Raw genomic sequence first — 288,358 nt, 5'->3', positions numbered from 1 at the left:
CCAGTTAATATGGAAAGGGTTTACTCAAATACCTCATCCATATACACCACCTCTACCTTCACCTCCATAGCATACACCTTCGCCCACACCACCAACACCTCCACCACCATTCAATATGTCGAATACGAAGAATTTTCCTGTTTTCAAGGGCTTGGGAAATGAGGACCTAGACCAGTTTTGGTTTGCTGCGAAGGCCATGTGGACAACCTAAAATATTATAGATGATCAAATGAAGAAAGAAACATTGGTTACTTCTCTACAGGATTGCGCACTAACATGGTACATTAAGTACTATACCAATAACCCGATGGTTTCATTAGCAGACATTTAGATTGTGCTGAATAAGGAATTTAGTAAGCCCAAGTCTAAATCACAATCAATCGTTGGATTCAAGGAAATCATGATGAGGCCTGGTGAAACACCCTTGGAGCTAGATCAGAGATTGAAATTCCAGATCCGCGAAACTAACATGAATATTATAGATGGGCATCACCACGAATTGTTTGTGGCTTTGCTCTTGCCTCACTTAAGGGTTGTTTTATCACAGAAAAAGATTGGGACCCAGGCGGAAGCCCTGGAAATTGCGATGAGACTGCATGAAACGCCGATTCAAGACGTTGCTTTGGGAGTACAACAGATCCACGCGGAGTTGCAGAATCTTTGCCTAGAGTTTCAAAGTCTGAAGAAGGATAGAGCGACTCGGTTAGAGGTGCGCGAAGAAGTTTGGTGCCTGAAGTGTAAGAGCCAGGGGCATGATAAAGATCACTTCCATGTCTTTGCGAATTATGTTGCAGGAGGAAGGATGATGCCTCTAAGGCCGTAAGCTCAAGCAGGGCCAAGTACAGGGCCCTCGCTGTGGTGCGCTGTCTGTTAGGCAGCTGGAAAACATGTAACAAACAATTTCCATTTGCTGCAGAAATTTGTGCAGACACCACAACAACTCTTCTGCAACTTCTGTAAATCGGTGGGTCATGATGAGCGTAATTGTCGTAGCTATGAGTTAATGATGGAGAGAACGACCACGTATTGAATGCAAAAAGAAACTCGGCCTCCAGATCAAGGTGCTAGGGGAGCGCGAGGAGGATATCAGGGGCACAGACAAGGCTGAGGTGGAGGAGGACCTGTGAGAGGTTGGGGGCAAGTTATTTGCTACAACTGTGGAGTGTCAGGACACTACGCACAGGAGTGTACGAGCCCGCCATGCCTGTCATGCCGAAACTGTACTTAGTTTGATCACGCGATAAAAGACTGCCTTGTATTAATAGCTAAGATGTAGGAGAAGAGGGCGCAGCCTCAACAGTCTACCCAGAACCTGTAGATGATGAGCGCTGAACCCCGTAAAGAGGATCCTAATGTAAATATCATGCTGCAAAGTGGAATGACGACTAGCGAGGCTAAGGGAAAGCAACCTAAAGAGAGTGAATGGGTCCATAAGGCTCTAGAAAAAAAGGTTGGGTTGATTTGGAGCACGCGAAAGAAAAATTCATGGAAGCAAAGAAAAGCTTCACTGAGGCCTCTACTTCAGGAAGTCAAGATAAGCTGTCTGAAGAAATGGACCCCTCCATGCTGACTACCTTTTTGGAAACTTGCATGAAGCTGTTGCGCGATAGCAAGGCCATGAAAGGGTTACAGGAGTTGATAAATAAATGTGTCGGTAAAGAAAATGCTCCTGAGGGACCTCACGTAGTTAGAAAAAATGGTAAGCATAAGGCAAGAATAGGGCAGGAGATGAGGCTTACTGTGCAAATAGGGGAGTATGAAATGGATCAAGTTATTTTGGATTTGGGGTTAGATGAAAACGTATTGCCTAAATAGACATGGGAAAGAATGGGGAAACCTACATTGCAGTGGTCTCCGATTCAATTGAGGATGGAAAATCAACAGAAGGTTATCCCTGTGGGAAGATTGTAGGGAGTGACAATAGATATTGAAGGCAGAGTGCGTTGGCTGATTTTGAAGTGATATAGATTGTCGATGACAAAAAGCCCTACCCCGCGCTCCTTGGGATCGATTGGGCTATTGACATGAATGGGGTGATCAATTTGAAGAAGTGAACAATGTCATTTGAGAGGAAATCACTCAGCGTAGTAGTACCTTTGGACCTTTTGATGCCTCGAAAATTGCTGCATCAACATCGGGGAAAACCACCCGGTCCGGACCTTAAAGGCAGCTCCTTTTCGTTTGGTGTGGTGGCTCCGACTGGATATAATGGGACCAGTTTCCTAATAGTTTGTAAATAGGATGGATAAGTGTTTGATTTTGTATTATCTAATGATAATGATGGATGATTTATTCTAAAATGCAAAAATATAAACAACTAGTCTATCCCGGGAAATCTCTGTTCTATTGCAACTTTTGATAATTCTTATTAACAAGTAGGCATATAGATGACTCCACTTATAAATAAGAACATTCATTCATATTATAATTACTTTTTTCAAGTAGTTGAACAAAGTAATAATTAAAACATTATTACACTATTCCTTATATATCATTGACATAAATATGATTGAAAAGTAACATCCCTTAAACATTCAATAGTGATAAGTAAAAGGACTGTTGTTAAAACACATACATATATCAAATGATAGCAAAAATGAATAAACGCTGATTCATATAAAAGAATGAAGCAAGACATAGATAATAGTACCATATGTAATTTGAATCTCCTCTAATATCAATCGCATTCAGATCCCGTCTTTCAACTTAGAAATACTCTCACAAAAAGAAATAGTGCATATCTCATCAAAGTATTCTTCATTAAAATTCAGAATATAGGTCCAGTCTTCATAAAAAATATATATCGGAAGCACAATAGTGCAACTCCCGATCCAAGTTTTAATGCAAAAATTGAGGAACCCTTCCAAAACAATGAAAGGGTCTATAAATACTTTCTAAACTAACTAACTATGAAATAAAAATGCTATGAGCTGGTATAACCAAATCATGAAAATCTCCTTGAAATAGACATGCTTGTAGTCAGTAAGAATGATTCATTGTTTCGGCTGGCTATCCTTTGGCTTGAGCTGGCATATGGCGAGCATTGGTTGCAGTTATGAAGGGTGACTCATACGTCAGTGTAGTTGGGCAGAATAAATGGCATCATTAATTTCAGGAATCATGTAACCGATTGCATCGGTTACATTTCATCTCTGCCTTTTGACTATGTGGTTTAACCAAGAAGAACCAAAAGGCGTCCCAAGTTAAACTTTGAATGCCCGCGATCATTCTCTCCCTCTTTTCTAGTTCCTGTTTGCATGTCTTCTCCAATGCTTTCGCTGATGGCAGTTTCCCTGGAGTGCATTCTAAAATTAAATTAGAAAAATAAAGAGTATCATTGATTAATTCAATCAAATTACCAGTCGCCGATCTGCATCTTGAAGTTTCCCTCTCTGCTTTCATCAGTTGAGATTTCCATTCTAGGAACAAAATTTCCTTATGTGATTCCAGAATTTGAGGCAGATTTGCAGCTTGTCCTTCCTTGGTTTCTTGCCAAGAAAGAAACTATGTTAATGTTTCATTGGCCTATTCAAATTTCTGCCTTGCATCGACTGACTTATCAATCATTGATGAAGAAATTTCATAGAGGGGCTGAGCAAGAGAGATATTATGACATAGCAAGTTCAATTGATTAATTAATGCCTTATTAATCTGGAGAGCTTCTGATTTGAACTCTGCTACTTGAGGAAATCCTTTGAACCTTTCTATTTGTTGTGACAGTTGAGCGATTTGTTCATCTTTTGTTTTGCTCAACTGTTCATTCATTGTCTTCAGCTTGGCCAATGCTAGGGATAGTTCCTTTTGTTTCTGAACTGCATTTTGATCTATTCTCTGCTTCTCCTTGAGCAATTGCTCATTTAACTGGTTGTTTGATTGCTGCTGTGCTGCCAACTGCTGTTCTAACTGCTCTATCCTCTGCTGCCTTTCAGATACCTGTGCCTCCAGTGAAACAATTGTCTGATCTTTTTCTTTAAGTAAATTGCTGACTTCCGATGCCTTATCCATAGTAGCTACCGAGTATGCCCCGACATATTGAGAGAGTTTTGTAAGGTCTTCGGAAGGATTGACTTCCTCTCTCCATACCACATTAGTTATTTCCATCTGTGCAGGTAAAAGAGAAGATTGATCAAGCTTTCTCTTTTTCCTTTGTCTCTTTACTACAACCCTATGCTTAGGGCTGTAGAAGACATCCAAAGGTGGTATTTCTTCTACATGTAGAATGATTTCATCGGATGGGTTTTCTGGAATTATCTCTATATCCTTTTGAGTCATGGGTGGGCCGCTGGTTCCTTTAGCCGGAATCGTATTAGTTGCTATCTTGTGACCAGTTGTCACTTCAGGCATGCTAAATCCCTGTAAGCTCTCAGTATTGCTTATGATTGAATCGAACTGTTGCCATTCTTTGAGTAGTTTGGGATCAATGTGAGTATCTGTATCCATGAGTTGACTATCTTTTTCCTGTTCCTATTCCTGTTCTGGCACTTTTTCTTTCTCGGAGACCTTTTCCACATCAGGGGTCTTACCAGTAACTATTTGTTCAGCTTGACTGGATGGCTGAACTGTAGGGACTGTGGCTAATAGGTCTAAAGGCAGAGTTTGCAACCTCTGTTCTCTAAGCCTATTAAATGTTTCTAGCCCTTCATCTTGATATCTGATTCTAGCCAATCATTTTACTTGGAATAATGATTCAGTTGAAGCAAATAGATCATCGAATTCATCTGCTTCATGATCAAATTTATCAAGTTTGGCTTGCTCAAGAACATTATAGGCAACCTTTCTTGGATCATATTGCCTGTTAGGAATTGTGGGAAGTTTCAGCATTTGTATTTTTTCTGTCTCCTTCTCTGCGTGCTTGTAATCATGAAGAGTGAAAATGTCGCACTGTAAAGGGAATATAGGACATACCTGTTTCTTAGAATTTCTAATGGTTTTAGATGTCCCATCTACTATTATTTGATAAGCCAATTCCCGAGCTAACATTTTATCGGGCACATATAGGGGAAGGAGATGGGGTTAAGTAAGGCTACCAAAAAGCCTTATATAAGTAATTTTTTCCTCCCCGAACCGACTACCTATTGCTATCAAGTCTATCTCTGATTCCGAGGATATCTTGGGAGAAGGCTTATTAAAAATAGAGTAATAAATAGGCAAAATAAAACCGTTGCAGATTTTATACAGATGATTTTTGTAATGAGCCTTCCATAACTGCTCATGATAAATATGGATTGGTTTAGGGTTTTGGAGAGTCCATCTCCATCCGAGTAATGGAAACTCAGAATTGAAACAAACAGTATCCATAATGTATGCACTATAATAGAATGGGGGAATGGTCCTAGTAGTTTGATGTGCCTTTGTTCTGTACTCTAGAATTGCTGTGGCTAGTTTATCTGACAAAATATTCGCCCAATCCATCACATAACCGTTGATTGCAGCCTCCATTAAAGGGACCATTTCTATAGTAAATTTAACAGAATCATGTATCCCCCACATTCTACACATCATAGCTCCAGCATAATAGTAAAGGGAAGCCAATGAGTCAACAGAGTACTTACCCGATGACTTGTGCTTGTGCTTTTCAGGGAAATGTCTCCACTGCTTTATTGGGGCTAATTCTGAGTTGTTTTCCTTTGCAAATGCTTCTAGGAACGCTTTTTTGTATTGCTTCTCAGGTTCAGGTAAGTGATACATTTTCCTAAGATCTTCAGGCTGAAACGAGCCGAATATCCTCCCATCAGTAGTGCAAAAGGTTCTGTCTGAAACTGGAATTTTTTTCTACCACCCATCTCACAACGTCAGTATATGGTAGGATTTTAGCTCGCGCTGCTATCTCGTGAAGAAAGGAACAAGCCAATTCTTTAAGAGTTCCTTCAGGCTTATTAGTTGAATCAGCTGTGGCCTCTTCTGATAACTCTTCAGGCTCTTTTGCTTCAATCAGATTATAGATACTCTCCCAACTAGTGTTTCCCAGACCAAGACACGTCGTATCTAAGATTAATCCTTTTTTGCTTGGTCCTGGATCTTTGATTGGAGGAGTTGTTGCAGTCTTCTTTAATTCTTCCCCATTTTCTTCAGATTACTGGTTTCGTAGGAATTCTACACAAGCAATTGCAAACCATGATACAGAGAAATGCTGCTGCAAGCCAATATGATAATGAAAAGAGTTACGTCGATTGGCAAGTGATAATGAGATATAGTTAAAGATTACCACGGATAAAATCTTAATAAAAGATCTACCCTTAACTACTTTATTGAATAGCCGTTTAACCTGTCAATCATGGTAAATAACATCTTAAATGCCCATCACGTCGCTCATATGCCTAATGATTATTTCAAGCATGCCTTAGATTTCTTTGATCGGCAATCGGCGATAAATCACAAATCGGCGATCGGGAATGTCAAAGGGAAAGGTTCTAACACTTGCTTTAAATATCTTCGATTACCGAAAGGTGATATAATGCATGCAAACCTTTAAAATGTATTTTCGAGATGCGCGCCTAATCAATACATCACAGTCGGGAGTTTTGCTTGGGCTTTATTGCTTTATCATGTGATTTCGCTGATTGCCGATTGCGATATGCTTTATCGCGTCGGGGTTTTTGAGCATGCCTTTATTCATGTGTTTGTTTATTATTGACATCGCCGATTTTCTGATTGTGATATGCTTTATCGCATCGGAGAAATTGAGGGGTTCTGTTTTATTACACTTGGCATTTGCTTTCTCCGATTTCTCGATTGCGATTACCTTTTCGGATCGGAGGTATTGAAAGAGGTTATCTCTTTTGCGTGTGTTTCCTTTGTTATTGCGATATGCGATCTCCAATCGCTTTATCGCAATAAAGAAAAGTTTTATAATATTTGCTTAAAGGAACACTTTATTTTTATTTAAAAGGCTTTATAAAATGATTCATTTACATTAGGCCTCTTAATAAGGATTTTTTCTTATGATGGGTTAATACCAATTTTTATTTGTGAACACACAAATCTTAAATAAGTTGATTCTTAAAGGGACCCATTTCATATCAGAATTTTATGTAAAGATTTTTAGAAATAGGGGGGTTGTTGTACAACACAACAGGACCCTGTAGAAGGACCACACTATACTAAACCAGTCTGCGATTATGAAAGTGACGATGATTTGGACCAGATCTACAAAATAACAACGTGATATCAATATTAGGTGAATCTAACAACAGATGGATGCATTGCATGGGATTGCGAAAGTTCCTGTACATCAAATTCAAATGAGGAGTTGGAACATTGGCATAATAGTTTGCACAAAGTATCTATGCCACGTTGTAACATGATGACTAAATTGTTGCGCTGTGTATCATATCAGGTAAGAAGTTTTCCCTATTTATGATGGTCTAACTGATGTAGCTAAATTTTTGGATGCATTTGAAAGGGAAGTACCAGAGAAGCATCGCTTCCAAGCACTGCTTTTGGCACTGCACGCTACACCCGCAAGGTGGTGGGGTACACATAAAGACACTTTTGATGGATGGTGCAAGTATAGAAAAATGATGCAATTGTGGTTTTGTCACCCAAAAGTTCGGTTAACAGAGAAATATGATGGAAGGAATGATCCGCGTGATCATTTAGCAAAATGGATTGAAATTTATGGAGTGGAGCCAAAACCTGAGTGGGTACATTTATTTTGTCATACTTTGGATGTAATACCAATGAATTGGTACTTGGAAATAGAGCTCCGCCAAAACACTGAAGAGTGGAACATTTTGAGATAGGGATTTTTGAGGATGGATTTGAATGCTTTCATGAAGCATTGCAGGAGGTCAAGGTAGATCCCTTGGATTTGATTCAACCAAATTGGACCACCCAGCTGCGCTATGTGCTGGAGTGCTACAACGTGATTACTGAGGAAGAAGATGAGGATCCAAGGAACATTAATATCCTAGAGACAGAAGGCCACTGCGAAGTTTAGGGACCACAGATAGAGAATCCAGATATCACCGCGCCACTGAAAACCAGACAAGTGAACATTAGCATAGAGGTGGAGCTAAAGTTTGTGAAGATAGGGGACTACTGGGATGATGCTACGGTGGATAAGGTCGCTGAGTTGCTCCACGAATATCAAGATTTGTTTCCCACAAAGTTTTTAGACTTAAAAGGCATCATAGGTGATTTGGGAGTGATGAAAATAACTTTGAAACCAGATGCGAAGCCTGTTAAGCAGAGGCCATATCGCCTTAATCCCAAGTACAAGGAAAAGGTCTGCTTAGAGTTGGACAAGATGCTTGCAGCAGGTATTATTGAACCAGTGGAGGAATCTAATTGGGTGAGTCCAATGGTAGTTCAGGAAAAGAAGCAGAAGGATGAAATAAGGATTTGCGTAGATCTTAGGAAGCTAAATGATTCTTGCGTTCATGATCCTTTTCCAACTCCGTTCATAGATGAAGTATTGGATAATGTTGGCAGGCAGGAGGCCTACTCATTCACTGTTGGGTTCTATGGATACCATTAGATAAAGATCGCACCATAAGACAGGAGTAATACTACCTTCATGACTGAATGGGGATGCTTTTAGTATACAATAATGCCTTTTGGACTTAAGAATGCACTAGAAATCTTCTCACGTGTAGTCATTGCGACGTTCAAAGAGTTTATTAACAAGTTTTTGGAGGTCTATTTTGATGATTGGACAATGTTTGGACTGGTAAAGCACCGTGTAGCTAGTTTGTGCTTGATGTTGGATACATGCCGAAGGTATCAGATCACGCTGAACTTGAAGAAATGTTTGTTTTGCATCCCTTTCAGAATCTTGTTGGGTCATGTGGTCTGCAGACAAGGATTAATGGTGGACCCTGTTAAGATCGCAATTATAGTTAATTTGGAGGCACCAAGGAGTGTTAAACAACTGCGTGCAATCTGGGTCATACTAGATACTATCAAAAGTTCATCAAGAGTTATGCTCAGGTTAATGCGCCGATGAATTTTTTTTTTGAAGAAGGACACTACGTTCTGTTGGGATGAAGAATGTCAGTAGAGTTTGAATGTATTAAGGAGAAGATGGTCACCATGCCGATCCCAGTCTTCCCGGATTGGAAGAATGAGTTTCAAGTGCAGGTGGGTGCTTCATGCATTGCACTGGGAGCAGTGATGATGTAGGCCGATGAAGGAGAATTGGATCTCTATAGAATTTGCAAGCAGGAAGGTGTTTATGAATGAAAAAAATTTTCGACGATAGAGCGCGAAGCGTTGGCTATGGTGTACGTGCTCCAGAAGTTCAGACATGACTTGCTAGGTGGACACTTTAATATGTATATAGACCATTCTGCATTAAAGTACCTAGTCAATGAGCCTGTGTTGGGGGGGAAATATGTAGATGGTTACTGTTGTTTTAGGAGTATGATTTTGAAGTAATTATGAAGCCAAGGCGATTGAATGTAGGGCCAGACCATCTTTCATGCATTGAAATAGGAGAGGATCCTACCAATTTGGAGGAAGGACTGCCTGACGCGTAGCTCTTTGTGGTATGCGTATTAGACAATCACTTTGCAAACATTGTCCACTTCCTTACTACAGGAACAACTCTAGAGGGATACACTAGTCAACAGAAGAAGGAATTAGTGGTGCGCGCGACAGACTTTTTTGTGATTTTTGACCACTTGTATAAGATGGGATCAGATGAAATACTATGTTGTTATGTGCCTGATTTTGAACGTAACAATATCCTTGCTAAAGCTCAGGGAGGAGCTGCGGGAGGCCATTATGCAGGAAAAGAAACAACGCGGAAGATTTTACATGGTGGGTTGTGGTGGCCAACATTTCATAAGGATTCCAAAGTGTATTGTAGGGCATGCAATGCATGTCAGAGAACGGGCAAGCCATCGCGAAGGGACGAGCTGCCTTTGAATCCACAGGTATCATTATAGGCATTTGAGAAATGGGCAATTGATTTTGTAGGACTGATTCAGCCTCCAGGCAAGAAAACGGGTGTGTGATATATCATCACTGCGACCGAGTATTTGACCAAATTAGTGGAGGCACAACCTATAAAGGACTGTATAGGAGTAACAACGATTTTTTTTTATGTTTGAGTATGTGTTGACCAGGTTTGGTTGACTGAATATTTCAATGAGCGATCCGATACACATTTCCTTAATGAAACGATCAATGCACTGACTGAGGAATTCCAAGTTTATCACCAGAAGAGTACGCCATATCATCCTCAGGCTAATGGGATGGTTAATAAGATACCAGAGAACGCTCTGACAAAGGTTTGCAATACATAGAGGAATGATTGGGATGTGCACGTACCAACAGCGTTGTGGGCTTACAAAACTACTTGTAAGAAGCTTACTGGTCAAACACCTTTTAGGCTGGTCTATGGCGTAGAGGCTGTGATGCCTATGGAATACATTGTGCCTAGTCTACGCATAGTGACATTCACAAGATGGCAGACCGCGAAGCTTTAGAAGAAAGGTTCATGCAGCTGACAGAGCTCGAGGAAGATAGATTTTTGGCTAGATTCCATTAGCAGGTTAAGAAGGAATGTAAAAAAGCTTGGAATGACAAGCACATTAAACTGTGCACCTTCAAGGTAAACAATTTAGTTTTATTATATGACAGTAAGTTTGATAAGTTTCCAGGAAAATTTAGATGCACTAGCTGGGGCCATACGTTATCAAAGAGATTACCGATGGTGGAGCAGTTTAGCTCATGAAATTGAATGGAGATCCATTTCCGGGAAAGATAAATGGAAGCCAATTGAAGCCATACACCGGGGATCCAACCCAATGACTACATGATGGTAGCATAGTCTTAGCACTCTAGGCAGCTGCAAGGAGGCGCGGGACTATAAACTACACTGCCCGGGTTGTAGAGTTGCACGATAAGAGGTCTGTGTGAAACAAGAGGGTGTCACAGTACCAGAAGAAGCGTGAAGGGAGCTACGCTATATGGGTGGAGACTATGTAGCGCAGCCAAAAAGTGACCGTTACCGTCACTGTTCATGATCTGATTACTAGGAGACAGTTAAAAGGAGTGGGGGGGGGGCGTCATTTAAGGCATTTAAGGCTGAACTTAAGAGTGAAATATTTGAAAATCTGCCGTCAATCTTGCATTTATGGACAAATTTTGGGGAGAATGATTGAATTTGAATTCGAATTTGCCTATAAATCACGTGTTTCCATCCAACGAAAAACACTTTGCATTCTGAGAATTTTTGTGTTGTGCTGTTTGTTGTGCATGAACTGTGAGTTCTTTGAGGATTTTCTTGCAAGCCTTGTGTTTGATTAGTATCCCGAGTCAGGCAGGAAGCTTATTTGCGATATCATGTTAGGACCAGGTCCCGCAGAAACTACAAGCACGAGAGGGACTATTGCCTCAGAGGGAGCTACTCTTGAGGTTGTGAGTATGGAGGTTCCAGTAGCAGTGCCTACGACGTCGAGAGAGGTCCCCAAGCCAATGAAGGATAAGCAAAAGAAGCTGCTACCAGTGCGTGAGTCATCGTGGAAGCATGCAACTACACAGGCTCAGAGAAAAGAAAAGTCAAGCGCAAAGGAGAAGGGGAAAGTGGTAGATTTGGAGGCAGAGGAAGGCACGAAAGATATCGACATTGAGGGGGTTGACCCTATTTCTAGGTCGCAAGAGTATATCCCTCTGTGCAACGACAAAGTGAAGGTCCCAAAGGACCCAGATGAGGGACATTTCCTCCTTCACACACCCCTGCTACTAGAGAATATAAATTTTGAAGGTCTGCGCTTGGTGCGTATCTTGCACTTGAAACTCGAATATCGGGATTTGGTGGACCACGAGTGGTTCCCCCACCTTGCTACCGACACCTTCATGAGGAGGGTTTTCTACAAGGAGTCTGGTGTCATTGCATTGGAGCCGGTCAAATGGATTTGTGGAGTCAACGAGTCAGGGTTGTTGAACCTATTATGGGTGCCCCATTACCACCATTCCCTGATAAACCTGACCATCATTAAGCAGTTGCTGTGCCTGGTGCATGATGGGTGCTTGTGTGTTACAGGGAAAAGTGTCTACTCAGAACTGCTCATCCCACTAAGGTGTGATAGCTGCCTTAGAAACAAACAAAGTAAAGCTACTTTCGTTTTTCCTTTATGAAGTATAGATAGAGAGGAACAAAGAAGACTAACCTCTGTCTTGCGCTAATCTCCTGGTTCGATTCCTCTCTTCCTTGATAGTCTTTCGCTACTTGTTCCCTTACACGCCCAACTTCACAGAGTACCTGTAAGATCACAGTAGCATAGCACTATACAAGAACATGGATCTATAATTATAAACAATCTAGGATCAGATGTAAATTGACCATACAAATGCAACAAACATAAATGACACAAGAGTATGGAGGAAAACTTGAATAGCTTTTATTGATAAACAAGAAAGAGACAAGAGGAGTTACAACCAGTTGTTCTGACCCAACATCAACCTCTCAGCAAGGAAGCCCCTCTTCACCTCATACAAAGCTTAGATCACCCAACAATCTGATGTTTGTCTCAAGAAACCAACAGCAATTCCTTACAATATGCAAAGTTCCAGCCCCCTAGATCTCTGGGATGAGGGATCCATATATAGATATATATAAGGGAGATGAGTCAGCTTGTGATTTGATTAGTGTCTTCCCTCTGATAGTTCTTTCTTCCACTTGGAGATTGATGATCTCTTACTCATCCTTGGTCGAATTCAGAGAGGCAAGTGTCACAGGAGAAGTTTCTGGAAGCTTCCATTTCCTCTCCACCTCGCGGAATGACACTGCCATTTGTCATTTCTCACCCATCGCACCCCATAGAAGGGTTTTTTGAAATGCAACGCACCCACACAATGTATTTAGGTGAGATGCAACACACTTGGCATGTGGAGCAGCTGAAATGATCATGTTTTGACCAATTCTGTGTTGAAATTTGGTACTGGAGGACAGGTGGTTCCCTTAGGCTTTGATCTTTGGCCTAGGGAAAAGTGTCCAAAAGAATTTAATTTTTCTCCTAAAGTGACTTTATAATTTTATAAAGTTAAATCTAATTTAAAAGTGACTTTAAGTGATAAAGTTATTAAGTCTAATTTTAAAGTGACTTTTATAAAGTCAATGAAAAATTAGAAAGGAAAAATGACTTTGGAAATAAATGACTAAGTGGGTCTTTATTAAAGTGGGGTGAATTAAAAAATATAAAGTGAGATTTAAATAAGCATTTAATCTCAGCCATTGATCTAAATCTATTTCAGCCATTGGATTTAGAGATCACCCAAAAGTCACTTGGATCACCCAAAAGTCACTTGGAGTTATATTAAAGGAGGAAGAGGAGGAAAAGGTCATTCATTCTTTCATGAGCAGATTGGGAGAAGGAGAGCAAGAGAGCAAGAGAGATTTCTGAGCAGGGAGGAGAAGGAGACAGCAGCTTGACACACATTCCAAGGCAGCAGTTGAGCAGATTTGTACAACTGATTCAACACATAGTGAAAGGCAGATTTTTGCACAAAATTCGAGGAGCAGTTTGCTGATTTTTCTGCACACAAAACGGAGGCTGTACAACATTTATTGCTGTCTTGTTTGCTGTAATTTCTAGATTGCTGTGAGGCACGAGAAAGGAGATAAGTTGTAAATTTGCTTGCTGATTTTTTGCTGAATAATTCTCACTGTAAAAAGGCAATTTTCAGAAATAAAGAAGAGCTCTCAAACTAGTTTTCCCCAAGAGTTGTAGGGGGTTTTTCCAGGGTCAAGTTGACCAAAAATATCAGTGTTTTAATGTGTTTTAATGGCTGTTTTTGATTGTTGATTTTTAATTCTGCAATTTCCAGCATTCTGAAAAATTTCCAAAATTTGTGTTTTCAGCAATATTTATTTTTTCAGTCTGTTAAATGTATGGTTATGGGAATGGGCATTTAACTACATGGGAGAAATAAGGAGAAACTGAAAACCGGGGTGGGAAAACAGAGATTTCTACATGGTATCAGAGCTTGAGTGCTGAAGGGCAGTTTGGGACAGTAAAAGGAAAAATTACAGTTGCTGATTTTTCACTCAGAAAATTCTAGCAAGCTGATTTTTTCATAAACAACAGTTTTATCTTTACTACAGCAGTGCTATTTTTCAGTTTTAGGACAGCAGGATGTCATTGGGATTGAGGGTGGATGATAGGCTAGATGGGCATATAAATTATAGCATTTGGAAGGAGAGAATGCAGAGTATCTTTGAGGAGGCAGAAGTCTAGGATATCATAGTGCATACCGCACAGAACCCTGTTGTTGTGCCCACTGATGTTACTCAGTTGGCTGAGTATAAAAAGAAGAACAATAAGGGTAAGAGGCTGATTCTAGACGGAATCAAAGACCATTGCATTCCTCATGTGAGAGGAAAGAGCAATGCCCATGAGATGTGGACAGCATTGTCCAATCTCTACCAGAGTACCAATGAGAACCGGAAGATGGTCCTGAAGGAGAAGCTGAAGAACATTAAGATGGGTAATGATAGTGCAGCTGGATATCTCACAAAGATTACTAATGTGAGAGATGAGTTGGCAGCGATTGGAGAGGCCATTCCACCCACTGAGTTGGTGCGGATTGCAGTGAATAGCCTCCCCCGTTCATGGTTGAACTTTGCTGATGGGGTTTTTGCACGTGAGACCCTTCCCACATGGGAGAGGTTTTGGGATGATTGCATTCAGACAGAGATCAGGAAAGGTCAGCTTGGGGCAGCCAAGCCAGTTGAGCAGGATGAGGATGTAGCATTGGTGGCAGGAGGCAAGAAAGGCAAAGGGAAGAAGCAGGCTTCCACAAGCAGTGGTGGGGGCAAAGGCAAAGGTAAAGGTAAACAGGGGAAAACACAGAAGGACTATTCCAAGGTGAAGTGTTGGAATTGTCAAAAGATGGGACACTATGCAGTTGTGTGTCCGGAGAAGAAGAAGAAGAAGGGGAAGAACCAGGACGTGGCAGCTTCAGCAGAGATTGAGGACTTTGCTGGTCGTTTTGACCGAGAGTTTGTGTTCACTACGTGTGAGTCCTCTAGTGCAGGATCACCTGCCACACGGGTTCAGAGGGAGCATGCTTTTCCCTCGATTAGCGGAGCATCTACAGGTATCTGGTATGTGGACAGTGGGGCTTCACGTCACATGACAGGAGTCCGGGAGTACTTCTCAGAGCTTTCAGAGAGTGGCACTGATATTGAGGTAGTACTCGGTGATGACATAGTTGTTAGAGCAGTCGGGGTGGGGACAGTGACATTTCAGAGGGAGTCCAAACCTCCCTTGAAGGTGTCAGAGGTTCTTTATGTGCCAGGGATGAGGAAGAACCTCATATCCGTCTCAGCTTTGGAGGACAGAGGATATGAGGTACTGTTCAGGGGAGGACAGGTGTTGATGTATCCCAGGGGCACTCCAGCTGATTCAGCTAGAGTGATAGGTGTACGCCATGCAAAGGTGTACAAGTTTGCATTTCAGCCCCTTTTGGCATTGAGCAGTAGTACCGACAGCAGAGCTAGCAGTTCTGAGCTGTGTGAGATTTGGCACCGCAGGATGGGACATATGTATCATGGAGCCTTGAGGACATTGCGGGAGATCACTACAGGTGTGCCAGATTTCAGTATTGATCACTTTGATACTTGCAGAGGTTGTGCGATGGGAAAGTTTGCCAAATCCCCTTTTCCCAGCAGTGACAACAGAGCGACGGGGATACTTGATTTGATTCATTCTGATGTGAGCGGTCAGATGTCTCATGTTTCCTTGAGTGGATATGAGTACTATGTCTTATTCATTGATGATCACTCCAGGAGGACCTGGATTTATTTCTTGAAGACCAAGAGTGAGGTCTTCAAGCGGTTTCAGGAGTTCAGAGCTCTTGTGGAGACTCAGACAGGTCGAAAGATCAAGTCCCTGAGGTCGGACAATGGAGGAGAGTACACCCTTGGAGAGTTTGTTGATTATTGTGCGGAGGCAGGCATTAGGAGGGAGTTCACTGTTCCTTACAACCCCCAGCAAAACGGGGTTGCGGAGAGGAAGAACAGATCCATCATAGGGGCTGCCAAAGCCATGATACATGATCAGGGTTGCCATTGTTCTTGTGGGCAGAGGCCTGCAACACAGCTGTTTACTTGCAGAACAAGAGTCCGCATCGTGCCTTGGGGCACATGACTCCGAAGGAGGCTTTCTCTGGGAAGAAGCCTGATCTTGGTCATCTTCATATCTTTGGATGAATTACATACTCCTATATACCCAAGGAGAAGAGGACCAAACTAGAGCCCACCGCAGAGAAGGGTATCTTTGTGGGCTACAGTGAGACCTCAAAGGCCTTTCAGATTTACATTCCTGCACAGAGGAGAGTTGTTGTCAGACGGGATGTGAAGTTAGACAAGGACAGGGCCTTTAGGAGGTCACGGGAGTTAGAGTATCTGGATCAGCCAGACCCTCAGCAGCAGTTGAGTCAGCCGCAGGGATCAGAAGGATCAGGAGGTACATCTATGAGGATGTCAGGTCCGTCAGTGAGCAGTGGCTCATCGAGCCAGAGGGGTGGTGCTCCAGGCAGCATGCAGAGCAGTTCACAGAGCAGTTCACTAGGGAGTCCACTGATGGACAGTTCACACGGTACCTCAGCTTCTATAGGTTCAGGTGCAGGCAGGAGGACAGCAGACAGACAGTCAGGAGTTCAGGCTACTGATGATGATGAGGAGGAGGAGTTTCATTCTCCGGTGGGAGAAGTGCGCTCAGGGAAGAGGAAGCCCAAGTGGCTTCAGGACACCTTGAGAGATGCCACATCTGTTGCTGAGACGAAGAGGCCGGTCAGAGAGAGTAGACCACCTGAGAGGTTTTGTAGCTATATGGCGATGGTTACCAGCATCCTTGACTCTGAGCCTTCTAGCTATGAGGAGGCAGCTAGCCAGCAGGTCTGGAGAGAGGCCATGCAGGAGGAGTATTCTTCTATCATGAAGAATGATGTTTGGGAGGTGGTGCCGAGGCCTGAGGGCAAATCCGTGGTTACTTCCAGATGGCTTTACAAGGTAAAGCATGCTGCAGATGGCAGCATTGAGAAATTCAAAGCGAGGTTTGTGGCTAGAGCGTTCTCCCAGGTAGAGGGAGTTGATTATGAGGAGACCTTTGCTCCCATGGCTTGATATACTTCGATCCGCTCCATTATATCGATAGCAGCAGAGATGGGTTGGAAGATCCACCAGATGGATGTGAAGACCGCATTTCTCAATGGCTTCATACAGGAGGAGGTGTACATTGAGCAGCCACAGGGCTTTGAGGTGCATGGGAAGGAGTCCCATGTGTGCAGACTGAAGAAGGCCCTTTATGGCCTGAAGCAAGCTCCCAGAGCTTGGTACTCCAGGATAGATGCATACTTGCAGGGGATGGGTTTCACAAAGAGCGAGGCAGATCCGAACCTTTACTTTATTGTGATTGGTGAGGAGCCTCTCATTCTGGTGCTATATGTGGATGACTTGATCATTACAGGTGCAGAGAGACTCATAGAGCACTGCAAGAGAGATCTTGCGGCGGAGTTTGAGATGAAGTACATCGGTTTGATGCATTACTTTTTGGGTTTGGAGGTGTGGCAGGAGGAGGGGCATTTCTTCCTGGGGCAGGGGAAGTATATTGTGGACATCCTTAGCAGATTCCACATGGAGGATTGTAGACCCATGTCGACACCGATGATCACCAACTAGAAGAAGCTTCATGCTTCGAATTCCGAGTTGGTGGATCCCACATTGTACAGGCAGCTGATTGGTTCCTTGATGTATTGGGTCAACACTAGACCAGATATCTGTTTTGCAGTCAACACGATGAGTCAGTTTATGTGTGAGCCTAGGAAGGTTCACTGGGTGGCTGCAAAACACATTTTGCGGTACTTGCAGGGGACAGTGGATTATGGTCTGGACTACAGGCAGGGAGATGGAGTGAGATTGGCAGGATACACTGATTCTGATTGGGCAGGTTGTGCTTCTGATAGGAAGAGTACTTCAGGGTGCTGTTTTGGGTTGGGTTCAGCAGTAGTGTCATGGTTCAGCCGGAAGCAGCAGTCAGTAGCACTGAGTTCAGTGGAAGCAGAGTATATGGCAGCCAGTCTAGCTAGTTGTGAGGCCATCTGGCTTCGCAAGATGTTGTTTGGCTTATTTGGTCAGCCATTGAGACCTTCAGTGATTTACTGTGATAATCAGAGTTGCATTAAACTCACGGAGAATCCAGTATTTCATGACAGGTCAAAGCATATCGAGATCAGATATCATTTCATCAGAGACTATGTTCAGAAGGGAGTTGTGAAGCTTGAGTATATTTCCACTGATGAGCAGGTTGCAGATATCCTTACCAAAGCCTTACCACGGGGCAAGCATGTCTACTTCAGAGACAATATGAGTGTGGTGAGGAACACCTTCCTCGGTAAGAGGGAGTGTTGAAATTTGGTACCGGAGGACAGGTGGTTCCCTTAGGCTTTTATCTTTGGCCTAGGGAAAAGTGTCCAAAAGAATTTAATTTTTCTCCTAAAGTGACTTTATAATTTTATAAAGTTAAATCTAATTTTAAAGTGACTTTAAGTGATAAAGTTATTAAGTCTAATTTTAAAGTGACTTTTATAAAGTCAATGAAAAATTAGAAAGGAAAAGTGACTTTGGAAATAAATGACTAAGTGGGCCTTTATTAAAGTGGGGTGAATTAGAAAATAGAAAGTGAGATTTAAATGAGCATTTAATCTCAGCCATTGATCTAAATCTATTTCAGCCATTGGATTTAGAGATCACCCAAAAGTCACTTGGATCACCCAAAAGTCACTTGGAGTTATATTAAAGGAGGAAGAGGAGGAAAAGGTCATTCATTCTTTCATGAGCAGATTGGGAGAAGGAGAGCAAGAGAGAAAGAGATATTTCTGAGCAGGGAGGAGAAGGAGACAACAGCTTGGCACACATTCCAAGGCAGCAGTTGAGCAGATTTGTACAGCTGATTCAGCACATAGTGAAAGGCAGATTTTTGCACAAAAATCGAGGAGCAGTTTGCTGATTTTTCTGCACACAAAACGGAGGCCGTACAACATTTATTGCTGTCCTGTTTGCTGTAATTTCCAGATTGCTGTGAGGCACGGGAAAGGAGATAAGTTGTAAATTTGCTTGCTGATTTTTTGATGAATAATTCTCACTGTAAAAAGGCAATTTTCAGAAATAAAGAAGAGCTCTCAAACTGGTTTTCCCCAAGAGTTGTAGGGGGTTTTTCCAGGGTCAAGTTGACCAAAAATATCAGTGTTTTAATGGTTGTTTTTGATTGCTGATTTTTAATTCTGCAATTTCCAGCATTCTGAAAAATTTCCAAAATTTGTGTTTTCAGCAATATTTATTTTTTCAGTCTGTTAAATGTATGGTTATGGGAATGGGCATTTAACTACATGGGAGAAATAAGGAGAAACTGAAAACCGGGGTGGGAAAGCAGAGATTTTTACATTCTGAGCAGTTTTTCATGGAAAACTTCTTGGAGAAGCTGTAATCAGTTGACCTTGTTCCTTTAGGGGTTAGAACAACACTTTTAGGGACTTAAGAGCCCTTGGTTTATGGAAATTTCATGCTTGGGGTTGTAGTGCCCAAAAATGTCTATAACAGTTGCCCCCTAAAGCATGAGGTCGTTAATCTTTTGATGTCGGGTGAAATTGTTATGAAACCAGCTCAAGAAAAGATGGAAAATATAAATCCATGCCTTAGAATTCAGCCTCTTCGAGGGGGCAACCTCCTTTACATTACATAAATGAACAATTCTTAGATGATTCAAATGACAAAACCTCCTTTCTATATATAGGAGTCTAAAGAGTCACAATATAATCCAGCCGACCTAACAATAATAATATAAAGCCACAAAAATAACTATAGAGGGATTCTATGGGGCACAGAAATAACAATATGGGGGTAATAGGGGCACAACGATATAAATAATGGGTATAACTATAATAGTAATGGGGTAATCACTAGTATTATAGGGACCCAACATGCCCCTCTCCTTCAAAAAAGTGTTGTCCTCAACGCTTGAGTAATTCTGGATACTTCTGCATAAAATTCTCATCCTCCCATGTGGAATCTTCAGCGGATAAGTTCTTCCACTTGATAAGATACTTTGAAATTGATCGATTTCGTAGCTGTCGAGTTCTTGTTTCTGTGACTGCTTCCGGTTCCAATATATTTTTTCCTTCCTCATCAAGTTCTGGCAATATTGTTTGAATTGGGAGCTTGTCGCCTATAACCTTCTTTAAACATGAAACATGGAAAACTGGGTGCAATCGAGAAGTTGCAGGAAGCTCCAATTTGTATGCCATAGTACCAATCTTTTGCAACACCTTGTACGGACCATAATACTTTGGTGATAGTTTATTATCCTTCTTAGCTTGCTTTAGGGACATTTTCTTATATGGTTGTAGCCGTAGGAATACCCAATCACCTACATCAAAACTTCTTTCACTGCGATGTTGATCTGCATGTTGTTTCATTCTATTTTGTGCCAACACGAGGTTATCCTTTAAGAGTTGGAGGACTTGTTGTTGATGTTCGATGTGATGTTCCACTGCCTGAACCTTAGAATTTTCTCTTAAATATGATGTGATGGATGGTGGTTGATACCCATAAAGTGCCATAAATGGGGTCATTTTTGTTGCTGTATGGAAAGAAGTGTTATACCACCATTCAGCCAGAGGCAACCATTTGACGCATTGTGTTTGTTTATCAGATACAAAGCAACGAAGATATCCTTCCAAACATTTGTTTACTATCTCAGTTTGCCCATCAGATTGAGGATGATAAGATGAGCTATGAGCTAACTGAGTACCAAGAAAAGAAAATAATTCTGTCCAAAAATTTCCAGTGAAAATGGGATCTCTGTCACTTACAATAATCTTTGGGTTTCCATGTAGCTTTTGAACTGTTTCCATAAATGCAGTAGAAACTGTACTGGCTTTAAATGGGTGTGATAATGCACAAAAGTGTGCATATTTCGTAAGTCTGTCAACTACCACCATGATGACACTCTTTCCCTCAGACTTGGGTAAACCTGTGATAAAATCCATTGAAACCTCCTCCCAACGTTGGCTTGGAATGGATAAAGGTTGTAATAGACCTGGTGTCTTAATTGTTTCAACTTTATTTTTTTGGCAAACCAAACATTCTGCCACAAACTTTTGAATATCTGATTTAAGGCCCTCCCAAAAAATTCCTTCTCATAAATAGCTTTGCTTAAAAACTTTCCCTTGATTGGACGACTTTCAAAAGTAATGGGTCTTTCATCTTGCATTAGAACAACACCAATTCCATTTCCTGAAGCATCACATTCCACAATAAAGGTTTTTGTGAAGTCCGGTGTAGCTAAGACCGGTGCTTGGCACATTGCCTCTTTAAGATGTTCAAAGGCCTTTGTTGCTTCCGGAGTCCATGAAAATGAATCTTTCTTCAATAATGTTGTTAGAGGTGCTGCTATTCTCCCATAATTCTTAACAAACTTGCGATAATACCCTGTCAACCCAAGAAATCCTCGCAGATGCTTTATGGATGTGGGGATTTTCCATTCCTTAATGGCTTTAATTTTGCTAGGGTCTACCTTAACTCCTTCATGAGATACAATATGACCCAAATATTCCACCTCCTGGACTCCAAAGAAACATTTGGATCTTTTTGCATATAATTGTTTCTCCTCCAATAGTTGTAGCACCCTGTCAACATGTTCAACATGATCCTTCCAAGACTTGCTGTAGATTAGTATATCATCAAAAAATACTAACACAAATTTTTTAAGGAATGGTTTCAAAATTGAATTCATCAAACCTTGAAATGTTGAAGGTGCATTGGTAAGGCCAAAAGGCATGACCAAAAATTCATAATGACCCTCATGAGTTCTAAATGTCGTTTTCGGAATGTCTTCAATCTTCATTCTGATTTGATGATATCCCGAACGAAGATCCAACTTGGTGAAGTAAATTGATCCATGCAATTCATCCAGTAATTCATCAATGACAGGAATGGGGAACTTATCTTTAATAGTGAGCTTGTTGAGCTCCCTATAATCCGGACACATGCGCCATGATCCATCCTTCTTGTGCACCAATACTACTGGAGCTGAGAAAGAACTTTGACTCGGTTGAATTATACCAGCCTCTAGCATTTCTGCAACCATACGTTCAATTTCACTTTTTTGGACATAGGGATATCTGTACGGCCTGATGTTTGGAGGAACACTTCCTGGAATTAGATGAATAGCATGATCATGATCACGCATAGGTGGGAGACCTTTGGGAGTCTCAAATACCTTGGAATGATTGTCCAAGACTTTTTGGAGATCTGGAGAAATAGATGATTCCAATGTGGAAACATCTAGTGAACATAATTGTGCAATTACACCTCTTTGCTCCTTTTTTAGAAGCTTAGTCATGCCATTAGAGCTGATTATCTTTCCTGGTTTCCCTGCAATACCCCTTAATTCAACTTCCTTTCCTTCCGCAAAAATTTTATGAAAAGTTCTTGAAAATTAAAAGCTATTGTACCCAAGGATTGTAGCCATTGGACTCCTAGTACAACATCCGCACCTCCCATTGGAATGGAAAGCATTGGGCTAGTCAATACATATTCTCCCATGGATAGCTTGATATTATGGCACTTTCCAGAGCAATTTATTGTTCCTCCATTTTCAATCATCACATGACACTCTGGTGCTGGATATAGGAAGCAATTCAATTCTTTTGCTACCCGACAATTAATAAAATTGTGGGTGCTTCTTGAATCAATCAACACTATTACCTTTTTCTTCTTGATTTGTCCTTCTATCTTGATGGTTTGAGGAGTAGTAATTCCCGCCAATGCATTACAAGATATGGTCGGATTTATTTGTTTTTCATCTAGGCTTTTTTCCTGGAATATATCCTCTTCTTTTGACCTTTCTTGCTCCTTTTCTTCTTCCTCTTCACAATCTATGTAGAATAATTTCTTCTCAGCACACTTATGACCTTTTGTGTATTTGCTATCACAATTGTAACAAATCCCTTTTGCTCTTTTTTCTTCCAATTTTTGTGGTGTCAACCTTGTAGGTTGTGGAAGACTAGGGGCAACAACACTTCCGTCTTTATAGTTGTGAGTGGTATGCTTCCTAGTTGCCATAATTTTTCTTTCCATTTTTCTTGCTAACCTGAATGCCTTCTCTAATGAATCAGGTTCCCAAAGGCGAACATCATGTTGGATATTATCCTTTAAAGACCCTATGAACACATCAATCCTATGCTCCTCTGGAATATCTTTTACCCTTATGTTCAATTTTTGGAACTCCTCAATGTGCTCCATTATTGAACCCTTTTGTTTGAGACTTATCAATTGGCTAAAAAAAGTGTTGCTTTTTGTATCCTCATAATGTGCTATCAATTGTTCCGTAAAAATTGCCCAAGTGATAAATTGTTTACGAGAACAAAGCCATTGATACCATACAAACTGATTTGGCTCCAAATATACAGTTGCCATACGTACCTTTTGTGTGTTTTGCACATTGTTGAGATCAAAGAATTGCTCCATCTGTAATATCCATGTGGCGGGATCCTTGCCATCAAACTTCCTCATATCGATTTTTGGAATATGGTGATTCTTCAATCCAACATTAGCGTCTATGGAATCATGATTAACATTTCTTTTGTTCTCATCATGAGTTTCCTTTACTACCTTTTCACCATTAGTAAGTATTTCTTGTAGAAAATTTGTCAAATCTGTCTTCAAATCTGCCATGCCTATCTTCAAATTTGTGTTCAAATCTATCTTCAAATTGTCCATCTTAGCTTCCATGCCATTCATCTTAGCTTCCAAGCCATTTATCTTAGCTTCCACGCCATTTATCTTAGCATCTGTTAACTTTTGTGAGCGTGACATTTGTTGCACTTGTTCTTGTAATTTTGATATATCATGTAGCATTTCTTCCTCTTCTTCATGAGTCATGCTAGAGCTTTCAGGTTCCTTACTAGGTGTTTGCATTTTTTTCCTCGGGGCATCAGTTACCGATAATAATTCTCTACTATGCCCTTTGAATTCCTTCAAAATAAATTTTCAAACCAAGCTTAAGCAAAAATTTAAAAAAATCTACACACCTTTTTTCACTTTGTAGGAGCTCGATATTGCCTCTTATGTATCTCTGTACTTTCCAATCATCTAGTTCTAAATTTGTGATCTGTAGTAGCTCTCTGTGTCCTCTTTCCAATGCCACCAATCTGATCCAAATTGGATTCTCCAAGAAAGAGTTATGTACAATCTCCCAAGATGACCTGATTATAGACCTTTCCAGAAGAGCGAAGTTGTATGAAGTGCCACGTGTACAATTTTTGATATTTGGTTCTGAAAAAGATATACAAGAAACTACAGTCCGTCCTATTTTTGTACCTTCTTACAAAATTTCAATCTGATTCCTAGAGAGAAAGTTATGACAATTTTCCCCAGGTCACCTGTTTTGAATGTAATTCAGGAGTCTGCAAAAAGACCAACTTCCTCATATCATATCTCCGAAAATATCGCGCGAAAAGCTCTGAAATTTGGACCCAAGGTTCAATGCGATTTCTTCTCAAATGGATCTTTTTTGCAACTTCTGAAACGTCACAGAAAAAAGGAAAATTCCACGATGACCTATTTGGAGCAGCGAAACCCTAGAATCCAAAGCTCTGATACCAAATGTTATGAAACCAGCTCAAGAAAAGATGGAAAAGATAAATCCACGCCTTAGAATTCATCCTCTTCGAGGGGGCAACCTCCTTTACATTACATAAATGAACAATTCTTAGATGATTCAAATGACAAAACCTCCTTTCTATATATAGGAGTCTAAGGAGTCACAATATAATCCAGCCGACCTAGCAATAATAATATAAAGCCACAAAAATAACAATAGAGGGATTCTATGGGGCACAGAAATAACAATATGGGGGTAATAGGGGCACAACAATATAAATAAGGGGTATAACTATAATAGTAATGGGGTAATCACTAGTATTATAGGGACCCAACAAAAATGCTTTATTATGAGGATCCGAAGTTCTTTCAAGCTGGGAGGAGACCTGTAATAATATACAATACAATACATTATCTTCATAATATTTTCATGATCTAGCTGAGGCGGGCATCCCCATGCTCAGTTTTATAAATTCATTTTCATGTACATAGGACAGATAATCATCTGAGTGTAGACTAATGATTCTGATAGAGCCATCATCCCTTTGATTGGATGATTATCTGTTCAACAATGATGTACATTTGATGTCTTTATTTTCCTGAATATATATTGCAGCTCGGATGGATGAAACTAGATCCAGGGTCTTCAATCTCATTCGATCTTCACTCGAAGTACAAATCTATCCATGTGAGAGATGTTCTAGAGTCGAACATCGAAAGGTATCGCTTGATTACCAGCCAATGATATAAGCTGTTAACAAGCGCGAGAGGAATCACCGATAATGATAATGACCCTCAAGGTACTGCAGTACAATTCACGTGGTGTGAATAAATGACTTGGCATCAAACACCACACAAAATCTTCCGGTCGAAGGTCATTGATGTAAACCTATCGCCGGAAGTGAGAAACTTGCCATTGAGGCATGCAAGCTTCAAAGTACTGACTAGGGTGTTCCTAGATCAACTTCTTGGATAATGAGCTGATGTCGACAAGAAGCGATCCGTCACAGGAGGGCCTTAATGAATCCCACATCAATGACACAGAACGGAGCAAATGATTTTAATGGACGTGAAAACGATCTGGTGATATAAGGTTCAGGGTGGTGGTCATGAAAGAATGGAGTATAAATGTATTGTAGTGGGTGAGACACAGGTGAATTCTCTGAATGAATTCTCTTGAACATATCGACGACACTGACGTGATGTATTGGTAGCATTAACCCCAAATGTGGATGGTATGATGGGACCATGGTGATGTGATCGGTGAATGAAACAACCCAACCCGACTTGGATGCGGAGTGAAAGTGTCATGTTCAAGAGCGACTTGCTACGAACAAAGTTTCTTCAAGTTTTCTTCCCAAATTTTCCCCAGTCCTTGCTGACCAATACCTCTTTATTTTTATCAAGCTTGAGGAGGATAACATATACTTGTTCTATAATTTTCCCTTCGGGAAAACCCATCGCTATGTTTTAACAAGCCTAGCGATAATGAAACTTGTTCTCTTCTATAGACAAGTTTGTCGCTATTAAAATTTTAACGAGCTTAACGACAAAGATAACTCGGTCCTTTTCAATTTTAGAGAGTCTGAAAGGGAACATAAAGGAAACTCAAAAATTCCTTTTTCGTCATCTAATCCCTTAAGTCCGAAAAAGTATAAAACAATAAAGAAGGGATGAATTTTCGATACTTTTAACGAGCCGAACAAAACAAGTGCTCGATCTTTTTGTGTAATAATCCCTCAGGTCCAAAAAGATTAAAATTTTGAGGAGGGATAACACTTCCGGTCCCTTTAACGAGCTGGAGAGGCCAATGGCTCGGTAATCTTTTCATATTTTACGAGTCAATTGAAAAGAGCTTAAAGGAGACTCGTCTTTTGAGGAACGAGTGATAAAATGGGTAGCAACTGATTCCAGGTAAGGTTTGGAATTTTCCAATCACGGCAGTGTTACAAGGATGGCTAGTGAGATCACTCTTCGCAGCTGTTCCTCAAAATGGGTAAACAATCAAATGGAGGTGAATGATCGGCCAATGCAAAAGTGGAGGTGACGGTGCAAACACGACCAAGGCTTTAAAGGCTGAAGTATTACATTCACGATGGTTATTTACCGGACATTGGTTCATTTTTTAATGAGCTTAAACTCTGGAGGAACATGTGCTCATTGCTTATGTTTATTTTTTAACGAGCATGAAGTCCGCGCTAAAACTGCTCGATGTAACGGTCATTTCTTGATTTTACCATAAATAGCTTTGTTCTTTCAAAGATTGTACTGCATTTTCAATTGCTTCATCAAACTAGTTAGAAATGAACAATATATGTCTGAAAAATGAGTTAGAACACTAATATTTTACTTCGAACTACGTAAAAAGTAATGTAAAAGTTCTTTTACCTCTCATTTTACCATTTCATTTGAACTTTAGTTTGTTGGAGCTTTGGAGGTGCTTTCCCCCTTTGATTTTCATCAGCTGATTTCATGAGATTCTGTGGACGATTCTCGGCGCCGTCTGGACTAGGTAGGAGCTAAACTTGAGCTCTTTCATTTCATGCTTTCCATTTTGCATTCTGAGCTTGATTCCTGGTTTTTCTGAGCCTCTGGGGTTTGAAAAACTCGCTCTGCCTTCAACACACCCTCTGTGTATCGAAAGGTGCGTTGGATGTTGGCTTGTCTACTGGCCATCTGACATGCAACACACCCAGAGCACTACTGTAGGTGCGATGGGCGCAAAGAAGGAATTTTATGCACAGTTTTTGATGAAAATTTTGCCTGTTTCTTACCAAAATCAGGATCTAACTCTTCTCTTGTTTTTTTTTCAGAGTCTTTGGAGTAAGATGACTATTACATGGCGAGAATGTGAGCATGAAGAAGAGGACATGTTTTCCCTACATGATCCAGTTACAGTAAACGCACTGCGGAACTGTGGCTTGCTGAAGTTTTTCCGCATTTCTAGCATGAGACAACAGATCAACTTACTGCAGTATTTGCTCGATGCTTGGGATCCTACCAACCAGGTTTTTATAGAAATTTTTGTGCCTTACAACATTGAGCATGAAATGTCCATAATCTAAGGGATCCAAAGTCCCTAAACATGTTGTTCCTACCCCTAGAGGAACAAGGCTAACTAACCACAGGAATTCACAGAAGTTCTCCACCTGAAACCACTCAAAAACAAGTCAATTCAGGATCATGTCAACTGCTCCACTGAGCATCTGCGCTGAATGTCAACTGCTCCACTGTCTACCTGCGTTGAATGTCAACTCCAACAAAGGCTACCTGCGCTGAGCGAGTTTGGACAAGTGGCAGGCTCATTCCTCAATGTGTCAATGCTTAGGAAGCTTCCAAAATGACACTTGCCTCAGGGAATTCGACTGGTGATGAGTAAGAGGTTCCAAATATCCAAGTGGAAGCAAGAACCTCCAAGCGGACTCAAGAACTGAGAGAGGGAGAGGACACTAGTCAGATCTCAAGTTGACTCATCCTCTCTCCAAACATCTATATATAGATCTCTCCTGCATGAGATCTAGAGGCGGGAATTTTGTTATTGCAAAGAATTGCTGTTGGTTTGAGACTGGAAACATTGGGTGCTTAATGCTTTGAAGGGAGCTGAAGAAGGAATTCCATTCTGCTGGGAAGGAGATGCTGGATTGGAGCCCTCTGGGTTGTATCTCTTCCTGAACCTTGTTATCAATCAATAAAGCTATCTTGGTTTTCTCCTATATACTGGTGTATTTGTATGATTGCATTAGTGTATTTGATTTATTTCTAATCCTGAATCATTTATGAATATGAATATTTGCCTTTGTGTTGTGTTCTTCTCTTGTCGCAAGTAGCTGTTCTCTTGTCACAGGTAGCTGTTCTCTTATGATCTCGTGGGAATCAAGTAGCTGTTCTCTTGATCAAGCGAGGAGGCAAGTAGCTGTGAACACCCAAAGAGAAGAGGATCTAGATCGAGGGACAAACGAAAGATAACGGTAAGCCTATCGATCTCCCCTCTTTCACATTTCATAAAGGAAGAAACCAGAATAGCTTTATCTGTTTGTTGCTAAGGCACTGTCACACCTTAGGTGGATAGGATTGTCCTGCATAGGCATTTTCCCCCACAACAAATTGGCGACTCCGCTGGGGACAACTTGTTTATTCATTTCATTTGTGTTTCTGTCATTTGTTTACTTCATAGACTTGACAGCAACAATCGAACTGCATCTTTCCCGGATGCAAAGTAGAAAGTTGCTGCTTTGATCCAGTTGCTGGACTTGTCTATGATCTAAACAATGGATCTACAAATGATTTGATGATCCTTGTGATAGTCTTTAGTACCCTCTCAAAGCATCCCTCTGTTTATACCTTGCTTGTGTTTTTGATTTGGCCTGAAACAGTTGATTTTTGAGCATTTTATGACCCAGAACCCAAGGGAAACGAGAGTTTCTCCTTCAGCGCAGACACTGTGAAGGCAGTTTGCATTTCAACGCAGGTCCCGTGAAGGCTACCTGCGCTGAATGTCAAACCCACAGTGTTGGACTTGCGCTGAACCAGTTTAGCCTTGTGCAGCTGGGGTTCTCTGCTGTCTATTGCCCTGTTTTGATCTCTGTTTTTGCAGCCTTTAACCAGCATAGGTACCAGTCTGATAACCCCTTTTTCTTTGCTTAGATTCCGCCTCTTTTTGTACAAAAAGACTATGAATGTTTTTATGTGTTTTTGGCGTCATTTACAGTTTTCCTTTGCATGAGTAAAGTGGTCATCCTGTAGCCTTTGATTCAGATCTGATTGATTGTGGTCTTAGAAGAGAGTTCATTGGCTGTTTGCAGATTGATTATAGATTTACTTTTGCTTATTGGTTTGAATTTGTCTCTTTTAAGTGTCAAAACAAGTCTTTATTTCGAAAATCGTTAAGTGTTGTAATCTCTTCTATCTTCTCTGATTTCGAAAAAGTGAACTTGTTTGTATTGATGTTTTAAAAGCAAATTCAAAGTTGTGCAAAAAGCTTTCTTTGTAGGCATTTATACTAAGAAAGTGGAAAACAAACACCTGCATTGTGCATTTGCATTTTGATAAGTTTGCATGATTGATTTAGGGAAGAGTGCATTAGAGTGTGCTGATTGCTCTTTGAGAAAAGATAGTGTTCTTCTTTTCCCTTAGTAGCTAGGATTTTCAAAGTTGAAAAGATATAAAGCTTGCTTATCATCTTTAGACTGCATTTAGGAATTTGTATCATACATCTCGTGGTGAACCTTGAAAGGCAAACTTTAAAAAGATCAACCTAAAATAAACTGAATGAACCTAACAACGCTTTGTAACATAATGTACAACATAGAGGTCTAGGCTAGAGACGTGTTCCGGCGTCTTTAAGCCTAGTGACTGTCGATCTCGGGGAAGGTGGGTGATTCCTCCTGAGGGACAATAGCGCTAGTACGGATTGTGCTCCCATGTACCGTCGCGTATATATTGGGAGACCCCTATAGGCATATATCCTTTATCCTTAGGAAGCTGTGTCGACTGCCCTACTGATCGCAATGCAGTGAACACAGCATTCACGAAGATCGACCGCCCGTACCCTAAAAAGTATTCTGCGGTTTTGCGAAAAGTTTGGCACACCCTCTGCCTAGATCTCTAGAGCAGTTTCTTTTGGCCTTTTTCAGACTCTATAACAGAAAAAGTCCATCCGAGCATTTGTCACTTCGGGCTCGTTAAAACATCGAAGGAGACTAGAGTCATCTTTAGCTTTTTCTCGACTCTTTAAAAGTGAAAAAGCAAGTTGTGTCTAAAGCGTCGTTAACAATTTATTTTAAACGGAACAATCACCCTTTATTTCTGCATTGATCTTTAGGTTGAAAAGATGGAGCACACCAACCAAGGAATTCCTCTTGGTGGAAATCCTAGTCCCTTCTCCTCTTGGGGAGATGTTGGTGCGCCCCACATGGCCACATTGTCGCTTCCAGGACTGACAATTGGCCTACCAGTCTGGCTCTTTTCAACCAATGTCGTTCAGAATACCACCATTCCTGAACAGTCGAGTCAACAGTTAGATCAGACAAGAGTTGCCTCCCAGCCTTCCACTTCATCTTCCTCCCCTCCTTCCTCTTCGCTTGACGGAACTGGTCGAACAAAAAACCGGGTTCCTAAGGAGAAGAAGGAGAAGAAGAAGAAAGAAAAGAAGAAGAAGGAGCCTAAGGCGACTGGGGGCAAACAAGCGTCATCTAAAAAAAATCCACACACAGCACTCGTAAGGCCTAAATCGCCATGCGTCATATGCAAGGGAGACCACTTCCATAGAGGTTGTCCCTGTATCCCCCGGATACTAAGGGACTGGTCCCCCCGTTTGCACAATTCGGTAGCATCGACCTCTGATAGCCACGTCGACTGCTCACCATCAACTAGTGGGAGTGAAGCCCCAGGACAGAGCGGGAAAGCTAAATTTCCCTGCAGACTGTGTGAAGGCGACCACGCCATCCACCGTTGTCCCTTCTTAGACGAGGAAAAAAGAGTTCTGGAAGATCGCCCGATTTTACGAGCGCATCTCCCTCCTGGATATCAAAGACTCCTGCCAAGTCCCTCACTAGTTGAGAACCCGGCTGACCCACCCAGGTGGTCAGACGAAGCACCTGTCATTGAAGATGAATCGTCTGAATCCACACCTGATGAAAGTCTAAAGGTTGAAACGGCAGTTGACCCGGTTTTGCCTTCAGAGGATCTATTTTCGAATGACACCATCACAGAGGAGAATAAAGACGACACCGTCCAGATTCTCTTCATCAACACTGACTTTGATGATCAAGGGGGCAATGCCACCATTCCTTTATCGCAGGAAGGAAGTTCATCAGAGCGCTATCCGGCCGTATACTCGGTCCCACCACCAAGAAACCTAGTTGTGTTGATTGGAACCAACTAGGCAGACCCCGGTTGCCAGCCAGTATACCATTCAGAATTATTTGTCAAATATACAGAATGGTAATGGCTGGCACTATCATTGATGAGGGGGCATCTGTGAGTATCCTTTCCTCTATTGCTTGGAAAGCGCTTGGTTCGCCAGTGCTTTTAACTGAGATGAGAAATCTATCAGGTTTTGATAAAGGAACCAGTCGACCTTTAGGGATCCTCCCCAATGTGCCTATAACATTGAAAGGGAAGACCATTCAAATGAACGTGATGGTCGTTCAAGGACCCTTGGATTATAACCTACACCTTGGACGAGACTATATATATTGCATGAGAGCTATAGTCTCCACACTCTTTAGAGTAATGTGTTTTCCGCATGAAGGAAGAATGGTCAAGCTCGTAGACCAACTTTCGTTTCCCGGATCACGCATCGCAAATAGTCATGTACCATCCCTAAATGGTCTATTCATGCAAGAAGTGTCTCAACCCACGGTCCGTCCTCCTGATGCGCGCGAGTAATCCGGGAGGATACGACTGGAACCCAGGGGGCATGCGTCCTGGTCTGCTTCGGCAGGAAAACTTTGGGTATAGAGTAGGTTTCCGCGGAAGAATATGACTAGTCCGTACCCCGTCCGTGATTAGAAGAGGGGTTGTTCTAGAATAGGATTCTTTTGTCAAAGTTACGTGTTTAGCGCCAGAGCCATTCACCCTTGTCTATTTCGGTAGACATTGCCGAGGAAGTGTTTTGTTTGAAAGAGTAACGAGACAATCTTTGGGTAACCTGAAAGAGGTAAGCCTCTCTCTTTAAAACAATTGTTTTGAAGGAAAAGAAGTAGAGGTAACCTTGAAATCGTACTTTATACCTGGGGGCATGCAAACCTTTTGGAGTGTTAGCAAGGGACGACTATTTATTTTTTAAATTTTTAGGACCTCTAACCCTTTAAACTCGTAGGATTAGTCGTTTCCAAACTTGCATAAAGAAAGGATAAGGAGCAAAGCTTAGTGAGATGAAGCTCCATAAAAAATAGAATCTTGATGAGACACTCTTATCTTATGACTGGGTAATCGAGCAGTTTTAACGCGGAATTTATGCTCGTTAAAAAATAGAAAAGCGATATCGAGCAGTTTTAACGCGGAATTTATGCTCGTTAAAAAATAGAAAAGCGATTGTGAGCAAGCTTTCCCCTAGAGTTCAAGCTCATCCAGAAAAAATGAACCGGTAAATAACCACTGTGATCGTAAATTTATCAGCCATAAAAGCCTTGGTCGTGTTTGCACCGTCACCTCCACTTTTCATTTGGCCGATCGTTCACCTCCATATGATTGTTTACCCATTTTGAGGAACAGCTGCGAAGAGTGATTTCACCTAGCCATCCTTGTGACACTGCCGTGATTGGAAAATTCCAACCTGTACCTGGAATCTGCTGCTAACCCTGTTTATCACTCGTTCCTCAAAAGACGAGTCTTCTTTAAGCTCTTTTCAGCTGACTCGTAAAATATGAAAAGATTGCCGAGTTTTAGCCTTCCAGCTCGTTAAAGTGACCGGAAGAGCTATCCCTCCTCTAGATTTTAATCTTTTTTGGACCTGAGGGATTATTGCACAAAAAGATCGAGCGCTTGTTTTATTCGGCTCGTTAAAACTATCGAAAACTCATCCCTTCTGTATTGTTTTATACTTTTTCGGACTTAAGGGATTAGATGACAAAAAAGGAATTTTGGAGTTAACTTTATGTACCTTTTCAGACTCTCTAAAAATGAAAAGGACCGAGTTATCTTTGTCGTTAGACTCGTAAAATTATTAAATAGCGACAAACTTGTCTTTAGACGAGAACGAGTTTCACTATCGCTAGGCTCCTTAAAACATAGCGATGGGCTTGCCCGAAGGGCAGGTTATAGAACAAGCATATGTTATCCTCCTCAAGCTTGACAAAAATAAAGAGGTACTGGTCAGCAATGACTGGGGAAAAATTGGGAGAAAATCGAGAAAACTTTGATGGTAGCAGGTTGCTCTTGAACATGACACTTTTCCTCCGTACCACAATCGGGTTGGGTTGTCTCATTCACCGGTCACATCCATGGTCTCGCCATACCATCCATATTTGGGGTAATGCTACCAATCCATCGCATCAGTGTCGCCATATGTTCAAGAGAAGTCGTTCAGAAAAAGTCAACCGGGTCCCATCCACTGCCATACATTATCCTTCATCCATTCATGACCGCCACCCTGAATCATATGTCACAGATCGTTTTCACCTCCATTAAAATCATTAGCTCCGTTCCATGTCACTGATGTGGGATTCATCAAGGCCCTCCTTTGACGGATCGCTTCTTGTCGACATCAGCTCATTATCCAAGAAGTTGATCTAGGAACAACCCCTTCAGTACTTTGAAGCTTGCATGCCTCAATGGCAAGTTTCTCACTTCCGGCGACAGGTATACATCAATGAACTTCGACCAGAAGATTTTGCGTGGTGTTCGACGCCAAGTCCTTTATTCACACCACGTGAATTGTACTGCAGTACCTTGAGGGTCATTATCATTATCGGTGATTCCTCTCGCGCTTGTTAACGGTTTACATCATTGACCGGTAATCAAGCGATGTCTTTCCATGTTCGACTTCAGCGCAATTCTCACATGGATCGACTTGTACTTAGAGTGAAGATCAAATGAGTTTGAAGACCCCGGATCTAGTTTCATCCATCTGGGCTGCGATATATATTCAGGAAAAATAAAGACATTTGACATGTACATCATTGCAGCAGATGATCATCCTACTCAAAGGATGATAATTTCGCCAAAATTATCGGTCTACCATCAGACGATCGTCTGTTCTATGTACAAAAATGAATTTATAAAGCTGAGCATGGGAATGCCCGCCTTAGCTAGATCATGAAAGCAGTATGAATCATAATGTATTGTATTGTATCTTATTACAGGTCTCCTCCCAGCAAATGGATGAACTTCGGACCCTCCTGGATAAAGCATTTCACCCGATAAACGGCCTCATACTTTAGGGGGCAACTGTTATAGACATTTTTGTGCCTTACAGCATTGAGCATGAAATGTCCATAATCTAAGGGATCCAAAGTCCCTAAACATGTTGTTCCTACCCCTAGAGGAACAAGGCTAACTAACCACAACAATTCACAGAAGTTCTCCACCTGAAACCACTCAAAAACAAGTCAATTCAGGATCATGTCAACTGCTCCACTGTCTACCTGCGTTGAATGTCAACTCCAACAAAGGCTACCTGCGCTGAGCGAGTTTGGACAAGTGGCAGGCTCATTCCTCAATGTGTCAATGCTCAGGAAGCTTCCAAAATGACACTTGCCTCAGGGAATTCGACTGGTGATGAGTAAGAGGTTCCAAATCTCCAAGTGGAAGCAAGAACCTCCAAGTGGACTCAAGAACTGAGAGAGGGAGAGGACACTAGTCAGATCTCAAGCTGACTCATCCTCTCTCCAAACATCTATATATAGATCTCTCCTCCATGAGATCTAGAGGCGGGAATTTTTTTATTGCAAAGAATTGCTGTTGGTTTGAGACTGGAAACATTGGGTGCTTAATGCTTTGAAGGGAGCTGAAGAAGGAATTCCATTCTGCTGGGAAGGAGATGCTGGATTGGAGCCCTCTGGGTTGTATCTCTTCCTGAACCTTGTTATCAATCAATAAAGCTATCTTGGTTTTCTCCTATATACTGGTGTATTTGTATGATTGCATTAGTGTATTTGATTTATTTCTAATCCTGAATCATTTATGAATATGAATATTTGCCTTTGTGTTGTTTTCTTCTCTTGTCGCAAGTAGCTGTTCTCTTGTCACAGGTAGCTGTTCTCTTGTGATCTCGTGGGAATCAAGTAGTTGTTCTCTTGATCAAGCGAGGAGGCAAGTAGCTGTGAACACCCAAAGAGAAGAGGATCTAGATCGAGGGACAAACGGAAGATAACGGTAAGCATATCGATCTCCCCTCTTTCACATTTCATAAAGGAAGAAACCGGAATAGCTGTATCTGTTTGTTGCTAAGGCACTGTCACACCTTAGGTGGATAGGATCGTCCTGCATAGGCATTTTTCCCCACAACACAGGTGTTCCAGATCAGGGGCAAATCCATCCCCTTGACTATAGTGGACATCTATTTCTTGATTGGGTTGTCGAGGTGGGGTGCCCCCATCTCTTTATCAGGTTCGACCGAGGAGGTGAATTTGTGAGAGATTATGTTCGCCGGTATTGCATAGAGGGATCTCAGCCGAGTAAAGATGGCAAGATCATCATTCGTGATGTCACTGACAGGTCCCTCAGGACTATTCTGTTTACTATTGGTAGGATGGCTAGTGGTGTGTCTCTTCATGTAGCCAACCGATCTTATATGCAGTATGCCTTGGAATGCCTCCAACCGAAGGTGTTCAACTGGTGCGACGCAGTACTTCTTGTGATGAAAGAACAGTTGACCAAGGTAAAGAGTGGGAGGTTGAAGAACTTTGGGTATGGTTCTATTTTGACCGCCTTTGCCTTGGAAAAGATACCACTGATGCAGCCGCAGTATATTGCACTCGATTTACCTTCACCGACTGAACCACGTATGCAGAGATGGGTTGACCATATGTCTAGGCATGCTGGTCAGTCTCAGATTTCATTTTCTGATACCTTCTTCGAGTGGTTTAATCGTCAGGAGATGGTTTATTCCGAGTACCCATATGCTGGTATGGACTTCCGGGGTGACACAAATTTAGTACTGCTGGCTGGCGAACAGTGGGGTGCCATTGGTAAATTCTTTGACCATATCCCTGTTTATCGTTTTTCTCTTATAATGTCCTTGTGCTTTATTCTATCAAGACTTAATCAAACTCATGTGTTCATGCAGATGTTGGTCCTGTTCGGCCAGTAGTACGCCTGAGAGTGCCAGCTGCCGCCCCAACAGGAGAGGCTGTTGGAAGGGCTATCCTTCGCGACCTTGATGTGGCCGAGACTCTCACAGCATTACAGGAGCAGGTTGAGGGCCTCACTCTTGGTATTCCAGATGTGAGGACTGACGAGCTACCCTTGAGGTTGCAGCGGCATACTACTGGTGTGCCAAGACGATGGACTCGACTCTTACGCATGATCGCACAGGCTGTGACTTGCTATCACGAGAATCATTAGACTAGGGTGCCCCCTAGCGTTTTGAGTTTTTTGGTCATTTGACCAATTTTGTCTTGGTTACAGAACATTATGTGTAAACCATAAACATTTATATATATTTTTGATTTTCGAAGTTTTATTTTGGTTAAGTTACATGATCCAAATGCAAATATTGATGGTATGCTTCTTTTTATAAATGTCGCAAATGTCTATCTAACACATAATTTGCAAATGAGTGAGTTAATGTGTTTAAGTTTCTAGAAATATGTTGATATTGAATAAAATCAAATTGTCTTTCCAAAATCTTAACCCTTAGGAACATGCGATAAATAGTTGGATTTCGGACAGAGTAGATACCAGTGAGTTGTAGTATGACGAGTTGTGAGTCTAGCCTGACAATCAGTCGGCGTATACCATGTGTGATGGAATCAGAGAGAAGTTCTATCAACGCGCTATATTCAGCGATGTTATTCGTTGATCGACCAATACATACCCCTCTGAAACTTACTAACTCGCCGCTTGGATCAAAAATGGCCCAGGCCGCGGGAGATAGGTTCCGCAAACTACGACTCACTCTGTCGGCATATCCAACACATGACTCCAATAGGTTTGACATCTGCAATAAATGTAAAAAGTGGATTGCTTGACCAAAATAAACACTTCAGCGAAAACAAAAACATAACAAAAGCATACAGGTTACCATACTGAATTACGCATAGTAACGCTTGAGGTACAACTCGTTACGAGGTTGCGCCAGTGGAATTCCGTCATAATCCATTAACTCGTAGGCTCCTTTTGCTAACACTCACTTAACAATATAGGGGCCCATCCATAAAGACTTAAATTTACCTGCTCCCAATTTATCGGATTCTTGGTCATAAAGCAAGACCAAGTCACCTTCTGAGAAGACACGGGGTTTGACATTTTTGTCGAACTGCGCTTGACTCGTTTCTTATGGGCTTCGTTAGCCAAAGCGACGTCATGACGGGTTTCATCCAATTGGATTAGTTCCAAGAAACGAGCTTCTTCTTCTGAAGTTCCGGGAGGAGATCAATTGCGAGTTTGAGGGACGAGATTTTGCACTGGATTGGTAAGATTGCTTCCAGGCCATATACCAGTTGGAAAGGTGTAAACCTGGTTGCATTCCTTACTGATGTTCGGTAAGCCCACAAGGCTGAGTACAGGATTAGGTGCCACCTTCTTTTGTGAACTCCAATCATCCTTTGCAGCATGCGCTTCAGGACCTTGTTGATTGCTTCAACTTGTCCATTGGCTTGCGGGTAATATGGAGTAGAGCTGTCGTGAGACAACCCTAGTTTGGCAGCTAATTCGACCATCATGTGATTGCGAAAATGCGATCCATGATCTGTGACTATAGCTTGTGGGACGCCGAAACTAGCGACTACATGATTGAGAAAGAAGAGGGCAGCTGTTTCACCAGTATTATCTAATGTAGGCATCGCCTCGGCCCATTTGGTAAAATAGTCAACTGCGACTATGATATACCCATGCCCCCCAGTCGAGGTGGGGTTACATGTCATGAAATCGATGCCCCATTTGGCGAATGGCCCGACAGCAACTATTGGCTGCAGAGGTGCGGGTGGTCTTCTGGTTTTGCTATCGAAAATTTGACAAGCATGGCAACTTCTGACTGCATTTATGCAATCTTTAAACATTGTTGGCCAGAAGTATCCTGCTTGTAAGATTTTTTGCGCTGTAGCATAACCGGATTGATGCCCCCCACACGTGCCTGAATGGAAATCATTAAGGACTTTTTCGGCCTCCTCATGTGTGAGGCACCTTCTCAGAACTGTATCGATACCGCGACGGTAAAGTGTATCACCGACGATCATGTAGTCTTTTGCTTGGTATCGAATACGTTTTTGTTCGGAGCAAGAGGTATTTGGCCTATATTTTTGGGTTTGGAGATAAATTATTATATCTCCATACCACTGATTGCTTGAAGATATCAGAAACAAACTTTCGTCCACGATCGTTTCTTCGGATGTTTCATCGTTGGACGACGATGGGAGATCGCATAATAATTCTGTGAAAACCAGAGCTTTCTTTGACTTGGATTTTACAAATTCCAGATCAAACTCTTGTAGGATTGCTATCCATTTTGAATATTTGCCCCCGAGCAACTGTCGCGACAATATATAAGTCATGGGGTTGCAATCTGACAGAATGGTAGTTTTTCGAAAGAGGACATAGTGTCGAAATCTCTGTATCGCTTGAACAGCTGCGAGCGCTAGCTTTTCAACATAAGAATATTTACTTTCTGTATCATTTAAGTTCTTACTTAAATAATATATAGGATGTTCGATTCCGTCGTCTTCTTGAACTAAAACCATTGCGATGGTTGTATCCGCTGCAGCCAGATACATGTTAAAATCTTTTTGATAATCAGGAGCGTACATTAATGATGCTTTCATTAGGGATTCTTTTAAAGCATCAAAGGAAGATTGCGCAACCTGATCCCAGACAAAGGGTACTTCCTTTTTCAAAAGACGCGTATAACCTTTAGCAAGTTTGGCGTAATTTGGAATGAACCTCCTCAGAAAGTTTGCTTTCCCTTGGAGTTTCTGAATCTGAAGCAAATTTGAAGGTGGAGGCAAATTTATGATTGCCTAAACCTTACATGGGTCAAGACGAATCCTATCCTTTGAGACTACAAAGCCAAGTAAACGACCAGAACTGACGCAAAATACACATTTGTGTGGATTGAGTCGTATCTTGTAGTGTCGACAACGTAGAAATATCGCTCTTAAATGCTGCGCATGATCAGTCCGCTTTCACGAATGAGCCGAAAGGTTGTCAAGGTATGGTTGAACGATGTTTTTGATGTCATGGAAGGCATAATTCATCGCCCTCTGAAATGTTGCCCCTGCGTTCTTTAAACCATAGGGTAATTTTCGATATGCGAATGTGCCCCACGGACACATAAATGCAGTCTTTGACTGGTCCTGTGGGAGGATATTTATTTGATTATACCTGGAGAATCCATCCAGAAATGAAAAGATTTCGCATCCGGCGCATTCATCAATTATCTGGTCAATGAAGGGTGTAGGGTAGTTGTCTTTTGGACAAGCTTGATTTACATCCCTATAATCGACGCACACTCTAATTGTTCCTTGTTTTTTCATAACAGGGACAATATTCGATACCCAATCAGTTAGAGGAACCGGGTAAATGAAACCAGCATGGAGAAGTTTCTCAACTTCTGCCTTAATGGAAACAGCTTTCTTGGGGTGCACCTGCCGTAGCCGTTGTCGTACTGGTTTGACATCTGGATACATCTTAATTTCGTGTTTAATGATACTCGAGTCAATGCCTGGAATTTCACTATATGACCAAGCAAAGACATCTCTGAATTCGCGAAAAAGAGCGTTATATATTTCCAGTTCTGAAGGAGAACAACATTTTCCAACATAAATATTCTCTACAACATCTGTTTTGGTCGAGATATTTATGGCGATAGTCTCTTCAATGTTGGACAAGTTTTGCTCGGAATCCACCGTGTTTACAGTATTTGATAGAAAATCAAAAACTGAAGGATGATAAAGGTCATCAGGAGTATCTTCTTAACAATTTGGAAGAAGGGAACGATGGTGGTAATCATCCCATGGTGTCCCTTCAATTACCATTGATTGAACAATTCCTTCGTCAGTGTCATGCACTCTCGACCAAGGATCTGAAGGGGTGCGTTGATTTGGGTTTGCCACCTAGGCTAGGAACATTGATTGCTACAATATTTCTGTTGGGCTTGGAGGCAAAACCATCACATGATCCATGTCGATATCGTTTTCTGAGATCTTTTTAGAAGATATCATGTTGCAGGTTCCTACTGACGCTACTTCCACCAAATTGATTGGAGGTGGAAGGGCAAAAGTTCCCATTAATACAGGGTCTTTTAGTAGGCCTACTCCGATATTTTGAAGCGAATGGGGGCTTCCATGGATCATAGGAATGCTTCCTGTAACTTGAGAACTATTGGGGAGGAAGTTTTGTTGATCGAAGATTGTAATCCCTCCTTGAAAGGGAAATGCAATCTTCCTAAAATATGTCGACACAACGACAGCCATAGCATATATCCATGGTCTTCCTAGTAGGATGTTGTAATCGAGATTTCCGTCGATTACCTCAACATCTATTTCTACTGTTTTTCCTCCTAGTTCAACCTTTAAGTTACTTAGAATACCATATGGGGTATATGTTCATCCGTCAAATGCTTTTAATGTCGTCGAAGATCGCGACAAGGTTGGAGATCCTAAAGTTTTCCAACAACTCATCGACATAATACATGTAGATGCCCCCTCATCAATAATTGTTCGATGAACAGTTTTGTTGAGGGCTTTGACTTGAACAAGGAAAGCTAGTTGAGCTGGTAATTGAGGATCGTATCCTTTATGATCGAAGGATACAAGTTTGAAATCCTTTGGGTCTATCCCACCAATGGCTGATAATAAAGCCTGCTTTTGGGATGGGCAATTTTGTAGTACTTCAAGAGTCGACATAGCAGATGGCGATTGGGCCAAATCTTCCACTATATTATAATGCTGTGCTACTCTAGCACGAGGATTAAATGTCAATTTGTGTACTACTCCCTTTGGTGGTTTTATTGTCAGTTCAGGAATGATGGGCGGCGCAACTTCTGTCGAAGTTGTTGTTGAACTACTAGGTTGATCTTTATCCTTGTTGTTCGACAGTTGTGGATTCCCATAATCTTTGTTCCTTGTCGATATCAAAGCATCATTTTTCTGTTTTGAAACCGACAACATTAGTACTTGAGACGGGGAAGCATTGCCACTGTCAACCAGATTTGTTCTTGGATTTGGAAACGGATCAGTTAACACTGCGGAGGTTTTTGAATTCTTGAAGAAATTTTTAAGCGCAGCTCTGTGTGGACAATTTGGTGTCCGATGATCCTCATCGAATATCATGCATGGATATTTTAGTTTTTTATTTCCAGGAGGGTTTGCAGAAGATTTTTCAGGAGATGATTCCTCCTGTTTCTTCTTCTTCCCTTTGCCTTTCTTCTTGCCCCCTGGTTGCTTGGTTTCTTTGCCTTTATCTGTTGATACGACATTTACTTCCGAGGCAAGAAGTTCATCTTTTGCATTTTGACCTGAAATCTTATGGGCCTTTTTGGATGTAGCCTTTGTTGATTTCGTGTCTGTTGCGCCAATCACGCCATCACTGCCATGAGAGTCATTGTTTGATTTAGGAGGAGGAGGAACTGAGAATTCCGGTCTAGGGGCATCAGGTATTTTATCGTAGAGCGTGCCGGACTGAGTGTAAATCAAGTCCAAATATTGCGCACGAGCGATAACTTGCTCTTCTGTGATGACCCCCCCTTTTGCCACATCTTCCGTGATGGAAGGTAGTAATGACTTGATAAACCATTCAGCTAATAGCTGATCGGGAACATACGTTTTTACCATTCTACGACGACGTCGCCACTCATGTATATGATCAGATATGTGAGTGGCCGTCATTTGTTTGAAGTTGGTAAGGAGTTCCGTTCTCGTTTCGTACCTTATCAGTAATTGAAAATGGGTTAAAAAGGTTGTGGCTATGGTACTGAAGTTGTCGAATGAAGCTCTAGGCAATTCGATGTACCATTTTGCTGCCAGACCAGTTAACGTCCTCTGAAAAAGGTGAAGCCTAATCGAATCATCGTTTAGGGTGTTTGATGAGCACCACAGATGAAAGGTCATCACATGATTCGACGGATCTTCACCCGGATTTCCATAAAATTTAGGAATATCTGATGGAAGTTTATGCAGAATCGCTGGCCACCAAGGGGTGTAAGCGATTGGATCGTTTGTTAACCGATTTAAATCAGGTAACTCTAAAGTTGCCACAAACGGTAACTGTTGATTCAGGTTAGGTGAAGCATACCCAAGATAAGATGGGATTGCCTGAGCAGTTGGTCTTTGCATACCAGCATAATGCATTTGATGCTGGTAACTTTGGTAAGGTTGGTGGGCAAACCATTGTAAAATGGTTGATTTTGACCATTTTGAATATACGGCTTCCCACTATTTGCAAAGATTTGTTGCTCAGAACCTTGGTATACTTGTTGGAATTGCGGTTGTTGGTATTGTACTAGCCATGGTTGTGAAGCCATGTGCTGTTGCTCGATACTAACTGTTTGACCAAGATGAGGGGTAATTGTACCCGTCTGAACCTGTGTCATTCCACCAGTCAGCGATTGTGGTTGAGTCGCAGGGTCAAGGGGCTGTTGCATTACAACCTGAGAAACCTGAGGTTGGCATACAACAAGCAGCGCTTGAACTTGCGACATCTTCACAATAGCTGGCGTAGTTGGTATATTTGACATAGGTAAGCATTGTTGCATCGAATATACAACTCTTGGTTGTTGAGGTAGTATCGGTACCCAACCGCTTCAAGTAATTCCAGCATAACCCGAATTTTTTTGTGAACTCCTGTATGGTTGTCCTCCCGAAGGGGATAATGAAAGGGCATACTGCCCCCCATACGGTGGTAATCCAGAACTCAAGGGAATGATTTTCCCTTGAGGGCCGGACTGCCCAAATTGACCTCCAAATGGATCAATTTGTTGAGACTCAACATAAGAGTTCCCAGATATTATTCCGGATGAAAAAACAGGAACAGACCATATTGTCGAAATGGCCCCTGAGTGGGCTCCTTCTAGCGATTGAGAGCTGGTTGGGACAGATGGTATACCGGCGAACATTGTTGGAGTGATAGCAGGGAGTTCTACTGTCGCTGTGTCAGATGACACAGTCCTAGATGTTGACGGTTGTTTAGACATTTCTAGTCTATCCAAAAGATTACCTAGCGATTCTACAGGAGCTTCCGCTGGCAGTAGACTAACTTCTGATGAAGAAGGATACAGAGTGATCCCGACTCCAAATTGCGATGGAGTACTAGATGGAGGATCTTCCACAATCTCTTCTATGGAAATCAGACCAAGTGGAAGGGGTAGACCGTCAGGTCCGTAGAATATTTCTGGTGCCGAAGAAGGTATGGAATCGGCAGCGACAGATGTTTGAGGAGCAAGACTCTCCGAACCGGTTGTAAATGGAACTGGTTCGGTAACGCAAGTGTTTACCCTCAGACTAGCATCAATGCTACTGTCCTTCTGTGGCTGCTGAACTTCTTCTGTAGAGGCAGGGATACCAGAAATGTTTGGAGTAACCGGAGTCTCTAATGTTGTTGGAACACTTGTTCTAACTTTAACAGGAGATTTGGAACTGATTAAACGAGTTCGCTTTGTCCGTACTAGCTTTGATTCCAGAGACAAAGATGATTGATCCGTAAGCCTTCGTGAACGACAGGGTTTCAATTGACTTTCTTCCACGATCATGGATTACTCGATCAACTAAAAATAAAGGGGAAGTATGTTTTCGAATTAAATGAATTTTAGACGCTTTGACACAACTTGTTTTTTCAATTTTTAAGAGTCGAGAAAAAAGAAAAGATGACTCTAGTCGCCTTCGAATTTTAATGAGCCTGAAGTGACAAGTGCTCAGATGGACCTTTTCCATTAAAGAGCCTGAAAAGGAACAAAAGGGACTGCTATGGAAATCTAGGTAGAGGGATTACCAAACCAATCGCAAAACTGCAGAATACTTTTTATGGTACGACAGTCAATCTTCCTGAATGTTGTGTTCAGTGCATTGTGATCGATAGGGTGGCAGACACGGCTTCCTATGGATAAAGGATTAAGCCTATCGTGGTCTCCCAAAATATACTCGACGGTACGTGGGAGCACAAGTCCGTACTGGCACTTATCGTCTCAAAGTGGAGGAATCACCCTACCATCAGTGAGAACAACAGTTACCAGGCTTTACGACGCTGGAATACGTCTCTAGCCTAGACTTCTAAATGTTGTGTGTTAGGTTCCAAAGCGTTGTTAGATTCATTGAATTTATTTTATAGTTGATCTTGTTTATGAAGTTTGCCTTTCAGGTTCACCGCGAGATGTAGATGTAATTCCTAAAATGCAATTTAAGATGATAAACAATCTTTTTATCTTCTTTGTGCAATGAAAATCCTAGCTACTAAGGAAAGAAAGACAAAATCCTTTCACAAAGAGCAAAGATCACACTCTAAATGCACTTTCCTAAATCAAACCAATCAGACTGTCTGAACGCAAATGCACATGCATGTATTTGTTTTTGACTTTCTTAGTATATGAATGATAAAAAGAAAGTTGATGCACAAATCTGAATTTCTTTTCAAGCGACAATTATCAACAAGTTTCTTTTCGGAATCGAAAATAGAGGAAATCACAACACCTTACGATTTGGAAATGAATACTTGTTTTTGACACTATAAAAATTACAAATTCAGACCAAAAACAATAGTAATAGGATAACCGACTATCAACAGCAATCAAACTCTTTCCTATGATTGAAATCAACACTTGCGACACTTTCAAATCAAAGGACAACAGTGTGATTATGTTACTTTTTGCAAAGGAGAACTGAAAATGACTTAAAAAACACACAAAAACATTTACAGTTCTTTTGTACAAAGGAGGCGGAATAACAGCAAGGAAAAGGGGTTTCAAACAGAGATATACTGATCACTGGCAACAAAATTCATGAATAGAACTGGAAAGAATGAATCACAGAAACCAAAACTGCACAATTCCTAGTCTGATCAGTGCACATGTAACACAGGGAATTTGAAATGTAGCGCACCTACTACACTCGGGAAGTGTGCTGAATTTCAGATTCTCAAAACATTACCTGCGCTGGGCCAGAAACAAGACTTTGCTTGGGTTCCGGGTCACAGTTTGCAGTTCAGTTCATGGGTTTTGGCCGAGCAAATGGTAATCAGTAATGCAACAATCAGGGGTAGATCTAAGGAGGATCTAAGAGCTACCACAAGGGCAGTCAGAGAGTTTGTGAATCAGTTATGTAAATCATAAACAGATCCCAGAGGTTGACTGAAGCGGCATTTATCTACTTTGCATTTGCATAGCAAATGCAGTTCGAAAGCTACCTTACACGACTTCAGACTCCGTCTATAAGTTTATGAAATAGACAACAAGGAAGATAAACAAACAAACTAATTCGTCCCCAGCGGAGTTGCCACTTTGTTACAGGGAAAAGTGTCTACTCAGAACTGCTCATCCCACTAAGGTGTGATAGCTGCCTTAGAAACAAGCAAAGTAAATCTACTTTCGTTTTTCCTTTATGAAGTATAGATAGAGAGGAACAAAGAAGACCAACCTCTGTCTTGCGCTAATCTCTTGGTTCGATTCCTCTCTTCCTTGATAGTCTTTCGCTACTTGTTCCCTTGCACGACCAACTTCACAGAGTACCTGTAAGATCACAGTAGTATAGCACTATACAAGAACATGGATATAAATCATAAACAATCTAGGATTAGATGTAAATTGACCATACAAATGCAACAAACATAAATGACACAAGAGTATGGAGGAAAATTTGAATAGCTTTTATTGATAAACAAGAAAGAGCCAAGAGGAGTTACAACTAGTTGTTCTGACCCAACATCAACCTCTCAGCAAGGAAGCCCCTCTTCACCTCATACAAAGCTTAGATCACCCAACAATTTGATGTTTGTCTCAAGAAACCAACAACAATTCCTTACAATATGCAAAATTCCAGCCCCCTGGATCTCTGGGATGAGAGATCCATATATAGATATCTGTAAGGGAGATGAGTCAGCTTGTGATTTGATTAGTGTCTTCCCTCTGATAGTTCTTGCTTCCACTTGGAGATTGATGATATCTTACTCATCCTTGGTCGAATTCAGAGAGGCAAGTGTCACAGGAGAAGTTTCTGGAAGCTTCCATTGCCTCTCCACCTCGCGAAATGACACTGCCATTTGTCATTTCTCGCCCATCGCACCCCATAGAAGGGTTTTTTGAAATGCAACGCACCCACACAGTGTATTTAGGTGAGATGAAACACACTTGGCCTGTGGAGCAGCTGAAATGATCCTGTTTTGACCAATTTTGAGCATTTTTTCATGGAGAACTTCTGGGAGAAGCTGTAATCAGTTGACCTTGTTCCTTTAGGGGTTAGAACAACACTTTTATGGACTTAGGAGCCCTTGTTTTATGGACATTTCATGCTTGGGTTTTTAGTGCCCAAAAATTTCTATAGCGTTGTGGCTAAATGAATCGATCCCCATCACCGATATGTTGATCCATTGTGTTATCGCCTAGACTGACCTCAGGCTGAAGGGAGGCAATTCCAGGGTAACCACAAACCAAGCTTAACCTGGTAGCTAGCCCTACCAGGTCAGGAGAGGGCTCTCTCCTTATGAATCTCAGTCAAGATGACTGGATCAGGAACAAGATTTTATGCTAGGAATAGTAGCTCAAGGGTTTTGATTGATTTTTTTTGGTGCTTTTGGCAGATCAGGAGGAGCTGGGCAATTTTGGGTATGGGAAACTAAGGTAAAATCGCAGGGGATTCTATGGGGCAAGGTAGGTATGATCTTCAACACCTTAAATCTTGATGGGGTGAAATGCTAGACTAGTGAGGAGCTAAGAAGGGCATGAGAAAGTCATGAATCCTTCCTAAACAGAAGAAAAAACATGAAATACTAGTGTTTTCCCAAGGCAGAGCATTAAAACCTAATGTATTCCACCTATCTAACTTGAAAACAACCAATCAAAAGAAATTATATGGAAGAGGCATACATAAATAACATGAGAACATATTAACAAAAGAAGAAACACATGCTAAAGGCCATACCACAAGAATCCCATAAAAATAGCTGCAACTCTATTAGTTTCCTGCCAAAACTGCTACAAAATGATAAGTGTTCAGTTCACGAGCATCCAACTGAATCCAACCCTTGCAAATGAGAAAGAAAATACATAATATAGACATTGAAATCCCTCATCCTAACCATCAGGGGTTGAAACTATGAGAAGAGGAATTGTTTGAACCATTTCCAAACAAAGACCAGGAATATAGGCAGTCAAACAACTTGCCTCTAAAAGTAGGGAAACTGATTCATTTGCCTCAAAACCACCTCTAACTAATGAATCTACCTTCTAACACTATTTTACCATTACATTTACATGCCATGTCATTAATTACATCATTGAAATCATTAATGAGGAGAGAGAAATCAAATTCACAGTCAAAACAGGCGAATTTTAGTTCCCTGAGCAAAATGGCCCTAAGCGCAGCGCCACTGGTCCTAAGCGTAGCGCCACTGGTCCTAAGTGTAGCGCCACTTTCCACCTGATTTTGGAGCCCTTCCCCTTAGCCAAATTGAGCCCATGATAGCTCATTGGAAATGTCTTCAAGTCTAGTTTCTGGAACACCTGAATTTTTTAATTTGGAAGTCATTTCACCCCTCAAAACTTGAATCTCCCAAGACTGCTTCTGTGTGTCCAAAAAGAGGCAGAGAGGTCATTTTTTGGTAGTTTTTGGACCTTTTGGTGACCCAGATTTGCTCCAAAACTTCTAAAACTTTCCAGGGTGCATGTCCTCATCATCCTAAATCCAAAAATGCCAACCTTTTCTCCATCTGATGCTCCAGGAAAAAGCGCAGCGCTGGCTTCTGGGCAAAATTTCTGTGTTATAAATTTCAAAATTTCAAAAATGCAAAAACTTCTCAAAATTTGCCCAAATTTGGCATGGAACACCACCATCAACTGCTTTGATGGGCTAGGGAGGCTTCAACCAACATCTTCAACCTATCTTGCTCCTTTTTTCTTTCCAAAGCTCTCCTTAGCCTAGCCTTTAACTTTCTAATCCTCATGTTACAAATTTTGTTGCAGGTCATGTAATGGTATGCCATGTGCTGGAGCATTTTCTTATCCTTGTTGGCCTTCTCAATTAGTCCCTCAAGATGTATGTTGACCCTCTCAAGCCAAGTTTCCCTATCATTTTCAATCTCTTGCTCAATAGGAGTAAATGTGACATGAGCCTCTTTAGCCATTTGCTTGTTTGCCTTGATCATTTCCAGTTCCATGAGGACTTGCCTGTCACTCAACTATTTGTTTTCCTGTTCCAAGTATTTGATGATGAACTTGGCTCTCTCTAAGTTTTCTACCAAAGCTTGTATCTGAGCTTCCCTTTCTTGTATGATGATGTCTTTGATGGTTTTTCATCTTGAGACTCCAAGTCAATGATGCCAATTCCATGATGAGTAAAGTGCTGTTATGGCTCCTCATGCTCAATCAGGTCAAAATCTCTTTCCTCCTCATCACCAAGATCTTCCTCTTGCACATTTTCCTTGCCTTTGCTCAACTGCTCAACCTGTACCTGTTTTGTCGATGTAGAAGGCAAAGCCCCTTCCACACCTTGTGGAGATAACATTTACCAGTGGACTGATGATGAAGGCAAGGCCCCTTCCACACCTTGTGGAGCAAACACTTGCCTAGCAACTGAAAAAAGTCTCCTTGTGCCTCTCTAATATGTTAAGTACGCTGGCACCTCAACAATTTTGATTTCCTTGACCTCTTTCTTTGCTTCCCCATGGATAGAAAGCCCACCTTCTTCTTGATGCACTGGTGAAGGGATCTGTGGACCTTTGAACATCTCATGAGCAATGAAAGTCTCCCAAGGAATGTCAAGAAGACTGAGATGATGAAGAACAATGATTTTGATCAAATTGTAATGATAGATGTTGTTCAATTGTTGAGGGTATGGCTTCTTCTGCACAATGTAAGTTATTTTGTCAATATTTCTAAATAAGAAATATGGGAGATTCATCATCTTTACCCTGGTGAAGTGCATGAGGAGTTTGATATGGTAAGCATACAACTAGGAGAATCTGCCTTCACAAGTGAAATATTTGATGATAATCCTCATCAAAGGAACATACCTATTCTCAAAAAATTTAAAGGGGCAAAGCCTCTTCACTTGGTTTTTGTACTGGGGCTTGATGTAAGTCTCATAGTAATCCTCATCAAGGTCCTGACCCTTGTACCATTTTTCACCAACATTAGGAATTCTAAATGATAGCTAGTGATATTTTTAAGGTTACTTCGGCAAGTGTCACCTCATGGTTATGTAAATGAGCCACAAAAAGTCTGGCCAACTCATGATAAAACTGAAATCTTTCCACTAGTTCACAGAATTCAAAACATATTTGGTGTCTAAAACAAGAAAATGTAAGTGAGCAAGCCTGTAATTCTCTTAAACTAGTGGGTTCTTCTCTTATTATTTTTCCACCCTTGTGTGGCTTTCTCTGCCTAGGTATTTCTACAGAAATTTCACTGACTGTCTCTTCCTCATACTCGTCAAACTCAACATCACTACCTATGTCCATGATTTAGCTGACTCTCTTAGTTTGCACTGTTTTGGGATAGGTGGTATGTGCAATGGCTTGGAAGAATGGATGTAAATTAAGCTATGGCAAAAACATGTGAGGGGGAGGATTTAGGGAGTAATATATGGATGGTAGAAGGGGATAAGAGTGGTGGGTTCAAGGGTTTTAGTTTGTGAGTTGAGTGGTAGGGAGAATGAAGAACTAGGGTTTTATAGTGGAGATTAGGGTTTACATTTAAGAGTTCAAAGCCATAAAAATGTTCACATATGCAAACTAAGAGAGTAAGAGGAGCAGCAACACTTACTTGGAAAGTGTTAAACAAGAGGCAATTTTGGAAAAAATAGAATCTGGGAGCATTTTTGGGCTTGGATGGCCTAAGCGCAGTCTATTTGTCTTTTCCAATACTCTGTTTTCCATGCTCATTCTCTTTTGCTCTTGCAGGTGGATTGTTGCTCAAGATGACTTAATTTTTGGCAATAGTAGGTACTTGACAACATCACAAGATTAGGAGGAGCTTGGGAAGAAATATTACATATGGAAAAGATAAAATTACATCATAAATGAAAATAAAAACAAATACTCTATTTTCACCTCAAAACAAGTTTTGAGGTGAGAACTACATTCGGCTCTAAAAAATAATAAATTATGGCTTTACCAATCATTATTGGCCTCCTAATGTCCTTGCTGATCATTATTGGCATGTAATCACTGAATTTGACCATGATGGAACCCTAAAACCTAATGAGACCAAACCCTAAGACTTAATGAAATAAACTGCAGAGTGAACATGAAACATGACTGAAATATATAAAAGAGGATCAACAAGTATAGATCACGAGGGAAAAACTGAACTAAACCCTACCATTAGTGAATCCATGACCTAATGGAATGCAAACTTATCAGTATGGGACTCCTACTATGAAATGCAAAAGAGCAGATTTTGATCACTGATGGTAGTGTGAAAATACTGACACTAACACATCGGATCACATTATTAGCCCATTCAGGACTAAATCTGGCCAAGGCGTCTGGTGGCAAGATGAGCGAGCACGACCTCGCTGAGAAGATAAGGACAATTTTAAACTTTTGAAGAAGCCACATGGGTATTCGATTACCAACATTACTAACCCCACGGTGAAGGTTGCCACACAAATTTTGGTAGGCAAGGTGATGAGAAAGTTCCACGCGGACGAGGTTTTGGCACCAGTGGTTTCGTTAACAACTTAGTGCACAGAGGGCGTACAATTCAACTAGGCATCCTACTTGTGTAGCGAGTTCCTCGTAAACTACAGAAAGGCACATGATGATAGTAAGACCTTTCACTATTCATGGCTGTTGCTGTCAATTGTGCTCGTTGTGTCGGAGTTACCAGAGGATAGCCAATTTCCTCCTGTGGAGAAGGATTTATTGGAAGCGACAAAGTTTGCATCTCTCTGGGCCACAAAATATGTTGCGCAGGTCACAAAGAGAAAAGTCTTTTGGGTGCTGATGGAGGCGAGCATTTGCTTGGCCATCAACCAAAAGACGTGGTTGCCACCAATCGTGTTCGAGCAACTTTCAGGGTACACAGAGTTCAAAGTGGACTTCCACCATGTCTACATCCAAACGCAAAAGGACCCTGAGAAGAAATGGTTTGACTTACCCTACCTGGCTACGGATGACGATATTGTAGAGGTCATCAAGTGCTAGCTAACAAAGTGGCATTCCACATCCGATGTGGCTGCCAAGACTAGCAAGTTTGTGGAGAAGAAGAAAAAGGAAGCAGCCAAATAGAAGGTTCAATAGTTGGATGAAAAGAGAAAGAAATAGGCTGAGGAGAAGGCCAGGGTAGAAGCAGAGCACATCGTAAAGGAACAGGCAGAGCAAGAAGATCACGGCTCCAAAATAAGTTAGAAGTCTCCCTCGCCCCAAACAAAGGAAGAAGAGCAGTCAGAGTAGGGCGACAAAGATCAGCATGAGAGCACTACCTTCCAAGTGAAGTGGTATAGGAAGCAAGAAAAGGAAGGACAATGAAAGAAGTTGAAAGCCACCAAGTCGTCGCTAGATCAGATTACCTTGATGAATGATGACTTGGATGAAATCAGAGACAAGGTGCCGGATACTACTGCAGAACTACTGTAGCAGTTTGAGCAACAACAAAAGCAAGCATTGAGCACCATACAGAAGGATCTGTGTGAGCTACAGATCCAGACAACCAGAATCCAGGCAGGTGCAGGACAAAGCAACGCTGCATCAACAATTTTGGTGCCTGGGACCACTCAAGCAACAAAGATGGTTCGGTTAATGGATCTCCGGGTAGTCACGCTGCCTGATGGAGCTTTGAGTGTTGAGGCGGCCACTGACAAGGCTATTGTTGGCACTTTTAAGAATATTGGCCTCAACCTGTCTGTGCTCCCCCGCGAGTTTCTTCACACACTACAAGCAGGTGTGATAGCAGATGTTAAGGCCCAAGAGAAGCACGCGCTGAGCATGATCAACAAGTACAAATTCAACAACGAACAAATGTTCGTGGAGAAATTAGCAGCGTTGGAAGCATGGAAGAAAGTTCAGGTGCAAAATAAACAACTTGCAGCCGTGGTGGCTGGTGGGCCCCAGTATTGCAACAATAATGCTGCAACTCCTGGAACTCCCTTCTTTAATTTTATCAACCCGGTAGTTCGTAACAAACTTGGAAGCGAAGGTGCTGTATGCACAAGTACTAGCTCTTGCCGTAGCTGTCACTTGGTCAGCTGGCACGAGTCCACTAGGAGCTTAAGCCAACTTCTATAAGTTCTTAGAAGAAGCTTTTTAATTGATTGATGAAAGCTAACTCAAAGGAAGCTAATCTATTTGCGAAAAGAGATTGAAAAACTGAAGGAAAACACAAACCCTAGCAAACCCTAATTCTACCAGCTAGTCCTACTGATGCAAAGGAGAGAATGCAAACTAATGAAAGAGATGCCATTACTTCTATGAAGGTAAAATACATGTGTCTAGACTACCTCTATCTGAAGAAAACATCTTTTTGTATTTTTGAATAAGTTATTAGAATTATCATGCATGTGCTTTTAACTGGATTTTAACTGTGCAGGGGTGGATCAAGGAGGAGAAATGCTTGGAAGAGGCCGGGAAGGTTCAGAGAGGGTCTAAGGAGTCCCTAACACCCTTCCAGAGAGTTTCACAAAGTTTAGCTATCAGGAAATCTCATTTGTGAGCTTCTACAGGAAGTCTACAGGGGTTCTACAGGATGTTTCAGGAATTTCTACAGGATGTTCAGAAATTTCTACAGGATGTTTAAAAATTGGATTTTGGAGGATGGGTGAGTGAGGGAAGATGCATGGATGGATATGGAGGTAGGATAGGGGTCTGAAGTGGCCCAGGGACTGGTGGATGGAGTGGTGAGGAGGTTTAGATGGCTAAATTGGCTCAAAGAAGGCTAAAACAATGATTGCACAAAATGGTAGGGTTATGTGGGCAAGAGGACAGATGTGAGATGAGGAACCTAGCTAGGAGATGGATCAGATGGCTCTGATGAAGCTTAGGCGGATGAGAGAGTGGTAGAGATGCCCTGCACAATGTACATTTAACCGAATCAACAATGTCTTACAAATCAAAGTCCTAGCTAATCTAATCTAATTGTCAATAAAACGAATGAACAACAACTTTATTTGGAAAGAAAACCATGTACATCAATCATGCAAAGAAACATTTCAGAGATCTGAACCCATAACTAACTTCTGCAAATGAAACAGTACACTAAGGATTGCATGGTCAAGCAAACTAGTGTTTTTGTTGGGGCAACACTGTTTCTTCAATTCCAGCCCCTGATCCAATAAGGATGAGGCGAAACAGAGAGTGTTGTTGGCCCTTTTCTTGGAGCTTTTTTCTGTTATTATCCTACCAACTAGATCTGAACATGAAAAGCCTTTCGACTTAGTTACCGGAGAATCCACAGTAAGAACCATTTGCTGCCAACGTTTCAAATCCCAACCGGGATCCATCATCAGGACAACTTGAATGCTTGATAGAAGAAGAGCTTATTTTAGGGATTAAATAAGCTGAATGGAAACCTAAATAAGCTCTTCTTCTATCAAGCATTCAAGTTGTCCTGATGATGGATCTCGGTTGGGATTTGAAACGTTGGCAGAAAATGGTTCTTACTATGGATTCTCCGGTAACTAAGTCGAAAGTAATAAACCAAAAAGGTCTTAAATCCAGAATGAAAAGCCTTTTTTACCATCAAAAGAATCTAAATAACAAAGCAAAATTTAGATCTAAATAGCAGATTTTATTCTAAGAATGCAACAAAAACACATAAAGATAAACAAAGGAGGTACTGGGCACTTGAGATGGGCCCAACCCCAAGAGCTACAGCCTCCTAAGAGAGATTTAGAGCTGGTGCAAAGCTGGATTCATCTTTATTGATCAAAAGAAATGTTACATTCCAAAAACTGTCCACAAGGAGAACTTGAAAATGTGCTGAAAGCAAAGCTAATCTACTGCCTAAAAATCGAACTACAAAATGACTACAAAATGAATACAAAATGACTAACTACTGGCTAACAAAAATGACTATAAAGTGACTAATTGAAATGAGGCGCTAAGCCCTCTTATTTATACAAATTGAGGACCCCAACAGTCCTCCTAAACTTTAGGGACTCGGCTGCCCAAAACTTGCAGTTAACAACAGTCCTACTTGACTTGCTTGGCTGCCTTGTGTTAATTGATTTGGTGGCCCTTGAACTCCGAGCTGATGGTGGAGAATTCGAGGTAAGGGCCCATAAATGAAGGATAAACCTTCCTATAAATCCTCTCCCTTGTTCTCCCACGAATTTGGCTGCCAAGTGCTCATTTACACCTTTGATTTTGTCTCCAAATTGACCAAAAAGGCTACACAAAGCACACATTAGACTTGTTGGCATAATGACTAACCCAATTCACTCTATTAGCATAAATATAATAAAAAACATGCAATAAACTAATGAGAATGGTGGATTAAGTCGAATTAGGAGGTTGAATGAGCCCAAATAATTATCCATTTTTGGGGCTCATCAATGGCTGAGGCATGCAGAAGAGTCCCTGAACTACATATCTTGGAGGAAGCGCTGGTGGAGGCGAAGATTAGGAAGTTGGCTATAGGTGTGCGTGACGCGAAGACAAAAGTGGTGAAGGTTCAGTTTGAACTGAACTTGAAAATTACAGAGCTAGAGTTGAAGTCACAACCCTCAACTCTACCATAGGTTAGGGAACAACGCGAAGCAACTGTAAAGGATGGAGTCGAAGCAGTGGATGCCAAGGTGGTGGATTGCACCGCGCTCTTTGAGTTGTCAATGGAGGTAGTCACAACGTTGTAGGAAGATCCTAACCTACAGAGGTTAAATACAGAATCCCGTGAATTGCAGCAGCGGTATGATGAAGCGAGAGTGACGGTGCGCACTATCACTATAGCACAATGACTGGCCAAGATGCATGAGGCAAAATAGTTGCTTAAACAGGTGGAAGCAGTGTAGAGGAAAGAGGAGGTCCTCAAGACCAGATTGTGGCCTTGGCTGGATGAGGCCTACGTTATCTCCGCCAACATTGAGGAGAAGTTGGCAAGCCTACAGAGAACGCATCAAAAGATTAAGGCAGATAGTGCAGGACCAACAATAGAGCAGTTGGTGGAGCAGATCAAACAGGGAGCCACGTAGAGTGCGACTAAGGTAGCAGTGGCACAAGTAGAATTGGGAGATCTTTGCAGTAAGGTCTCTGTTCCAGTAGAGTGACTTGAGGGCGAGTCATGATATTTGTGTTGGGGGTCTATTGGGAAAGGGTCCCCTAGGGTCAATTTTGGGGCAAAAGCCCAAGTTTTGGGGCAAAAAGCCCAAGTTTTGTTATATAAAATGTAAAGTCTCTGCAAGTTGTGGTCACGGAGTGCATAGATAGTAAAGTCTCAGAAAGGGTTTTACCCTTATTTATGTAAGTTGTATCACATTTTGTAGATCCACCCATGGCCCGCAGACCATGGGATTGTATAATTAGGAGAATCATAGAGGAGTCTAAGGTAGGTAATGAAGATGATGAAGACGAATGTAATGGTTCAGTAAGAGTAAGAACGAAGAAGTCTTAGAGTAGAAGAGAGGCTCTACAGCTGTGTGCGCAGAGGCCTAGAGTAGAGTTTGTAGCTGAGTGCACGGACCCCTCCAGCTAAGTGCGCAGACCCCTCCAACTGAGTGCGTAAGGAAGTCTTGAGTCTATAAGTAGAGTTGAAGCATTAATAAAGAGATTATTCCATAAAATCCTGTGTTTTGTCTATTTATTTTGTTATGAATGAATGCACTTTTATGATGTGATGAATGATGGGTTTATGAAATAATACTGTATTGATGCGTGACTTTACATGATTTATATTGTTATATGAACGCAAGTAATAGTAACAGATTACGCAAAGAATATCTTGTTGCATGGTAAAGTTATTAAACACTTAATATGATATGAGTAAATACAGAATTAGGAGTAATCACAAAAGCACGTAAGTGGTTGATTCACCTGTTTAGGGTCCGTGAAAGAGAGCCGTGAACGTTCATGGAGGTACAAAATCTGATTAAGGGAAGTTATATCAATAAGCCCTAAGGGCTTGTCGATCTGCGCGAAGGCGGGTTTAGGACATAAAAGGACATTACACTAATCTCTGGGTGTAGAAACTTGGTTCCAGCATCCCCCCATACTGCTTCGGGTGAGACTTCAGTCCGTGCACCGCGGGTTGATGCTGAAAGGGCTAGTAGTGTATGGATTTGTTTGGAAAAACTAACTATGAACCTGGGTGAAGACCCACTAAGACAAAAACATCTAGACAACATGATTACATCATGGTTTTGGTCGATAGGTTGACTAAGGTAGCTCACTTCATTCTAGTGAAGTCTAGTAATTTAGCTAGCGAGGTAGCTCAGGTATTCATCAGGGAGAGAATGAGATTGCATGGCATTCCTAAGAAGATTATATCCGACAAAGATGCCATGTTCACTTCCAGGTTTTGGAAGGAGTTATTTGCAAGTTTTGGTGCAAATTTGGCCTTCAGTACAAATTATCATCCACAGATATATGGAAAAATAGAGAGGTTCAACATTATTCTGGAAGACATGTTGCGAATGTATGTTATGCACCAACAAAGGAGGTGGGAGGAGTATCCTCCATTAGTTGAGTTTTCTTATAACAATGGGTATCATGAGTCACCGAAGATGAGTCTATTTGAGGCACTATATGGGAAGAGTTATAATAGTCCCATCAACTGGAGTGATCGAGTGAACATGGTATTGATTGGACTAAACATGTTGGCATAAATGGAATAGGAAATGCAAGTTATCAAGAAGAATAGAAAGGTAAAATAGGATAGACATAAGATTTATGAAAATCAACACAAGGTGTTTAAGGAGTTTCAAGTTGGGGAGCATGTGTATTTGCGCATCAAGCCTAAGAAGATCTCATTAAGGATTGGATCATGTGCCAAGTTGGCACCTCAGTATTGTGGTCCTTTCAAGATCCTTGAGAGGATTGGGCTAGTCGCCTATAGACTTGCACTGCCTCTGATAGTGAAAGTCCATGATGTTTTCCATGTGTCATTACTTAAGAAGTATGAGAAGATGTTGATCATGTGATTGACTAGTTTGTATTGTAGGTGGAGCCAGAAGGGGAATTCCAGCCGTAACTCTCAATGCATTTTTCAGCAGAAACAACCCATGCTCCGAAACCAAGCAATCAAGAAAGTTAAAGAGTAGTGGAAGCACTTTGGGCTTGATGCTACGTGGGAGGTGGTTGATCAAATGCAGGCTATGTATCCTTCATTGTTTGGTGGTTGAGGCAAGGAGTTTCGGTATATGTACATATTTATGTATGTTTTTATTGTAAATATCACAATGAGCTGTGTTATAAAGCTCCAATAAGTGGTATGATTTTCATGTTGGTTTTTCTTTTCAGCAGGTTGTTCATTGTAAATACTGCATCAAGCTAAGTTATAAAGCTCCATAAGTAGTATGTTATGGTTTCAATGGTCTTGCTAGTCACATGTGTCATAGAACACCGAGGACGGTGTTCCCTTAAGGGGGAGGGGTTTGTAACAATAGTGGGTTAAAAGTTCATGTAATAAGTTGATAAAGGCAAAATAAGACCAAGGTCATGGTACATGTATTCCAAGCTGAATGTTGGGAAAAACATCCTAGTGGGTGTTTTTTTTAGTTTATTATGGCTAAGGAAATTGGAAAAGGCATTGGCAAAGGAAAAGAGGCATTAATTGACATTTTATTTATGAAAAAAGGAAAATAGGAGAAAAGGGAGATGAAAGGTCACAAATTTGCATGAGAAGGAAATTGAAGGAAAAATAGAAGAAATAGAACAAAATGGAGGCCTGCATGATAAAAATGCTTCTAAGGATCAATTCACAACTTTTGGTTGGTCTAGATTTTTGTCAGTTTGGATTTGGAATTAGTTTCAGAGAGAGAAGAGCACCAAGAGGACAAAGCATGCAAGGAAAGAAAAGGAAGGCAACAAAAGGACAAGGAAAGCAAGGAATAAGTAAGGAAAGGTTGGATCAAGTAGCTTCAATGGGAAGACTTGCAGTTAATAAGTTGCATGTGTGTATTTGGTTCTCGTACTGCCATTGGCATTCATTTTTCCAGGTGTGATAGTGGTTTCAGCCTTGCCTTGCCATTTCCGGATAGCCATGGTGTGATGGGGTTCTTTTATTTGGTTGAGCTTTGGATTTATGGATGGTTTTGGAATCAGGTGAGGTGGTCTTAGGAAAATTCTCATAAGGCGTAGGTATCCCTTGACCGATTTTGGAAGGATTGCGGTAAAGCCTACGGGTGGAGACAAGAAAATTCCTCAAGGTATTGGTGAAGAAATTCTAAGACATCCAAGCTTGTTTTGGGCCTATTAATCCCTTGACTAGTTTTGGCAGGATTATGATAAAGCCTAAGAGTGGATGTGGTTTAAGCTCCGGGAAGCCCCAATTGTTTATATATTGGTTTTCTTATGTGAACTCTTGAACGATTTTGGCAGGATCACAAGAGCATGAGGGTGAAGGTGGTTTAATCTCTGGGAAGATCTGGTTGTTTACTTCTTGAGTCCCACATTCATGCTTGGAATATGGCATGGGGGTGATGGCTAAAAGATAGATTTGGTTTAGGTCAATATATGGTCAGGTGGTACGTGGAAGTCCTTGAATTTGTTAGATTTTCATATGTTAATAAGAGCTCTTTTCCTATTGTATTTCATAAGTATTTTTACTTGTTATTATGTGAATTTGATGACCTTTCTCTCATGGTTATTATTCTGGTTACATGTTGGTTATAAGCATGGTTCCATAACATGTTCTAGCTATGACTCTTGATATGTTTGATTTGTTGATGAATGGTTATTGAATGCATGAGCTAATAAGTGTTATTGCAACTATTATGAGAGTGCATTAGACCTTATTGATGATTCTCAAATAAGTATTAGATCCCTATGTTCAGATATGCATTCATGACCTGTAGATTACACGTTCTCAATATGTTTGATGAATTGATTGTCATGGTTAGGCTTGGTGAGGTCAAGTCTTTGATCAATTTATGTCTATATGACTTTGTCCCGATGTTATTTATCATTCTGGAATATCTCATTGAGTTCTAGGTAGTGTTTTGGAGGATGAACTGGAACTTAGGCTCAAAATTCAAGACCACACCCTCTGAACTGAGGAATTTGGGTCACAATTTCACCTTGGTAGGCTTTTGCATGTGGTCAGAGGCCCTCAACCACATGGAGGCATTCACATGCATGCATTTGGGAGCCTAGGTCAACAAAAAGGCATTCCAACTCAGGGTTTGGGTACTGGGAGTGGTTGCTTGACTTTTGGGTGTCCTGTAGCTCCCGAGGAAGGTTAGTAAATTTTGAGTTTGTCAATTCTACTTCCTTAACTATACTTCCCTAAGCTCATGTTTACCCTAACAGGTCAGTGAAAGTGGGTAAATGTTGGAGTGGCGTTAGAGGTAATCCCTGTCAAAATCCTTCACGGACCTACTATGGTTCCACCACTACAACCTTTACCTCTCAGCCATCATTGAAAACTATTCCTCCCTTCCACCACTGCTGATGAGCCTCAGTATTGCAACTTGAATTTTGTAACTCCCAAGATTACCAACTATAATTATGAACCCAAGGTTTGTACAAAATTAAGAGGTGGAAATGCTATATGCACAATAGGCTAAGCTCTACTCAAGCTACTATGAGGCAATGGACCAAACCAAGGTATACAAAGACCCCTCTATCAAATTAATCTAGATTTGTAAGAAAAAGAGATTGCATAAAAGGATAGTTCTAATCTACTTGTAGGGATGGAAATGTTACTATACTTTGAAGAAATGTAAAGCCTAACCTACTTGCACAAATGTAAATGCTAACCTACTTCTAGAAATGCAAAGGCTACTCTAATTACACAATTGTAAAGGCCACTCTACTTGAACAATGTAGACATTAATCTATTTACAAAATGTAGATGTTGCATCAAGGGGAAACCTAGTCTATGCATAAGAATTAACAATGCTTGAAATGGAAATCCTAGCTTAATAATCATAAAACAAAGAAAGAAAACCTAATATAACTTGCACGAAGTAAAGATCATGAAATTAATCTTCAATAACTACATTCAAGAGAGATTATATCCTTGAAACAAATTTCATTAGGTTCTTCATAAAGTAATCATGCAAATCATCACGGTGCTATCTAATTCATGAAACCTTTTGCTAACCCTAATTGCATAAATGAATTGCAGCGGTGGAAGGGCATGCCCTAAGTGGTCATTGGTCTTCCTCAATCATGGTTTTAGAGCCTAAGGGACATTATTAAGGGCTAGGAGGAAAAAATAAAGCTTTAACGACAATTATGGTAAACTTTGGAGATCTTCTACACGATGCTACAAGATGATACAAGATTTCCCAGTTTTGCTATAGGATTGAATTCATGAGCATTATAAGGGCTAAAAAGGCGATCTGAAGTTGGGATAGGGTAATGGAAGGTAGAAGAAGGTTTTATGAGGTCCTTTCCAAGCTTAGTACCCCTCAGGGGCCCATCTTGCACAAGGAGAAATGCACACGGTGGCCTTCAACAAATTGTAAATGAACTCTTGGTGAACAATGTATTGAAGGAGTTGTTGAGGGGGAAAGAAAGGATATGGTGGTATGATGAGGAGTTTAAATGATAGTGCTTTACCTTGCACTCAATAGTAGGACCTACACACCACAAAAGTTACTTAATCTTTCCAAACATCTAGAGCATGTTAACAATAAAAATTGCAAAAAATTGAAATAACAAAGAAAGGATGAGTTGAATTTTATTCAAGATCTAACTACTGCATTAAAAGGAAATCTATCTTGTAGTATCTGCACATGACCTGCAACCACAAGAGATTATGCTTCCTATGCTTAAGAAAACTGCTAAACAAATTACCAATTTGTAGAAAACAAAGATGCAAAAAGAAGGCTAATAAAATATCTAACTACTACAGAAAGAGAGTAACTATATCTTTTTGGCTTGCCAACTTAATATCTACAATCACACTTCCCACAAGAGAGGTGATTAACAAACTTGCACAAGCAATTTTCTCATAAACAAATTCTGCTAGAAAGGAAAGGAAATACTGCTAGGAAAGAAAAGACGTGAATAAAATACACAAAAGAGAGAGACTAGAGCCTCTGGGTTGGGCCCTAACCCAACGGGAATAAACCCTATAAAACACAATAAAATTTAAGATAACATAAGGCTTCTCATTAATATAAAAAAATGCTCAAATACATGACGAAAGGAATAACAATGAGAAGTTCCTAGCTCTTAGTAGTCTTTATCTTCTCCAAAAGTTTGAATTGTATTGAGCCCTTGTGATTCCTTATTTATACAAAAATTACTGAGGGGCAACCTCCTTAGAAAGAGGGTTTCTTCCCTCCAAAATCCATAAAAAGGTGGATCTAGCTCCATGAGATCCTCACAATCCTTGAGTGCATAACCTGTTAGTATATTCCCGAACTGTGGGTGAGTAAATACAGGAGCAAGTTGAGTTGTAGGTGAGTAAATGCATGGGTAAAGCCTCCTACATCTTCTCTAGATGCCTCCAACATATCTCTTCATAGTAAATGGCACTCTTTTCCTGCATATTAATCATTTTAGGCCACAATATATGATAAACATCCTTTAGTCACCCAAATAAACACATTATAGTAAAAAATATGTTATCAAATGTGAGGAAAGAAGTAAATATATGTTTAAGGATGACCAGATGGGCCTTGTTATATACCTATTAATGAGGCCCATCAATTGCCATCAGGTGTTCTCCTCTCAATTCTCGGCCATTGCACAAATTCATATAAAGAACTTAAATATGGATATTGTTAAATGTAATAAGAAACTATATATTTTTTTATCATATTAATACTAAAGTTAGTTTACAAATTAACAATTTTTCAACAAATAAAAAACTCCCAGGACAACATGAAATCTTATTTATATCTAACTATGGTAAAGATCAAACTTACCAAACTTTATGTTGAATTTAAGGATATTTATCTTCACCTTTTATTATAATATATTTTCCTTTGTAATCCATTTTTCTATGGAGTTGTCTTTAGTGCGACTTTTTGGAGTTTCTAGTGCTGGGATCCGACGGAAAAATTTGTGGTGAAATCTTGATTTGTGTTATTTAAACTAGTGCTTTGACTATATATATGGATCTAACACCCTGAAAAACCCCTAGGGTAGTTCTATTGTGCAGGGGTTACCCATCAAACTTGTGATTTCAATAAATTCCTATCGGATTTTAGAGAAATTAGACAGAAAAATTCACCGAAAAAACTTCCAAAAAATCACACTAAAAACAACTCGTTTTTATATTAATTAGATATTATTATTTTTTTTTATTAATTAGACATAGTTTGAATGTTTAAAAAGTAAATTATTTTTTATTAATACATGGATTACAATCCCGCTTTATAATATATTTATTATGATTATATATTAATTATTAACTTATTTTTAAATATAAATAATAAATAAATATTTTTATAATCTTAAATACCATTTTTAAAATAAAATAAAATACACAATTTAGAAAAATACAACCTAAAAAACGACAACCACAAAAATCTAAGAAAATAAATAAAAATAAAAATAAAATCTACATGATAATGCACCTCTAAACTTTTTTAAAAGTATGGATTGTCTCTAAGACTAATTGTTTATTCTAGGGCACGTTAAATAAAGCAATAATATATGCTTGGGCAGTTGTCAAATTGCAAAAAGTTATTTTTAAGGTTTAAAATCTCAGAATCATCATTAACTAATTCTTCTATTTCTACTTTTTCTAAGTTATCTATTTCTACTTAGTGAATTTAGTGGGTTTATTTACATCTACAACATTTATATCTATCTCACTATTTATGATGCGATCTATTGTATAATCAGTATCTATGTTACATTTTTGGAATTCTCCCTCAGCATTCATAAAATCATAGATTTGAGAATCTTGTAAAAAAATTTGCCAATATTTTAAATTATTAGGTATGACAGGCCTATGTATTACCTTTGTAGTGTACTGGTGATTGGGCTGAAACGGAAATATGCAAGTGCTAGAAAACGTGGCCAAAATGTGAGCTTGCATGTTCTGTTTCCTAGGAATAACAACAAAATCAATTTCAAGAAGTTCTTTAATCAGATCTAGAACAGTTTCTTTGTATTGGCTAAGTCTAGGATTATTCACAAAATACTCTCCTTTAATTTGTTTTATGATTAATTCCAAGTCTCCCATGATAGACACTCTCTTGGCTCCAAGGTTTCTTACAATTTGCAATCCTAAGATTAAAGCTTCATACTCTGCCATGTTGTTTGTGCATTTAAAGTTTAATCTAAAGGCATGACCTTCAGAATGATTACTTTCCATGTTATGAATCCAAACTCCTGCACCTGCTCCTAATCTGTTCACTGAACCATCAAAGTCTAGGTGCCACCTAGATTCATGAAATATATTATCACTATCAGGTTCTTTGTGTTCTTGTTTTACAACTGTGTTATTGTCTTTTTTAGTGTCTGAATTACATAAAATGAAAGAATCCATATCAGAATGTACATAATAAATAGGATAGTTATGTGGTTTATCTGTACTACTGACCATGCATTTCATTAAAGTTTCTCTATAAAGCTTTTTTGGCTGACCAAATACTGAAATTGTGGCATAAGACATGTCTAATTGTAGAGATCCCTGCAATTTTTCTCCCCATGAGCGAGATAATAGCATTCCATACTTTGGAGGGATATCAACAACTACAATATCCATGACAATACTCTTACCTAGGTATTGAACTAGAGTGACACACATGTCTTTTATTAAGCCCAGACATTTAAATTTACTAGAATCAAAAGAGAAAAGATCTTTGTATGGTCTGGTTATATCTAAATCCAATGTTTCCATGATTGCTTTAGGCATTAAATTGTGAGATGCTCCTGAATCTAACATAGCATTGTGTAAGATTTGATCATGAATAGTCAAGCTAATGTAGAATGGAGGAACACCACTTTGTTCATGTTTTCCATTTACCTCAAGACCAAATATTAATTCTGGTTGGTCATCATTTAGATTAACAGAGTCTTCTCCTTCATCTATATTCAGTGTTTCAGTGATTTGGGCTTTGTAGGAATCATTTTTTATCAATTATGTTAAAGGAACTGATATTTTCAATTTGGCAATTTCAGTTTGGATATTAAATGGAGTCTGTGTTTTGCCTAACTGAATGACTTCCTCCTTGGAAATTTGAGTTTGTGTAGTCTTTCCTTTCTTATCTTCAGTTGGTAATTTAGTTTCTATTTGGGTGTCTATTGTTTTACTATTTTCAATTCTTTGATTTGGAATAGTTTGGGAAGCAATTGAAATCTGAATAGAATTTGAAGCTTGAGTATCATTTGATTTTTGGACATCTTTTGAAGTTTTAACAACAGCTGATTTTTGAATATCAGCTGAAGTTTTGACAGCAGTATCTGTAATGTCTACAATTTTTGGACTGGTTGCAATCTTTGGAGTGAAAGTTTTTTGGGTTTCCCTAGAGAGAATTTGCAGCACTTTGGTTGCAGGAGCTCCCACTATTTTCTTAGTCTGAGTTTGGATAGTTTTATTAGTAGGGGCTTTTGTGTTTTTCTTACTCCTAAGGTTATATTGCTTATGAACTTCATTAATGGAAAATTCATAACCTTGTTTATAATCAAAGGACTCTCCATATTGTAACTATAATTGTTGTAACATGCATAATTCCTGTTCTTCTTGGGTAAGAAAAATAGTATTACCATCATTTATTCCCATTAATTTAATCAAAGTGTCTTCATATTCTTCATTTTGGTGAGAACTTTCAACATAGTTTTCTTGGAAAGGTGGTCTAATCTATTGATTAGGTGGTCCTTCTCTAGATTTACCAGCATTGGGATTCTGCCTAAAGTTTGGATTTCTTATTTGAGGACCTTATTGTTGATTATCCCATTGTGGGTTTCTTTCCATAATTTCTAATCTATCCACTAACTTTTCTAAACTTTTATCCAAAGTATCTATCTTAACATCTGAAGTGGATGGTTCTTCCTTAATGGTAACTCTCCTTTCATTCCTCATTCTAGCTCTTTTAGCCAACAAGTTAGCTTCTACACTAACTACATCACTCTGCATTTGTTCTAGAGTTGGAGGGTTTCTTTCTCTCAATTGGTAAGACATATCAATGTCAAAACCATCAGGAAATTTAATTAGTGCTAAGTCTGGGGGAGGTTTGATATTTGCAGGGATTGCATTGTAAATACTGTTAAACCTAGTACAATAGTCCTGAATAGATTCATTAGGAGCTCTTCTAATGTTTTCATATTCAGATAATATTTGTAAAGGATTTTTCTTCCTTTCCCATCTATTGATAAACAATCTATGGAAAGTAGGTAAATCAACAATATGACTAGCAGGTAAACCTTTAAACCATTTCTTGACATCTCCTGCTAGTGTTTGTGCAAATAATCTCATTTGTACATCTTCTTCATCAATTTCATGTAATTCAAAGTAATCATTCATTTTATTTACATGTTGTTGTGTAGTATATTGACCAGTACCATCAAATTGAAAGATTTTACTCTGATAGTCTTGGGGCATGGCATGTACTTGAGCTGGTAAGGTCAAAGGAGCATATCTGGCAGCCATGGCTAAGATTCTAGATTGGCTAGGAGGTAAAGTGGTAGTGCTTGAAGATGAAATTGAAGGGCTTACAGATGAGCTTGAAGTATTTGGAGATGGAAATAAAACTCTAGGTTGAAGAGGAAGCTTGGGGATGAATGATTCTGTGGAATGAAGTGTAGTGGAAATAATATATGAGGTGGTACTAAATAAAGATGAATTTACAGACTCTGAAGGAATGGTAGAAGGCTTAGGAGTAGTAGCAATTAGGGCAACTAATTCAACTGACTATTGAAAATAAGCTTCATCTATGTGTCTTATCAAATTTGAGGTTAAAGCATCAAGTTTTTCAAAAGTGTCTAGAACATGTTGATCTAAATTAGGATGAACAATATTCTTCTTTAATTCAATAAATTGAATAAAAGCAGGGTCTATTACAATATCATGGGCTGAAGTTTAAGATTTGGTACGAAACAAATGAATGCTCAAATGATAAATCAAATTGAAGATCCTATAAGTTTGATAACTCTTTAGGAAGTGAATTTTCTTTGGTTATCCGACTAATGCTTTCTTGACTTTCTACTTTATTGTTTTTTCTCAAGATTTTGTCTAGATTATCAACATTTATAGCAAGTTTTGGATCTGGATGTGCCCTGGTATAGTATGTTCTTTTGGAAGCCAAAATTTTAATTTTTTAACTTTTTAATGAAACCTTTGACAACCCTAAATGGCCTTAAGGTGCAAAGATGAGATTTAGGATTTCCTTTAAGGTTTATTGAACCGAGGACTCGTTCCCCAGTATGGTAGCCACTATGTTATCACTCTAAAATTTCCCTATGGTTGTCATTTTGTGTTCAAAGAGATGATAGAGGTAACCACAAACCTACTTTTGAGATTAGGATCTAACCTTCCTAATGCTCAAAGAGGGCTCTCTCTTAATGATTTAACTTTGTTGATTTAATTGATTTTAGGCTAGTTGTTTAAGCTTGATTGGGTTTTGATTTGATTTGGTGGTGGAATAACTGATTTAGCTGGATAGATAAATGTCTTTTTACCATTGGGCTATGGAGTCCAAATGTCAAGAAAACAAGACTGAATCAAGTTTTAAAAATAATGTTCACAGGGCAAGGTAGTTGAGTAAATTCAGATCTTTTAGGCTGGATGGTGAAGTGGTTTTTCAATCAGGGTCAAGAAGCAGTTAAGGATTCCTCAAACCAGATAATGAAGGAAATGAAAGAGGTCAATCGAAACTAGGAAGCAATGAAGAATTCCCTACTTTGGACATCAGAAGAAAACATCAAAATGAATAACTATTTAAGACAGGGTGTACTTAAACAAATTCTGAAGTAACATTCTAGTTATTTCATTCAAATTGGAAAACATGTATGTATGTGAAATACTTAAGAAAATAACAATATAACAAATGAAAGATACTTCATTGAAGTGGCCCAACACATGAATCCTGTAATGCAATGCCTTTATTACTCAGTCCAGTCTACTGACTTGAAAATGTTACAATAAACCTTAGGTTTTCAGATCAATAATAACTATAGAAATGTTCAACAATCCACACCCTCTACTTCGAATTATGAAGTATTTATACAAAAAACTTATTACAAAATATCCTAAGCTGTTTTAGGAATTATTCAAGGAAAAAGAAATATCTTCATGCAAGAGGATAGAGACATATATGTAACTAATGCAAGCTGTCCCTCTTTTATTGTTTTCTGTTTTGATCTTTTGTTGTTTTCTCTCTTTAGCTGTTTCTTTAGTGAAATCAGTGGAAATTGGCTTCCTCTGATAAAACAAATAACCCCCCCCGGACCCTTGGAAGCTCAGGATCAGAAATAAGGGGTCTTGCATTCCGAGAGTTTAATTAAATCAATTAAAGCAAATTTATATAATTATATAATTATATTAATTATATTAATATAAATTAATATAAATTAATTTATATTAATTATATTAAAAATCTTATAAAATCTTATAAATTATATTAATTAATTTATATTAAATTATATAAATTAGAATAATTATATAAATTAATTATAATATATATATATATATATATATATATATATATATATAATATATATATATATATATATATATATATATATATATATATATATTATATTAATTATATATATTAATTATAATAATATAAGTAATATAATTTAGTTATATTAATTAATATAATTTAATTATAGTAAAGATTTTAATATTTGTTCATAATTTTAATATTTTAATTATAGAAAATTTTTAATTTTAATGTTTGTTCATAATTTTAAATAATAATAAATAAAATAATAATTAGAAATCATATGTCGGCCCTCATTTATGAATTTAGGGTTCTTGTATTTATTTCCAGGTCGCAACTCTCTTCTCTCTCAATAATCTCTCATTCTTATTCTTTCTTATTTGTCCTGATGATGGACCCCTTTGGGGTTTGAAACGTTGGCAGAATGAACTGAAAACTGTGGATAATCCAGATCATGAATCAAAAAACTTCCACAAAAGCCTAAAATATAACACTCTTTGACTTAGTTTATTTGTTGTTTTACCTTCATTGCTTTTTATTCATTGTTTACCTTGCATTTTTATAGTAAATCATTCAACTTTTCCCAAGTCTCTGCATTTGGGAATTTAATATTTACCATTCTTCTATAGACTTCATCAATTTTTGTGTATTTTGCAAAAGTGGGCTTGTTTACAAAAAGATTTTTACTTCATGATGGAGGTAAAAGAGGTTCTCAAAAGTGTGGTAAAGGACTTTTCCTGTAGGCATCCCTTTCATAGAGGAATTGTTGGCTTGTTCCTTTGCCACTTCTCTAATTTTCTTATCATAGTCTTCATGTGGCATCAACCTGTCATTTATCACCAATGGATTAGGCAGACCTTTCTGCCTCGAAGCATCAAATTTGACCATGAACCTAGCTATTTATAGCTCCATTGTTTGGCACTTCTCCTCAAGCTGTATCATCAGGTTCCTCTTGGTGATTACCTTCTTTACCTCTAGTATGGTCCTAATTTTTCAGCTATTCCAAGCTCTTGCAATTCATACTTTTTCTTTGAGTTAAGGAACTGGATTATTCTTGAGGCTTCTTCTGGCATATTTCCAAGTTCGGCTCTAACCCTTGAATTGCCTCACCAGCCTCTTTGAAAAAATAGTTCTGCTCAAATATCAACTGTATAGATGGCCAAATATCATTCACCGAGTCAATGATATTGGCCCATAAAAGTTGTTTTTCTTGGGCTAATGGCTCTTTCAATGTTAATTCTTTCTCCAACTTCTATATCCTTTCATTCAACCTGTTTGACTTCTGAGCTTCATTCTTATGCATGATTTGAGCCAATTTATTTTCATCCTCTAGACTTTTTATTTGTTCCTTAAGTCTATTTATTTCAGTGGTTTGGATGGACATATCTTCCATGGATTTGATCAATTTACTTGCTTCATCACTAGGATGAGATTCTCCTGTTGTTGAACCTGTTGCTGATGTAGTTGTTGAGGCAGTGGGAAGTGTTGTAGCTACTGGAGCTGCTATGGCCAGTGAGGCTGCCAAAGTAGAAGGAACTGTTGTAGTAACTGTAGGAATAGCAGTAGCAGTAGCTGCTTCAATGGTGGCTTGTTTCTCCTGTACTAATTTATCCATCTCATTCTCCATTTCTTTTAACTAAGCATTTAACTGCAAAATGAGGTCCATCATCTCATCTTTTTGGCTTTGGCTCTCTAGAACTTCCTTGGTTTGTGGATGTTCAGAAGGAGGAAACTTTAGTTGCTTCTTTAATGCAACAATGTCTTCATTCTTCTTTTTTATGAGCTTTTCTGCTACCTTGATGTCATTTGGATTATAGCAAATCTCAATAAAAAAGTCTTCTAGTGACTTGATTCTGTTATCCTTTTCTTGTGAGGATGCTTTCTCTAGCTTAAACTGTGTTGTGATATTGTCTAGAGAATTTTGAAGTTTTTGTACACTCATAGCCTTGTTGGTCATTGTTGAGTATATCATTTCTCCTGCTTGCTTATGAAATTCAATCTGATCTATAGGATGAACATTCTTGGCCAAAACTTCAAATTCTGTCTTGTTGTAATCTGTTGATGACTTAGGCTGTTGTACTGTGCATTACAAAAAGGTCATCTACATTTTTCCTATCTTAATGTCAAAATCTGAAAGTAATCTATTTTGATTAGTAGGATTCTGTTTGAAATACTGGGCATAGGTTTTAGCTTTCAATGCTTCATTTCTCAACTTGATTTCTTTATACTTCTCCTTTATATCTTTTTCTTTATCCACTGGTTTGCTGGATGAAGAAACTTCAATACTAAGCTGCTTTTGAATAATTTGTGTATTAGAGGTTGATGGATGATGAGTTTCCTCTGAAACTACTGGAGCTGTACTCTCTCTGACCACTGTATCTATATCAATGATTTGAACTGTCTCAACTGTCTCTTCTTGCTCATTTACAGGATTTAGCTTGGGCTTCTTCCTGTACATGATTTCAAATCTATCATGTGTTGTATCTATGTTTGAGAAAGAACCTTCTTCCCTGGTCCTTTTTGCATTTCTGTCTTGCAGGGCTAGAGTATGCAGAATGGAACTAGTATCCATCTGTTTCTCCATATCTATCAAGGTGTTTTCCAACCACTTTGATTGGTTGGCATATTTTTCAATGTCTGGCCTGGACTCATGCATAAAAGGGCTCAATTTAAATTTGAGTCTTAGTTTGTTTATGACACCTAAAGGGTCATACTGCCATTTGAAACTGCTATTGAAATTCATTTCCTGTAAAGACTTTTCTGCTTCTTCTCTAGCCTCCCTATTATTGCAGATAAAATGACCAAGCTGGTTTTTGATTTTGAACTGTGTTTTCTTCTTATCTGATAGAAAATTCACATCATCCGAGTTTATAATATGCCTGATATACTCTAGTGCAAATATTCTCATGGGGAGATATTTGGGCAACTTATAGGGAGTGAGCTGGCATCCATACACCCTAATTTCAGTGTGGTCTTGGTATAAATACCAGTCCCCTATTCTACTGTGCTTGGACAACTGTAAAACTTTCTTTATCTCATCATTGATCTTGGGCTGATTGCTACTTTTTAGCATATTAACAACTTGGTGAACAAAGGAATCAATAAACTCCTTGTAGCTGAAAATAGTGGAATATTTTTCGATTAAGGGTGTCCAAAAGATAACAGATCTAGGATGGCCCTTAGTGTCCAACTTTTGGATGTTGAATAGAAACTTGTCTGATTGGAAATATAAGAACATGTGGAACAATACTGAAGAGTATTTGAATACTCTTTCATTTGGCAATCTGATCAATTGATCATGGATTCTGTCTGCTAAGAACTGGGCAAAATTGAAAACTGTAGCTGGAGGCTTGCCTAGGAAAAAAAATAGAGAGGAAAGAAAGTATAGGCTCATTTACATGCTCATCAGTGGTATATCCTAGAATACAAGAGAGCATGGTTACAATTTGTCTAACCCTCTCAGAGAAAATGGTGGTAGAGTATGGAGGACTATCTGTAGGAATATGAGCCTCTTCTAGGATGAAAGTCTGAAAAATTTGAGACCTCTTGGGAAGGTCCAGCTTCAAGTACAGTTCAAGTAGGTTTTCAATAGAAAATGGGGTTTCATTTGGCTTTGGCTAGACCTGCAACATTTGGTTTATTGACTCTGCAATGATTGTGAATAAAATCTATTAGTTAGAGAGACTATGGCTCTTTGGTTGGGGATATAACAGATTTGGCATAGGTGGATGATTTCAGGGAACTGGTATACCTGTGGGAACAAGTATTTAGGCAATTTTGATTCCCATAACTGAATATCATCACTGTGGTTGAGGAATTTGTCTTTACTCCAGTAGTGGAGTTTCAATAGATGGTTAGGGGAAACTATGTCTTTGATTTGGAAATCTCTGTTAGCCAATGGGAGGTGGTCAATATCCAGGTGAGGGGTTTGTAGGGGTTTTTCATACAAAATTCTTTGGGAAGCCATAACTTTGTTTATTTTATTGATTTAATTACTATCTCGCTTAAGGAGTAAGCTCAAGACTTCTGGAATAGTGCAAAAGGTGAATACAGTCTGTAGGAAAGGGCTTTTGGATGCACAGTGGGTTTCTTTAGTTTGGCAAGGTTTTTTAATTAGTTCAATTGATTAACCTTTTATAAATACTGTGCAGAGCTTTAAGTATAGGGCCTTTCTGGTACTTTCAGGAATACCTAGAAAACAATGATTAGGTGTGTAGTCAGGGTTCTGTGGGAGCAGCAGAGGCTTTTTGAGGCTTCAATAGTCTTTATGCTGATTCAAATTGGAGTCTATAGCATCTTCTGGTTGTAAGTGGGATTAAAACAGTTGAGTAGAGCTTTAGGGTTTAGAATTGGTCAGGCGAGGTTGCTTGGTAATGAAATAATAGTGCAAAGGGTAAAAAGGGAGGCTTTTTGGTTTTTAATCAACAGTGGTTAACCTTTGGGCACATAGTTAATGTTTTAACAATAGGTGGTTTCATCCTACGTGGGGAGGCAGTATTATGGCTTATCACACCGCTTTTGAGTGTAGGGTGGAATTTTTTTAGAGCACACGATACAATGTGGGGCTTCCACGTAGAAGAAAGGTGATCGGGAAAAACCATGAATCTTGTGTTCTTTTGGGATTTTAACAGTCAAACGATGGGAGCGTGCAATATGGGTATGGGCCGTTGGATCTGGAAGTGGGTGATCAGAGGGCTATCGTGCGGCAGAGTTGCGAGGGCTGAGTCAGGGTGTGGGGTTGGGTTTAATTTAATTGTATGGGGAAATAATATATGCGGTGGGTATTAAAAGGTGGGGACCATGGGTTATACGGTGGAGGGTTATAACCCATATACAAAGATTTTTGGGATTGGGAATATAATATAGTGGGAGGGTGAAATATACAAAGCAGGAATAAATGTATAGAAATAATATAAGGGTTGAGTTAAAAGGGTATCGGGGAGGATTTTTTAATGGGGCCCGATACATTTAACTTTTTCAACTTAGGATAAGGGGGTTTTAGTGGGTTTAAATGGAAAAGGGAAATTGATAAGGGGAGAATGATTTTGAAAGAGAAAGGTGTGAAATAAAGGGAAAAGGGGTTAAAATGAAGGGAAAGGGTTTTTATAATGGAAATGTGTTAGAATAAGGGGAAATGAAAAGGGAAGGGTCCTTTGGAATCAAGCAGGGGAAATTAGTGAGTAAGAAAGTAATGAAGGGGTAATGCAAGGAAACTAATAAACTAGACATGTAGGGATTTAGTGAAATGAGGGGACATTAGTGAATAAGCTTTAGTATTCAGGCCCAAACTTATATAGAACTTTTAGGTTAAATATCCAAACTAATATATGACTTTTGTGAATGTACTTTTCTTTGATAATTCCTCCTGCACATGAAACATAGGATTAAGCATAATGAAGGTGCATTTGGGCTTGCAACCTTGTGCACTACAAAACCTCTTTTACCTACCCTTTGTTTACCCTAGCATTTTCTCTTCATTCATTGGGTGCATTTGAGCTTGCTAACGCTTTATTTCTTTTTCTTTGATAAGCAAACTATTTAATTCTAATATTATAACTTCGAATGGCTCAGATTAAACTATTGAGTTCATTATTATTCTCTACCTAACTACTGATCTGCCAAGATTAAACAATTTGGCTATATCTTTATTCTCTATCTATCAGCATAAAATTTAAAGCATGAATGAATCAAGATTAAACTATTTGACCATCATGGATTGTAGCATTTTTAACACGCTGCACACAACCTTATTTTGCCAAGTAAAGTAAAAAATAGTGGCATTTGAATTTGCATCACTTTCAGAATGTGTTTTGTTTTTTTGTTTTGTTTTTAATATCTCTTTTGGTGGGGTTCATATCTTATTTTCTTTTTTGATCTTTTTCTTTTAGTCCTTTGATTTTTATTTTAGGACTTATCCTCTTTACATTTTTTATTTTTAATATGGGAAAACATTTTGTAGAAAGAAAAATGTATGTACAATATTACAAGACTAATCATAACCAATTCAAAATTATGAATCCTATTATTATAGGACCCTAACATTATCCATGGGCCTTCCCCATTGATCAATGATCCAAATCAGTGAAGGGTCTCAATAGACAAGATTGAATTGATGGATCTCTCTACTAGCATAACTTTACTTGTATTCTTTCTCTTGTTTTATCCCATGAAGGATTTTTATTTATAAGTGAGATGGGAAGGTAAAGGGGATGAACCTAGAGACTTTGGTATTTATTTGAAAAAGGCTTTCTATCCTTATCATATTTTTAACATTATTTTGAACTTTTATAACCCTATTTTCTTGCTACAAAATCCCTATCCAATTTAATGCTCTTTGTAGGAGTAATGGGAATGGTCAATGTTAGTGCCTAAATCTACCTCAGGCTGAAGGAAGGTAGGTCTAGGGTAACATAAAACCACGCTTAACCTGGTAGCTAGCCCTACCAGGTCGGGAGAGGGCTCTCTCCTTGTCAATCTCAATTAAGATATGTGCAACTAGGGCTTGAGATGACTAAAATGAAATGTTGATTTTAGGCTAGGTATATTAGGTCAAAGGATTTTGTTTGATTTTGATGGTTGGTTGCTGGATCAAATGAAGAAGGCAGCTTTGGGTCCGGGAAATCAACTCACATTTGCAGGAGGTTCTGTGGGGCGAGGTAGGCAAGTGTTTTGACACTTTGAATTGGATGTGATGGTAAGTATAAGACTAGTGAGGAGTTGAAGAGAGCATGGAAGTTTCATGAGTCCTCTTCAAACAATAGAAAACATTTAAAACTAAATAAAACCCCAAGGTAGAGCACTGAACACCAATGGATTCCACCCTTTAATCTTGATTCATTTAGTTATGCAGAAAAATATAGATGATGGAACGTACACACATAAGAGAAACACTAAATAACAGAGGAGAAAACAATGCTAATTCACATTACCACAAGAATCCCAAAAAATGTTGCAAAACCCTGGTCCATTTCCTTGCCAAACTGCAGAAGTGATTTACAATAATGCTCAATGCATCCACAAGAGTCCAACCTTGACAAATGACTAAGAAAGTACAAGATATAGGCATCAAACCACCTATGCTAGCCATCAGGGGTCGAATCCATGAGTCAAGGGGCTTTTTCAATAAGATCTAAACTAGGAACTGAAAAATAGGCAGTGGAACAACTTGCCTTTAAAACTATGGAAATTGATTCATTCATCTTCAAAACAACTCTAACTGATGTATCTACCATATGAGGTGATTTTCATCAATACTTACATTAAATACATCATTTACCATGCATACATTTACCAAGAAAAGAATAAAAGTCAACCACTGAAGAAACTGGGCGAAATTTTGAGTTTTAGGCAAAATTGGCAAAAATTTCCCTGATGCGCAGCGCCCTGAGCTTGATGCACAGTGCCGCTTCAAGGCTACTTTTGGAGGCCTTCCACTCATCCAAATCAGGCCCAAGATAGCTTTTTGGAAATCCCTACCTGTCTAGTTTCTGGAACACTTTGAATTTTCTAATTTGGAGGTCATTTGCCCCCTCAAAAGTGGATTCTCCCAAGACTGGTTCTTGTGTGTCCAAAAAGTGGCAGAGAGGGCACTTTTTGAGTGTTTTTTGCCCTTTTGGTGGCCAAGATCTCCTCCAAATTTGATGAAATTTTCTGGGTTTGGTTGTTTTTTCATGCTGAATCCAAAACTACAAGCCATTTGGCAAAAGAGTGAGCCAATCCAATGTGTTGCCTAATTCAAAAAATCAAAATTTACAAAAATTTTCCAAAATCTACCCAGTTTTGGCTCAAATGTACTTCATTGGTTACTTTGTTGGGCAAGTGTAACATCAGCCAAGATCTCAAGTTTGTCACCCCTCTTTTTTCTTCTTAAGGCCCTCCTTAATCTTGCCTTAAGGTGCTTAATTCTCATGTTACCTATCCTATTCTGGGTCAAGTAATGGTAGGCCATATGCCTAAGCATCTTTTTGTCTCTGTTGGCTTTCTTTAGAAGACCCTCAAGGTGGATATTTACCCTCTCAAGCCATATTTCTCTCTCATTAACCACTTCTTGTTCAACTGGAGTCAAGGGAACCAGATGCTTCTCTACCATTTCACAAAAATCAAAACATGACTGATGTCTGAAGCGTGAGGTGGTTAATGGGCAAGCAAGCAGTTCACTCATACTGATGGGTTCCTCCCTGATGATTTTTCCACCTTTGTGAGGCTTCCTTTGTTGCAAGTTTCTTTCTCTTGAGCTATCACTAAGTGTTTATTCTTCATAGCTTGACTCATTGTTTCTTGTCATGGTGCTTGTCTTCGGGAAGTGATGTGATAATAATATGGTGGAAAATGATAATGGGGGAGGACAAGCGAGATGAGTATGAAGAGATTTTACTAATGGGAAATGGAGTTGGGGAATGAAGGGATAGGTTTTAGGAAACTAGGGTTTTGTGAGGGATTTAGGGTTTGATGAAGGGAATGAATTGTCTTAGGGGAGTGGGATATGGAAAATGGGATTAATGGATTGATTTAGGGCAATGTAAGATAGAAAAGGGAAAAACGATGTTGGTTGTAGTTATGGAGTGAAAGTTGTACAAAGAAATGGAAAATAATGAAGACAAGCTAGGTTTTCTTTTCAAAATACAAAACTCATGAAGAACACATGCAAAAGATCAAATTCAGCTCAAATGCAATGAACACTTACTTGTAGAAGAGAAATGAAGCGTTTTTGAGGGTTATTGGGTGATTTGGAATGTTTTGGCAGCTTTTTGACTAATGCACAGCGCACTGGGCCCAATGCGCAATGCCCTCCTAATGCGCAGCGCCCTTGTAAATTAACACTGGTAGATACCCTCTGATGCACAGCACCAGTTTGATGCACAGCGCATTGCCTCTAATGTGCAGCGCCAGGCAGATTTGGTTGGAAAATAGGGTTTTCAACTTCCTTTGTTCAATTTGCCTCCAAATCGCGATTTTAGCTCTCCAAGGGTATCTTGCACAATGAAATAGATGAATAACATTCCTTTCACTTTATATATGGATGCCTTTTAATTTTTCCTTCTTTCAAACCCACTTTTATAATGTCATAGTCACTTTTGCTTTAAAACTCTGTTTTTCATTTGAATTGACTTTTCTTTATCACTTGATGAACTGATGCATTGATGCTTTTGCTTTTGTTTGCAGTGGCTGGAGTTGGCAAGGTGAGCAAGGGCAGCAGCTAGAACTTATTACATATAAAAAACACTTTAAATTACATAAAATTTGTACATAAAATAAAAAAACTTGTTTTCACCTCAAAACATAGTTTTGAGGTAAAAACCATTTATTGAGCATATCATCAGTGAATTTATGATTCTCTGAACTTATAAAACCTCCTCATGTGCCTGCTGACCTTTTATTGAGGTTTGGATGACCATGGTGGCAAACTCTAGACCTAGTGAGACTCAAAACCCTAAAACTGATTTTGGTAAATGAAATGAAACAAAAATGACAGTAAATGACCCAAACATGTGAAAACAGGCCAGCAAGTAAATGCCATGAGGGAAATTGACAATGAACCACTACCATCAGTTGATCCATGACCTAACAGAATGTAGCTGATCAGATGGGACACCTAATATGCATGCAAAAAGATAAATTTGATCACTGATGGAGGGATGAAGATACCGACACTAACAGTCAATACCTTTTTCCAATGTATTGGGATCATTGCAACTCTCCCTATCAATGTTCCAAGAGAATTGGAGGGATTACTTAAGTATTTTCAATGATTTTACATGGGAGAAGTGCAATATCTCGATTTCATTTTTTCATGGCTTCTCATTTAGTCTCAAGGAGTGTCCAATTTAACTATAACACCCATCTACCCTGCTCTCCTTCTCCCTCCCTTCCCCAATACCTCCTCTCTTTCCCTCTTTACTTCCCTCTCTTCCTCCATCTCTATTTACACCCCCTACTCTCTCTCTCTCTCTCTCTCTCTCTCTCCCCCACCACCATTGATCCCCCTATATATGACCTTAAATACCTCCCTCTCTCTCTCCCTCATTTTCTATATCTCAATATCTCTCTCACCCTGCCCCCTCCTCTCTCCACCTAAACCTCACCACTCTCTCTCTCTCTCTCTCTCTCTCTCTCTCTCTCTCTGTGTGTGTGTGTGTGTCCAAATATCCCTCTCTCCTTCACTCCCTCACTCTATATTCTCACATGTCTCCCCCTGCTTTCCACCTTCCTCCCTCTCCCTACCTCCCTTCCTTAATCCCTAGTTCACAAGAACCCCCTCCCAGTATCTCTCTCTCCCAACCATTCCCTTCTACTCTCATTCCCCCTCGCCCCCCTTTTATTCCCCTCTAACATATAAACTGTTATGCATATTTCACTGAAACAATTCTTCACAACATATTTGATCAAACTTATGAAAATATTTATTATGAATGTTAATTCCTTTAGATATAAGATTCTTTATTTACTAGTTTTTATGATTAAATAATTTAGCTAAAATGTGAGAAATATATAATAGAAAGAAATACAAACACCATTTATGATATGATTTTTTTGTTTCCTTAAGAAACCTTTATGGGAGAAAACTCAACAAGAAGGTGAGGCAACTCTACTTTCTTTTTGTTAGGTATGGAAATCAGCAAGTACATAGGAATATGTACTGATTATTTATCAACCTGACACTTATGCTCTATAGATCCACTAAAAAACATAATCCCATCTATTTTTTTCTCTTACTTCCAACTCCTAGTTGATCTATTAAGTTATGGAAAATTATACAATATCATAGAATGGAACCCCTACTCCTCCTAGTGACCCAATATATAACATAGTTTGATAGCCAACTAGGGGTAATGTTTGACTACCTCAACCCTCAACTAGAGGTACAAGTTTGAACCTTATAGAGCCATATTCATATTCCATACATGTCTAAACCCATATCCTTGAATAAAGGCAACTGGCATGGCATACCCTCATACCATGGTCATCAACACGATAACTCAACTTGTGGGAGGTGTAACATTTGACTATGATTTCAAATTGATGCAATGTTTTCACCAATGTAAAGATATTTGAGTGTTAGATGTTTTCTTGGGACCGTGCTAAGGTGAGAGAGTTTTCAGAACAAAAAATTTCATCTAATGCCTCAAAATTGATCTAAAATGTTTTAAACATTGATTCTCCAAATTGGGACCAATTGGTAAAAAAGGCCTTGTAAGTTGATTCCTCATATTTTTCCATTCTAAAAGCATTGAGATCAATGAAAAATAATATGATGATAAAATCCTGACCATACCTTCCCATTTAGGGAGTTTTTGGGTCCCCTAATATTTATTGAATAAGATGAGGAAAAGTTTCCTTTATATTCTCCATAGAGTACCATTTTACTTTTCCTAGAAGTTGTCCTTTAAACCTAATCTACTAATGGTCATATTCCCATGTCTTATATTTTGGAAATCTTATGAAAAAACTTTGTCCTCTTCCAACTATTATTAAGAGTCTAGTACTAATACCTCTATGGAAGGTAGGACCTACCCCTCCTCCTAATCTAACATGGGAGGATCAGAGAGCTCACGATTCTTTACTTTCATTATTTAATAAATGTACTTATGGGGGTAGATTAAGTATCCCCCACCTTTTGATCCATAAAATACCATGGATATTCCACTAGAAAGTTTGTCACAACAAATCGATAATACTACATTTAAAACTTTAAAATATACACTATTAGGGTTTATTTCTCTTTAGATTTCTGGATATGTAGAATATTGTTAATTGCGGATGCATGCAAATTAGAATTTATGAAAAAATTATAGAACAATAAAATAAAAACTAACAAACACTTTTGACACAAGATATAACATGGGAAACCCAACTGGAAGGTGAGGGTCGCTATGTTCTCTTTCTCTCAATAGAAAATGACTACGAGTACAAAGAAGGAAGGCCTGTGGCCCATGGGAGACTATAGTGCACAAATCCTCTCGATGTTCTCTCTCCCTATCCCACTCAGGTAATCTCCTAATCTATGGAACAAGTGCACTCGAAAAGAATGAAACCCTTTTCCTCCTAGTGGATCAACTATAACCCAACCTGATAAACTACTAGTGGTTAGGTTTGAATCTTTCAACTCTTAACCAAAGTTACAATATGGACTCTTCTAGAGTATTTTTCATCATAATGACATGGCTATCCACTTTTCTATGAGTTATGGGGCCTGACATGGCACCCTCTTGAATTATGGTGGTGAAAACAGGAAGGTCAATTTCCGAGTGGAATAAATTTTGCATAAATACTTTGATTAAGGTTATTTTTATGCAATTGGAGTGGTATATGTGTGTATAATATGACAAAATTCTCTCAAAAATGCCTAAAAATAATCTCGGAAGATTTTAAACCCTAATTTTCGAAACCACATCCCACCAATAAAAATCGTCCTACGAACTAGATACTACACTTTTTATACTCTAAAAGCATTGAGATGGATGACAAACAATATAATGATCCAATCCAAATCAAACCTCCCCATTTTGTGAGTATTTTTGTCCCAAAATATTCTATTGAATGAGGTGAGGAAATTTTTTCTCCACCTCTCAGGTGTAACATTCAACTTTAATTGGAATTTTTCCTTTCAACCCAATCTTCCAAAAGTCATGTTGCCCTTGTCTCATACTTCTAGACCTATTATGAAAAAATATATGTTTTGTCAACTCTGCCTGAGCATCTGCTGCCAAATCCTGTACCAAAGGTAGGACTTGTTCCTCTTCTTAATCTAGCATGGAAGGCTCATAGAGCTTCAAATTCTACACATTCAAAACTAATTAAATGTGTATGTTTAGGGGTAGAGTGAGTCAATAGGAATTATCTCCCACCTTTTCTAGTATCTCAAAAGGAGCATATATTAGAGCCTTGATTTTCTTACTAGGATCCCATATCTGTTTCTTGTTCAACTGTAACTGTACCATGTCTCATACCTTGAATGACCTCTTTTTTCTGCACTGATCATGCATGGCCTTGCATTTTTTGTGACTTCTACAATGTATCTTGTACTTGTATATGGATTTTATTGATATTTTCTACAAGTTTTTCAACCCTCAAGGAATCCCCCATAAGATCCTCCCTTAGCCCTCCTTGTTGCCCATATGAAATTTTAACACCGGAAAACTGTACACATGTTAGTACAATCCAGAAGACACTAAAAAGTGTCCAGCATAATGCACAGGTGAATAGTTTCCAGCTGAATACATTATGAAGTTTAAAAATCAAAGTTCTACTAAGGTCCAAAGTTTATAAAAGAAAAACAATTAAGGTCGTGCGTCTATTTCTTCTATAAACACATGCATGTGGAATAACATCCAAAAGCCACACGACTGCAAAAAAGGATGACTCAATGATCCGAGACCACTTTAAACACTTGGGGCCGATTATCTGACATGAACTCAGTCCAATACAACCGAAATCGAGTCACATTGGAGATATGCAGTCCTTAATGGAATAATCTTATCCTACTCATGTGTCTTTATCATACATTTACCAAGAGAGGGAATAAGGATTCAAAAAATTCTATATAAATAGGCCATGGGATAACCAAAACATGACACATTTTTTTGTTGTCCAAATTGTTGTTTGAGCAAACCACCATTGCATTTTTGAAGCCAAAGAAGGGAAGAGCACTATCATGTCGGTCATATTTCTTCTAAGCAATCCATCATCTTAGTGAGAGAAGAGGAATCCGCCATTTGAGAGACTTCACACTTCTTTGAGAGAGAGAATAAACTTGCAAAGAGATTGAGGAAAGAAATCTCATTGCTGAGGGATTTTGAGCCCCATAGCTCAAAGAATTCTCTTCAAGTGTCTTAGATTCATCTATTATATTCAACCTTTTCCACCAACAATTAATAAATGGAGATTTTTCCACATATTATTGATTTGTTTTCTCCATTTGAGCATTGTTTTGTTTATGTACCTCTTTGTTTAGTTTATGTTTATGTGTGCATTGTTTCCACTATTTAAAATGTTGTGTTTATTTAAGTCTGTCCACTAAAAACACTAATTTTGACTATGACCCTTTACAGGGAACAATCAACTGCTAATGGGGTGTCTTTTGGTACACTTGTGCTCCAAAAACACTACATCAGGAATGGCGACCATACTACTATCTTTTCTTTAATTCAAAGATTGTTTTTGCAGGACCTCCTCTCTGCACAACCATCCTACAAGGCACTCTGCACCTCTCAGGATTTTTTACAGACCCCCAGGAACTGTTCTAAGCTCGCGGAAGTGAAGAATTTTCTGTTCTTTCTTGTCCACAGGCCTTTTTCTCTAACAAACATGAGTGCGTGTCTATGTGTGCTAAAACCACGTGGTCAACCGAAAACAAAAAACAACCTTGTATTTTTCTCTTTTCTCTTGTGATTGGCAACCTTTAGTGAATTTCCTTCACCTCTACATTCAATATTTTCTGTTTAATACCCCTGGTTGCTTTACTAACCTTAATTGGTGAAGCAATTAGAGTATTTTTCATTTTTCATTTGCAAATACCCAGATAGCTTAATTAGGGAGAAAATTAAGTGGCCAAATTCCACATATGTTTTTCAAACTATTTTGCTTAAATTTGTTGCAAATCACATAACTTAATTAGTAAATAAGTAAGTGGTCCATTATCCACAAATCTTACTACTAACCAAAGCATTTTTTTGGGGACTAGGAGCAAATGTTACTAGAGAAAGTAAGTAATCTCTCCTTCCCCTGTGTCTCTTAGGCGAACTTGGGATTGCACATGAAAACCTTCTATAAAATATTTAAATTTCCATCTCCCTTACTAAACTCCACGTAGTTTAATAGGAAGAAAGTAAGTGGCCCATAATCCACAAATATATTTGTTTTTTCCATGCAAGGAATAATTAACACTTAGTGTAATTAGAACGATATTGTAAAGGATCATCGCATATCCACATCTTATCACACTTTGTATGTTCACTTGCATCGCACACTAAGCCTTCACATGATTTATACTGAAGGGCATCCAATTTTTGGAGCTTTGGATACTTAGTCTATTTTGGCTTACAAAAACACTCCATAAGTGAATTAAGATTCTTTAAAAAACAACCATAAAATGAACCATAAACTTTTTATAGTTCAGGTTAGGACCATTGGGGGTAGGCATCTATTACATAACATTTTGTCACTGTCCCTGTACTCCACGTTCCTTGATCCTGGAGGACCTCTACATTGAACCCCACATGCTTTTCCTTCATGAAGAAACTCCCATTGTGTCCCTCTTCATGAGCAAATCAATTCCCTTTTGCACCATTTCCCCTAAAACTTTGTTTTGCCTAGTTTACAAGACCAGCACTAATGGTCCTTGCCTTCCTCGCACCGATGTGCAGAGATTAGCACTATCCCTAGCGCCAACCGGAGCGACTGAGCTGTGTTCCAGTCGTGCCGATCCTGTTACAATTTTTTTTTTTAATTAAGAGCCGAAGCTTCCAACTATAGAAGCTTCGTAACGGAAGCCTGGTAAATGGTTTGGCCGGATGGGGTCGAGGATGTCAGTTTGGGCTCCTTTCCCCTATAATGATGGAACTACCTCAAGGGATAAGACCTTCTTCCATGAGGAGAGGATCCATATCCCATTCATTCATCCTATATAAACCTCCCTTCTTCCCAAGAATAATCTAGTGTTAATGTTGGTGTGTTAGTGCTATTTTGGTTTGGAGTAAACAACAAGCTATTCATAGTTGTAGCTATCTAGTTGTGTGAGGGAAAAGTGTGATTTGGTTTGGAGTGAAGCCTAAAGGGAAGAGCCTTAAAACTATTGTTAATTGAGGCCATCATGGAATGATAGCAGAAGTGTGTGGGAACTTGGTCTTGTTAGAGGAGAACCGCAACGTCAAGAAAATGGTTGTAATCTCTTCTTGATATCAATATATATACAACTATCGATTGATTTCCTACATGATTTTTCATCTTACATATTCATGGCTTAATGTTTCTTGACTTGTTAAGTAGTTTGAATTACAATTTGTCTATTATCACAGTTGTTGTTTGTTGTTGTTTACTTGTTTCAAGTGTTTGAAGAAGGAAGTAAGAGATAGTTGGAGCGAGCAAGAAAGGACATCATCAAACAAGATAAGCATACTAAGAGGTAGGGCCTCTTAATTGGTTCTAACCTAAGGAAATCTTCCATAGAATGTATCTATTGTGGCTAGACCCATTATCAGGCTAGAGGAATTTGTTTGTGTCCGCACTTATAATTTTACTTCACCACAAATTGGCGACTCCACTAGGGAACCAATCCTTTTGTTTGTCTTGGATTTCATGATTTCGTGAGAACTTTTCTAGTTCCACATTTTCCCTTTGGATCTGTTTCTTTTCTCCTGCTTACCGACCTAAGTTTGAAATCCATAGTAGCAGATCTGGTCTTTGTTTCATTTTTTTTTCTTGGCTCCCTCAATCAACGCGCTTAAACCGCTGACAGTCGCGCCGACTAGCCTTAGGTGATTGTTTTTAGTTAGGTAGTCGCACTGATCCCTGTAAGTGAAGATTAGGGTTTGACCCCAATCTTGGCCAGTGTGTTCTGCTCTTATGATTTTGACCCCGTAAGCCTTTTGGACCATTTTCACCCTGACTAGAAACTTGCTTTGTATTTGGTTTTATTTTCTTGTTGGCTTATCATCTTTCTTCTTGATTTCTTGAGTCATTGGGTGCTCAGTGACACTAGGGCATCTAGATTGTCGTCCATTCAGTTGTTTGTGAACTTAGTGAGTCAGGTTGTAGGTGTACTTACTCCTTGCATTTTGTTTTTGGTCCCTTTACGACTTTGACCTCTATTACACAAGTTTGAAAAGTTTTTGTTGCTTATCTAAACATTTCTTTTCTGGCATGGATCACGTTGCTTGTCTTGTTGTTGGTAAAGTCGATGTTTCATTAGTGTGAATGATCCTCTTTTTTCATGTTTTCATCTGCTTGAAGAGATTATTGTCTCGAATTTTTTTTCACTAAACAGTTGTATGCGAATTTTTTTTTCGTTGTTTCATGAAAAAGTATGAAATTCTAGTTTGTTGCATCATTGTTCTGCGATAGCTTGCATCATTAAAAGACTAGAATTGCATCGGTATTTGGAAAAGGAAAAGAACTCTTTTTCTTTTGAGAGGACTGTTAGATATGTGTTTATCAGGAAATTAGGAATTGGAATGCATTTTTCCTTAGTTTATTTTTCGAAAAAGTAAGGTAGTGAAAGTTCATTTCGCTTTCAGTTGCTTGGTTGTTTCCATTTGATTGAGTAGTTTCTACCCTCTCCAGTGTAGGAATTTCATCGAATTGAAAGGGTCTTGTTTCATTTAGTTGCATTTAAGGTTTTTTGAGTCACATCGCTAAGACCTGAAAACTGAAACGTAACTCAAGATAAACTTTAAAATGAATTCAATTAACCTAAGGTGCATTTGAAATTTAACGATCATATCTAGAAGGTCTAGGCTAGAGACGTGTTCCGACGTCTTTAAACCTAGTAGCTGTCGTTAGCTCGACATTAGATAATGCTAGTACGGATTTGTGCTCCTCATACCATCGAGTATATAACGAGAGACCCTCCTAGGTTGCAATCCTTTATCCTTACGAAGCCAAGTCATCCACCTTGCAAACGTGATACACCGAACATAACATTTAGGGAGATTGCGTGCTCGTACTTCTCAGTTCACCAAGAGGGATTTTGCAGTTCACGGTTGCCTGGTAATCTTGTTTACCTAGATCATCCAGAGTAGTCATTTGATCTTTTTGACTCATTAAACTTAAAAGATCATTCGAGCACTTGTCCTTTCGAGCTCATTTCCAATCGAAAGCAATAGAGTCATCTTTGTTTCTTTCTCGACTCTTAAAAAATGAAAGAGAACCAGTCTTTTATGCATCTTAATAATTGATTGCCCACGATCTGAAAACACCTTGTTAGTCTTTTCTGAGACCAAATCATGAGTTTCCCTTAAAGAACATTTTAAAGCCTTGAAGTTAATTTTTTCTGTCGACTAAGACAAGGTCATCATGGCTGAACCATCTGGTTCACCCAGTTCCTCTTCCTCTCCTCCATCTGAAAGATTGTCTGAGGAGCCATTTCCTGAGTTACCAAAGTCACTTGAGGACCAAGATGTTGAACTCGGAATTGTTCTGAGCATTCAAACTTTGTCATCTCATCCTCCGCCTACTTTCAATACTAGATCATCTGCTGATCTTGGCCCGGAATCTCTGAACAATCTCGTTCAAACTCCCAAGAACTCGCCGACCACTGACGATCAACTTGGACTGGATATCTACCCTCTGAATCCTCGGTTTGACCCTATTGTGATATCACCATAGCATCCTTACAGTTCGTACGACTAGCCGGGTGTTCCTTTGGAACTATCCCCTCGTACTTCTTCGACCATTCGTTGTCGTTTGTTTCCAGACATGGAACCCAAAGGCGATGCTCTAGTCACCTCTCCAGAAGAGGTTGAAGTTTCTACTCCACACGCTGTTGAGGGTGAAGAGATACCTTTTCCTCCCGAGGGTTTCCCCTATTCAGGGGATATTCCCGCCAGTTTTCCACCCAGCTATGTGTCTTTAACACAGTTGGTTTCAAGTGCACCTAGTGCCTCATCACTTTACCATAACCTTGTTTGGGCATCTGTTGTGGAAAAAATGCCTATGCAGGACGATCCTATCCACCTAAGGTGTGACAGTGCCTTAGCAACAAACAGATACAGCTATTCTGGTTTCTTCCTTTATGAAATGTGAAAGAAGAGAGATAAATAGACTTACCGGTGTCTTCCGTTTGTCCCTCGATCCGGTCTCTCTTCTCTTTGGGAGTTCACAGCTACTTGCCTTCTCACTCGCCCAGCTTCAACAGGTTCATGCAAGATCACAAGAGAACAACTACTTGCCTTCCTGCTTGTCCAGCTCCACCGGGTTCCTGCAAGATCACAAGAGAACAGCTACTTGCGACAAGAGAAGAACACTACACAAAGACAGATATTCACATTCATAACTAGTTTAGGATTAGAAATAAACCAAATACACTAATGCAATCATACATCAAGAATACATCAGTATATAGGAGAAACCAAGATAGCTTTATTGATGAATAACAAGGTTCAGGAAGAGATACAACCCAGAGGGCTCCAATCCAGCATCTCCTTCCCACCAATTGGAATTCCTATCTTCACCCCCTTCAAAGCATTAAGCACCCAATGATTCCAATCTCAAACCAACAACAATTCTTTGCAATAACAAAATTCCAGCTCCTAGATCTCATGGAGGAGAGATCCATATATAGATGTTTGGAGAGAGGATGAGTCAGCTTGAGATCTGACTAGTGTCCTCTCCCTCTGTCAGTTCTTGATTCCACTTGGAGGTTCTTGCTTCCAATTGGAGATTTGGAACCTCTTACTCATCACTAGTCGAATTCCCTGAGGCAAGTGTCATTTTGGAAGCTTCCTGGGTTTTGACACCTTGAGAAATGAGCTTGCCACATGTTCACTCTCGTTCAGCGCAAACAGCTAGTGTAGCCACTGAAATGATCCTGATTTGACTTGTTTTGAGCAGTTTTTTGGTGGAGAACTTCTGTGAATTGCTGTGGTTTGTTAGCCTTGTTCCTCTAGGGGTAGGAACAACATGTTTAGGGACTTTGGATCCCTTAGATTATGGACATTTCATGCTCAATGTTGTAAGGCACAAAAATGTCTATAACAGTTGCCCCCTAAAATATGAGGCTGTTTATCGGGTGAAATGCTTTATCAGGGGGATCCGAAGTTCATCCAATGCTGGGAGGAGACCTGTAATAAGATACAATACAATACATTATTTTTCATACTGCTTTCATGATCTAGTTGAGGCGGGCATTCCCATGCTCAGCTTTATAAATTCATTTTTTTGTACATAGAACAGACAATCGTCTGATGGTAGACTGATAATTTTGATGAAATTTTCATCCGTTGAGTAGGATGATTATCTGCTGCAATGATGTACATGTCAATGTATTTATCTTTCCTGAATATATATCGCAGCCCGGATGGATGAAACTAGATCCGGGGTCTTCAAACTCGTTCGATCTTCACTCTAAGTACAAGTCAATCCATGTGAGAAATGTTCTGAAGTCGAACATGGAAAGACATCGCTTGATTACCGGTCAATGATGTAAACCGTTAACAAGCGCGAGAGGAATCACCGATAATGATAATGACCCTCAAGGTACTGCAGTACAATTCACGCGGTGTGAAAAAAGGACTTGGCGTCGAACACCACGCAAAATCTTTTGGTCGAAGGTCATTGATGTATACCTGTCGCCGGAAGTGAGAAACTTGCCATTGAGGCATGCAAGCTTCAAAGTACTGAAGGGGTTGTTCCTAGATCAACTTCTTGGATAATGAGCTGATTTTTACAAGAAGTGATCCGTCAAAGGAGGGCCTTAATGAATCCCACATCAGTGACACGGAACGGAGCTAATGATTTTAATGGAGGTGAAAACGATCTGTGACACATGATTTAGGGTGGCGGTCATGAAAGGATGAAGGATAATGTATGGCAGTGGATGGGACACGGTTGACTTTTGGCTCCTTCTTCTTCTTCTCTTTCTTCTTCTTTTCCTTCTTCTCCTTAGGAACTTGGTTTTTTGTTTTACCAGTTCCGTCAAGCGAAGAGGAAGGAGGAGAGGAAGAGTTGGATGAAGTAGAAGGCTGGTTGGCAACTCTGGTTTGGTCTAACTGTTGACTCGACTGTTCAGGAATAGTGGTGGTTTGAATGACATTGGTTGAAAAGAGCCAGACCGGTAGGCCAATTGTCAGTCCTGGAAGCAACAATGTGGCCATATGGGGCGCACCAACATCTCCCCAAGAGGAGAAGGGACTAGGATTTCCACCAAGGGGAATTCCTTGGTTGGTGTGCTCCAATTTCTCAACCTAAAGATCAACGCAGGAATAAAGGGTGATTGTTCCGTTTAAAATAAATTTTTAACAACGCTTAGACACAACTTGCTTTTTCAGTTTTAAAGAGTCGAGAAAAAGCTAAAGATGACTCTAGTCTCCTTCGATGTTTCAACGAGCCCGAAGTGACAAATGCTCGGATGGACTTTTTCCGTTATAGAGTCTGAAAAAGGCCAAAAGGAACTGCTCTGGAGTTCTAGGCAGAGGGTGTGCCAAACTTTTCGCAAAACCGCAGAATACTTTTTAGGGTACGGGCGGTCGATCTTCTTGAATGCTGTGTTCAGTGCATTGCGATCAGTAGGGCGGCCGACACGACTTCCTAAGGATAAAGGTTTTATGCCTATAGGGGTCTCCCAATATATACGCGACGGTACGTGGGATCACAATCCATACTGGCGCTATCATCCCTCAGGAGAAATCACCCACCATCCATGAGATCGACAGTCACCAGGCTTAACGACGCCGGAACACGTCTCTAGCCTAGACCTCTATGTTGTGCGTTATGTTGCAAAGCGTTGTTAAGTTCATTCAATTTATTTTAGGTTGATCTTTTTAAAGTTTGCCTTTCAAGGTTCACCACGAGATGTATGATACAATTCCTAAATGCAGTCTAAAGATGATAAGCAAGCTTTATATCTTTTCAACTTTGAAAATCCTAGCTACTAAGGGAAAAGAAAGACACCATCTTTTCTCAAAGAGAAATCAACACACTCTAATGCACTTTTCCTAAATCAAACATGCAAACTATCAAGATGCAAATGCACAATGCAGGTGTTTGTTTTCCGCTTTATTAGTATTGATGCCTACAAAGAAAGCTTTTTGCACAACTTTGAATTCGCTTTTAAATGACCAATACAAACAAGTTTACTTTTTCGAAATCAGAGAGGGTAGAAGAGATTAAACCACATAACGATTTTCGAAATGAAGACTTGTTTCGACACTTAAAAGAGACAAACTCAAACCAATAAGCAAGAGTAAATGTATAATCAATATGCAAACAGCCAATGAACTCTCTTCTAAGATCACAATCAACAGATCTGAATCAAGGGCTACAGGATGACTATTTCACTCATGCAAAGGAAGACTGCAAATGATGCCACAAACACATAAAAACACTCACAGTCTTTTTGTACAAAAGGAGGCGGAATTTAAGCAGAGAAAAGGAGTTATTAGACTGATACCTATGTTGGTTACAGGCTGCAAAAATCAGAGATCAAAACAAGGCAAAACAGAGCAGAGAACCCCAACTGCACAAGGGAAAAATGGTTCAGCACAACCTCAACACAGGGGTTTTGACATTCAGCGCAGGTAGCCTTCACGGGACCTGTGTTGAAATGTAGAATCCCTTCACTGGGTCTGCGCTGAAGGAGAAACTCTCATTTCCCACAGGTTCTGGGTCACAGATTGCTATTTAATTCACTGTTTCAGGCCAAATAAAAGCAACAAGCAAGGTACAATCAAAGGGATGCTTTGAGGGAGTACTAAGATCTATCACAAAGGATCATCAAATCATTTGTGAGTCCATTGTTCATGTTATCACTGAAACAATTCTCAAAGAAAAAAGGAGATCAGAAATCTTCATCAAATTCAAGCGAGGCAGCTCCTCAATTAAGCAAGGAATTTCTTTCCAGGTTGATTTATCTAAAGCAATTTAAAAGGAGAAAATGTCCAAAGAAAGGGAGATATCATAAGAGCTGAAACAGGACTTAGCCCTAGGGCTAAGGAAACATCATCACAGCTGCATAAAGATGATAGAAGTAAGGCTAAGTCCTAATTTTTGACAAATTACCTTTTGATACTTACCTTGAAGAATGGTGTCTAGATATTCAATGTTGAACAATTTCATGTCAAATGGAAAAGTCATTGCAGAAAAAGGAAAGACACAAGAAAGTTAGATTTTGATCCTAAGCTATGTTTTTGAAATTACACAGCAGTTTCGTAGCGCGCTACGAAACTGCTGTAGGTGATGCCTAATGCACAGCAGTTTCGTAGCGCGCTACGAAACTGCTGTAGGTGATGCCTAATGCACAGCAGTTTCGTAGCGCGCTACGAAACTGCTGTAGCTGCATATTATGACTTGATGGACCAATTTTGAGAAACAAAAAGCAAATATTTGTGAAGAATGATTTTTGAAAGGGAGTATTTACAAGGTTTAAACATCCAGCAAGGGAAAAACAAGTAGCAGAAGGTCGAAGAGAAGAACAAAAAAGAAACTCTAGAAAAGAGGAACTTTCTCTCCTAGTTTCTACCAGTCAACTTCTAGAAGAGTTTCTGAGCAGTGGAAAACTACTCTCTGAAAAGTGAAAGAGGTTTTAATTTATAAGATACTAAAGTACAAAAACCTCTTCTACTTTCTTCAAATACATTATGATCTGGGAGAAATGAAGGACCAAAGTTGCGCTACGAAACTGCTGTAGGTGCAGTTTTTCATCTCCTGTTTTACACCTGTTTTTCAAAGACTCATTCTAGGCGGTAGAAAAGATTTTTCAAAAATCCAAGAGAGGTTTTTGTTAAGCATGGATTGGTTCACAAAAGCCTCCTTCGGTTTTTCCAAATACATTTTGTACGAGAAGTTATGAGCTCTGTCCCAAGACCTATTTTTCATTTAGAACAGAGCAAGGGACAGTCTCCTAGTTTCTAGGAACAGCAAAAGGATCAGTCATCAAGGGCCAGCTGGAAGGTTATGAGCACCATCAAATTCGACTTCATGGAGTTTTATGTGTCAAAAGGAGTGTTTAATGCTTAGATAAGGTTGTTGTAATCATGATAAGGAGTTACACTTCTAGTTGTATTAGGTCTCTAGGACTGCTAGTTAGGTGTCATTTGCATTTAATAGTTAGTTTTAAGTGTCAAGAGGTGTCAGGTCAGGTAGAATTCGAATTTTCCTCATCCTAGAGGAGGAATCTAAGTTATGTAAAGAGCTCTATATATAGCAGAAGAGCTGATGTACAAGGGGTTGGAAAATGTTAGAGAAAAAGACTACTTTTGTAAATGATATGCAGGGATTGATATATACAGAAGCAGTTGGACTTTTCTGAAGTTGAGATTCTTAGTGTACTTCAGTGAGCTTCATCTTTTATCTTTGAAACACTTTACTTCCATAGTCTTAATGCTTATTACTCATAATTCATGGAGGAACATGCTCTGACTTCCTTTAAGTGTTAAACTATGGTGAATTGAGTTCAGTAATACATGCTTGACTTTACTTCTCAGGATTCATGAGGGATTTTTTATGTTCAGAATATGTGATGTTGTCCTTTTCTTAATTCTTACAGTGGTATGGATGTATAATCACTCAGAATTCACTGAATGTGCTCTGACTTCCTGTATACATTTATAAACTGTGTGGTCCCATATGAGTTTATGTTCTGAATGTTTAAATGTTGAATGCCCTGACTTCCATGTAAGGTTGAGTTCATTGTTATATTGAGGTGTTGTTGACTCAGAATTCATGCCCACATGCTCTGACTCCTATGAACTTCAAGTTGTTGAGACTTTCTTGAATGTGTCACTCTTTCATTGAAGTATATACAAGCCTCAGTTTTATAAGAAGAGCTATTTGTTATCCTTATCTCTGTCACTGACTCCATTGCCAAATGGTAGCAAGTCTCCATCTTCCAATCTACAAACATATAAAATCACAAACCATAGAGTTAGCCATCTATCCATATCTTTAATCAATATCATTAACCCTTTGAGAGAGCCCTCTCAGGCTAAGGAGGCTAAGCCTTAGCTAAAATATTGGTTTGAAATAGTTACACTGAGATAGTCTGATCAGCATCCTATCAAGGTCCTATTTTGGTGATAAAATTTTGGTGCGTCTACCGGGAGCCTGAAGTCTATTCATTCCCGAAATTAAGAGACTGAACTTCTGAAGGTAGCAGGAGCTCAAACATCTTTTTGAGGCTGCAAAACTACCTTGGCGACTCCACACATCGAATAAGAAATTGGAAGGTGACTCCACTGCTAGAAGATCAATAGCTTGATGAAGTTTCAAGATGAGTTCCACTTCAAGAATGAATGCCAGGTATGCTCCTATGAATCAGTCTCATATCCCTGGATTTCCAAATCCTATGCCAAAGGTTGATTGGTTAGATGATCTTCCAATATTCAAAGATGAAAAGAAGGACAATGCTGCTCTTCATTTGGTTAGGTTCCATATGCATGTACGCAGTCTTAAGGTTCATTTTCCTGAGGATTGTCTCATGAGGATGTTTATGACCACTTTAGTAGGAAAAGCATGGTCTTGGTATAAAAGTTTGGAAAATGGTTCATTATATTCTCTTGTTGATTTCCATGATGTGTTCTATGACATGTATAAAGAGTGTCATCCCTCCTTATTGTTGGTCAAAGATTGTTGTAAACATTCTACGAGTTTTATTCAATATTTGGAGGATTGTTATGATGATGATGAATTTATGGATGAAGAAATTTTAGAGGCTCTTCATAACAATGCATTTCAACACCAAGAAGAAAGTATAACATCTCATGAAACGCATCATGAAGATCAGCAGGGGTTTATTTGTGAAAACCATGTTTCATCCTTTGATATGAATGAAAAGATGCAGCAGATTTGTCAGTCTTTTGATCATAATGAAGATGAAAATGATTACACACAACAAGAAGAAATACTGGAAGAAATTTTTTATGACCCTCAGGCAGAGGAAAAGGTTGTTCATTTTTGTGATTCCTTGCAACAGCTTGCATCAATGAATGATCACAATAGTGAAGAAAATTACATTGTTTGTGGGCATCATTCAGAAAGGCAGTTGGATAGCATATCAAATAAATTTGGTGTGGTTGAGGATAAATTGTTTGAAGATATAGAATGTTATGAGAATCATCAAACTAACCATGTGTTTTTTGACCCTATAGCTGACTACATGGAAAAGATTTACTGTTCAGGCTTCCAATTATATGTTCATCTTGAAGAAAAGTTACACCTCATGCTTCCTTGGTTATTTCAGTATCTGGTTTATTTATGCTTCAAGCACAGTAAGGAGATCCAAGTTTCAGATCAGATTGATGATTGGCTTCATTGGAAGTTTCATGTTCCTTGAGCTACAATTGGAGAATGCAGCTGATAGGGTAGGTAGGAATGTGCAAATAAGCTCAGGGTAGGTTGACAGAGCATTTTTTTTAGTAGATGCAGATTTCTTTTTCTTACAGTGATCATCAAGCTTAAGCCCGAGGTGAAGACCCAAGAAGCTTGAAGGGGATGCTTTTCAAGCAAATGTCCATTTGTCATAAGAAGATAAAGCACTGGACCTGCGAGTTATTAGTGTACTACAGGAGCACACTATCCCAAGTGGAGCCACTGTTATCACTGAAACAATTCTCAAAGAAAAAAGGAGATCAGAAATCTTCATCAAATTCAAGCGAGGCAGCTCCTCAATTAAGCAAGGAATTTCTTTCCAGGTTGATTTATCTAAAGCAATTTAAAAGGAGAAAATGTCCAAAGAAAGGGAGATATCATAAGCGCTGAAACAGGACTTAGCCCTAGGGCTAAGGAAACATCATCACAGCTGCATAAAGATGATAGAAGTAAGGCTAAGTCCTAATTTTTGACAAATTACCTTTTGATTCTTACCTTGAAGAATGGTGTCTAGATATTCAATGTTGAACAATTTCATGTCAAATGGAAAAGTCATTGCAGAAAAAGGAAAGACACAAGAAAGTTAGATTTTGATCCTAAGCTGTGTTTTTGAAATTACACAGCAGTTTCGTAGCGCGCTACGAAACTGCTGTAGCTGCATATTATGACTTGATGGACCAATTTTGAGAAACAAAAAGCAAATATTTGTGAAGAAGGATTTTTGAAAGGGAGTATTTACAAGGTTTAAACATCCAACAAGGGAAAAACAAGTAGCAGAAGGTCGAAGAGAAGAACAAAAAAGAAACTCTAGAAAAGAGGAACTCTAGAAAAGAGGAACTTTCTCTCCTAGTTTCTACCAGTCAACTTCTAGAAGAGTTTCTGAGCAGTGGAAAACTACTCTCTGAAAAGTGAAAGAGGTTTTAATTTCTAAGATACTGAAGTAAAAAAACCTCTTCTACTTTCTTCAAATCCATTATGATCTGGGAGAAATGAAGGACCAAAGTTGCGCTACGAAACTGCTGTAGGTGCAGTTTTTCATCTCCTGTTTTACACCTGTTTTTCAAAGACTCATTCTGGGCGGTAGAAAAGATGTTTCAAAAATACAAGAGAGGTTTTTGTTAAGCATGGATTGGTTCACAAAATCCTCCTTCAGTTTTTCTAAATACATTTTTTACGAGAAGTTATGAGCTCTGTCCCAAGACCTATTTTTCATTTAGAACAGAGCAAGGGACAGTCTCCTAGTTTCTAGGAACAGCAAAAGGATCAGTCATCAAGGGCCAGCTGGAAGGTTATGAGCACCATCAAATTCGACTTCATGGAGTTTTATGTGTCAAAAGGAGTGTTTAATGCTTAGATAAGTTGTTGTAATCATGATAAGGAGTTACACTCCTAGTTGTATTAGGTCTCTAGGATTGCTAGTTAGGTGTCATTTGCATTTAATAGTTAGTTTTAAGTGTCAAGAGGTGTCAGGTCAGGTAGAATTCGAATTTTCCTCATCCTAGAGGAGGAATCTAAGTTATGTAAAGAGCTCTATATATAGCAGAAGATCTGATGTACAAGGGGTTGGAAAATGTTAGAGAAAAAGACTACTTTTGTAAATGATATGCAGGGATTGATATATACAGAAGCAGTTGGACTTTTCTGAAGTTGAGATTCTTAGTGTACTTCAGTGAGCTTCATCTTTTATCTTTGAAATGATTTACTTCCATAGTATTAATGCTTATTACTTAGAATTCATGGAGGAACATGCTCTGACTTCCTTTAAGTGTTAAACTATGGTGAATTGAGTTCAGTAATACATGCTTGACTTTACTTCTCAGGATTCATGAGGGATTTTTTTTATGTTCAAAATATGTGATGTTGTACTTTTCTTAATTCTTATAGTGGTATGGATGTATAATCACTCAGAATTCACTGAATGTGCTCTGACTTCCTGTATACATTTATAAACTGTGCGGTCCCATATGAGTTTATGTTCTGAATGTTTAAATGCTGAATGCCCTGACTTAGGTTGAGTTCATTGTTATATTGAGGTGTTGTTGACTCAGAATTCATGCCCACATGCTCTGAATCCTATGAACTTCAAGTTGTTGAGACTTTCTTGAATGTGTCACTCTTTCATTGAAGTATATACAAGCCTCAGTTTTATAAGAAGAGCTATTTTTTATCCTTATCTCTGTCACTGACTCCATTGCCCAATGGTAGCAAGTCTCCATCTTCCAATCTAAAAACATATAAAATCACAAACCATAGAGTTAGCCATCTATCCATATCTTTAATCAATATCATTAACCCTTTGAGAGAGCCCTCTCAGGCTAAGGAGGCTAAGCCTTAGCTAAAAGATTGGTTTGAAATAGTTACACTGAGATAGTCTGATCAGCAGCCTATCAGGGTCCTATTTTGGTGATAACAGTTCAGATCATAGACAAGTCCAGTGGTTGGATCAAAGCAGCAACTGTCTACTTTGCATCCGGGAAAAGCAGATGCAGTTCGATTGTTGCTGTCAAGTCTATGAAACAAACAATGATAGAAACACAAATAAAATGACTAAACAAATCTCCCCAGCGGAGTCGCCAATTTTTTGTGGGGAAAAATGCCTATGCAGGACAATCCTATCCACCTAAGGTGTGACAGTGCCTTAGCAACAAACATATACAACTATTCTGGTTTCTTCCTTTATGAAATGTGAAAGAAGAGAGATAAATAGACTTACCGGTGTCTTCCGTTTGTCCCTCGATCCGGTCTCTCTTCTCTTTGGGAGTTCACAGCTACTTGCCTTCTCACTCGCCCAGCTTCAACAGGTTCATGCAAGATCACAAGAGAACAACTACTTGCCTTCCTGCTTGTCTAGCTCCACCGGGTTCCTGCAAGATCACAAGAGAACAGCTACTTGCGACAAGAGAAGAACACTACACAAAGACAGATATTCACATTCATAACTAGTTTAGGATTAGAAATAAACCAAATACACTAATGCAATCATACATCAAGAATACATCAGTATATAGGAGAAACCAAGATAGCTTTATTGATGAATAACAAGGTTCAAGAAGAGATACAACCCAGAGGGCTCCAATCCAGCATCTCCTTCCCAGCAAATGGAATTCCTATCTTCACCCCCTTCAAAGCATTAAGCACCCAATGATTCCAATCTCAAACCAACAACAATTCTTTGCAATAACAAAATTCCAGCTCCTAGATCTCATGGAGGAGAGATCCATATATAGATGTTTGGATAGAGGATGAGTTAGCTTGAGATCTGACTAGTGTCATCTCCCTCTATCAGTTCTTGATTCCACTTGGAGGTTCTTGCTTCCACTTGGAGATTTGGAACCTCTTACTCATCACCAGTCGAATTCCCTGAGGCAAGTGTCATTTTGGAAGCTTCCTGGGTTTTGACACCTTGAGAAATGAGCTTGCCACATGTCCACTCTCGTTCAGTGCAGGTAGCCAGTGTTCCATTTGACATTCAACGCAGGTAGCAATGTTGGCTTTGACATTCAGCGCAAACATCTAGTGTAGCCACTGAAATGATCCTGATTTGACTTGTTTTGAGCAGTTTTTTGGTGGAGAACTTCTGTGAATTGCTGTGGTTTGTTAGCCTTGTTCCTCTAGGGGTAGGAAAAACATGTTTAGGGACTTTGGATCCCTTAGATTATGGACATTTCATGCTCAATGCTGTAAGGCACAAAAATGTCTATAACAACATCAGGCACCATGCCTACTTCAGGTCCGTTTGTTGTGAACACGACTTCCCAACAGGCTATTGCTTCAGTCCCAGTGTAACCCACCATTCCAAATACCCTTGTATCGTCAATCCCAGTTACCCGTTAGGCACAACCGACAGTTTTGAAGAATGTATCTATCAGTTCCTCCATCCCTCTAGTTAGTGGCCAGGTAGTTCCACCGTCTGGGGGCCAAAACCTGAATGTTTCTATGGTGTCAGGTGCCAGCAATGTGAGTGGCTCACAAGCTTGCATGCTTGGTATGAACCGGCCTTCTTCTGGTATTATTCACAACCCTACTAATCCTACTGGATCAAGCAATGTCCAGTACCAACAGGTTCAGAATCCCATTGGTCCATCTGGATCAAGCAATGTTCAGTCTCAGCAGCCCTATGGGGCTCAGGTCCAATACAAAACTCCTTACGTTCCATATGGTTCTCAAGGAATGGTTAATCAACATTACACCCTCCAATCTAGGTAGTACATTCAGCCTGGCTATGGCCAGATTCAGTTCGGAAATTTCCTAGGCACTGTTCAAGTACCCTTGCAACAACAAGGACAACCTGGTAGAGCCTAGATTGACCTCAGGCTAAAGGGAGGCAATCTTAGGATAACCACAAACCAAGCTTAACCTGGTAGCTAGCTCTACCAGGCTGGGAGAGGGCTTTCTCCTCATCAATCTCAGTGGAGATGACTGAATTGAATATGAATTTTAGGCTTGGTATAGTAGCTCTAGGGTTTTTGGTTGATTTTGATGGTTTTGTTGCTGGATCAAATGAAGCAGGCAACTTTGGGTCTGGGAAATCAACTCAGAAATGCAGGGTGTTCTATGGGGTGACGTAGGTAGGTGTTTAAGCACTTGAAATTGAGTAAGATGGTAGCTCTAAGACTGTTGGGGAGCTAAGGAGGGCATGCAGATCATGAGTCCTCTTCAAATAGTAGAAAACATCAAAAACTAAATGAATTCCCAAGGCAAAACACTGTAACCAATATATTCCACCTATCTATCTTGATTTCGTTTAATTAGAAGAATGAATAAGATTGTGGCACACATAACACATGGGAAAAACTAATTACAAAAGAAGAAATAATGCAAAAAGACATTACCACAAGAACCCCACAAAAATAGCTGCAAATCTTGGTTTATTTCCTTGCCAAACTGTTGATACAAGTGTACAATGAAGCTCAAAGAATCCACAAGAGTCCAACCTTTACAAATGACAAAGAAAGTACACAATATAGGCATCAAATAACTCATGCTGACCTTTAGGGGTCGAATCCATGAGAAAAAGGGCAGTTTCAACCATATCTAAACTGAGAACAGGAATACAGGAAGTGGAACAACTTGCCTCTAAAACCATGGAAACTGATTCATTCACCCCTCAACCACCTCAAAATGATGAATCTACCCTCTAAGGTCATTTTTCAATTACATTTACATAACATAGCATCATTTACAATCATAAATTCATCCAATATGAAAGAAAAAGTCAACTTGTAGAAAAACTAGGCGAAACTTTGAATTTTGAGCAAAACTAGCAAAATTCATCCTATGTGCAGCGCCACTGATCCTATGTGCAGTGCCTTTTCAAACCCAGTTTTGGGGGCCTTCCCCTTAACCAAATTGAGCCCAAGATGGCGTGTTGGAAAGGTCTGCCTTCTAGTTTTTGGAACATCTTGAATTTGTGAATTTGGAGGTCATTTTCCTCCTCAAAAGTGGAATCTCCCTAGACTGCTTCCTATAAGTCCAAAAAGTGGCAGAGAGGCCATTTTTTGATGGTTTTTTGACCTTTAGGTGACCTAGATTTGCTCCAAATTTGCTGAAACTTTATGGGTTTGCTTATTTTTTCATGCTGAATCCAAATATGCAAGCCATTCTTCCAACAAGTGCCCCAATCAAAAGCGCAGCGCCGATGACACTGTGCACCTATTGGAATTTCCTGTGTTGCAAAATTTCAAAATTGGAAAATGATCAAAACTCACCAAAATTTGCCCAGATTTGGCACAATGCATTCTCATTAAGTGCTTTTATGGGCTAGTGAGGCCTCAGCTAATATTTTTAGCTTGTCATGCTCTTTTTTGCTCCTTAAGGCCTTTTTCAACTTAGCCTTAAGCCTCTTCATCCTTGTGTTACATATTTTGTTCCGGGTCAAATAATGATAATCCAAGTGGTGAAGCATCCTCTTGTCTCTATTGGCCTTCTCAAGCAGTTTTTCAAGGTGTATATTGACCTTTTTAAGCCAAGTTTCACGGCCATTCTCAATCTCTTGCTCAATGGAAGTCATCTTGACCTTTGCCTTTTGCCAGTTTTCCTTGATCATGTGCATCTCCACGAAGGCTTGCTTGTCAGTCAATTGTTTGTTTTCTTGCTCAATATAATTAATGATAATGTATTTAGCCCTTGCCAACTTGTCATTTAACATCTGAACACTTGTGGTTGTACGGAAAATGGTGAAGTGAAAACAGAGTGGAGGAATGGAGTGTATGGAGCGGTATGTGAATGTATGATATGTAAACAAAGTTTAGGGAATGTGAATGGGATTTAGGAGAGAGGGTATGGTTTTAGGGAAGTAGGTAGGTTTTTTAGGGAAGTAGGTAGGGTTTGTAGGGTTTGGGGAAAGTGTAAGTAGGAGTGGGGAAATGTGTGAGGGGAATGGAATTAGGGAAAAATATATGTGGGAGTGGAGTTTAGGGAGAGAGTGAGTGGAGTGTAATAGGATAGAGGGAATGAGGGTTTACTCTTAATAATTAGTGATAGCACTAAGAAAACTAGGTTTTAGAACAAAAAATTTAGGGCTTTAATTTAAAAGAGGAAAGACCAAGCAAAATCTTCATGAAAGCACCCTAAACAACAATAAGATGACAGTACTTACCTTCAAGAGGAAATTTGGAATTGATTTGGTAAGTTTGGAAGAAGTTTAGGCTTGGCTGGATAGGTGCGCAACGCCCTCTCTTAGGTGTGCAATGCCTTTTCTATGCAGCGCCAATGTAATTTTACACTGTCAAACTTTGCGAGGTGCGCAACGCCTTTGCTATGCCCAGCGCCATTGATCCTATGCACAACGCCTTTTGTAGACCACTTTTGGAGGCTTTCCCAGTGTTCAAATTGGGTGTGTGATAGCTCGTTGGAAAGCTTAGCGAGTATAATTTCTAGAACATCTTGAATATTCCAATTTGGAGTTCGTTTTCCCTATCAAAAGTCCAATATACCAAGACTGGTCAAAATGTGAAAAATGAGGCTGCCTAAATGAAGAGTGTTGTTTCAGTCAACTTTTGAAGGTCTTATTCAACTCCAAATTGATCTCATGATAGCTCATTGGAAATATATTTGTGTCTAGTTATCATTTGACTCATCAAGAAATTCATTTGGCCAACCAGGCTAGGATAAATCTTGATTTTCCCAAGGTCACTCCAGAGGTGCATTAACTCTCCTGAGGGAACTGTATTTTTGACATTTCTCAAAAACCATGACACCTGTGTAAAACATGAAGTATGTTTTTCTTCCCTGGCCTATTATGGATAAAAAACTCTCTCACTTTTTCTAAATTCATCTTTTCTTGCTCAGAAACACAGTTTGAAGAAAAATCGCCCCTTATGTGTGATGAATGGCTTGTTCCTTGGAATGAATTCTCGACAAATGGTGGAGACCTAATTTTTGATGATATGATATGGCCTCATTCCTTATGATATCTCTCATGCCTCCTCTACTTAGATATCTCTGATCCCATAGCCAACCCTAGCTCAGTGGGAGAGGAAATTAGGGTTTGTTCTCTTTTGCTTTTGCAGGCGTATTTGTGCTCAAGATGACTTGATTTTTACAGTGGCAGGTGCTTGGCAATATCACCGGGTGACCAAGAGCAGCATGGAACCATTTATTACATATGATAATGATAAAATTACATTAAATTTAACTATGAAATCCAAATGCTCTGTTTTCACCTTAAAACTAGTTTTGAGGTGAGCCCTTCATTAAGCTTACAAATTAACACATTTTGACCTTTCTGATAATTATTAACCTCCTCATGTCTTTGCTGACCATTATTAGCAATAATCAATGAAATTTTACCATAGAGGAAACCCTAGACCTAATGACACTGAAACCCTAGACCTAATGACACTGAAACCCTAAGACCTAAGACCTATTTAAACATGAATCATTGACCTGAAAAGTATGAACAAAGGTCAGCAGATATATGTCATGAGGAAAAAAAAACTAAATTGAACCCTACCATCAGTTGATCCATGAACTAATGGAATGCAACTCATCAGAATGGGACACCTAGTATGAAATGCAAAAGAGTAATTTTGATCACTGATGGCCGTGTGAAGACACTGGCACTAACACAACCTCTACAACAACAAGGGTAACCTTTGCTGCAGAAAGGGCTCTCCATGCAATTGCAAGGGCAAATGATCCCACTCCAAGGTCAACTGTAACAACCACAAGGTCAACCTTTGCAACAGTTGCAACAAACCATGCAACAACATATGCAATATGCTCCGCACACCTCCCAACCCATGTCCTCGCAGGGCCAACCTCTGCAACCTTAGGGACAAATTTTGCAACCGTAAGGTCAACCCTTGCAAAAGCAAAACCAAAAGTAAAAAAACAACCCTTGTATACATATCAGCAGGGTCAACCCTTGCAAGGGCAGGATCAAGGTCAAGTCTTGCAACAGCAGGCTCAAAATCCTAATGTCCTAGGTCAATAGGTCCAGAATCTTGCTAGCCAAGGGAATCAAGTACAAAATACCTATGTCCAAGGGCAAAAAGTGTATCAACCTTATGCCCAAGGACAACAGGTCCAAAATCCTCTTGTTCAGGGGAAACAGGTTCATCACCCATATGTTCAAGGACAACAGGTCCAATATCCATATGTCCAAGGTCAACAGGCTCAACAACCTTTTAACCCATACGTTTCTTATCAACAACCTATGGCCGAATAGTTCCAAGGTATTCAAGGTCAAAATCCTCCCTATGGTCAAGGTAATCCACAGTAAGGGCAACCTTAGATGCCATATCGCCAAAATCCCCCATTGTGGGGCCAAAATCCTTACCAGCAGGGATGGGCTCCTCCATTCGGACTCTCTTATTGACCTTCCATGCCTTTTAACACCTAATTGTCGTTCTTGGCTATACTCAAATTGCTAGATGTATCTCGCCTCACGAATGATCCAATCCTTTATTCGTCATACTGGCCTTCGGTGCCATCCAAGATACCAAGTGATTGTCCAAAGTTCGATGGGAAAGCTAAAGAATATCCTTAGGTCCCTGTGATGACATATCACCTATGGTGCTCGTCGAACTCGTATGTTGACGATTCCATTCATCTCCATCTTTTCCAACGAACCCTCACGGGCGCTGCAACTAAGTGGTACATTGAGGTACCTCGAAGTACTTACCACGACTTTAACTCTTTAGCCATGACTTTCCTCACGCATTTTCAGTTGCCGGTTTGCTATGAAACTGGCACCTATTTGCTCACATTGCTTAAGCAAGATACTGTAACACACATCTTTGATCACATCCATGAATGGAGATGTAGACGTCACCTGATCAAATTTGAGATTGCTGATTAGTTTCTCATTGAATGGTTCATCAAATCATTCGTGGCCCTAATTTCTCGCGATATAGCTATGGGTGGATGCGTCACTGAAAAGCAAGCCATCACTCGTGCCTAGTACTTGGATCTAGTTTACTTTCAGTCTGGAACTTTGTATGAGTTATTGCCCGATTCTCTGCGACCATCATCTGATATTGCAACATCAAAGTCACAAGTTGTACCTCCCATTGATGGAGTTATTGGTTCAGTATCCCAGGCCCCTGCTAAATCTTCTTCCAAACAGAAGTCGGTCTCAAATTCTATTCCTAATAGTTAATTCCAGAATCCACCTGGCCCTGGTAAAACCTTAGAGGTCCATGCTATCCAGTCTACTACATCAGAAAAATCATCTAAAGGAAAGAAGAAAGGAAAAGGCAAAGGTAAATTCGATGCCCCAAAATAGGGTCCTCCCAAATCATCTACTGGCGAATCTTCACAACGGAAACCTAAGTATCCTTGCCTCATTTGCGAGGAAGATCACTACACTAAGGATTGTCCCCAATGATCCGAAGTTAGTCGCTTGCTCAAAGGGACCCTCTCTATCCTCAAAGAGCTGTTTCCATCTCAGTAGACCCAAATGGTAGACCAACCGTAATCTTCTTCCTCCAGATCTCAAGTTTTCATGATGAGTATGCCTATTAATGTGGCTACTAGATTGAAAGATTATTAAACTCCTGCTTCGACAACTGGGAAGAGAAAGAAGCTACACCTTCTTCTTCTACCCCGAGTTCTGGCCCTCTTCATATTGAGTGCCCTGTTGTGGCCACCAACAACCCCCCTCCTTATTTAGTATTAGCAATAACACTAGATAAGTGGGGACCCTTAGTAAAAAATTCAAAAAATTCAATTAAGGCTCATGTATTTTACTCAAGAAAACATCGCATCGCACAAAGAATGAAAGGACATTTCCTTATGGGTAAAAATGATAAACTGTGAGAGTGCGATGCGAATTCCATCGCATCGCATGCATTAAGAAACACTCACATTGGAAAAATTTAAAAAATCATCGATATGCGATATGCGATAGCGGATATCGCATGAAAAACACATAACCATTTAACGATTGCAATGATCTGCGATCTTGCGATAGCGCAATACTATGATCCATGATCTTGCGATAGCGCGATCGAGCAACCCTGCGATAACACATCTTAATGAAATTTGTGGTAATGAGATAATGCAATACTGCGATGCTGCGATGTGAATCGTAGAAACATTCCATCGCAAATTTTCCCCGGCTCAACATTCAAGAAAAGCTTTCCATAAACCAAGAATTAGATACACGCTTTAATGATAATTAATGAATGATACGCCAGTTGTTAATGAAAGACGGTTTTGTGTTTTTCGAAGAGTCAGTTCACGTCAGGTGGCATGTTTTTTTACATTTGTAGAGCTTAAAGATTTCTTGTTGATTTTTATTATCATTACTCTCTCCTCATGTGTGAACTGCAGGAACGAAAAACAGAAACAACACAAAGCAATGTGCAGGAAGCCATGAGGGAAAAGGGTAAAGCTCCAATGCTCATAGACAGAGAAAAGATGCCATCATAAATGGATACCGCATGCAACAGAGCCACAGATTCACAGAACGTTGCTGAGCTATCCGTTACAGATCTTTCATTCACAGCCATGGTTGAATGGGTAGTTGAACAATGCTGATATCAACAGGCGGTTTAAACGCTCACGAAAGTAGTATGTTTACAAATTTTGAAGCTTATGCCCAGTGAAGGAAAAGGCGCTAAAGGCGAAAACACATCAGAGAGGCCCAAATCAAAGAACGGAGGCAGTTAATCGTGCATCGCTGAGAAAATTGCTCAAAAATCAAAGCCTAACTGCTCAGTCACTTGTAAGCCTGGAAAATGCAAGAAAGCAATGGTAAAGAACAAACTGGAAACACAAAGCTGAAAGAAGAGGCAGAAGCAATTCGAGGATTAACCAAGTGGAACTTGGATTATTACTGGGCATACATAGTAAATCCACATAGCCAGAGGATGACTCTCGAGTATATCATTGATTTTGCTGAAAAGATGGTGCCAGATCTTACCATTTCTGTTTGCTTAGCTCAACCAAAAGTGGAAGAAAGTCAGCCGACTCTACCCAGGCAAATATTGAATGCTCGCAACATTAAGGAGCAAATGCAGAAATAGTTAGATATTAGATTTAATTTTTAGAAATAGTTTTGCTTAGAAAAATGGCAGTCATTTAAACCGTATCCTGAATCTGTGTAATTAAGTTATTTAGTTAGTAGTATTTAAACCCTTCTCATGCATTTAGAGAAGGGTCCAGAAATTTATCAAAAACTTGTCCTCAGAACATGCACTTTTGCACCCTCAGAGGAGGTTTTGGTGAATGAATGGATCAAGATTTGTTGATGTTTGCATTTGATATTTGCTACTGATGTTTCACTTCTGTACTCGTATTGGATGTTAGAGCAAGGAGAGATAAATCATTGTTGCTTGAAGCTTATGAGTAGGACTACTCATAAATGGTACTTATATCTCTTGACCATTTCTGCTTATATGTTAAAGTGATATATAGTTTTTAGTTGTTTATGTATTATTGCATGAATGCTTGAGTTATCATTTGGCACTTTTGTACGGTGATAGCTATTTATTTATGCCTAATGTATGAATAGCTTATTATGCGATATGTTGTTCACAACTGTTTCGTCTAACTTTTTATGCGAAGTGGTTCATCTTGATTGATTTCCTTTCTTATAATCGCTGAATGATCTTTATTACCAGTTGTTATTTGAAATCTCTTTAGATCGCATAATAGAAGAATTACATCCTGGGTTAGTATAGATTTAGATGTGCTGTTTATTAGATTACAATAGCATAGAATTAGATTAAAGTTTGAATTAGAATATCTTAGATAGGAACTGTTAGATCAGCAACATCAAATTCTACACACACACACACTCATAGATTGGGAAACTGGTCCCATTATCCCCAGACGGACTCGCTATACCAAATGGAGAAGGAGTTGCCAACCAAGGTCCGAACCGGGCGGGTATCCCCCTTGTTGTCGACCCGATTTTCGGGGCTTCAACATATTTGGCGCTAGAAGGAGGGCCTGAACTATGAATGGCAAGTAAATCCAAATCTGAATACCATTCTGAGAGTAAATCGCCCTCATCATCTCCCCTGACTTCTCCATTACATTTAAATCCAGAGTCAAAAGTCGCTCGAGTGTCAACCGCTGCTACACACCCTGATATTTCAGAACAATCTAGTGTTGAACTTCCTGAAGTCGAATCCCTGATTCACAAACTTTAGCGATTTTCCATTTCTCCTCAGAGGTCTGATAAATCTCAAGGCAACGTGACTTCGCAGTACAACCCTGCTCATCCCCTGACCAGGCTAAAGAGTGAAAAGTTTGGCATCCAGCCAACCGAATTACCTCTTCCCACCAAGAAAAGAGCGAGGAAATCACCTAAAGAGTCTGACAATGAGACTCTTTCATCAACATCGTCCATCTCAACTACTTCACTGCGGAGTCAACCATCCACACCTCCACTCCAGATCATCGTCCATCCTTCCACTAGAACCCCCACAACCCCTCTTCAATCATCTACAATTGTAGTATCCTCATCCTCCCAGCCGCAGGGATCATCTTCTGCACTTTCCTCTGTTAGCAGTTCAACAATGGCCCAGTCTCCATGGAATAACCCTGGGACAGTCTTAATGCCTGCACCCTTGAGTCAAATACTGGCCCATCCTGAGAAATGGCTGCCTAAATTCAATCCTGAGGCAGGCATGCTAGCAAAAGAGCACATAAACAACTTCATGCTTTCCATTAATCTCAGTGGGGTTACTAATGAAGATGCTGTTGTTCGGCTTATTCCTTATACACTGCAAGGAACAACCGGGTCATGGTACTTTTCATTGCCCTCCGGATCCATCACAAGTTGGGACATCTTCCAGGAGCAATTCCTAACCAAGTTTGGTGATGATAGGTCTACGACAACGTTAATAAATGACCTATCCAATCTTAAAGCCAAAACTAGAGAGCCTATCAAGGATTTCAATTTACGTTTCAACAAAATTTTCAAAAAAATTCCTACTGCTTCCCAGCTCAGTGAAGAAGTACGATGTAAATGGTATATCACCGCTCTACCATCGAACATAGCAATCTTCGTGGACAGGGCCAATAAAACAACCTTAGCTGATAACATGAAAGAAGCAATAACAGTAGAGAAACGAATAATAGCCCTGGAAAAGAGATCCGCGATAGAGGAACATAAATCCAAAAAAGTCACCTTCAAGGAAGACTCCAAGAAGAAACAAGCAAAAGATCCATTTGATTTGGAAGGATTGCAGAAAGTTCTAAAGACCATATCCAAGGAAATGATCGACATAAAAAAGCAAGTAGCAGAAACTTCTTCAAAAAAGCCCTACATAGCTTTTAAAAGAAGTCCTTCAACAGATTCAAAGCTACCCAATGCCATTTCAAATATTGAATCTGAGGAAGAAGAAGAGGAAATTGCCACTGAAGGGCAGACTGATGACGAAGAAGTTGTGGAATTACAAGGAATGTGGGATTTCATCCTCCCACAAGAAGAAGATCAAGAAGTATTTCCAGTTAGCACACGAAGCAAAAATCAGCTTGATCCTCCCCAAACTATCCCTAAGCCGAAGAGCGCAAGCTCTACAATAAAGGATAAAGTCGCGACAAAGAAAATGATATCTAAAGCGACTCAAACCAGCCCAGTCCAAACAGATGAAACGAATCCATCTAAAACACTGATAGTGTCGAATGAAATGGAGTACAATATTATTGAAGACATGAAGAAGACTAGGGCTAACATCACCATTTACGAACTGAGCAAGTTGAAACATCAACAGAAGATAATGATGAAAGAATTACATGCCGTGCCAGTTGCACCTTTGCCTGCCGCTATACTTTCTCAAGCTTCCCATAACATGGGAAGACCTCCAACTAACACGATCAATAAGATTGATCCAAATGACATCGCCCTAATTGGAGGAAGATCAAGATCTCACACTCCCCCGTTTCTCCTTACTTATGAAATCTTCAATAAAAATGTGCACAATTGTTTGGTAGACTCCAGGGCTTCATCGAATATTTTACCCAAATATATATGTGCCAAGTTAAATGTTCAACCATAGAAATCTGCAGTGCACATAGTTCAGCTAGATCGATCTCAAGTCGAAGTGATTGGCGAAATAAATCAAGTAACCATAAGATTGTCATCCAACCCGAAGGTATGCTAGGTTATTGACATTCTAGTTGCCGATATCCCAGAATTCTATGGCTTAATTCTTAGCAGGGATTGGTCAGAAAAACTCCATGGATACTTCGCAACTGACTGGTCACACATGTGGCTGCCCTACAATGGTAAACCAAATCAAATAAAAGTTGAACGAGAGCTACACCATAAGTACATAGTAATGGAGTTAGAGGGAGAAAATGAACCAGTAGCGTATAACATCAGCATTATTGGCAATTAATCGGTAGATTCTTTCCTCAGCAATTTCAATGCTCATGCGTCACCATATTTAGAAAACTCTGTTTTGTCCCAACTCGAAATTTTTTCTCGAACTGATAGTTCGAAATGTATCAATTTTTTAGATAAACTTGTAAATAAATATTTGTTTTGGAAATTATTTTTTGATGGTTCTAGATCTAATGAAGGAGCAGGAGCAGGATGCGTTCTGATTAGTCCAGAAGGAGATAAAATCAGGCTCACACGCAGACTCGAATTTGATTGCACAAACAATACAGCAGAATACGAGGCTTTGGTTCAAGGCCTGTACAAAGCAATCGGGTTAGACGTCAAGTATCTTCAAGTTTTTGGAGACTCTGAGATTGTGGTTAAACAGGTACGTAACACTATACATTGCTTATCAGGTCATTTAAAACACTATCAATCCTTAGTACAAGATCTGACTGAGCATTTCATAGCGTTTAATATTTCTTCAATCCCCAGGCTCCAAAACGCAAGTGCAGACCTTTTGGCTAACGTAGCTTCTAAGCTTATTTCGTCCGAAGATTTTAGTCCAGATAGATTCTCAATAGAATTAATCTTTAGACTGTCCATTCCTGACAACATCACAAATTGGAGAGTATTCAATGACGATCCTGATATCGTAAATTTCCTCACGTCTGAAGGATCCTACTCCAATCAAATAATTGACGAAGACCAGCACGATCAACAATTGCAACAAAATAGCACTAATAATGCTTGTACGATTTGAAAGATCAGTTTAAAAGGTCTACCAATTCAAAACTCCAAAGTTCAACCTTGAACTACGAATTAGTAAACCTAGGGACTGATGCTAAACCACAAAACATTAATCTAGGCCTCGGCCTAGCCCTGAAAGAGAAACTAGCGTATATTCGTCTTTTGAGACAATATAAAAATGTTTTTGCCTGAAATTATGATGAGCTAAAAACATACGACACTTCCATCATCCAGCATACTATTCCCATGATCGATAATGAAAAACCTGTCCAACAAAAGCTGAGAAAGATCCACCCAAATTTAGAAAATTAGATAAAAACTGAGCTCAATAAGTTATTGAAAGCTAGAATAATCTTTCCCATCAGGCATTCCAAATGGGTCTCCAATATGGTACCCGTTAGAAAGAAAAATAGAGATATTAGGATTTGCATTGACTTTCGGAACCTTAACAAAGCCTGTCAAAAAGATAATTTTCCTCTACCACCTATGGAACAGATACTGCAGGCAGTGGCAGGCTCAAAATTAATGTCTTTCTTGGATGGATTTTCAGGATACAATCAAGTGTTGGTACATCCTGATGATCAATTGAAAACCACATTCAGAACTAAATGGGGCACATACGCATATCGAAAGATGTCATTTGGTTTGATTAATGCTGGTGCCACATTTCAGAGAGCAATGGACATCACATTCAAAGGTTTAGTCAATAAATCTGTATTAATTTATTTGGATGATATAACAGTGTACTCGAAGAAGTGAAGAGACCATCTCAAAGACCTGAAACAAATCTTTCAACGGTGTTTAAGGTATGGAATTTCACTTAACCCAAAGAAATATTTTTTCGCGCTAAGTGAAGGGAAACTTCTAGGATTCATAGTGTCAAAATCCGGTATTCACATTGATCCCGACAGAATCAAAGAAATTTCTGAAATATCCCTACCTCATAACAAAAAAGCCATGCAATCTTTCCTTGGTCAGATCAATTTTGTAAAGAGATTCGTTCCAGATTTTTCACGAATCGTGTCTCCTTTGCAAACCATGATTAAAAAGAGTTCAAATTTTAAATGGGGTCAAGATGAACATGAAGTATTCAACCTGATCAAACAAGCTATTATTAATGCTCCATCTTTAGCAACTCCGAATTTTTCAGAGCCTTTTATTTTATACACATTTGCCTCAGATAAGTCATATGTTGCGATTCTAACTCAAGCAAATCAAGAAAAAGTGGAAGCTCCAATTGCGTATTTTAGCTCAAATTTACAGGGTGTTGAACTAAATTATTCAGACATGGAGAAACAGGCTTATGCTATTTTCAAAGCGGTCAAATACTTCAAACCTTTCTTACTTAAAACCCATACTAAGATCATAGTACCGTTTCCAGCGGTAAGGAATCTTCTAGTACAGAAGGATGTGGGTGAGAAAAGGGCCAATTGGGTTACTGTCTTACAGGAATATGATATTGAGATCAAACTAGCAAACATTGTAAGAGGTCAAGGCTTCTGGAAAATGCTGGCTGGAGCATCGCAAATTTCTGAAATTCCATCTGAAGAGGTACAAATGTGTGAGGTAAGCCTAAACGATGCAGAATCATTATATGCTGATATCATTTATTATCTTAAGAACGGGTATGCTCCTTCACACCTTGATCATACTAAGAAAATAGATCTAAGGTTGAAAGCTAAACAATATCAGCTCATAAATGATATTCTTTTTAGAAAAAATTATGATTCTGTTCTTCTTAGGTGTCTTGAGAAAGCTGAAGCTGAAAAAGTTTTGCAGGAACTCCACGATGGGCCGGTAGGCGGACACTATGCTGGAGATGCTACTGCACATAAAATCTTACGCGCAGGATATTACTAGCCCACGCTATTTAAAGACTCGCACAGTTACGTGAGAAGATGTCAACTCTGTTAAACTACTGCTGGAAGACGAAAGAAGCCGTCCCTGCCACTATAGCTGGTAAACATTGAGAAACCTTTCAGGTAGTGGGGCTTGGACATAATAGGTGAGATCGTTCCTCACTCTTCTAAGCAGCATAGATACATCCTCACAGCAACAGATTATTTTACTAAGTGGGTAGAAGCAATTCCACTCAAGACGGCTAATTCTGAAAATATCATTGAGTTCATATATCAATTTATAATCACCAGGTTTGGATTTCCATCCGCTTTAATGTTTGATAATGCATCATACTTTTCTGGAAATGCAATGACTGAGTTTGCACTTAAAAGAGGATTCAAACTTAAATATTCATCCAATTACTACCCACAAGGTAATGGGTTAGCTGAGTCAACAAATAAAAACCTAATCAGGATTATTAAAAGAACAATTGATCAAAATCATAAAAATTGGCACAAGGCTTTGATATATGCTTTATGGGCAGATCGGATAACGCAAAAAGCTTCTATCGGCACTTCTCCCTTTAATTTAGTTTATGGGAAAGAAGTGGTTCTTCTGACTCACTTAGCAATTCCCTCTTTGTCTTTAGTATAATACATTGATGAAGTACCCACTTCCTCCTTACAGCTAAGACAAATGGAAATAATTAAATTAGAAGAACAACTAGAACAAGCTAGGAAAACGCATGCTCATCATCAAGCACTAGTAAAATCCTCTTTTGATTCAAACATAATGACCAGAAAAGATTTTCAGATGGGAAATTTAGTTTTAAAGTGGGACAAGGCTCATGAAGAAAAGGGAAAACATACAAAATTTCAAAGGATGTGGCTTGGTCCTTTTCAGATTGTAGAAGTCGTAGGTCCATCAACGTTTGTGTTACAGGATTTAGCAGGTAAGAGGGATCCTTTGCCTGTTAATGGAAAAATTCTCAAGAAATATTTTCCATAGAAGATTATTCTTCTATTTTTGTAGAATAATTGTTTTTCTTTTTCATAATAAAACCAGTTGTGAGTGGTTACATTAGGCATTTATGAAAAAGACACCAATTCTCTTTCAGATTTTGAACTTTTCGCTTGTATAAATAGCAAATCTTTTGGAAAACTGATCTTTATTATTAATAGATACAGTTAAAAAACTTTAGCCTAGATATGATACTAGTTTCAACTTCAAAAATTTTGATGAAAGCAACCTTTAGTGAAGAAATTGTTTTATCTCAGTACAATGAAAGGTATCAATAACAAAATAAAGATTCTCTGTAGAACAACTATTTCCAAAAACTCTATTATTGTCATCCAGAGCTATCTTAAGGAAACAATGACTTCCTCCCTGCTAAGGAAATCACAACTTTCAAAGGAATGATCCAAGGATACACTTTATCTTGAAGAATGAGAGGTCTCATCACGAGCCGGCTTATCATTATGACAGATATTATAACTTGCTGACTTTGCCAATACTGTACACCACAACAGGGCAATGACTCAAGATTGTTGCAATCAAAAGACAAGGGGTCTCATCACAAGCCAGCTTGTTCAGCAAAGTTATAAATCAAGTGAATGACGGTGTCATAATTTGGCTACCAAACCAAGACATTGTTCTTTAAGAATAAAAAGAAAATCAAAGAAATAAGTGTGGATATGGATTTTTCTTTGAAAGTTGTAGGCCACCTTAAGTAGGATACAGGATCATTGCTCAGTAACAGGTAACTCTGTCGAGGCTATAAATGCCTGCTGGCAGCAGAGGCCTACCTACGACAAATGAGCATATTTAAAACTGGTTTACAAAGGAGACTTTGTTTTATCTTTACAAGACCAAGTAATGGCTGATGTAAATACAAGGACTAGCCTGAGGAAGAAAATAGTCAAAGTAGAAAATGGTTGAAACAAGATATCATTGACGGTTTAGAGCGTAATGTACTCTATCTTTCCATAACAAAGTTTGATTTTCTGAAAAATTTTCTGTTTTGGAAGTTTGAAAAAATTCAATAGAAAAGCAGGGATAACTGGTTCTTTCAAGTGAATCACCAATTGTTGTGGCCACCAACAACCCCCCTCCTTATTTAGTATTAGCAATAACACTAGATAAGTGGGGACCCTTAGTAAAAATTTCAAAAAATTCAATTAAGGCTCATGTATTTTACTCCTTAAGAAAACATCGCATCGCGCAAAGAATGATAGGACATTTCCTTATGAGTAAAAATGATAAACTACGAGAGTGCGACACGAATTCCATCACATCGCATGCATTAAGAAACACTCACATTGGAAAACTTTAAAAAATCACCGATATCCGATATGCAATAGCGGATATCGCATATCGCAATGTCGCATGAAAAACACATAACCATTTAACGATTGTAACGATCTGCGATCTTGCGATAGCGCGATACTGCGATCCGCGATCTTGCGATAGCGCGATCGAGCAACCCTGTGATAACACATCTTAATGAAATTTGTGGTAATGCGATAATGTGATACTGCGATGCTGCGATGCGAATCGCAGAAACATTCCATCGCAGATTTTCCCCGGCTCAACATTCAAGAAAATCTTTCCATAAACCAAGAACTGGATACGTGCTTTAATGATAATTAATGAATGATACACCAGTTGTTAATGAAAGACGGTTTTGTGTTTTTCGAAGAATCAGTTCACGTCAGGTGGCATGTTTTTGTACATCCGTAGAGCTTAAAGCTTTCTTGTCGATTTTTATTATCATTACTCTCTCCTCATGTGTGAAATGCAGGATCGAAAAACAAAAACAACACAAAGCAATGTGCAGGAATCCATGACGGAAAAGGGTAAACCTCCAATGCTCAGAGACAGAGAAAATATGCCACCATAAATGGATACGCATGCAACAGAGCCGCAGATTCACAAAACGTTGCTGAGCTATCTGCTACAGATCTTTCATTCACAGCCATGGTTGAATGAGTAGTTGAACAATGCTGATATCAACAGGAGATTTAAACGCTCAAGGTCAGAAGATCACGAAAGCAGTATGTTTACAAATTTTGAAGCTTATGCCCGGTGAAGGAAAAGGCGCTAAAGGCGAAAACGCATCAGAGAGGCCCGGATCAAAGAACGGAGGCAATTAATCGTGCATCGCTGAGAAAATTGCTCAAAAAGAAAAGCCTCTAACTTCTCAGTCACTTGTAAGCCCAGAAAACGCAAGAAAGCAATGGTAAAGAAAAAACTGGAAACATAAAGCTGAAAGAAGAGGCATAAGAAATTCGAGGATTAACCAAGTGGAACTTGGATTATTACTGGGCATACACAGTAGATCCACATAGCCAGAGGATGACTCTCGAGTATATCATTGATTTTGTTGAAAATATGGTGCCATCTCTTACCATTTCTATTTGCTTAGCTCAACCAAAAGCGGAAGACAGTCAACCGACTCTACCCAAGCAACTATTGAATGCTCGCAACATTAAGGAGGAAATGCAGAAATAGTTAGGTATTAGATTTAACTTTTAGAAATAGTTTTGATTAGAAAAAGGGCAGTCATTTAAACCGTATCCTGAATCTGTGTAATTAAGTTATTTAGTTAGTAGTATTTAAACCCTTCTCATGCATTTAGAGAAGGGTCCAGAAATTTATCAAAAACTTGTCCTCAGAACATGCACTTTTGCACCCTCAGAGGAGGTTTTGGTGAATGAATGGATCAAGATTTGTTGATGTTTGCATTTGATATCTGCTACTGATGTTGCACTTCTATACTCTTAGTGGATGTTAAAGCAAGGAGAGATAAATCATTGTTGCTTGAAGCTTATGAGTAGGACTAGTCATAAATGGTACTTTTATCTCTTGACCATTTCTGCTTATATGTTAAAGTGATATATAGTTTTTAGTTGTTTATGTATTATTGCATGAATGCTTGAGTTATCATTTGGCACTTTTGTACGGTGATAGCTATTTATTTATGCCTAATGTATGAATAGCTTATTATGCGATGTGTTGTTCACAACTGTTTCGTCTAACTTTTTATGCGAAGTGGTTCATCTTGATTGATTTCCTTTCTTATAATCGTTGAATGATATTTATTACCAGATGTTATTTGAAATCTCTTTAGATCACATAATAGAAGAAATACATCCTGGGTTAGTATAGATTTAGATGTGCTGTTTATTAGATTACAATAGCATAGAATTATATTAAAGTTTGAATTAGAATATCTTAGATAGGAACTGTTAGATCAGCAACATCAAATTCTACACACACACACTCATAGATTGGGAAACTAGTCCCATTATCCCTAGTCGGACCCGCTATACCAAATGGATAAGGAGCTGCCAACCAAGGTCCGGACCGGGCGGGTATCCCCCTTGTTGTTGACCCGATTTTCGGGGCTTCAACATGCCCTAACCCTGATTCTGCTATACGACCACCCTCTCGAGGTGTGCTGTGGAAATCATCGTATAATCCCAACACCCAAGCTTGCTCAACACTACAATATTGTTGAGGATTTGTCTCAAGCGCCGTCAGCTATGTCGGCTCTCGAGGTGCTCCAAATATGCCAATCACAGTGGAAATCTTTGATGTCAGCTATCGAGGGCATCGATCCCACTGATTCCAATTTTATATGTTTTGATATAGAGAACCATGTTTCACGTCTCCCTCATTAGATTGCCTTTCTCATTCAAGTAATCATTAATGAGAAGACCATCCACCAGACTATCATCGATGAAGGTGCTTCTAACATCGTGTCAGCCGCATGTTTGAAGGTTATTGGTTCTCCTGCTTTGAACCAATCTCCTAACACTTTGGAATCTTTCGATGGGCATGATTCACGACCCTTTGGTGTATTACCTAACCTTTCCATCACTTTGGAAGGCAAGACAATGCAAGTCAAGGTAGAAATTGTTGATGCCAATCTCAATTATAATCCTCTACTCGGCCAAAATTGGACCCATGCCATGGCATCCTCTTTATTTTGCATGATTCTTTTTCCCCATCAAGGGAAGATTGTCACTATTGACCAGTTGTCTTTCTTTGCCTCTTCCTCCTCAGATGGCAATGTTCTGTACGTCAAGCACACTGGTGCTCCCTATGAGAGTGTGGGGGCAAGTATTTTCAAAGATTCTGCCTTAATGGGAATTTTTTCACTCCCACCTCCTCATGTTGCCTCTGTCAACATGATCTCAGTCAAATCTGATCCTTGGGTCATACCTTCACCAGATCTTGTTGATACTTAGGGCGAGGTTATGCCGCTTAGTCCCGCCGAAGTCAACTACATGGAAATTGTTTCGACTTTGAGTTCAACATCCTCTGATTCTTTTATTTCTAAGACCTCTCTTGATACATACTCTCAATCCCCATGGATTGGCACTTTGGAATCACCTGATCCCTTAGCCGAGACCTTCCTTGCTGATGAAGGTATCATGGAAGTCATGTCTCTCAAGGAACCACCTTGGATCGATACTCATCATCGCTCCTCATTCCTGCCTCGTCCGGCGGTCATGTCTACCATTTTCGAAGAGTCCTCTTCTCTGTTTCCGCTACCAATCATCACTCACGAAGTATGGTCGGAAGGAAATTTGGGTAATATTACCCAAATGATTTCGATTGATATTTCTATCAAAATCGATATCGTTGAACACGTTCATATTGGAGTTTCTTGTTCTCTAGATGAGATCAAGACATATACTCATCTATTTCAAGAATTCTATGATGTGTTCGTGTGGTCCTACGAAGAAATGATCAACATTGATCCTAGCATTATAGTGCACGAAATACCAACTTATCCGCAGATGAAGCCCATTCACCAACAGATTTTCCCAGTGCACCCTAGGAAGGCCGCCACTATTAAGGGTGAAGTTGAAAAACTTCCCAAAGCTGGGTTCATCTATCCCATCCCTCTTATAGACTGGGTGTCCAATACTGTCCTGGTGAGTAAAAAAACAGGGCACGATCTGCGTTTGTGTTGATTATCGAGATCTCAATCGTGCCTATCCTAAAGATAACTATCCTACTCCCTTGATTGATAAAATCATTGATGAATGTGCCGGGAGCGAGATATTTTCCTTTATGGATGGTTTTTCTGGTTACAACTAGATCAACATTGCACTGGCCAATCAAGAAAAGACAACTTTTATCTGTCTGTGGGGTACGTTCGCGTACAAAAAGCTCCCTTCAGCCTCAAAAATGTTGGGGCTACGTTTCAACGTGTAATGTCCTATGTGTTTCATAATATTCACAACATTGTCCAACCTTACTTGGATGACCTTCCCGCTCATTCTCGTAAGCGCCAAGATCACCTAGACCATCTTCGATAGATTTTTTTGCGCTGCAAACACTATAACATTCAGTTAAACCTGCAAAAATGTGTTTTCTGCATAGAATCTGGATGACTCCTCGGCTTCATCGTTTCCAAGGACAATATTCGCCTTGATCCATTAAAAGTCGAGGCCATTGTAAATTTACCCCCTCCATCTTCACTGCACCAACTCTAGAGCCTGCAAGGAAAGGCCAACTTTCTCCATCGTTTTATACCTAATTATGCCAGGCTAGCCACAAGATTTACCTGGTTGCTAAAACAAGGAATTCCCTTTGTATGGGATGAGGTGGCCCAAAAATCTTTTGATGATATTAAGGCCATCCTCGTAAATTCTCCTCTGTTGCACCCGCCAGATTATTATTGAGATTACTTCCTTTACCTAGCTGCGACCCCTAGCACCATTGTTATGGTCTTAGTCCAAGACGACGACGAAGGAAACAAACATGTGATCTACTACCTTAGTCAGAATCTCCTCAACACTGAAACATGTAATGCACATGTCGAGAAGTTGGCTTTGGTTGCCGTTCAGGTTGTTCAACGCTTTCAACACTATATCCTTCTGCGCACGAATTGATTTGTTCCCTTCCCTCTAAGTCTCTTCCTACTGGTGCAGATGAACAACCTCCAAATGAGACCCTATTTTTATTAGCACCCTTGATCCATGGTACAGTGATATCATCATGTATCTCTAGACGTCCACGTTCTGGTTCGCGTTGACTAAGGATGATCGCCGAAGGATTTGGCATCACTCCCAACCCTACCGTATTATTGGCGATACTTTATATCATTTCGGTGTCGATTCAGTTCTTTGTCGATGCCTTACAATCGAGAAAGATGAAAAAGTTATCAATGATTGCCACTGTGGGGCCTATGGTGGTCATATGTCTGGTTATGCTAGCGCTCAAAAAATCCTTCGCACTGGTTATTTCTGGTCGTCTATCTTCAAGGACTGCATTCTTGTTGTTCGCAAGTGCCACAAATGCCAAATTTACCAACACAAGATGCATGCCCCACCTGCTCACATACACCCCATCATTACCATTGATCCCTTTTCCAAATGGGGCATCGATTATATGACATGTAACCCTCATTCAGCCAGGGGGCATGGCTATATTATCGTCGCTGTGGATTATTTCACCAAATGGGCCGAAGCAATGCCTACATACTCTGTAGATGGTAAGACGACGACTCAATTCCTTTTCAACCATGTTATTTCTAGGTTCGGCGTACCTCAAGCCATTATCATAGACCATGACTCCCATTTCAGAGATTACATGATGGCTAAGCTGACATCTGCATTGGGCTTGCACCACGATGGCTTGACCCCATATTACCCTCAGGCCAACGGCCAAGTTGAAGCTGTGAACAAAGTCTTGGTCATAATGCTTCAACGTACTATTGGGATGCACAAGTCAAATTGGAATCTCATGCTCTTTTCAGCTCTGTGGGCCCACCGAACCTCAACCAAAGACGCAACTAGTTTCACACCATTCTAGCTGGTCTATGGTCTAGAAGAAACATTTTCAATTGAATGTGTGATTCCTTCACTCAAGTTAGTTGTTGAACTCCTTCCCGAAACATCACCTCAAGAAGAACGCCTCTTATATTTAGAACAACTAGACAAGACTCACCGTCTCATTGCCTTGGTCATAGAAGCACAAAAGAAATGGGTTAAATCCCATTTCAATTAGTCGATCTCCCCTGTCACATTCTTTGAGGGTGATTTAGTCTTACTATATGACCAAGCTAATAATAAGTTGGGGGCAGTTCGAACCAATGTGTCATGGGCCCTACATTATGAAACGTGTTTTGCAAAAAGGAACCTATGAGCTTATTGATTATGAAGGAAATCCTCTCGATAAGCCCCAAAATGGGCTTTACCTCAAGAATTACTATGATTAGGTCATCTTGCATGTTTACTTGTGTACATTAGAGTGTCATTCATTTTTTTTGCAGTGTGGTATTGTATGTTAGTTTTCAAACATCTTTCCTATTTACTATGCTTTTCTTTCTTTGCAGATGTCTGTGACTCCCCACATTGGTTTCGCTGATGGAGCTTGCCGTAGTACCTAGAACTTGTCATCTGCTGCATGTGCTATTTATGACCCTAACGATGAGTTGATTGACCTTCAAGGTATTTGTCTAGGTCACACAACTAACAACATTGTTGAATACAGTGCGGTCATTGAACTGTTGTCACAAGCCATTTCTCTTGGCATTAGAGAGTTGGTTGTCAACTTGGATTCACAACTTGTCGTCTTTCAACTCAATAGGCAATATTCCATCAGAAACCCTCAAATATTGAGAATGTAGTTTTGTATCTGTCTATTGGAAAGACATTTTGATTACATTACATATCATCATATTCCTAGACACATGAATACATTGACAGATGCATTAGCTAATCATGTGTTGGATAGACATTTACGAAACATATGAAAAGATGAAACAAACCATTTGTACCATAGTAGACAACAAAATATAGCATATATATATATATATGGTGATAATGTTTGATACATTAGAACCCCAAAAAAATAATGTGTGTCAAAAATAACATCGGTAGTTCACAGGCCTCATATATCTGTGGCACGCAGGCCTCAAAAAATGTAAGTGTTGGACCTAGGAACTAATTAGCATGGTGGTCGTGGTAGCATGATACAGCGCGTGCAACATGAGTCAACAATTGGAGGATCTAATCTGAGACTCCCGCTGCGTGTCTCTAGTATTGATGAGGAATGTCTCCTACCTGAGCATACTTCGGGTTGCCACGAGTCAACCCCTCAAGGTTCCTCGTGATCTCCTCCTCGTTGTATCACTCCCTTCCTAATAAGGAGTGACAACATCAATAGGGCGGGGGATGCACTTGGATATTGGGGACATCCTAGCAGGCTGCTTTGGTCCAATGTCTACATTAACAAGAGAAATGTTATAAGCACATATATACCAAAAACAATTAAAAAATCTCAAAATTAAAAAGTTGATTTTTTACCTTCATCATCAAAATCCTCTCCATCTGGTAAGGGCATGTCCAGATATCGACGAAAGTTGGTGCCACCGTATGGCCATTCCTCCATGATGATTTTCTCTCATGTGATCCTGGGCATCAAACGACTCTAGCGGGCCATCCATGGATCATGTGGCATAGGAGGATCTACCTTAGTTAGCTGATACTGGAACAATGGTACCCATTCCAAGAAGAAGGTCACGAGCACAGATCCGAAGCAAAATTGCTTCAGATTCCCCGCCTTAGCTTTGGACAGCTGGTGCTTTATGTTGATCTTCATGGCCTCAGCCCAGTTGAAGATCATAGGTGCTATGCAGTCAATAACATATAGGAACTTTGACTTGTTGGTCTCATGTTCCACCTAGGACCCCGCCACTCTGTTGATGGTCAACAGAAGCACTCTCAGTGTCAAATCCCGAACACTGGAAATCTCAATCTTCCCACTCTTAGATTTCAGGGCCTCAGGATAGTGTTCAACAAGAAATGAATATATGCTTGCGCCAATCGGTCATGATTCGTACAAGTTCACTGGTTCCCCTCTTTGGGATAGTCCAGTGATGAAGTATATATATGAAGTTTCCAGATCTAGCTCCTGGTCACCAATGACAAATATCTCTTGATTAATATCCCAAAGACTAATCAGGTACCGAATCAACTTGGGCTGGGCCCGCATCCCTGGCATGAGAAATAATTTGAGGAGCCCGTAAGCCCTCAAAGCTTCCAGGCAATTTGGATCATTCATTGCCTGGGTGTCAACATCCTCATGTTCTCGTTCTTTCCAATCTACCATTTTCAGTGATTCTTTCCTGAAAAAACCATTAATTTGAGTCAACAATCATGCTTGGCTCATAAAATTTGAGTTTTAACGGTGATTTTTTGAGGAAATAGGGTTTTTCCCTATTCACGACGCCGACATGCCTATTTTAAAAATAATTGCTCTGACAATGCAACTGGCATTGTTAATCATCCTCAGTCGGTACAATTCCGTGCCCGGAAATTGCGCCAACCGAGGGCGAAAAAGTTTTTGCAAAACCCCCTCAAAAAACCAAAAAAGTGGTTAAAAACATGAAAAAGGGACATGAAAATGAAGCTCAGGGCTTTGGCTCTTACCTATAATTGATGGCTCAATGAATGACTTCCCAGATATCCCGTAATCTGCTCCAGAACAATTAGGGAAAAAGTGAGTAAAAATTTTTCACAGCAAGGTAAATGGTAAATGGTAAATGGTAAAAATATATTTACTTTTCTCCTTTTTATTCATTTTTTCATGAAAATATCAAGTTTTTGTAAATATTTTAACCTGTTTTGCCTCAAGAACTAGATAATACACTTTACCTTTTTGCGCAGCGACAGGTGATGGATGTTTGAGATCATGATGAGTCACTTTTCAGCTCTTTTATTGACTCGTTAAGCTCATATGAAAAGATTACCGAGTATTTTTTCCCTTTTGACTTGTAAAAGAGAATAAAATGGGGGGTCCGCTTTCAAGCTCTTTTCTAACCCTTTAAAAGCGAAAATATGGTCAAGCCCTTGCCGTTTCGAACTCGTTAACAGATGCGAAATGTTGTGCACCCTTTATAAGTTTACCCCTTTTCTCAGGTATCGTTTTCTACCTTTTCAAGCTTGAGAGACACAAACATACGAAAAGGGGCCATGTGGAGTTTTCTTTTACGTGTCTTTTTCAAACTCTCTAAACATGAAAAAGATACTGAGTTACACCTTTGTCATACTCGTTAAACTATTAAACGACATCGGATTCGTCACCATGACGAACATGAGCTTCTCCTTCCTAGGGCTCGTTAAAATTACAAGGTCAGATTCATGTAAAGGATGAACTTACAGTGCAAGCATATGCTATCCCCTTCAAGCTTGCGATTAAAAAATAATTGGGGTACCTGCTAGAAATGGTGGGGGGCAATTTTGAAATCTATCAATTGTGTCAGCAACTCACTCTTGAACATGACACTTTTTGCTTCGTGTTGGGTTGGGATATCCTCCTTTATATCGTTGACCTTCCTGGGTTTGGGCCATTCATTTTTTCCTCCCATTTTATCTCTGCCACATCATCATGACCATCGATCCTATGGATCCAAAAGATGCCAAACTTCCAATTGTGTCACTGATATGTTCAAGAGTTTTCCTTCTACAGTTACACTTACCTTTGATTCTCTGTATCATCCAAAATCATTTTGCATCCTTTCATCTCATGTCGATGATGTGGGAAACATTATGGCCCTCCTTCGACACTATTTCTTTCTGTTGACTTCAGCTCATTATCCGGGAAGTTGACCGAGAGACTCCCTTCCAGTACTTTAGAGCTTGCATGCCCCAATGGCAAGTTCTTCGCACTCGACGACAAGTTCACATCATTGACTTTTGATCAAGTGATTTCACGAGTGTTCGACTTCAGTTCCTCTATTCACATTCCATGGATTGTGTTGATAGTACCTTGAGGACCATTTTCATTATTGTTGGTTTCTCTCGCACTTGTTAAATATTTACATCATTGACTGGCAATCAAGCAACTTTCTAGCATTTTCAACATTAACACATCTATTCACATGTTAGAATTTGTACTTTGATCAGTCGCGTTGGAGTGCAAGACCTTGGACTTAGATCACAAAAGTCCAGGTTGCAAACTGATGTGACATGGTTATGCTGATATGCATGTCTCTTTCAGATGGATGGCTACGACCATACCTTGGTTTCATTACGATCCTCTTTGACGGATGGCTGTGCCCATACCTGGATCCATTTACATGATCATTCTCTGAATGGTTGCATCCATGCCACGATTCATGTATCATTTGATGGAGTTCTCAGGTACGTATATGTATCTCTACTTGCTTGCAGGTTTTCCGATGACATGCTACGGTTCTCGGCACTGATTCATAAAGCATTTCATCCCTGACTCTAGCTCGACCTTCATGCTTTAGGGGAATCTGTTACACAACATTTTGTCACTGTCCCTATACTCCCCATTCCTTGATCCTAGAGGACCTCTACAGTGAACCTCACATGCTTTTCCTTCATGAAGAAACTCCCATTGTGTACCTCTTCATGAGCAGATCAATTCCCTTTTGCACCATTTCCCCTTAAACTTCTATTTTTCCCAGTTTACAAGGCTGGCGCTAATGGCCCTTGTCGTCCTCTCGCTGATGTGCAGAGATTAGAACTATCCCTAGCACCGACTAGTGCGACTAAGCTATGTTCCAGCCACACCAATCCTGTTATGGATTTTTTTTTAAATTAAGAGTCGAAGCTTCTAGCTCTAGAAGCTTTGTAATAGAAGTTTGGTAAATGGTTTGGCCGGATGGGGTTGAGGATGTCAGTTTGGGCTCCTTTCCCCTATAATGATGGAACTACCTCAAGGGATAAGACCTTCTCCCATGAGGAGAGGATCCATCTCCCATTCATTCATCCTATATAAACCTCCCTTCTTCCCAAGCACAAGGTAGTGTTAATGTTGGTGTGCTAGTGCTATTTTGTTTTGGAGTAAAAATCAAGCTATTCATAGTTGTAGCTATGTAGTTGTGTGAGGGAGAAGTGTGATTTGGTTTGGACTGAAGCCTAAAGGGAAGAGCCTTAAAACTATTGTTGATTGAGGCCATCATGGAATGCTAGTAGAAGTGTGTGGGAACCTGGTCTTATTAGAGGAGAACCGCAACGTCAATACAATGGTTGTAATCTCTTCTTAAAATCAATATATGCAACTATCGATTGATTTCCTACATTTTTTTTCATCTTACATATTCATGGATTAATGTTTCTTGACTTGTTAAGTAGGTTGAATTACAATTTGTCTATTATAACGGTTGTTGTTTGCTGTTGTTTACTTGTTTCAGGTGTTTGAAGAAGGAAGCGAGAGATAGCTGGAGAGAGAAAGCAAGGACATCATCAAACAAGATAAGCGTACTAAGAGGTAGGCCCTCTTAATTGGTTCTAACCTAAGGAAATATTCCATAGAATGTATATGTTGTGCCTAGACCCATTATCAGGCTAGAGGAATTTGTTTGTGTCCGCACTTATAATTTTACTTCACCACAACATCCCATAAGCCACCATGGTCATGTTACACCATTGAAACATAGTTGTTGACTTTTTAGGGAGTTTAAAAGTCCTTCAATCATCCCACAAAAAAGAATACCAGAGCATGGAAGACACTCGATGCAAAGGGGGTTCGACTTAGGTCCAGTACGTGCAATACTCTTTGGTGCTACCTGACCCATCTAGTGCTCAGTATTGGTAACTGACTACCAAGAAGTGAAAGACTCGAATGCTCACATGGGATGAAGGTACTCAGCGACCAAATCTTGGGCATCCTTTCCCTATAGGTGAGGGTGTAGGCAACACTTGAACCTCATTACCATTCTGTTGGTTGATTCTTTGGCCGCTGGAGGGCGTCATCGGTTATTTCGAGATGTTTCCCCAGGACCCATCAAAAGATATCTTCAAAAGGCCCAGTGACTTTGAGAGTGGACATGACTATTAAGTCTACATAGGAATTTTTATCATACGCAACAAATAAAAACCTTTTTCTTGTTTTCTTGATCACATAGTTTAATTATTAAAGGAAAATAAACCATTTATTTTTTCACTTTGTTTTATGTATGTGATCCTTTTGCATCGATATATATCGCCTTACCTCACCATACACAAAGTAGCACACACCCTAAATTGACACCATAGGGGAACCCATGGCTCCCCGTTGATCTAGACATTTTTTAAACCTCCCCCCATTACCGGGAGGCGTGCCAAGACTCCTGCCATTTACGCGTAGATGATGTCACTCAACCACCATTATTGGATATTCCTTTATTGGTGCATATTTTCTTGGAACTCCTCCTCGACAAAGTACACCCTTCACCACTTGTCCTACCCTCTTTGGGATCACACACACCTCTCATCTGGATAGTCCCCGAGATACCCATCAAGGTAATTCTCCCGAGACATCCCACAAAGGACTTTGTTGCATATAGCTATCTAGAATCAATTTATGATGATAGGTAATAGACAGATCTTTTTCTTAGCTTTGCTAAACCTACCAGATTTAAGCAAGCTAACCAATTACCCGATTTTCCATGGCCAAAATTAGCCATCTCTGCCCACCAAGCTCCCTCTGGACATTCCAAAGTTCAAGGGAAAATAGGGCGAAGACCTAGGAAACCACGTCATGACATTTCACTTGTGGTGTTCGTCTAATGGTATCATAGAAGACACTATTAGATTATGAATATTTCAACGCACCCTCACTGGGCCCGCCGCGAAATGGTATGTGGACCAACCTTCTGCGTCACACAGGAACTTTAACTCATTAGCTACTCCTTTCCTCACCTTCTTCCAGCTCCCAGTCTGCCATGATTCAGGTCTAGAACTCCTTACCCAATTTAAACAAACACCCACTACTCACATCTTTGATCATCTCCATGAATGGCGAAAACATCATAACCTATGCAAAACCCAATTTGAAGATAAATTCCTCTTGGAATTGTTCTTGAGATCCCTCACATCTGAAATCTCTAAGGACGTGGAAAATTCATCCCCGAAAACTGAGGAAGAAGCCATTAGTAAATCCTAACAGCTGAATTTTATCTATACCCAGTATGGGTACATTTATCATGTGCTTCTAGACGCCCCGTTCCTGCAAACTTATAGAGAGAACCCATGCACATCCAATGCTATTGATGGATTAATTGGGTCCCTATCCCAAAATCAACATAGCAATAACTACCAATACCCTGGATTTTCTTTTCAATGTACAAGCATACGATGCTACACAAAACACACCACCATTGCAACATATAGGGTATTATAATGGTTAACCCACACCTATGCAGAATATAGTCAAGAGGGTTAACCAATACCAACCCCATAAAGGAAATCAATACTCCTATAGGAATATGAACATAACATCTCCTTCCCCGAGTTAATACATTAACCAAGGATAAGAAAACCAATATTCTCTATTCCCAGCACAACAACAAAACATCCCACCAGCGCAAAATAGTGCACGTGTGAATCTAGTGCAACCTTCTCTTGCTTCACAACAACAATCAAAGGAACAACTAAATTTAGCTAATCCTTCCAACACTACTAATAAAAAACCAAAAAGTAAGTCAAAGGGAGAACATGAGCAAGGGGGAAACAATCAGCAACAACCCCCATGGGCATTAGGAAGGGGCAACCCCAACTGGAATCAAAACCAAGGAATGACCAACAATAACCTACGAAAACAAGGAAATAACACAAGTCTGTAGACTAATCATGCATTTCTATCTGTGGGGAATATGGTCATTATACCCACCACTATTCCCAACTTCCCGATTTAAAAAGGATACAAGACAGTAAGGGGTGAGGCGGTGAACAAATTGCAATGATGTAGGACCCCTTCCCCAATCAAGGAGTCATTAACACTCATCAACAAACTCCCCAACCTCATCCATATGGAGGGAACTGCCATAACAATCCTAATCATGATATTTTCATGATAGGAGAAGATATCATCTTGCAAACACATGATCGAAGTTATGAAGCTCCTTGAGAGCCCAATACGTCCACCTTGACTACAACAATACCAACAAGGTCATTTACCATCCTTCGACCTTTTGTAGAAGCCATGCCTAAAATGGTCAAAGGACCGTTACGACACGTAGACACAACTCAAGAGCTACTCATAGATGCAACACAATCGATGCCTTAACACAATCACCATTAGTTATTTCAACACTTGAAGTCCTGCAAATATGCCCAACCCAACGAAAAGCCTTACTTTCCGCTCTAGGTGCAATCGACCCACCCAATTTCCTCCTAATGGTATTTGAATTGGAAAAATCTAATCCACATCTACCATCAGCTATTGCTTTACAAATCCGAGTCTCAGTCCAAAATATCAACATCCATCGTTTCATCGTCAATGAAGGGGCTTCACATGTATCATGTCCAATTCTGTTTGGCAGAAATTAGGATCCCATGAAATTAAGCCTTATGACATAACGCTTAGAGAATACGATGCGCACCCTTCTTCTCCCATTGATTTATACCCTAGCGTGCCAGTTAAGTTGGCTGGAAAAATGGTGTTAATAGAAATTGAAGTACTAGATGCCTAGCTGGATTACAACATCCTACTAGGCTGAAGTTATATGTACAAAATGCTCGCAGTCGCCTCATCGGTGTTCAGAATAATTATGTTCCCCCATGATGGAAAGATCATTACTATTGATCAACTCACACATTACAAGAAGACAACCTTACCCACACCAAATGGCATGTTTCCCTTAGTCTCATCTTCCCATGAAGTGATCACTACTCACACTGAGCTCAACCCACTCTAGTTTAAGCCATCAACTCTCCTAGGAGCATTCCCAAGAGACCCTTCGATAAGAGAAGAGCTTGTCCCAAATACTGGAGGACCGGTTTGCATGATGACTTCATCAAACACCACCCAAAACCTGAGACCATTTCTAGACACCACACCCCCTGCAACTAATGATTTCATTACTTTACCTCACGCCATTACGAAAACCCCCTTTTTATGCCCCCCCACCAGAATTTTTCTCGCACCAAGCCATGGAAACCATTACATTACCAAATATGGTTCTTGCGATACTGGTTTGGTAGTTGGTCCCCATGACCTTGTCAGTTGAGACAAGGCATATTCTGGTAGGAAATATCTCTGTACCTCCATCTCAAGAAACCACCCTTACTAGAAACTGTCCTACACCTACACCAATCGGGGTCGGAAAAAAAGGCTAAACAAAATGGTAAAAGAGGAGAACCCTCAAACTCCTCTAGGGCCCTGCAACCCTGTGCGTTATGTGAAGAATTTGGGCACCCAACCCACATATTCCCTGAATTAGATGAGTTAAAAACTCTCATGAATGCCCCTAAAACATCGGTAACCTCAGCTCGACCAAAAGGAGAAAAAAACGTATCTTTGCGTAACAAATAAATACGCACCAACCATGCGTGTGCTATATGCGAAAAACATGGGCATTATACTCATCATTGTCATAATATCCCTCAATACTGAGAGACGTTAAACACACTCATTCAAGCCAACATGAATGAGATGATAGTGCCAACCCACCCTCAAATGGACAATAAATGTCAAAACATCTTCTACATTCAAGAAGAGGTAGCTTCATGCTCTAAAAAACCTACTTACAACATACAAAGGCAACATAAGCAACAACACCCCTCCTCTGCTTTACCATGTGCTATATGTGATGACCCTACTCATCTGGTAAACCTCTGCCCAAAACTATGGACACATTACCAAAACCACCTGATCACCTAGGTTGCTCAAAGAAGCAAACCTAGATGCCAACACCATATATGCACTATCTGTGAGGAAAACCATCATAAGAGGAGGTTCCCCCACCTTCCCAAATTCCACAAAACATTGAGTTTTTTATGTAGATTCATGAATGAAAACTCTTATTTGCTGGACTCAAATATGGAATCCACAGAATCCATCACCCCACCTAGTGAAGAAGGACCCCTAGATATCTTATTTGTGTTTGAGGATAAAAGGCGGCCAACAACAAAATTGGGCCCCCATCATTTCACCTCCCATCACCATCACCATTCTAGATAGGTCCAAAAGCAACCCAAAACCATCTGGAAAAGAAAATCACCCATCACATGCACCCTATATGATAAATCCAACCATTTGATAAATAAATGCTATGAACTAAGTAAGTTCAATGACATCTTTTTCTTAGTGGCTCACATCCCCCATAAGCACCTCTCCAATCAAGAAAAAAACATGCAATGTTATTGCTGCATATGCTCTCAATTCCACCACAAAAGGAATTGTTAGTACCTTCCACAGTTTTGTGTAGCAAGAGCAGCGCTAAAACCAATCCATACAAGCAGGCCACGCCATACCAATAGCGTAACCCAGAGATGGATAAGCCCACAGGATATCCTATCACACAACATCAATGAGGCATCAACATCCCACACTATGAGTAGCACCACCTCTCATAAAATCTATTTGGTTAGTTCTGAACCAGCACATGGAAAATCTACCAAAGCCTCTCATAGAAAAAACTATATCTCTATAACACATGCATTTCCAAAAAAACCATCCTTAAAAAATAGGGTCAAGGCCTCATTCGATCACAACATCACCCCTTCGGACATTCACCGGGGGGGTTAGTCTGCTGCTACGATGCTGCTCAGGAAACAGTAGGACCTGTAAAGTTTGAAACCCTTTGGAAGGTCCTATACATCATCAAGCATTGTCTCCTCAAAGGGGCATACATACTATCAGAGCCCAACGAGACTTGCCTAAAAAATCCCTTCAATGGTCTCTAACTCAAAAAATTTCACCCATAAAATGCTAGAGTAGACATGTATGCACCATACCTTATTTTTAATGATGACAAGCTCATCATGGATTTATTCTAAAAATATTCTCTCATCACGTGTCAACAAATGGATCTTCTACCAACTTATCACCATGGGTTCATTGACTGTGCATCTGTTAAAATTGGCAACCAAGGCAAAACTTCATGTGGGTCATCTTATTCATGGATAATAATATTTTTATTAGATTCCTCTCGTCGAGAGGTGTAGGATTGATATAAAGATCATCCAATTCCGATAAGTATTCATGGAGATATGAATTTATTTTGATTATGGAATTATTATCAAGCCGACCTACAACTCATGTAGGCTCAGAAGCCCAACAGTCGCATCTATTCACCCACCAACGTTGTGTATAAATATAAGAGGACTTTTCCTCATTTGGATTCACTCATCTCATCACATTTCTCTCTCTCTACTGCGCAGATATGAGTCTCTTCTCTACTGCGCTGAAATGGGTCTCTCTCTCTCACACATGTGAAGCCGGAAGCTGTTGAATTTTAAGTTGCAACTGCAGAAGTAAAGATTGACTTGCGTGGACTAGAATATCTCCTCTTTGGAACTGCACTGTAGGTTCATCTGAACCTCCTTTGAAAGCCGCAACTTTTGGTGGTGGAATGAAGTCAATCTAATTGTCGGTTTGTGAGATATGGTCTGCCCTAGTTTGATAATGAAGCCGCTAATGCTGATGCTACTGATCTAGGGTTTGCTACTACTGATATGAATCAGATTTATTGTACTATTTCTCTCTACTGAATTATTGAAGATAAAAGAAGATTTGATCAAAGGGTTTCCCCACACATTGTGGGGTTTGTCCCTGGCTAGCTGCCACATCTTGTGTCTCTTGTCTTGGCTTCTTTTCTGTCGATCGTTTAATGTTCTATCTGCACTTTACTTTATGTACATGTGATTGCTAATCAGTGTAATATAATAAGAAAAAGAAGTAAACTGTTATAATCATAGAACATACCATAACTTAACATGGTATCAGAGCTGAGGTGAAGACAAAGCCCGAGCAAGAGCAAGAGCAATCATTGAAGAGAATATTGGCAAGGCTATCCTAAAAGAACTATGGGGTCCTCAACACTCTTTCCTGTCGAAGACAAGCTTCGTGAGAAAGCTGACTATCACGGATGGAAGATGTCTATCGATCTAACCCTTGAAGATCAAGGAGTGCTGGACCATGTAAGAGGCAATATTGTTGAGCCTTCATCAAATGCATCTGTTGCTGCCTGGAACAAATTGAAAAATGGAGAAGTCAAAACAAAGAATATCATCCGAGACTCTATCGACAAGCGCTTGGTGGCCTACATCTCTGATCTAGACACCTCCAAGGAAATCTACGACAGACTGGTGAGTTTATTTAAAGTTAATGATGCAAATCAAGTTTTGTTTCTTAGAAATAAGTTGAGGGAAATCAAGAAGGGTAAAGATGAAAGTATGCAAGCATACTTCTTAAGAATCACCGAGATCAAGAACGATCTCCTATCTATTGGGGAAACCATTACTGACAGAGAAATGGAACTCACAACTCTTGGAGGATTACCATCCGAATGGTACGTGTTCAAGACTACTCTTCTGAACTATAATGTAATTCCTAGTTTCGAGGAATTAATGGCTAGATGCATTTGTTTGGTCAATTTAGTGATGTCTAAATTGCAACTTTTAAATGTCAACCCGGGGCTCGTAAGCTGATGAAGTGAGATGTACTATATGTACTTAGATAACCTTTCCTTAGTTCTTTTGTCGTTTTTATCTTTTTAGTTTGTTTTTGATTGTATCTTTCCTAATGTGATGTGATGGAGATGTAATAAAGTGAGTGAATGTGGGTGATTGTGATGATTTCTAAGAGATTTCTTGAAACTTAAAGAGTATTCTAAAAGAAATCTTTGAACAACAACTGCGATAAAATCAACTCTTAAAGGAAAATAAAGGCATCAAATAAAGGACTAATGGCATCGGCCCAGTATCTCTGCTGCTGATGAAAATGAAAATGAAATCTATATTAACTCAATTAAAAGCAAGAACAACTACTTTACACTACTTTACACTATTTTAACTCTTCATTTAAATCTAATCAATGTGAAATTTAAGTGAGACAAATCACACTATTTTAACCTTTTCTTAATCATGTGAGAACAATTATGAACAGGTCAGTAATGTGAGTCTTAAAGCAAAATAAACCAAGCTGCACTAAGTGATATTTTGGCTCCAATAAAGTTAGTTGATTATAGAAAAAGAACCATCAATAAATGAACAACTTGATAACTACTGAGCAGAAAGTAAACTGCAAGTTAAAGAAATGATACTAATGAAAATCAAACTACAGAAAAATAAAGGTCAGCAGCCTAGACAAGATGATCACACATGCCACTAGTTATGAAAAGAAAAGAAAGGAAACTGTCCCGGGCTTGCCTAAGAAACCTGCATAACACACTGATCAGTCATGAACAAAAGTGCAGAAATGTAAATCAGCAGAATTCAAAGTTTATGTACAGCTAATATACATGTCGAAAAGAAATAAAAAATGCAGCAATTAAAAGACATCTGTACAGCTATTATACATGAAACAAGAAAGAGAAATGCAGGAAATTAAAGATTACTATACAGGGCTTCAGCAAACAGGGGCCCTCTGCCTACTTCAGCCGGTTCAAGGAGCAGTTATACGCTTAAGTGTAAAACAGTCTTCTCATGTATTGACAGCAAATGTAAAAGTACAGTGGGGAGCTCAAAATTACAAAGCAATTACAACAACGACTAACTATCCAGCGTTCAAAGACGCTTTATTTATAACAAAGGAAAGCAAACTAACTTAACGAAAACTAAGCTATTCAAGCAGCTGTGTAAAAACACGTAATCTTGCTGTGTCCTCGGATTTAGGAAACGGTCGTTGTGGGCATTCAATCTGCTGTTGGATTCATGTTTCCCACTGTCTTTGTGGTTGAGGAAGATGCCACCTGTTCTTCACGTGCTCCAAAACAGAACACGCAGAGCCGTGCCACCGCCAATGACTTCTGTTGACCGTATTTGCCTCCTCGTTGACCACGGGTTTTTATGACCGGTTTGGGTGAGCTGGAAGGACACACACCATGTCCTTGGTTCCACGAACTTGCCCATTTGGCTCTTCTTCCTGGAGGACACCTGGAACATATCATTTAATAAAACGGCTGCGGAATCCGGGGTTGGCTGCGGAAACCGGGATCAGCTGCGGAAACCCTGTGTGAGCTGCGGAAACGCAACACTTTGAACCAAAATTCTAAACCAACAACAGTCATTAGCATAATTAGAAAACCATGTAAAAAGTCCTAAAATACAATGATTTGAGCAATTTGATGGAGGGAATGAGTGGCAAAAGAAGGAAATGAATAGGAAAAGGAGGCTGAGAGGATGTATAAAGAAGTGCAGGTTTGAGGCTCAACATACCCCCACTGTGAAGGTGTTGCATGTCCTCTTGCAACCAAAACTTTGTCATTGTTTTTCAATCCATGTGCTCAGATGCTTCTGCCAAAACATCTAGCCTTCTTCTCTTTCTCCTTACTGCTAAAATTGTCCTTGGTTTTCTGACTAAACACCTGAATTTCAAATTGATCAGTGCCCTACTCAGCTTCTTACATTTTCTCTTCAATTTTCTATTCTTCTTCTGCCAGAGTCCTAAGTGAAGCATGGTATTTTCATGGACAATTTTGTCCACCTTGCTTTGTTCTTTCAATGCTTCGTTTTCTTGTTTAATATGCCGGTTCAGGACTTCTAGCTCAAACACCTCCTGTTTTAAAGATTGGACCTGTTCATCAAGAGGCAATATAGTGCTTGGACCTGCAACTGATTGCTCCAAGGTCTCCAAATAATTGTATACCTCCTGCTGGTCAGGGTCAATTTCAGGTGTTCTTCTTGGGCTATGTTCAAAATCAAATTCTGTTTGAGGTTCTGGCTGAAAGGGACTCTCTTCACGTGGAGGAGTGGACTCAACACGTGGAGGACTCGAATCAAGGTCAAGCTGAGTTGGAGCCTTTTCAGGTGTACCTTCTCCCAAATCAATGAAATGTGATTGTTTTTCTTTAGTCACACTCATTTTTTCTTTAAGTCTACTGCTTCTTCTCACTTGTGCACTAGTGCTCTTTTGCTGGGCACTCTATTTTTCTTTATGTTTCTTCTTTGAGAGGGCAGCAGCTTGAAGTTGTGCTAGTCTATCAGCCAAGGTTTGAGATTCTTCTTCTACTGAAGGTTCAGGTGATGGATATGATTCTTGAACAATTGTTTTCCCTTTATCCTTTTTCTGTTTCTTGGTTTTATCTCCCTCTTCCTCTTCTTCTTGAGCAATTTCTTGAGTTTCTACTGTAGGAGGATCTTGGGCTGCAACATCTCTTTTTCTTCTCCTACTTCTTTTTGGAATTCTAGGGGAACTGCTAGAGGCTTCAGTCACCTCTTGGAAATGGTTTCTGATTAGAAACTTTTCCCAAGTATCGTTATTGTTTTTCAATTGATCCTCAATGAGAATTCTAATGAGCCCGTGATGATAAAGGTGGGATTCAATATGGCCTACATGCTTTTGGACAGTGGAACTCATTTTCTTTAGGTTTGCTAACAGAAAGTAGGGTAAATTGAGGGCATGGCCTTCCATGAAATTCATCATAATCCTTGCATGGTACATATACATAGTGCCAAAGCGGCCCTCACATGTGATAAACTTTTGAACAAGTAATAACAATGCAGTCCATTCTTCCTTAATTACATGCACAGGAATCCCTTTAGTGAATATTGAAGTGTCCATACCTGGGTTCTTAAGCATGTCTTTCCATCCCTGATCTTCCAGCCCTCTGTTCTTAAACCATCTGTCTCCCTGTTGTGGTAAACTGGTTGCTGCTGCTATTGTATCCTCTGTTATTATGAATTTCAGGTCCCCTACTTCCACGGTGTGTCCATTGAAGGATCGAGCAAATGCTTTCGTTACCTCCTTATTATACCCTCTGAATTTTTGAATAAACTTCAACCACTTTGCTTTCTTTAATGCTTCCTTCGTCTGTGGATACCCTTCTAAATACTTCGGACCCTCAGGTTCAGCTCTAAGCAGCTTCCCCATCTTCGGCTCTCAACTTCGGCTGAAGCTTTGACTGTGTGTGGATGCTCAAGGAGGATGCTCACGGGAAAAACCAGGTGGATTACGGCTGTAAGTGGAGTAGTCGTAACGTAATGCAAGGCGTATTGCAAAACTGTAATCGGGGTTTGAAACAGAGCTGTGGAGTTTGCAGCGGAAATGAGAGTGGAAATGGTGTGAGTACGAGGGAGTAGAAGACAAACACGAGAAATGAGTTCAATGCATGCGGAAATGGAGTGATAAGTGAACGGAATAACGGCCGAATCCTTTAGAGTCGGGTGGCTTACGCACACGTCTCAGCGTTGGCTGCGGAAATGGTGGTAAGGAGAGACGTAGTACAGTAGGTCACTTCTTCCTCGTACGGCCAATAAATGAAAACGCAGTCTCATTTCGAGTTTGAATTAAGAGTAATTATGGAACCGTTAGAAAGGGATGAGGTGGACGGATTATCATCGTGGAAGAGGAGTGATATGGATCTTGCCTAATCATTACATTTAGTGGCTCTTTCCACGATTTAATAACTATGCATAAAATGACATTAAATTGTTGTTTGGAAAAGATTTTGATCATACCTTCATAAGTTTGCCATTTGTTGATTACGGTTGCTGACCCATTATTGCTTTCTGATCTTGCAGATGCCTCATATCTTTGTTGCCTTTGGTGATGATGATGCTAACCTTTGACTGTAATTTTCTTTTGAAAACAGAGTGCTGCTGTAGAGACAAAGTGATGCTGGCTGCGGAATCATTTCAAGCTGCGGAAACGGTTCCCAGCTGCAGAAACTGAGACAACACCCCTTTAACTGCACAAATTTAGTTATAAAAAGGACTAACTGAATGAAATAGTCCTGAGAGGGACTTTTATTGATGGAATGGAATGAGATGGAAGTGAAGTGGAATGGAGATGAAGATGAGATGGAGGTGAAGATGGAAATGAAAAGTGAGGTGGAGTGAAGATGGAGAGAAAGAGAGATTTTTTTTTTTTTTGGAAAATATAGAGTGTCAGGTGTCCCTGATTTTCACTCCATATTTTCTGTATAAGACCGCCAATCTGGGATTGGTTTTCAGGCTTATACACATTTTTTTATTTTTATTTTATTTTTATTTTTTTTTTTAATTCAGAAAGAAACAAAGACTAGGCTGATGGAGGAGAAGAATTCTTCTCCACCAACCTCATTGCAGAATTCTCTTGAAATTTTTTGACAAAGTCCTCTTTTGAGAGTGGCTTATGATAAATTTTCAATCGGTGGCCATTCACAATGAGAGGAGTTTGAAACTCATCAATAGTCTTGATTCGAACTACTCCATTGCTAAAGACTTCATCAATCTCATATGGCCCAAGCCAATGAGTTTGAAATTTTCCTTTGAAGTCTTTAAACTTTGAATCAAACAGTAACGCCCAATCTTCCTTTTGAAACTTCTTCTCTTTGATATATCTGTCATGCCACTTAGTTCTTTGGTGCTGAACTAGATCAGTCCTTAAAATTGCATCTTGTCTTATTTCATCTAGCTCATTCAGTTGCTCCATTCTGTGCTTTTGGGCTTCTAATAGACTCATCCCCAACTGAACTGCCATCTTGAAGGTCTTGACTTGGAACTCAATGGGGAGCAAGACTTCTTTCCCATAAACAAGTTCATAGGGAGAATGTCCTGTTGTGTTCCTCCATGTAGTTCTATAGGCCCATAAGGCTTCAGGAAGCCTTTCTGCACAATCTCTTCTGTGGAGATGAACAGTTTTGGTGATGATGCTCTCAAGAACTTTGTTTGTGGATTCCACTTGACCATTTGCTTGCGGATGGTATGGAGTAGATTTTCTGTGCTTGATTTTGTATTCTTCCATCAGCTTCTCCATCAAGTTAGATGTAAATTGACTTCCCTGATCTGTCACAATTTCTCTTGGGACACCAAAACGAGTAAAAATATCCTCAAAAATAAATTGAACAACTGAATTTTCAGTGGCAGAAGGCAATGCCTTGGCTTCTACCCATTTAGTAACATAATCAGTGCAAACCAATATATACTTCTTTTGTCTAGATGGTGGATTAATAGGTCCAACGAAATCTAAAGCCCATTTTTCAAAGGGTTCGATGAGTACCTGTGGTTGTAATGGAATTTCATTTGAAAGAGTTGGTCTCCCAACTCTTTGGCAGCTGTCACACCTTCTAACATATTGTTTTGAATCTTTGAAGAGAGAAGGCCAATAATATCCTAAAGAAAGGATTTTATAGTCGTCCTCTTGTCAGCAAAGTGTCCACCGCACGGTTCATCATGACATGCCTTAAGGATGTCAGGCATTTCATCTTCCCGAACACATCTTCTGATCACACAATCTAGCCCTGTTTTGAACAATTCATTAGAAATCCATGAATACTTTGAACTCTCCTGAATGATTTTCCTTTTCTCATTAGGAAATAAGTGTGGAGGTAGCTTCGCTGTAACCAAATAGTTAGCAATATCTGCATACCAAGGAGTTTTAGTAGTTACTGCAAACAGATATTCATCTGAAAAATTATCCTCTACGGGAGAATCTTCGTTAGTATTTTGGATTCTAGACAAGAAATCAGCTACTGTATTTTGTTTTCCTGGTCTATCTAACACAGTAATATTGAATTCTTGTAAAAGTAAAATCCATCTTGTAACTCTGCCATTAGTAACAGGTTTGTTCATGAGATATCTAATTGCAGAATGATCAGTATGGACAAAAGTTTCATAACCTGTTATATAGTGTCTAAACTTGTTAATTGCATGAACAACGGCTAAGAACTCTTTTTCAGTCACAGTATAATTTAACTCAGTGGGAGTCAAATTTTTACTGGTGTAATAAATGGCATAAGGAACTAAATCCTTTTGACCCAACACAGCTCCTAGAGCTGTATCTGAAGCATCTGTAGAAATATGGAAAGGAAGTTTCCAATTTGGCCCTCTCAAAATGGGTGCTTCAGATATTCTTGTTTTTAGAGTTTCAAATGCAGATTGACAGTCAGGATCCCACTTGAATTCACAGTCTTTTGTAAGTAATTTGAAGAGTGGAGATGCTATCTTGGTGAAGTTTTCAATAAATCTTCTATAATATCCAGTAAATCCAAGAAAACTTCTAACATCTTTTTAACAATTTGGAATAGGTAACTTGGAGATGACTTCAACTTTTGATCTATCAACTTTTATTCCATCTCCTGAAATATGATGTCCTAAAACAATCCCTTCAGTAAACATCATAAAACATTTTTCATGACTTAATGAAAGATTTGTTTCTTTACATCTTATAAGGACTTTTTCCAAATTTTCTAATGCCTCTTCAAATGAATTACCATAAACTGTAAAATCATCCATATAGACCTCTACACAATCATGAATTAGATCAGAAAAGATTCCTAGTACTGCCCTTTGAAATGTTGCGGGTGCATTACATAATCCAAAAGGAAGTACTAGGTAAGCAAAAGTTCCCCAAGGACAGGTAAATGTGGTCTTGTCCTGGTCTTCAGGTGCTACCTGAATCTGATTGTAACCACTAAAACCATCCAAGAATGAGAAATACTTTTTTCCTGCTAAAGTATCTAATACTTGATCAATAAAGGGCAAAGGAAAGTGATCCTTCAAAGTTGCTTTGTTCAATTCCCTGTAATCAATGCAAACCCTCCATTTACCATTCTTTTTAGGTACTATAACCAAAGGGGAAACCCACCGGCTATCTGAAATGGGGTAAATGAAGTTTACATTAAGTAACTTTTGGAGTTCTTCTTTCACTATCTCCCTAAGGTTTGGATTCATCCTTCTTTGAGGTTGTCTGATTGGTTTACTGTTTTCCTCAATGTAGATGTGATGAATGCAAGTCTTAGGGTCAATACCTTTCATATCAGTATACTCCCATGCAAATGCAGTAGAATGTTTTTGTAAGATTTTGGTTAGCTCCCCCTGTTGTGATTTTTCCAAGTTTTTGTTGATATTCAATGTTTTTCCTGGAAAAATCTCAATGGCAGAACTACCAAACTCTTCCATAGAGAAAAGAGACATTTGTCTAGATGATAGACACTCAATATCAGAATCCAAATGAAATTGTGTGTGGTCATATTCTGAAGATGGTTGAAAGTTTTCTAATGTGTTCAGAATTTGACTATCTTCACTAATCTCAGAAATGGTAAAGACAGGTTGTATAGTATCTTCATCATCAACCCACTCATTATCCCCTATTTCTGTAATTGCTTTTGCTGGAGGATACAGATTGAACTTCTTTGTCAAATTACCATCAGAAATATACATATCCCCAGACCTACAACTTATGAAAGCATCAGCTGTGGCTAGCCAAGGTCTTCCTAAAATAAGAGGATGTCCTCCTAGGTTACTCTTGGGGGTTAAAATCATGAAATCCACTGGATATTCCCAAGAATCTAAGGAGACTGGAATGTCTTCTAATACACCATCTGGTTTAATAATTGATCGATCTGCCAATTGCAATAAAGTAGGTGTAAAAAGAAGATTAGGAAGTTTTAGCTGTTCCATAGTCTGTCTACTCATGATGTTGATAGCAGCCCCTAAATCAATCAAAGTATTTGGTATTTCAACCCCATTGATATGTGTTTTGACAATTGGACTACCAGGGTCTACATATTTCTGCATAGTAATTTTTCCCATCATGATATCTGCAATTTTTCCTACCAGGTGGATCCTTCTGGTATCTCTTGGTTTCCTTCCTGGTCTTTTAAGGCTCAACTCCTTTATTGTTTTTGCTAGAATAGGAATTTCCTTAATGGCTTGTAACAAGGGAATCTTGATACAGACATTCTTCAATTCATCTAGAAAATTATAGTCAGGCAACCAAATTTGTTTTTCCACTCCTTTGTCAATTTGTAATCTTTCAGGAAAAGGAGGTGTGGATAAAGATGCAGGTTGCTCAACTATGGGAGTTGTGGGGGTTAATTTTTTTTCTTTTTCTTTTTGAGTGTTTGGGTTTTGAAGAGATGCTTCAGAACCCTTATTGGCTTCAAGAGACTCTTCCTCAAAAATGCTTTGCTTTTGAACATCTATAGAAGGTTTATCTAAGACTCTACCTGATCTGAGTTGTACTTCATTGAGAGGAACAATCATATAGGTAGGAAATTTTTGACCTTCCAACATGTAAGCATTTTGAGGGTTTTTATTATTGGGGTTTGGCAATGGCTGAGAAGGAAGTTGATTTGACTTCTGTTGAAATGGAAGCAAGAGTTGAGAGTTTGGATTCTGTTGAGAAGGTTGTTGTTGTTGTGGAAATGGCAATGATAGTTGTGGATTTTGATTTGGAAGTTGTGGAGCTTGTTGGTTTTGAAAAGATGGAGGATATTGGTAAAATTGAGCAAATCTCCCATAAGGATTTTGCATACCTTGTACCCATGATTGAAAAGGATTTTGAGGTTGGGACCAAGGTTGTTGCCAAGGATTCCAATTTGGTTGGGGTTGAAAATTCATAGAGTTGCTAAACCCTTGATTTTGTTGCCCCTGCCAAGGTCTCCTTGCAACAAAACAGAGAGATTCGAGTGTATTTGGATCTTCTTGAAAGACAGCTTTGAGCCCAGGGATTGAAGGACAATCCTTGGTCTCATGATTCTCTGAACAAATTACACATGTCTCTACAACTTTTGCATCCAAGGGACATTCCCTTAGAGCATGCTTCTTTCTACACTTTGGGCAAAAGATGGCCAAAGCCTCAGCTTCTGCTTTCTGCTTATTGTGAATCTTAAGGGTGTCTAGTTGTTCACTAAGACTTCCTAAGATATCAGTTTTGAATTCATCAAGCATGTTGCCAATCTCAGCCCTACTTACTGATCCAGTTGCAAATTTGTTTGCTCTGATGAGAGAAGGATCTCTAGGCCCTTTTTGAGTTTTAGATTCCCCCCTTGAGAGATGGACACATAGTTCTGCTATATCATTGAGTGAAAGTTGAGATATATCTCCCTTCCCCATCATGTTCAAAATATCTATCCATTCATCTCTAATGGCTTTTAATAGAAGGGCTTTTAAGGTCTCCTCATCTAAGTTTTTCATTTTTGCTCTTTTCAAGTTGTATTGAAATCTTTCAAGCAAATCCTCCAAATTTTCATCTTCTTTTTGCATCATTTTGAATACCTCATCCTTGTGATTGGTGGGCATACAATAGTCCAGGTACCTATCCAAAAATGTTTGTTTCATATCATTCCAAGACCTAATGGATTGAGTGAGTAATCCCATGAACCACTTCAAGGCTGCTCCTTTCAATGTTGAAGGGAACAGTTTGAGTTTTTGAGAGTCTTCCAGATAATCATAAGTTCGACAAACGACTTCAAACTCAAATAGAAATGTTTCAGGGTCCTCATTCCTCATCCCATGGAAGTTTGGGAGGACAGATGGTGAGATGTTTTTCATGGTGGCTCGGGAGTCCTCATCAACTATAGGAAATCCAAATGAGTTGTCTCCATCCCTATTTCCCCCAATGTTACCTCTACCTCCTCCATTGTTTCCTCCTCCTCCTCCTCTACCTCTACCTCTACCAAATCCAGTTGCTCCTTCCTCTGTCATAGTAGTTTCCCTAGAGACTTCAGAGTCTTCTGGTTCTTCTACAAAGGGTGAACGAGAAGGAATTTCTCCCTCTTCTTCAGATGATTCTACTTCTTCTATTACAATTTGTCTCTCTGTAGAAGGAAGGAAAAGATATTTTTCTAGTTCAGATTCGATGGAAGGTGTGGGAGAGTCGACTCCTGCCTCTTGAATTCCAGGAATCCTAGGGCTTGGAGTGTAAGTTGGAGATGATGGAGGTGTCTCTTGTCTATTCCTTGAAGTAGATGGACTTGTAAAAATCGAACTCTTAGCTCTAGCTAAAAACCTTCCCCTAGAATCTCTTGCTCTATGCATGTCATTTTTTATTTTCCTTCAAGTCGGGGTAATAATTCTCTTTCTGATCTTCCAGGTCACTCTAGGTGCAAGAAGAGAGCATACTCAAGAAACTATTAAACCAATAACTTTCTCTTTTCTGATCCTCCAGATCACTCTAGGTGCAAGAGGAGAGCATACTTTGAGAGGTTATTGATTTTCCTTCCTTGAAATTTTCTTGTTTTTTTTTTTTAAGAATTGGCTACCTAATTTCACTTCCCCGGCAACGGCGCCAAAATGTTTGGACAATTTAGTGATGTCTAAATTGCAACTTTTAAATGTCAACCTGGGGCTCGTAAGCTGATGAAGTGAGATGTACTATATGTACTTAGATAACCTTTCCTTAGTTCTTTTGTCATTTTTATCTTTTTAGTTTGTTTTTTATTGTATCTTTCCTAATGTGATGTGATGGAGATGTAATAAAGCGAGTGAATGTGGGTGATTGTGATGATTTCTAAGTGATTTCTTGAAACTTAAAGAGTATTCTAAAAGAAAGCTTTGAACAACAACTGCGATAAAATCAACTCTTAAAGGAAAATAAAGGCATCAAATAAAGGATTAATGGCATCGGCCCAGTATCTCTGCTGCTGATGAAAATGAAAATGAAATCTATATTAACTCAATTAAAAGAAAGAACAACTATTTTACACTACTTTACACTATTTTAACTCTTCATTTAAATCTAATCAATGTGAAATTTAAGTGAGACAAATCACACTATTTTAACCTTTTCTTAATCATGTGAGAACAATTATGAACAGGTCAGTAATGTGAGTCTTAAAGAAAAATAAACCAAGCTGCACTAAGTGATATTTTGGCTCCAATAAAGTTAGTTGATTATAGAAAAAGAACCATCAATAAATGAACAACTTGATAACTACTGAGCAGAAAGTAAAGTGCAAGTTAAAGAAATGATACTAATGAAAATCAAACTGCAGAAAAATAAAGGTCAGCAGCCTAGACAAGATGATCACACATGCCACTAGTTATGAAAAGGAAAGAAAGGAAACTGTCCCGGGCTTGCCTAAGAAACCTGCATAACACACTGATCAGTCATGAACAAAAGTGCAGAAATGTAAATCAGTAGAATTCAAAGTTTATGTAGAGCTAATATACATGTCGAAAAGAAATAAAAAATGCAGCAATTAAAAGACATCTGTACAACTATTATACATGAAACAAGAAAGAGAAATGCAGGAAATTAAAGATTACTATACAGGGCTTCAGCAAACAGGGGCCCTCTGCCTACTTCAACCGGTTCAAGGAGCAGTTATACGCTCAAGTGTAAAACATTCTTCTCATGTATTGACAGCAAATGTAAAAGTACAGTGGGGAGCTCAAAATTACAAAGCGATTACAACAACGACTAACTATCCAGCATTCAAAGACGCTTTATTTATAACAGAGGAAAGCAAACTAACTTAACGAAAACTAAGCTATTCAAGAAGCTGTGTAAAAACACGTAATATTGTTGCGTCCTCGGATTTAGGCAACGGTCGTTGTGGGCATTCAATCTGCTGTTGGATTCATGTTTCCCACTGTCTTCGTGGCTGAGGAAGATGCCACCTGTTCTTCACGTGCTCCAAAACAGAACACGCAGAGCCGTGCCACCGCCAATGACTTCTGTTGACCGTATTTTCCTCCTCGTTGACCACGGGTTTTTATGACCGGTTTGGGTGAGCTGCAAGGACACACACCATGTCCTTGGTTCCACGAACTTGCCCATGTGGCTCTTCTTCCCGGAGGACACCTGGAACATATCCTTTAATAAAACAGCTGCAGAATCCAGGGTTGGTTGCGGAAACCGGGATCAGCTGCGAAAACCCTGTGTGAGCTACAGAAACGCAGCACTTTGAACCAAAATTCTAAACCAACAACAGTCATTAGCATAATTAGCAAACCATGTAAAAAGTCCTAAAATACAATGATTTGAGCAATTTGATGGAGGGAATGAGTGGCAAAAGAAGGAAATGAATAGGAAAAGGAGGCTGAGAGGATGTATAAAGAAGTGCAGGTTTGAGGCTCAACAGCATGCAAGAAAAAACAAGGGAAGAAGTGCAAGAAATGCCCATGCCTAAAGGTCCTCCTGCTGCCTTTTCTTCTCATGCAAAGAGAAGAAAGGACTCACACCGGGACGATGATAAAAATCCCTCTGATGGCAAATCAAAGGAATGACAAATTCAACAGCAAAGGTAAGAGGAGAGCTGGAGATCGAGGAAGAGGACAACCCTTCAGGAAGGCTAGAAAGTCCAGGATGTATTAAATGCACCTGACCTCAAAAGGAACCTAGTGTCCATCTTGGAAATGGAAGACAGAGGATACAAGGTAACCTTTAGCAATGGCAAGGTATGTATATTGAAAAATAATGATAAAGATTCCTTTACTCTTGGGTTTAGTGTTGATTCATTATATCAAGTCGATGGAAGTCTGCTAGGTGTCATGTCTTGTGACACAACTCTTTAGTCCGAACTTTGGCATCAAAGGTTTTCCCACCTTCATTACAAAGCTCTACCCGATGTAAGACAGATGGTAACAGGGATGCCCGAATTCCAAGTAGAGAAAGAAGGTGTATGTCCGGGATGTGCCGAAGGAAATCTCAAAAGGGGACCATTCCCCTCAAGCCAAAGCAAGACCTCCGATATATTACAGTTGGTTCACTCAGGCATACCTGAGGTTGGCATTAAGAGGGAGACTACTACACCACATACTCCTGAGCAGAATGGTGTGGTGGGAAGGAAGAACTGCACTATGATGGAAGTTTTCCGGGCCATGCTACATGATCAAAGACTTCTGAAGTTTCTATGGGCTGAAACTACAATCACTGTTATATATGTACAAAATCAATGCCCTCATCAAGCATTGGGTTCCAAGACTCTTGAAGAAAAGTTCACCGCAAGGTGAACAATCTTCTGACTTTGAGGAGCTCTCAAGAAGCCGACACCAGGGAACTGAAAGAAAAGGATGATGAATCAATGCCTGAATCAAAGTAAGAAACTTAACAGGTATCAGGGATACCTGACCATCATGAGCACGATCATACAAAATGAACCTTCATCATTCTCAGATGTCATCAAGCATTAACTATGGAAGGATGCTATGACCATAGAATATGAGTCTATTATGGAGAATGATGTCTGGGAAGTAGTTCCCAGACCCTGGACAAGACAATTGTTACTTCAAAATGGCTTTACAAGATAAAGCATGCAGCAAATGGAAGTATGGAAAAGTATAAGGTTCATTTTGTTGCTCGTGGTTTATCCCAGAAGGGAGGTATAGACTATGATACTTGCACCTGTTGCCAGATATACGACCATCTGCTTGATCATAGCCCTTGTGGCTTCACAAGGATGGAACCTACATTAGATGGATGTTAAGACTGCGTTCTTGCATGGTTCTATCAAAGAAGAGGTCTACGTGGAGCAACCCAAAGGATTTTAGATTTATGATTGAAAATCTCATATATGCAGGTTGAAGAAGGCTCTCTATGCGCTGAAGCAAGCACCCCGAGCATGGTATGAGAGGATCGATAGCTACTTGTTGAAGTTGGGATTCACTAGGAGTGAAGCCGATCCTAACCTTTACTTTAAGGTTGAAGATGAAAAACCTATCATACTGGTGTTGCAAGTGGATGACCTCTTTCTACAGGTGCAAACCCTCTCATTCACAAATGTAAGAGGGAGATGGCTTCTGAATTTGAAATGAAGGACCAAGGACTTGAAGTGTGGTAGAAGCCAAGGGAAATTTTCCTATCTCAAGGAAAATATGTGGTAAATATATTGGAAATATTCGGTATGATGGACTGCAAGCCTGTGACTACCTCGAGGATCTTAACCTTTAGAAGTTATATGGTAGTGATGTCGGACCAGACTTGGGAAATGCCTTTGAGTTTCAAAAACTCATTCGCAATGATGTTCTTGGTGAACCTCCATCCGAACATATGTTTTGCAGTTAGCATTGTGAGCTCATATTTGGTTGAGCCTCACTGGATTGATGCCAAGAATCTTCTGATGTCTTTAGGACACAATCTCTCATGGATTAAGATACACTGCCGAAGATGTGAAACTACTTAGATATACTGATGTTGATTGGGCAGGCAGTGTGGTGGACCGTAAGAGCACTTCCGAGTGCTGTTTCACCTTGGGATCTGCTTCGATATCCTGGATGAGCAGGAAGTAGAAGTCGGTGACTTTGAGCGCCGCTGAAGCAGGATATACTGTTGCTAGCATGACCTCGTGTGAGGCAGTCTGGTTGCGAAAGCTCTTCAGTGAGCTGTTTGGATTTACATTGGATACCACTGTGATTCTCTGTAACAACCAGAGGTGGGATTCGATTATTGGGGAATCCCGTATTCGTCAACTGCTCCAGCAGATAGACATCATCTGGGATATGGTAAGTCGATGAGCAAGGAAGCTCCATCACAGTAAGATGATGTACATGTTGATACACCTTGTCAAAGCCCCGAGGAAAGATCTAATCTGTGATTTTCCCAAACGACTTGGAGTCATCAAGAAACCCTTGTACAAGGGTCCTACATGTTGCATACATTGAGCTCTGGAAGCTCTGAGGGCTTGTGGTTCTTAATGGAGCAACATACGACCACAGGGTGACTCACCCTCCCCTGGTGGTGCGCATTGGAACAAGATGATTCGCTCTCTTATGGAACAAGATGATTTTCTCTCTTGTGGAACAAGATGATTCGATCTCTTGTGGGACAAGATGATTCGCTCTCTTGTGGAACAAGATGATTCGCTCTCCTGTGTAGCAGGATGATTAGTTCTCCTATGAGGCCTGGATTGATGTGTTCTCCATGGCGATTGTAGCAGCATTGATGTGTTCTCCTGTGAGGCCTGGATTGATGTGTTCTCCATGACGACCTGGATTGATGTGTTCTCCATGACGGCTTGGACTGATGTGTTCTCCATGGCGATTGTAGCAGGATTGATGTGTTCTCCTGTGAGGAAAGGATTGATTAGTTCTCCTGTCAAGGCATCCTACCCATGTAGTCTGGGACTCATGGGAAGTACCTCTCATCTGATCAATGAGCAGGGAAATGAAGTTAGGGACCATAGTAGTACCGATGGACGCATCGTTGTAACTACCGTACTCCCTACGCTAGGATGACCTCCATTGATCTGGGATCAATGATACTGGTCTGGGACCAGTGGTAGGAGTTGTACCATTCTATGACGCTGACTTCGGGTCGGTTGAGACTGGTCTGGGATCAGTGGTACATACTCTGAGACTGACTTTGAGTCAGTGGAGGATGATATTGGTCTGGGACCATTGGAGTTGTACTCACTATGACGCTGACTTTGGGTTGGTTGAGACTAGTCTGGGACCAGTGGTACATACTCTGAGACTGACTTTGAGTGAGTATGATACATCCTCGATCATTTCTTCTTCTTCATAATTCAGACAAAAGCAGAGTACAACAGAACAATGCAAGAGCAGAGCAGAACAGAACAAAAAAAGTACATATCAGTGCAGGGCAGAACAAGACAAAGCAGAATAGGCAAAATAGAGCAGAGCAGGGCAAGGGTCAGGTTGTACAAGGCAGTGCATTTGATGGATGAATAGTAACGACCGATAGACAAATTGCAGATGAAGTTCTCCATGGTTGAGAGGGAGTGTTAAATTTGGAAACCAGGGCAAAACTTCATGTGGGTCATCTTATTCATGGCTAATAATATTTTTATTAGATTCCTCTCGTCGAGAGGTGTAGGATTGATATAAAGATCATCCAATTCCAATAAGTATTCATGGAGATATGAATTTATTTTGATTGTGGAATTATTATCAAGCCGACCTACAACTCATGTAGGCTCAGAAGCCCAACAGTCGCATCTATTCACCCACCAACGTTGTGTATAAATATAAGAGGACTTTTCCTCATTTGGACTCACTCATCTCATCACATCTCTCTTTATCTATTGCGCAGATATGAGTTTCTTCTCTACTGCGCTGAAATGGGTCTAACATGTGAAGCCGGAAGCTATTGAATTTGAAGCTACAACTGCAGAAGTAAATATTGACTTGTGTGGCCTAGAAGATCTCCTCTTTGGAACTGCACTGTAGGTTCATCTGAACCTCCTTTGAAAGCCACAACTTTTGGTGGTGGAATGAAGTCAATCCGACGAACGATTTGCAAGATATCGACTGCCCTAGTTTGAAGCCGGAAATTGCTGAAACTGAAGCTGCAACTGCAGAAGTAAAGATTGACTTGCGTGGCCTAGAAGATCTCCTCTTTGGAACCGCGCTGTAGGTTCATCTGAACCTCCTTTGAAAGCTGCAACTTTTGGTGGTGGAATGAAGTCAATCTGACGAACGGTTTGCAAGATATCGACTGCCCTAGTTTGAAGCCGGAAACTACTGAAACTGAAGCTGCAACTGCAGAAGTAAAGATTGACTTGCGTGGCCTAGAATATCTCCTCATATAAACTACTTTGTAGGTTCATATGAACCTCCTCTGGAAGCCGAAACTTTTGGTGGTGGAATGAAGTCAATCTGACTATCGGTTTGTGAGATATGGTCTGCCCTAGTTTGATAATGAAGCCGCTAATGCTGATGCTACTGATCTAGGGTTTGCTATTGCTGATATGAATCAGATTTATTGTACTATTTCTCTCTGCTGAATTATTGAAGATAAAATAAGATTTGATCAAAGGGTTTCCCCACACATTGTGGGGTTTGTCCCTGGCTAGCCGCCACATCTTGTCTCTCTTGTCTTGGCTTGTTTTTCATCGATCGTTTAATGTTCTATCTGCACTTTACTTTATGTACATGTGATTGCTAATCAGTGGAATATAATAAGAAAAAGAAGTAAACTGTTATAAGCATAGAACATACCATAACTTAATAGCATCTCGATGGTCGCAAAATCTCGCTACCGCAGCCTACGCCATAGACTCTCCTGACCAGTCACCTCGTCTCTTTAACGGAATTTGTATCGAGTCAGCCACCAACAATCAAGAAGAATACGACGCCATCATAAGCCTCTTGGTCGATTCCCACCACATAGGTATCTATCAACTGCATGTATTCCTTGATTCCCAACTAATAAGATCACAGTTAAACATGGCCTTTAAAATCCGCGCTCCATGTCTTTTTCAGAAATATTTGCATGCACAAAGGTTAGCTAGATATTTTGATTAAATCACATTTACACATATACCAAGATATCAAACTCTTATAGCTGATCGCATTGCTAATAAAATCCTAGACTGAAATGCATCACATATATATAACCATAAAGATGCATAAAACATCAACATCTGATACATCTTAAAACAAAAATGAAGAAAAAGACCAAAAATATAGATGAATATAACACATCATGAGAGTTGGAAAAAATGATCTCGTATATACATCAAAAAATATATGAGTACAAAAAATCACTAGCCGATGACCAGGAAGAATAAGTCAACAAAATATAGGGGAGCATCCTCATAAATGGGTGCTTTCCCTGGTACTTACAACATCTCATCAAAAAAGGAAAAAACTAGCAAGTCTGTCTAGGGTCCTGGTGGCCCAATCTTTGCATCTAGAGCCAAAATAGGACCAACCATAGCTATAGCCATGGAAAAGCAGTGCAAAACCATTCGATGTGTCTGCTCCAAGGACATCATAATCTCAACAACGACCTCTGCCAGGTTGGCCCATCCATCAACTAGTAACCATCTAGTCAAGGACTCAACTCACCCCAAGGTATCACTGTAACCTCGTAACTTCGCCTCAGCAACTGCTAAGTGTGCCTCTGCATCCTCAGCATGCACACACAATCTCTCTATATCCTCATCCTCCACTACCATACCTCCCTCTCTGGAGGGCCCACCAATCTCAAACCAGTGCCACTGTGTTGGTCACTCTGCACCACCCCGAGGAACAGTCGATGGCCTCGCCACCCTTCGTCTCTATAGGACAGGGGGAACCCCTACAACACTAATGTACCTCAGATCGTGTTCTACCAGATAGGCCAGTGGATGCCCCCATGACCCTGCATTTGCAGGTAAACAAAGCATAGTGTCAACATCATCATAAATAAAAAACCATAAACAATACATGAAAGCACACATATGTATACAAATGTAGAAATCAAAATATACATGCTGGTGCCCAGGAAACACCCTAAGGAAGCCCCATATCTGGATATCTTCAGAAGTATACTCTGTGATAAGGGAAGTCCAGGATCAACTAAGGAGAGTTAAACCAATCCTCTACCATGGCGCTCCAGTAGTGCCCCATCACTCCACCACCAGCTCTTGGCATCGCCTCTCCCCAACAGAGCATGCAAGGGTCCCTAGCAAGCCCCGCTGGTACTACAAGAATCAGACGAATAATGAGTACCATCTCATATAGTATGCTACATAGCACACTCCCATAACAAAATCACCTCAGATTCCCGCATTGTACTTGTGTGAGTTGTGACAACATCCCCTGATGCAGTAGTCGGGCCTAATGAAATAAGTGCCCCACCAGTAGCTACTACAATACTGCTATATGGGGCCCTGAACACTGGTTGGGGGATGCTGACCCCACCAATCTGACAATCATAGCCAACGCAACTCACTCTGCTAAATAAAAAACCATTTAAATCTTAATGCAACCTCATCATAGGGTTGAGGACCACAGTGACCCTCACCCGTCGGCATAGCCCAACATCGAATATCCACATGAAAAACTGGCAGTGTATAGGGAAGTGTCTCCCCACGAGGCATAAAACCTATAGAAAAATAGATATCGATATGAACTAATATCGACAGGTCTGTGATTTGGATGACCATCACCTATTGGTTTGAGTTCCAGAACTACACCAAAAAATGCAGGAACTTGTCCTGCGACGTCATCAGCAGGTTCCGAAGAAACTTCATGAGCCCCCATTGCACCAACAAATGATTAGCTACAAGATCCTATGCCATGACAGTACTTAGCCTCACCCAATCCCTCTCCCACCAGATCATCCCACCACCCAGAATACCACATGCCAAACAAAAACATAAACCCCCGAGGTTATCAAAAAATAAAAAGAGGGTAAAAATCAATGAAAATCTTGTTTTTTAGCACCGCACGCCTGTTCCCAAATAGGCGCACTGTGTACGCACCTGTTTTCCAAACAGGTGCACGTTGTGCGTGTCTATTTTCCAAACAGGCGTACAGTGAGTGCACCTATATCTTACGCAGGTGTGCACCCATCGCACAGTCATTGGATAAGCCGTGACAAACCCTGCAGGGGTATGCCACGAAATTTCCCTCTCATATGAACAATGTGCACGTACGAGTGGGATTTTTTCACAGAGTCGTCGTGTAAAACTCCAAGGAATGCATAGAGTCACTGCCCAAAACCCCAAGGTATGCACAGCGACCGCTCGACTCCAGATGATTTTCTCACGTGACCAAGAAAAATTAACCCTAAAAGGTCATACAGGGGACACCTATATGACCTAACTAACCTAGAAACTACCAAATTGAAGAAGGCTAAGTTACAAGCTCTTACTTGCATCTCTCTATGTGAATCCTGGATACTCACGTTGACCACAATGGAAAGAAAAGCTCTAAAGGTGCCCTCTAACCTCCACAAATTAATAATGAAAATGAGTGATATTTGGGCCCCTTTGCCCTATATATCTCCCTTTTTTCCATCTCTTGGGGCCCATTGCAGAAGCTTGGGATATCCATTGACAAAACTAAAAGAGAGGCACATGCCATCTTCATCATGGAACCCTCCTTTCCGATAATGCAAAAACTCATTTTTTGGCCTGTCACGGGCTCAGAAACTCATGTCAAGTACTCCTCCAGTTCTCTAAATCCATAGCATTCATTATATATGTATGTATTGAAAAATAATCTCACTTGGGGTATTGGTTGAATCCATTGCAGGAACATCACACATACTTCAACCAACGTCCTAGCAAGAAAACAATAGAGAAGGTATAATTCTCCACTCAGCATCATAGGCTTCCTCCCAAAGCTTTTCATATCCTGATATCATTTCTCCAAAATTCACCATAAGGCCCATCATATCGACCATGTTTATCACCATCTCACCCTTTAATATTATAAACATTCGCGTCAGTTGATGGAACCCCCCCCCCCCCATGGCTCACTTCATCTTTGTAGACCCTTCTTCACTAAAAGTAGTCATGACCACTCACTTTGGCCTGAGAATCATCACACGTACATATCTTGAAGTTTAGCCTCATTATGCTACACTAATTACACATACACCCCAGTTCCCAGGCCATCTCAAGTACTGAATGGATGCACCCCCGTGTCCTACATTTGGCCTATCATTCATCCATATTGCATAGCCCATTTGTGTCACATCACCCGCCTCACCAACCCAACATGGAGACCAACCAATGGGACCCCCACCCTCAATAGATACACCACACCTCTATGCAGGTTATCGTCATCATGGGGCACCCGTCTCCATGGATGTACATCCAAACCACCCTCATATTCTTTTGGAAAGTGTATAAATATTTTTTCAAAAAAAAAAAAAAATATCTCCCATCCACATTTTGTTTTTACAATTCATGACCTCTCCTTGGTGGCAGTATCCAGTCACCTTTGGTCAAAGCTTACATCCCACCAGCAAATTTACGAGCCTTAGTATTGCAACAAGGGTGCTGCAACTCCTAGGGCTCCCAACTTTACTTTATCAACCTAGGGTTTCATACAAACTTGGAGGCAAGAGTGCTATATGCACAACATATGCAACAATCTACTCATGTCACTTTTCAACTGGGGCGCTGGACCACTATGGTTTCAAACCAGTCTTATATTGACTAGAAGGAGTCTGAATACTAATAGTGAATGTAAATCTAGCTCCAATACAGGAAAGTAAGTTCTTGTCTACTGAAGAAATGAAAGTTACTAAAGGGAAAATGCTAGAAAACTCCATGAAATCATCTAGCTAGGAAATGACATAAACTACTTACAAATGAGAACTAATCTAACCTTGCATCTTATCATCTAGTTATTTGGACTGATTGGACATGAAAATTTATTCTATCACCCTATGATTCATATATGCATACACTAAGTATCTCATGTTGAAATTGCAGAAAAATAGTTTGTTAATTTCTTAACTAGAAATGTAAATTCTTGGTTATGTTATCTGATCTTTGTAGGTGAGAGAGGCATGGGAGAGCTGGTATTAGATAGAATCAAGAGGCATGGAAGTCAAGAGGAGGGACTACCCTATGCTCAGGCTATCATTTATGCTAAAAACAGGTTAAAACAGGCTGCTACAGGAGATCTTGTAGCTCCTACAGGAATTGCTACATGATTTCCTGGTTCTCTACAGGAAGTTAGTTGAAGGCCATAGGGAGGTAGGAAAGGTGAAATTAAGTGCTAGAAATATGTCTGATGGTGAAATAGGGTGTAGGGAAGGTGCACATTACCCAAGGTTCAAACCAACACTTCAGGAAGGTGGGATTTTACCAAGGTGGTTGTCCACAGTGGCTACAAAACAAAGATTTGGATTAGGGGTTGGTAGGCCTCGGCAGAAGGCAGAGAAGACTTAGATGAGGCTAGTGGGATGAGTTCATCCTTGAAGATCACAGTCCCTATAACAAAACATTTTATTCTCTTCATTTATGCATAACTTCATATAACTAGGGAAAAGATGAGTTGGATTTGAGAAAATTGATTTATTGATGGATAGTGAATAGATCCATGAAATGAAATACCTTCTTAAACTACAACAAACTCAAGAAACAAAATAACAGCTGCAGGTGCTTCCAAGAAATCATAATAATGACCTATTCAGCAATGAACCCTAAGCTATGCAATGATCAAAAGATAAATATGTTTTTGGGGCTATGAGAGTGGGGCCCTCAAACCATGATCCCATGAGGGAGATGAGGAAGAGGCCATTGTCACAGGATTTTCTGAAGTATTATTTCTCACTATTGTACCACTAATCTACTTCTTCAATTAATAGAAACAAGACTAAACATTCATTCAAATATTTGTTAAACTAAACAAAGTGGAAATAACTTCAACAACTAATTATGATTTTAATCTAAAATTACATGTACAAAAAGAGGAACCTCTGCTGCTAGGGTTGGGCCCTAACCCAAGAGCTTCAGCCCTTTGAGTAAACTCAGTGTTGGATCAAGGTAAATTGTCTCATTATCATCAAAATATCAAATACAACATAAGATTAATAGTCACAATGTTTTAGCTCTAAATTTCCTATTGGCTAGCAAAAAATTGAATCCTAATGAGGCCCTTGGCCTTTTTATTTATACAAATTGAATCTACCAACAAATTCCTAAAAATTATGGAGACTTGGCTCCCAAACTCGAGAATGACTTGTCTTCACTATCACTGGCTTGGCTTCCAATGAACTCAATTGGCTTGTATGATTGTAACTCTGAGGTGATGACATATGGTGCAGGAGTCTTCAAATTTTTTGAGGAGTTAAGGAGGGAGACAAATCCCCTACAATCCCTTTTGCTTGTCCACTTCAAGTTCGCGCACTTAAATTAACCAAAACCTGCTCCAATTCATGCAATTAATGCATATTAGGCCACATGACATAACATCTCACTTTTACCCTTCTCACTAAGCAAAATATAATAAAATGTGTAAGTAAATGTGAGAAAAGTTGATTTAATAAGTTGGAGAGTGACATTATGACCCATATATTTAACCTATTGATAAGCCTCATCATCACCCCCTATTGAAGGTGTTTCTCATTGTTATAGACATATTTGGGCACTGCAACCCCAATCACATATGTCCATAAACCAAGGGCTTCTAAGTCCCTAAAAGTGTTGTTTCATACCCTAAAGTAGCAAGGTCAAATGATTACATCATCTCCCAGGAGTTCTCCATGAAAAACTACTCAGAACTGGTCAAAGCAGGACCATACAGACTGCCCAGTGCTAAGGGTGTGATGCATCACACCTACCACATGCAAAAAGTGTGATGCATACTAGAAAGTCCTTCTGTAGGGTGCGATGAGTGAGAGCAAACAAATGGCACAAGCAGTTTGCTAGGTGGAAACCCTGAGAATCTTCTAGAAGCTACTCATTTGACACTTGCCTCCCTGAATTTGCCCAAGGATGAGTAAGAGATCATGAAATCTCCAAGTGGAACCAAGAACTATCAGAGAGATGACACTAATCAAAATCCCAGAAGCTGACTCACCCCTCTACAAATATCTATATATGGATCCCTCATCCCAGATATCCAGAGGTTGGAATTTGGTAATTTGCAAAGAAGTGTTGTTGGTTTCTCTTTGAAGACATTGTTGGGTGATCTTGCTTTGTATGAGGTGAAGAGGGCTTTCAAGCTGGGAGGATGGCACTGGGTCAGACAAAGTGGTTGTAATCCTCTCTTCTACTACTTTTAACAATAAAGCTATTCGTGTTTTCCTCCATATTCTTGTGTATCTCTGAATATTGTGTTGATATATGCATTTGTATGGTCAATATATATCTGATCCTATATTGTTTATAGTGATAGATCTCTATGCTTTGATGGTATTATGTTGTTGTGATTCTACAGGTGCTCTTTGAAGTGGGACAAGTAAGGAAGCAGTGGCGAGATTTTGTCAAAGGGGAAAGGAAACGAGCAAGGAGCCAAGCGAAAGACTAAGGTTGGTACTCTCTTCTTCTTTCTCATCTATCTCTCTTAAAGGAAAATACAAGTAACTTTAGTTTGTTTGTTTCTAAGATAGCTACCTGTCTTAGTGGGACTAGCAGTTCTGAATAGACACTAGTTTTCCCGGTAACAAAATGGCGACTCCGTTGGGGAGCGATTAGTTTGATTGCTTGTCTCTATTTGTTTGATTCATAAACCACAAACGGAGCCTGAAGTTAAGCTAGCTAGCCTTCAAACTGAATTTGCTATGCAAGTGAAAAGTAGATCAACGCTGCTTCAGTCAATCTTTGGGTTTGCTTATGAACTGAACAATTGACTTGCAAACATCCTAAGTGCCCTAGAGGTAGCTCAAGTAACCTCATTAGATCAGCCCTTGTACTTTGTGTTTACTGACTATCATTAGCTCGGCCTAAATCCCTGAACTAAGCTGCAAACTGTGACCAAAAACCAAGTTAAAGTCTTGTCCCTAGACCATCGCACCTTCTCTTCTTGGCAATCTGGATGCATCGCACCTCCCGTGTGCAGTAGGTGAGATGCATCCTTGTTTCCCTGTGTTACAGGTGCGATGATCAGATAAGACTATTTCTGCCTCCAGATTTTGGTTTTTTCTTCACTGTCTTCAGCTTCATTCAGGAGTTTTACTATTTGTGATCAGTAGACCACTATTGAAACCCCCTTCCTTTGCATCATCCAGCCTCCATTGTACAAAGATTTGTGAATTTTTTTTTATGTATTTTTCGCCATTCACAGTTCTCATTTACAAAATAGTAGCTTAATCGAACTTCCATCTTTTGATTGAAAGAGTCGCAAGTGTCGTTTTCAGTCAAAGAAAAGAATCCTTCTCTTTTTGGTAATTGATTACACTGTTACTCTTGTATTTGATCTGAATTAATAGTATTTCAAGTGTCGAAAGCAGTTTTCAATTCAAAATCACAAAGTGTCATCTTGTCTCCCTTTCATTTTTTGAAAAGAAAATCGTTAGTATTGTCGCTTTGAAAGAAGATATAATTCAGATTTGTACCCAACATTCTTTTTGTCATTCACACATTAAGAAAGCGGAAAACAAATACATGCATGTGCATTTGCATTTAGACTGCTTTTTGATTTTGATTTAGGACAGTGCATCTAGTGTGTGCTCTCTGCTCTATGTTGAAAGGATTTCGTTTCTCTTTCCTTAGTAGCTAGGATTTTCATTGCAAAAAGAAGAGTAAACGACTGTTTATCATCTTAGATTGCATATTTAGGATTTGTATATCTACATCATGTGGTGAACCTTGAAGGCAAACTTCTTAAGAAAGATCAACTATAAAATAAATTCAATGAACATAAAAATGCTTTGGAACCTAACGCACAACATCTAGAAATCTAGGCTAGAGACGTATTCCAGCATCGTAAAGCCTGGTAACTGTCACTTTCATCATAGGTTGGGTGATTCCTCCTCTTTGAGACGACAAGTGCCAGTACGAACTTGTGCTCCCACGTACCGTTGAGTATATATTGGGAGACCACAATAGGCTATATCCTTTATCCTTAGGAAGCCGTGTCTGCTGCCCTATCGATCGCAATGCACTGAACACAGCATTTGGGAAGATTTACTGCCATACTGTGAAAAGTATTCTACCATTTTGTGATTGGTTTGGTAATCCCTCTGTCTAGATTTCCATAGTAGTCTCTTTCGTTCCTTTTCAGACTCCTTAAAGGAAAAGGTCCATCTAAGCACTTGTCACTTCAGGCTCATTAAAAATCGAAGGCGACTAGAGTCACCTTTATCTTTTTCTCGACTATTAAAAATTGAAAAAGTAAGTTGTGTCAAAGCGTCTAAAATTTATTTTTATCAGAATATCATTGTTCCCTCATTGATCTTAGACTGAGAAAATGGAGTCCACCAACCAAGGATTTCCCCTTGGGGGATATCCTAGTCCTCTCTCCTCTTGGGGGGATGTTGGTGCACCTCATATGGCCACATTGTCCCTTCCAGGACTGACAATTGGCCTGCCGGTATGGCTTTTCTTGACCTCTGTCGTTCAAAGCACCATGATTCCTGAGCAATCAAATCAGCAACTAGATGATACTAGAGTTACCCCCCAATATTCTACCTCGTTTGTTTCTCCCTCTCCTTCTTCCTCTTCGCTTGGTGAAGATAGTAAAACTAATAACCAAGTAATTGAGAAGAAGAAGAAAGGGAAGGAGAAGAAGAAGAAGGAGCCAACGGAAAAAAGGGGCAACCGTACATCGTCTAGCGAAAATCCACACACTGCACCATCTAGGCCTAAATATCCATGTGTCATCTGAAAAGGTGACCACTACCATCGAGATTGTCCTTGCATCCCACGGATCTTAAGGGACTAGTCCCCCCGCTTGCACAATCCGATGTCATCAACCTCTAATGATCATGTTGAGAGTACACCGTCAAATAGTGAAAACGAAGTCACTGGATAGAGAGGAAAATCTAAATTTCCTTGCAGACTGTGTGAAGGCGATCATGCCCTCCACCATTGTCCCTTCCTGGACGAAGCTAAAAGAGTCTTGGATAACCGTCCTACATCACCGCAGCGACTTCCTCCTGGATACAAGAAACTCTTGCCGAGTCTAATTCTAGTTGAAAATTCAACTGACGCACCTTTGTTGTCGTCGAAGCACCTATCATTGAAGATGAACCCTCTGACTCCACATCAGGCCGAAGTTAACAGGTCAAGACGGCAGTCGACCCCATCTTATCTTCAGAGGATTTACCTTCAGATGATACAGTCACCAAAGAGAATGAGAACGACACCATTCAAATTCTTTTCGTAAACACAGACTTCAATGAACATGGGGGCAATTTACCCATTCATTTATCATAGGAAGGAAATTCATCAGATATGTATCCGACCGTTTATTCGATCCCACCTCCAAGTAACCTAGTTGTCTCCTTCGATTGGAATCTACTAGGCAGACCCTGTTTACCATCTAATGTACCATTCCGAATAATATTGCAAACTTACAAAATGGTCATGGTTGGTACCATCATAGATGAAGGGGCTTCTGTGAGTATGCTTTCCTCAACTACTTGGAAAGCGATTGGTTCGCCATCGCTTTTTCCTGAGATTCGAAATCTGACAGGCTTTGACAAAGGAACCAGTCAACCGTTAGGGATCCTTCCAAATTTGCCTATAACTTTGAGAAGGAAAACCATTTATCTGAACGTAATGGTAGTCCAAGGACCTTTATATTACAATCTACTCCTTGGGCGTGACTATATTTATAGCATGGGAGCTATTGTTTCCTCACTCTTTCGAGTGATGTGTTTTCCGCATGAAGGAAGAGTGGTCCAACTCGTAGACCAGCTTTCATTCCCCGGTTCACACATAGCTAATATTCAAATGCCATACCTAACAGGTCTTTTTGTGCAAGGAATGTCTCATTAATCTCTAGTCTGTCCACCTGATGAACACGAGTGATTTGGTGGTTGTGACTGAAACCTAGGGGGCATGCACCTTGGTCTGCTTTGGCAGAAAAACTTCAGGTATAGGGTAGGTTTCCACGGGGGATATATGACTATTCTGACACACTTGTCCATTTATGAAAATGGGATTAGACCGGAATAAGATACCTTTGTTAGAAGGTATTCCTTTCTCGACAGAACAAATGTTTTGTTTGCAAATTGAAGGGTAACCTAGGAAACTCTACTTCGCTATAATTGGGGGCATGCAAATCTTTTTGCGTGAAAGTGAAAAGCGACCATTTATTTTCTTAGTTTGTAGGTTCTTAACCCTTTAAACTCATAGGATAGGTTGTTCCTAGCTTACATAATAAAAGGAGTCGGAGCATAATTTCGAATGGTGAAAGCTCCCTAAAAAATGAACCTATCAATGGGACATCCTTATTATATGACTAGCACAAGTAGTTTTACGCGAAGTTCAAGCTCATTAAAAATTAAACCTAGCAATGAGCATATGTTCCACAAGAGTTTAAGCTCACTAAAAAATGAACCCACCTCTAATAAATAACCATTGTGAACGCATTATCATCAGCTTTTGAGCCTTGGTCGTGTTCTTACTATCACCTCCACTCTGTTTTGGCTGATCATACGCCTCCATTTGTTTGTTTACCCCTTTTGAGGAACATCTACGATGAGTGATTCTGTTAGCCATCTTCTTGACACTACCATGATTGGAAAGTTCCAACCCTCACCTAGAACCAGCTTCTACCCGAAAATATCACTCGTTCCTAAAAAACGAGTCTCCTTTAAGCTCTTTTCATCTGACTCGTAAAATATGAAAATATTGTCGAGCAATTGGCCTCTCCAGCTCGTTAAAGTGATTGGAAGTGCCATCCCTCCTCTAGATTTTAATCTTTTTGGACCTGAGGGATTATTACACAAAAAGATCGAGCATTTGTCTTGTTCGGCTCGTTAAAAATATCGAAAAGTCATCCCTTTCGCATTGTTTTATACTTTTTCGGACTTAAGGGATTATACTATGAAAAAGGAATATTGGAGTTTCCTTTCCGTCTCTTTTCAGACTCTCTAAAATTGAAAAGGACCAAGTTATCCTTGTCATTAAACTAGTCAAAACAATAGTGACAAACTTGTCCATTCAGACAAGAATGAGTTTCACTATCGCTAGGCTCGTTAAAACATAGTGACAGGTTTGCCCGAAGGGAAAATTATAGAACAAGCATATGTTATCCTCCTCAAGCTTGACAAAAATAAAGAGGTACTGGTCAGAAATGACTGGGGAAAATTGGGAAGAAAACTTGAAGAAACTTTATTGGTAGCAGGTCGCTCTTAAACATGACACTTTCACTCCATCACCATGATTGAGTCGGGTTGGGTTATTTCGTTCACCGATCATGTCACCATTGGTCCACCATACCATCCACTTTTGGGGTTAACACTACCAATCCATTTCAGTGTCGCTGATATGTTCAAGAGAAGTCGCTCAGAGAATTCACCTACCCAGCTTGTGTCTCATCCGCTGCAATACCTTCACGCTTCATTCTTTCATGACCGCCACCCTGAACCTTGTATCATCAGATCATTTTCACCTCTACAAAATCATTTTCTTTGTTCCGTGTCGTAGATGTGGGATCCATCAATGCCCTCCTAGGACGGGTCACTTCTTGTCGAAATAAGCTCATTATCCAAGAAGTTGACCTAGGAACAACCCTTTCAGTACTTTGAAGCTTGCATACCTCCATGGCAAGTTTCTCACTTCCGGCGACAGGTTTACATTAATGGCCTTCGACCGAAAGATTTTGTGTGGTGTGTCAGGCAGAAAGAGTCGATAGTGCGGACACAACCAACCTCCCTAGGAGCCTAAGACTCTCTAGTGACAAACAAGACAAATAAGAGCAATCCTTCTCTAAACATGAATTTACTATACGGGAAATCAAGTGTTTAGATCCTACCTGTAGTCCCACGCTGTTGTAGCAGTCCAGCCTCGCCGATCCGGATGAGCTCCTCCTTCACTTTGAAACCTGCATCCACTAACAATCAAATGATTAAATAGCACTTGATAATCTCATAGAATAAGACATATTTAACACATAGACCAAGGAGTACATGAAACAACTCATAAATAACAAGTTATTGAGAATAATGGACTCATTTGCATTAATAGGAAACAAAAGGAACAATTACAACCTGAGCCTTGGTGTTGTGCAAGTCCCTCCCAGGGTCCATCAAGAGTTTTCCTTTACTTTGACAAAGCTCACCCACTTCCAAATAGAACAAGCAAAGATGGCAATCTCTCCTCACAAGCTTCTAAATGGGAGTCCTAATTCCAGCAGCATCTACCCTTAGAAATGTTTAGCTTTCAACCTCCTCTCCTTCTGGTCCAATGCCTGTATTTATAGTGCTCTAGAGGAAGTTATTCAGGTCCACCATCAATGGGATAATCCCCTCTTTGGATGGGATAGCTCCCTTATTGATGGGATAAGTTCCTCTTTGATAGGGGTACATGAACCATCTGGAGGCGCTCAATACACGTCGAACAACCTTCTAGAATGCTCTAGAAATGACCACAAGTAACTTTTTAAAGATGAAACTTGCGCATTTTGACCTTTACAGGGGGACGCACCTGCCCCTTTACATACAGAGCGTACAAGTACGCAGCTTTTGTGAACATCGGGTGCGTACCCGCAGGTAAGGTTGAGAGAACCTGCATACCCAGAGATAAATACATTTATAAAGACTTTCTCTCTTTTTGGAGTTTGACATGGAGAGCAGAGGCATAAGACTTGCCCAGGAGGATAGCATGACTGTTGATAGAGCCATACTAACTGTAAATAGCCATGGTGACATTTTTTAGTGTAACAGATTGCCCCCTAAAGTGCGAAGCCTGTAATAGATTAGGGTTTTGTATTATCTAGGAAGGGTGAAGCACTTTATCATTTCAAGGATTATCTCGTGGAGAGCCTGGTCAGAACCTGCAATTTTCAACACAAAATACATGTATAAGATTATATCATCACTGAGGTAGGCATTCCCATACTCAGATCAAAACTTTAACTAACAGACTAACTACTCTGATACAGGAATGATCTTGCAGTACATCATAATCATAGACTTTTGTAGAGACAGTATGGGCGCAGCCATCTGTTTATGATTAGTCTACTTAGATAATGAATACAAAACTCCTCGCAGCCTGGATGGTGGAAACTAGATCCAGGGTCTTCATTTCTGCTTCCCGAATTGCTACGATTCTAGCCATGCGAATAAATGAGTTGATGTCGAACATGGTAGAAACCACTTGATTACCAGTCGATGATGTAAACTGTTAACAAGTGTGAGAGAAACCACCAGTAATGTCAATGGTTCTCAAAGTACCCAGTACAATCCATGAGATGTGAATGAATGAGTTGATGTCGAACATTTCACGGAGTCCTTCGATCGAAAGTCAATGATGTAAACTGACGTCAAAGGCGAGAAACCTGCCATTGATGCATGCAGACTTCAAGGTACTAACGATTTCTAAGTCATCTCTCTAGATAATGTGCTGATGTCGATAGAAAGCGACCCGTTGCAGGCAAGCCCACAACACGAAATCATTGTTCAAGTTGAAGAAATGTTGCTGTAAGGACTGACTCAGGGATGGTCAAATGGATGACAAGTATTTTGCAGATGAAAGTTTTGCTTGCAGACCTCTTGAACACATAACGACACAACAGATGGCTTGGTGATAAACGACTCAAAGTTAATCCCCGGAACCCGGCTGAAGACTTTCAAAGTGGTTTGATCAACTGTGAGGTAAAAGATTTCCCAACCCAGGTGAATGAAAAGTGTCGTGTCCAAGAGTGGTAATAAAGTTTCTTCTGAGACAAAAGATAACAAATAGGCTCATTCTTCTCTCTTTTCCCCCACCATTTCTGGCAAGTACCTCTTTATTTTTAACAAGCTTGAGGAGGATAACATATGCTTGATTATAAGCTCATCCTTCGGATGAGTCCAACCTAGTTTTGATTCAAACCCTAGGAAGGAGTGGTTCGTTCCTGTTTGTAATTGAACAGGTCCTTTACTGTCAAATTTTAACGAGTCCAGTATAGGAGAAACTCGGCGTTTTTCAATTTTAGAGAGTCTGAAAAACTTAAGAAGACTCCAAGTTGAACTTTTTCGTAGATTTGTGTCCCTCAAGCCCGAAAAAGTATAAAATAATACCTGGGGGAACCACTTGATCTTGCGACCAAGGAGTACTTTCATAATTAGTGTCACTGACCTGAAAAGTAAAAAGCGATCAAGGACACGTCGTTTTATTTCCAGTATCGAGTTTGAAACGACAAAAACCCGGCAACCTTTTCCTGTTTTTACGGTCAGAAAAGGGCTATAAGGGGACCGTCTTTTAATTCCGTTTTAACAAGTGTAAAAGAAACGCTCGGCAATCTTTTCATATTTTAGGAGTCAGAAAAGGGCTTAAAAGATGACTCTGATATTTTAGTTCGTGAAAAATGACAATTTTCCCTCTAAATCCCTTTGTCCTGCACAAAAACGACACATTACTCATACCTGTTTAAGATAGGCAAAAATACATTGAAAAATATCCTTCCATGGTGAAAAATGAACAAACCTAGCATTCATTCATCCAAAAAACCTATAAAAAGACTTTTTACCATGTCATTTTTACCATTTTACTGTTGAGGTTGAAAAAAGGGCTTTTGGCAAGAAACTTCCCGTGGTCATTGCGGAGAATCCGACCGTCAGAATCGAACGCCGTCTCTTCCAGGTATTTCACAACATCCTCCTTTTCAATTTCATCCGATTAAAATTTTGTTTTAGGTTTTAGTTTTGGTTTTTGGGGGGTTTTAGGTTTTAAAAAACCGCTCTGCGGGGTACGCAGGTGCCCTAAGGGTGACCTGCGTCCCCCGACCTTTTCCCACACAGGAAAAAGGTCGGGGTACGCAGCCCACCTTCAGGCCAGCTGCGTCCCGGCGCTCTGTGTCCTAAACGCAGGGTGCGTCCCCCGCGAAGGGCGGAATTTGAAACCCCAAACCCCAAAAATAACCATTTAAATTTTCCCAAATGAATTCTAATCTTTATTTCTTGGTGTGTAGGGCACTCACCATGTTGGATTGGAGAGAAAGAGAGCACGAGGACGTTGATTTAGCCGCAATTAATCACCAACCTTCCATTGATGCCCTAAAAGCATGCAGACTATATAAATACTGGGCCATACGTGGCATGAGGGCTCAGGTGAGATTCTTGGAGTGGCTGGTTGAGAGATGGAACATTCATGAGCAATGCTTTTACATTGGAGGGCACCAGCTCGAGATAGAGCCCTCTGACATATAATTTCTCACTGGCTTGCCAAATAGGGGCGAGCAACTCAATCTAGCCGGGACTAGGCCGGGTGGCCAATCCCTTGCTAGTCTCCGGGCAGACTGGTGCATACCCAATCAAAACCATGCGAAAGGCGTAGAAATCAAATACATCTCTCGGCGTGAACTCAAGGTTATAGTTTTCACGGTTACCAGAATTTGCGGTGCAGCCGCTTTACATATTGCCACCGGGTCCCAAATGCAGATGGCGATTGACTGTTTCCGAGGCACCATCTTCAACTGGTGCGATGCTGTGTCGGCCAATATGAAGGGCCAACTGACTAGGGCAAAGAACGGACAACTGAAGACCTTTGGATATGGGCCTCTAGTTGTGAGCTTTGCCTTAGAGAGAGTTCCGATGCTGATCCCTCAGCAACTCACTGTTGATATCTTGGGTCCTCGAGAGCCAAAGCTGATACGATGGGTTACGGTGATGGCCCGGCATCCTGACGAGGGCGCGGCAGTTGTTCGATTCCCTGATGGTTATTTTCACTGGTTAGAGGACCAGGTTTTTGCGATCCAGGACTTTTCGTATGCCGGAGTAGATTTTCGAGGTGATCCGGACATGGTTCTTCCACAGGGAGAACAATGGGACGACAGAGGTACTTTATTTTTCACAAGTTTTAAATTTATCTATTTTTTTTTTTGTTTTTTATATATATTGTCTCAAAACTGACAGTAAAAATTTTCAAAATGCAGATGTTGGTCCACAGCGCCCAGCCAACCTCCGGCCTTTTGAGAGGAGAGTACCAGCTGTACCAGCACCACCCCCACAGGATGCGGCCGCAGAGACCTTAGCCGAGCTGGAACAGGATCTAGAGCGTCTGACGGCGGATATACCAGAGACCACCATAGATGACATTCCCATTCGACTTCAGCGCTATGTGGTCGCAGTCCCAGGACCTTTTAGGAGGTTCTTGTGTAGGGTAGCGCGGGCAGTGGTCTCGTATAGAGAGCACCACCAGTGATTGGCTAGTCACTTTTGTAGACACATATGACATTTTTGGCTTTTTGTACTTATCATTTTTGCCGATCATAAGGTGTTTTTCAACCTATGATCGAAGACGATGTATATTTTTTGACACACTCCTATCTATATATATATATATATATATATATTATTACCGGCTCATTTTGTTTAACATATGTGATGAAATGTTTTTAAATTTACTTGCATGATTATCGTAAATGTCTGTCCAACATTCGAGAAGCAATTGCATCTGCTAATGTATTTAAAGACCTTGGAATATGTTGATATTCAATGTAATCAAATTCACGTTCCAAGAGACGCACTCTCAAAAACAACCTTAATAACACAGGATTTCTAATGGCATATACTCTATTAAGCTGTAATACAACAAGTTCAGAATCTAACCTCACTATCAAACGTCGAATTCCAAATGAAATAGATTCAGATAATAATTCAACCACTGCACTGTATTCTGCAATGTTGTTCGTCGTTTGACCGAGGCTTACCCCATGCATAGAAACTAACTCGTCAGAGGGCGAATAGATAACCCAAGCTGCGGAAGAGATATTCCGTGTACTACGACAAGCACCATCAGCAAATCCAATGTATGTTTGGAGAGGCGTCGACATCTGCAATATCAAGAGTAAAACCAAGATAAGCCAGAATAACAACGAAAAACACACTCTCTAAGCTAAGCACACTATCTAAACTAACAAACATACTAGCTAGAAAGAAAACCTAACCTAACTAACATTCTCCATACCCATCATTTAAGCATAATACCTCTTAAGGTAAAGTCCATTTCTGGGTTTACCTAAAGAGTCCCCATCAAAATCTACCAGCTCATAGGCCCCTTTTGCTAGCTTTCGCTTTACAATGTAGGGTCCATGCCACATAGGAACGAATTTTCCAGCACCTAGCTTATCGTTAGCTTGATCATATAATAGCACTAGGTCTCCCTCCGAAAAACTTCGAGGAGTCACATTTCTATCATACTGAACTTTCATTCGCTTCGCGTGAGTCTCGATTGCCAATGCAGCGTCACGTCGAGTCTCATCTAATTTAGCTAAGTATAATAAACGCTTCTCCTCTTCGGAAGTAGCTGGAAGTAATTCGACAGCCATTTGAAGTGATGGGATTTCGCATTCAATGGGTAACACAGCTTCCAAGCAATAAACTGGCTGGAAAGGAGTGAACCCTGTTGAAGTTTTCACTGAGGTTCGGTATGCCCATAGCGCTGAAAATAACATGTTGTGCCAATTCGACCGATGAATACCAATGGTTCGTCGGATCATGATAACCAGAACTTTGTTGATAGACTCAACCAAACCGTTGGCTTGCGGATAATAAGGAGTAGAGCTATCGTGGCGCAAACCAAGCTGGCTTGTAAGTTCAGTCATCATGATGTTTCGAAAATGGCTCCCATGGTCAGTGATGATTGCTTGTGGGACACCAAACCTAGTTATAATATGATTGAATACGAAAACTGCAGCTGTTTTGCCGCTTGCGTCGAATGTAGGCATCGCCTCGGCCCATTTAGTAAAATAATCAACCGCGAGGATGATATACGCATGCCCCCCGGCCGAGTGAGGGTTACAAGTAATAAAATCGATACCCCATTTGGCGAATGGACCAACGGCAATTATAGGATGGAGGGGAGCAGGTGGTGCGCGCATCTTGCGATCAAACACTTGACAGTTGTGGCACTTCCGGACTGCAATGATACAATCTTTAAACATAGACGGCCAGAAATAGCCAGCGCGCAACACCTTCTGAGCTGTGGCATACCCAGACATATGACCGCCACATGCTCCAGAGTGACAATCATTCAAAACCCTCTCAGCCTCTTCGTGAGTTAAACAACGTCGAAAAACTAAGTCTGCCCCCCGGCGATAAAGTGTATCTCCAATAATCTTGTATTGCTGGGATTGAAACCGAATTTTTCGACGTTCCGACTTTGAAGCTTCAGGCCGAAAGGTTTGGGTTTGGAGATAGATGATTATATCCCCGTACCACGGATCTAAAGTACTGATAAGAAACAAAGATTCATCCGCAATGGACTCCTCTGCCACAGTTTCTGTGTCAGCATGCGGGAAATCACACATCAATTCCACAAAAACTAAGGATTTCTTAGACTTGGACTTCTCAAACTCCAAGTCGAACTCTTGCAGGATAACGATCCATTTAGAGTACTTGCCCCCTAGCAGTTGTTTTGTCAAAATATAAATCATAGGGTTGCAATCCGAAATAACTGTAGTTTTACGGAGAAGAATGTAGTGACGAAAACGCTGGACAGCTTGAACGGCTGCCAGGGCCAATTTCTCCACATGCGAATATTTTAGCTCAGTGGGGTTTAATGTCCTACTAAGATAATATATCACATGTTCCGCTCCGAATTCATCTTCTTGAACTAACACCATTCCAATGGTGGAATGCGAAGCTGCGAGGTATAAGAAGTAGTCCTGGTTGTAGTTGGGAGGATGCAACAACGGTGCATGGGTCAACGCGTGTTTAAGTGCATCAAAAGATTGTTGGGCAATCTCGTCCCAAAAGAATTGAGCATTCTGTTTCAACAACCGTGTAAAACCTTTAGTGACCTCGGCGTAGTTTGGAATGAATCGGCGTAAAAAGTTCGCTTTCCCTTGCAAACTTTGGAGTTGGCGCAAACTCGAAGGAGGAGGCAATTTGATGATAGCTTCGACCTTCGAGGGATCGACGCGAATGCCGGCTTTTGAAACAACAAATCCCAGCAATCGACCCGTCTCTATACAGAAAACACACTTGTGGGGATTCAACCGAATTCGATAATGCCTACACCTCATAAAGATTGCTCGTAAGTGGACAAGGTGATCAGCTCGATGTAAAGAATGAGCAGGCAAATCATCGAGGTACGGTTGCACAATGTGCTTGATGTCATGAAATGCATAAGACATCGCCCGTTGAAAAGTGGCCCCGGCATTCTTAAGCCCAAAAGGTAATTTGCAATAAGCAAATGTCCCCCATGGACAAATGAATGCCGTTTTTGGTTGGTCGGCAGGTAGAATATTGATTTGATTATAGCCCGAAAAACCATCCATGAAGGAAAACATTTCACTTCCGGCACAATCATCAATAATTTGATCGATATAAGGCGTAGGATAGTTGTCTTTTGGACAAGCTCGATTTATATCCCTATAGTCGATACAGATTCTTATTGTTCCTTGTTTCTTGTTGACCGGAACAATATTCGATACCCAATCCGTTAACGGGATTGGATAAATGAAACCTGCTTTCAACAGCTTCTCGACTTCTGCTTTAATCGCAGCCGCTTTCCGAGGGTGAATCTGACGCAACCGTTGCCGAACGGGTTTAGCATCCGGGTAGGTCTTTATTTCATGAACAACAATGGCAGGGTCGATTCCCGGCATTTCCTCGTAAGACCAGGCAAACACATCGCGGAATTCTTGGAATAGGGCCTTGTAAGTTTGGATTTCATCTTCTGTACATGAGGCACCTATATGAATGTTTTCCTCAATTCCGGGCTTCACTGAAATATCAATGGGAATAGTGCGAGAAATATTCCCTAAATTCAACTCTGAATCAGAATGTTTCGTTGGATTCTGAGCGTCTTTGACATATTCAGCGGTAAAGATAGATGAAAAATCATTTTCAAAAGCATCATCCTTAGGTAAAAACGAAGATCTGTGATGGAGATCTTCCCATGGTAGATCGTCTACACTTAGGATTTCGCGAAGTTGTTCGTCAGATGACACGACTTCGGGAAACGCTATCCGTTCTAAGGTTGATGTGAAAAGTGATTCTTCACTGACCACATTCATTTGGTCGATCTCGGTTGAACGCGAGTCGGTAAAAGACATGACAGCTTCATAAGCAATTTCATATGGACTCAAAGGCATAGCATCACCGAATGAGTCTATCTCAGATTCAGATGGGACGATCCAAGGATCATCATAAATAATGTTTTCTGATGTAATCATATGAATTGATGCAAATGAAGGGTCTGCGTTGATTGGAGGGAAAGGAAAAGTTCCCAGTAAACCAGAATCTTTAACTAAACCTACGCCAACGTCCCTATAAGGGATTGTCGTCTTACCGACATGCTGGATACTCTCTGAAGAGGCTGGGTCGGATGAAAAGTATGTCAGCTGATCAATCGTCACGATCTTACCGTTATGTGGAAACTTAATTACTCTGAAGACCGATGAAACGACCGCTGTCATAGCATATGACCAACTTCGACCCAAAAGAAGGTTGTAGTCTAGAGGGGCATCAACCACCTCCACATCCAGACTAACGGTTTTACCTTCTACCCCTATAGGCAATTCCTGTAGAATACCAAACGGACGGAACCCACGGCCATCAAAGGCCTTAAGGATGGTCGGGGATTGGTTCAACGAAGGAGAACCAAGCGATCTCCAACATTGAATCGACATAATACACGTAGAAGCTCCCTCATCAATCACAGTCCGATGAATAGGCCTGTTTTTGACTATCACTGGAATTTGGAAAGCCATTTGATGGGGTAGACGCGGTGTACTATTTTCTAGATCGAAGATTATCAGGTTCGGGTCCTGAACATCAACAGCTCCGATAGCCGACAAAAGTAATTTTCGTTGTGCTGGGCATGATTGCAGCACTTCTAACGCCGACATTGCTGAGGGTGAAACAGCTAAGTCCTCAACAATGTTGTAATTCTGGGCTGCTCTCGCATGTGGATTGAAAGCAGACCTTCGAAGTACACCCTTGGCGGGCGGTTTGATTACTAAGTCCGGGTTAGGTTTTTCGATCTGTAGTGGATCGGAACCAGGAGCTGAGGTTGATGGATTAGAATGAGAAGATTCTGCTTCTTTACCATCAACAGGATTCTTACTACCATAATCTTGCGATCGAGTCGCAATCCTCACATGAGACATCATCAAAATGGGTTCTTCACTGGCAGTCGAGGAAGAACCTATCATCTTATTCTCCTGCTCTGGAAATGGATTTTTTAACACAGCAGGAGTGGGAGAACCTTTGACTATTTTCACAACCTCGGCCCGATGAGGGCAATCTCTTGTAAAATGATCCTCTTCACAAATAAGACAAGGATATCGAGGTTTGCGCTTTTTGTCATTGGTTTCCGACTTTTCTGTTTTCTCCTTCGGAGCCTTGTCTGCTTTAGCCTTCTTCTTTCCTTTCTTCTTCCCACCATTTTTTGATTTGACCGTAGATGACTCTACAGCGTGAATATCGGCGGAAAGTTCAGGAGAAGACTCTCCTGTCGGGGAATCAGGCAAAGTGATTATAGGAGTAGTAGAAGTCTTGGAGGATTTCTTCTTGCTCTTTGTATTCACGATGCCAATCATACCATCAGCGGCATGAGATCCCGAAGGAGCAGCAGCGATTTGATTCGATTTTGGAAGATCTGGAATCTTCTCGTGTAACGTACCCGACTGAGTGTAAACTAAGTCAAGGTACTGCGCCTGAGCAATGACTTGCTCCTCAGTAACTACTCCGGCCTTAGCTACATCTTCAGTAATCTTCGGTAATAATGATTTAACAAACCATTCAGCTAAGATTTGGTCCGGAATAAAAACTTTCACTAGCCTTCTTCGACGTCTCCACTCATGAATGTGATCAGAAATATACGTGGACGTCGATTGTTTTAGTGAAGTTAATAACTCCGTGCCGTTATCGTATCTGACCGGCAACTGAAAATGAGTTAAGAACGAGGTAGCTAACTGGCTGAAATTGTAAAAAGAGGCCCGTGGTAACTCAATGTACCACTTGGCCGCGAAACCAATGAGTGTACGCTGGAAAAGACGTAAGCGGATCGAATCATCCGAGATAGAATTTGAAGCACACCAGAGGTGGTAAGTCATCACATGATTGGACGGATCCTCTCCAGACTTACCTTCGAACTTGGGTATATCACTGGGCAACTTATTTGGCATTGGCGGCCAGAACGGAAGATATTGAATTGGATCGTTCGTTAGGCGCGTCAAGTCTGGTAAATCCAAAGTTGCGATAAACGGTAACTGCCGGTTAGGATCTCTAAAACTCTGGGTCACAAGACCAGTCCCAGGAGGAGGATATCCAGGATAACTAGGAACAGGAGTCGCATTAGGGATATTATATCCTCCTGGAAAACCAGGATTAACCGGACCGTACTGGGGTTGTTGAGGTTGTTGATAAGTGTACCCAGGATACGGTTGATACTGGTAAACCGGCTGTTGGACAGCTTGCCCATGTTGGTACTGTCCCTGGTACGGTTGATGAACAAATTGAGGTTGAGTAGTGACAACCGTACTTATACCAGGCTGACCTGTAGGCATCTGGACCGTGGTTTGAATCGTAGATCCAGACAACGGTAAAGATGTCTGAGGAGTGGTTGCAGAGACAGTAGAAACCGGAGCTGTCGATACTCCAGAAGTAAGTGTGGCAGATGTAGCGGTAGTTGCAGCAGCCGTTTGAGATGGAGTACTAGGTGCAATTGGCGGCTGAGTAACTACCGAAGTTACAGAAGTTTGAACATTTGACTGGACAGGTTGCGGTTGCTGGGGTGGACCAGAAACTACGGGTTGTCCAGCTTGAGGTACCAACTGTATACTTGGCTGCAACACCTGTTGACCCTGTGATGGATCCCACACTAACATTCCGTGGTATTGACCCGTAACAGGTTGAGGATACTGAGATCCATAACCGGATTGAGGATAGGATTGATAATTGAAAGGTGCAGTTCCCATACCTTGAACATATGACTGACCTTGAGGTGGTTGATAACCTTGACTCGAGTATTGACCTTGAGGTTGATAACCTTGAGGTAAATACGGATACTGGGGTTGACCTTGACCTTGAGGTTGCCATCCTTGGGGTTGATACCCTTGAGGTTGATACTGAGGTTGACCCTGGGGTACATATTGAGGCTGGGGTTGACCTTGAGGCATGTATTGCACCATAGGTACATACTGACCTTGAGGTTGACCCCCAGACACGATTTGTGTACCTTGAGGTTGCCCCCCAGGCGGTAATTGGCCACCTTGAGGTTGGGAAACGGGAACTGAACCTGACATCATGTAAATGTCTCCTACACCCAATGGTATATTACCATTGTTTCCAGCTAATAACCCATGATCAATGGGTTGAGGAGATGCCCCCGCAAAGGTACCAGAAAGTGATTGATACCCAGTGGGAACAGAAGGACCGCCGTGTAAGAAAGATTCAGGAGTTTGAGTAAACACGGACGACTGACCAGACATATTTACAGGAGTATAAATACCTCTAGGTGGAAAGGGAGTACGAGGTGTAGAAAAACCTACCCCTGAGTTGTCTAAATAATTGGTTAACGAAAGGTACCAAGTAGTACTTCTAGGAGGACTGTAAAAGATAGATTCACGCTCCCTGAGCTCAATAGTAAGTTGATCTTCAAGGTTAGAGACGCCTATTCCTTCCTCTGGAGCAAGTTCTTCGATAGCAATCAGACCAGTAGGAAGATTTTTGGTGATAACTCGTTCTACTCTTGGTGAATCCGGAACACTAGAAGTCGGAGTAACAGGTTCAGATATTTCAGGTTCTTCGCCTGTATCACTAGTAGACGAAAAACTACCAACAAGCTCAGAAACTGTAACAGCTTCGGGATTATAACCTGTCTCTAGACCTTGGTAATCTGAATGGACTACCAAGGAAGATTCTCCTTCTTCAGGTGAACCTACTCTACTGCCACTAGGAGGAGTTACAAGGACCTTCAAACCTTCTAGATTACTGGGGTCGTCTCGAGGAGGTTCACCCCTAAGTCTACGGGATCTTCTCAACAATTCGGCCACAAAAACAACTTCAGGAGACTGGCCCCGAAGTCTACGGGACTGTCTCGGTAATTTCGCCACAGCTAAAAACTTTTAACTACTACACACGAAAACAAAGTAAAATCTCAAATCAAACCACCTAAAGTCTCTAAAGAACCAAACAAATTTGAATCACACGCCTAAAGAATCCAGGGCGTCAAACCAAGCACAAACAGTAGCCTTCCAGACCAAAAACGCTAGTTGGAGATGAAACCCAACATCGCCGGATTCAGTACAGAAGTGGCGGGTGGAACAGTTACCCCGGCAACCTGCTTAATGAATAGACCGGCACAAGTTCCTCCACTTTAACCGTCTCGAGTGAAGTGAACCCCCCGGAAAATCCAAGTGAGTCTAGCCGACGTCTGCTCCAGGTACAGTGGGATCTTCCCTCCACCGTCACCTCGGTAGAATCCTAAAGATAATGGTCACTGAGGTTACCAACCGCAACAAATGCACCTGGGGGAACAGTCTACACTCCGACAGCACGCAAGGGCAGAGTATCAAGCTCAATCCCCTTGCCGGTTCCTTGACAATAATCCAAGGTTTACCGACAAGTGACCCCTGGCTCCTCGACAATGGTTAATCCGAGGTTTACCGTTTGTAATACGTGCGTGTCTGGCGTCGTTCCCAACGAGGGGGGATTGATCCCCTCACTGGTTCGGACACGAGCTCGTGCTTCTCCTTTAAGAGGAGCTTTCCCAGAGTACAAATGAGACAATTGGATTTATTCTATCACAAGATAAGCTACTTGTTTGGTTTTGTTGTCTTGGAGAGTTAATTACTCTCCTACTCCAAGACACTAGCCTGATCTAAATTGGTGTTTCAGAGCCCTAGTAAATAAAAGTAACTACGTCGATTTTACTTTAAGCGTTAATTTTATGGTTTTTCTTAAAGACAAAGGGTAGCGGAAGTGAAACCAATGGTGTGTAGACTCGAATCAAACCACTACAAAGATGCACCTAGGATGATTTACGTTACTTTTCTCTTTCAATGAAATTCCTAACTAAGAGAGTTGAGAAATGCAAATTTTATAGAAAACAACTTTCTTAGTAAAGACAATCAAAGAAACAATTCTCTTTATCTTTCCAAGCATACAAACATGACCACTCCCTACGTGCACGAAAAACTCTTTTTCTTTCAAAACTCTTCAAAGCTACTTGAAACAAAACTTTTCAAAGGAGATGTTTTTGTATTTTCCCTTATTTAATAAAGCATATAAATCTATTTTAACGAAAATCAATCCCAAAAGTTATAAAATCTATGAAAACTTGACTCACAAGCAAATAAAAAAGAAATTTACTCTAAGCAAACCTAACGAGGCAAAAGCCTACAAAGATGATTCTAGGTTGTTTTACTTGACCACAATCAAGTCAAGGACCAGCTAATGCAGAATCAAAAGACCAGTCAAAACAAAACTCAAATCTTTTTGTTCTTTTTGTAAAATGGAATTCAATACTCAATCAACAAGCACTTCGAAATTTGCCAAAGAGACAACTCAAAGGTAAGTTGCTCTCACAGGTAGACTTTATGACAGGTCTGACTTCTAAGAAGGCTGACAAAACCAGAGAGATCTAAGGCTTGACAACTTCTACCGCCAAAGTCACTACAAGACCTACTGAAAAATCAAACCCTAGGGCTTAAACTTCTATGAAATCCACTAAAACACTCAATGCTATCGAAACAAGTTCAGGTGAAAATCTTTGACAAGAGACTAATGGATCTGGGCAGTAAAAACTAATAAAAAGCAAAATCCAAGAGAAAAAATGCAAAAAATAGAAATTTCTTAATTTTTAGCAGGGGACGCAGGCAACCGGTTAATCCAGGTGCGGGCCCGCTCTGTGCACACAGCAACAGTGCGTACAAGTACGCACTGTGCAATACTCAGAGGGTGCGTCCTACTGGAAAAACCAAGAAAAGATAAATTCAATCTAACCCTAAGCTAACCCACCCAAATGCAAAGTCACAGAGCCAAAAACCAGAAAAATAAATGACTTTTCTCAGATCAAAGTTGCATACAAAGGAAAAGACTTTCACATCAATGGATTCCCCAGTGGAGTCGCCATTTTGTCAGGCGGAAAGAGTCGATAGTGCGGACACAACCAACCTCCCTAGGAGCCTAAGACTCTCTAGTGACAAACAAGACAAATAAGAGCAATCCTTCTCTAAACATGCATTTACTATACGGGAAATCAAGTGTTTAGATCCTACCTGTAGTCCCACGCTGTTGTAGCAGTCCAGCCTCACCGATCCGGATGAGCTCCTCCTTCACTTTGAAACCTGCATCCACTAACAATCAAACGATTAAATAGCACTTGATAATCTCATAGAATAAGACATATTTAACACATAGACCAAGGAGTACATGAAACAACTCATAAATAACAAGTTATTGAGAAGAATGGACTCATTTGCATTAATAGGAAACAAAAGGAACAATTACAACCTGAGCCTTGGTGTTGTGCAAGTCCCTCCCAGGGTCCATCAAGAGTTTTCCTTTACTTTGACAAAGCTCACCCACTTCCAAATAGAACAAGCAAAGATGGCAATCTCTCCTCACAAGCTTCTAAATGGGAGTCCTAATTCCAGCAGCATCTACCCTTAGAAATGTTTAGCTTTCAACCTCCTCTCCTTCTGGTCCAATGCCTGTATTTATAGTGCTCTAGAGGAAGTTATTCAGGTCCACCATCAATGGGATAATCCCCTCTTTGGATGGGATAGCTCCCTTATTGATGGGATAAGTTCCTCTTTGATAGGGGTACATGAACCATCTGGAGGCGCTCAATACACGTCGAACAACCTTCTAGAATGCTCTAGAAATGACCACAAGTAACTTTTTAAAGATGAAACTTGCGCATTTTGACCTTTACAGGGGGACGCACCTGCCCCTTTACATACAGAGCGTACAAGTACGTAGCTTTTGTGAACATCGGGTGCGTACCCGCAGGTAAGGTTGAGAGAACCTGCGTACCCAGAGATAAATACATTTATAAAGACTTTCTCTCTTTTTGGAGTTTGACATGGAGAGCAGAGGCATAAGACTTGCCCAGGGGATAGCATGACTGTTGATAGAGCCATACTAACTGTAAATAGCCATGGTGACATTTTTTAGTGTAACATGGTGTTCGACATCGACTCGTGTATTCACACCACATGGATTGTACTGCAGTACCTTGAGGGTCATCATCATCATCGGTGATTCCTCTCATGCCTGTTAACAACTTACATCATTGGCTGGTAATTAGGTGATGTCCTTCCATGTTCGACATCAGAACATCTTTTCACATGGATCGACTTGTACTTTCGGGTGAAGATTGAACGAGTTTTGAAGAACTCGGATCTAGTTTCATCCATCCAGGCTGCGATATATTCAGGAAAATAAAGACATTAAATGTACATCATTGCTGCACAGATAATCATCCAAATTAAGGGATGATGGCTCTACCAGAATCATCAGTCTGCACACAGACGGTTGTCTATCCTATGTACATGAAAATGAATTTATCAAGCTAAGCATGGGAATGCCCGCCTTAGCTAGATCATGAAAATATTATGAAGATAATGTATTGTATTGTATCTTATTACAGGTCACCTTCCCGTAATTGCCTTACTGTAATTGCCTCTTTAGCCATGTGTTTTCTTCCTGTAGTTGAGATCTCATAATTTGTTCCCTGTCTCTCATCTCACTCAACTCCCTGCCCATCTCTAGGAGTTTCTTTTCCATATGGCCCACATCTTCTACCTTCTTTGACTTTGCAATTAGCATTGAGTGATGTTTCCTTCCTCTCTCTTTCTCAAGCTCAAAGAAGAGAGGGATTTCAAATTTATGTGGTATTATTCTACCTCGCTTAATGAAATTGTAGTAAGATCTCAGATTTGGTTGTGAGCTAGGCTCTTACAGCTCTTGGAATTCCCCCTCAGATGTTTTTTGAGAAGCTTCCCCCTCCTGCACTTGTGGTGTTGCTTCCTTGCCTTCCCTCTGCCCCCGCTTTCCTTCCTGTAGCTTTTTCTGTGTTTCATGTAGGACTAACAGATTTTCATGTAGAAGGATTTTTCCTCTCTGTAATGGTGTCATAGGTGCATTATCTTTCTTTCATGATGTTGACCTCGTGACAGGCTTCATAACATAGGTGATGGGAGACTTTGGGGTAGCTTATTTTGATGTTCCCTCTTACCCTTTCATTCCTAAGGAAACTAGCCTCCCCTGCTTGATCTTGGATCTTCTTCTTGTTTTGAAATAAAGGGGAGTTTTCCTTTGTCTTTTCCTTTTTGACTTGATGGATGTCCTTAGGGCATTCAAGGCAGCAACTCCCTCCCTCTCAGTGGGCTCAGGGGTCAACCTTGGATATTTCGCCCCTTCTTTGGTATGTTCCTCAGGGCTTGCCTCTTCCTCTTCACCTTTCTCTTCTTCTCATTCTTTTCCTTTTTCCTCCTCTATTTTATCTTCTTTTGCCTTCCATTCTTCTTCTTCTTCTTCTTCTTATGAACCCTCCTCCTCTTCTTCTTCTTCTGCCTCCTCCTCTTCTTCTTATTCTTCTTCTTCTTCTTCTGCCCCCTCCTCCTCTTCTTCTTCTTCTACCTCCTCCTCTTCTACTTATTCTTCTTCTTCCTCTTCACCACTAAAGGTTGGTGTTATAGAAATTTTTGGGCACTGCAACCCCAAGCATAAAATGTCCATAAACCAAGGGCTCCTAAGTCCTTAAAAGTTTTGTTCCAACCCCTAAAGGAACAAGGTCAACTGATTACAGCTTCTCCCAGAAGTTCTCCATGAAAAACTACTCAGAACTGGTCAAAACATGATCATTTCACCTGCTTCATAGGCAAAGTGTGTTTCATCTCACCTAAGTACACTCAGTGGGTGCGTTGCATTTCAAAAATCCCTTCCATGGGGTGCAATGGGCGAGAAGAGACAAATGGCAGTGTCAATCCGCGAGGTGGAGAAGCATGGAATCTTCCAGAAACTTCTCCTGCGACACTTGCCTCTCTGAATTCGACCAAGGATGAGTAAGAGATCATCAATCTCCAAGTGGAAGCAAGAGCTATGAGAGGGAAGACACTAATCAAATCACAAGCTGACTCATCCCCCTTACAGACATCTATATATGGATCCCTCATCCCAAAGATCCAGAGGCTGGAATTTTGCATCTTGTAAGGAATTTCTGTTGGTTTCTTGAGGCAACATCATAGTGTTGGGTGATCTAAGCTTTGCATGAGGTGAAGAAGGGCTTACATGCTGAGAGAATGATGTTGGGTCAGAACAACTGGTTGTAACTCTCTTGGCTCTTTCTTGATTATCAATAAAGCTATTCAAGTTTTCCTCCATACTCTTGTGTAATCTATGTTTTATGCATTTGTATTGTCAATTTACATCTGATCCTAGATTGTTTATGATAGTAGATCCATGTTCTTGTATAGTGTTATGCTACTTTGATTCTACAGGTACTCTGTGAAGCTGGGTATACGAGAAAGCAAGTAGCAAAGTACTATCAGAAGAGAGAGGAATCGAGCAGGGAGCCAAGCGCAAGACAGAGGTTGGTCTCCTTTATTCTTCTCCCATCTATCTTTCATAAAGGAAAACGAAAGTAGTTTTACTTTGTTTGTTCTAAGGCAGCTACCCACCATAGTGGGATTAACAGTTCTGCATAGACACTTTTCCCTGTAACAAAATGGCGACTCCGCTGGGGAGCAACTAGGTTGTTTGTTTATCTACATTTGTTTACTTTATAAACTTACAGATGGAGCCTAAAGTTGAGCTAGGTAGCTTTCGAACTGCATTTTCTATGCAAATTCAAAGTAGATAAATGTCGCTTCAGTCAATCTCCGGGTTTTGTTTATGAATTAAACAACTGATTTACAAAATCTCTAATTGCCCTTGTGGTAGCTCTAGTAACCTCCTTAGATCTACCCCTGTTGTTGATTTACTGATTACCACTTACTCGGCCAAAATCCCTGAACTGAACTGCAAAATGTGACCCGAAACCCAAGAAAAGTCTCGTCCCTGGCCCAATGCACTCTCTGTTCTATGAATCTCAAATTCAACGCACTTCCCGAGTGTAGTAGGTGCGCTGCATTTCAAATTCACTGTGTTACAGGTGCGCTGATCAGACTAGGCATTGTTCCTGAATTTTGGTTTCTGTTCACTCTTTTCAGATCTATTCAAGAGTTTTGCTGCCTGTAGTCAGTACACCTCTGTTTGAAACCCTTTTCCTTGCTGTTATTCCGCCTCCATTGTGCAAAGAACTGTAAAAAAAAATTTGTATTTGTTGAGTCATTTTCAATTCTCCTTTGCAAAAAAGTAACATAATTGTACTGTCATTTCTTGATTTGAAAGTGTCGCAAGTGTCGTTTTCAGTCATAGAAGAGAGTCTGATTTCTCTTGATAGTCGATTACCCTATTACTATTGTATTTGATCTGAATTAGTAGTTTTTCTAGTGTCGAAAGCAAGTTTTCATTTCCAAATCGCAAAGTGTTTTCATTGTCTTCATTTTAATTTTGAAAAGAAACTTGTTAGTAATTGTCACTTTGAAAATTAATTCAGATTTGTGCATTAGCTTTCTTTTATCATCCACATATAAAGAAGGTTGAAAAAAAATACATGCATGTGCATTTGCATTTAGACTGTTTGATTGGTTTGATTTAGGACAGTGCATATAGTGTGTGCTCTATGCTCTTTGCTGAAAGAATACTGTCTCTCTTTCCTTAGTAGCTAGGATTTTCATTGCACAAAGAAGATAAAACGACTATTTATCATCTTAGATTACATTTTAGGAATTGTACATCTACATCACGCGGTGAACCTGAAAGGAAATTTCTTAAGCAAGATCAACTATTAAATAAATTTAATGAATCTAACAACGCTTTGGAACTTAACGCACAACATCTAGAAGTCTAGGCTAGAGACGTATTCCGGCGTCGTAAAGCCTGGTAACTGTTGTTCTCACTGTTGGTTAGGTGATTCCTCCACTTTGAGACGATAAGTGCCAGTACGGACTTGTGCTCCCATGTACCGTCGAGTATATTTTGGGAGACCACAATAGGCTTAATCCTTTATCCATAGGAAGCCGTGTCTGCTGCCCTATCGATCGCAATGCACTGAACACAGCATTCGGGAAGATTGACTGTCGTACCATAAAAAGCATTCTGCAGTTTTGCGATTGGTTTGGTAATCCCTCTGCCTAGATTTCCAGAGCAATCCCTTTCGTTCCTTTTCAAACTCCTTAACGGAAAAGGTCCATCTGAGCACTTGTCACTTCAGGCTCATTAAAAATCGAAGGCGACTAGAGTCATATTTTGTTTTTCTCGACTCTTAAAAATTGAAGGAACAAGTTGTGTCAAAGCGTATAAAATTCATCTAATTTGGAAACATACTTCCCCTTGATTTTTAGTTGATCGAGTAATCCGCAATCGTGGAAGAAAGTCAATTGAAACCCCGTCGTTAGCGGAGGATTACGAGTCAACCGTCTTTGTCTCCGGAATCGAAACTATTACGGACAAAGCGAACTCGTTTAACCGGTTCCAAATCTCCTGGTAAAGTTAGAACAAGTGTTCCAACAACATCAGAGACTCTGGTTACTCCAAACATTTCTGATATCCCTGCCTTTACAGAAGAAGTTCAGTAGCCACCGAAGGACAGTAGTACTGATCCTAGTCTGAGGGTAAACACTTGTGTTATTGAACCAGTTTCATCTACAACCGGTTCGGAGAGTGTTGTCCCCCAAACATCTATCGCTACAGATTCCATACCTTCTTCGGCACCAGAAATATTTTATGAACCTGACGGTCTACCTCTTCCACCTGGTCTGATTGCTATAGAGGATATTGTGGAGGATCCTCCATCTAGTGCTCCATCGCAATTTGGAGTCGGGATCACTTTGTATCCTTCTTCATCATAAATTAGTCTACCGCCAGCGGAAGCTCCTGTAGAATCGCTAGGTAATCTTTTGGATAGACTAGAAATGTCTGAACAACCGTCGACATCTAGGGCTGTGTCGTCCGACACAGTGACGGCAGAACTTCCTGCTATCACTCCAACAATGTTCGCCGGTATACCATCTGTCCCAACTAGCTCTCAATCGCTAGAAGGGGCCCGCTTAAGGGCTATTTCGACAGTATGGTCCGTTCCTATTTGTCCATCCGGAATAGTATCCGGAAACTCTTATGTTGAGTCTCAACAAATTGATCTTTCGGGATGTCAATTTGGGCAGTCTGGTCCTCAAGGGCAAACCATTCCTTTAAGTACCGGATTACCGCCATATGGGGGGCAGTATACCCTTTCATTGTCTCCTCCAGGAGGACAGCCATACGGGAGTTCACAACAAAATTCAGGTTATGCTAGAATTACATCTAGCGGTTGGGTATCGATACTACCTCAACAACCAAGATTTGTATATTCGATGCAACAATGTTTACCTATGTCAAATATACCAACTACGCCAGCTATTGTGACGGTGTCGCAAGTACAAGCGCTTCCTGTTGTATGCCAACCTCAGGTTTCTCAGGTTGTAATGCAACAACATCTTGACCCTGTGACTCAACCACAATCGCTGACTAGTGGAATGACACAAGCCCAAACAGGTACAATTACCCCTCATCTTGGTCAAACAATTAGTATCGGGCAATAGCACATGGCTTCACAACCATGGCTGGTGCAATACCAACAACCACAATTCCAACAAGTATACCAAGGATCTGAGCAAAAAATATTTACAAATAGTGGGCAACCGTATATTCAAAATGGTCAAAATCAACCGTTCTACAATGGTTATGCCCACCAACCATACCAAAGTTACCAGCACCAAATGCATTATGCTGGTATGCAAAGACCAACTACTCAGGCGATTCCATCTTATCCTGGGTATGCTTCACCTAACCTGAATCAACAGTTACCCTTCGTGGAGACTTTAGAGTTACCGGACCTAAATCGGTTAACAAACGATCCAATCGCTTATGCTCCTTGGTGGCCAGTGATTCTGCACAAACGTCCGTCAGATATTCCTAAATTTAATGGAAATCCAGGTGAAGATCCATCGAATCATGTGATGACCCTTCATCTGTAGTGTTCATCAAACACCCTAAACGATGATTCGATTAGGCTTCGTCTTTTTCAGAGGATGTTAACTGGTCGAGCAGAAAAATGGTATATCGAATTGCCCAAAGCTTCGTTTGACAACTTCAGTACCCTAGCCACAACCTTTTTAACCCATTTTCAGTTACCGATAAGGTACGAAATGGTAACAGAACTTCTTACCAATTTCAAACAAACAACGGCCACTCACATATCTGATCATATTCATGAGTGGCAACGTCGTCGTAGAATGGTAAAAATGTATGTTCTTGATCAAATTTTAGCTGAATGGTTTATTAAGTCTTTGTTGCCTTCCATCACGGAAGATATGGAAAATGGGGGAGTCATCACTGAAGAGCAAGTTATCGCTCGTGCACAATATTTAGACTTGATTTACACTCAGTCTGGCACGCTCTACGATAAGATACCTGACGCTCCTAGACCAGAATTCTCAATCCCTCCTCCTCCTAAATCAAACAATGACTCTCATGCCGGTGATGGCGTGATTGGCGCAATAGACACGAGATCGACAAAGGCTACATCTAAAAAGGCTCATAAGATTTCCAGTCAAAATGCAAAAGAAGAACTTCTTGCCTCAGAAGTAAATGTCGTCTCGACAGATAAAGGCAAAGAAACCAAGCAACCAGGAGGCAAGAAGAAATCCAAAGGGAAGAAGAAGAAACAGGAGGAATAATCGCCTGAAAAATCTTCTACAAACCCTCCTGGAAATAGAAAACCAAAAAATCCATGCTTTATATGCGATGAGGATCATTGGACATTAGATTGTCCACACAGAGCTGAGATTAAAAAATTCTTCAAGAATTCAAAAACCTCAGCAGTGTTAACTGATCCGTTTCCGAACCCAGGGGAAAATCTGGTTGACAGTGATAATGCTTCCCCGTCTCAAGTGCTGATGTTGTCGGTTTCCAAACAGCAAAATGATGCTTTTATATCGACAAGGAACAACGATTATTGGAATCCACAGCTGTCGAACAACAAGGATAAAGATCAACCTAGTAGTTCGACAACAACTTCGACAGAAGTTGCGCCGCCCATCATTCCTGAAATGACAATAAAACCGCCAAAGGGAGTAGTACACAGGTCAACATTTAATCCTCGTGCTAGAGCAGCACAACATTATAATATAGTGGAAGATCTGGCCCAATCGCCATCCACTATGTCGATACTTGAAGTACTGCAAAATTTCCCATCCCAAAAGCAGGCTTTATTACTGCGATCTCCCATCAACATCCAAAGATGAAACATCCGAAGAAACAATCGTGGATGAATCTTTGTTTCTGATATCTTCAAGCAATCCGTGGTATGGAGATATAATCATTTATCTCCAAACCCAAAAATATAGGCCTAATACCTCCCGTTCTGAACAAAAACGTATTCAATACCAATCAGAAGACTACATGATCGTCGGTGATACACTTTACCGACGTGGTGTCGATACAGTTCTGAGGAGGTGCCTCACCCATGAGGAGGCCGAAAAAGTCCTGAATGATTTCCATTCAGGCGCGTGTGGGGGGCATCAATCCGGTTATGCTACGGCGCAAAAAAAATTACGAGCAGGATCCTTCTGGCCAACAATGTTCAAAGATTGCATAACCGCAGTCAGAAGTTGCCATGCCTGTCAAATTTTCGATAGAAAAACCAGAAGACCACCTGCACCTCTGCAGCCCATAGTTTCTGTTGGGCCATTTTCCAAATGGGGCATTGATTTCATGACATGTAACCCCACCTCGACCGTGGGGCATGGGTATATCATAGTCGCAGTTGACTATTTTACCAAATGGGTCGAGGCGATACCTACATTAGATAACACTGGTGAAACAACTGCCCTCTTCTTTTTCAATCATGTGGTCGCCAGATTCGGTGTCCCACAGGCTATAGTCACAGATCATGGATCGCATTTTCACAATCACATGATGGTCAAATTAGCTGCCAAATTAGGGTTGTTGCATGACAGCTCTACTCCATATTACCTGCAAGCCAACGGACAAGTCGAAGCAATCAACAAGGTCCTGAAGCGCATGCTACAAAGGATGATTGGAGTTCACAAAAGGAGTTGGCACCTGATCCTGTACTCAGCCTTGTGGGCATACCAAACATCGGTAAGGAATGCGATCAGGTTTACACCTTTCCAACTGGTGTATGGCCTAGAAGCAATCCTACCAATTCAGTGTGAAATCTTGTCCCTCAAACTCACAATCGACCTTCTCCCCGGAACTTTAGAAGAAGAGGCTCGTTTCTTGGAACTAATCCAATTGGATGAAACCCATCGTGATGCCACTTTGGCTAACGAAGCCCATAAGAAATGAGTCAAGGTGCAGTTCGACAAGAATGTCAAACCCCGTGTCTTCTCAGAAGGTGACTTGGTCTTGCTTTATGACCAAGAATCCGATAAATTGGGAGCAGGTAAATTCAAGTCTTTATGGATGGGCCCCTATATTGTTAAGCGAGTGTTAGCAAAAGGAGCCTACGGGTTAATGGATTATGATGGGAATCCACTGGCACAACCTCGTAATGGGTTGTACCTTAAGCGTTACTATGCATGATTCTGTGTGGTAACCTATATGCTTTTGTTACATTTTTTTTCGCTAAAGTATTTGTTTTGGTCAAGTAAATCCACTTTTTACATTTGTCACAGATTTCAAACCTATTGGAATCATTTGTTGGATATGCCGACGGAGCGAGTCGTAGTTCGCAGAACCTATCTTCTGCGGCCTAGGCCATTTTTTATCCAAGAGGCGAGTTAGTAAGTTTCAGAGGGGTATGTATTGGTCGTTCAACGAACAACATCGCTGAATATAGCGTGTTGATAGAACTTCTCTCTGATGCCATCACACATGGCATATGCCGACTGGTCGTCAGGCTAGACTCACAGCTCGTCATACTACAGCTCACTGGTATCTACTCCGTCTGAAATCCAGCTATCTATCACATGTTCCTAAGAGTCAATATTTTGGAAAGGCAATTTAATTTTATTCAATATCAGCATATTTCTAGAAGCTTAAACACATTAACTGACTCATTGGCAAATTATGTGTTAGATAGACATTTGCAACATTTATAAAAAGAAGCATCTCATCAATATTTGCATCAGGATCATGTAACTTAACCAAAATAAAACTCCAAAAATCAAATATATATATATATATATATATATATATATATATATATATATATATATATATATAATTGTTTATGGTTTACACATAATGTTCTGTAACCAAGACAAAATTGGTCAAATGACCCAAAACTCAAAACGCTAGGGGGTACCCTAGTCTAATGATGCTAGAGATAACAAGTCACCACCTGTGCAATCATGCGTAAAAGCCTAGTCCATCGACTTGGCACTCCAGTAGTATGCCGCTGCAGCCTCAAAGGCAATTCGTCAGTCCTCACATCTGGAATGCCGAGAGTGAGGCCCTCGACCTGATCCTATAGTGCTGAAAGAGTCTCGGCCACATCAAGGTCGCGAAGGATAGCCCTTCCCACAACCTCTCTTGCAGGAGCGACAGCTGGCACTCTCAGGCGTACTACTGGCCGAACGGGACCAACATCTGCATGAGCACATGAGTTCTGATTAGTCTTGACAGAGTAAAGCACGAGGAAATTATAAAATAAAAATGATAAATAGAAATATGGTCAAGAATTTACTAATGACACCCCACTGTTCACCAGCCAGCAGTACCAAATCTGGGTTGCCCTAGAAGTCCATACCAGCATATGGATACTCGGAATAAACCATCTCTTGATTATCAAACCACCCGAAGAATCTATCAAAAAAGGAAATCTGAGACTGACCAGCATGCCTAGACATATGGTCGACCCATCTCTGCATACGTGGTTCAGTCGGTGGAGGTAAACCGAGTGCAATATACTGCGGCTGCATCAGTGCTATCTTTTCCAAGGCGAAGGCGGTCAAAATAAAACCGTATCCAAAGTTATTCAACCTCCCGCTTTTCACCTTGGTCAATTGTTCTTTCATCACAAGGAGTACTGCGTCACACCAGTTGAACACCTTCGGTTCAAGACATTCCAAGGTGTACTGCATATAAGATCGGTTGGCCACATGAAGAGCCGCACCACCAGCCATCCTACCAAAAGTAAATAGAATGGTCCTCAAAGACCTATCAGTGACATCTCGGATGATGATCTTGCCATCTTTACTCGGCTGAGATCCCTCTCTGCAATACCTGCGAACATAATCTCTCACAGATTCACCTCCATGGGCCGAACCTGATAGAGAGATGGGAGCACCCCGCCTTGATAAGCCGGTCAAAAAATAGATGTCGACTACAGTCAAGGGGATGGATTTGCCCCTAATCTGGAACATCTGGCTAGTAGGATCCCAAGTATTAAGCAAATACTGCAGTATGTTGATTTGTTGTCTCATGCTAGAAATGCGGAAAAACTTCAACAGACCACAGTTCCGTAATGCATTTGCTGTAACTGGATCATGTAAGGCAAGCATGTCATCTTCTTCATGCTCACGTTCTCACCATGTAATGGTCATATTTCTCCAATAAATCTCTAAAAGCAAACAAGAGAAGAGTTAGATCCTTATTTGGTGAGAAACAAGCAAAAATTTGCATTGAAAACTATGCATAAATTTCCTTCCTTGCGCTCATCGCACCTACAGTAGTGTTCTAGGTGCGTTGCATGTCAATTGGCCAGTGGACAGGCTAACATCCAATGCACCTTTCGATGCATAAAGGGTGTGATGGAGCCAAGGCGAGTTTTTAAAACCTCAGAGGCTCAGAAAAACCAGAAATCAGGCTCAGAATGCAAAATGGAAAGGATGAAATGAAAGAGCTCAAGTTTAGCTCCTACCTGGTCCAAACGGCACCAAAAATCGTCCATAGAATCTCCCAGAATCAGCTGATGAAAATCAAGGGGGAAAAGCACCTGCAAAGCTCCAACAAGCCAAAGTTCAAATGAAATGGTAAAATGAGAGGTAAAGGCACTTTTAAATTACTTTTACGTAAGTCGAGTAAAATATTAGTGTCCTAACTCATTTTTCAAACATATATTGTTCATTTCTAACTAGTTTGATGAAGCAATTGAGCATGCAGTACAATCTTTGAAAGAAAAAAGCTATTAATGGTAAAGTCAAGAAATGACCGTCACATCGAGCAGTTTTAACGCGGACTTCATGCTCGTTAAAAAATAAACATAAGTAATGAGCAAATGTTTCCCCCAACGTTTAAGCTCAATAAAAAATGAACCAATTTCTGGTAAATAATCGTCGTGAATGTAGTACTTCAGCCTTTAAAGCCTTGGTCGTGTTCTCATCATCACCTCCACTCTGTATTGGCCAATCATTCACCTCCATCTGATTGTCTACCCCTTTTGAGGAACAGCTACGAAGAGTGATCTTGTTAGCCATCCTTGTAACACTGTCGTGATTGGGAAATTCCAAACCTTACCTGGAATTAGCTGCTACCCAAATTTGTCATTCGTTCCTCAAAGACGAGTCTCCTTTAAGCTCTTTTCAACTGACTCGTAAAATATGAAAATATTGCTGAGCCATTGGCCTCTCCAGCTCGTTAAAGCGACCGGAAGTGTTATCCCTCCTTTAGATTTTAATCTTTTGGACCTGAGGGATTATTACACAAAAAGATCAAGTGCTTGTTTTGTTCGGCTCGTTAAAAGTATCGAAAATTCATCCCTTCTGTATTGTTTTATACTTTTTCGGACTTAAGGGATTAGATGACGAAAAAGGATTTTTGGAGTTTCCTTTACGTCCCTTTACAGACTCTCTAAAATTGAAAAGGACCGAGTTATCTTTGTTGTTAAACTCGTTAAAACCTAATAGCGACAAACTTGTCCATAGCAGACAAGAACGAGTTTCACTATGGCTAGGCTCGTTAAAACATAGCGATGGGTTTACCCGAAGGGAAAATTATAGAACAAGCATATGTTATCCTCCTCAAGCTTGAAAAAAATAAATAGGTACTGGTCAACAATGACTGGGGAAAAATTGGGAAGAAAACTTGAAGAAACTCTGTTGGTAGCAAGTCGCTCTTGAACATGACACTTTCACTCCGCATCCAAGTCGGGTTGGGTTGTTTCATTCACCGGTCACATCACACCATCCACATTTGGGGTTAATGCTACCAATCCATCATGTCAGTGTCACCAGTATGTTCAAGAGAAGTCACTCAAATAATTCACCTGTGTCTCACCCACTGCAATACATTTACGCTCCATTCTTTCATGACCGCCACCCTGAAACTTATATCACCAAACCGTTTCACCTCCATTAAAATCATTTGCTCCGTCCCATGTCATTGATGTGGGATTCATTAAGGACCTCCTATGATGGATTGCTTCTTGTCGACACCAGCTCATTATCCAAGAAGTCGATCTAGGAACACCCATTTCAGTACTTTGAAGCTTGCATGCCTCAATGGCAAGTTTCTCACTTCTAGCGACAGGTTTACATCAATGGCATTCGACCGAAAGATTTTGCGTGGTGTTCGACGCCAAGTCCTTTATTCACACCACGTGAATTGTACTGCAGTACCTTGAGGGTCGTTATCATGATTCCTCTCACGCCTGTTAACAGCTTACATCATTGGCTGGTAATCAAGGGATGTCTTTCCATGTTCGACTTGAGAACATCTCTCACATGGATCGACTTGTACTTTGAGTGAAGATCGAACGATATTGAAGAACACGGATCTAGTTTCATCCATCTGGGCTGCGATATATATTCAGGGAAATAAAGACATCAAATGTACATCGTTGCTGCACAGATAATCATCCAATCAAAGGGATGATGGCTCTACCAGAATCATCAGTCTACACTCAGATGATTGTCTGTCCTATGTACATGAAAATGAATTTATAAAGCTAAGCATGGGAATGCCCGCCTCAGCTAGATCATGAAAATATTATGAAGATAATGTATTGTATTGTATCTTATTACAGGTCTCCTCCCAGCTTGAAAGAACTTCAGATCCTCATGATAAAGCATTTCACCCGACATCAAATAAAATTAACGACCTCATGCTTTAGGGGGCAACTGTTATAGACATTTTTGGGCACTGCAACTCCAAGCATAAAATGTCCATAAACCAAGGGCTCCTAAGTCCCTAAAAGTGTTGTTCCAACCCCTAAAGGAACAAGGTCAACTGATTACAGCTTCTCCCAGAAGTTCTCCATGAAAAACTACTCAGAACTGTTCAAAACAGGATCATTTCACCTGCTCCATAGGAAAAGTGCGTTGCACCTCACCTAAGTACACTCAGTGGGTGTGTTGCATTTCAAAAAGACCTTCTATGGGGTGCGATGGGAGAGAAGAGACAAATGGCACTGTCAATCCGCGAGGTGGAGAAGCATGGAATCTTCCAGAAACTTCTCCTGTGACACTTGCCTCTCTGAATTCAACCAAGGATGAGTAAGAGATCATCAATCTCCAAGTGGAAGCAAGAACTATCAGAGGGAAGACACTAATCAAATCACAAGCTGACTCATCCCCCTTACAGACATCTATATATGGATCCCTCATCCCAGAGATCCAAAGGCTGGAATTTTGCATCTTGTAAGGAATTGTTGTTGGTTTCTTGAGGCAACATCATAGTGTTGGTGTTATGAAACCAGCTCAAGAAAAGATAGAAAAGATAGATCAACGCCTTAGAATTCAGCCTCTTCGAGGGGGCAACCTCCTTTGCATTACATAAATGAACAATTCTTGGATGATACAAATGAAAAAACCTCCTTTCTATATATAGGAGTCTAAGGAGTCACAATATAATCCAGCCGACCTAACAATAATAATATAAAGCCACAAAAGTAACAATAGAGGGATTCTATGGGGCACAGAAATAACAACATGGGGGTAATAGGGGCACAAAAATATAAATAAGGGGTATAACTACAATAGTAATGGGGTAATCACTAGTATTATAGGGGCGCAACATGCCCCTCTCCTTCAAAAAATTGTTGTCCTCAACGCTTGAGTAGTTCTGGATACTTCTGCATAAAATTATCATCCTCCCATGTGGAATCTTCAGCAGATAAGTTCTTCCACTTGATAAGATACTCTGAAATTGCTCGATTTCGTAGCTGTCGAGTTCTTGTTTTTGTGACTACTTCTGGTTCCAATATAATTTTTCCTTCCTCATCAAGTTCTGGCAATATTGTTTTCACTGGGAGCTTGTCACCTATAACCTTCTTTAAACATGAAACATGGAAAACTGGGTGCAATCGAGAAGCTGCAGGAAGCTCCAATTTGTATGCCATGGTACCAATCTTTTGCAACACCTTGTACGGACCATAATACTTTGGTGATAATTTATTATCCTTCTTAGCTTGCTTTAGGGACATTTTCTTATATGGTTGTAGCCGTAGGAATACTCAATCACCTGCATCAAAACTTCTCTCACTGCGATGTTGATCTGCCTATTGTTTCATTCTATTTTGTGCCAACACGAGGTTATCCTTTAAGAGTTGGAGGACTTGTTGTTGATGTTCGATGTGATGTTCCACTGCCTAAACCTTAGAATTTTCTCTTAAATATGATGTGATGGATGGTGGTTGATACCCATAAAGTGCCATAAATGGGGTCATTTTTTTTTCTGTATGGAAGGAAGTGTTATATGTTGGCATTATGATTCAAGTGTTGTCCTTGATGGCAACTCACTCAGAGGTTGGTACAGGTGCTCAGAGACTGGTACAGGTGATGACAACTTAACTAATGGACAGATCTCAGTACAGCAGGACAAGAAAGAGATATACGCAGGTTCAGCAAGGCGAATCAGCGTGTACACGCAGGTTGGCTTCAGCAAAAGCGCGTGTATGTGGAAACGTACCTTTGGTCCATGGCGGTTAGTCCTTGGAAGTTGTGCCTATGGTTTCGGACCATTGTGTCTCGACGGGCGTGTCGATCCCTAGTATTGAAGTTAATGGTATTGTGTTACTATGGTTTTGGCTCTTGGCATTGAGCAAGGCCTAAGGCTATATAAGGAAAAGATCACTAGGCCAAAGTGTGCAAGAGTGAGAGAGTGTATGAGTGATGAAGATCTGAGGAAGTGTGTGATCCAAGTGCTGGTTATGGGTTGGTGATCTGAACCAAGGTTTCACCCATGTGGAGGATGATGAATGATGGAACGAGATCTCAAGGCTTGGAATGATTATCTTCATATGGTTTGACTGTGGATAGATCAGATCTACTGACGCATGTTTATTATTATGATCTGGGTATGTTTTGATGTCTGATATAGCTGCAGAGCTATAAGTTAGAATTTGCAGATCTGTACGCGGGTTGGCTTTGGTAAAAGAGCGTATACACGCAGGTTGGGTTCATCCAAGTAGCGTATACAATGTGAAGTATGATATTTGAAGATGGAGTTGGATCTGGTTGTTGTTATGTTGTCTGGTTGTTGTTGACAGGGTTACAGTGATTCAGAATTGGGTGTTTCAGTGATTGATGATGCAGGTTGTACTACAATGATGATTGTCTTATGGATCTAGTATGAAAATGTATGAAACATGGTCCCGGAAGATCGTAGGCCGGCACCTACGTACTGGTAAACATATCAGCCAGTACAAGAGCCAAGGGGGGTTGTAGCTCCCTTCCAGGAGCAGCTGGAAAACGAGTGAAGGTTGTAGCCTTCTGTAGGGTTGGCACCTACGTACTAGTAAATGGATCGGCTAGTACAAAAGCTATGAGGGTTGTAGCCCTCTGCAGGTTGCAGCCTGCGTGCTGGTAAATGACTGCACCAGTGCATTGTAAAAGAAGTTTCTTATTAAAGAAGAAAGAGACGAATTGCAGCAGGTGGTTTTCACCCACATTGGGTTTCCACCTTATATCATGGTGTTCATGTGTGTGGCTCTTGTGTGATGTTCTGTTCTGTTATTCTGCACCTGTTTACTGTTAATATGCTTAATAATGATCTGATGCATTTACTGAAGATTAAGATAACTGAATTATAAGATCTCTTGATATACGCGGGTTTCATTAGACACAGTAGCGTGTACACGCGGGTTCACTTAATTGAAGTAGCGTATATGTTTCTGAGTATGAAATAGAAAAGTTTGATTGATCTGATAATACTGATTCACCCCCCCTCTCAGTATTATTTCCAACAATTGGTATCAGAGCAGGTCCTTCAGAGAAGCTTGATCGCTTGAAGGAGATTCGTAGAACAATGGGGAAGAAAGCACGTCAGAAGAAGAAGACAGCTCAAAAGAAAAATGACAACCTGCCGTTGAGTGGAAGCAAGTGTTCAGATCCTGAAGCATCTCAGATTGAAGATGGACAAGCAAATGAAGCATCAGATCAAATCATAGATCAACAAGATCTACCTAGCAAAAGGGAGAATGCCCTCAAGGAAGAAATCATCAGATTAGAAGATCAGTTGGAATGTGCCTCCAGAATTCGAGAAATGCTGCTAGCACTGAATAAAGAGCAAGAAAACGAGATCCTCAAACTAAGGCATCAGTTGGATGAAGAAAGGAAAGTTGGAGAGACCTTGAAGAAGCAATGTCTTGAAAAAGAAGAACAACATCAAGTTGAGGTAAATATCTTGAAAAGCAAATTAGAAGAAAAGGATAAGCTTTTACGATTTCAAGATAGCTCTAAAGTCTTGGATGATATTCTTAGTAGTCAAAGATCTCCTGCTATCAAGACTGGTCTTGGTTTTCATGAATATGTTGAAGGTGAATCTAGTTCACAAGGTGAGGCAAGAAACTCTAATGAGAAATCTGAAATGCCCAAAAAGGAACAACCAAGGAAAGAAATTCCTCAAGGAAGATTCTCTACTCCTAACTATGGACGTGATAAACGATTATTTCCTCCACTGAATAATGTTGAATGTTATGTGTGTCATAATCTTCGACATGTTGCAGCCATATGTAGAAGAAGACGGTTTCAAGACCATCATGCAGAAAGATCATCACATTCAAGATACTTTAATGGATATTGCTTTTCTTGCAATATGTTTGGCCACAAAGCTGCTGATTGCTACAAGAGGAATATGAAACATGTAAGATGCTATGCATGTAACAAGTTTGGACATAAAGCAAGAGATTGCAGGAACAAAGCTCATGATAAGAAGAAATCATCAACATGCGTGAAGATATGGAAGAAGAAGGAAGTTCAGTCAGAAAGATGTGGCACAACACAGGGTACTCAGCACAGCACAGACATAACAGACTCAGGGGGAGCTGAAGGTATAGAACTTCAGTGTTCTGATTCTCATACGCAAGTTTCATGAAGACAAGTCGCGTATATACGCGAGTTACAGGCTGCAAAGTCGCGTATATGGAGAAAGGGCAGCAGAACAGACCCAGGTTCAGTCATGGTTGGCTCAGGCTCAGGGGGAGCAGAACAGACTCAGGAAATGGTTCAGACATGGTTGGCTCACACTCAGGGGGAGAATATTCTTCGAATAATGCATTGTTGGCATTATGGTTAGAAGGTGTTGATAAAGTCTATGAAGCTAAATGATACATCTTACTGTTTAGGAATGGTATTGCAGGCTGATCATGATGCTGTTGGTGGCTTTCATAAGTCTTGGTCTAGATATTTCATCACTATGTCATGTATCTCTTTTATGATGTCAAGGTCATGTAACGGCCTATGTTGGTTTCCCCACTATGCCTGGGATGAATGATGAAATGTTCATGTATTATCATGTATCTTCACATGGTTAGGTGAATGAGTCAATATTGGGATATCCCCACTAGGTTGGGTGATGAATGTATGTTGAGTCTTTTGGTGATAGGAAGGTCTTCTATGATGTATAAGTCTTTGTTCTTTTTGTAGAACATCTTTTACAGATCTTGCCTACAGTCAAGGGGAGCATGAACAGCACAATTCAGCAAGAGCAGGATGGATAGATTGGTACACTTTGGCATACACAAAGGGGGAGCACATTTGGAGATTTCAGCATGTACTCAGGGGGAGTATGGACAGCAGTATGGACAGCAGAAGGTATACCAAGGAAGAGAATATCTTGGTCCACCCTTTGCCCTTGATGTCAAAGGGGGAGAGTGACTTGGTGTGGTGGTTGCCATCAAGTCCAAAGGGGGAGATTGTTGGCATTATGATTCAAGTGTTGTCCTTGATGGCAACTCACTCAGAGGTTGGTACAGGTGCTCAGAGACTGGTACAGGTGATGACAACTTAACTAATGGACAGATCTCAGTACAGCAGGACAAGAAAGAGATATACGCAGGTTCAGCAAGGCGAATCAGCGTGTACACGCAGGTTGGCTTCAGCAAAAGCGCGTGTATGTGGAAACGTACCTTTGGTCCATGGCGGTTAGTCCTTGGAAGTTGTGCCTATGGTTTCGGACCATTGTGTCTCGACGGGCGTGTCGATCCCTAGTATTGAAGTTAATGGTATTGTGTTACTATGGTTTTGGCTCTTGGCATTGAGCAAGGCCTAAGGCTATATAAGGAAAAGATCACTAGGCCAAAGTGTGCAAGAGTGAGAGAGTGTATGAGTGATGAAGATCTGAGGAAGTGTGTGATCCAAGTGCTGGTTATGGGTTGGTGATCTGAACCAAGGTTTCACCCATGTGGAGGATGATGAATGATGGAACGAGATCTCAAGGCTTGGAATGATTATCTTCATATGGTTTGACTGTGGATAGATCAGATCTACTGACGCATGTTTATTATTATGATCTGGGTATGTTTTGATGTCTGATATAGCTGCAGAGCTATAAGTTAGAATTTGCAGATCTGTACGCGGGTTGGCTTTGGTAAAAGAGCGTATACACGCAGGTTGGGTTCATCCAAGTAGCGTATACAATGTGAAGTATGATATTTGAAGATGGAGTTGGATCTGGTTGTTGTTATGTTGTCTGGTTGTTGTTGACAGGGTTACAGTGATTCAGAATTGGGTGTTTCAGTGATTGATGATGCAGGTTGTACTACAATGATGATTGTCTTATGGATCTAGTATGAAAATGTATGAAACATGGTCCCGGGAAGATCGTAGGCCGGCACCTACGTACTGGTAAACATATCAGCCAGTACAAGAGCCAAGGGGGGTTGTAGCTCCCTTCCAGGAGCAGCTGGAAAACGAGTGAAGGTTGTAGCCTTCTGTAGGGTTGGCACCTACGTACTAGTAAATGGATCGGCTAGTACAAAAGCTATGAGGGTTGTAGCCCTCTGCAGGTTGCAGCCTGCGTGCTGGTAAATGACTGCACCAGTGCATTGTAAAAGAAGTTTCTTATTAAAGAAGAAAGAGACGAATTGCAGCAGGTGGTTTTCACCCACATTGGGTTTCCACCTTATATCATGGTGTTCATGTGTGTGGCTCTTGTGTGATGTTCTGTTCTGTTATTCTGCACCTGTTTACTGTTAATATGCTTAATAATGATCTGATGCATTTACTGAAGATTAAGATAACTGAATTATAAGATCTCTTGATATACGCGGGTTTCATTAGACACAGTAGCGTGTACACGCGGGTTCACTTAATTGAAGTAGCGTATATGTTTCTGAGTATGAAATAGAAAAGTTTGATTGATCTGATAATACTGATTCACCCCCCCTCTCAGTATTATTTCCAACATTATACCACCATTCAGCCAGAGGCAACCATTTGACCCATTGTGTCTGTTTATCATATACAAAGCAACGAAGATATCCTTCCAAACATTTGTTTACTATCTCAGTTTGCCCATCAGATTGAGGATGATAAGATGAGCTATGAGCTAACTGAGTACCAAGACAAGAAAATAATTTTGTCCAAAAATTTCCAGTGAAAATTGGATCTTTGTCACTTACAATAATCTTTGGGTTTCCATGTAGCTTTTGAATTGTTTCCATAAATGCAGTAGAAACTGTACTGGCTTTAAATGGATGTGATAATGCACAAAAATGTGCATACTTGGTAAGTCTGTCAACTACCACCATGATGACACTCTTTCCCTCAGACTTGGGTAAACCTGTGATAAAATCCATTGAAACCTCCTCCCAACGTTGGCTTGGAATGGATAAAGGTTGTAATAGACCCGATGTCTTAATTGTTTCAACTTTATTTTGTTGGCAAACCAAACATTCCGCCACAAACTTTTGAATATCTAATTTAAGGCCATCCCAAAAAAATTCCTTCTTAACCCTGTGGTAAGTTTTTAAAAATCCTGAGTGCCCTCCTAAGGGAGAAGTGTGCAATTCCATAAGAATCTTTTGTTTTAGCTGGGAATTCTTACAGAGGTATAAGCGATCTTTGTACCATAATGAATCATTTTTCCAGCTAAATGTATCAGACGTACTGGAATCTTGTTGTAGCTTTCGAATAATTGCCCACACTTCTTCATCATTCTTCCATTCCTCCCTTGCTTCGTTTATCCAATCTGGTTGGATAATAGAAATGGCGCACAACAATGCTTCCACATCCTCATCCTTTCTTGAGAGTGCATCTGCCACCACATTTTGCTTCCCTTTTTTGTAGATGATTTCAAAGTCATAACCCAACATCTTTGTGACCCACTTTTGTTGCTCTTCAGAGGATAATCTTTGTTCTAAAAATTATTTAAGGCTATCATGATCCGTTTTTACCTTGAAGTGTCTTCCCATTAGGTAGGGTCACCATTTCTTAAGTGCATGGAGTATTGCCAACATTTCCTTCTCATAAATAGCTTTGCTTAAAAACTTTCCCTTGATTGGACGACTTTCAAAAGCAATGGGTCTTTCATCTTGCATTAGAACAGCACCAATTCCATTTCCTGAAGCATCACATTCCATAATAAAGGTTTTTGTGAAGTTCGGTGTAGCTAAGACCGGTGCTTGGCACATTGCCTCTTTAAGATGTTCAAAGGCCTTTGTTGCTTCTGGAGTCCATGAAAATGCATCTTTCTTCAATAATGTTGTTAGAGGTGTTGCTATTCTCCCATAATTCTTAACAAACTTGCGATAATACCCTGTCAACCCAAGAAATCCTCGCAGATGCTTTATGGATGTGGGGATTTTCCATTCCTTAATGGCTTTAATTTTGCTAGGGTCTACCTTAACTCCTTCATGAGATACAATATGACCCAAATATTCCACCTCCTGGACTCTAAAGAAACATTTGGATCTTTTTGCATATAATTGTTTCTCCTCCAATAGTTGTAGCACCCTGTCAACATGTTCAACATGATCCTTCCAAGACTTGCTGTAGATTAGTATATCATCAAAAAATACTAACACAAATTTTCTAAGGAATGGTTTGAAAATTGAATTCATCAAACCTTGAAATGTTGAAGGTGCATTAGTAAGGCCAAAAGGCATGACCAAAAATTCATAATGACCCTCATGAGTTCTAAATGCCGTTTTCGAAATGTCTTCAATCTTCATTCTGATTTGATGATATCCCGAACGAAGATCCAACTTGGTGAAGTAAATTGATCCATGCAATTCATCCAGTAATTCATCAATGACAGGAATGGGGAACTTATCTTTAATAGTGAGCTTGTTGAGCTCCCTATAATCCAGACACATGCGCCATGATCCATCCTTCTTGTGCACCAATACTACTGGAGCAGAGAAAGAACTTTGACTTGATTGAATTATACCAGCCTCTAGCATTTCTGCAACCATACGTTCAATTTCACTTTTTTGGACATAGGGATATCTTTACGGCCTGATGTTTGGAGGAACACTTCCTGGAATCAGATGAATAGCATGATCATGATCAAGCATAGGTGGGAGACCTTTGGGAGTCTCAAATACCTTGGAATGATTGTCCAGGACTTTTTGGAGATCTGGAGAAATAGATGATTCCGATGTGGAAACATCTAGCGAACATAATTGTGCAATTACACCTCTTTTCTCCTTTTTTAGAAGCTTTGTCATACCATTAGAGTTGATTATCTTTCCTGGTTTCCCTACAATACCCCTTAATTCAACTTCATTTCCTTCCGTAGAAAATTTGATGAAAAGTTCTTGAAAATTAAAAGCTATTGTACCCAAGGATTGTAGCCATTGGACTCCTAGTACAACATCAGCACCTCCCATTGGAATGGAAAGCATTGGGCTAGTCAATACATATTCTCCCATGGATAGCTTGATATTATGGCACCTTCCAGAGCAATTTATTGTTCCTCCATTTGCAATCATCACTTGACACTCTGGTGCTGGATATAGGAAGCAATTCAATTCTTTTGCTACCCTACAATGAATAAAATTGTGGCTGCTTCCTGAATCAATCAACACTATTACCTTTTTCTTCTTAATTTGTCCTTCTATCTTGATGGTTTGAGGAGTGGTAATTCCCACCAATGCATTACAAGATATGGTCAGATTTATTTGTTCTTCATCTAGGCTTTGTTCCTGGAGTATATCTTCTTCTTTTGACCTTTCTTGCTCCCTTTCTTCTTCCTCTTCACAATCTATGTAGAATAATTTCTTCTTAGCACACTTATGACCTTTAGTGTATTTTCTATCACAACTGTAACAAAGCCCTTTTGCTCTTTTTTCTTCCAATTTTTGTGGTGTCAACCTTATAGGTTGTCGAAGACTAGGGGCAACAACACTTCTGTCTTTATAGTTGTGAGTGGTATGCTTCCTGGTTGCCATAATTTTGCTTTCCATTTTTCTTGCTAACCTGAATGCCTTCTCTAATGAATCAGGTTCCCAAAGGCGAACATCATGTTGGATATTATCCTTTAAAGACCCTATGAACACATCAATCCTATGCTCCTCTGGAATATCTTTTACCCTTATGTTCAATTTTTGGAACTCCTCAATGTGCTCCATTACTGAACCCTTTTGTTTGAGACTTATCAATTGGCTAAAAAAAGTGTTGCTTTTTGTATCTTCATAATGTGCTATCAATTCTTCCGTAAAAATTGCCCAAGTGATAAATTTTTTACGAGAGAAAAGCCATTGATACCATACAAACTGATTTGGTTCCAAATATACAGTTTCCATACGTACCTTTTGTGTGTTTTGCACATTATTGAGATCGAAGAATTGCTCCATCTGTAATATCCATGTGGCGGGATCCTTGCCATCAAACTTCCTCATATCGATTTTTGGAATATGGTGGGTCTTCGATCCAACATTAGCATCTATGGAATCATCATTAACATTACTTTTGTTCACATCATGAGTTTCCCTTACAACCTTTTCACCATTAGTAAGTATTTCTTGTAGAAAATTTGTCAAATCTGTCTTCAAATCTGCCATGTCTGTCTTCAAATCTATCTTCAAATCATCCATCTTAGCTTCCATGCCATTTATCTTAGATTCCACGCCATTTATCTTATATTCCACGCCACTTATCTTATCTTCTATTAGCTTTTGTGAGCGTGACATTTGTTGCACTTGTTCTTGTAATTTTGATATATCATGTAGCATTTCTTCCTCTTCTTCATGAGTCATGCTCGAGCTTTCAGGTTCCTTACTAGGTGTTTGAATTTTCTTTCCTCTGGGCATCAGTTACTAATAATAATGCTTTACTATGCCTTTTGAATTTCGTTAAACCAAGCTTACACAAAAATTTAAAAAAAAAACTACACACCTTTTTTCACTTTATAGAAGCCTGATATTGAATTTGATGTATCTCTGTAATTTCAGATCATCCAGTTCTAAAATTGTGACATGTAGTAGCCTTCCGTGTCCTCTTTCCAATTCCACAAGTCTGACCCGAATTGGATTCTCCAAGGAAGAGTTATGTGAAATCTCCCACAGTGACTTGCTTTTAGACTAGTTCAGTAGAGAGAACTTGTACGACGTGCCACGAGTCACTGTTTCAACCTTTGAATCTGAACCACACATACAAGAAACTATAGTCCATCCTCTTTCTGTACCTTCTTATGAAATTTCAATCTGATCCCCAGAGAGAAAGTTATGACGATTTTCCCCAGGTCACCTATTTTGAATGTAATTCAGGAGTCTGCAAAAAGACCAACTTCCTCAGATCATATCTCTGCAAATATCGAGCGAAAAGCTCTGAAATGTGGACCCAAGGTTCAGCACGATTTCTTCTCAAATGGGTTTTTTTTGCGACTTCTGAAACGTCACAGAAAAAAATTTATAGCGAAAATGCCACGTTGACCTGTTTGGAGCAGCGAAACCCTAGAATCCAAAGCTCTGATACCACATGTTATGAAACCAGCTCAAGAAAAGATAGATCAACGCCTTAGAATTCAGCCTCTTCGAGGGGGCAACCTCCTTTACATCACATAAATGAAAAATTCTTGAATGATACAAATGAAAAAACCTCCTTTCTATATATAGGAGTCTAAGGAGTCACAATATAATCCAGCCGACCTAACAATAATAATATAAAGCCACAAAAGTAACAATAGAGGGATTCTATGGGGCAGAGATATAACAACATGGGGGTAATAGGGGCACAACAATATAAATAAGGGGTATAACTACAATAGTAATGGGGTAATCACTAGTATTATAGGGACCCAAGAGTTGGGTGATCTAAGCTTTGCATGAGGTGAAGAAGGGTTTACTTGCTGAGAGGATGATGCTGGGTCAGAACAACTGGTTGTAACTCTCTTGGCTCTTTCTTGATTATAATAAAGCTATTCAAGTTTTCCTCCATACTCTTGTGTAATCTATGTTTTATGCATTTGTATGGTCAATTTACATCTGATCCTAGATTGTTTATGATAGTAGATCCATGTTCTTGTATAGTGTTATGATGCTTTGATTCTACAGGTAATCTGTGAAGCTGGGTATACGAGAAAGCAAGTAGCAAAGGACTATCAGAAGAGAGAGGAATCAAGCAGGGAGCCAAGCACAAGACAGAGGTTGGTCTCCTTTATTATTCTCCCATCTATCTTTCATAAAGGAAAATGAAAGTAGTTTTACTTTGTTTGTTTCTAAGGTAGCTACCCGCCTTAGTGGGATTACCAGTTCTGCATAGACACTTTTCCCTGTAACAGTTGGGTCCCTATCATATTCAAGGGTTTTGATTTCAATTACAACCTTTCTATCCATGTCTCTAAATGTGGACCATAGGATAGGAATTCTTAATTGGATCAAGGCATCCTCTAGTATTAGCTTAATGATCCCATAATGTGCCAATTGTTGATGTCTCCCTTCTTGTACCTTTTGGCTCACATCTATTATTGACTGCAACAAGAAATAAGGCACACTGAGCCTTTGTTTTATGGGTAGATCCCCTCCAAATCTCAACTCATGGAGGAGTCTAAATTGGTAGCCATAAAGAACACCGAGCCTCCCTTCACAAGAAATGTATTTGAGAATGTGATAGCTCACCTCATTCCAAGGATAGGGAAGTCTCTCCCTTCTGACCCCATTTTTGTCCTCAATTGGCTCTTCATCATCTAGTAAAAATTTTTTCTTGGAAAAATTGTTTCTATCCTTATCCTTCTTTCTCCATTACGCCACTTGAGGAAATGTGGTGACTCTGCTGATCACCTCAGGGTTGATTGTAATTGATGACCCCCTCACCATAGTAGTAGCACTGGTTCTAGCCTGAGGCTTGAGTGCCATGGAAAATTCCATAGCTATATCATCATCATATCCTCTAAACAATTCAAATAACCCCAACCTGTGATGCCTCCTAAATATATCTACCACAGGGGGATGAAGGTGGATCCTGGATGTGTCTATGGGTTCCCTTCTGTTGAACCCTGCTCCCATTTCTCTTCTCTAGTTAGCTGATTGTAGGAGGTTTTGTAGGATAGCCTCAGTGTGAGTTCAGGGTGACTGAGTTTATAATTTTTTATGGATGACTGAATTTTTTACCCTTTCCTACCTCCACACAATTTTCTTTAAAATTCACATTATTCTATCTAAACCCCAAGCCCACTGTAACTACTAGAACATTTCAGACTTGTCCTTTTTTCTTCCCTAGCTATCAAGTCAAAAACACAAGAGAGATGGGCCACCTACCTTTCACTGTGATGCTCTGGATGATGAGAATTTCTAACCAACTGGACCCTAGGAACCCCCTTGTAGATTTATGTTGAAATCCCAATGTTTCTTGTAGCTCCCTGAGTTTCCTATAGTTCTTGTAGCTCTGTTTCCTGTAGGGTGGCCAAAACAAGGTTTGCTTCCTTGATGGCTCTCCAAGGTTGTCCGGTATCTCTGATCTCGAAATGAACAATTTGTGCATACAAGTTTGGATTTTTTTCTATTTATGGTTGCTTTCTTGGAGCATTGTGTTGGTTGGAAATGGTACGAGATTTACGCATTGGGACCGTTGACAAACTGTTGGTGATCATAGAGTCTACCCTCGTAATTATCACCTACTCTCACATAACTACATCGACCTCTTTTTTGACTGATGCTTCTTGATGTGAAATTCTAACGTGACATGCTGACTAGGAGTTTAAGTTTTGTCTTTGAGCTGAGTGCGGCCAAGTTAACTAGCCACCTCCAGCTTATAAAGAAGAACTTTTTTCACATTCCTACTCTTTTATCATATTGTTACTCGAGGTAGAGTTTGGATGAGGTACCATACTTATGCCTACCTTTTATGGTCAATGCAAGCTGGAGGATGACCTTGTTGTGCTTCTTGTTCCGGTAAGTGCTCCCATTTGGTCACTTTTATGTTGATTTCTTCTTGCTAATGTCGTTGTCTGCTTGTTGTTTCCTGTGTGCAAGTTCTTGGTATCCTTGTTGCTACTGTTGAGCTTTGGAAAGGAGTAAAAGGTGATGTTGGAGCTCCCTATTTGCATTGGTGGTGAAGGATAATGCAACTTAGGATTGCTACAATCATAACACAGGCTGTTACATGAGACCCTATAGCTGCTACAGGAAACCCTGTAGCTGCTACAAGAAACCCTGTAGCTGCTACAGGAAACCCTCTGGCTACCTTTTCTTCATTATTTCTTTTGTTTTTTCACTTAGAGGGAGGTTGGGTGGTGGTGTAGAAGTGGAGAAATGGTGGTTAAGTAGATGGAGTGATGGATGGGTGAGGCCAGTGATGACATGTTCTTTGGATTCTTCTTTTTTTTGTATATATATTTTTACATTTTCCTGTGTTTTTTGTTTTTGGTTTTGATGGACATAAGGGTAGGTATGGACATGATTTGATGTTGGGTGAGAGATGGTGATGGTTAGGGTCCCCAATTTTTCAACCTAGAATAGGCCTGCATCATTATTTTTCAATCAAGATCCCTTTCCTATAGTATTTTAGGACATCCTGTAGTACTACATGATCTTCCTGTAGCAGCTATAGGACATCCTATAGAAAGCTAGAAAACTGCTCAAAAATTGATTTTTGATGCCTAAAAATGGAAATGGATGATGGGGACATGGTATGAATGCATGAGATGAAGTGGATGGAGGAATAATTGAGGTGACTCTCGGATTTTTGTCCCTGGAACTCTATGTCCTTTGTTGTATTTAAAAACCTGCAAAATCACATAATTTTATTAGTAGGTAGATTTTTTTATTATTTTTTTTTCTCCAGTCCTTGGCTCCCTCCCAAAAGTAATTTTATTAGTAGATAGATATTTTTTATTTATTTATTATTATTATTATTTTCACTCCTTGGCCCCCTCCCAAAAGTTGGCCTCAGGTGCCTCATAGAGGATTTCACCTAGGTCCCTATTGTAGTGGCTACAACCACCCTCCAAAATTTTTCCTTAGCCTATTTTGGAGCCTCCCTACCAACCTTACACAACACGTTGTCTTGCTTCGTCAAGTACTCAAGTTTCAGTGTTTTCTTCACACAAAGGAAACTTGTCAATCATAGTTGATCCATTCCCCTCACAAGATGTTCACCCAGACATGGTTTAGCTGCAGGCTGAACAACTTCCCCTTGAAAATTGCGCATTTCTGGAAGGCAACCATCCTTCCCTCCAGAAATTGCGCATTCCTCTCTAACAGCTTGCTGGGCTCTAGGATTGTGCAATCTTGCCAGCCAACACTCCCAACATGATTTGCACAAATATCCCTAGTAGGGATGTTCAACCTAATATTTGCGCAAATCTGGCAGCATTCGGCTTCTCTGCCCAAAAATTGTGCAAACCTTCTGGGCAGTCAGCCCAGCTCCTAGCTGGAAATGTGCATTTCCTTCAAGCGGTCGAACAACCTCTTGCATGTGCAGCTGAGTTGACCGGTTCCCTTTGGGACCAAGAAAAGAAGACTTGCATGCATAGAATGCTTCTCCTAAGGCAACATGCAAAGTCATCCCTTGTCTCAAGGATCTATGTTTAGCAGTTGGAGGTTACATGCAAGGAGCAATTCAGAAAACTCCCACCACGTGTCGCTTCCCCTAGATTTGTGGCATGCGCGTCACAACCTAGATGTTCTCATAACTCATCAACCGGACGCTGCAGAGCTCATTCCTCACATCAACCTTGCAACTCTAACATCCCACATCACATCTAGGAGCAATCCACACATTCAACTCAACTGTTTTGGGGTAAGACCGCTTCCCATGCCTTCTGCTGCATTCTGTCGCTTTTTGTGTTTTCACTTGTGGGAGTATTTTTTGGTTGAATTCTTTGAATGCTTACTATCGTTTGCATTTATACTAGCTTGTCCTAACTCTATTTCAGTTTTCATTGCTATCTCATTGTTGTCGCATGCATGAAACTATTTTGCACGGATCTTCACCCAACCGACGAACTGCCTCACCCACATGCATATTGATCTGTTTGTTGAATCTTTCATTCATGTTTTTCATGCACTATCAATCACTTCTTCTATCACTTAGTGTTACCATGCATTTACTGTCTTAGTTGCTTTCAGTTGCCCGTCGGCAAGTTGGACCAACCTTGGCCAGGGCTCTGCCTTCACCAAGGCTGCATTGCGCAATATGGGGAAGGAAGGCTCACCTTCCTCTCCAAATTTTCACATTCCTCCCCAACACTAGCCTCCAGGACTATTTTGGGCATTTCTGGATGACAGTTGCTGCTTGGCCCAAGAAATTGCGCAAATCTATCCCTGGGCCAGTATTCCTTCCCACTTGGAATTACGCATTGCACAATCCGAGCAGTCAGCAACCAAACTAGACTGTGATTGTGCAATTCCAGCAGTGAGTCAGTCTCCCAATAGCCTAGACTGTGCCTTGTGTAGTATTGGCAATCCGTCTCCCGACCTCCTGGCCGAAATTGTGCAACCTTGATGATCAGTCAAACAGGTATGTTTCAAGCCATCTCTCAAAGTTCAATTTGGTTTTTGACTGAAAAATTGCTTGCCATGAGTGTTGCCATGTCCCCAGGTATTGTAGGTGCTCATCTACCTCTCAGTAGTGCAAGTACAATGGTTTCTAAGAGAACAGAGTCGAAGACACCGTTCAGAGCACACCTGGAGATGCAGTCAATCAAGTGTCTATGAGCTTGCCTACTCACGAAGACATCAAGTTGTTTATAGACAAGGAAATCAAGTAGCAACATCACAGCGAGAAGCATCATGAATAGCAACTAAAGTCAACATACCGAATGCAACGAATGCAAGAGGAAGGTTGTTGACAATACAGAGGCGGAACAAAGTTGCAAGATCAAGCAGATCCACTGATAATGAAAGCAACTTTGGAGACTCAAGCTATGAGGTGACGGAGTGACATGAAGGTCGTTGTTACACAAAAATATCTTCACCATGATTATTTTCAGTCAGTATGGGTCTATCATCACTTGTACTGTCCTCCTAAGCAAGTCTCAGACCTCAGCTCTTCAAGTCAAGCTTTGAAAATGAGAGAAAGACATTGAAAATCAACAAAGCTCTGGTTCCGCACTTTCTCTCACTGTTACCTGCGGTCCCGCACCTTTTGTTTACAAAAACTGCGGACCTGCCTGCTCTGTCCCTAAAGGTGTGGGTGCGGACCCCTGTGAAAGTCAAAAAGGCGCAAGTTTATTCTAAAAAACTCACTTTGGGTTAATTCTAGATGATTCTAGAAGGAATTTTGACATGGATTTGCCACTCTTAGGTGGTTCATGCATCCCAAAAGAGAAGGAGCTAATCCCTTGATGAGAGGAGCTATCCTTTTGAAGTAGGGCTTTATCCCTTTGAAGGAGGACCTAGTAACCTCCCTCCATTGCACTATAAATTCAGGCATTGGGCTGGTTGCTGAGGAGGTTAGAAGCTGAGCATTTTTTAGGGTAAATGCTAGTGAAATCAAGACTTCCTAGTTGAGCTTAAGAGGAGAGATCACACATCTTTTTGCCTTCATTGGGGAGTGAGTGAAACTTGTCAAAGTAGAGGAGACTTCTTGTTGGACCCTGGGAGGAGCTTGTACAGCGTCAAGGCAAAGGTTGTAAAGTTCTTCTTCTTTTGAATTAATACAATCAAACTCATTTTTCTCAACAAGTATCTTATGTTATTTGTTTCATGGACTCCTTGACTTTCATGTTAAATATGTTTTATGCAATTGGCTTTTCAGGTGCTATTTAATTTGTTTGCCTTGTTTGTGTTTGCAGATTTGCGAAAAGGAGCTCATTTGGATCAAAGGAGCGAGGGCATCCACAAGCTTGCGTTGGACCTAAGGTAGGCCCTAAAAACACTTGTTTGCCATTGTTTATAAAAGCATATTTAGAGAAAGATAGTGTCTGGTTGGTTTGCTTGTCATTAGGTCTTCTTTAGATTCTAGGAAGGTCTATCTTGTCCGCAAGATCGACTTATTCCGTGTGACAAAATGGCGACTCCACTGGGGACTTGATTTTTTCCTTGTTTTTGCTTTGACTTGAGAAATTGTGTTTTTGTTTCTGTTTTTGGCTTGTTGTGTGTGGAATTGGGTAGGTTTAGTAGTTTTTGAATTGTTTTTTGTTTTTTCAAGTTTTTGAGAGAGGACCGCACCTGCTGTGTGTAGCACAGTGCGGGCATACCCGCACTGTTTCTGTTCTGCACAGTGCGGTACCGCACCTGTTTCTACCAGGGGCCTGCAGACCCTATCAAATTTTTGAAAAACTTAAAATATTTTCTTTCAGTCAGTTTAGGATTTGTTTATGTTTTTTTAGCCTCTGCCCAGATCTGCAAGTGACTTGTCAGGAACTTTTCTTAGGTTAATTCCATTGGCATTCCTGTTTTAAGCTTTTATCAATTGGGTGTTTTGAGTCTCTTTTTTGAGAAATTCTTAATTTGATTTCCTTTGGTCATTACTTGGAGGTTTGTCTCAGTCTTTTCACAATTGTTTATGAGTGTTAATCGCCTTTGAGTGTTTTTATTTTTTTATCTTTGGAACTCTCACCCAATTTTCTTGACTTGCACTTGATTGGTCCTTAGATTACATTAGAATCATCTTTTGTTTGAGAATTCTCTTGCATAGATCACATTTGCATAATTAAAATTCTCATTTTCAGAATATGAATGAAAAATGTGCATAGATTACATTTGCATACTTTTCAAGTGAATTGTGCATAGATTACAATTGCATAATTTACATTCTGAAAAATCAATCGTAGATTTAGATCAGTTTTCTTTGATTTGAACTTACATATTTTTATGCTTGTTTTTAACACACAAAAATTTAAAAAAAAAAAAAAAAAAAAAAAAAACTTTTTGGAATTGATTTGCATTAGTTTTTCTTGATGAAATTAGCGCATTAGAGAATTTGTTATATTTTCTCTTAGTGATCAATTTTTGCATTGTTGGAAGTGAATGGAAAATCTCTCCTTACTTTAGTTAGGATTCATCAAATTGAAAGGATTACTTTATCATATTCGATTACATTCAGTTTTGAGTTGGGTCACAACACCATTGGTTTCATATCCATTTACCCTTTTGAGTAATAATAGCCTAATTAACACGGCACTTAATTAAAATTCATCTAGTAATTTTTACATTTTTAGGGCTCTTTCCACCAATCTAGCTTAGGCTAGTGTCTTGGAATAGGTTTTAGTTAACTCTCCAAGACAGTAAAACAAACAAGTAGTTGATCTTGCGGTAGGAGATAAAATCCAATTGTTACATCTATGCTCTGGAAAGCTCCTCTTAAAGGAGAAGCACGAGATCATATCTGAACTAGTGAGGTAATCAATCCTTCCTCATTGGGAACGATAGAAGATATTCACGTATTAAAAATGGTAAACCTCGGATTGGCCATTGTCGAGGAGCCTGGGGTCACTTGTTGGTAAACTTTGGATTATGTCAAGGAGCCTTCAAGGGGATTGAGCTTGTTACTCTGCCCTTGCGTTCATATCGGATCGTAGACTGTTCCCCCAGGTATATTTGTTTCCGTTGGTAACCTTAGTGACCATATTCTATAGGATTCTTTCCTAAGGTGACGGTGGAGGGAAGATCCCACTGCACCTGGAGCAGACGTCGACTAGACTCACTTGGATTTTCTGGGGGGTTCTCTTCACTGAGATGGTTTAGTGGAGAAACTTGTGCCAGTCTATTTAAATTGAATTCTGCGACGTTGGATTTCATCACCAACTAGTGTTTTCAGTACGGAAAGTTACTGTTTGTGTGTGGTTTGACTCCTAGATTTTATAGCGCGTGTTAATTTGTCTGTTTTTACTTTTAGAGACCATAGGTGTGAATTGTGAATTGTTAATTTTAGTTTTAAATTCACTGAAATTGAATATAATGGAAAATGTTCCGGAACTTACCAACCAAGGAACCCCTCTTAACGAGGATCCTAGTACTTTTCCTTTCTTTGGAAATGTTGGTCCTCCTTATATGGCTACTTTGTCATTACCTAGATTTACAATTGGATTACCGATATGGTTATTCTCAACTTCGTTGGCCCCAAATACTCCAATTGTTCCACCTCAACCAAATGCTTCACCTCAACAGAGTTCACCATCTCAACATCACCAACATTCTGTTGACCCTTTACCTTCTTCACCTAATTTTTCTTCCTCCATTTCTTCCTCTTCGCTTGGTAAAAGCCTTGATGCTAGTAACCAGGTGGCTAAGAAGAAGAAGAAAGGGAAGAAGAAGAAGAAGAAGAAGCAAGATAAGAAAGAAGTCAACCAACCAACCACGACTGTAAGTGTTAGTTTTGTTGAGGAAAACTCTGACATGCATCGTAAACCCAAATACCCTTGCAGGCTTTGTAAGGGTGACCACTTCCTTATCAATTGTCCTGGTATTCCAAAGGTCTTGGAAGTATGTTCAGAAAAATCTCATCAACTTTCCATTGATCTATCAACCAGTGATAGTCAGGTTCCTGGGAAAAAGAGTAAAGTTAGGTTTCCTTGTAAGTTATGCAAAGCGAGTCATCAAACTCACATTTGCCCTCACATGGATGAAGCCTCAAAATTGTTGGAAAACCTTAATGTTCCACAACAAGAATTTCCAACTCGTTACCGTAAACTTTCTCCCAACCTACCCTCAACTGACGGAGTGATTGATCTAATTTCAAGTACAGTCGATCACACTCTTCCATTGGAGAGTGAAACTCATGTCACTCAGGTTGATGATCCATTAGTTGATCAAGTGGTCGATTCAATTTCACATTCGATCGATCCCACTTTCCCTTTAGAGATTGAACTTCATACCGCTCAGGTTCTTTTTGTTACATCAGATTCCTCTACGCCAGGGGGCATTTCACTTGTTTCTTTAGAACCCCCTCCAAGTACTGAGGTCTTTTCCTTTGATTGGAATATACTGACAGAACCTCGTCTTCCTTCCTCCATCCCTTTCCAAATCATTATCAAGGCTGGTGGTAGGGACATACATCGCACACAGGTAGATGAAGGTGCATCTGTTAGTATTTTATCCTCAACTGTTTGGAAAGCTTTGGGTTCCCCTCAGCTTGCGCCTATTACACAGAATCTGAAAGCTTTTAACAGAACCATTAGTGAACCTTTAGGGATCCTTCCTAAGTTTTCTATTACTTCGGAAGGTAAAACTGTCTGTATTGATCTTATGGTAGTTCGAGGTCCCTTGGATTTTAATTTACTCCTTGGACGAGACTATGTTTATGCAATGAAAGCTGTTGTATCGACACTCTTTCACGTGATGTCTTTCCCTCACAATGGAAATATTGTAACTGTAGACCAGCTTTCGTTCCCTAGTCTTGTTTCAACTACCAATAATATGACACCCCTAAATGTTCCTAATTCTAAAGTGGTATCTACCCCTCCACGGGTTAATTATGTGGCAACTGGTCCCATGTTTTCAGTTACCGATGTAAGTGAGCCTCTTACTGTTTTCTCATCTTCCTTTCATTTAGATCCGGTAATTGGCATGGAAAACTCTATGGGATTACTTGAATGCGATGTTCTTATCCCTTTTGAGTCCCTTGACATGTGTTCCTTCCAAAGAACTATTCTTCCTTCTGATGAAGACCTCTTGGAAGCCATGATCAAGGTGTGTCCATTGACATGTCTTTCTTCCAGTTGGAAGCCCTGATCAGTGAGTCACGAGGATAGCTTTTTCCTGTATCAACCTCGTTAAAAAATGAAACAGGTTGCCGTGAGGACAGTTCTTTTCCTATGCCAACCTCGTTAAAAAATGAAACAAGTGTCCACGAGGATAGTTTTTTCCTGTATCAACCTCGTTAAAAAATGAAACAGGTTGTCGTGAGGACAGTTCTTTTCCTGTTCCAACCTCGTTAAAAAATGAAACAGGTGTCCGCGAGGATAGTTTTTTCCTGTATCAACCTCGTTAAAAAATGAAACAGGCTGTTACTGAGGACAGTTCTTTTCTTGTGTCAACCTCCTTAAAAAATGAAACAACTCCCTTTTCAAGTTAAATATTGAAAGTAAACCTTCATTCCATCCACCTGGTTGAATGCAATGAAGCTTGGGGGGCATGTACCTCGCTTTGCATCATTATGCTGGGGGCATGCGAACTTCTGGAGCATAGTTCCTTGTCTTGTGTCAAGCTCGTTAAAAAATGAAACAAGGAGTCTTGAGCATAGTTCCTTGTCTTGTGTCAAGCTCTTTAAAAAATGAAACAAGGGTAGGTTATATAAGTAGATTGTAGAGAGTAGATGAGAGCATAGTTCCTTGTCTTGTGTCAAGCTCGTTAAAAAATGAATCAAGGATTTTAGAGCATAGTTCCTTGTCTTGTGTCAAGCTCGTTAAAAAATGAATCAAGGTTTTTTAGAGTATAGTTCCTTGTTAGGTAGATTGTAGAGAGTAGTTATGAGCATAGTTCCTTATCTTGTGTCAAGCTCGTTTAAAAAATGAACAAGGGTTTTGAGGATAGTTCTTTTCCTGTGTCAACCTCACTAAAAAATGAAACAACTCCCACGAGTCTTTCAAAGATTTCGAAAGTAAACCTTCATTTCATCCACCTGGTTGAATGCAATGAAGCTTGGGGGGCATGTACCTTGATTTGCGTCATTATGCTGGGGGCATGTGAACTTATAACAAGCATAGTTTTTCATTTCAAGCTTGCGTAAACATGAAATCGGATCCGAGCATAGTTCTTTTCCTGTGTCAAGCTCGTTTAAAAAATGAAACAAATCCTCCTCTAATTGAGTCGAGAGTTTGACTAGATCTCATAAATGTTAAGTTGTATATTTAGGTTAGTTATTTTAGTTTTCTGCATAAGTTTCTTATAGTTGTAGGTCGAGTCTTTCAAATGATCTCGTAACTAAAACTTCATTCCATCCAGCTATTAATTAATGTACTTAGTTGAATGAAATGAAGCTGGGGGGCATGCGCTCTAGCAGTTATGCTTAGGGGGCATCAAGCACAGTTTTCTCTCTGTTTCAAGCTTGTGTAAAAATGAAACTACTTGAAGCATAGTTTTTCTCTGTTTCAAGATTTTGTAAAAATGAAACCTATCTCGAGTCAATTTCAGTTATTTTCAAGACTCATTAAACTCATGAAAATCTCGAGAATATTTTGCTATCTTTCATTCTCGTAAAACAAATGAAAATGCCGAGTTCTTTCCATCATTTCCTGCTCGTAAATTAAATTGAAAGTCGGCCATATGAGTACATTTTTATCCCTTTTTCGAACTCATTAAAACTTACGAAAAAGTGAAAACCATGAGTACATTTTTATCATTTTTTCGAACTCGTTAAAACTTACGAAAAAGTGAAACCTTAGAGTCACCTTTAAGCTCTTTTCTGACTCCTAAAACATGAAAAGATCGCTGAGTTTTTAGGGCCTACCTTAGGTCCAACGCAAGCTTGTGGATGCCCTCGCTCCTTTGATCCAAATGAGCTCCTTTTCGTGAATCTGCAAACACAAACAAGGCAAACAAATTAAATAGCACCTGAAAATCCAATTGCATAAAACATATTTAACATGAAAGTCAAGGAGTCTGTTATCACTGAAAATTCTAATGCCAAAATTTCAAAACCGCTCACAAAGCTCTTTAGGTTATTTCGTAGCTCATGTAATAATTTTTAAGTGTTTCCGCAGCGCATAAAGCCTTTTTGTAGTTTCGCAGCGCAACATGTTTTAGGCTGCGCTACAAAATTGGGGATTTGTTCGAATCCATAGCAGCTGTCATGCAAAATAGCTCTGGGGTGGATGCACTTTACAGGAGGCATGCTCTCAAGTTCCTGCGTGTATGCTTGTCATCAGTTCTGAATCTGAAGGTGACAGTTTTAGTGATTGCAAGGTACTACCTCAGGTTAAAAGCACCCTTGTTGTTTGTCCCATGGTAGCTGTTATTCAATGGAGGAACGAGATTGCTCGGTTCACTGCTGAAGGAAGCACTAAAGTTGGTTCATCATGGCGCAAATAGATGTAAAGATGTGGCCGAGTTTTCTCAATATGATTTTGTTTTGACTACTTATTCCATTGTTGAGATAGAACATAGAAAGTATTTGATGCCTGCAAAAGAAAAATGTCAATGGTGTATTAAATCATTTTATCCAGATCTTTTCCCTAGAGACTTGTGTAAGGAGCCTGCGAATTCTTTGGAATCAGCGCCCTTTCTCCCAACAAGACTTCGAGGATTGTAGGAGAAGCCACGGTAGAGCCAAAAGAGTGAAGCCCAGCTCAATCTTTACAGAAATAAATCTTACGAAGACTGCTTTGAAGGGCCTAAGAAGGACTACAATCAAGACTAAATATCTGGCAAGAGATACATATGTGGTCATATGAGAGGAATTTGAGGTATCCTTGAAGATCTTATAGAGGAGCTTATTTACAGAGAACGCGAGGCTTGAAGAAAACCCTTGCTCTCCCGTCACTTCCCAGCCAAAAAAGATGCCTTCAGTTGTGTCGAGTGGATGAATACACCGGCTGGAACTGGAGAATTTTAAGTCTTATAAGGGGCACCAGGTGATAGGGCCATTCAAGAACTTTACGGCCATAATTGGACCAAACGGGGCTGGAAAGTCCAACCTCATGGACGCCATCAGTTTTTTTCTAGGGGTTCGCTCCATGCAGCTCAGAGGAGCGCAGCTGAGGGATCTCATTTACGCCTACGACGACAAAGAGAAAGAGCAGAAGGGAAGGAAGGCCTTCGTTAAGCTTGTTTACTTGAACGCCAGCGACGAGGAGCTTCATTTCACGCGCACAGTCGTCGGCTCTGGCGGCAGCGACTACAGAATTAATAATAAGATGGTCACATGAGACGAATATAACAACAAGATGAAGTCCCTTGGAATTCTCGTTAAGGCTCGCAATTTTTTTTGTCTTCCAGGGTGATGTTGAATCTATTGCTTCAAAGAATCCAAAAGAGCTTACTGCACTTTTTGAGCACATATCTGGCTCTGAAGAATTTAAGAAAGACTATGAAGATCTCGAAGATCAGAAGGCAAGAGCTGAGGAGAAATCAGCTTTCAAATATCAGAGAAAAGAACTGTAGTTACTGAAAGGAAACAGAAGAAAGAACAAAAAGAAGAAGCAGAGAAACATCTCCGTTTGCAGGAACAACTGAAATCTTTGAAAACCCAGTATCTTCTGTGGCAAATTTTTAACATTGAGAAGGATACAGAGAGAAATGAAAGAGAGCTGGAAGTGGAAGAAATAAAAATGACAAGAAACATCATTCCAAGCGAAGCTACAATAGCGATAGTGATCGTTCAAGATTGTGGTCTTCATCATATGAGAATAGAATGTTGGTAGATGTTTGAGCTTTAAGGAACTCTATGTTAGTGCTTGATAAAACTATTGGTTGGGAAGCTCCTATGTTCAATATGAGGATGGAAGAGGATGATGTTCTGCTCAATATGCCTGCCAAGCATTCCTGTGGGAAAGGGCACAGTGATTTTTTAATGAGAGGGTCGTCAGATGCAGAATTTCCATCTCAAGGTTTCAAATGTGCCGGTATCTTTGGGCACGCTCTCCAGAATAAACACATTACATATGCTGAAGCTGTATGAAAAGCATTCGGGTGGATCTTTGTCCTTCCGAAAGATATTCTGATCACAGGTTGTTTAGGTTATTTTATTATTTTGAAGATGAATCTCTTTTGCTCGATGTGGTCTGAAATGTCAATGAAAGATGCTTTATTTTAGATCTTAGCCAGGTATAGAACGTCAATGGACTATGTTGCTGCCAACAGATCCGTGATTTCTTAATTCACATAATGTTGTTTATAAGTCTTGTTTTGGTATCATGTGTGTTATGTGGTCATTGGATTATTTTCACTCATCTTTGGAAAAGAAATGTCAAGGGAGTTAAGTTGATGGATAATCTTACCACAACCTCTACTCGAGAAACTCATTCACCGAGGGTCACTGCAGATAAGGATGCAGAGAGAATTTCTGAAAATTTTATTCAATTGGAACAAAAGGACTTGTCAGTCAATGGTGAAAGTAGACCAGAAGTCCATGCATTTAAGGATGAGAATGATGATGTAGCTAGTGAGGTAGACAATTATATGGATGCTCTTACTACCATGGAATCAGAAATGGAAACAGATTCGGATGGCAGAGGCAAACATGAGTTTGATTCAGATTTCAATTCAGCACATAAGGAAGCAGGTATTGAAACAACAGGACAGTTACATGAGAAGGATGGTCAGTGTTCAGACCTTGTTGACGCTGAAGCTACACACTGGCAATCATTTAGCTATGAAAGGAAGACTGTGTTTTTTAAATTAAACAGCAGTTTCGTAGCGCGCTACGAAACTGCTGTAGGTGTTGTTTTCTAACGCAGACAAACAGTTTGATAGGATGATCAGAAATTTTCAAAGGAAACATCTGAGGGACATTTAGGAGACCAAATGAAGATAGCATAGCCATTCAAATGATGACAGGTGTACCTTTGTAAAAGTGAAATTTTTTGGCTCAAGTTAAAGTTTTGATTATAAAGGCACTTTATTACCGGTCATTAGGGTTTGGAAAGAGTTGCATACGAGGAGACTTGGCTTGCACACCTGTCCATCAACGAAGCCTCCAACACATCTGGAAACATGGTGGTGCTCTACATTGTTGGGATATTAAAGAGCTGGAGACATGCTGCTGCATTTTCGAATAAGTGGTGGAAGACTGGAACCAGAAAAACAGGGGTTTTCTCCTAACATCACTGAACCATCAAAGCATTCAGCATCCAAAGCTAGTATGGGACATTGAATCCTTTTCTCAGCCATCTCAGCCAAACTGAAAGGAGCCCAGCTGTCAGAGAACAAGGAGGAATCATTCTACGAGCAGGATAGAATTAGAGTTATAGTTAAATTAGGACTCTTTAAAATTCCAGTTTAGCACTTATTGTATTTAATGAGTTAGTTCAATAATGGATAGAGGTAATTAGTGGCAGTCATCGAGCTCCCCTCATGCTGGAGGAGGAAGCTCAAAGTAGTTAAAGTTATGTTCCTATATATAGATGAAACTTTTATGTAATGAGGGTTGGATATTTGAGAAAACAGAGTGTTATTTTGGCTTGTGTACAAACTCATTTTCAGTAATACAAGTGACTACTTTTCTTCTCAGGATTCATACAATGTTTCAAATGCTCAAGATATGTGGTTTTGTTTTATCTTTTATGTTTTTACAGTTGTATAGATACACAATCACTCAGAATTCACTTTGCTGCTCTGATTTCCTGTGTGTATTTGTAAGCTGAAGCTTCCATGAGATGTGTTTTGAGTATTTAAACATTACATGCCCTGACTTCTATGTATGAGTACTGTTATAGTTTACTGAAGGATGATTAACTCCATAAGCCCAATGGAAGTCTTTGTAATGTTTGTCCAGCCAACATATTTGTTAAATTTACTTTGCAAGAGTTATCCATCTCATCAATAGTCAAAATCAATAACCTTTTGAGAGAGCCCTCTCAGGCTAAGGAGGCTAAGCCTTAGTCAAAAGTCTGGTTTGAAATAGTTGCACAGAGTCTACTTGATCAGCAGCCTTTCAGTGCTTGATTTTGTGATAACATTTTGGTGCGTCTGCCGGGAGTCTGAAGATTACTCATTCCCGAAATTATGAAGCTGAACTTCTGAAGGTAGCAGGAGCTCAGAAGGTTTTTGAGGCTGCAAATCTACCTTGGCGACTCCATTGTTGAAGAATTCAAAATTCATACATTCATGGTGATTCCACTGGAGTTATGAAGGACCCAGATGCTACCATTCTTGTTTCAAGGTATGCATGCATAAATTTTTCAGGAATTCATGGTTTCCCAAATCATTTTCCCAAGGATGCATATTTTCTAGGGAATGGTCCAAAATTCAATGGAGAAGATTTGAGTTTAACTTTGAAGCATATATCAGATTTCTGTGATTTTGCTGAGCTTCTTAGGGTTAAACATGAGGATGTTTGCATTATGTTGTTCTATGATTCACTTCAAGGGAAATGTAAACAATGGATTGAAAGCTTTCCTATCAAATCCATTAAGTCATTTGAAGACTTTTGGCTTATGTTTTTGGAGGAATGGATGGATAGATCAGATGCGGTGGCAAACTCTCCTTCAATTCAAGGTTTCAAACAGTGGAATGATCATCATATTAATGAAGAAATAGTTGAAAACTTTTCTTTGTCCTTGTCTTCTTATCTAAAATCATTTGACTGCAAGGCAGAGGATAAGATGAAATTTTTGGATGAATTTGCCAAGGACATTGAGAAAGACATTGAAGGTTTACAAGGTCAAATTCAGGCATATAGTTTTCATAATCATGATCATTATTTTCAGAAGCCTTCTATGGCAGAACACAAGGAGAGAGTGTTGGTTCCTTTCTCTTTCACGGTTGAGGAAGTGTACACTGTTGTTGAAGATCAGTTTGCACAACCAGAAAGTTACGAGAACCATCAAGCTGATCATGTATTCTGGGATCCTATAGCTGACTACATGGAAGAGTTTTACTCTCCAGTGTTTCAGTTCTTCTATGAAGGTCAGAGGCAAGTTCAGTGGCAGTGGTCATCGCCATATCATAGTGGCTCTGAACTCCGATGCAGTCAAAAAACTCAAACATCAGATAAGACAAATGATTGGCTACATTGGAAATTTCACATTGATTGAGCTGAAAGAAGTTTGAATTGTTAGGGTAGGTAGGTAGGAAAAGGCAAATAAGCTCAAGGTTGACTGAGCATGTTTTTTTAGTAGATGTAGATTTCTTTCTCCTACAGTGATCATCAAGCTTAAGCCCGAGGTGAAGGCCCCAGAAGCTTGAAGGGGATGATTGTCGAGCAAATTTCAGTTTGTCATAAATGGATAAAGCACTGGACCTGCGAGTTCTTAGTGTACTACAGGAGCACACTATCCCAAGTGGAGCCACTGTTATCACTGAAAATTCTAATGCCAAAATTTCAAAACCGCTCACAAAGCTCTTTAGGTTATTTCGTAGCTCATGTAATAATTTTTAAGTGTTTCCGCAGCGCATAAAGCCTTTTTGTAGTTTCGCAGCGCAACATGTTTTAGGCTGCGCTACAAAATTGGGGATTTGTTCGAATCCATAGCAGCTGTCATGCAAAATAGCTCTGGGGTGGATGCACTTTACAGGAGGCATGCTCTCAAGTTCCTGCGTGTATGCTTGTCATCAGTTCTGAATCTGAAGGTGACAGTTTTAGTGATTGCAAGGTACTACCTCAGGTTAAAAGCACCCTTGTTGTTTGTCCCATGGTAGCTGTTATTCAATGAAGGAACGAGATTGCTCGATTCACTGCTGAAGGAAGCACTAAAGTTGGTTCATCATGGCGCAAATATATGTAAAGATGTGGCCGAGTTTTCTCAATATGATTTTATTTTGACTACTTATTCCATTGTTGAGATAGAACATAGAAAGTATTTGATGCCTGCAAAAGAAAAATGTCAATGGTGTATTAAATCATTTTATCCAGATCTTTTCCCTAGAGACTTGTGTAAGGAGCCCGCGAATTCTTTGGAATCAGCGCCCTTTCTCCCAACAAGACTTCGAGGATTGTAGGAGAAGCCACGGTAGAGCCAAAAGAGTGAAGCCCAGCTCAATCTTTACAGAAATAAATCTTACGAAGACTGCTTTGAAGGGCCTAAGAAGGACTACAATCAAGACTAAATATCTGGCAAGAGATACATATGTGGTCATATGAGAGGAATTTGAGGTATCCTTGAAGATCTTATAGAGGAGCTTATTTACAGAGAACGCGAGGCTTGAAGAAAAACCCTTGCTCTCCCGTCACTTCCCAGCCAAAAAAGATGCCTTCAGTTGTGTCGAGCGGACGAATACACCGGCTGGAACTGGAGAATTTTAAGTCTTATAAGGGGCACCAGGTGATAGGGCCATTCAAGAACTTTACGGCCATAATTGGACCAAACGGGGCTGGAAAGTCCAACCTCATGGACGCCATCAGTTTCGTTCTAGGGGTTCGCTCCATGCAGCTCAGAGGAGCGCAGCTGAGGGATCTCATTTACGCCTACGACGACAAAGAGAAAGAGCAGAAGGGAAGGAAGGCCTTCGTTAAGCTTGTTTACTTGAACGCCAGCGGCGAGGAGCTTCATTTCACGCGCACAGTCGTCGGCTCTGGCGGCAGCGACTACAGAATTAATAATAAGACGGTCACATGAGACGAATATAACAACAAGATGAAGTCCCTTGGAATTCTCGTTAAGGCTCGCAATTTTTTTTGTCTTCCAGGGTGATGTTGAATCTATTGCTTCAAAGAATCCAAAAGAGCTTACTGCACTTTTTGAGCACATATCTGGCTCTGAAGAATTTAAGAAAGACTATGAAGATCTCGAAGATCAGAAGGCAAGAGCTGAGGAGAAATCAGCTTTCACATATCAGAGAAAAAGAACTGTAGTTACTGAAAGGAAACAGAAGAAAGAACAAAAAGAAGAAGCAGAGAAACATCTCCGTTTGCAGGAACAACTGAAATCTTTGAAAACCGAGTATCTTCTGTGGCAAATTTTTAACATTGAGAAGGATATAGAGAGAAATGAAAGAGAGCTGGAAGTGGAAGAAATAAAAATGACAAGAAACATCATTCCAAGCGAAGCTACAATAGCGAAAGTGATCGTTCAAGATTGTGGTCTTCATCATATGAGAATAGAATGTTGGTAGATGTTTGAGCTTTAAGGAACTCTATGTTAGTGCTTGATAAAACTATTGGTTGGAAAGCTCCTATGTTCAATATGAGGATGGAAGAGGATGATGTTCTGCTCAATATGCCTACCAAGAATTCCTGTGGGAAAGGGCACAGTGATTTTTTTTTAATAAGAGGGTCGTCAGATGCAGAATTTCCATCTCAAGGTTTCAAATGTGTCGGTATCTTTGGGCACGCTCTCCAGAATAAACACATTACATATGCTGAAGCTGTATGAAAAGCATTCGGGTGGATCTTTGTCCTTCCGAAAGATATTCTGATCACAGGCTGTTTAGGTTATTTTATTATTTTGAAGATGAATCTCTTTTGCTCGATGTGGTCTGAAATGTCAATGAAAGATGCTTTATTTTAGATCTTAGCTATGTATAGAACGTCAATGGACTATGTTGCTGTCAACAGATCCGTGATTTCTTAATTCACATAATGTTGTTTATAAGTCTTGTTTCGGGATCATGTGTGTTATGTGGTCATTGGATTATTTTCACTCATCTTTGGAAAAGAAATGTCAAGGGAGTTAAGTTGATGGATAATCTTACCACAGCCTCTACTCGAGAAACTCATTCACCGAGGGTCACTGCAGATAAGGATGCAGAGAGAATTTCTGAGAATTTTATTCAAGTGGAACAAAAGGACTTGTCAGTCAATGGTGAAAGTAGACCAGAAGTCCATGCATTTAAGGATGAGAATGATGATGTAGCTAGTGAGGTAGACAATTATATGGATGCTCTTACTACCATGGAATCAGAAATGGAAACAGATTCGGATGGCAGAGCCAAACATGAGTTTGATTCAGATTTCAATTCAGCACATAAGGAAGCAGGTATTGAAACAACAGGACAGTTACATGAGAAGGATGGTCAGTGTTCGGACCTTGCTGATGCTGAAGCTACACACTGGCAATCATTTAGCTATGAAAGGAAGACTGTGTTTTTTAAATTAAACAGCAGTTTCGTAGCGCGCTACGAAACTGCTGTAGGTGTTGTTTTTTAACGCAGACAAACAGTTTGATAGGATGATCAGAAATTTTCAAAGGAAACATCTGAGGGACATTTAGGAGACCAAATGAAGATAGCATAGCCATTCAAATGATGACAGGTGTACCTTTGTAAAAGTGAAATGTTTTGGCTCTAGTTAAATTTTTTATTATAAAGGCACTTTATTACCGGTCATTAGGGTTTGGAAAGAGTTGCATACGAGGAGACTTGGCTTGCACACCTGTCCATCAACGAAGCCTCCAACACATCTGGAAACATGGTGGTGCTCTACATTGTTGGGATATTAAAGAGCTGGAGACATGCTGCTGCATTTTCGAATAAGTGGTGGAAGACTGGAACCGGAAAAACAGGGGTTTTCTCCTAACATCACTGAACCATCAAAGCATTCAGCATCCAAAGCTAGTATGGGACATTGAATCCTTTTCTCAGCCATCTCGGCCAAACTGAAAGGAGCCCAGCTGTCAGAGAACAAGGAGGAATCATTCTACGAGGAGGATAGAATTAGAGTTATAGTTAAATTAGGACTCTTTAAAATTCCAGTTTAGCACTTATTGTATTTAATGAGTTAGTTCAATAGTGGATAGAGGTAATTAGTGGCAGTCATCGAGCTCCCCTCATGCTGGAGGAGGAAGCTCAAAGTAGTTAAATTTATGTTCCTATATATAGATGAAACTTTTATGTAATGAGGGTTGGATATTTGAGAAAACAGAGTGTTATTTTGGCTTGTGTACAAACTCATTTTCAGTAATACAAGTGACTACTTTTCTTCTCAGGATTCATACAATGTTTCAAATGCTCAAGATATGTGGTTTTGTTTTATCTTTTATGTTTTTACAGTTGTATAGATACACAATCACTCAGAATTCACTTTGCTGCTCTGATTTCCTGTGTGTATTTGTAAGCTGAAGCTTCCATGAGATGTGTTTTGAGTATTTAAACATTACATGCCCTGACTTCTATGTATGAGTAGTGTTATAGTTTACTGAAGGATGATTAACTCCATAAGCCCAATGGAAGTCTTTGTAATGTTTGTCCAGCCAACATATTTGTTAAATTTACTTTGCAAGAGTTAGCCATCTCATCAATAGTCAAAATCAATAACCTTTTGAGAGAGCCCTCTCAGGCTAAGGAGGCTAAGCCTTAGTCAAAAGTCTGGTTTGAAATAGTTGCACAGAGTCTACCTGATCAGCAGCCTTTCAGTGCTTGATTTTGTGATAACAGAGTCCATGAAACAAATAACATAAGATACTTGTTGATAAAAATGAGTTTGATTGTATTAATTCAAATGAAGAAGAACTTTACAACCTTTTCCTTGACGTTGTACAAGCTCCTCCTAGGGTCTAGCAAGAAGTCTACTCTACTTTGACAAGTTTCACTCACTCCCCAATGAAGCCAAAAAGATGTGTGATCTCTCCTCTTAAGCTCAACTAGGAAGTCTTGATTTCACCAGCATTTACCCTCAAAAATGCTCAGCTTCTAACCTCCTCAGCAACCAGCCCAATGCCTGAATTTATAGTGCAATGGAGGGAGGCTACTAGGTCCTCCTTCAAAGGGATAAAGCCCTCCTTCAAAGGGATAGCTCCTCTCATCAAGGGATTAGCTCCTTCTCTTTTGGTATGCATGAACCACCTAAGAGCGGCAAATCCACATCAAAATTCCTTCTAGAATCATCTAGAACTAACCCAAAGTGAGTTTTTTAGAATAAAATTGCGCCTTTTTGACTTTCACAGGGGTCCACACCCACACCTTTAGGGACAAAGCGGGCAGGTCCGCATTTTTTGTAAACAGAAGGTGCGGGACCGCAGGTAACAGTGAGAGAAAGTGCGGAACCAGAGCTTTGTTGATTTTCAATGTCTTTCTCTCATTTTCAAAGCTTGACTTGAAGAGCTTAGGTCTGAGACTTGCTTAGGAGGACAGTACAAGTGATGATAGACCCATACTGACTGCAAATAATCATGGTGATGATATTTTTGTGTAACAGATTGCCCCCTAAAGTGCGAAGTCAGTAGTAGATGAGGATTTCATTTATCATTTAGGAAGAGTGAAGTACTTTATCATTTCGAGGATCATCTTGTGGAGAGCCCGGTTGGAACCTGTAAAAACATTCAATGCAAGATATATATATGAGATCATATCATCGTTGTGGTAGGCATTCCCATACTCAGATCAAAACTGACTTAGAAAACTAACTACTGCTTTGATACAGGAATGATCTTGTAAAACATCACAAGTATAGACTCATGTGGACACAGTATGGACGCAGCCATCTGTTTATGAATAGTCCATTATATAATGATTACAAAATTCCTCGCAGCCTAGATTGTGGAAACTAGATCCAGGGTCTTAATTTCTACCTCCCGAAATAGTACGATTCTATCCATGCGAATGAATGTGTTGATGTCGAACATGGTAGAAACCACTTGATTACCAGTCAATGATGTAAACTATTACAAGTGTGAGAGAAAACACCAATGATTTCAATGGCTCTCAAAGTACCCAGTACAATCCATGAGATGTGAATAAATGTGTTGATGTCGAACATGTCACGGAATCCTTTGATCGAAGGTCAATGATGCAACCTGTCGTCAAAGGCGAGAAACCTGCCATTGAGGCATGCAGATCCCAAGGTACTGAGGATTTCTAGATCATCTTTCTAGATAATGAGCTGAAGTCGATAGAAAGCGATCTGTCTCAGGCAAGCCCACAACACGAAATCATAGATCAAGTCGAAGAAATTTAGTTGCAAGGACTGACTCAGGGATGGTCAAGATGGATGACAAATATTTTGCAGATGAATGGCTTATTGGCAGTGACCTCTTGAACACATAACGACACGACAGATGGCTTGGTGACAAGTGACCCAAAGTTAATACCCAGAAACCGGCTGAAGACTTTCAATGTGGTTTGATCAACTGTTAGGCAAAGGATTTCCCAACCCAGGTGAATGAAAGTGTCGTGTTCAAGAGTGGTTACAAAGTATGACAAATAGGCTCATTTTTCTCTCTTTTCCCCCACCATTTCTGGCAAGTACCTCTTTATTTTTGACAAGCTTGAGGAGGATAACATTTGCTTGATTATAAGCTCATCCTTCGGATGAGTCCAACTTAGTTTAAATTCGAACCCTAAGAAGGAGTGGTTCGTTCCTGTTTGTAATCTAACAGGTCCTTTACTGTGGAATTTTAACAAGTCCAGTATAGGAGAAACTCGATGTTTTTTCAATTTTAGAGAGTCTGAAAAAACTTAAGAAGACTCCAGGGTTGACCTTTTTCATAAATTTGTGTCTCCAAAGTCCGAAAAAGTATAAAATAATACTTGAGAGAACCGCTTGATCTTTACGACCAAGGAGTACTTTTCATAATTAGTGCCTTTGATCCGAAAAAGTAAAAAAAAGTGACCAATGACACGTCGTTTTGTAACCAATATCGAACTTGAAACGACAAAAGTCTGGCAATCTTTTCATGTTTATATGGTCAGAAAAAGAGGTGTAAGTGGACCGTCTTTTTAGTTCCATTTTAACAAGTTTAAAAAGAAAAACTCGGCCATCTTTTCATGTTTTAGGAGTCAGAAAAGAGCTTAAAGGTGACTCTAAGGTTTCACTTTTTCTTAAGTTTTAACGAGTTCGAAAAAATGATAAAAATGTACTCATGGTTTTCACTTTTTCGTAAGTTTTAATGAGTTCGAAAAAGGGATAAAAATGTACTCATTTTTCCATTGTTTATAAAAGCATATTTAGAGAAAGATAGTGTCTGGTTGGTTTGCTTGTCATTAGGTCTTCTTTAGATTCTAGGAAGCTCTATCTTGTCTGCAAGATCGACTTATTCCATGTGACAGTCGCGTGAAGACAGAGAATGGAACGAAGAAGGAGTTGCATGTGCCAAAACAGCAACTCAAGGAAGAACATGAAGCTGTACAGACAGATGAATGAATTGCAGCAGGTTCAGGAACAACGATGGGCACAACTTGAACTCACGGATGAAACTGTGCCTGTACAAGTTAAAGATCTATCCCAGCAACTAACACGAAGCAGACATGGTGGGCAGTGTTGTCGAACACATGCAATGGATTCAACAGCATGCATTTCACTGTGCGCACACATGTAATCCAACCCATTCAGCACGCTCACCAAGGTGAAGACAAGAAACAAGTCCAACTGAAGTTGAACATGTATTTCGGCAAGTTGATGCGCATGACCACCAACACACACTTGAAGATCATCATGGGCACTATGCATCAATGTGTTGTGAGCTCAACCGCACCCAAGAAGACCATGCACATGTTATTAGATGAGTTGGATTAAGGAGCCCAACCAATGCACCGGTTGCAATGAAGGCAAGATTTTGCTTCAGCAAGATGTCACCATAAGGAGCATGCACGCCATCACGGACGACCAAGCTTGGCATCAGCTCACCACCTTCACCATCACAAGCATGTCAAAAGATTTGGTCTCATCATAGCAGATTGAGTGTCAGTGTGTCTTGCAAGGCTTGATCGAGCCATGTTTTCTCACATGAGTACATGTGCATTGTAATGTTAAGTCATGTCAAGTGTAATTCAAGCATCAATAGTCAGATGTAATCGTCACAAAGTATATGAAGAGTCATGAGGGTAGTTGAACTGTAAAAAAGGGGAATGTCAAGGGTCACCCCACCCTTTTCTATAAATAGCCCCTCATAACTCATTGTAAGGGCTTTTGGTTAGCGAAGCTTCTAATAAGACTATCTTGGAAAGAGCTTGGAAAGCATTGTAATGTGCCTTGGATTCTGCACTTCACGGAGCTAGTATATCTCTTTGGAGGAGCAGGCGGATGTGGCTGTAACATTTCACTAATGGGGCTAGCAGGTTTACATGGATGTATTTTATGATTCGAACTTACACTTTTTATATAATAAGAGCCAACACATTTTCATGCATATGTTGTTATTGTAGTTGCACTGCTCTGGTTGCCTTAATGATATATGTTGTTTAACTTACGTATTTGTGTATGAACTAATTCGTATGCAATTAAATGAATCTTGTTGCAAATGTGTTGTATATGTTGTTAATGTTGTCTCGTCCGTGTCGACTACTCTACCAGACACCAGACAGACCTTTCACATGAACCTTACTATAACAACCGTCACACTCGTTCAGACTTATCTACGAGTGTTGTACATGTTATCTTACCTTGTATGTTATGACTATCGCATCTGAGTGGACTGCTCCGCTAGAAGCTGTGTATGTCCTTTTGTGTTGTGTGTTCCTAGCTGAGTTGGGACTGATCCCTTTCAACCTGGAACTCACCTTCACCCTTATCTTCTCCCTTATGTGTTAGAACCTCTCATACACCTTCCTTAACTCACTGCAGCAGTCACACCCTTGCTACTGACTGAGTCATCTTACTTTCCTCTGTACGACATTGCAATCAAGGCATTATGTTATGACCCACTGCTAGGACTCCTACACCAAACGGTCTGAGGTCTAATTGGGACTTTTTACCGGGGAAATCCCCTTGACATTGTTGTGGGGAAAAATGCCTATGCAGGACGATCCTATCCACCTAAGGTGTGACAGCGCCTTAGCAACAAATGAATACAGCTATTATGATTTCTTCCTTTATGAAATGTGAAAGAGGGGAGATCGGCAGACTTATCGTTGTCTTACGGTTGTCCCTTGATCTAGATCCTCTTCTCTTTGTGTATCCACAGCTACTTGACTCCCCGCTTACTCAAGAGAACAGCTACTTGATTCCACGAGATCACAAGAGAACAGCTACCTGTGACAAGAGAACAGCTACTTGCGACAAGAGAAGAACATAGCACAAAGGCATATATTCATATTCATAAATGATTCAGGATTAGAATTAAATCAAATACACTAATGCAATCATACAAATACACCAGTATATAGGAGCAAACCAAGATATCTTTATTGATAAGTAACAGGGTTCAGCAAGAGATACAACCCATAGGGCTCCAATCTAGCATCTCCTTCCCAGCAGAATGGAATTCCTCCTTCAGCTCCCTTCAAAGCATTAAGCACCCAATGATCCAGTCTCAAACCAACAGCAATTCTTTGCAATAATAAAATTCCAGCCTCCTCTTCCCATGGAGGAGAGATCTATATATAGATCTTTTGGAGAGAGGATGAGTCAGCTTGAGGCTGGTATGAAACTAACTAGTGTCCTCTCCCTCTCTTAGTTCTTGAGTCCACTTGGAGGTTCTTGCTTCCACTTGGAGATTTGGAACCTCTTACTCATCACCAGTCGAATTCCTTGATCCAAGTGTCATTTTGGAAGCTTCCTGGGCATTGACACCTTGAGGAATGACTCTGCCACTTGTCCAAACTCGCTCAGCGCAGGTAGCCTTTGTTGGAGTTGACATTCAACACAGGTAGACAGTGGAGCAGTTGACATTCAGTGCAGATGCTCAGTGGAGCAGTTGACATGATCCAGAATTGGCTTGTTTTTTAGTGTTTTCAAGTGGAGAACTTCTTTGAATTGTTGTGGTTAGCTGGCCTTGTTCCTCTAGGGGTAGGAACAACATGTTTAGGGACTTTGGATCCCTTAGATTATGGACATTTCATGCTCAATGCTATAAGGCACAAAAATGTCTATAACAGTTGCCCCCTAAAGTATGAGGCCGTTTATCGGGTGAAATGCTTTATCCAAGAGGGTCCGAAGTTCATCCATCTGCCGGGAGGAGACCTGTAATAAAATACAATACAATACATTATGATTCATACTGCTTTCATGATCTAGCTGAGGTGGGCATTCCCATGTTCAGCTTTATAAATTCATTTTTGTACATAGAACAGACGATCGTCTGATGGTAGACTGATAATTTTGGCGAAATTATCATCCTTTGAGTAGGATGATCATCTGCTGCAATGATGTACATGTCAAATGTCTTTATTTTTCCTGAATATATATCGCAGCCCGGATGGATGAAACTAGATCCGGGGTCTTCAAACTCGTTCGATCTTCACTCTAAGTACAAGTCGATCCATGTGAGAATTGCGCTGAAGTCAAACATGGAAAGACATCGCTTGATTACCGGTCAATGATGTAAACAGTTAACAAGCGCGAGAGGAATCACCGATAATGATAATGACCCTCAAGGTACTGCAGTACAATTCACGTGGTGTCAATAAAGGACTTGGCGTCGAACACCACGCAAAATCTTCTGGTCGAAGGTCATTGATGTATACCTGTCGCCGGAAGTGAGAAACTTGCCATTGAGGCATGCAAGCTTCAAAGTACTGAAGGGGTTGTTCCTAGATCAACTTCCTGGATAATGAACTGATGTCGATAAGAAGTGATCCGTCAAAGGAGGGCCTTGATGAATCCCACATCAGTGACATGGAACGGGGCTAATGATTTTAATGGAGGTGAAAACGGTCTGTGACATATGATTCAGGGTGGCGGTCATGAATGGATGAAGGATAATGTATGGCAGTGGATGGGACCCGGTTGACTCTTTCTGAACGACTTCTCTTGAACATATGGCGACACTAATGCGATGGATTGGTAGCATTACCCCAAATATGGATGGTATGGCGAGACCATGGTGATGTGACCGGTGAATGAAACAACCCAACCCGACTGTGGTACGGAGGAAAAGTGTCATGTTCAAGAGCGACCTGCTACCATCAAAGTTCTCTTTAGTTTTCTCCCAATTTTTCCCCAGTCATTGCTGACCAGTACCTCTTTATTTTTGTCAACCTTGAGGAGGATAACATATGCTTGTTCTATAACCTGCCCTTCGAGCAAGCCTATCGCTATGTTTTAACGAGCCTAGCGATAGGGAAACTCGTTCTCGTCTAAAGACAAGTTTGTCGCTATTTAATAATTTTAACGAGTCTAACGACAAGGATAACTCGGTTCTTTTCATTTTTAGAGAGTCTGAAAAGATACATAAAGTCAACTCCAAAATTCCTTTTTCGTCATCTAATCCCTTAAGTCCAGAAAAGTATAAAACAATACAGAAGGGATGAGTTTTCGATATCTTTAACGAGCCGAACAAAACAAGCGCTCAATCTTTTTGTGCAATAATCCCTCAGGTCCAAAAAGATTAAAATCTAGAGGAGGGATAGCACTTCCGGTCCTTTAACGAGCTGGAAGGCTAAGACTCGGAAATCTTTTCATATTTTACGAGTCAATTGAAAAGAGCTCAAAGAAGACTCGTCTTTTGAGGAACGAGTGATAAAAAGGGATAGCAGCTGATTCAAGGTACAGGTTTGGAATTTTCCAATCACGGCAGTGTCACAAGGATGGCTAGGTGGAATCACTCTTCGCAGCTGTTCCTCAAAATGGGTAAACAATCATATGGGGGTGAACGATCGGCCAAATGAAAAGTGGAGGTGGCAGGTGCAAACACAACCAAGGCTTTAACGGCTGATAAATTTACGATCACTGTGGTTATTTACCGGGATAGGTTCATTTTTTAGATAAAAATGAGCTTAAACACTGGAGGAAACATTGCTCACTGCTTATATTTATTTTTTAACGAGCATGAAGACCGCGTTAAAACTGCTCGGATCTTGCGTTTATTTTTTAACGAGCATGAACTTTATGCTAAAACTGCTCGATGATAAGTTTGCATGCCCACGGCAGTGTCACAAGGATGGCTAGGTGGAATCACTCTTCGCAGCTGTTCCTCAAAATGGGTAAACAATCATATGGGGGTGAACGATCGGCCAAATGAAAAGTGGAGGTGGCAGGTGCAAACATGACCAAGGCTTTAACGGCTGATAAATTTACGATCACTGTGGTTATTTACCGAGATAGGTTCATTTTTTAGATAAAAATGAGCTTAAACACTGGAGGAAACATTGCTCACTGCTTATATTTATTTTTTAACGAGCATGAAGACCGCGTTAAAACTGCTCGGATCTTGCGTTTATTTTTTAACGAGCATGAACTTTATGCTAAAACTGCTCGATGATAAGTTTGCATGCCCCCAGCATAATAACGCAAATCGAGGTGCATGCCCCCAAGCTTCATTGCATTCAACTTGGTGGTTGGAATGAAGGTTTACCTTTGAGATTTGGAAAGGGGATTGTTTTCATTTTTTGATGAGGTTGACACAATAAAATAACTATCCTCATGACTCCTTGTTTCATTTTTTAACGAGGTTGACACGAGATTAGAACCATCCTCGGAGTCCAAATCCATTAGATATAGAAGGTTTCATATTCCACTGCGGCCACTTCCGCCAGATTACTCGGAGGCGGTAGGGCAAAAGTACCCATTAAGGCAGGGTCTTTTAGGAGACCTACTCCGATATTTTGGAGCGAATGATTACTTCCATGGATCATTGGAATGCTTCCCGTAACTTGAGAACCATTGGGGAGGAAGTTTTGCTGATCGACGATTGTAATCCCTTCTTGAAAGGGAAATGCAATCTTTCTGAGAGTCGACACAACAGCTGCCATGGCATATATCCATGGTCTTCCCAGTAGGATGTTATAGTCAAGATTCCCATCGATGACCTCAACATCAATTTCCATTGTTTTTCCTCCTAGTTCAACCTTCAAGTTATTTAGGATGTTTTACGGGTTGTACGTCCTTCCGTCGAATGCTTTTAGTGTCGTCGAAGATCGCGACAAGGTTGGAGATCCTAAATTTTTCCAGCAACTCATCGACATAATACATGTAGACGTCCCCTCATCAATAATTGTCCGATGAACAGTTTTGTTGAGGGCTTTCACTTGAATAAGGAAAGCTAGTTGAGCTGGTAACTGAGGATCGTATCCTTTGTGATCAAAGGATACAAGATTGGAATCCTTAGGATCAACCCCACCAATAGTCGATAACAAAGCCTGCCTTTGGGATGGGCAATTTTGTAGTACCTCAAGAGTCGACATAGCGGATGGCGATTGGGCAAAATCTTCCACTATGTTATAATGTTGCGCCGCTCTGGCGCGAGGATTAAATGTCGACTTGTGTACTACTCCCTTTGGCGGTTTTATTGTTAATTCAGGAATGATGGGCGGTACAACTTCTGACGAAGTTGTTGTCGAACTACTTGGTTGATCTTTACCTTTGTCGTTCGACAGCTGCGGATTCCCGTAATCTTTGTTCCTTGTCGAAATCAAAGCATCATTCTATTGTTTTGAAACCGACAACATAAGCACTTGCGACGGGGAAGCATTTCCACTACCAACCAGATTTTGACCTGGATTGGGAAACGGATCAGTTAACACAACTGAGGTTTACGAACTTTTGAAGAACCTTTTAAGCTCAGCTTTGTATGGACAATCGCTTGTCCAATGATCCTCATCACATATTTGACATGGACTTTTTGGTTTCCCTTTCCTAGGAGGGTTTGAAGAAGTTTTTCCGGGTGATGACTCACCTTGTTTCTTCTTCTTCCCTTTGTTTTGCTTCTTCTTTCTTCCTGGTTGATTGGTTTCTTTGCCTTTATCTACTGATACGGCATTTACTTCCGAAGCAAGAATTTCTCCTTTCGCATTTTGATCTGAATTCTTACGGGCTTTTTTAGACGAAGCCTTTATCGATTTCGTGTTTTCCGTGCCAATCACGCCATCGCCGGCATGAGAGTCACTATTGGATTTAGGAGGAGGAGGAATTGAAAATTCCGGTCTAGGGGCGTCAGGTATTTTGTCGTAGAGCGTGCCAGACTGAGTATAAACTAAGTCTAGATATTGAGCACGAGCAATAACTTGCTCCTCTGTTACGACTCCCCCCTTTGCCACATCTTCTGTTATAGCAGGAAGTAACGACTTTATAAACCATTCAGCTAACAACTGATCGGGAACGTATGTTTTAACCATCCTACGACGACGACGCCATTCATGTATATGATCGGATATATGAGTAGCAGTTGTCTGTTTGAAGTTGGTTAATATTTCTGTTCCCGTTTCATACCTTATCGGTAATTGAAAATGGGTTAAGAAAGTCGTGGCTAGGGAACTGAAATTGTCGAAAGAGGCTCTAGGTAATTCAATATACCATTTAGCCGCTAGACCTGTCAATGTCCTCTGAAAAAGGCGAAGCCTTATCGAATCATCGTTTAGGGTGTTCGACGAACACCACAGATGAAAAGTCATCACGTGATTCGATGGGTCCTCACCTGGATTTCCATTGAATTTAGGAATGTCAGATGGAAGTTTGTGAGGAATCGCTGGCCACCAAGGGGCGTAAGCAATCGGATCGTTGGTTAACCAGTGTAAATCGGGTAACTCTAAAGTTGCCACAAATGGTAACTGTTGATTCAGGTTAGGTGAAGCATAACCAGGGTACGATGGAATCGCTTGAGCAGTGGGTCTTTGCATACCAGCATAATGTAATTGATGTTGGTATGATTGATACGGTTGGTGGACTTGACCACTGTAAAGCGGTTGGTTTTGACCGTTTTGAACATACGGTTGTCCACTGTTCGCAAAGATCTGTTGCTCAGAACCTTGGTATACTTGCTGGAATTGTGGTTGTTGGTATTGCACTAGCCACGGTTGCGAAGCCATGCTCTGTTGCACTATACTAACTGCTGGACCAAGGTGTGGGGTAATTGTACCCGTTTGGACCTGTGTCGCCCCACCAGTTGGCGATTGTGGTTGTGACCCAGTGTCAAGGGGTTGTTGCATTACAACCTGAGAAATCTGAGGTTGACATGCAACAGGCATCGCTTGAACTTGTGACACTGTTACAATAGCTGGTGTGGTCGGGATGTTCGTCATAGGTACACACTGTTGCATAGAATATACAACCCTTGGTTGTTGAGGTAGCATAGGTACCCAACCACTTGATGTAATTCCAGTATAACCTGAATACTGTTGTGAACTCCCGTATGGGTATCCTCCCGGAGGGGGTAATGAAAGGGCATACTGCTTCCCATACGGTAGCAATCCGGAACTCAAGGGGATTGTTTGTCCTTGGGGACTGGATTGCCCAAACTGACCTCCAAATGGATCAATCTGGCGAGTCTCAACATAAGAGTTGCCGGATATTATTCCGGATGAACAAATTGGAATAGACCACACTGTCGAAATAGTCCCTTGGTGGACTCCTTCTAGCGGTTGCGAGCTAGTCGGGACAGATGGTATGCCGACAAACATTGTCGGAGTGACGGCAGGGGCTTCTGCTGTCGCTGTGTCGTTTGACACAGTCCTAGATGTTGACGGTTGTTCAGACATTTTGAGTCTATCCAATAGATTGCCTAGCGATTCTACAGGAACTTCCACTTGTGGTGGATTAACTTCTGATGAAGGAAATAGAGTGACTCCGACTCCAAAATGGGTTGGAGTATTTGCTTGCGGGTCCTCTATAATTTCCTCTATCGCAATCAAACCAGGTGGAAGAGGAAGACCGTCAGGTCCGTAAAATATTTCTGGTGCCGAAGAAGGGTTTGCTTCGACAGCGACAGTTGTTTGAGGAGCAAGACTCTCTGAACTGGTTACAGATGGAACTAGCTCAGTAGCACAAGTATTTTCCCTCAGACTAGGATCAGTGTTACTGTCCCTCTGTGGCTGTTGAACTTCTTCTATAGGGGCAGGGTTTCCAGAAATGTTTGGAGTAACCGGAATCTCAGATGTAGTTGGAACACTTGTTCTAACTTTGATAGGAGATTTTGAACCGGTTAAACGAGTTCGCTTTGTCCATACTGTTTTCGATTCCGGAGACAAAGACAGTTGACTCGTAAGCCTCCGCGAACGACGGGGTTTCAATTGACTTTCTTCCACGATTGCGGATTACTCGATCAACCAAAATACAAAAAAAAGGGGAAATTGGTGTTTCCGAATTGAATGAATTTTATTAGACGCTTTAGACACAACTTGATTTTTCACTTTTAAAGAGTCGAGAAAAAGCTAAAGATGACTCTAGTCTCCTTCGATGTTTTAACGAGCCCGAAGTGACAAATGCTCGGATGGACTTTTTCTGTTATAGAGTCTGAAAAAGGCCAAAAGAAACTGCTCTGGAGATCTAGGCAGAGGGTGTGCCAAACTTTTCGCAAAACCACAGAATACTTTTTACGGTACGGGTGGTCGATCTTCGTGAATGTTGTGTTCACTGCATTGCGATCAGTAGGGCGGCCGACACGGTTTCCTAAGGATAAAGGATATATGCCTATAGGGGTCTCCCAATATATACGCGATGGTACGTGGGAGCACAATCCGTATTAGCGCTATCGTCCCTCAGGAGGAATCACCCACCTTCCCCGAGATCGACAGTCACTAGGTTTAACGACGCCGGAACACGTCTCTAGCCTAGACCTCTATGTTGTGCGTTATGTTACAAAGCGTTGTTAGGTTCATTCAGTTTATTTTAGGTTGATCTTTTTAAAGTTTGCCTTTCAAGGTTCACCACGAGATGTATGATACAAATTCCTAAATGCAGTCTAAGATGATAAGCAAGCTTTATTATCTTTCAACTTTGAAAATCCTAGCTACTAAGGGAAAAGAAAAACACTATCTTTTCTCAAAGAGAAATCAGCACACTCTAATGCACTTTCCCTAAATCCAACATGCAAACTTATCAAATGCAAAATGCACAATGCAGGTGTTTGTTTTCCACTTTCTTAGTATAAATGCCTACAAAGAAAGCTTTTTGCACAACTTTGAATTTGCTTTTAAAATGATCAATACAAACAAGTTCACTCTTTCGAAAACAACAAGGGTAGAAGAGATTACAATCACTTTGCTACTTTCGAAATAAAGACTTGTTTTGACACTTAAAAGAGACAAATTCAAACCAATAAGCAAAAGTAAATCTATAATCAATCTGAAAACAGCCAATGAACTCTCTTCTAAGATCACAATCAATCAGATCTGAATCAAAGGCTACAGGATGACTACTTTACTCATGCAAAGGAAGACTGTAAATGACACCACAAACACATAAAAACATTCACAGTCTTTTTGTACAAAAGGAGGCGGAATCTAAGCAAAGAAAAAGGTTTATCAGACTGGTACCTATGCTGGTTAAAGGCTGCAAAAAACAGAGATCAAAACAGGGCAACAGAGGACAGAGAACCCCAGCTGCACAAAGCAAAACTGGTTCAGCGCAACCTCAACACTGAGGACTTGACATTCAGCGCAGGTAGCCCCTTCGGGACCTGCGTTGAAATGCAGACTGCCTTCACAGCAGTTGCGCTGAAGGAGAAACTCTCGTCTCCCTTGGGTTCTGGGTCATAAAATGCTCAAAAATCAACTGTTTCAGGCCAAATCAGAAACACAAGCAAGGTATAAACAGAGGGATGCTTTGAGAGGGTACTAAAGACTATCACAAGGATCATCAAATCATCTGTGGATCTAGTTTAGATCATAGACAAGTCCAGCAACTGGATTAAAACAGCAACTTTCTACTTTGCATCCGGGAAAGATGCAGTTCAATAGTTGCAGTCAAGTCTATGAAGTAAACAAATGACGGAAACACAAATGAAATGAATAAACAAATTCTCCCCAGCGGATTCGCCAATTTGTTGTGGGGAAAAATGCCTATGCAGGACGATCATATCCACCTAAGGTGTGACAGCGCCTTAGCAACAAACGAATACAGCTATTATGATTTCTTCCTTTATGAAATGTGAAAGAGGGGAGATCGGAAGACTTACCGTTGTCTTCCGGTTGTCCCTCGATCTAGATCCTCTTCTCTTTGTGTATCCACAGCTACTTGTCTCCCCGCTTGCTCAAGAGAACATCTACTTGATTCCACGAGATCACAAGAGAACAACTACCCGTGATAAGAGAACAGCTACTTGCGACAAGAGAAGAACATAACACAAAGGAATATATTCATATTCATAAATGATTCAGGATTAGAAGTAAATCAAATACACTAATGCAATCATACAAATACACCAGTATATAAGAGCAAACCAAGATAGCTTTATTGATAAGTAACAGGGTTCAGCAAGAGATACAACCCATAGGGCTCCAATCCAGCATCTCCTTCCCAGCAAAATGGAATTCCTCCTTCAGCTCCCTTCAAAGCATTAAGCACCCAATGATCCAGTCTCAAACCAACAGCAATTCTTTGCAATAATAAAATTCCAGCCTCCTCTTCCCATGGAGGAGAGATCTATATATAGATCTTTTGGAGAGAGGATGAGTCAGCTTGAGGCTGGTATGAAATTGACTAGTGTCCTCTCCCTCTCTTAGTTCTTGAGTCCACTTGGAGGTTCTTTCTTCCACTTGGAGATTTGGAACCTCTTACTCATCACCAGTCGAATTCCTTGATCCAAGTGTCATTTTGGAAGCTTCCTGGGCATTGACACCTTGAGGAATGACTCTGCCACTTGTCCAAACTCGGTCAGCGTAGGTAGCCTTTGTTGTAGTTGACATTCAACGTAGGTAGACAGTGGAGCAGTTGACATTCAGCGCAGATGCTCAGTGGAGCAGTTGACATGATCCAGAATTGGCTTGTTTTTGAGTGTTTTCAGGTGCAGAACTTCTGTGAATTGTTGTGGTTAGCTGGCCTTGTTGCTCTAGGGGTAGGAACAACATGTTTAGGGACTTTGGATCCCTTAGATTATGGACATTTCATGCTCAATGCTGTAAGGCACAAAAATGTCTATAATAGACATGTTGGCAGGTCCAGCACTGTCAAGAATCCCTTTTTTTTTCCCAAAAGTAAAAACAATCTTCAATAATTTTGTGAGCTGGAAGCTGAGACACTTCCAATCAGACTCACTTTCTTATTGATGGCACCGATGAACCCCTCCCTTGACATAGGTATTTTATAGGATTTCAATCTGTATCCATGGACAAGCAAGTGGATACCTTCTTCATCAATGGTCCTAATTTCCACAACTCCAGTGTCATCGCACTTCTCTATCAGATATGGGCCCAGCCACCTAGTCATCAATTTTCCTCTCAAATCCTTGAACCTAGAGACATATAGCAAAGCCCAATCTCCTTCTTGAAAATCTTTATCCTTGATGCTTTTGTCGTGCCAAACCTTTCTCTATACATGAATAACTTTAGTGTGTAGGAGGGCCCGCATCCTGAATTCATCCAAACCATTGAGTTGGAGAAACCTCTCTTGTTGTTCCTTTGTAACATCCAAATCCAACCATGCTACCATTCTCAAAGTGTTGTACTCAAACTCAATGGAAAACATATCCTTCTTTCCATAGACCAAGTCATAAGGGGTGAAGCTAGTGGTTTTCTTCCAGGTTGTATTATAGGCCCAAGTTGCCTCCACTAATCTATCAACCCAATATTTTTTGCTGCTACTCAAACCTTGGTGAGGATGCTTTCCAGTGCTCTATTATTAACCTCTACCTGTCCATTGGCCCGAGGATGATAAGCAGTTTACTTCTTGTGTTTGATCTTATGTTTCCTCAATAAATTCTCAATCAAGTGTGATGTGAATTGAGCTTCCTGATCATTGACTAGTTCTCTACGTTACCCAAATTTATAAAATGCATTCTCCCTTAAGAACTCAACCACTTTTTCTTCTATTTCTACCTTGACCTCCTTGGTCTCAACCCACTTTGTCAAATAATCAGTGCATACAATTATGTACTTTTTCTGCCCTGATGGTGGATCAATGGGCCCAATTAAATCCATGCCGCACTTTTCAAATGTCTTTAGAGTCACCTAAGGTTGCAAATTCATTTCATCCTTGGGAGTAGTTTTCCCCATTCTTTGGCACTGATCACATCAACTAGTGTATCTTCTTTAATATTGGTGGAGAGTGGGCCAGTGGTAGCCAGCTTGCAGTACCTTGAAGGTTTTCCTCCATAAGGCCCATCATGATAGGCCATAAGGATGTCAACGACTTCCTCCTCCTTGATACATCTCCTTAAAATTTGATCTGGGCATAGCTTGAAGAGGTTGCCCCCAATCAAAGTGAATGGGGCACTCTTTCTTACAATTCTGTTTTTTTCCTTGGAGGATAGATTTGGAGGGAATTATGTAGCCACTAGGTATTTGGCTATGTCAACGAACCATGGAGAGAGAAATGAAGTAGAAAATAAATGCTCATCAGGCAGCTGATCATCAACCATTCCTTCCTCACCTTCCAGTAAAGCAATTCTAGACAAAAAATCTGCAACTAGATTTTCTCTACCAAGCTTATCAATGATAGTTAGATCAAACTGTTGTAATAAAATCAACTATCTAATCATTCTGGCATTCACTTCGGGATTTTTCATCAAATATTTGATAGCAACATGGTCAATATGTATAAAGGTCTAGTAACCAGTGATGTAGTGTCTAAATTTGTTCAAGGAATGGACAACAACTAGGAGCTCTTTTTTAGTCACAATATAGTTCAATTCAGCCTTGGACAATTTTTTTCTAATGAAGTAAATGGCATAAGGCAAATTTTCATCTATCTAGCCTAGATTTTATCCTATAGATTAGTTAGAGGAATCATCATGGATGTGGAAAGGAAGGGCCCAATTTGGGCCTCAGAGTATGCATGCGGTAGTAAACTTGTCCTTTAAGGTTTCTAGGGCCACTTGGAAACTTTCTGACCAGCAAAAGTTAGAGTCCTTAGCCAGTAGTCCAAAAAATGGTGAGTCTACTTTGCAAAAATCCTTTATGAATCTCCTATAGTATCCAACTAAGTCCAAGAAAATTCTGACTTCCCTCTACTTCTGAGGAGTAGGGACCCTCTTTATGATAAAATTTTATTTGGGACCACTTGTAGTCCTTCCGGGGATATTGAGTGACCTAGAACAATCCCTGCATTCATCAAGAAATCACACTTATGAGGACTAAGGGATAGGTTCATTTCACTGCACTTATTTAATACTTTACCCAATTTAGAGAGAGCCTCTAGGAAATCACACCCATAGGGAGTGAAATCATCCATATAGATTTCTACAAAGTCATGGAATAGCTCTACAAAGATGCTCAGAACTTCCCTTTGAAAAGTGGGAGGGGCATTACATAATCCAAAAGGAAGGACCCTATAAGGAAAGGTACCTGAAGGACAAGTGAATGTGGTTTTATCTTGGTCCTTTGGGCTGATCTAGATATGATTGTAACCACTGAATCCATCCAGGAAAGAGAACTTCTTCCCTGCAAGACCATCCAAGACTTGATCAATGAAAGGTAGAGGGAAATGGTCTTTTTTAATGGCTTTGTTTAACTCTCTGTAGTCCACACAGATCCTCCATTTTCCATTCTTCTTTGGGACTAGAACTAGAGGATACACCCACTTGATCACTATCTGAGATGGGGTAAATGAATCCTGCATCCAACAACTTCTACAATTCTTCTTTAACTATGTGTTTGAGGGTTGGGTTCATTCTCCTCTAAGGTTGACACACTGGCTTGCAACCTTCCTTGCTATAAATGTGGTGAGTACACACCGAAGGGTGCACTCCCTTCATTTCCTTATAACTCTAGGCAAAGGCATACAGATGCTCTCTTAGCATTTCACATAACTACTTTTCTTGATGTGTAGATAGAGAGGGGTTGATTTTCAATGTTTTAGCTGGACCAAATTCTATCATCTTTACATGAGTAGGATTTGAGTCCGTTAGGCACAAATAAATCCAAGGGTTATCTTCAAATTTCTTTACTAACTCACCAAGAGACATGGTGTTGGGGGGCTAATTCTGGAGGATTTGATCAATCAGGTCGTCTTCATCAAGTTGTCCCCCTCCTATAATAGCATATAGGGTACATATTGGGTAATATGTGGCATGGTATACTTCATCTTCCTCCTCCTCTTCCAACCATAAGGGTAAGTCATGCTCTAGAGATGGTTGAGGAGGAGGGTACAAGACAAATTGTTTGGACAAATGCTTAATTTTAAAGGTCATATTCCCAACCCTGCAACTTATGTAAGCATCAATAGTGGCTAGCCATGGCCTTCCAAGGATTAAAGGATAACCATTTAATTTGGTCTTAGGTGGGATAGTAATAAGTCAATAGGATATTTCCAGGAATCAATGGATACCATCACATCCTCACCAACTCCCTTAGGAGCTACTGTGGATTTGTCTGCAAGCTACAAGATTATTGTGGCCTTCCTTAATGATTCTTGGACATTTAGTTTAAGGATGGTATCCTTAGTCATCACATTGATGTCATCCTCAATATCAATCAAGGTATGGGGGACAATGATGCTATCAATGTGCACATCTACCATAGGACTTCCAGGGTCTAGATACTTCGGGAAAATAACTCTCCCCAACATTAAGTCAAACAATTGTCCGATGACATTAATGGTAGGGGTATCTTTCTTTCTCCACCCAAGATGTTTGAAGCATTTCTCCTTGATTACCTTGTTATAGATGGGGACATCCTTGATAGCTTGGAAGAGTGGGATTTTAACACATAAGTTTTTCAATTCACCTAGAAGTTCAGTCTCTTCTGGGATGTGTTGGCTAGGATGGATTAGTCTTTAGTAAAAGCAGGTGGATTGGCTTGAGGAACATTGTTTTCATTTTCCTCTTCAATCTCCTCAGGTGGAGATGGAGGTTGGTTATCTGGAATCACTCTTCCAAACCTGAGGTTGATTTGTTGAATTTCCATAGCATAAGCAGGGTAAGATATCTCTCCACTATAGACCTATTATGTCTGGTTGTTGTTTGGGTTCGGATTTGGTTGATCAGGCATCTGAGTTCGCTTATGTGGAGTAGAGTGAAGGAGATGTGGTTGAGATGGAGGTGGAGGTGGAGGTAGTAAGGCTAGAGATTGGTTGTATGGGGCCCTCCATCCCTGCGATGGTGTATTCCACTAAGTTTGTGGGAGAGCATATGGCTGAAATGATTGATTGACAGGTTGGGAATGGTATTGAGGTGCATAAGACCAAGGAGAAGGTTTGGATCATGAAGGATGAGTAGGAGGAAACCAAGGGGGAACGAATGCATTCTGACATGGGTTGCAATATGAATGTGATGCCCCTTGCATGCCCTACTGGTATGGTCAAGGTCCTTGAGGCCTCCTTTGGTTGATATAACAGAGTTTTTCAGTCACACCTTCAGTTCCTTGATACATAACTTTCAATCCAGGCACATAATGGAACTTGTCTATGGAGTGGTTTTCCTCACAGACCGAAAAAACTTCTATAATATTCAATGGGCATTCATTTTTAGGGTGCCTCCTAGTGCATCTAGGGCAAAAGACAACTAAGGCTTTTTCTGCTTCCTCTTGTTTCCTCTTGACCTGCATGGTGTCCATTTTTAGAGCAAGGTTATGAAACATTTCACTCTTAAAGTCCTCCAACATGTTTCCAATTTCACTTTTGATGGATGTGTTGGTGGATGATGAGTTGGCCAAATATTGACTAGCCCTACCCTTCTTTATGGTTACCCTAGAATGATTTTTGAAAATTGTCTTGATATCATCATAAGATAACTAGTAGATGTCCCCTCTAGACAACATGTTTAGGATTTCTAGGATATCTTCCTTGATCCCTCTAAGAAGGACTAACTTAAGTGATTTAGGATCGAGGGTGCATCTGGTCCTTTTGTAGCTAAGTTTGAACCTTTCCTCATACTCTTCCAAGGATTCATCATGTCCCAAGGTCATTTTGAAGATTTCTTCTTTGGTATTCTTGGACATACAGTAGTCCTTATACATGTCATTGAAGGATTGTTGCATCTGAGGCCAAGTAGTGATGTTTTCCCTAATGAACTAGCACAAGGTTGCATCCTTAAGGGTGGATGGGAAAAATTTCAACTTCTGGTCATGAGAAGTATAATCATAATTTATGCAAATGACAGCAACCTCAAACAAGAATGTATCAGGGTCTTCTGAGGTTGAGCCATGGAAGTGAGGAAGGGAAGAGGGGCTTATGTTTTTCATCATAACATCTCCATTAATATCTCTAATGGGAAAATCGCCTTCATTTCTATTTTCAGAAATGTTGTAAGTGTGTGGAAGGGTTTCTTCTTGTTCTTCTACAATAGGCTCTTCAAAGATCTCTGGTTGTTCACCTAATGGGTCCTCTATCTCCCCTGTAGTCAGAGAGGGAAGATGACAACCACCGAAGAATAGGGAATGTTGGTTGTCTGATGGTGTGGGGGTATTTGGATTTTTATTCCCTGAATTGTCTCTACTCCTATGAGGCATGAAGGAAATTGTTTTTTTTAGGTTTTTTTTCCAGAATTACTTGCATAATAGAAAGATTTTTTTTTACAACTATCTATTGAATGCAAAACATAAAGAAAGAAACAATTGCAACTATTTACTGAATGTCAAATAGAAATGAAAGCATAAATTACTGTAGAAATTCCCACTGTAGATCACCTAATAATGCAATATACTAAAGAAAAATACTTGATCTACTTCTATAAACAATTATGCGGAAGCTTAATCGAATTGAGCAAGATCAATTGAACACATATAGCTTATAAGAATAAATGAATCACACATAACACAGAAGAAATAACCAGGGGAAAGCCTCAACCTAAAACCCCAACTCTGTATTATCATACAAGTGGAAATCTTGTTCAAGTTACAAAAAGAATCAGCTCTCAAGCTATCCTGCTTTCTCTGCAATCAAATAATACAGCTCACAGACTTAATAGACATAGAATATATCCTCCTCAAGCCCTACAAGCCTCCTATTTCCTTGCACAGTTTTTCTTGGGGTCCAGTGAAGCCACATGTGTGAATTGGCCTCATCGCACTCACTAACATGAAGAAGTAATTGCGCAATCCTCAAGGAAAGAATTCCTTCTGCGTGCAAGGAATATTCACAATGAAATATTCTAGCAACTGATAGTACACTATCCCTCCATCTGATCTCAACTGGGTCTCTGTTTGAACTAACATGCATGAGTTATTCATGAGAGAATATTCAGTTATCTAAAGTGCGGCAATTATATGCAAGCATGCATTAACTAACTGAACTCACATTAATTCAACAAATTGTTTGAATTAATCTAACTGGACTTGACTCAGTTAACTCAGCCAACTAATTACAACTCATAATTACAAATCATCCTTATCTATTTAACTGGTGGATAAATTCCTCAATCAATGGAGAAACTGTTGCATGTACTCACATAGACTTCATGTTTGATTCTTCACAACTAATTAACTCATGGTGAATTAATTAATTATTTTCCAAACAACTGTTAAGATCAAATTCGAATTTCACTTCACTATTTTAGTTTAGGGACAGACTAAAATAGGAAGGTATCCCAAAATGCTATTTATAGAATGCTATTTTTAGCACTTTCATTTTTCCATCCCTTGTTGCTAAGTTCAACACTGGCTGAACTTCTATTTATAGCAGTGTTATTTTTAGCATTTCTTGTTGCCATTTTCAACAATTACATCTACCTAGACACCTCCTCGGCAACAATGCCAAAAAGTGATGAGCCTCAGTATTACAATAGGGTGATGCAACTCCTAGGCCTACCAACTTTACTTTATCAACCCGGGGTTTCGTACAAACTTGGACGTGACAATGCTATATGCATAGAAGATGCAATAGTCTACTCATGTCACTTTCAAAATGGGGCGATGGACCACTAGGGTTTCAAACCATTCTTCTATTGACTAGAAGGAGTCTGACTACTAATAGTGAATGTAAATCTAGCTCCAATACAAGAAAGTAAGTTCTTGTCTGCTGAAGAAATTAAAGTTACTAAAGGGAAAATGCTAGGAAACACCATGAAATCATCTAGTTAGGAAATGACATAAACTACTTGCAAAAGAGAACTAATCTAACCTTACATCTTATCATCTAGTTATTTGGACTAACTAGACATGGAAAGTTATTCTATCACTCTATGATTCATATATGCATGCACTAACTATCTCATGTTGAAATTGCAGAAAAAGAGTTTGTTAATTTCTAAATTAGAAATGTAAATGCTTGGTTATGCTATTTGATCTTTGCAGGTGAGAGAGGCATGGGAGATATGGTCTCAGATGGAATTAAGAGGCATGGAAGTCAAGAGGAGGGCCTACCCTATGCTCAGGCTATCTTTTCTGCTCAAAACATGTTAAAACAGGTTGCTACAGGATGTCCTGGTTTACTATAGGATGTCCTGGTTCTCTACAGCAAGTTAGCTGAAGACCATAGAAAGGTAGGGAAGGTGAAATGAAGTCTTGGAAATATGTCTAATGGTGAAATAGGGTGTAGGGAAGGTGCACATTACCCAAGTCTCAACCCAACACATCAGGAAGGTCAGATTTACCCGAGGTGGTTGTTTGCGGTGGCTACAAAACATATATTTGCATTAGGGTTGGTAGACCTTGGCAGAAGGTGGAGAATACTTAGATGAGGCATGTGGGATGAGTTCCTCATTGTAAATCAACAATCCCTGGAACAAAACATTTTCTTCTCTTAATTTATGCATAACTTCATATAACTAGGGAAAATAGGAGTTGAATTTGAGAAAACTTATTTATTGATGGCTAGTGACTAGATCCATGAAATGAACTACCTTCTTAAATTACAACAAACTCAAGAAGCAAAATGACAACTGCAAGTGCTTCCAAGAAATCATAAACAGTGACCTATTCAACAATGAACCCTAAGCTATGCAATGATCAAAAGATAAATCTGTTTTTGGAGTTGTGAGAGTGGGGCCCTCAAATCATGATTCCATGAGGGAGATGAGGAAGAGGCCACTATCACAGGATTAACTGAAGTATTCATTCTCACCACTATACCACTAATATACTTCTTCAATTAATAGAAACAATACTAAACAATCATTCAAATATTTGTTAAACTAAACAAAGCATAAATAACTTCAGAAGCTAACTATGATTTTAATCTACGAATACATGTACAAAAAGAGGAACCTCTACTACTAGGGTTGGGCCCTAAACCAAGATCTTCAGCCCACTGAATCAACTCAGTGTGAGATCAAGGTAAACCTTGTCATTATCATCAAAATATCAAATACAACATAAGATTAACAGTCACAATGTTTTAGCTTTAAATTGCCTCTTAGCTACAACAAAAAATCAAATCCTAGTGAGGCCCTTGGCCTTGTTATTTATACAAACCGAAGCTACCAACAACTTCCTAAATATTAGGGAGACTCGGCTCCCAAACTCGAGAATGACCTGTCTTCACTGTCATTGGCTTGGCTGCCAATGAACTCGGTTGGCTTGGTTTCTTGTAACTCTGAGTTGATGAGATATGGTGGAGGAATCTTCGAACGATTTTAGTATTTAAGGAGGGAGAAAATCCCCTACAATTTCTCTTTCTTGTCCACTTCGAGTTCCTTCACTTAAATTAACCAAAAACTGCCATGATTCCTGCAATTATTGCATATTAGGCCACAAGACTTAACATCTCACCTTTACCCTTCTCACTAAGAAAAATATAATAAAATATGTAAGTAAATGTGAGAAAAAAAAAATTAATAAGTTGGAGAGTGGCATTAAGACCCATATAGTTTACCTATTGATGAGCCTCATCACCAATCACCTTCCATTTTGAACGTCTGTCAAAACCTGCTCACACCTATCCTAGAAATCCTACCGACTCCAGGACCATCACCATCAGTAAACATGTTTTGACCACCGCCATTTGCACATCAAGATCTGACCTCAAGATAGCTATCCATATCCTCCTATATTGATAGCTCTCGTTGTCATACCTATCTGACCCAAGTTAGTACAATTTGTTCATATCTCACATTGATTCCCCGACTCAACATGTCAGGCAGTTAACGCCCCTTTTCTGTCGACTTCAACAAATGTATTCTAGGAAAGAGGTAGTATCTTGGATATTCCCCCCGAAGAAAGTAATATCCTTAGGTGGCAAAATGGGAACCATTATTTCCCACTGATGTCATCGATCCCCTTGACATTCGACACCAACTCAAGCATTCATGTCAAGATGGTGTCATACTTACTTACTGGTGCAGTTCATTCATTTAGTCAAAGACCCCCACATCACTAAGCACATCATTCAACAATGCTTACATACGAGGGAGGTACCCACAGCCGAAGACCTATGCATACCGCAACACCCCAGTCAATAGTGCTTCACCTTGGCTATGCATAGGGGAACCATATTACACCTATTTGACCATAAAACACCCTTGAGGGCATCAACAATTATCATCGTCAGTTATCAGCATGTCAATGACCATAATGTTGATTGGAAAAAAATTAGTATTTTCCCAATTATAACCAAGTCCGATTATCCACCATAACAAGCATGGGACATGCCTGACTCGTATAGACACATTTTTATTGTAGGTATTCACCAGAGCATGGTTACCATTGATACTCAGTCAAGGGGTTTTTCTCTACTCATCTCCGCAACAAGCTATCCTCTCTGTCAAAAATTTGATCAGACTCTCCATCAGAAAAGAAAACGTGATGTATTTCGGCTATATGATCCCTCCTAACCTCATACATCAGGGGGAAACTGTTAACACCAAAAAATCGTGCACCTATTAGTACAATCCAAAAGACACTAAAAATTTTCTAGCAAAATGCATGGGTGAACATTTTCCAACCGAATACATTATGAAGTTTAAAAAATCAAAGTACTCCTAAGGTCCAAAGTTTATAAAATAAAAATAATTAAGGTCGCGCATCTATTTCTTCTATAAGCACGTGCACACGAAATAACATCCAAAAGCCACGCAGTTGCAAAAAATTATGACTCAACAATTCAGGACCACTTTAAACACTTGGGGCCAATTCTCTGACATGCTTACTCCAATACAGCTGAATTCAAGTCACCTTGAAGATATGCAACCCTCAATGGAATAATCTTGTCCTACTCATGTGTCTTTATCATACATTTACCAAGAGAGGGAAGAAGGATTCAAAACATTATATATAAATAGATCATGGGACAACCAAAACATGAGACATTGTTATGATGGCCAAATTATTGTTTGAGCACACCACCATTGCATTGTTGAAGCCAAAAAAGGGAAGATCACTAGCATGTTCGTCACATTGCTTCTAAGGAATCCATCATCTTAGTGAGAGAAGAGGAATCCACCATTAGAGAGACTTCACACTTCTTTGAGAGAGAGGAGAAACTTGAAAAGAGGTTGAGGAAAGAAACCTCCTTGCTGAGGATTTTTTAGCCCCATAGCTAAAAAAATTCTCTTCAAGTGTCTAAGATTCATCTATTGTATTCAACCTCTACTACCAACAATTAATAAAGGGATATTTTCCCACATATTATTCATTTGTTTGCTCCATTTGAGCATTGTTTTCTTTATGTACCTCTTTTCTTAGTTTATGTTTATGTATGAATTGTTTCCACTATTTAAAATGTTATTTTTCTTTAAGTTTCCCCACTAATAGCACGAATTTTGACTGTGATCCTTTGCAGGGAACAATCAACTGCTAAGGGGGTGTATTTTGGTACAATGTTCCAAAAACACTACAACATGCAATATACAAAGGTGAAGGTATTCAAAACAAGTTTCAAATGGGGACTTAATAGTAGAAGTGTGGACTACTATATTATAAGAGTGTTGTATATATACAAGAATTCTTTCCTTGGTCTTTAGATGGTGCTTATTGTAACCCCTCAAAAGTTCCACCATAGTATTGTTGACTACTTTTGTTTTCCCATATGCATTGATGGTGAATGATTTCCCATCCTTGACGAGTTGATACTTGTTGGCCCTCCACATGAATTATACATACCACATGTACATGTAGGGACTTCCAAACACGATTCCACATACATCAAGGGGAACTACATCTAATTCTAATTCATGAATAAAATCTGCATTGATGGAAAATATAATTTTGCACACATCCTTATTTACCATCCCAATGAATATGGGCTTGGATGATCACATATTTCAAATCCTAATTTGTTGACTCTCTCTACTACAATTAAATTTGCTTCCAATCTTGAGTCAAACATAAAATAATCTTTGTCTCATGTTGTCACTACGACAAACACCCTCCCAAATTTTACTTGAATTTTGGAGCCTAGTGGGGACCCTTCGATCGACCTTTCCGTAGTCACTTCTAGCTATATTAAGCCTTTGAGCTCCCTTTTGTATTGTAAGTGTCGAAGTCACTTGCTCGCACATTCTCAGTCCGTAGTGAATTCATGAGCACATTCCTTCCCACAAGGTTGAATAAGCCTAGCACAGTCCATGCTTTTGACTGTTGCTTTTGCTTTCTCTCACTCTAATTAGTGTTATTTTCATGTCATCTTCACTCTTTCAATTGTTGCTTTCACTGTCGTTCGCATATTGCAAGTGTCATTCACACTTTTCTTGTCATATCGCAATGGTCATCTTTTGGTGTGGGAACTATCGCTTATCACGTAAATTGGAGTTTTGGCTTGTTTCAGGGGGAAACATTTGCGATGATGAGTTTTTCTTATCGTGTAGACATATTTCACACTCATTTCCAAAGTTTCAAGCACTGTCACACAAGTGTCGCCGCTTTCGTCGCAAAGTGTATCTTTTGTGTCACACTAGGTAGGAGCCATCAGAAATTTGTTACATTGAGGAAGATATATTATTCATATGTTCTGAGTGTTCCTTGTCATGTCATCAAGTGATCAAAGTATGTAATCATGCTCAGAGTCTCTCTTTTCCTCATATTCATCACATTGATCCAACACTTAGTCCAACTGGTAAAACTCCTCGACTTGGCCACTCAGCCTCATTATGCCCAGCTTTAACTGTGCATTACACAATCTCATCTCCTAGCAACACCCTTGTCCCTTGGAACTACACAATGCATAGTCTTTGCCTTCTAGGATTGCGCACTGCACAATCACAGTGCTCAAGCTTAGCCTTTGACCTCAAAAACTGTGCAATCTCTCTCTCTCTTGCCTAGCTAGGACTACACATTTTACTGTCTCAAGACTCAGGCATTAGCCGTGAGATACTAAAATGAAAAATTGCACAATAACCTAGCCTCCTCTACTTTCCATAACTACACGGTAAGAAAAAACAGTTCTCAATCCCTCAGCTTGACTCCTTCAACTCCAGGATTATGCAATTGACTTGCTCAATCCAGCCTAAACTATGCATTGCATAATATTAAGGCTCAAGCTTGACCCTGATTACCTAAGCTATGCAATTGTGCAGTCACTGAGCCTCTCCCTCAGCCTGTCACCTGATTATTTATCAGTCAGTGGTTCATCATGCAACATCTTATACCAGAGGTTTATCATACTGATGTCGTCTTGTCATGAGTGAATTGTAGATGCAGGTAATCTGTCATTCCATGACAATATGATGATGAAGGATATGGGGAAGGAGACCATGCCAAGAGACACTTCATTACATATGAATACAAGTTTATCAATCAAGAAGAAGCAAAGGGACATCAAATTAAGACCGCAACTAGAGATCAAGTTACACTGAAGACTGCTCGTCTCTAAGCCATTTGGAGGACAAAGAAGAAGGTCATAATCCATATTTTAGAAGACACAAAGCAAGCAGCAGCAAAGAATAGCTTGACATTTCCAAGCCATCATGCAATTCATGTCATCATTTTCATGTCATGAGTCATCATGCCACATCATTTTTTGGAATATATAATTCTATATTGCAGAAATATAATGTAAAGTGGAAGTCGAAGAGTCATTCATGTAATGTGAAAATTCACGTACGAAGTCAAAAGGATGTAGAGAAGTAAAACAATCATGAGAGTAACCCAAGATCACAAGGGAGGTGAAGGATCACCCCATTTGTTATATATACACCCTCATGGTACAAGCAAAGGACTTTTCACCTTGGCTTCTCCCAAAAGGAATTAGAGAGACAGAGTTAGTACTTTTGGGGAAAAAATTGTGGCTCCAATGCTCCACTATTGGAGCTAGTGATGTTCGTTGTGTTCATGTATCTTGGGACTTTTACTTAATACTTGAAGCCTAATGGCCATCATGTTTTCATGCATGGATTGTGAATATTTATAAGATCGTTATGTTAATGTTTACGATTCATGTTTTCTTTCACCTTTACTAAAGTAGTCAAACTATTTTGGTTATTTTAGTGCTTATCTTATTGAAAATATGTTGTAATGTTTGTAACAAGCATTACATCTATGTGGAATATTCTTCTTGATGTTAGACAGTTCTATTTTTCTTGTGTGCGCCCCTACTAATGTGGTATTATTACCTCTCTCTTATAGGATCACCTTTCCTCCCTCTGCAGTAGAAGAACCTTGATACACTTGCAACTGAAACTTAACCATGCACACTTACTTGCTTTTTGTAAAGGCACATACACACTTCTCTCTCTCTTGCTGGAAACTAAAGCCAAGGAAAATCTATAAGAATATATAGCAATCGGGCTGATACTCTGGATGTGGCTCCTATTCCAAACGGTGTGAGGTCTAATTGGGACTTCACATCAGGGAGGCCCCCTTGGTTGATGGATTTCTAGCATCTTCAACATCTTCGTAACATGTGTCTTTATGTGGAAGATTTTGGTCATTTATTTCTCTTCCTGTTGTTGAAGGTATTAAACTCGCACACAAATGGATAGGAAAATTAAGAAATCATGAGATTCTTATTATTCACAAATATATACATATAAATATAGTTTTATGATCCTTGGTTTTCATATTCCAATTGATCTATTAGACTCCAATGATTGTTCATATTCCAAACCATAACCCTTAGCAGATTAGGTGTCCAACATTTCCCCCCTTAATCCAAAGGGGTGTATTTGAGTCCAAGAAGAGAGTTGAAATAAAAAAATGTAAAAATATGCATGCTAGCAATTAGATGACTTTTCTCTCTGAAATGATGGTATAATATGGTAGAACTTGAGGTCTCAACATGTAGTGGTTTAAGGATGACCACCAACACTGGAATGCTTCATGAAATTCCTAGAACAATTCCAATATGGCTAGAAGTTAAAGTCTTCTACTAGAGGAAGTTCTCCCTGATGCTTTGAAAAGGGAGACTATTGGGGTCTCAACCTGGAACACTTGATGCAATTCATATAACAACTCAAAATCTGGCTAGAAGCTAAAGTCTTATGTTAGAGTAATTTTTTTGAATAGCCTAGACCATTGAGGTCTCAACTTGGCACAATTTATGCATTTCGTAGAACAATTCCAAATCTAGCTAGAAGCTTAAATCTTATACTGGAGGAAGTGTTCTAAAAAGGGAGGTCATTGAGGTCACAACCTATGATGGTTTAAGGAAGTTTTCCAACCAAAACTCATGCTCATGGGGCATGTTATATCTCTAGATATAAAAATGAATTTGGGTATGGATGACTTTGTCTCTAAGCTCAGGATACATGCTTAGGTTGTGGCTCAGGCTCACTTGATGTATATTTGAAGATTTTAGATTACCATCAATTCCTCCCTATCATATAAAAGGTGAGAATGTGAAGAAATATAATCTTCAAGATGTGTCAATACTCGAGAACAAATTCTATGATATGACCAAAATATCTTCTTGTTTGTTGAAGCTCACTGCTAAGAAGTGATCCATCCAAGGTGAATCTTCATTCTTGTAGGAGAATTTTTTATGAAGCATTTGTTGTAATGATGAGTATTTCTATGATATTACTCACATGGGTGAAGATAAAAAAATGTTATTTCACATGGTCAACTCGATTATAATGTTTGCATTTGACAATTTGTGGTTGTGGAAGAGAAACAAAATTTGGAACAGGTGAAGATGAAATGTCATGAAGAAATCCAACACTAGGAAATTGAATGGGATTAGTGTAGTCTAGAATATGAGAGGACACATCCTTTCCATATCGAAGATTGGTTCTTTTCTTTTTGTTTCCAAGCTGCTCCCAATGTCTGAAGATGAGCTTGGGAAGTGCAACATAAACTTCTACATATTTATGCAAGTTTGCTCCTAAGATGGGCTCAATGATGTGATCACTTTCTAGCTGTTCATGGGATTCAAATTCAAACTTAAAAAACGGATTATTGTGAACAAAAACAAGTTTAGAATGATGTATTTTCTGTTTCAACTCATCTTGTTGTAGCTATGACTCAAGCTGCAAAAAATCAATATTTTCCTGTGCATTTTGTAGATATATTCTAATGTCAATAAGATAGGATTTTATTATTTTTACCATCCCATCAACAATGGAATGAATTATGGTATTCAACTAATCTAATGCATCACAAATTTTATCCATTTTCCAAACAACTCAAGCTGAGCAAAAGCACTTCTAGTTGTAATGAATACAAATAGTGCTCTTTCACAAACAATATTGGTGCCTCTTTCCTATGGAAAATATCATCCACAAGGGAAATAGATATGTCTGTTGAAATACTTGAGAGAGTTTCTCTACAACACTAGAACTACTCAACATATATTAATTGGAATGATGAATGCAATCCTTTAGAAAAAATATCAAATACTTCTCAGACATATATTTCTTGTTGTATCAATTAGTTTGTTGTTTTAAAAGGAAACTCCCTTGTAAAATTTTGAATGGGAATATAAGCATCCAACACAACCTTACAATGCATCCATCGTAGCATACAATTATTCCAACACAACAATTCCAATGCATGTAATGCAATCTTGAATGTATCCAATGCAACGAAAACAATTCCAAGCCGTGGAGTTGAGTTACGTTCTACCAAACACTATGAGAGCATTAATTTACAATTTGTAAGTTGTGTAGAGGATCTATCTTCTCCTGCTCCAACCAAATTTCAACAATCCCCACTCAATCTCAAACAACAACTTTATTTTACCAGCTTGTATATAACTCATGTACTGGATCGACCCACATATACCACCATTTAATACAACACCAACTCTTTAATGAGAGTCGCCTAAGATTTGCTAGAGAGATGCTTCAAATATTCATAGAGATTTCCTTATGCAATGCTTAACATTCAAATGCTAAATAAACACTCAACATTAAAATGCTCATGCCAATTCTTTTTAAGATTGGATTCGCTCTGTAACTTGTGAGCCTCGTCTCCCGCCCTTCTGTAAGATCTGCTCTTCGCGGGCTCTGAAACCTGTAATGTGCTTTCTCTCTACGACATCTACTCCCTACGAGCCTGCCCACAAAAGGCCTAGTTATGTTTTGTGGTCGTCAGTTGAAGCATTGTCCTCTGGCTAGGGTTGGGCTTCTGCTGCGTGGCTGCCCCTGTGGCGGCCGACATCAGGCCAAATCCTTTGGAGACGCAGGGCCAATCCATGGATCTGCCCTCTGATCTTGCCTTTGTTGCTTTCAACCAGCTTCTGGCCGGCTTGCCTCTGAAGAAAAGAAGTGATGCTTCAAAATTCGTTAAGGAGCTCGATGAAATTCCTGAGATCTCTTTGCCTCCAGAGACCCCCATCCAAGTAGCTTTGTCTCTGGCTGATCATGGACTCATTGGCAAATTCACGGGACTTTGGCCCTCTCCAAAATTTACTAAGCAATGGGTTAATAGGAAATGGGCGCCTCTGATCAAGAAAAGTGTTACCTCATACTTTCTTGGGTGAGGGTATTTCCTTTTCGAATTCACCTCCAAAGAAGACAAAGATATGATCTTCCAAAATGGGTCGTATTTCATGGGCCCTCAGGGCCTCTACCTGAACAAATAGACTCCAGACTTTGACCCTGCGGTCGATGTTCCCAAGGTGGTCCCAGTGTGGGTTCGCCTCCCAAATATTCCAGTTCATTATTGGTACTGGGACTCCTTGAAGCACATTGGCAACCCCCCCGGGAAATTCATAGATCGGGAAAACAATAAGGATCAGTGTGACTGTGCTAGGATCTGCGTAGAGGTAGATCTAGATGTGGGTCTACCAGAGGCAATGAAAATCAAAGTTGGCAGCTGGTCTCATGTGCAGATCTTGGATTATGAACAACTTCCATTCAAATGCAGGAAATTTCACATTCATGGGAATTTTTCCAGAAACTGCTCGACCAATGCAAATCCAGAGAAAGGGAATGAAGAGGGATGGAACCAAGTCAAGCGAGCAAGAACCAACCACAAAGGGCAGAAACAGGGTGGAACCTCTAGCAAAGGCTATCTCCAGGCTAATTTCTAGCGACTCCCTCCCAAAAAGGTGCAAGAAAACAAATTTGATCCTCTAAGCCACTCGACAAAAGACACTCTGGAGATAGAGACCCAAAAACCAGTCTCTCCAAGTAAAGGTACTTCCTCAGCTTCCCCCAAAGAAGCTGAAAACCCCAAAGGCATGACTTTAGAAGATGAGAAAGAAGAGTACGAAACTGATGAGTCAGAAGAGGAAGGAGAAATAGGAGAGTCCCAAACCTCGGTAAGAAGATCTACAAGAGGCCATAAAACAGACAAGGAAAAAAGAGAGCAGCAGACCTACAAAGACAAGCTACAGGGTAGCCAGCCAACTCTAGAAAAACTGCTAGCCTCAAAACCCAAGATGTTGAAAAATCAGCCCCAAGGTTCCAAGGGAGCCCACCAGAAACATAAATAATGAAGGTCATCTCCTGGAATTGCAGAGGTATGGGGAGTAAAGTTAAGGAAGAAGCCATAAGAAACTTAATAAGAGAAAAAACTCCAGACATACTTCTCGTCCAAGAGACCAAGCTAGAAGACAAAGTCTTCCTGCAAGCAAGAAAAAATATGTGGTTTAAAAGTGAAGCAAGAGAAATCTTTGCCAGGGGTGCCTCGGGAGGGATTGGTACTCTATGGAACTCCAATAAATATGCAGTCACCTTTGAAGCAAGCAACACTCACTAGTTGCTGCTGAAAATGCAGAATCTGGACACTAAGGAAACCTTTAGCCTCTTCAATGTATATTCTCCAGTTAATATCTTGGAGAAAAAGGATTGTTGGGACTTTATAAGACACCCGGAAGACTTGACAAATCTGGAAAATACAATCATCGTTGGAGACCTCAACCTCACTCTTCATTCGACTGAAAAAAGGGGAGGAAGTGCAGTCCGAGATCCGGCAAGGGAATGGGTGGAGGATCTTTTGCACGATTGGGACTTGCTGGACATCAAGCCTTCATCCGGCAAGTTCTCTTGGTCTAACAAAAGAGTAGGTCCTGTCCATATTGCTGCCATGCTAGATATATTTTTCATTCAAATCTCTTTCCTGTTACTTGGTTTAGAACCCAGAATGCACATTCTTGCTAGCAGCGTCTCGGATCATAAGCCCTTAAAGCTATAGCTCCTTACCCATCTAGATCTAGGCCCTATCCCCTTTCGATTTAGTCCCATCTAGGTCAAGCAGCCTCTTTTCATGCAAACAGTCAAGGACTGTTGGAACCAGCCTGTCAAAGGTTCACCTTTATTCATCTGGGAGGAAAAGCTTAGAAGGGTTAAAGGAGTTCTAAAATGCTGGGCCAAAACCTTGTCCAATCCTGTAACAGAAAGGAAAGCCATTAAAGCCTCTCTTTTCTCTCACCAAACTCATATGGAGAACACTTCAGTCACAGAGGAGATGTTAGATCAAGAAACTCAGCTGCAACAGAGATTCCATAAGGCCTGCTTAGCTGAAGAAGAATACTGAAGATTAAAATCTCGAAACCTTTGGCTCAAAGTAGGGGACAGGAACACGGGTTTTCTTCACAAGCGAGCCCAGGCCAGGAAATGCTTCAACACTATTTCTGATATCAAGGAGGATAATGAAATGCACAAGAAATTTGCAGACATTAAGAAAGCAGCCTTCTCTCATTTCCAAAACTTGTACAGTGATGATCAGGATCCGCTCCAACACCCAGAGTTGCTAGACATTATCCCCCCAGTAATCTCTCCTCATATGAACAGGATTATAGAGGCCAAAATCACTAAACAGGAAGTTAAAAAGGCCCTCTTTGACATGGATCCGAACAAGGCCCCGGGGCCAGATGGCTTCTCCGCCAGGTTCCTCCAAGTTTGTTGGCCGATTTTTGAAAAGGACCTCCTCAAAATGGTACAAAAGTCTCAAAATACTCAGAAAATAGGAGGCAGCACAAACTCCGCCTTCTTAGCCCTCATTCCAAAGCAAAAAGGTGCCAACAACTTCAACAGATTCAGCCCGATCTCATTATGCAACATTGGGTACAAATTAATCACCAAAGTAATTGCAAATAGACTGAAGCCTATTCTTCCTAGAATAATTTTGGAAAATCAAGGAGGCTTCATCCAGGGAAGGCAGATCGTGGACAACTTCACTCTCATTCAAGAGGCAATACATTCAAGTCTTCTCCTAAAAGAAAAAGGTATGGTGGTCAAACTCGATTTGATCGAGTAAATCATAGATTTCTTTTAAAAGTCATGTGCAAGTTTGGTTTTGGAGCAAATTTCATAAAATGGATCCGGGCATGCATCTCAGAGCCATGGATTGCCCCTCTTGTAAATGGAAGAGCCACTGATTTTTTCAAAGTCTCGAGAGGACTTAGGCAGGGGTGTCCCCTTTCCCCTCTGCTTTTTGTCATCCAAGCCTCTGTTCTCAGCTTTCTGTTAGACAAAAAGATGAAAGATCAAGAAATTAATGGACTGTGTATTGCAAGAGGGGTCAAAATCATAAACCATGCCTTATTTGCGGATGACACACTGCTTTTAGTCAATGCCTCCCTTTCCTCAGCCTCTAAGTTTAAAGCTGTTTTGGATGATTTCAGTGAGGCCTCGGGCAGCGCCATTAACAAGAATAAATGTCATGTCTTCAGCTGGAACACCTCACCATGGATACTCTCTGCTATATCTAGATGTCTGGGCTTTACAGCCTCCTCTTCCTGGACCTCTTTCAAATATTTGGGCCTCCTTGTTTTTCATAAGAGACTTACAATCAAAGACTGGCTCCCTCAGCTTGGAAAATTCAAGTCTAGGATCCAAACCTGGGGCTACTGTTGGCTCAACGCTGCTAGCAAGTTTGTCCTTATAAAATCCGTGCTCTCCAGCCTCCCCCTATTCCAATTTTCTAGTCTTCTCACCTTCGTAACCATTCTAAATAAAATGGATGAGTTCATGTGCAGGTTCTTCTGGAAGGGCAGAAAACAGAATGAAAAGAAAATTCCTCTCATCAGCTGGGAAACCATTTCCAAGCCACTGTGGGAAGGTGGATTGAATTTTAAAAATATATGTCAGCAGAATGTGGCTATGGCAGCAAAGACTGTCTGGAGGATCATTGCGCCTAAGCCTGGCTGGGCCCAATTGGCTCTATGGAAAAAATATTTCAAAGGACCTCGTTTAACCTGGTTAGAGAATGTGATCCAATTGCCTAACTCGCCTTTCCTTAAGTTGTATGTCAAAGCAGCCCCTTTAATCAAAGCGCACTCCTACTGGATCCCTGGAAACGGCAGAAATATCAACATTTGGACTGACAGAATAATGAATATGGACCCAATTGAAGACAAAACCTCCATTAGAGCATTGGGTTGCTGGATGGACAGAGAAGGGTTGTGCACGCTGTGGGATATCTCTCTATGGTGCAACTCGATATGGGTAGGCTGGAAACGCATTGAGGTGCCGCCCCATCTGCGCATTGCATGGTCCACATTGCTAGATATCCTCCACGGCCTAGCACCCACACAAATGAGGAAAAAAGATTCGAAAGGTTGGGGATCAAATGACAGAGGATACACTGTCTCCATGGGATATATCAAGCTAAACGAGAGGCCTTACGTTCCCCCTGACCCTGCACCTTGGAAAGGAGTCTGGCGCATTCCCTCATGGCCCAAGATTGACTTCTTTGCTTGGCTACTCTGTCATGGATGAATTCTAACGTATGACATCTTGCAAAGGAAAGGATTCCACGGGCCATCCATATGCTCGCTATGCAAAGAAAACGCAGAAACAGTTGTCCACTTAATTCTTGAATGCAAGTTCTCCAAGCAAATTTGGTTCTCCTTCACTCACAATTTGGATCCCAACTTCCTGCTGCCTTGTTCCACTGCAGAGATTTTTTCAAATTGGGCAGTCAGATACCCCGGTCCATCTCCTAAAAATCAAGTAATTAAATCAGCATGGGCCATCCTTCCAAAGATTATTTGTTGGCAGATTTGGCTAGAACACAATAGAAGAATTTTCAGAAGCACTAATCAGAACAACAAGGCCTTAGAAATCAAAATTAAATGCCATATAAAGGATTCTTTACTGATATTAAAGACGATTCTAATCTCAGCCAACTGGACATTGCTTGGGGTTCGCTCCTCGACTTGCAATTTCAACCAGCAGTCAAAAACGCCCTTCCTCTTAAAGACTGGAAAATAAGAAAATCTGAAGCTGACTTTCAAGACTGGCTCAAATCGCATTCAAGGCATTCTCTCTTCTTTGATGGGGCAGCAAAGGGAAATCCAGGCAAAGCTGGTGCAGGAGGTGTTATTGTAAATCCATATGGGGAAAAATCCATTCCTTCGCTTAGGGGCTTGGACATTCATCCAGCATTCAAGCTGAGGCTCTGGCCCTCTTTCAAGGCCTCAAGATCCTCAAAGATTTAAATATTGATGAACCTAATGTAATCAGTGACTCTCAGATTATTATAAATGCAATGATTTCCAAATCCCCAGCATTGGACCTTAAGCTAGCAAGGCTGATATCTAGAATCAAGGACGTTGGAAAAGATTTTCATAAGCTAAATTACTTCCATGTGTTGAGAACTCTTAATAAAGAGGTGGACATTGAAGCCAAAAAAGATGCCCTCCTCTCAGCCGGGGTCAAGAAGAAAGACGAAGAAGAATCATGAGACCCCATCCCATAAACTAATTACTGCCATGTTTTACTGCTTGCTTTTAAAGAAATTTGTTTGTATCTCCAAGTGGGGGAAAATTTCAGAAATCAAAAATATAGACCCCATATCAAGGAAGAAGTCTTCAAGACTCAGAGGCATTCTCAATAATAGAAGTGAGATGCACCAGGACACAGACGTCCTCTATGGAATCAAATTTTGGGCATTCAGGCCAAGAGGAATATAAATACCCCATAACTATTTCTTTTAAAAAAAAAATGCTCATGCCAATGCATCAAGATGTCTTAGACATGATGCTTGGATACAAATCAGAATTCAAGTCATTGATTCCATGACAGAAACCTCCATTATCGAAGGTGGATGAGAAAATCACAACGAATTTTTTTTTTATTGAAGCATGAATTCTCTAGACCTTTACGATGTCATCCATGATTACACAGACTAGGTCAATGTTCTCCTGGAAAATACAATTCTATTGTGCACACAAATACTTTTGCGACCTTTTACTAGGTGTTTAGTCAATTTAGTGTCCTAAATTGCTTGCATAAAGTACCAACAGAGGTTTGTAGGCTGATGAAGTGTAGTGCACTATATGTGCTTAGTTAACCATTCTTACTTCGTTGTTTTGTATTTTTATATTGTTTTGGGGGTTTTTGTTCTTGATTCCTTATGATGCACAATCTGAACTGTGAGAAACTTAAGTGAATCTAAACTTCCTAAAGGTAAACCAAGAGCTGAAACTAGTCAAAATCTAATTTAAAGAAAGAAAAAAAACAGAGAATATATCCTATCTCGTCATTAACCTTAAGTCATGAATCTAGTTCTTAGAATTAAAGGTGAAGTTGTAATGCATGTTGCAATAAATACAGAAAATGAAATCAACTGAAGTACTTCTAGTTACTCTAACCTTCAATTTTGAAAGATAACCTTCTTGAGATGGAATACAAGCAACTTTATGTACTTTATGATCTAGAGAAATAAATGAAACATGTAGAAGGTAAATGATTGATTTCAACCATTGTGTGAAGTGAACGTTTAACAATTTAGTTTAGGATGAGTATCAACTTGAAATGGTGATCAAAAACATTCATTAACGTAGTGAATTGACAATCTGAACTAGAAAATAAATAACAAAACACTGAGTAAGCTAGACAACAGTGCATTCTCATTACTTCAACCTTACTTTGTTTAGAAACAAAATCGTTTCCTTTCATGAACTGTGTTGGAAGAACAAGACTGCACAATTGAGTTTTAACATTATGCTATTGATCAAAACTAAAATAAATCAACCTAAGTTAGAAATACTGCTAAAATCAAATAATGAAATTAAAACTAAACAAAAAATGAATGGAAAGAAAACCCCCTTCAGTACAGGGGCCCTCTGCAACTGATTGGGTTGAGTTGCTAACTAATTTAAAATTCCCTCTTAAACTATCATTGGTCAACACACGATTTATATTATAGAAAAGAACAAAGTCCAAAATACAGAGCTAAACGTTTGAACTTAGCACATAAAATTCTTCAAACCCCCCTTGGTTCTATACAACCAATATATAAAAGGAAATAATCATAACTGTCTTTGAGGAAACTAGCTACAGGTGGCCTATACATATTACAACAAGACTGCGTAAATGTCTGATCAGCTACAGGTGACTTAAATTCGAGTGAGATGTTTGCAACAGAACCATTAAAACAGGTGGCTGATCCGAGTTAATGCAGCTTGCAACAGAACTATTAGATTTATTGATTAACCACGAAAGAGCAGACGAAGAGTCCTATTGCTTCTGAGTATCATATGTTTGACTCCACCTTTGACTATGATCTTGAGCTTGCTTTCTTATCGATCTGGAATGAGTGACTAGGATAGAATCCATGTGGAGATGATTCTAAAGATTCCCATGTGGCCAGATTCTTCATTTGACACCTGGAACCTGCCAAACCATGGAAGTAGATATGGAATACACAGTTAGTTGTAGAATAGGTTGCATTCTGTAGCTAATTTGCAAAAATTTATTCAAATAGAAAAAAACGTAAAAATATAGCATGTCAATCATTTAATGTCATCCTTAAGACAAAACCTATCATTTATCATTGATTGGGATCTGTAATCTTATGGAAAAACAAGGGAAAGAAGTGAGAAAAGCTATCAAGGAGAGGGTAATTCTGAGGTTCAACATACCCCCATTGTAAAATCATTGCATGTCCTCATGCAATTTTCCAAAAAATTGAATTCTTCTTTCTTATTTCATTTGCTCAGACACTTCTGCTAGTACGTCTAATTTTCTTCTTTTTCTCTTCTTTGAAGTGACTTCCATTTTGAGTTTCTTCATAAGAAGCATGTATTTAAGGTTAATGATTGTTATGTTCAAGCTTCTATTCTTCCTCTTCATCTTCCTATTCTTCTTATACCACAGCCCTAGATGCAGAATTGTATTATCATGAATAGCCTTGTCCAATTTACTTTGTTCCCTCAAGGTTTCAATTTCTTTCTTGATATGTCTGTTCAATATCTCTAACTCATAGATTTCTTATTTTAGAGAGTCAATTAGAGGTTCTTGTGGATTGACAAAGGATTTTTGGTCTATTGAGGCACTTTTCTTCTCCAGTGATTCTATATAGTCATATATTTGTTACTACGCTGGGTCTATGCCTGGAGATCTTCTGTTGGGGCTGCCTTCGAACTATGTGCAAATGGAACATTATCAGGAGATTGTACTAGGGTTTCTTATTCTAAATTTATGAACTCCGTCCCCTTTGATGATATCTTCTTTACCATACCTCAAAGTCTAGAGCTCCTTCTAAGTTGTAGAGCACTTACATTCTCCTTCTTTGTACCCTTTTTCTCCTTTCTTATCTTTTCTTTTCTCTAGATTTGTTTCCTAATCTCTGTCAATTCTTCAAAGATTAATTTTTCATCATCTTGTTGTAATGAAGATTCAGGGTTGCTTTGAATGGTTATATTGGTCTTCTTCTCCTACTCCTTCTAACATTACCCTCTTCAGGTGACCCTGGTGCTTCTTGGAAATAGTTTCTTATCAAGAAATTTTCCCAGGTATCTCCTATTCTTTTCAAATGAAACTCAACCAGTATCTTTACCAACCCATGATGGTACATGGTTGGGTCTATGAATTCTATTTTCTTTTGTACATTTGAAGCCATCCTTCTTAAAATGTTTAGTAGGAAGAAAGGAAGATTTATTTCTCCATTTTCTAGAAAGTTCATCAATAAACGTACATGGTAGACATACATGCACCCGAATCTCCCCTCACAGGTAATAATTTTTTGTAATATCAAAAGCATGCTTCTCCATTTACTTTTAAGTGTTGAAATAGGAATTCCTTTTCTAAACACATAGACATCCATACCTGGGTTCCCGAGGATTACTTTCCATGATTCACTGTGGAATTCCTTGTTTTTGAACCATCTTTCACCATGTCTTGGTAGTTTTGTAGCCTCTGTTATGTAGGATTCTATTACTACAAATCTAATGTCTCCAATTTCTACTTCTGTACCATCAAATGATCTAGCAAAAGATTTTGTGATCTCTTTGTGGAAACCATAAAAATTTTCAATGAAGTTGAGCCATCCAACCTTCTGCAGCATTTCCTTGAGTTGTGGGTATCCTTCCATATATTTTTCTCCTATTAGCTCTGTCCTAACAATGAGTCCCATGGCTTTTGTTTCACAAAATTTCTTAACCTTCAGAATTACTCTCCTGTTCTATGAAATGGATTGACTGTGGGTAGGTGAAAAAGAACTATGGGTTTGCATAGAATAAATAGATGGTGAGGGTTTAGAGAGACGTGGATAGTTGGTCACAGCGTAGCCATGACCGTTAATAGATGGAGTTATTAGGGACCGTTGAGGTACTGAATATGGAAAGTGTAGCAGAGATGTGGTATGATGAAGTTATTATGGACCGTTTGGTACCGAGTATGGAAGATGTGGCAGAGATGTGGTATGATGAAGTGGCAGTCAAATCAAATGATGACTTGTTAAGGAGACATATGATTATCCATATTATACATGCCTTATGTTTTTAACTTGTTATTTGAAATAAATTTTTCATTTTACCTTTAGAACTTAACCTTTTTGCTTGATAACTCTTTTGGTGTTGATCCGTAGGTACCTTTTAGCATGTTTGGTCTCCAAAATTGGATTCTTCAATTTCCTGCATTCATGATTTATTTGTGAACTATACAATTGTGCCAGAGCTGATAAGTTGTAGCTACAGAATCATATTAGCTGTAGAATGTGAAAAGAAGGAAAAGTGAAGTATGGATATGGAATATGAGTGTAAAAAAATGAAATGGAAATGGGTTTTGACAGTGAGATGGAATGAAATGTAAAATAAAATGGGAAATAGGGTGAGATGGAGTAAAACTGTAAAAATAAAATGTAAATGAAATATGACAGTGAGATGAAATGGAACTATAAAATAAAATGAAAACACAGTGAGATGGAATGAGACTATGAATTTGTAGACTCTAAACTGCAAAGGAATGTAGCTTTTTGTCACTACTTATTACAGAAAGGAAATGGAAAATATAGGATGTCAAAAATCTCTGATTTTCACCCTATATTTTCTATATAAGTATGCCAATCAATGATTGGTTTTAAAACTCATACATTTTTCTATTTTTTATTTTTTTTTAGGAAAAATAAAGGCTAAGTTAGTGGAGAAGAAGAATTCTTCTTCACTTCTTCTGATATATCTTCAACCGATGACCATTCACAAGAAGAGGTATTTTGCTTTCATATATTGTCATTATCCTTACTTCTCCGTTATTAAAGACTTCTTCAATCTCATATGGCCCAAGCCAATGAGTCTGAAACTTCCCTTGAAAATATTTGAATTTTGAATCGAACAAAAGTGCCCAATCTCCTGCTTGAAACTTCTTCTCCTTGATATATTTATCATGCCATTTATCCCTTTGTTGTTGGACTATACTAGTTCTTTGAACTGCAACTTGCCTGATTTCATCAATCTCATTGAGTTGCTCCAATCTATGTTTCTATGCCTCTGATAAATCCAGTCCCAATTGGACTGCCATCTTGAAGGTTTTGATTTGAAACTTTATAGGGAACAGGACTTGTTTCCCATAAACAAGTTCATAGGGTGTGTGTCCCATTGTGTTCCTCCATGTATTTCTATAAGCCCATAAGGGTTCAGGAAGCCTTTCTGCCCAATCTCTTTCTATGTAGATGCATAGTCTTAGTGAGTATTCCTTCAACCACCTTATTTGTGGATTCAACTTGACCATTTGCTTATGGATTATAGGGGGTAGATTTCCTATGTTTGATCTTGTAATCTTCCACAAGACTCTTCACCATTTTAGATGTAAATTGAGATCCTTGATCTGTCACAATTTCTCTTGGAACACCAAAACGAGTGAAGACGTCCTCAAAAAGAAAATTAATTACATATTTTTCATTAGCAAAAGGTAATGTTTTATCCTCTACCCATTTAGTGACATAATCAGTGCATACCAATATATATTTATTTTGCTTAGATGGGGGATTAATTGGTCCAAAAAAATCTAAGGCCCATTTTTCAAAAGGTTCAATGAGCACCTGAATTTGTAGTGGCATTTCATTTGAAGAAGCAAGTTTTCCTACCCTTTGGTAGTTGTCACACCTCTTGACTTATTCTTTGGAATATTTGAAGATGGATGGCCAATAATATCCTAAGGAAAGGATTTTATAGGTTGTCCTCTTGTCAGCAAAGTGTCCACCACACGGTTCATCATGACATGCCTTAAGAATCTCAGGCATTTCATCTTCCCTAACACATCTTCTGATCATGAGATCTGGACCTGTTTTATACAATTCATTAGTGATCCATGAGTATCTTGCACTTATTTGAATGATTTTTCTTTTCTCTCTAGGAAACAAATGTGAAGGCAATTTCCCTGTGACTAAGTAATTGGCAATATCTGCAAACCAAGGGGTATGAGTATTTAATGCAAAAATATATTCATCAGGAAACTTATCTTCAACCAGAGTGTCATCTTTGATATTTTGAATACTAGACAAGAAATCAACAACTGTGTTTTGTTTTCCAGATCTATCTAGCACAATAATATTGAATTTTTGCAAGAGTAATAGCCATCTTGTAACTCTGCCATTAGTAATAGGTTTATTCATTAAGTATCTAATTGCAGAGTGGTCTATATGAACAAAGGTTTCATAGCCTATTATATAATGTCTGAACTTATTGATGGCATGAACAAAAACTAAAAATTCCTTTTCAGTTATAGTATAATTTAACTCGGTGGGAGTCAAATTCTTACTTGTATAGGAGATGGCATAGGGAATCAAATCTTTTTGTCCTAATACAACTCCCAGAGTTGTATCTAAAGCATCTGTTGAAATTTGAAAAGATAGTTTCCAATTTGGACCTCTCAAGCTGGGTGCTTCAGAAATTTTTGCTTTTAAAGTCTCAAATGCTAACTGACAATCAGGATTCTAATTGAATTCACAATCCTTAGTGAGTAATTTGAAGAGTGGTGATGCTATTTTAGTGAAATTTTCTATAAATATTCTATAGTATCCTGTGAATCTTAGAAAACTTCTAACATCCTTTTGACAATTTGGAGTCGATAATTTAGATATGGCTTCAACTTTAGATTTATCAACTTTAATTCCATCCCTTGAAATGTGATTTCCTAAAACAATCCCTTCTGTAAACATCACAAAACATTTTTCATGGCTTAGTGAAAGGTTTCTTCCTTACATCTTTTAAGAACTTTTTCCAAATTTCCTAAAGCTTCTTCAAATGTATTCCCATAAACTGTAAAGTCATCCATATATACCTCTACACAATCGTGTATTAGATCAGAAAAAATTCCTAGTACTACTCTTTGGAATGTTGCAGGTGCATTACATAATCCAAGAGGAAGTACTCGGTAGGCATAGGTTCCCCATGGACAAGTAAATTTGGTTTTATCTTAATCTTCAGGTGCCACCTGAATTTGATTATAACCACTAAAACCATCTAAGAATGAGAAATACTTCTTACCTGCTAATGTATCTAATACTTGATCTATAAAGGACAAATGAAAATGATATTTAAAGGTAACTTTATTCAATTCTCAATAATTAGTGCATACCCTCCATTTACCATTCTTTTTAGGCACAATCACTAAAGGGGAAACCCATTGGCTGTCTGAAATTGGGTAAATGAAGTTTACATTCAGCGGTTTTTGCAGCTCTTCTTTCACAATTTCCCTAAGATTTGGAATCATCCTTCTTTGAGGTTGTCTGTTAGGTTTACAATTTACCTCAATGTAGATGTGATGTATACAAGTCTTAGGACTAATTCCTTTCATTTCAGTATATTCCTATGCATATGCAGCAGAATATTGTTGTAATGTTTTGATTAGCTTTTCTCGTTGTAATTTCTCCAAGTTATTGTTTATGTTCAATGTTCTCCCTAGAAATATTTCAATTGTAGATCTACCAAATTCTTCCATAGAATAAAGAGACATTTACCTAGATGACAAATATTCAATATTGGATTTTTCTTGGAATTGATCATGTTCATATTCTGGAGATGATTCAAAATTTTCCATTGTATTCAAGATTTGACTATATTCACCAATGTCTGAAATAGTAAAGAGAGGATGAATGTCATTTTCATCATCAATCCATTCTTTGTCATCTATTTCTGTGATTGTTCTTGCTGGAGGATATAGAGTGAATTTCTTTGTTGAATTCCCATCAAAAATATACATGTCACCAGATCTACAACTAATGAAAGTAGTATCTGTGGCCAGCCAAGGTCTCCCTAATATAAGTGGATGTCCTCCTAGATTGTTCTTAGGGGTTAAGATCATAAAATCAACAGGATATTCCCAAGAATCTAAGGACACTAAAATATCTTCTAACACACCATCTGGTTTGATTACAGATCTATCTGCCAATTGTAGTAACGTAGGTGTGTAAAGAAGATTAGGAAGCTTGAGTTGTTACATGGTTTGTTTTCTCATGATGTTTATAGCTGCTCCTAAATCAATCAATATATTCGGAATTTAAAATCCATTGATATGTGTTTTCACAATTGGACTTCCTAGATCTACATATTTTTGTATGCCAATTTTTCCCATCATTATGTCTGCTATTTTTCCTACCAGGTGAAATATTTTTGTTTCTTTTTCTTTTCTTCCTGGTTTCTATATGCTCAACTCCTTTATTGTTTTAGCTAGGATTGGAATCTCCTTAATGGCTTGTAACAAAGGGATTTTGATACAGACATTTTTCAATTCATCTAGAAAATCATAATTAGGCAACATAATCTGCTTTTCTACCCCTCTATCAACTTGTAATCTTTCATGAAAAGGAGGTTGATCTAAAACTGGGGCACTATAGGCTTCTTGTCAACTTACAACAACCTCTCCCACTTCCAAAGCTTAAATATTCCCAAGACCTTACTATTAACCAATTACAGAATTAAAAAGTGCTTGAAAATAGGTGTATGCTTGTGTTTGTTTTAAGACTGTTTATGTGCTTTAAGTTTATTTGTTTAAGTTGATATAAAAACATATAACAAAAAATAAAGCAACAAATGCAATGCAACAATAAGCAATCACACATAACATCAATATAATATGGATTTCACCCTGATATCTTGGGATACGTCTCCTTGAGCTCTAGTCAACTCAACTAGGCTCTCTGGGATTATGGCATAAATTCTTTTACAAGCTCCACGCTCAACTCCATTGGTTTACAACTAAACCTATGAGTTTAAAATGCCATCTTATCTTGCTAGCCATCCTCACTCTACAAATAGATCTAGGATTCTCTAGACTTGACTCCTTCAATCAGCGCTCTGAGAAATCTTGCTCTAGCTTGCACCAACTCCCTCACAATTATTTCACTGTCTCTGGAATGCCTTCTTTTGTCTTCAGCACTCTTTGGAAACTAGCAACAAATTGACCATTTTGATCTCTTTGATGTTCTACAGCTTCACTACAGCATCACAGGTCTTAGAAGTCTGTTGTGAGCTCTTTGGCTCTGAGGCTCTGCCTCCAACCTCTGGTGGCTATGGCTCTGTCAAGCACTCTGGCTCTGCAGCTCTGGCGCTCTCTCTCTCAACTCTGGCTTTGGCTCTTGGCTCTAGCTCTGGCTCTCACAAGCTTCTCTCAGCCTCTGTGTGCATCAATGGTTCGCTCGACCTCCAAGCACCCCTTAGCAACCTTCCAGTGACCTTCAAAACTCTTTGTGCTACCTCTCAATCATGCTCTCGGGCTTTTGTGAGGCATTCTTCCACAGCTATTCCTCTGTCAATTGTGATCATGAGGAATCATTCCTTTTCTCGGCTCTGCCTCTTCGTGCTTCAAAACGCATCCTTGTTACAGAAACGCCTGCCTGCAATGTGGCACAAGGGATGATGGTTGTTTCCAAATACAAAAATGAATCGGCAGCCTCTTTCCAAATGAAATCCACGAAAAAAATGCATTTCTGGCTCGTAACAAAAATACACAGGAAAAAAATTATCGGGCGCAAAAACTGGATTTCAAAATCTATGAAATCATGCTCATAATCGCTACTGGGTCCGCCTTTAATTGGCATATCACATCGCATAGGCAGGAGGTCAAAAAAACCCAAATACAAAGGAATACTTAGAAAATCCAAAAATACGGATCTCAAAATTTATGCAATCACATATATAATCATTATCGGGTCCGGGCCCTGATCACTAACCGCAATCGCAACGGCTCAAGGGTTCTTTCCATATACCATGGAACATTGCGATGTGATCTCATATCGTTGATGCCGATATGTCAATCCGATCATTGCAATTGCAAGTCGGCACTGTTACATATCGATGCCATCGTTGATCGCATGTCGGCATATCACAATGCTACGGGTCCTTCCCTTTTGGGTGTGTTTATCTCTGATCTGTCGATTAGTCGATCACAATTGCAATCGCTAATCGCACGTTGCATGGCCCTTAGTTCTATCTCCTCTGATCGCCGATTGTCGATGCAGATCATCACATATCGCAATCGGCTCCACCCAGGGTCCCGATATCGCCTGCAGCCTACCTCCGACCTGATATGTCAGAGATCATTGATCGGGGGTCCTTCTGCCCTTGCGTTAAGTCCTCCTTTTAACCCTCCGATGCAATTTTTCCTTTATAAGGCCTTAAGCCCATTTTTGGAAGAATTTTCCTCCTTTTCAAAGGACCATGGCAAACTTCTTTCTGTGATAACTTCATAATCCGAAGTCCATTTCAGCCCATTCAAGTTGCAGTAGATTCAAAATGAAAAGATCTACACAATGGGACTATTTCTAGGAGCATCCCTTGACTTTCATTTTCCTCTATGAGGAACATTTTAGACTTAGAAGTCTATCCAAGATCCATTTTGGATCACACCTTCCCACTAAAAGAACTTTTGGTCTCCAAAATACTCACATACTGAACTGAACAGTAAATGAGAGTAACAGCACCCTCTTCTTTCAGCCTCCATACAATTGCCTTGCATAGTTCCTCTGAACCAAAGCCTTTGACCACTCTCCTTCCTGGATGTGTTGGTCCTCTTGGGAAGAACTGTTTTCCTCCTTGACTTCATGCAGAAATCCTACTGAGATGGTCATAGAAGGTAGTATGAACTTCTCTTCCTTGATCATTGATTCAAGGTGGCTCAAACAAATGTGAAGTTACATCTGCTTCACAAAATTTTCATTTGTACCTGTTTGACAAGCTGTCAACAACAACTGTTAACAACAACAAAAATACATACAACAACTGGATGGCCTAAACTCATGCTTCAACAAAAGAAACATATTTTCACATCTTGTCAACACCTCCATGTCTTACATCTGCATACAAATTATGAAGTAGATAACAAGCCCACCCAACATGCCTTTAAAACAAATGACCCTTCAAGTCAAGCATGTAGAAAATATCTCAAGGGTTCTTTTCAAAAGATGAAACACTTCATCATCGTCTCCATCTTGGAGACCAAATCAACTTTTCTCAAGTCAATATTGACATTACATGCATGCCAAAGCAATCAACCCTACAAGTTAATTACACATACATGTTCAAATACAAGGAAATCATTAACATCCCTGTGTTCATGCATATCATGCTCATGCATGCATTTCATCCTTCAACTTTCGCTTAAGCACACTGTACTTTCGAAGCTGAACTAAATATAATGTTGCAGCAATAAAGTGAATCTCCTACTCAACTTTTCCCATTCACCTTCTTAGTAAAATCCTGCAACTTGCATTCCATTAACAAAGAAATGAAAATAGGTGCATCAAATCAAAAGACATGCAATCTTTAATTGGATAAGAACTCTAACCATTTCTTACCAATCCATTTCAAAGGTGCTACCTTTGTCTACACATCAGCATCAACATATGAATCATCCTTAAACACATCATTCATGGAATCTTCCTTTCCATTCCTGCCATTTTCTCTTTCCACCTTCTTCAAGTTTCGTGGAAGCATTGTTGGATTCAGAGTCCAACATTTTGCAGTAATGTGTCCTTGCTTATGGCAGTAAGTGCAACACATATGCATCCTCTTGACATCATGATTTGCCTTTTCCAATGGACCTTTGGCTTCTTGCTTCTTGTCCTTCAAAAGTTTCCTGTATGTGGCCATTCTCTTCCAACATCTAGAAACATTATGGTTATCCAAACCACAAAAGGAACATGCAATTATTTTCCCATACCTATATGGAAATTTACCATGTTGAACATAATCAAAAGGAATATGATTAGAACCAGATTTATACCTTTCTCTTTCGCCTTTATTTCCTTCATGAGGAGGTGAATTGAATGAGGAAGTAGCTCCCTTTGGAACATCATCAACCTCTTCAATGGTTTCAGAGTTTCCACAACTCTCTGGTTCCAGTGCATGCTTATGAACACCTGCATCCTGCAAATGATGTTTCAAGCTATTGCATTCTCCACAAATACAATCTTCACACTCTTGAGGTAGAAGACCGGGACTGAAACTCCTTCTTGGAACTGTTGCAATGGCCTTCATGGCAACTTTGGAACTTCCTCCATAAGATTGTCCATAACCAAGATCCAAATACTTAGGCCTTTCCTCAACCATTATTGGCTCAACAATACCCTGTGCATGTTTACCCAAGCCTTTTCCTTCATAGCCCATCTTGGACATTAACTTGGAACCTATGCCTCTGGTATTTTTTTCAAAAGAACCAATATAAACATTCTTAGAAGAATTTTAAGACAAACAGGAATCATTTACCTCTTCTTCAAGCTGATACTTGACTAAGGCTTCCTTGCCAACAAAGAGCTGTGTCTCACCCTTATGCATCCTTTTCAGGTTCATATTTGCAATATGAAGTTGCCCCTCCATTTACAGCAATTTGTCAGAAAGCAACTGCTTCTCTTCCTCCACAAAATTCAACTCCTCTCTAAGTATGCCACTCTTCCTTCCATCCTTATACATTTCACTCACCATATCCATCATGGTGGACAAGTCTTTCTTCATGTCTTCATCAAGGACTCTTGTGAAGTAAGAAGAATTTGAGGACTCACATGTAGAAGTTTTCATTATGCCAATGAACAAAAGAACTTCAAACAAGATTAATAAAGAGCTTATTCAGCAACCTTTTTCAACTAACCTCTTGTGCTTCAAGAATTGCTTTAAGGTCCTTTGGGATAAGAAGAATTCTTTCAACCCTTCTTCCTTTTTGTCCTCTCCTAGACTGAGCTATCAATAGCTTTCCCTTCATCTCTGCAAACTCAAACAATAGTCAGTCTGCAAACAAGAATACAATCAACCTCTGACTATTTAAACACCTTTCAGACAAGCAATCTTTGCTCTGCCAATCAAGCATTCTGATCTGATACCACTTTCTCTAGTATAACCATCTTTGATACCACCTTCTTGAAGGTGGGGTTAATCAAACTTAAGATCTGATACCACCTGATCCGAAAATGGGGCACTATAGGCTTTTTTTTAGCTTACAAGAACCTCTCCCACTACCAAAGCTTAAATATTCCGAAGACCTTATGATTAACCAATTGCAGAATTAAAAAGTGCTTGAAAATAGGTGTATGATTGTGTTTGTTTTAAGACTGTTTATGTGCTTAATTTTATTTGTTTCAACTGATATAGAAACATATAACAGAAAATAAAGTAGCAAATGCAATGCAATAATAAGCAATCACACATAACAACAATATAATATGGAGTTCACCCTGATATCTTGGGCTACGTTTCCTTGAGTTCTAGTCAACTCAACTAGGCTCTCTAGGATTATGGCATAAATTATTTTACAAGCTCCACGCTAAACTCCATTGGTTTACAACTGAACCTATGGGTTTAGAATGCCATCTTATCCCGCTGGCTGTCCTCACTCTGCAAACAGATCTAGGCTTCTCTGGACTTGACTCCTTCAATAAGCACTCTGATCGATCTTGCTCTAGCTTGCACCAACTCCCTCAGAATTATTTCACTGTCTCTGGAATGCCTTCTTCTGTCTTCAGCACTCTTTAGAAACCAGCAACAGCTTGACCATTTCGATCTTTTTGTTGTTCTGAAGCTTCACTACAACATCACGGCTCTTAGAAGTTTTCTATGAGATCTTTGGCTCTGAGGCTCTGCCTCCAACCTCTAGTGGATATGCCTCTGTCAAGCACTCTAGCTTTGCGGCTCTGGTGCTCTCGCTCTCAGCTCTGGCTCTGGATCTTGGCTCTAGCTCTAGCTCTCATGAGCTTCTCTCGGCCTCTGTGTGCATCAATGGTTCGCTCGACCTCCAAGCACCCCCTAGCAACCTTCTAGTGACCTTAAAAACTCTCTGCGCTACCTCTCAATCGTGCTCTCTGGCTTTTGTGAGGCATTCTTCGACTCTGCAGCTTCCACATCCGTTCCTCTATTAATTGTGATGATGAGTAATCATTCCTTTTCCCGGCCTGCCTCTTCGCGCTTCAAAACGCATCCCTATTACAGAAACACCTGCCTGCGGCATGGAATAAGGGATGATGGTTGTTTCCAAATGGAAAAATGAACCGGCGGCCTCTTTCCAAACGAAATCCATGAAAAAATGCATTTTTGGCTCGTCATGGAACTACACAAGAAAAACACTATTGGGCGCAAACACTGGATTTCAAAATCTATGTAATTGCACTCATAATCCCTATCGGGTCTGCCTTTAATTGGCATATCGCATCACATAGGTGGGAGGTCAAAAAAACCCAAATACAAAGGAATGCTTAGAAAATCCGAAAATACGGATCTCAAAATTTATGCAATCGCATCTATAATCCTCATCGGGTCCAGGTCCTGATTGCTAATCATAATCACAACAGCCTGGAGGTTCTTTCCATATACTATGGAACATTGCGATGTGATCTCATATCGCCAATGCCGATCCGCCGATCCAATCATCGCAATCGCAAGTCGACATTGTCGCATATCGGCGCCATCACTAATCGCATATCGGCATATCACAGTGCTACGGGTCCTTCCCTTTTGGGTGTGCCAATCGTCGATCCGTCGATTGACCGATCACAATCACAATTGCTAATCACACATCGCATGGCCCTTAGCGCTATCTCCTCCGATCGACGATTGCCGACGCCGACCATCGCATATCGCAATCGGCTCTGCCCAGGGTCCCAATATTGCCTACAGCCTACCTCTAACCCGATATATCAGAGATCGTTGATCGAGGGTCCTTCCGCCCTTGCATTAAATCCTCCTTTTAACTCTTCAATGTTATTTTTCCTTTATATGGCCTTAAACCCATTTTTGGAAGAATTTTCCTCCTTTTTAAAGGACCATGGCAAACTTCTTTCTGTGATAACTTCTTCATCTGAAGTCCATTTCAGCCCATTCAAGTTGTAGTAGATTTAGAATGAAAAGATCTACACAATGGGACTATTTCCAGGAGCATCCCTAATATCTCGTTTTATAGAGATAAAAGGACGGTTCTCACCCTATAGGTCCGGTAGGCCCGGTAGGGTGAGGTACGTTAGTGACTCGACCTATGGGAGAGGTACGTTAGTGACTCGACCTATGGGAGAGGTACGTTAGTGACTCGACCTATGAGAGTAATAACACCCTCTTCTTTCAGCCTCCATACACTTGCCTTGCATAGTGCCTGAGAGGTGCAGAAGTAGATACTAGTTGCTCAATGATAGGATTTGAGTTCATTGGTTCTTTCTATTTTTCATTTTCAGTATTTTGGTTTTGGAGAGATGTTCCTTCAAAACTTTTATTGGGTTGTAGAGAATCTTCCTCAGAATGGTCTTGTTCCTAAATAACTACATAAGGCTTCTCCTTTTCTAATATCCTACCAAATCTTATTTGAACAACATTGAGATCTAGAGGAGTGATCATATAAGTTGGAAATTGTTGTCCTTCCACCATGTAAGTATTCTGAGGATTTTTATTGTTGGGGTTTGGTAATGGTTGGGCAGGTAGCTGATTTGGTCTCTGCTGAAATGGTAGTAAGAGTTGAGAATTTTGGTTTTGAAGTTGAGGTTGCTGGTTTTGTTGTGGAATTTGTTATGGAAATGGTAGTGAAAGTTGAGGGTTCTGATTTTGAAGTTGTGGCTGCTGATTTTGTTGCAGAATTCATGGGGGAGGATAATTATGATATGTTGGAGGATATTGATAATATTGAGAAAATATTCCATAAGGATTTTGTATTCCTTAAGCCCAAGGTTGATATTGAGATTGAGATTGAGTTTGAGGCCAAGGTTGCTGCCAAGAATTCCAATTTTGTGGGGGCTGAACATACATTTGATTGTTAAATCCCTAATTTTGTGGCCCCTGCCAAGGTCTTCTAGAGAGAAATCAAAGAGATTCTATTGAATTTGGAATTGTTTATTCTTGAAAAATAGCCTTAAGACCTGGAATTGAAGGACAACCCTTGGTCTCATGGTTTTCTGAACAAATCACACAAGTCTCTATGATTTTTGCATCCAAACGGAATTCTCTTAAAGCGTGTTTTTTCTGCATTTGGGACAGAAAATAGCTAAAGCATCAGCCTCAGTTTTCTACTTGTTTTGTAACTTAAGGCTGTCTATTTGCTCACTAAGGCTCCCTAGAATATTTGTTTTGAATTCAACAAGCATATTCCCAATTTTTTCCCTACTCACTGATCTAGTTGCAGATTTATTCACTCTAACAAGAGAAGGATCTCTTGGACCTTTCCCAAATTTGGATTTCCCTCTTGAGAGATGAACACATAATTCTCCTATGTCACTTAATGGGAGTTGATAGATATCTCCCTTCCCCATCATGTTAAGGATATCTATCCACTCATCTCTAATGGCTTTTAATAGAAGAGATTTTAAGGTATCTTCATCTAAATCCAAATGTCTGTCTAAAAACACTTTCTTCATGTCATTCCATGTTCTAATGGACTAAGTGACCAACCCCATGAACCAATTCAAAGCAGCTCATTTCAATGTTGAAGGAAACAACTTAAGTTTTTGAGAGTCTTCTAAGTAATCATGGGTTCTCCACAAGACTTCAAATTCAAATAAAAATGTTTTAGGATCTTCACTTTTTAATCCATGGAAATTTGGGAGGACAGAAGGTGAGATATTTTTAATTGTGGCATTTGTTTCTTCATCAACTATATGGAATCCAAAAGAATTAACTATTTCCCTATTTCCTCTGCCTCCTCCATTATTTCCTCTACCTCTTCCTCTACCCCCTCCTCCAAATAGTGTGAATTCTCCATCCTCTCCTTCTTCTGCCATTATAGTTTCTTCAGAGTAAGTATAAGATTCAACCTGAAAGGTTAATTTCTCTTCCTCTGGTTCCTCTATATAAGATTCAACCTGAAAGGTTGATTTCTCTTCCTCTGGTTCCTCTATTAATGGTATGTGGGAGAGAGGTTCTACTTCTCCTTCCTCACTAGGTATTCTTAATTCTTCAACTAAAATATTCTCCCCTGTGGAGGTGAAAAAGGCCACTCCTTCTGTTGGAGATCCAAGATTTTCCTCCTCTAGGACTGCCTCAGTAGATGAAGTAGGAGATCCTCTTGATTGAATTTCTGACCTTAGAACTTCAGGAGTTCTATGGCTAGGAGTATGAGCTTGAGATGGAGGTGTATCTCTTCTTAGTCTTGGTGGAGTAGGTGGTGTTGTAAGAATGAACTCCTGCCTCTAGCTATAAATCTACCCCTAGAGTCTCTTTCTCTATGCATATCATTTTTTTTATTTGTTTTTGAATGTAATGGATAAGGTTACCTAATTACACTTCCCCGGAAACGGCGCCAAAATGTTTATTCAATTTAGTGTCCTAAATTTCTTTCATAAATTATCAACCGAGGTTTGTAAGCTGATGAAGTGTAGTGCACTATATGTGCTTAATTAACCCTTCTTAATTTGTTGTTTTGTATTTTTATATTGTTTTGGGGGTTTCTGTTCTTGATTCCTTATGATGTACAATCTGAACTGTGAAAAACTTAAGCAAATCTAAACTTCTTAAAGGTAAACCAAGAGTTGAAACTAGTCAAAATATAATTTAAAGAAAGAAAAAAAACAAAGCATCTATCCTATCTTATCATTAATCTTAAGTCACGAATCTATTTCTTAGAATTAAAGGTGAAGTTTTAATTCATGTTGAAATAAATACAGAGAATGAAATCAACTAAAGTACTTCTAGTTACTCTAACCTTCAATTTTGAAATATAACCTTCTTGAGATGGAATACAAGCAACTTTATGTACTTTATGATCTAGAGAACTAAATGAAACATGCAGAAGGTAACTGATTGATTTCAACCATTGTGTGAAGTGAACGTTTAACCATTTAGTTTAGGATGAGTATCAACTTGAAATGGTGATCGAAAACATTCATTAACGTAGTCAATTGACAATATGAACTAGAAAATAAATAACAAAACAATGAGTAAGCTAGACAACAGTGCATTCTCATTACTTCAACCTTACTTTGTTTAGAAACAAAATTGTTTCCTTTCATGAAATGTGTTGGAGGAACACGACTGCACAATTGAGTTTTAACATTAAGCTATTGATCAAAACTAAAATAAATCAACCTAAGTTAGAAATACTGCTAAAAGAAAATAATTAAATTAAAACTAAACAGAAAATGAATGGAAAGAAAACCTCCTTCAGTGCAGGGGCCCTCTGCAACTGACTGGGTTGAGTTGCTAACTAATTGAAAATGCCCTCTTAAACGATTATTGATCAACACACGATTTATATTATAGAAAAGAACGACGTTCAAAATATATAGTTGAAATTCTGAACTTAATACATAAAATTCTTTGAACCCCCCTCGTTTATGTACAACCAGTATTTAAAAGGAAATAATCATTATTGTCTTTGAGGAAAACTAGCTACAGGTGGCCTATACATATTACAATAGGACTTGCGTAAACATCTGATCAGCTACAGGTGACTTAAATTCGAGTGAGATGTTTTCAACAAAACCGTTAACACAAGTGGTTGATCCAAGTTAATGCTTGCAATAGAACTATTAGATTTATTGATTAACCATGAAAGAGCAAACGAAGATTCCTATTGCTTCTGGGTGTCATATGTTTGACTCCACCTTTGACTACGATCTTTAGCTTGCTTTCTTATTGATCTGGGCTGAGTGACTAGGATAGAATCCATGTGGAGATGATTCTAGAGATGCCCATGTGGAAGGATTCTTCATTTGACACCTAGAACCTGCCAGACCATGGAAGTAGCTATGGAATACACAGTTAGCTGCAGAATAGGTTGCGTTCTGTAGCTAATTTGCAAAAATTTATTCAAATAGCAAAAACATAAAAATATAACATGCCAATCATTTAATACCCTCCTTAAGACGAAACCTATCATTTATCATTGATTGGGATCTGTGATCTTATGGAAAAACAAGGGAAAGAAGTGAGAAAAGTAGTCAAGGAGAGGGTAATTCTGAGGTTCAACACTAGGCATGGTTGTCATTGTCGATAAAAAAGGATTCACTTGTTGGAGTTGTAAGGATACTACTGCTCGCCAACTAAAACTATTCATTTGGGTTCCAAAATCAATGTGGAGGGGAAATTCATTCACACTTCTGTTCACAAGGGCTACGCCATATAATGTACTAGTAGAAAATAAAAATGTTACTATTCAAATTCATGAGAAATTAGTTAGTTATGGCTACCTATCATGAAAATGGTCATAGATGAATGACTTACTTAACAAAATTGAATCCAAAAAAATGATATCTAATTAAAAAAAATTCTCTCCTTAGGGAATAGACCAAGTTGCTCCAATCTGTGATTCAACGCGTATTCAATGCAAGAAAACATAGTATGTAAGTAAATTCACTAACCATTATATAATAAAATGTATAAAGAACAAGGCAACACAATGTTCTATGTATAGAGAATAAAATTCTAGGTCGAATTTCAATGGACCAACCTTCAAATATCCACTAGAATCGTCTCTGATACCTAAATATGTAGATGCTCAATCTATCTAAATGTTGAGTGTGGTGTTACACTGCACCATTCAATGACATGTCAGAAATACAAAATTGATTAACAGAGAGGCCACGAGAACCTACAGACTTCTAACATGATAAGATAGCCAGATACAATTTCTTGAGCATATGAGCATGACGCTATTATGATTGGTAGATTGACATACAAAGAATGTCCACAAGCCACAAAACTAGTAGCTCAAATTTGAGCAGGGAAGGAGTACGCCCGCTCTAATACCATGTTAAAATTACACACAAATGGATAGGAAAATTACCATAACCATGAGATTCCTATTATTCATATCTCTTGGTATCCAATGACTATTCATATTCCACACCATAACCCTTAGTGGATTAGGTGTCCAATAGAAGGCTACTCAAATTCACCTCATTCTACATTAACATACAAAAAATCGTCTCATCTATGTCCAATCTAATTTCAACCTAGTTTCTTGAATCAATGGCCATGAGGTTCTTCTTCTTATTATCTTTCCTTTTGTTCTTCGTCTTAAGCTTTGGATGCAACTTCCAACACTTCTCCTCTATATCTCTGTCGATATTACAATGGTTTCTATGGTGGTTGGTATCCTTGCACTGATGTGTTGTGGTTGATGTCTTATTATCTTCCCCCCTTTCCACTTCTTATTCTCCTCCATAGAAGTGTCATGTTGTTGCACTAAAATACATTTCTAATTGTTGCAACCTATTATTTAGCTTCAGTGTATCAATCTCACATTGGTATGGCTTGATATTGACGTTCACTTACATTATGAATGGTTCATGACACTTGAACTAGGTTGATATCTTTCGGGTCCTTTCTTCATCTCGTTCTTTTTTTCTCCTTGATCTCCTAATATCTCCTGTAATTTTCGGTCTACATTAGAGCACCCAATCATATTTGAAAATCTTGAGCTTATTTCCCTGGGCCAACATAAGAAATATTCACATTACAACTTATATTCTCAACTTGTGCTTCCAACCACAAAATCCTCTTCTTTGTAGTATCACGAGTTTTATTCACATATTTGTCAATCATGATTAGGGTTTTGCGACTTTTGGCTTCATAGATATATATCCCCTACAAATATCCACAATAAACCCAAAGAAACCTGCTCTGATACCAATATGATCCGTAAACTTCCATGGATATTCCAATGGATAGTTTATCAAAACATATTTGATAAAACTGTATTTAAAATTTTGAAATCTACAATATTAAGGTTTATTTCTCTTTATATTTATGGATTGTAAATTACTATTCATTGCATGTGCATGAAAATTAGAATTTATGTAGAAAATAAAGAATAATGAAATAAAAACTCACAAACACATTTGACACAAGATATAACCTAGGAAACCTTTTGGGAAAAAACCCAGCTAGAAGGTGAGGTCACTCTACTCTATTTCTTTGAATAGAAAATAATTGCGAGTACAAAGAAGGAAGGCCTATGCCTCATGGGCTAATACAGTGCACAAATTCCCTCTATGTTATCTCTCCCTATATCTCTTGGATACTCTGCTCATCTATGTAGCAAGCGCACTCAAAAATAATGGAACCCCTTTTCCTCCTAACACAACCTGATAACATACTTCTGTGTAGGTTTGACTCCCTCAACCCTGCCATAATTACAATATAAAATTTCATAGAGTTTTATTCATAATAATCAAATGGATAACCCATTTTCCATGAGTTATGGGTGTTATAGGGAAAAGTGTCTATATAGAATTGCTCTATCCCACTAAGGTGTGACAGCTGCCTTAGAAACAAACAAAGAAAAGCTACTTATGTTTTTCCTTTATGAATTATAGATAGAGAGGAATAGAAGGACTAACCTCTGTCTTGCGCTAATCCCTTGATTCGATCCCTCTCTTCTTTGATGGTCCCCAACTACTTGCTCCCTTGCACGCCCAGCTTCACAAAGTACCTGCAAGATCACAGAAGCATAGCACTATACAAAGACATGGATCTATATTCATAAACAATCTAGGATCAGATGTAAATTGACCATACAAACGTAACAAGCATCAATGATACAAAAGCATGGAGGAAAACTCAAATAGCTTTTATTGATAAAACAAGAAAAGATCCAGGAGGAGTTACAACCAGTTGTTCCGACCCAGCATCAACCTCCCAGCAAAGAAGCCCCTCTTCACCTCAAACAAAGCTTAGATCACCCAACAATCTGATGTTTTGTCTCTAGAAACCAACATCAATTCCTTACAATATGAAAATTCCAGCCTCTGGATCTCTGGGATGAGGGATCCATATATAGATATCTGTAAGGGGGATGAGTCAGCTTGAGATTTGATTAGTGTCTTCTCTCTGACAGTTCTGGCTTCCACCTGGAGACTTAGGGTCTCTTACTCATCCTTGGTCGAATTCAGTGAGGCAAGTGTCACAGGAGAAGATTCTGGAAGCTTCCATTGCCTCTCCACCTCGCGGAATGACACTACCATTTTTCATTTCTCGCCCATCGCACCCCACAGAAGGGACTTTTGAAATGCAACGCACCCTCACAGTGCATTTGGGTGAGATGCAACGCACCTAGCCAGTGGAGCAGCTGCAATGATCCTGTTTTGACCAATTCTGAGTACTTTTTCATGGAGAACTTCAAGGAGAAGCTGTAATCTATTGACCTTGTTCCTTTAGGGGTTATAACAACACATTTAGGGACTTAGGAGCCCTTGGTTTATGGACATTTCATGCTCGGGGTTGTAGGGCACAAAAATGTCTATAACAGTTTCCCCCTAAAGTATGAGGCCGTTAACCTTTTGGTGTCAGGTGAAATGCTTTATTATGAGGATCCGAAGTTCTTTCAATGCTGGGAGGAGACCTGTAATAAGATACAATACAATACATTATCTTCATAATATTTTCATGATCTATCTGAGGCGGGCATTCCCATGCTCAGCTTTATAAATTCATTTTCATGTACATAGGACAGACAATCGTCTGAGTATAGACTGATGATTCTGGTAGAGCCATCATCCTTTTGGTAGGATGATTATCTGTGCTGCAATGATGTACATTTAATGTCTTTATTTCCCTGAATATATATCACAGCCCGAATGGATGAAACTAGATCTAGGGTCTTCAATCGCGTCTGATCTTCACTCGAAGTACAAGTCGATCCATGTGAGAAATGTTCTGAAGTCGAACATGGAAAGACATCGCTTGATTACCAGTCAATGATGTAAACTGTTAACAAGCACGAGAGGAATCACCGATAATGATAATGAACCTCAAGGTACTGCAGTACAATTCACGTGGTGTGAATAAAGGACTTGGCGTCGAACACCACGCAAAATCTTTCGGTCGAAGGCCATTGATGTAAACCTGTCGCCGAAAGTGAGAAACTTGCCATTGAGGCATGCAAGCTTCAAAGTACTGAATGGGGTGTTCCTAAATCAACTTCTTGGATAATGAGCTGATGTCAACAAGAAGTGATCCGTCACAGGAGGGCCTTAAGGTATCCCACATCAATGACACGAAACGGAGCAAATGATTTTAATGGAGGTGAGGACGATCTGGTGATATAAGGTTCAGGGTGGCGGTCATGAAAGAATGGAGTATAATGTATGGTAGTGGGTGAGACACAGGTGAATTCTCTGAATGACTTCTCTTGAACATATCGGCGACACTGATGTGATGGATTGGTAGCATTAACCCCAAATGCGGATGGTATGGCGTGACCATGGTGATGTGACCGGTGAATGAAACAACCCAACCCAACTCGGACACGGAGCGGAAGTTTCATGTTCAAGAGCGACTTGCTACCAACAAAGTTTATTTGAGTTTTCTTCCCAATTTTTCCCCAGTCATTTCTGACCAGTACCTCTTTATTTTTGTCAAGCTTGAGGAGGATAACATATGCTTGTTCTATAATTTTCCCTTCAGGCAAACCCATCGCTATGTTTTAACGAGCCTAGCGATAGTGAAACTCGTTCTCGTCTATAGACAAGTTTGTCGCTATTAATCTTTTTAACGAGTTTAACGACAAAGATAACTCGGTCCTTTTCAATTTTAGAGAGTCTGAAAAGGAACGTAAAGGTAACTCCAAAATTCCTTTTTTGTCATCTAATCCCTTAAGTCCGAAAAAGTATAAAACAATACAAAAGGGATGGATTTTCGATACTTTAACGAGCCAAACAAAACAAGCGCTTGATCTTTTTGTGTAATAATCCCTCGGATCCAAAAAGATTAAAATCTAGAGGAGGGATAGCACTTCCTGTCCCTTTAACGAACTGGAGAAGCCAATGGCTCGGCATTCTTTTCATATTTTACGTGTCAGTTGAAAAGAGCTTAAAGGAGACTCGTCTTTTGAGGAACGAGTGATAAAACGGGTAGCAGCTGATTCCAGATAAGGTTTGGAATTTTCCAATCACGGCAGTGTCACAAGGATGGCTAGTGAAATCACTCTTCGTAGCTGTTCCTCAAAATGGGTAAACAATCAAATGGAGGTGAATGATCGGCCAATGGAAAAGTGGAGGTGACGGTGCAAACATGACCAAGGCTTTAACGGCTGAAGTACTACATTCACAATGGTTATTTACCGGGGAATAGTACATTTTTTAACGAGCGTAAACGCGGGTGGAAAAATTTGCTCATGTCTTATGTTTATTTTTTAACGAGCTTGAACTATGTGCTAAAACTGCTCGATCAATCCAGTCATGTGATAAGAATGTCTCATATAAAACGGAAACTTTTAGAGTTTTGCCCCACATCCTTTCTTTATGCAAGTTAGGAAACGACCAATCCAAAAAATGGATAAATGATCATTCTTTGCTTGTACTCCAAAAGTTTTGCATGCCCCCAGGTATAAAACAGAGTTTCAAGTTTACCTCTTCTTTATTCCGTTAAAACATTTGTTTTACCGAGAGAGGCCTACCTCTTACAGGTTACCAAAGATTGTTCTATTTACGGCGTAAACAAAACACTTCCTCGGCGATGTCTACCGAAATAGACAAAGGTGAGTGAAGGAGGCTACTCCACTCACATAACTTTGACAAGAGAATCTTGTTCTAGAATAACCCCCTCTTCCAATCACGGACGGGGGTACAGACTAGTCATATTCTCTCACGGAAACCTACCCTATACCCAAAGTTTTCCTGCCGAAGCAGACCAGGGTGCATGCCCCCTGGGTTTCAGTCATGTCCCCCCGAATCATTCGCGCTCATCGGGTGGACGGACTGGAGATTGAGACATTTCTTGCATGAAAAGACCATTTAGGGATGGTATATGACTATTTGCTATGCGTGATCCGGGAAATGAAAGCCGGTCTACGAGCTTGACCACTCTTCCTTCGTGCAGAAAACATATCACTCTAAAGAGTGATGAGACAATAGCTCTCATGCAATAAATATAGTCTCGTCCAAGGAGTAGATTGTAGTCCAGGGGTCCTTGAACTACCATTATGTTCATGTGAACGGTTTTCCCTCTCAATGTTATGGGCACATCGGGAAGGATCCCTAACGGTCGACTGGTTCCTTTATCAAAGCCTGTTATATTTCTCATCTCAGGCAAAAGCGATGGCGAACCAAGCGCTTTTCAAGCAGTTGAGGAAAGGATACTCACAAAAGCCCCCTCATCTATGATGGTACCAGCCATGACCATTCTATATATTTGAACAATAATCCGGAATGGTATACTGGCCGGTAAACAGGGTCTGCCTAGTTGATTCCAGTCGAAGGAGACAACTAGGTTGCTTGGAGGTGGGACCGAATAGACAGGCGGGTACGACTCTGACGAACTTCCTTCCTGCGGTAAAGGGACGGGTAAATTGCCCCCATGTTCGTTACAGTCTGTGCTTATGAAAAGAATTTGGACGGTGTCATCCTTGTTCTCTTCAATGACTGTATCATCTGAAGATGGAACCTCTGAAGGCAAGACCGGGTCAACTGCCACCTCGACCTTTTGACTTTCGTCTGGTATGGATTCAGATGGTTTATCTTCAATGATAGGTGCTTCGACCGACCACCTGAGTGGGCCAGCCGGATTTTCAACTAGTCACGGACTCGGCAAGAGTTTTTTATATCTAGGAGGAAGTCGTAACGGTGAAACCGGACAATCGTCCAAAACTCTTTTAGCTTCGTCTAATAAGGGACAATGGTGGACAGCATGATCACCTTCGCACAGTTTACAAGGAAATCTATATTTTCCTTTTTGTCCTGGGGCTTCACTTTCACTAGTTGACGGTGTGTTTTCAACATGATCATCAGAGGTTGACGACACTGGGTTGTGAAAATGAGGAGACCAGTCCCTTAAGATCCGAGGGATGCAAGGACAATCTCTGTGATAGTGGTCTCCTTTGCAAATGACACATGGCAATTTAGGCCTGGTCGGTGCAGTGTGTGGATTTTCGCTAAACAACACTCGTTTGTCCCCATTCACTTTTGGCTCCTTCTTCTTCTTCTCTTTCTTCTTCTTTTCCTTCGTCTCCTTAGGTACCTGACTTTTGGCTTTACCAGCCCCATCAAGTGAAGAGGAAGGAGGAGAGGAAGAATTAGAGGAAGTAGAAGGTTGGTGGGTAACTCTGGACTCGTCTAATTGCTGATTCGATTGTTCAGGAATTGTGGTGTTCTTAACGACAGAGGTCGAGAAGAGCCATACAGGTAAACCAATTATTAGTCCTGGAAGCGACAATGTGGCCATATGGGGTGCACCAACATCTCCCCAAGAGGAGAAGGGACTAGGATTTCCTCCAAGGGGAATTCCTTGGTTGGTGGATTCCATTTTCTCAACCCAAGATCAACGTAGGAAAGGGGTAATGAATATTCCGTTTAAAATAAATTTTAGACGCTTTGACACAACTTGTTTTTTCAATTTTTAAGAGTCGAGAAAAAACAAAAGATGACTCTAGTCGCCTTCAATTTTTAATGAGCCTGAAGAAACAAGTGCTCAGATGGACCTTTTCCATTAAGGAGTCTGAAAAGGAACGAAAGGGACTACTCTGGAAGTCTAGGTAGAGGGAGTACCAAACCAATCACAAAACTTCAGAATACTTTTTACGGTACGGCAGTCAATCTTCCCGAATGTTGTGTTCAGTGCATTGCGATCGATAGGGCGGCAGACATGGCTTCCTATGGATAAAGGATTTAAGCCTATAGGGGTCTCCCAAAATATACTCGACGGTACGTGGGAGCACATGTCCGTACTGGCACTTATCGTCTCAAAGTGGAGGAATCACCCAACCATCAGTGAGAACAACAGTTACCAGGCTTTACGACGTCGGAATACGTCTCTAGCCTAGACCTCTAAATGTTGTGCGTTAAGTTCCAAAGTGTTGTTAGATTCATTGAATTATTTTAAGTTGATCTTGTTTATGAAGTTTTCCTTTCGGGTTCACCACGAGATGTAGATGTAATTCCTAAAATGCAATCTAATATGATAAACAAACTTTTTATCTCTTTTATGCAATGAAAATCCTAGCTACTAGGGAAAAGAAAGACATAATCTTTTCACAAAGAGCAAAAAGCACACTGTAAATGCACTCTCCTAAATCAAGCCAAACAGACTTCCTATATGCAAATGCACATGCATGTATTTGTTTTTCGACTTTCTTAATATATGGATGCTAAAAAGAAAGCTGATGCACAAATCTGAATTTCTTTTCAAGCGACAAATATAAACAAGCTTCTTTTCGAAATCAAAAATGGAGATGATTACGACACCTTACGATTTTGAAATGAATACTCGTTCTTGACACTAGAAAATTACAAATTCAGACCAAAAGCAATAGTAACAGGATAATCGACCATCAACAGCAATCAAACTCTTTCCTAGGACTGAAATCGACACTTGCGACAGTTTCAAATCAAAGGGTGACAGTACGACTATGTTACTTTTGCAAAGGAGAACTGTAAACGACTCAACAAACACAAAAAAACATCTACAGTTCTTTTGTACAAAGGAGGTGGAATAGAAGCAAGGAAAATGGGTTCCAAACAGACATATACTGATCACAGGTAGCAAAATTCAGGAATAGAACTGGAAAGAATGATCCACAGAAACCACAACTGCATAGAGCTAGTCTGATCAGCGCACCTGTAACACAGAGAATCTGAAATGCAACGCAGGTTGCCCACTCGGGAAGTGCGCTGAAATTCAGAATCTCTGAACAATACCTGCGTTGGGCCAGAAACGAGACTCTGTTCGGTCTCCAGGTCACAGTTTGCAGTTCAGTTCTTGGTTTTTGGCCAAGTAAAAAGCAATTAGTAATGCAACAATCAGGGATAGATCTAAGGAGGATCTAAGAGCTATCACAAGGGTAATCAGATAGTTTGTAAATTAGTTGTTTAAATCATAAACAGATCTAGTAGATGGATTGAAGTAGCAGTTGTCTACTTTGAATTTGTTATGGCAAATGCAGTTCGAATGCTACTTGTAAGTTTATGAAATAGGCAACAAAGAATGATAAAAAAACAAACTAATTATCTCCCCAATGGATTCGCCATTTTGTTACAAGGAAAAGTGTCTATATAGAACTACTCTATCCCATTAAGGTGTGACAGTTGCCTTAAAAACAAACAGAGAAAAGCTACTTATGTTTTTCCTTTATGAATTATAGATAGAGAGGAATAGAAGGACTAACCTCTGTCTTGCGCTAATCCCTTGATTCGATCCCTCTCTTCTTTGATGGTCCCCAGCTACTTGCTCCCTTGCACACCCAGCTTCACAAAGTACCTGCAAGATCACAGAAGCATAACACTATACAAAGACATGGATCTATATTCATAAACAATCTAGGATTAGATGTAAATTGACCATACAAAAGTAACAAGCATCAATGATACAAAAGCATGAGGAAAACTCAAATAGCTTTTATCGATAAAACAAGAAAAGATCCAAGAGGAGTTACAACCAGTTGTTCCGACCCAGCATCAACCTCCCAGCAAAGAAGCCCCTCTTCACCTCAAACAAAGCTTAGATCACCCAGCAATCTGATGTTTTGTCTCTAGAAACCAACACAATTCCTTATAATATGCAAATTCCAGCCTCTGGATCTCTGGGATGAGGGATCCATATATAGATATCTGTAAGGGGGATGAGTCAACTTGTGATTTGATTAGTGTCTTCTCTCTGACAGTTCTGGCTTCCACTTGGAGACTGAGGGTCTCTTACTCATCCTTGGTCGAATTCAGTGAGGCAAGTGTCACAGGAGAAGATTTTGGAAGCTTCCATTGCCTCTCCACCTCGCGGAATGACACTACCATTTGTCATTTCTCGCCCATCGCACCCCACAGAAGGGACTTTTGAAATGCAACGCAGCCTCACAGTGCATTTGGGTGAGATTCAACGCACCTAGCCAGTGGAGCAGCTGTAATGATCCTGTTTTGACCAATTCTGAGTATTTTTTCATGGAGAACTTCTGGGAGAAGCTGTAATCTATTGACCTTGTTCCTTTAGGGGTTAGAACAACACATTTATGGACTTAGGAGCCCTTGGTTTATGGAAATTTCATGCTCGGGGTTGTAGGGCACAAAAATGTCTATAACAATGGGGACTAACATGACATCCTCTCGAATTATCGTGATGAAAACAGGAAGGCTAACTTTCAACTGGAAAAAATTTTGCATATGTACTCCAATTGACGTAATTTTTGCACCATTGGAAAAGTATCTATGTGTAGGATACGAAAAAAGGTGTAGTGATAAAATGACAAAGTTTTACCCACAAAAAGCATTGTTTTATTCCTCAAAATTCTCTCGAAAGGTTTCAGAACCCCATTTTCCAAACTAGGTCTCGCTAGTAAAAATGGTCATTCAAATAAGATTTCTTCAAAAAAATCCTTGAAATAATAATACTCTAATTCTGAATGTTTAAACAACAACACAATAATCATCATATTAATCAGAACTTCATCAAAACTAACTTCATACTTTATCGGGACAACAAAATTCATGGCTAACATACTTGGCATTCTTCATTACTTAGTACTCCATGGACAACATACTTTACAACCTCAATAAATACATAAAGCTTTACACCACTATAGCCCAGCCACAAGATCAAAACTTTGATATCCCTTATCACACAATGAAACATTATATACCATTCATAATATACAAAGAAATAAGCTAGCATGATCCTTTAGACAAGCACACTCTCCACTAAAAAGATAACTCAGCCTTATGCAGTCGAAAATCAAATGGAGAGATTTTCCCCTTGAACAAAAGTAGGTCAATCCAAAAAAAATACGATATCAACCATATCAACACCACAAATTGAACATGATTGAGGAACAAATCAATTTTGAGACTTATAGTGATCTTTTACTCTCAACTCATTGAGATGACTTCACATCTATTATTGAAATTATGAAATTACATCTATAAAATCTTCAAAATCAGATAAATATAATGTGGTCATATATAAAGATCACATCTGTAATCATGCTCATTAATAGTTATTGGTAGGCCACTAACAAGTATATTATTTGTCTTCTTTATCATTAAAACACCAACATTATAATGTTACAACATACCATTTGGCCATTGATATTGTGCTTTTCAAATACCACCTTGTCTTACATAGCAAGATCCAAATTCTTGTCTACTCCGGTCATCGGTAAACTCAACTATAGGAATTATCCTTCAATAGTTCCTCTTTGGTCTCTACCTTTGGATCACCATATGCATCTCTACCTCTGTCGACTAGCATGGAAGACTTCATACTAGATTTTGTCCATAAACGCACACCAATGCATTGATTAGAACTCCATACAATGTGCATGATTGCTTGGATCAAGGAATATGTCCCTTGCCACCATATATAAGACAAGTTCCTTGCTCGACTCAAAGAATAAATTTCCATCACTCGATTTAGAGAGTAAGCACTTTTCTACTATCACTTAACTCAATGAGTGAGTGGTTTGCTTCCATCA

At 39.9% G+C, this 288,358-nt stretch overlaps 2 pseudogenes; both read left to right on the top strand.

Moving 5' to 3' along the window:
* The first annotated feature begins 52,141 nt into the window (after positions 1–52,141).
* Positions 52,142–214,234, top strand: LOC149148441 (structural maintenance of chromosomes protein 1-like; annotated as a pseudogene).
* A 4,182-nt stretch (positions 214,235–218,416) lies between these two features.
* Positions 218,417–219,584, top strand: LOC149148440 (structural maintenance of chromosomes protein 1 pseudogene; annotated as a pseudogene).
* Positions 219,585–288,358: the final 68,774 nt, after the last annotated feature.

Source organism: Pinus tabuliformis, chromosome 9 (assembly GCF_031772625.1).
Source record: "Pinus tabuliformis cultivar Carrire ecotype Pingquan chromosome 9, CPIR1, whole genome shotgun sequence".
Taxonomy (NCBI): Eukaryota; Viridiplantae; Streptophyta; class Pinopsida; order Pinales; family Pinaceae; genus Pinus; species Pinus tabuliformis.
The sequence above is the reverse complement of the archived record's forward strand: the minus strand, read 5'-3'. Positions and strand labels throughout refer to the sequence as shown.